Here is a 288,358-nt window from a genome sequence, read left to right on the forward strand (position 1 = left end):
TTTTTTTTTAAATGAATTTCCTGGTTCATTTTTTATATTTGTGCCCATCTCCAATCTTGATCCTAGGTTTTATATTTTTCCTGGTTTGGCCTTTTTGTGGTAAGTATAGGCCAATACACGTCAGTTAACAAATATGGCTGTAATCTTAAAACACTTAATAGCTTGCCTCTAAGCCTTATTGGAAGCTGTGGAACTTACTTCCATCTGTAAGATGGGCCAGTGTCCATTTAGAACAAAAGCTTTGGCTTTTAGAAAGTTTTAAAAAAAGAACATGGATTTTTATCAAAAATCTGTACACATTGCATTGGTGATTAATTTCTGCATGTATTTTAGCAATCAATGCTCCTTGGACTCTAAATTTATAGTCTTTTCAAGCAGTATCCTACGTATGAATGCCATATCCCACATTTTACTCCTTGGGTGAGGAAACATTTTCCCATTCATCCGCTTGGGATAATGTATCTAATATGTGTATTGTTGTAGATAATGCACATCATGTGCATTATTCTACAACAAAGAATACAGAACATGCCTTTTTCTCACATTCTCCCAACTCACACTGAATTTGTTGATGAGGAAGAAAAATAGTATTAATCAGAAAAAGAAGAAAAATAAAATCCCCAAAGATCCTTACATGGGAGAGATCAGAAAGTGTTATGACTCCACCTAATGGAAAGGTGGCAAAAATTGTCAAATACATTCAGATGCTACATGTGTCCATATAGCAGAGACATTACAAAAGTCTGAATAGTCAAAGCTATGGTTTTCCCTGTAGTGATGTACGGAAGTGAGAGCTGGACCATAAAGAAAGCTGACCACCGAAGAATTGATGCTTTTGAACTGTGGTGTTGGAGGAGGCTCTTGAGAGTCCCCTGGACTGCAAGGACAACAAACCTATCAGTTCTAAAGGAAATCAAGCCTGAGTGCTCACTGGAAGGACAGATCCTGAAGCTGAGGCTCCAATACTTTGACCATCTCATGAGAAGAGAAGACTCCCTGGAAAAGACCCTGATGTTGGGAAAGTGTGAAGGCAGGAGGAGAAGGGGACGACAGAGGTGGCTGGACAGTGTCATCGAAGCCACCAACATGAATTTAACCCAACTCCGGGAGGCAGTGGAAGACAGGAGGGCCTGGCATGCTCTGGTCCATGGGGTCATGAAGAGTCAGACACAACTAAATGACTAAACAACAACAACAATGTATTAACTATTAGTACTGTACCATGTCTGTAGCTGCTTTGCTGTGTAGTACTGGAAACCTCAACTGTAGTGAAATTCGGAGTGTAATATAGTAGAAATTGGGGATATGAGAGAGTAACATTCAACTTTTTGCTATGAAATTTGTACTTAGTTTATAAAAACAAAATTTAAAAACAAAACATCACAATTTTTCAAGAGATGTTTCAATTGTAGTGAATCTGCAAATTAGTAAGTAAGGATCATATTGGGCAAGCACTGTTCTGAATGTACAGTCCAAATAGCTTAGTAATAACTAGCATCAGAGGAATTGGTTCAGGAAGGAAATATCACAAAAAGAGAGGATACTTACCTGTAACCATGGTTCTTCAAGTGGTTCTCTGTGAATTCACACATATGGGTTAAATCAGCGCCTGCACTGGAACTTCGGAACCTTCTAGAGCTTTTTCTGAAAAGATACATAGTTGAGATTGCCCCTTGCACGCATGCTCCATTCCACCCCCCGTCTCGTTCCATTTATCCGCCATTGTCAGAGCAAGAGCTCATATAAAAGAAACAGTGACGGATAGTGGGGAGGCCAGGTGGGAATGTGTGAATTCATAGAGAACCACTTGAAGAACCATGGTTACAGGTAAGTAGCCTCTCTTTCTTCAGTGTGGTCTCTGTGAATCACACATTTGGGTGACTGACAAGCTAACTTACCAGAAGAAGGGCCGTCACTGCAGGACAGATGTCAAAACAGCCCTTCCAAAACTCGTCTCCTTCTTTGCCCAAAGGTCCAGTCTGTAGTGGGTGCCAAATGTGGACACTCTGCACCATGTAGCTGCCTTGCAGATGTCTGGGATGTCCACACCATGTAGTAAGGCAGTAGATATTGCCACGGACCTTGTGGAATGTCCCTTAAGACCTTCAGGCACCTCTTTACTTGCAAGTTGATAGGCAAGAGTAATAGTGGAGACGAGCCACTGTGACAGCGTAGAAGATGATGCTGCACAACCCTTGTGTGGTCCAGAGAAGCACAGGAAGAGTCTTTCAGCTTTCCAAAAGTCCTTTGTCCTGGAAACATAGTATGCTAATGCCCTTCTAACATCCAGGGAATGGAGCATCTTTTCAACGTCAGACGAAGGATCAGAAAACAAGGTAGGTAACGAAATAGGTTGATTGAGGTGAAAATCTGTAACAACTTTAGGTAGGAATGAAACATCTGGAAACAACATAACTTTGTCCTTATAGAATTGCAAGTAAGGAGGATCAGACCTCAGGGCTGCTAACTCACTTGCTCTTCTAGCAGACATAACTGCAACTAGAAACAGAGTCTTTAGAGAAAGAAACTTAATGTCACACAAAGCCATAGGCTCAAAGGGATGCTTCATGAGTGATTGCAGAACCAATGTAAGAGACCACTGAGGTACTGGAGGCCTTGTAGGAGGGTGAATGTTGATTAATCCTTTTAAGAATGCTTTTAATGTAGGGTGAGAGAAGAGACATGAAGATTCTGAGTCTCTGGGCTGGAAAGAAACTATTGCGGAGATGTAGACCTTGAAAGTTGACAAGGTAAGTCCAAGATCAAACAGATGCTTGAGATAAAGGAATAAAATCTGTAGGGAGACTGGAGAAGTCTGGAGATTTCTGGCAGCGGCAAATCAAAGAAAATTATTCCACTTGTATTTGTACAAGAGAATAGTAGATTTTTTTTGGATTTGTCTAACACCTCCTTGATTTCAGGCAGATCTTCCACGCTGCCAGGTGGAGGGAGTTCACGTCCGGATATAGAATGCTCCCCAAGTCCTGTGTCAGCAGATGTGGCAACGGTGGAAATCTGAATACCTTTGTGGCCAACTCCTTCAGAGTAGAGAACCATGGCTGACGTGGCCAGAATGATGCTATGAGGATTGCTGATGACCTCTGCTGTCTGATCCTGACTAGAGATCTTTGGATCAGAGGGATCGGTGGAAACAGGTACAGAAGGTGGTGGTGCCAAGGCATCATGAAGGCATCTCCCAGGAAACCTGGGCCCCTGCCTGCCTGAGAAGCATACCTCTTGCACTTCTTGTTCCTGTGAGAGGTGAACACGTCGATGGCTGGTCGATCCCATCTGGAGCACAGCATCTGGAACACATTGTCCAGTTCCCACTCGTGGGATTGTCCCTTCCAGCGACTTAGTTCGTCTGCCAGTTGGTTCTCCGATGTTGATATGTGGATTGCCACTGGGTAAATGTGATGGTGGCAACACCACTCCCACAAATGCACTGCAAGGTAGAGAAGGGACAAGGATCTTGTCCCGCCCTGTTTGTTGATGTAGTACAAGGTCGTGGTGTTGTCTGTTACAACTTGTACACCACAACCTTGTATCAGTGGCAGGAAGGCTCTGAAGGACTTGATCATTGCTAGCATCTCCAGGTGGTTGATGTGGAGTCCTCTTTGACGATGTGACCAGAGGACATGTACGGTATGACCGTTGCTATGAGCCCCCCAGCCTGTGGGGCTCGCATCTGTTGTTACTTGTGCAGAGAGTTGCAGGGGTCGAAATGGGTGCCCATTAGGAGATGAGGTCGGAAACACCACCATTGTAGTTGTTTCGCCAGCTCTGGGGTGACTAGGATCTTCTTCCTCGGATCCTCTAACATTGGGTCGAAATGATGGAGAAACCAAGCCTGTAGTGAGCGCATTTTTAACCTGGCGTGTGGTAAGGATGCTGCAGTTGAGGCCATGAGACCCAGCAGATGTTGTGCGTAATGTGCTGACACTAGGGAGTGTGGTTGAAACTTTTGAAGAGCGGTCTGTAGTTTGTGGATGCGCTCTGGAGGAAGGAAGAGCCTTGCCTTTCTGGAGTCTAGTGTTGCGGAAACTGTCTATGCCACTGCTGTTTCTGGAAACGAGGCTGCTGGTGAATGGTGTACGGCTTAGCAGTCTTCTTGCTTTCATGTATAGATTTGAGTGACTCATCGTTTTTTCATTAAATAAACCTTTTGTATCGAACGCCTGTTCTTCAATTTGTTTTTTTACATCTTCAACAATACCAGATGCCCTTAGCCAAGCATGGCGTCATAGAGTTATAGCAGAGTTCAATGTCTTAGCTGAAACATCTGTAGCATGTCTTGCTGCTAATCGTTGATGCTTGGACAATGTCATAGCCTCAGCATGAGCATTCAAGCATTCTTGTCTAATATCCTCAGGGGCAGCTTGAAGTGCTGGCAGTACCTTATTCCAGAGATGCTTCTGGTATGCTCCCATCGCTGCTTGGTAATTACATATCTTTAGGAGGAAGGATTGGAAGTTGTAAATTTTCCTACCCAAAACATCCATCTTCCTGCCTTCCTTGTTGGTAGGAGTCACATGTGGTCTCCCCGACGCCTTAGACACATTTGCATGGACAGTAACAGAGTTGGGAGCAGGATGCTTGGATAAGAAATTGACCTCTTCTCCATGAATTCTATACATATTTTCAGTCCTCCTAGAGACAGACAGAGGGGTGGCTGGTTGAGAGCAAGCGTCCATAATCAGATTAAACAGTTGAGAAATGTAATTGAGACTAAGTGGTTGAGATGATTCTCGATCGATGTCCCCAAAAATGGGATCATCTGATGGAGGAGGTGGAAGCTGTGTTTGCATCTCTAAAACACTAGCCATTCTGGTCACCATCTGCGAATAAGAGGAGAAATCCTCAGAGGGTGAGGATGGATGGGGATTTCCAGTATCTGAGTCGAAAGAGTCCGCCTCCACTGGTAATTGAGCTTGTAATGGAGAGAACACCTTCGCATCCTGATTGGAAGACACGTCACAAAGCTGGTCATCCTCCTCAGAAGGGACCCTCTGCACAGTAGTCTCAGCTAAGGAAAACTGAGTAGTTTGTTGGGAACTCTTAGCTCTCGACGTCGAAGAGGAAGAAGTCTTTTGGGGAGCCCTCCTATTGTCAGTAACAGGCAGAGTATTCTGAGCCTGTTGACGCCGAAGCGGGGAAGGTGAAGAACTCGAGGTCGAAGAAGAGGAATAGCACCTCCTCCTGTGCCTGCGGTAACATGAAGAGGATGATGATGATGTCGAGTCGGTATCGTAATGTCGACATCAATGTTTTGTCCTCCTCCTCCTCCCTGAACGACTGCGCCCAGATCGTTCATGCCTGTGTCTCTTCCGACGTCGGGAAGTCTCCAAGTCTGAATCACGACGCCGATCGGAAGAAGAATGCCGCCTTTTCGACCCCTTTTTGTGAGGAGGAAGATCTCTCCTCGGAGAGCAAGAGGGGGAATGCGGAGTCTCAATTGCCTGGCCAGCAGTTGCAGGGCCAAGATGGGCAGAATGAGGGTTGGATAACACAGCCTCCTCAACCTTGTCAGGGCTGGGTGAATGCCCAGGTTCAAGCGTTGCCTCAGACTGCTGGGAGAGTGGCAAAGATGGGGCTGCCTCAGACAGGGATTCCTGGTCCCTTGAAGAATCCTCCAAGATTGGCAAAGGCAGCAATGGTGTTACAGGTAGAAGAGAGGTGATTTCTTTAGCCTTGAATTTCTTAGGCTGTCCTGCCTGTTTTTTTAGGTTTCGCAGTGTCCTTGGAAACGGCCACTTTAGGCGTAGCAGAAGCCTTTTTTGAAGAACTTGGAGCAGGTTTTTTTAGGAGTTTTAAATGACTTAGAAGTGGATGTGGACGGGAGAGACACAGTAGTCTCAGAGCGAGGAGTCATAGAAGGATTGGAGGAAGTCTCCATCTCTGAGGGATGGGTTGCAAACAGAGTCCTTTCCCACAAATAGAGCTTAAGTCTCTGTTGGTGTGCCTTTAAAGCAGCCTTGGTAAATTCTTTACAATGCCGACAAGTAGAAGTATTATGAGCATCCCCCAGGCAAAAGAAAGACTATGTTTATCATAAAAGGGTATTTTCCTGGAGCACGCCCTACATACACTAAAAGGGCCTGACGGGGACATAAAACAGTAAAACAGTAGGCTATAGGAGCCTGAGTTCTCACGGTAATCAGGAGAAATTGTCCTGAGGCAACGAGGTAAGTGGATAATGGCGCCTCCCACTGAGCTGATAATGGCGCCTCCCGCTGAAACAATCAGCCTGGCAATCAGGCAATCCACAAAGCGTAGGAAACTGGTCAAACAAGAGCCAAGTCCGTCAGGCAAAGGAATAGTTGAAGCAGTCCAAGATCAAGGGGCAACAGAAGTAAGAATATTTAGAAATACAGTCCAAAAGTCAAGCCGATTTGGTCAAAAAAGAGAGCTCTGCCCGAAAACGTTCCTAGCACAATGGCGGAAAATTAGGAACTGGAGACGGGGGGGGGGAATGGAGCATGCGTGCAAGGGGCAATCTAAACTATGTATCTTTTCAGAAAAAGCTCTAGAAGGTTCCGAAGTTCCAGGGCAGGTGCTGATTTAACCCAAATGTGTGATTCACAGAGACCACGCTGAAGGACCAGTGCTTTAACAGTAACATACAGTAAGCTGAAGTTTCCTAGGCCTCATGTAACTATTACTCAGATGGTTTTTGATCAGAGTTTCTTCTGGGCCTGGATTCAGGGTTTAGGCTGGTAGTTACTGTTGAACTGCCTGGTATCACAGTGAAACTATTTGTCCAATCATCTGTCACATTCCAAAACAGGGAACAGTTATGCATCCTTACATCTCCTGATGCAGGAGGCTAAAAATCTACACAGGACCTGCTACTCATCCAGTCCCTCCAGGCTTCTTAGTCCACTCCTTTCCTCCACTTTCTGTGTGGCATATTTGAAACACTGATCCATCACAAACTGGTACTCCAGTCCACATGAGAATGAAAATAGACATGTACCATTAGATGCACCAGAGATACTGAAGTGTGTAATCCACACTGACAGTTGGACTGTAGAAGAGCATGTATTGTTATGAACAATGGACAAACAATTTTATTTACTTATGACGTTTATATCTATTTTCTTCCATCACTGAAACCCTGGTAGTATAGTTTGGGCATCCAGGAGTATCCTATCCAGCCTCTTCTAGTGGCATCATGCATGTTCAAAGCCAAGTCTCAAGATGATAAATGCCATCAGCTCTAGCAATCCTGATCACTTATTAGGCAGCAGAAGAAGCAAAGGGTGCAAGAACTGTGATGGAAATAGAACCATATTAGTTAATGAACAGATCCACGTGCTGTATTGGACTGTATTCTGACTTAACTATTCGCCTGCAACTTAAGTTCAATCTTCATATGTTTTTCATTTATTTTTAAGTGTTTGTATCTACATCTTTTTCCCACAGCTGTAAGAATGATTTTTCTAAAGCAAAATGCCTGTAACTTCTCAAAAGTTACATGTTGCTTTCACCATTTGGGTGGAAAGGTTTATCAGTTGTGACAGGGTTTGGACAAACCTGGAAATTGTTAAATGCAGTTTAGAACCAAGACATAAGTATCTGTAAGGATCAGAGCTGTAAAGTAGAGCTAAGTATGAGTCAATACAGCTGAGTAAGATTGTACCAGTAGGATGAATATACCAGGATTGGCTATCTCTGGTATATAGCTGGAGACCTAGCATACACCAGTGTGGGTTGTTGTTGGTGTTGCTATGGTTGTGGAGTGCTGTCATCATGCTAGAGAATCCTGTGGAAGCCGTATCTACGAGCTTGGGAGAAGAGGAACTCTGGTGAACCGGACTGACTGCATGGTATATTGACCTTGACTATTTACTGGAACTCTGACATTGATTTAAGCTCTGTAACTCTGAGGATATTGCCGTGTGTGACTATTGGGACTGGACAAAGACTACGCTGTGTATATACCTGTACATATCCTGTATATAATATATATATTCTACTATCAAGACTGTTTGCTGCCTGTGTCTTCACTTCACTCTGGGAAGCTCTGCTGGTTTTCACCACCTGGGGTAATCCTTGAAATTCCGCTAACTCTGTCAAGTTGTGACTGTGCCTTCCACATCTTTGAGCTGCACTGAATATTGTTCCTAGGAGATCCACTGTCAGAAGGCAATATTAATATATATGTTGGTGTGGTGTGAGGCGTTGAGTGCCAAGATCTGACTCAGAGATACCTAGGTTCTAGTCCCAGCTGAGTCATGTGGCTCACTTTGGTCAACCACCACAGTCCTGTTTGGATGCTTAGAACATGGGCCATTTTAACATGTGCCACACAACTCTGTCCTGGACATCATGAACCTCCCCAATCATTTCAGTACCAGCAAGCAATAGTACATAGAAGAAAGGTTCACTTACACTTGATTTATCAACAGCAGACAAGCCAAGTTGGCCCACAATAGAAAAGAAGATGGATATGGCATAAACTATGCACTATTGAAGAAATGAAATTGAGTAATTGCTGGAATGATGTCCTATAGGATGAGAATTGTTAATGGTGGTGTGGCATATATAAGGAGTGGTTTATTTAGCTATCACTCCCTTCTCCAGGAACATCATAACAATGTATCATTAACCTCACAGCTGCCATTAGTCCAACTTAGGGATGGAATATGTAGCCCTTTCAGATATTTACCTACCACCTTTATATTTTATTATCAGCCATGCTCAAATCTGAAACATCTTGAGAAGTAACGGCTCCCCACTTCTACTCTAGAATAATAACAAATTATCTGTAAGATTTTGACGGAAACCAAATGCAGACAGACCCCAATGTTGAGACAACAATAATTCAAAATTACTGGAATTTTATTTGCCTCAGGCTTATGACTTGCAACCAAGGACATTGTGCAAAGAAAGCAAAGATTAAGTACACTTTGGGGAAAGGTGGCAAACCATATTGGTAACATAAAAGATAATCTGATGAGAAAAGTCATTCCTTATACTATATAGATTGCAATATTCAACAGCATTTAAAATCCAACATTTTTATGATCAAGAAAAAAAAAGCAAGAGAGGGGAGCAAAAGTAAAGTTTACAGTAGACATAAATTTCATGTATACAATTCAAAAAGCTTTTTTCCCCCAAGAGATCACTGAGCATAAAATGAAGCAGTGGACAGGGCAAGGAGAAGCTAGCTACTGTACATTTAGAAGCTATTAAACAAAACTGCATATATGTACCACAGTGTAAAAACAAATACAGAACTAATGAAATCTTGAAAACTGCCTGATGAAAAATAAAATCACCAGTTGCTTTTAATGGCTCCTGGTTAGCAATGCTACAAAAGACATTGTTTTTCTTAATAATCTTTCTGATGCCAGGTGCTAGCATCTAATCAAATACTGAAACCAGGAATAGTCAAACCATTAGTAAGCTAAACCCAACCCATAGAAATATACTATCAACCCATGTTTTTTCCATCAAAAGATTTCCATTTTGTTATTTTATCTTTGAGGCCCATTTGGTCACAGTATGTTACATTTTCTTCCTTTTTTACACCATGATATCGTATGTTTGTCTGGCACTATCCTAAAGCTATTTCATAGATGATGTGAATACACAAACACCCCAATGCCTATCTGACAAAGTGAATTCACTAGGTGTAAAATGGGAGAAGGAAAAAAAGCTTCTCATTTAAAAACATTTGACCGTATGGATCACTCGTCATCGCTTCCACTTGCTTCCGACTGGTCCTAGATGTAAAAGGGACAGAGGGGAAAGGTTACTGGATGTGGGGGTGGATCATTAAAAAAAACAGAAGAGAAAAATTATGACAACAGATTTAATACAAAGGTTAAAAAAAAAGAAATTTGGTGCAATCTAGAGATAACTGGTCACTCAAGTTCCACCAATATAAATATAGTAAGCAGATTTCCTATACAGTGGTGCCTCGCTCAGCACAGAAGCGACTGCTTAGCGATGGCCCCTATGGGGAAAATTCGCTTTGCGATGATCGCAGGGAAGCGATCACTGCAAAGCCCCCATTTTCGGCCAGCTGATCGGCGGTTTCAAAATGGCCACCGGAAAAACAAAATGGCCGCCCGCTGTGTTGCCTCGCTTTAAAGGCACCGAAAATGATCGCCCCTATGGAGGATTTTTGTTTGTTAGTTTTGAAGCCCATAGGAACACATTAATGGCGTTTTAATGCGTTTGTATGGGCTTTTAAAATCCGTTTAGCAATGAAATCGCTTAGCAACATTTTTTCCTGCATGGATTAACGTCGCTAAGTGAGGCACCACTGTATTTTTGAGTAAGACTTCAACACATATGATTATTTCTGAATGTCTTCTGAGCCAGATAAAGAAGCAGGTTATGTGCATGTTTCTAATGTCTGTGGTTAAAACACAATTTTAGGCACAAGCTTTTCACACAGGATGAGCACACATTTATACCTGGAATTGTGTGTGAAATACAAAATGACTTGATTCAGACAAGATGTTTTGTACAATTAATACAGCTGATCTGCAAGAAGAAAACTGTCCCTATTAATAATTATATTAGGTATGAAATTGAGGACATCCATTCCATGGCTGAAACTTATTTTATAAAGGCCTGTAGATTTGTGATTGATGTTCCAAGATCTCTGATTTCCAAAGAACTTTCGGCAGAAACTCATGAGAGGTCTTTTTTGGTGACTGCTCCCAGGCTGTGGTATTCCCTGCCAATAAAAACTGTCCAGTCCCCTCACTTTCAGCACACAGGAAAGGATGTTTTCATTCAGACAGGCCTGCTGTGCCTATTCAAAATATGTTTCAACTGGCTATTATTACATTTACATATGTGATTACCTCCCTTGCTTCTGTCCCATGCTATGCATATTTAAGGTAAAGGTTTCCCTTGACATTTTAGTCAGTCGTGTTCAACTCTAGGGGGCGGTGCTCATCCGTGTTTCCAAGCCGTAGAGCCAGCGTTTGTTCGAAGACAGTTTCCGTTGCCAGCGCGGCTATACATGGAATACTGTTTACCTTCCCACCAAGATGGTACCTATTTATCTACTTGCATTTGCATGCTTTCGAACTGCTAGGTTGGCGAGGAGCTGGGACAAAGCGACGGGAGCTCACTCAGTTGCATGGATTCGATCTTACGACTGCTGGTCTTCTGACCCTGCAGCACACAAAGGCTTCTGCGGTTTAGCCCACAGCGCCACCACGTCCTACTTATTTACTCAGAAGTAATTCTCATTACATTCAATGGGATTTACTTCCAAGTAAGGGTAAACAGGACTGCAGACAAATAACCATGATCTTGTCCCATATTTACAGAGAATCAAATCCGTATATCAGGGATTTAATTCCAACTTTGTATACATAAGAATCAAGCTTTAGCTTGTCTTTAGAAGTAGTGGGAGAAAGGTATCTGTGTGGCTACAATGCACAAGGCAACCCTAGGCTCACTCGTTCAGATCTTTCAAGCATCCTAATGCAATAAAACTGCAATAGAAGAAACCATTGGGAAAAAATTATAGGCATTTATTGCTTCTGTAAGCAAAACTTACATTTTCATCTTGATCTTCATCACTGTCGTCATCACTCACAACCGGTTTGGCTTTTACTCGACTTTGGCGCTTCTTGCCTTTCCCTTTATCCCGGTTTTTGTCATCTTTTTTGTTTAGTTTGATCTTAACTTTTACAGATTTGGCTGGAAAAGAAACACAAGTACAGAGAAATGTTGTGGCCAAAATTAGTGTTTACAATTTGTCAGCCATAAACCCTGACTGAGGAGTCATATAAATCTCACACCAATAAGGGCTCTTCTAAATCACTTATTCCAAGCTATGCATTTAAAAGGTAACATATTTTGGAGACTTTAAAATGGCTTAGTCTGAAGCGATATAAACACAGATGTCCTCTGGGAGTTCCCTTCCCCAATTTCTTTTACAATCTGACAGAAATGGGAAAGAACAGTGACTCAGAAAACAAGAACAAAGCAACAGATCCCATATACACACAACACAGCTTTGCCTAAAATATATGTTCTGCTGGTTACAAAAGACAAAGCCAGGAATGACAATCATTACCCCATGAGACCTGTTTCTTGTGTTCCGTTTTGAATAGGGAGGACACTTACATTCTGACTCCGATTCATCTTCATCATCATCTTCTTCCTCGTTGCTCTCTTCCTCACTTTCATCTTCTTTGGCAAGCTTCTGTCGTGCACTTTTGAACACAGACTGGAGAACAATGGAATCTTCATAGATCTGTAGCATGAAAGCAAACCTGCATCAGAACGGCAAGCTGTGCTTCATCAAAAATTGACAGCATGGAATGCTATTTTCTATGCAAACCCACAGAGAGCATGGCTTTTCTCTCCCATGACAAGTCATAAGTCGTGTTGCATGAATTTTACACGAAATGCCGATGTTAATTTTTAATGCACTAAATGAAGGTTTAAAAAACCTCCAGTGACAACCCATAAAATGAAAACATATATTTTAAAAACACCACTTATTTTTGTTTTATATTATTATTTTATATTTTATTATTAATCATATTAAAAGAGCCTTCAATGAAAACATCTAATATTTAGCTATTCAAGTAGAAACAAACACACTCTTCCAATGCTACTTAGTAAAGACAGATGAGCTCCCATTAAGTAAGAGAATTTTCTACCACAAAGTATGGCTAGCTGTAACTACAATACAGTAGGACCCCTATATCTGCGAGATCAATATCCACAGTTTCACTTATCCACAATCTGAAAATATTTAAAATAAGAAATGAAAAACCCCAGAAATATGTATTTCAACGATGTAGTTACTAGAACTGGCCACCAAAGGCAGCAAGACACCATGATATGTATAGGGTTCACTATACAGTACAATGGTGCCTCGCTTAACGAGCGCACAGTTTAATGACGAATCTGCATAGCAACGCGTTTTTTGCTATCGCTAATGCGATCGCACTGCGATGTTTAGATAGGCTAAACATCACACTGCGATGATCAGTAAGCGTTTCACTTACCAATCTTCGCATTGCGATGTTTAGAAAACAGCTGATCGGCGGTTCCAAAATAGCAGCCGGGTGCAGAAAATGGCCGCCCGCAGCGTTTTCGTGCCCTGCCCTTGCTTACCGGGCAGCGAAAATGGCGGCCGGATGGGGGAATCTTCGCTTACTGGTGAGTTATGGGTCCCCCCCCCGCATAGTGATGAATCCAGATAGTGACGTTAATCCTGGAACGGATTAACATCGCTATGCAGGGTACCACTGTATTCTTAAGTTTTTAGCCATGGTTCAGATACAATGAACAGGCCAATTTTCCATCTGTCTTACAACTGCTTTAAACAATATTTGTACTAGCTTTAAGTATGAATATTAACTATGCCTCTCATAACAGAAGTTCATTCTGGGAACCTGATTAACTGTAATCACAGCAAAAGGCTGTATATAGATCAGCTGTTACTCCTGGTTAAGACTGTTGGGCAAATGAGGGGGGCGGCTTTGATGAAACATGTGTGATTCTTTAAATGTTAAAAGACTATAATTCTCACCCTTGGTACGTTAGTTATGGCTGATGGGCCTTGTAGTCCAACAAAGGGATGGTTGTATGCTCCAAGGTTTCCTACTGCTAAACTAGAGGGAAGAACCATTTAATCTTAGCCCTCCATTTTTGTCAGTGTTTATCAGGATTTTTTTTAACCCGCTAGCATAAGATCGGAAATGCAAAACTGCATTTTGACTGTAATAGAAGTGTCAAGGTATATCTGCATACAACTCTATGTGCAATATAAATATTAAAATATAAGGCTCCTCCTGCTCCAATAAATTATTTACCGTAGTTGATAACTAATTCAAAGTTGCCTCACAAACACCAACACACTTCACTTACCCCAGAATACTGAGAAATTGGTAATCCCTAGGATGTGGTCATAAACTGATATTCCCAGGATTACTGACAGCTATCCAATAGGTCTGGGTGTCTGACTATATAAGATTCTATCACTGCTGAAGATATACAACAAAGTGTTTTGATGTATGCCCGCCGCAGTGGTGGTATCACAACACTTCTTTTGTAGACTAGTTGGACCTGCAAGGCTAAGTGCTATGGAGGTGATAGCGGCATTATACAATGTTTTTATTTTGGGCTTGCTAATGTGGCAAACTGGAAGAACAGATCCTGAAACTCAGGCTCCAATACTCCAATTCTCATCTCATGAGAAAACTCTCTAGAAAAGCCCCTGATGTTAATTAAAGCAACATTATTATTCAATTATTTATATAATTCTGATAATATTACTTCTGATGTTGGGAAAATGTGAAGGCAAGAGGAGAAGGGGACGACAGAGGATGAGACGGTTGGAGAGTGTCATTGAAGCTACCAACATGAATTTGACCCAACTCTGGGAGGCAGTGGAAGATAGGAAGGCCTGGCTCTGGTCCATGGGGTCACAAAGAGTCGGACACGACTAAACGACTAAGAACAACAAATGTGGCAAACAGGAGAGCACTACTGCCACAGAGTTCTTCCCAACTGGCTTCAAGCTTGAACAGAAATGTCAAAAGTGACACCACTGTCAATTTAGAGATAAATTTATTTAGATCTCCACCTGGTCCAAATAGGGTTGCTGGTACATTATGTAGCACTCTTGTCTGGGATTCAGTGCTGTCCCTAAAGAGAAGCAATGAATACTTTCACTGGCAATATTTTACTTCTGTAATAATGAGGCGCTCAGCTTTGGAGTTGACTGTCCTTTGGCAATGCATACTTAGAGGGTTTAAAACAGGAAGGAGGATAAAGGACAGCCTCAACAAGGCGGAGCAGTAAAGGAGAAGGAAAACATTCTCTTTTTCTTTTTCCCTCCTCTTGAATTCTTTCCCCAGTTAGTGCTCATAATGGGGTCTAACTGTGGCGCACCAAACCTGAACAGTATAGTACTTGGAGGTGGATATTTTTATTTTCTTCAACTCACATTGCAGTGGAGACTGGATAAATTTGGACTGGAAAATACATGTGTGGTGATGGCACACATCTATAACTGCAGTCCATACTTATATAAGATCTTAAATCCCCCAAGCATTTTTGTTGTCTCCCAAATAAAACTACATTTTAAATACTACCACCACTCCTAAACCACAGTCATGATCTTATGCTGAATTCCCACAGCTTTTCAGCAGGTTTTCCTGTTCCTCTTAATGTATGTTCTAAGCAGAAAAGGGGACTCTGTTGCTCGCCAAGGTGGTTCTCTTGTTAAATAAGCTTAAATCAGTGTTAACTTGCTCTAGTTGGTTGTGGAAATACACAATGTTCCTGATTTCCACATTTCATTTATTCTTCCTGTCTCTATTGACGCTGTCGCTTTCTCTTAATTTGGTTAGTATAACTACTACTCTCCGCCGCAGAGATCGCCCGGCGCCCTGGTTTAACCAGGATCTTCGGGTGTCGAAGCGGGTCAGGAGACGGCTCGAGCGCAAATGGAGAAAGGACCCGACGGTTTTCAATCGTATAGCTGTTAAGGTCGCAACTAACCTTTACCAGTCTAAGGTAAAGGCTGCCAGTAGAACTTACCTCGCTAACCGGATAAGTGAGGCATCCAACCAGCAGGCGGAACTATTCCGTATAGTACGTGACCTATCCGGAGTTGGCCCGGGAGATAGGCCTCCCCCTAGTCTTACCCCGGACCAATTTGCAGCATTTTTTAAATCCAAAGTGGAGGCCATCCGCCGGGATCTCGCTCCTTTTTTGAATACAGTGAGTCGAGTTGAGATGTCCAGCGCTCCGTCTTGCCCGGTGTCTTTTGACTCTTTTCAGCCCATATCGCCCGACACTGTGGCCAGGACGCTTGATCGCTGTCGTGCCACCACCTCCTCTTTGGACCCCTGCCCGGCCTGGCTAATCAAGGCAGCCAGGCCCTCAACAACGGAATGGGCTACTGTAATAATTAATGGGTCTTTCTTGAGGGTAGATTTCCCTCTGCCCTCAAGGAAACACTCATTAGGCCCATAAGAAAGAAACCCAGTTTGGCGGCGGACGAAATTGGCAACTATAGGCCCGTCGCCAATGTTTCTTTCTTAAGCAAGGTAGTCGAGAGGGTGGTGGCCGATCAGCTCCAGGCGTTCCTGGATGAAACAGATGCCCTGGATCCATTCCAGTCGGGCTTCAGGCCGCGCCATGGGACAGAAACGGCATTGGTCGCCCTGTGTGATGACTTATTGAGGGAGGCCGACAGGGGCAAAGTGTCTCTGTTGGTCCTCCTCGATATCTCAGCGGCCTTTGATACCATTGACCATGGTATCCTCCTGGGGAGGCTCGCCGAGTTGGGGATAGGTGGCCGGGCTTTTGCTTGGCTCCGTTCCTTCTTGGAGGACCGTCCCCAGAGAGTACAGCTTGGGGAGAATGTTTCGGCCCCGTGGTGCCTTAATTGTGGGGTCCCACAGGGGTCGATCATCTCCCCAATGCTGTTTAATATCTACATGAGGCCGCTGGGAGGGGTCATCAGGAGGTGTGGAGCGCAGTGCCATTAATATGCGGATGACACACAGCTCGACATCTCCTTTTTTCCAACTGCAGGAGATGCCGTTCTGTCCCTTCGGCGTTGCCTGGAGGCTGTACAGGAATGGATGCAGGAGAACGGGCTGAGGCTGAACCCGGACAAGACGGAGGTACTGAGGGTGGGCGCCCCCACACCTGGGGACATGGGAAACTCCCTCATTTTTTGGGGGGTGACCCTGCCCGCCAGGGATGGGGTCCGTAGCTTGGGTGTCCATCTTGACCCGGCGCTCACCATGGAGACCCAGGTGGCGTCCGTGGTCCGTTCCGCTTTTTTCCATCTCAGGCGGATAGCCCAGCTGCGGCCCTACCTTGATGTGGGGTCTCTCACCACTCTGGTGCATGCGCTTGTAGTCTCGAGATTAGACCACTGTAATGCGCTCTACGTGGGGCTACCTTTGAGATTGCTGCGGAAACTACAGGTGGTGCAGAATGCGGCGGCCAGACTACTCAGTGGGCTGAGAAGATACCAACATATCTCCCCCACTCTGGCCGCATTGCATTGGCTGCCCATCCGATTCCGCATTGATTTCAAAGTGTTAACGCTTACTTACAAAGCCCTAAACGGTTTAGGACCTCGATACTTGGCGGAACGCCTTCTCCCACCTAGATCTACCCGTGTCACTCGCGCGAGCCAGGAGATAAGGCTGAGGAGCCTAACGCCGAGAGAGGCCCGAAAGGAAAAGACCAGAAACCGGGCCTTCTCGGCGGTGGCTCCTCGCCTTTGGAACAACTTGCCCCCTGAGATTCGCGTGGCTCCCTCGCTGGGCATTTTTAAGAAACAACTAAAAACATTGATGTATAGGCGGGCCTTCCCAACAGAAAACCCTTGACGATCTTTTTTCTTATTCTGTTCTTCTTTTTTTTTATTTACGTTTCTGCTGTAAAGTCTTAAAATTGCATTGTTGTTTTTACTGTAAGCCGCCTAGAGTGGTCTAATATGATCAGATAGGTGGGATAGAAATAAAATAAATAAATAAATAAATAAATAAATAAATAAATAAATAAATAAATAAATAAATAAATAAATAAATACTATGTGTGCAACAGAGAATCCTAACTCTTTGGTTTTCCATTGCACATGCAATATGTGTAATATGCACATGTAATATGTGTAATGTGTAAAACAGTAAGTGCGTATTATGGGAGTTTCTAAAATGCATACAGAAGAAGGGTGGGAGTTTGGATTATTGTTCCAAATCAACTGTTACAATTAATTATGGTTTTTATTAATTATTTATGGGAAATAGTTAATCATAAAGGATACTGAAAAATGATGTGTTTGCAAGTTAGTTCTTAAAATAAATTATGGGCATTAAATTAATTATCAATCTTAGACAAATAAGAATATTGAAGGATGGGGAAATTCAATGGTCAATTTGTCTAAATACTGGAAACTCTTCCAAATCAATTTATCTGCCTCAGTTGCTTGTTTCATGAGGGGAAATTTGTAACACAGGGGGAGGGAATATTTTTTAATTGTAAATATCATAAAAATATATAGCAACCTTCACATTAAACAAGTTCTGTTTTTAAAAATTTTTAAAAATTAAAAGCAAATTAGCCTTTGTCTGGTTTTAGCCAATTTGAAAAATGGCCCTTGGGGACCATCTTCCATCCCTGCTTTAAGCTGCTCACTGAGTTTTAAGGAGTATGGATAAGGGATAAGATCACAACATCCTCCCCCCACATGCTAATTAACAACCACAAAAGATCCCTTCTTTGGGCTGTGAAGAGGTCCCTAAAAAATTAAAAGCTGCCCTAGAGTGGATGGGGGAAATTGATGTTTGTAGATGCATACATTCTGATTCTCAATAAGAGAATTAAAAGCAACAACAATCATTTATACGCTACTCTAAATCCCTAACTTACACAGAGGTAGTAAAACTTCTATTTACTCCCTGTTACTGCTATTCCCTTCATTAAAATCTTTTCCAGTGTACTAATGCTACAGAAAAAAACTTGCTGTTAAAAAAGAAGTAATGTGAAATTTGTCATACACAATTTATGATCTAACACAGTACAAACCAGATCCACAGTGAGAGAAACCTCAAGCTTTTCAATGTCACGTATGCACATAAATACATAGCACACATCAATATTTTAATTACCAAAAGCTACATGATTTGTATCAGACCTGTGATCCTTCCAAGTTGAAGGTCTGAGCATTGTGACACAACAACATGACATCCTTCTCCAGGTCACCAAGGCTCCGATATTTATGGTTACGAATTCTTTCCTACCATGTTTTTACAAAGACGAAGAAATTGGAGGAAGAAAACAAAAGACAAGATGGTTGGTTAACAAACAGTATAATCCCAAACACAACAGATACAATTATCAGTAAGATTAGGTGCTATTATTCTTTTATCATAGACAAAGTAGACAGTATAATCTAAGCAAATTCAGATAAAAGCTAATACTCTTCATATGTTCAGTGACAGAACTGGATAACAATGATAACTGGTTGGGCCACAGGGCTTGAAGTGGTGTCACTTTCAGCACTCTTTGAGCAGGGGTTCCCAAAGTGTGTGCTGTGCTGCTCCGAGATACTGCCAAACCCAGCCAGGGGCACTGCGGAATCCCTCCTCTGTCTCTTTGACGAGCCAGCAGTGTTGCTGCTCCTCTGGCTCCTTTGCTTCCTCCATGCCTGCCCCGTGACTCTCCTCCTGCTCCATTGCTGCTGCTGCCACTCAAGAAAACCATGAGTCAAAAAAATAAATAAATTGAAACCACTGTACTAGAGTCATGTCAATAGGGTATTCCAAGAAAAGGTTCTGTGCCCAACTTTGGGGAAATTGTACACACATCCCAAAATTAAATGTACAACAACAGCATCATAAATTAAAATAATCTGAGAGTGTAATTCTATATACCGTAAATTTATTCAGACATAAAATCCACTGAGCTAAATCCATCTGAAACTGCCCAGACCTCAAAATAGCAGTGCTACCATAGTACTAAAAAACAACAAATAAGTTAATTCTGCTGTAATGATTGCTGTGATTTTAGATATTCCTCCAAAGAACAAGAATTATGGTTATTATAAACATAAGATGGTGTAGTGGACAGAATGACAGACTAGGGCCCTGGAGACCAGGCTTTGAATCCCCACTTGGTAATGGAAACCCACTAGAAGAGTAGAATTGATAAAAACGCTCCTTAAATATCTCACTTACCCCGAAAGCCCTATTAGGGTCCCTGTGGCGTTTGCCCAGGTCATGAATATTCATATGCTATTTGCATAGATCAATGGGAGTGTTGGAAGGGCAGACTCAGCAGCAGGAGGAGTTTAGATAGACATAGATAGGGTTTTGAGACAGAGAGATTTGGGAGTTTGGGCGAGAGAGTGGTGGTTGAGAGGGATAAAGGAGAATGTTTAAGAGTTAACAACATTGCTAGTTCTGTCAACACCTGGATCAATAAAAAAATTTTGTTTGGTTCTTTTAAAATGACATATGGCCTGGACCTTGATTATTAATAATAGGTATTGTTGATGAAATCAACTGGTGGCAGCTGAGGGGCACGTAGCATGAGCTCTTTGTTTGGTGAAATAATCAGGGGCCGCATGGGGATTGTGAATGTCACTATAAGTCAGTTCCAATGGCACAAAATTAATGAAACATATATTTAGCAATCAGAGAAAATGGAGCATTCAAACTGACCTGCAGTAGGTGTACCCACTGCTAATTTTCATGGGTTGGATCTAGCTTATCCTACCAAAAATAGCTGAAGTGAAATTTTATTCGGTGTTTTCCCCCCCTCAGAATATAGGTTGGAAGACGGGGATAGATCCTTCTTTCTTATGTAGGTCCCAGCATCATCTTTTCCACTATGCGAGAGGGCTTGAGAAACCATGTTTTAGGGGGCAGGGGACTGCAGGAAGAGGCAGGGGTCAATTAATGCCTTCTTCCTTCTTAATCTTCCATGAACAGAGGAAATGCATCTGTCTATGGGGAGGCTTCAACAACTCCATGTATTAAAAAACAAGTCTAGTACTCTGTCTCCAAAGCAGTGCTTGATTTCATGCTCTGTCTAGCTCAGCATATGTAAGAATAGTACCTTAATCAACATTCCCTTGAAGACTTAAAGACTTAGGGTTTGTTGCAGTTAAGTTGCCATAGCAGCATAAACTCCCAGAGTACACATAGCTGCTTGGCTGACAGATTAGTCTGCACTTTCAAGAATTTGTTTTAGGTAAGCTGCTATGCTGGCTGGCTAGATCAGTGGTTTAAGGATCTGGCTGTGGAGTCAGAGGTTGGGAGTTCAACTCCCCACCGTGCATCCCAGAAGAGCCAGCCAGTGTGGCCTTGGGCCAGCTGCACAGTCCCAGGATATCCTAGAAGAAAGGAATGGAAAACCACTTCTAAGTATTTTCTACCTGGAAAATCCTGAAAAGGGTTGCCTTATGTCAGAATTGACTTGATGGCACATGATGATGATGATGATGATGATGATGATGATGATGATTAAGCTGCTGACAGTGAACTATTACATACATGAAAGAGTCACAGCAAGCAATATTTTATGCAGGCATGTAATTATAATTTCATTCCAATATTGAAAAGTTTGCATGCATTTGTAAGAGAAATTATTCCCACCTTGATTTTTTTAAAGTCCACTGGCTTTCTAATTAACTCATAGTATTCTGGGTATTCTTTTCTGGAAGGCAGCTGAATAAAGACTTCGCTCAACTGTCGTCCTGAACTGTTAATAGAGAGAAAAAAAGTGTAAAATATTATTAATTGGCTGTGAAGAGAGACTGTATAGACTGCATCCCTCTTCTCCATTCTTAGGCGATGTCCTCACAGAGCTGAGTCTAAGGTAAATGTAGAGAATGATTTAGTAGCAATTACCAGCAACCCATTCAAAACTAGTGCTCCTTAGGAAACCCTCAGCTCTGGCCCATTATATGCAAAAGGAGGCTTCTGAAAAATAATGACTCATTCCTAGTACTACCACCATTAAACAAGGGGCTTCTGCAGTTCTGGAATCTAAAAAACCTACACATTTTCTGTCACAACATTCACAGCTGAAATCTTGGATTTTGGCCACATTGGAAACGTATTCATTTTTAGTTTCAGGAGTCACACACAAAACTGTCCAGAAAATGCATGTTTTCACAAGCCTCATATGAAAGAGAGCCTAACTGTAAGCTTTAGATGTTTATGACTTTTGTTAGCAGCACTGTATCTCTCAAAACCCATTTGCCAATCTTTGGTATTTCACTAGCAATTCCACTACCTAACGTCCACATTTACAAAAGCAATACAATCTGTAGATAGGTAAGATATTTCTCAATCTAATTACTCCTAAACAGGGCAATTTCAAGACAGGATGTCCTCAGGCTACCTCCTTGTCATTGCTGGTGAGTTTTCGCTTCAGGAACACTGCTGCCTATTACCATGATGCGAACCCTAAGCAATTGTCCAGAAGATTGTCAACCAGAAGTGCCCATCCTGGGAGATCAGGTCACAGCACCTCCTGAGACAAATTCTATAGCAGAACAGCCCCCCCCCCTTTTACACCAGGAGCCTCTCCTGCACAACCTGCAATTCCTGCTTGCAGTGTTCTGTGCCAGTAGAGTACCAGAGTGAACAAGACTTATCTGTGTACAGCAGATACTGTGCAACAGTCCAATTCAGCATTCCAAAAAGAAATCCAAGCCTAGGGGGACCATAAACACTTCAACCCCAATTGAATGTCTTGCCTCCTGTTCTGCTTTATTTTGAAAATCTGTTTTGGTGCCACTGCTTTTCATGTTTTTATGCTATGTTATTGCTATTTCTGTTGGAATTTAGTGTTACTGTTTGGTTTTAACTGCCTATAAACCACCCAGAATACAGTGGGGTCTTGACTTGAGAACTTAATCCGTATTGGAAGGTGGTTCTCAAGTCAAAAAGTTCGCAGGTCAAATCTGCATTTCCCATAGGAATGCATTGAAAACCATTTGATCCGTATCTGCTCTTTTCCGTCCATAGAAACTAATGGGAAACTGCTATTCTGCCTTCGACCACTAGAGGGGGATATTTTGTTTCTTTTTTTCTTAGATCAAGAAAGGTTCAGGGAAGGCAGGGAAAATACAGTCCAGGCAGTACAGTACCAGGCAGTCCGAAGACTGTCTCCCAATCCACTCTCTAAACGCTGGGAGGAGTGAGGAAGCAGACAGGCACCCTTTTCACTGGCCAACAGTTAACTGAAAGTTCAAATTTTGCACTTTCCCTGCCTCCCACGTGGTTTTTTTCAGTTCTTAACTCAAATCTAAGTATGTAAATCAAGTCAATATTTTCCTATGAGAGTGGTTCTTAAGTCAAAATGTTCTTAACTCGAGCTGTTCTTAAGTCAAGACCCCACTGTAGTGCTTCGGCACTAATGGGGCAGAATATAAATTGAAGTAATAAACAAACAAACAAAAGCAAGTAAATAATTATAACTTTGAAACTGGACCTTGGATCAGCACCAAGTTTTGCACATATGTAGCATTCACCCTTGTTGAAAACAGCCAGAGATGGGGTTTTTTTGTATATCCCTGTGCAGCTGGACTGAATGAGGGTCCGGCCCCTGGGGCTAGACCTTCAACTCATGCATCCAGCCGTGGTGGCCTTGCTCATCCTTCCAATCGCTCCTGGAGCCCCATTCTCATCCTGCTCGGCTAGAGACTCAGCAGCTGTGTGGGGAGACTCGTCCTCCCTCACACTGTCTGGAGTGGCTAGCCAAGCGGGAAGAGAGCGGGGCTCCGGGAGTGATTGGAAGGATCGGTGAGGTTGACACTGGTGGACACATGAGTGGACAGTCTGGCCCCAGGGGCCACACCCTCGTCAAGTCCAGCCATGTGGGGATATTCATATTTGTATATGAATACCTTCCATCTCTAAAACAGCCCTGACAAGTGCTTTGTGTTTTGGGTGAGAACTGGTTAGCTAATGAAAAAAGGAAGCACCTTCTCAGATTTTACCTTGCATTGTGTTACTCTGTGAATCAGTGTGAGCAGAAGAGGGTATCCTGTAGACTGTCTTGTTGACTACTGCCATTGGTGTTATCAACATTCAGACTGCCCTTTGCTATGTAAAACTTTGCATCCTTTTTCCTGTTGGTAACGCAGGCATGGTATTGTGCAGCAAGATTGGGCCATTTCCTAGCTTTCTAAATTGTGGGTACAGAAGCACAATATCTTACATTCATACACAGAGGATTTTTTTGAAGAACTGAATAATCTGGGTTTCATCTCATAGAATTAGAAATCATGAACTTTGGTGTGGTACTTAGAATAATCTGTTGGACAGCTACAGAACAATCAACTAAAATACTATGTGAGGACTTTATAGAATTCACCTCACCAAAATACAATCTCCAGGATTCCACAGTATAGCACTATGATAGTTAAACTGGTATCAAACTGCTATAACTTTTGTAGCATAGATACATTCCTAGGTTCCAGGATAAAGGACCAACCATTTGAGAATCTCAGTTTTTCAGGAAGTGACTTTAAAAGGGTAGTTTATCCAGCAGATAAAACACCTCAGCTGGGTCCTACAATTTAATGGGCCAGAGACCTCAAAAATAAAGATTGATTGATTGAACTTAAAAGGAAACATGTGGGGCTAATTGTGCTCCCCCACTTTACACTACCATGCAGGCCATCAGCTGATAAGTGACCAGTTCTATCTGAAAGAGGCCACTTGCTATATACAAACATAGGGAGATAATTAGTTGCTAACACACAGGATTGAGACTGCTGAAAACTAGGCAGGGATTTCAAATCTTGGAGCCAGAATCTTGTAGTGTAATTGAAAATTGTGCAAACGGAGTGAGTGATCTTGCCCGCTGTGTGTTACCTGTTCGGACATGCCCAAGTTATGCAATACACCTGGGAATGAGACAAACAGGCAGCAAATACGGTATGTAACTAATTGCATGATTGCTCTTACGTGTACAGTATTTCACAAGAGGATTTAGGTCTAGATATTCAAATTATGAGATACTACTATGTAAGCAGTTTACAATTACCGCTTAGAAGCTGTAGTAAGTAGCATGTTTGGGGGAAAAAAAACCTTGATTCTGTATTTTAACTGAGAATTCAATTTTAGGAAATGCAGCAACAAAATTCTTTGCTGGGAGGAATCTAGACTAAGTAGAGAACAGTCAGGTCTAATAATACTAAAAGTACTTGGGAGAGATATGCTGTCAAAGAGATACAAATTAAACAGCCACCTATTTTGCTTCCGTTTCTAAAACAGCAACAGAATACTTAGCTTTACCTTAAAAAATGCACAGAAACCAAACATCTGACTCCACCTTTTGACAGAAAGATACCATTTCTTAGTCCCTTTGTGTATATGTAATGAAATATTTAAAAAACATAAATACCTAGAAAGCATTTCTTTTGAAAGAAAAACTCTAATGACTCAAAATGAGGATATGCCAAATGAAAATTGTAATTTATGAAAAAGCTAATCTAAACTATCTAGTTTTCATATATATCCTTTAAAAATACTCCATACAAATGAAAGATCTATCAAACATAAAAAGCATGCGCACTGTGCCTCTTCTGGTTGCTTAGCAACTAGCACCCTATATGCTAAGAGCAATAGGATCTGCATAAATTAACAGAATCTACAGAAAGATGAGTGGCATCTCAGTACTGTACCGCAACAGCGAAAGGACATACAAGTACTGTATATATGTAGAAATATACATATTGAACAGATTTGTTACAAGTAATATAACATGATCATATATAAAAATGTACATACATATGTATGAATGTATGTATGTGTATATATATATATATATATATATATATATATATATATATATATATATATATATATATATATATATATATATATATATATATATATATATATATATATATATATATATGAAAAGATACATAAATATCTAACATACCATGCATATGGAAACTATATTGTTTGTAAGGGACCATTTCAATCTCACCCCCCTTCTATCCTTATCCTCATTGTTCCCCTCCATTCCCTACCCTGATATGAAAATAATTTTTTATTAAAAAAGAAAAAATAAATAAATAACAACCCTTTCTTAATAGGCTACACAATACTTTTGCTGCGCGCATAGGCATCACACACAGATGGGGAAAATTCACATTTCTTTGAAGTGATTTACTCCATGTGATTTTTTTCTGAAAGGAAGCTGCAGTGATCAGAGGATGATTTTTCTTGGCACCTCACCTCACTTGACTGGTTTCCATGTGCTCTAAAGATAGTAGCTTGGTACAGACCTCCAGAGGCCAGGTCATTTTTTATCTTCAGTACAATACTGAACTGCCACTAGACACGTTAACTGGTAGTAGAAAGTCTTCAGTAACCGTCTTCACACAGTGTATAAATCTAAAGATATAGATCCCTTCGCCTTGTTAGTGACATGTAGGACAAAACTGGATGGCTTTGCTCCAGACATCCAACACATGAAAATGTTTGAATGGAAGCAGCACAAAGCTGTTCGGACTTCAATTGGTTTAGGACCATCTGAAGCCCTGAGTGCTTCCCAAACTGTGAAGTGTATCTTCCGTGTTCTCAGTATTCAGCAACTATTGACAATTGCCCACCTGCACAAAGTTAGGGGGTCTACTTCTCTGTGGAACTCCCAAGCAAACCAATTATAGCAAACCAGACAAAATAAAAACAAAACAAAACAAGATAAAAACATGTCGCACCTTAAAGACCAACTATTAGATTTTAATGTGAGCCTTTGTGACTACTTCGTCAGACATATGGGAACAAAATGAAATGCTGAATGAAATATCAGTTATCTAAGTAAAACATTCTAAATATTCATTGGCTCTTGGTTGTGTGGTACATTTACACGCAGCAATTTATAACTTGTGTTGTTTTAGGGTTATGTTGTAAAAATTCCTCCAGATCACAGCCCTCTAAGAGTGGAGGAGAATCTTCATAGAATAGCTAAAAAGTAGCAGACACACACATCACAACACTTAGGGAAACTGTACAAAGCAAAAATCTAAGAAATCTCAGGCAAAAGACTTCAGCTGTCTGAGGGCTGATTGATTCTGCAGCTTCTAGGGCAGCGCTTCTCAATATTGAGTCTCCTGATGTTCTTGGACTGCAACTTCCAGAAATCCTGACAAACACAGATAGTGGTGAAAGTTTCTGGGAGTTCTAGTCCAAGAACACCTGGGGACCCAAGGTTGGGAACCACTTTTCTAGGAAAGTAAAGCAAGGACAGTGATACTATGTTACCACCACCTCTTAGGTGTATTATATAATTCATATGATTTTTTTGTTAAAAATCTTGTAAATAACCTATAAAGCTTTTCTTAATTATTTCTGCATCACCACCAATTCATCATGATACTTTCAACAGCAGCTTTTATACTAGAGATGTGAAGATACCTAGATTTATCAGCTACAGAGATAGGTTTTTTTTTTCTCCTTCTGGTTAGTAGGTATGTTATTCAACTACTTACTAGTGAGCTTTTAATGATAATCCTAACAAGAGATGGGCACGAACTACTGGTTTGGCAGACGGCTGCACAACTGTTCCGTGGTTCGGTCCCCCGCCCCCTCTGGTAGGTGACCACTCAGAAGCAGTGCTCCGGCTTCTCTGCCCCACCTCCTCCAGGCACTGCATCGGAGTGGGCACCCACTGGAGGGTGTGAGGCACTGAACCACAGAATAACTGTGTAGCCATCAGCTGAACCAACACAAACCACTGGTTCATGCCCATCTCTAGTCCTAATTATTTATGAAGTACTTGGGGAAAGATACAAGAATGAACCCAACTATTACAGTTCATCAGTAATCTCTTCCACATTGATCATACCTCAAGGAAACCGTTATAGTTGTATATTAGACAACCTCTCCATTTGCAATGCAATCTGATCTTCCATGTGTTTTACCAAAGCATATTTTAAAAATAAAAGAATGAGAATAGCATTTGCTCAGTGTCTAAACTAATTTTTTCTTTTAAAAACCCAAGCAAAATTCCTACTATAATATGAAACTGCTTTCTGGGATAACTTTTGTGTAATGTGGGATTTCCAGCTCCAGTCGTTTTCCTCAAGGGTTGTTAATATTAAAAAGAATAACAAGCTTGGGTTTTAGGCACTGTGAATTGAAGACGGAGGTGACAATAAGAGAAGGGAGTGAGCCACCCCCTCACACGTCTGAGGCAGGAGGAGGCGATAATGTAATAGACACTATGACCAGAGAGATGGAAGGTCTAAATACAGGAAGAGGAGGAGCAGGAGGGAAACAGAAGGAAAGGCGGGAAAGAGAGAAAAGGGGGTAGAAGTTTTCCTGATGACAGAAGAGGAGGAGAGAGCGGAGAAGAAAAGCTGGGAATCAGAGGAGTGGGTTAGTCCGCAGAAGAAGAAGAAAGAAGAGGGAACTCATGTAGTCAATGTACCAGGAAGGGAAGAGAGAGAGAGAGAGAGAGAGAGAGAGAGAGAGAGAGAGAGAGAGAGAGAGAGGATTCGGGAGAGGATGCAGGGGTCATGGTATAGAGGTACAGCTGGGAGAATGTGACCCCTTAGAATGGACAGTTTATATGTATCCGCAGGGACAAGGTCCATGGAGGAAGGTGGTCCGTCCAGAACCGATACCACCAGCTCAGATGCCTCAAGAAGGAGACTGGGCCCATTACCCTTGCTGTGGGACCATCTGAGTGGTGAAGAGCGGTCCATTAAGGAAACCGAACAACAAAGACACGTTCAGTCCGTCCCCATGTTAAGAGACAAAGGTGAATTATGGACTTTCGCTATCATGGACTGAGTTTCCGTTAGAAGCCAGTCCTGTTTGGCCCACTGAAGTTACTTCAGTCATTTACTTTTGCGTTATTTATTTATTTAACTCATATGCCACCCAGAGACCTTTGGGTAGTGTGGGCGGTATATGATTTAAATAAATAAATAAATAAATAAATAAATAAATAAATAAATAAATAAATAAATAAATAAATAAATAAAACGGAAGTAAGTTATTAATATAAAGCACAATTTTGTGCTTGTTCTGTTACAAGTAGGGCCCACTGAATACAGCAACATATACTCCATACTAGTTACTGGGGAGAAGTAAGTGTTTTCCACACTTTGAACTATTTTAATTCAGAAGAACCAGCCTTTGCATGCTATATACAAGCTGCACAGTCCTGGGATGCCCCCAGAAGAAGGGAACGGGGAACCATTTCTGTGCACTCTCCACCTAGGAAACTCTGAAAATGATCACCATCAGTAAGAATTGACTTGATGGCACACAATTAAAATTGTATTCATTCACACTTTCTGCACACATGGGACCACAGTTAGCATTCAGATTATTACCTCCAAGTTCATTATGCAATTTCTGGCTCCTATATTGCACACAAAAATATTAGGGAGAATAGCATGAGAAACTGTATTTTGGGAAAGTTCAATACAGCAACTCCACTGGCTGCCATTCTCTTTCTGGACACAATTCAAAATGCTGGTTCAAACCTATCAAACTCTAAACAGCTTTGGTCCAAGCTATCTCAAGGACTGTGTCTCCCTTTAATGAGCCTTCCTGGCTGTAAAGATAATCAGGAAAAGCCGTTCTCTCCCCCTGCCTTCACAGATGCATTTGGTGGAGACACAGTGACTGGCTGCCTGAGTGGAGTTTTTAAAATGGACTGCTTTTAATGTGTTTTAGTATTGTTTATGTTTACAATTTCTTAGTTTTAGTTTTAAAAATCATTAATTTTTTAAAAGTATTTTTATACTTATTGTTCTTAGCTTTAAATATTGTCTTTTAATGATCTAAGCTGCCTTGGGCCCTTTTTAAGGAGAAAGGTGGGGTAATAATATTTTAAATAAATAAAATAAATAAAAATTGGTATAGTAGGGGAAACTAAATGTAGTAGACTAGCTTAGCCTAGCCTGCTCCAAGGCACAATGTTTTCTCTTTAAAATGTCCTTTCTTCAGAAATACCAGACATGTCCCAAGGTCTGTCTTTGGAAAGTAAGCCAAAAGACTATAATCAGGTCCCTTCATGGGACGTGAAGGTAAAAGATTTCTCAGGGATATTACAAGGAACAAAACTGAAAAATTTGGACACAACTATGATCCACAAAGAATCATTCACCGTTACTGAATCAAACTCATAACAGGAATATTTGTTTTTGCTCTTGTGCATTGTCTCTCGCTGCTTTCCCTGGGAACAGCTGCAGGAGAGAAATGCAGCCTTTAATATCTTCTAATGACTTTAAAAACAGCACAGTGCAGTACTGCTAGATACAGAGGTGACTCCAGCAGCAGGACTGTGTCTGTAGCCGTAGACATGCACACATGTGGAGATGCCAGCTTGACAGCTGCTCTAGTGGGGCTCTGGCTGTGGAAGACTGAACAGGAGCAGAATGACTGGTTACCTGCAAAGTCCTGAAACTGGCAGGTGTTGTATTGGAGTTCTGCCATGCTCTGTCACAGAGCATCTCAGCTGCCTAAGTGTGTCACAGCACTTGTTCCCCATTGAAATGGAAAAGCCAAAAACAGTACTTTGAAACACTGGATGCTATGCAAACGCAGGCTACTTCCAATATTGGTTCTATGATCGGTCATCTGTGTATTCATAAATAGAGGTCTGTGCCTGGGCAGATCCAAGGTCTAGAACTCTCTCTAATGAAAATGTTTTGGTGGTGACCCTGCCCCTCCTGTCTACAGGTCTGAAATGGCTGTCCCCTTATTTCAAAATTATGGTACAGCTACAGCAAAATCACAAAAGCAGCAAAACCAGGGAGCTGGACAGGGGACAGATTGGATTTGTCTTCAGTGTGGAAGGGATTGTCACTCTCGAATTGGCCTCCTCAGCCACACTAGACGCTGTTCCAAGTCCTCCATACAGAGCACGCTACCATAGTCTTTCGAGACTGAAGGATGCCTAACGGTACAGCTACAGGGTACTTAGTCAACCATAGGTGTCGAAGGAGGGAGGAAGAGCAAGCCGTGTAAATATACAAATGACCAAATGAAGAGCAAACGTTACAAGCAAGCAACCTGCTTCCATTTATCGTGGTCTTTGTGCATTACCCACATGGGTGAAGACTAGTGAGCTTATATGCAAAAAAACTCATGAAGACATGTGGGTAGGTACTTGCTACAATCATTTGAGAACAACAGAAGTGCAAAAGGAAGTATCCTTCCAAGATCCAGTATCAAGATGGCCATGTCAAATGAGGTGCAATGGTTGCGGCCAGATGGTGGCGTGACATAGTTCATGTAAGATGATTCCTTTCATCAGTGACACAGGCATCACAGTGGGACTTTTGCCAGTTGATAGGCTGATGTAAGAGATTTTATTGTCCACTTACTGGCTAAAATTCAATAGCAATTCGCAACCAGAACAGGCCCATTCAATCAGTGTTATGTTCCACTGGATCTACTCTTATTGCAACTTACTACTGATTTCAGCCAGTGGGTTACTGGGGAAGATACTGGAAACCCATCTTAAGACCCTAGTGACCTAAGAACAGAGAAGTCTTCTAAAATGCACTGTGCATTTAATTAACTGTGCATGGAGTATTCCAAGCCCATGATGGGGGATAGAAGCATAACATCTTATGAAAGGTGAGATGTAGAAATGACTTTGGGTAAAAACAAAATATGAGACAGAAGATGACTCCATTCATAAATATCTTGAGATCTACTGAAGAGGTTAATCCAATGATTTGTCTTGCCTGTCACAAGGGAAATGGGGGTTCTGCAACATCAGCACCACCAGGCTCCAGTGAGATATGCAATTATGGAAGTGGGCCATTATAAGAAAGCAAGAAGAGAGAGTGCATGAGTGTCTTTTTCACACTTTCAGATACTGTGAGCAGAGAAACTTGCACACTTTGCTAATTGGGAGCTGCACATAAATATACCTTATTAACTGCTAAAAAACCCCTGGCCTTGTGGCAGATTTTATTGAGCCGTTTCAATGGCCTGCAGCATGCATGCCCTTTAGTGTATCAAAACTTGTATGCATTTGGTCTTAGAACAGGGACTGGTTCAAAGACATACCAATAAGCATAACATAAAATCTTTTTTTAAGCATAGAAGATACTCTTGTTTGACAGAAGTAAATTTCTAAAACTATTTTGAAAATCTGTCATGGTATTATAACAACTTATTCAGGGGAGATGGCTGGAAATTGTGCCAAACTTTCAGGAACAACTGAGGTTATTTCAGAGTTTCAAAACAAGAATCACCTTCTATTTTGATTAGGTTATTTTTGTTTTCAGACTCCAAAGGAACCTGGAAAACTCCTGAATTCTTATCACATTTTCTAACCAGCTCCACAGAATAAGTTGTTTTAATAACCTGTCAAGGGAATAGTTATTGCTATCAGAATTTTAATATGTAGAAAGCCATCAGGGAGTAGTATTTGTTCACTATTACTCAGAGTGCTCATCTCTGTAATTAGGGTGATAATATTTACAATCTAGCCACTCTTGTTTCAGATTGACAAAGCATGCAGTGAAGACAGGTGCCATTGATCCATTTCTAGAGTAATAACCATCTTTATAAAGGAATCCATTATTTCTGAGGTGGGCGTAAACAAATTCATTAACATATGAGTCACAGCAAGGAATGCAGAATTCCAGCAGTTCACGATGCAAGTCAGCATAACATAAACTTGGATCATATTATATCGTGAATGAAGATTATGTGCCTGCTTGTATTTGTCAAAAAGTATCCTAAATATAAAATTAATAGTAAATCCAATCACAAGGCACACAAAAACTGTGGAATGACCTCATCTTCGTAGTCCAGGATAGCAAATTTCTAGAGGCCAGGAGGGATTATACTGGACCCTCCCACAATCCACTGGGGCTGCACTCCCCTGATGCTGGACTCAAAACCACTACTGTACTTCTTTATATGCAAAGAGGGCATGATTAGGAGTGGGGAGAACTGCATATGTAGGATTTTCTTATTAAAATTATGTTCTCAAAAGTTTCTAAGAGAGTAGTTTTACTACAAGCAAGCAAGCAAGCAAGCAAGCAAGCAAAGAATATTAAACAAAACCAAAGCCCAAAAGTGTGCTGCTCCTTGTATGTCTTCTTTACAGACAAAATACACATGGTGATTTTTGCCCCACAATTCCAAATTTGCTGGCAAATACACTGGCCAAAACAGCCTAAACATGTACATACAGCCCATGTATTTCCAGTCCCTACTCTATGGAAACAAAACAAACTTGCGGAGAAAAACCACATTATTATTATTATTATTATTATTATTATTATTATTATTATTATTATTATTATTATTATTATTATTATTATTATTATTATTATTATTATTATTATTATTATTATTATTATTATTATTATTACCACCACCACCACCACCACTACTACTACAGTGGTACCCCGCATAACAAGTGATTTAACGACAAATCCGCATAGTGATATGTTTTTTGCAATCGCAAAAGCGATCGCATTGCAATGTTTCTAATGGTAAAACATCGCTTTCTGATGATCGGTAAGCGTTTCGCTTTCCGATTTTCGCATAGCAATGTTCTTTTAACAGCTGATCGGTGGTTCCAAAATGGCCGCCGGGTAAAGAAAATGGCCACTCGCTGTGTTTTCGCGCCCTTTCCTCGCTTACCGGGCAGCGAAAATGGTGGCCCCATGGAGGATTTCCACAGAAAGGTGAGTTTTTTGCCCATAGGAACGCATTAAACGTGTTTTAATGCATTCCTATGGGCTTTTTTGCCCCGCATAGCGACAAATCCACATAGCGATGATTATTTCGGAATGGATTAGTGTCGCTATGCAGGGCACCACTGTATCATCATCATCATCATCATCATCATCATGATGTTCCCTATGAATACTTTCACATTATGGTTTCATAATTGTCCTTACCATAAAGATGCCAACAATTGATATTTTCATGTGAGCTGGCTATGAAATATTAATTTTAATCCCAAATTACCCAAAGGCCCTAAATCAGTTTTTAACTTTGTTTTAATAGCGTAAGTCGCAGTTTATTGTGACAGAAATAAGATTGGCCTCCACACAGTTCGCAGTGTTCCCACCCTCATGAGTTTAGAGATTTTTGCTTAGATGGTATTTTTAACAGCGGTTTGTTGTGTTACCTGAATTTAATACACCATGGTTTATCTTAACTATGTTTTGTTCAATACAGGCCAGTTTCAAGCTGGAGTTAATGAAATTGGGTTATCTGAAATACATGAAAGGCTAACCATAGTTTAGGCTATGGTCCATGTCCTAAACTGTATTTAACTGAAGGATAAGCAAAAGCTCCTGATCTGTTCTTTTTGCCTGGAGGAGAGACTGCTCATTGTGCCTGTGCAAGTGTGGGAGATTGCTAGATTTATTCTCAAGATAAATAATAGTTTAGTGGAACATTCAAATGGACTGCACAACTGAAGTCATTTTTTTTAAAAAAATAATGACAATTACTTAAGAAATCACATCAGCCATTTGGGCTGACAATGTGTTTTCTTGAAACATTTAAAAAAACTGCACATTAAAATCTCTTGCTGCAAGTGACAATATAGTCCTAAACCTGATTTGTAGGACCCAGCTAGAGTGAACTCACTGAATCAACTGTTCAGTGGTGAGGCAAATTTTATGTAAATCCCATTTACTCAATTACATCTACTGTTGTTCAAAATAACAACTGAATTTACATCACTGTTTTTAACTCTGCGTACTTTATGTCAAATAATGTAGGGTGCCAAAACGTCAACTGTAATACCCAGCAACGCTTCCTCACTACTTAATGGACAAAATCCTTTTGCCTGACTTATGTCTGTGTTGAGAAAATGACATTACTACAATAGTGGAGTATTCCGAGTTAGAGTCCCTGCTGGGTAGTTTTGCACATGACCTGCTTGAATTCTAGGTCATCCACAAAGCCCACCTATCCATGTGAAATGCAAAATTACAGGGGGGACTCAAATTAGTGGCAATTTACTACTTCAATAACATCAGTTCCCTGTTCTGTGATAAGCTACACAACAAGAAGATGCTTCCCTTAAGTATAAGAGGCAATGGATGCCCACTACTCATTTTTCTGAAAACACAGTATTAAATATAACTCTTAACAAATATTTTTGTATTCTCACTGGCATATGCTATACACACTCATACACATACTTCTACCACCTTATGTCTTCTGATGTACTGTGTATGTAGACAATAGTAAGTGAATAAATAAAAATTAAGCTGTTCAGAAGACATGTATGAAAAGAGGTGGATTATTTCCTTATCTTGCATTTGTTAATTAAAAGCACATATTCAAGCAACACGAATGTAACTCTCGCTAGACATGCACACACACATGCTTCTAGTGACTACTTATAGGATTATATAAAAGGGAGGCTGTCTACCAAATTGATAGACTTGAAAAATAAGTTTTTTACACAAGTAAGGTGTTATAAAGAAAACAAAGAACCGCCAGGGAAAACATGAGCTTACCTGTCTTTATAATTAATCACAGTATCAATGATGGCGTTCATCTGCTTTGTCAACTTAGGTGGATTGGGTGACAATTTCTCTGCTGGGGGTCGTCCCCTTCTCTTCTTTGCCTTCTCACCATCCTCCTTGCCTGAATCTTTGTCGACATTTCTTCTCCTTTTTCGTTTTTTAAGCCGAACCTCCTCTTCCATTTCTTCCAAATTGCCGTCTTCAATTGCCTGTTAGTTGAGTAGTAGAAAAAATTATTTTGAAAAATCCAAGTTGCTAACACTGAGTATATTTTTTTAAAAAACACTGAAAGGCGTAAACATTGCATTATGAACTGAATAAATGTACTCCAAGTCCAACAACAACAATGAATAATCAACAGAAATAGGTTAGAAGTGTAGTAGTAGTATTGCTCCAAGTAATTCTAGTGCACGTGATACCATAACAAGGCCACACCCCAAAAGGCCACTGATGCTACAGTAGTGTACCCCCTCACTCAAAGCATGATTAACACAACAGTGTAAGATTTCATATATAGACAACGCAATTGCTATAAAGCAAAAACAAAAACAAAACCCCTCTTCAAAATGCATCTACTTGCATACCTACACACACACATATATATTTCAAGATCATTTAAGAATACACCTCAAAAGCACCAAGTAACTGTCCGTTAACATAATACCTACTGACAATGTAGAAGTGGTGGACAAGGCATTATTCTATATTTAAGAATACTAACATTATGGGATGGGGGAAATGGCATAACTCAAACAAAAATCAAGCAATATATGCTAGGTCAACATTTACCTGTAATGTTTTGCTTTAAAATCACAGCCAACAGCGCTATATATTGAGAAAACAAAAACAATCCAGGTGGAGAGGAAATCTGTTCACACTCTGTCTAAGAAATCCATGTGGCAGAGAAGCTGAACTTTCTTTAGTTTTAAGACAGAAGGAAAAGCCAGAGATATGGGGCACTCTAGTCTTAGTATTTTAAAATTAAAAATTAAAAACACATTATAGGAAAGAAAAATACACACATACACACACCTGCTTTTTAAAATTAAAAGTGCCAGCTGTTATGATAAACGCTTTCTCAAAACAAAAATGTTGATATTGTCCTTTTTCCTTCTCTGTGCAGGCTAAAATACATGCAAATGCTAATCAATCCTTTCCCAGAGCTGAGAGAGCTCTAATCATAAGGCAATTACCTTCATTTTTCCACAGCACCAAACATGGCTAATATTTATGATCATGTGAGTGCAACAATCAATATACAAAGAGTGATTACATCCCAGGCACAATTTCTTTCACTTGAGTTACATCTCTTGTAAAACGGTTTGTGCACAAAGCCTGGCATACCATGCTACGCTGGCTGGCATGTTTAAAACGCCAGTGAGATTTTAGAATCTGTTTTCTATTCATCCTCCAATATGAAATCCACAGAATGAACACAAACGTGCAATCCTGAGGGAGAGCCTGAAACCCAGGCCTTAATAATCAAATGACAATTTCCATCATGCTTCCACAGCCTTCAGATAACCCTGAGGTCTGATGAGTTATAAGAAAGAAAGAAGGACAGAAAGAAAGAAAGGCAATAACAACAACAAAATATCTCTGCACAGAAATTCATTAATATTCATTTGGCTAAAGCAGGACACCCACTAGACACCACAGCAGCTAGCGAAGATTAAGCAAAGGAAACTGTTCTGCAAATCCTGGAAGCAAGACATGCTAATAATAAATACAGGATGCAAGGCTGTCAACAGTTAATGTTACTGCTTCTCCTAAAGCACTCATTTGTAACACAGAAAACACAGAGAATACCAGCTTTTGATGTGTTACACACCTACACATGCCTGTGATGTAGTTCTACTGAATCTTCAAGACGGCAATGAAAAAGGATATTTACCTTACCACTATCAGCAGGCCGGCTATCGGAAATCACAGTTAGTGGGGATAAAATTAACAAGCCAGCAAAGCAGCGAGCTGCTAGTCTCTTCATCAGCTGATCAGGAAAAAAAAGAGAGCTGGGGAAAAGGCTATGTTTTCATATACAAGTAATTTTATTTTACTGAAAATGCAATACTGGAAGGATTGTTGATACTCAAATCTGCTGTTTCATGCTACCTACCAGAAGGCCCGAAGCCTTCTTCCTTCAACCTGCTTTAATATTGACAACTACTTATCATATTTTCCCCTTATTATTCCAGGAACTCAGATCAGATTTTTTTAAATTTATTTTTTATTTTTTATTTGGCAAGGCAGTTATTGGTTCCTGGAAGCATTTTAATTATAATATCAATACTTTAAAACCCAGATATGTAAACAGATACCCTTAAAAAAATAAATAAAGGAACAAGCGTTTTAAAGCTGTATTACACACAAAACTGCCCCATTGTTCTTTTCTTCTTCTTTTTAAAATTAAGAATTGTGTTTTACAGAACTGGCATAAAACCATCATTTTTAAAAGACTGTCCTGACTGAATGTGCTTTGGGAAATGTTTATAAAGAAAAAAAATATTTCTGTGTTTAGTGATCTTCCTCCCCCCTCAGTCACAGAACCACAAAATCGCACTGCTATACTATTATTTCTGTATACAGTACCACACCTAAAAGGCTACCTAAATTTGCCAGCACTTGTTAACAAGAAGGCTTGGAAGAATTAAATTTAAAAAATTGATGTTATCAATACTCCTACAGACATGTATGCTACAGACTTATGTATGTTATGAATCTGTGGAGACTATATGAATGTTGGCAAGTTATTTGCAAGATGATTCTTTTTAAAATGTTTTTATTGTAGCATGAAATAGCACTCTTACAAAAATAAGCCCTCTGAATTCTATGGGTCATACTTCCAAATCCGCACAGTATTTTTATAAAATTAAAGAATATTTAATACCAGGTACACAATTCACAAAGCAAAGATTGGTAGGTGACCGCTAATTTGAATTCCTTAAGGCATATCAGTTATTTGGACACTGCAAAAGATTAAGCAACAATTAATTTAGTCATGGGACAATTTCATATACTGTATTCTGTTGCCTGCAAAATTAGTGTGGAGCAGTGAAAACATAAGATTTCATTAAATTTTAATCCTATAACTATGGATGCCATACTTATATTTTCCAACCTTTCCCAGCATAGGGTTCCATTCCACATCACACAAGTGGACTCTACTTTTGCCAGAAGGATTCTCTTTCCTCTCTTTCATCTTGGCTCTCTCCTCCCCACCCAAACTGTACCGAAGAGTGCAATTTTTAAAAATTCAGTGGTGAATCTGGAGGTGTGCATAGGCCTGCCACAGGTAGTGTTCTGGAAATGGCGCCTGTTCTGGCCGACAGACACAGTGAGATCTTGTCCATATTAACGGAACAAATCCTAGAACTAGTTTCTAACTCTACACTCACATGAGCAAGACAGAGCCCAGCCTCAGGTCAACTCAATCTAAGTAACTGAATAAAACAGAATTATAGGCATAGAACCTGCATCAGGTGGCAAATTTTGGGGTATTACAAGGCAGCAAACTATTAACTAGATAATTTTTATATTTTTACCACCATGTGGATATTATCTGAATTTGTTTCCTAAGGCACATATCTTACGGAACTATGGTATGTAAAGCAATAGATAGAAATTTTCAAATTTCTTCATCAAAATCCTTGGTTTCTTGGCCATAACTAAATATAACATTCCATTACCACAAAGAGAACTATTTCAAAATTCTAGTCAGAGGAAGAAAAGGTGTTTAGAGTGCCAGAAAAGCAGGGAAATCATGCAGCCACCTGACTTCCCCCCGCCTTTCCACATGCACACCCCCGATGGCGCCTCGAATGCAAGTTGCATTTTATGGTCAAGTGCATCTTATGGAGCAAAAATTTGGTAGATAGCAACAAAAGAATGAAACAAATCACAATTACAAGTACTAATATCACAAAGTAGTCTCGAAATTAGATTCATCCTAATGAAGATTCTTTCTAGCACTTTTGAAAGTTCTGGTATAATGGTTATTATTTTTAAACAGTAAATAGCAACAACACTTTATACTAAATAAAACACTTTTTTAAATGTGGTTTTTTAAATAATATAAGACAACTGCCCTTTGTATGCATTTTAATTATAAAATACAGCAAGAAAGTAGGGCGTGGTGAAATTATAGTTCTCCAAGGAGAATGAGGGAAACCATTGAATTCTCAAAACATCAGTATAGATGCAGCACTTCTGATTCCTTAATCATCACTAGGGGGAGGATTTCTATGACATTTCACATTTTCTCTGCAACCTACATTTGAACCCATTACTAAATTCAAACATCTTTATAAATAATCTGGCCTTCCTCACCAAGTTACTCATAAACATGTTCAAACCCACCCATAAACTCAAACATAGGTTGCATAAAAAGTTTGACATAGAAATCCTCCCCCAAATCAGCACTATATGCCCTCATCCCAGACACAATCCCCTTCTTCTCAACCATGGTGAATGTTAACTGCGGTTCATCTGCAGAAGCTCTGTTTGAAACCAGTTTATGTACTAATACAAGCTTCCATCGATACTGACAGCAAGGGGGAGAATGGAAGGGGCAATCTGCACCAGACAGGAAAAGGTATATCCAAAGCAGTGTGCGAGCCTGATCCCAAATATTTCACAAGGCTTTAAAAAGACCAGAGATATAATTTGTGCTTTGCTCAAATCTGAAACTGAAGAGATCCCAGTGGATGGTTCAGTTCTGGCAATCTAACGCTTCTATTCTTTTTCCATGTTACAGTAGTGCCTCGACTTACGAACATAATCCATTCCAGAAGATGGACATAACTCGAAATGGTCGTAAATCGAAGCACCATTTCCCATAGGAATTCACTGAAATCCCATTAATCTGTTCTGGCCAAAGAAAAAAAATCACACAAAAATCACTGCAAGACTCACTGGAAATGTGATTAATTCCTTCTGGCTAAAGGGGGGGGGGGGGAGAAAAGCAATCAAGCGTGCAAGACCCATTGCAAATGCACAGAAAACATACAAGCAGATTGGAAATACACAGAGAACAGAGGAACAAAGTTGGAAATGCAAAGAAAACAAAGGAAAAAGCAAGGGAAGCATACAGGACTCATCAGAAATGGGGGAAAAACCCCAAAATCAACCAAACCCCCAAGACCCATCAGAAATGGGGGGAACCCAAAAAACAAACAACCCCCTCAAGACCCATCACAGCACAAAAACATAATTCCCCCACCTAAAACCATGCTGCAAAAACATCCAGAAAAGTTTTTAAAAAGCGAAAAACAGCACCTTACCTTACCTAACAGGCAGTCCCAAGCCTCCCTACAAACACAGACACGCTCACTGAGAAGCAGAAGCCAGGCAGTCCCTCCTTGAGCGCACTCACTCTAACCGTCAGGGGGAAAGAACTATAAAGAAGCAGCCTCTTTCGCCACCTACAGTTAACAATCTGAATTTCCCGCTTTTTTCTGTTTATAAGTGGAAGCTCCGGTCGTAAGTAGAAGCAAAATTTACGACCGGAGCTGTTCGTAAGTCGAATTGGTCATAAGTAGGGACGGTCGTAAGTCGAGGGACCACTGTACCACTAAAGTGTGCTGCTTATATACCGCACCATGGTGCTTAAAGCTTTCTCTCTGTGGTTTGAAATTTAATTCTGCAAGCCACACATTACCCCTGCCCTCCAGGCAAGCTGGGCACTCAATTTACTGACCATGGAAGGCTGGAAGGCTGAGTCAACCTTGAGCCCGCTATCTGACCCCTGGATCAAACTCAGGTCATTAGCAGAGTCCTCATTGCAGTGCTGAAGTTTAACCTCTGCACCACAAGGCTCTCATGATTAAAACCAGAAACAATAATCCTTTCTAATAAAAGGATATTGCAATTAAACTTTAAATTTGGTTGAAATAATTCTTAGCAAATAATTGCATCCCACACAACAAAAAACAGTTTACTTCATCTTTCTTATCCTTACCAAGAAAACCAAATGGACATATTAACTGGAAAAAAGAATTTGCACCCTGAATCCCCTTTTGAACAATAAATTATTATTGAATTTTCAGCTGACTGACAGCTTGGCAACCAAGTACAATAATATTGGTTTTGCTCAGTGACACACTGCCAAACTAACAACAACTAATAATAAATGGGGAAAAGTACAGTAGCAGGCAGACCTGGAAAAACTCTACACTACAAGAGGGTACCACTTACATTGAAATCTTTTTTTCCCTGGGAAAATTTATTATACTACAAAAATAGCATACCTTTCGATAGTAAAGCTTGATACAAGGATGATCACAGAGACGAAGAAGGAAGGACGATTATAAACAGAATGGGTAGGGTATGCAGAACTGCATTTTAAAGGAATACCTACTCTACATCTATTTTCCTTTCATCCTTTCACCCTTTCATACACATACATATTCTTATTCACCTTTTCCACATTCAACAGCCAGAGATACACATTCATTCACTTACACTCTGACACTTCTACACACATTCACAACCTAACAGCTGATCACACTATGATGGTGCGATCTACTCTCATGTCTGCTCAACACCTTCCAACCAACAGCGTTCCTGCGTTCTCTTAAGTCAGGGATCTCCATGCTATGGCCCGCGGGGCGCATCCGTTTTGCCTTGCCTTTTTATCTGGCCTGGTTTGGATTCTAGGACCTTCCCCCCTCACCCCCTTCCGAACAGTGCCTGTGTGAAGGAGAACTGAAAGAGGAGAGTGAGCCGTCTCCTCCAATGAAGGAAATTGAACCTGTAAAACCAAAAGAAAATGTAATAGAGGTGAAAACGAATGTGATAAAAGAAGAAACGGTTAAAACAGAGGTGTGTCTAGTAGAAGGGGGAAAGGGAAAGGAGGTGGAGTTAAGATTCCCAGTATGAGAGGAAGATATAAAAGAAGGGACAGGAAAAAGAGTCTTTAGTGTACCAAGGGATATGAGGGAGAAAAGAGGAGAGAGAGAATATGAACGATCGTGTGAGTTATTACAAGACTTCCTAAATCTAAAGGTGGGAGGTTTGTTACCTGATCCAATCAATATTGAACAGAGGTTGTGAGTACTGAGGCATTGAAATGGACCGTGGTGGTGTTCCCAAGAGGACGTTGGTCGATCGAAGAAGGTGGTATGCCCAGATTCCACCTTCAACAAGCCATCACCCAAGGGCGATTGGGCATGACACCCCTGTTGTGGCACGGTGTGTGCAGTGAGGAGTGCACCTTTAAGGAAAATGACAAACGCGGAACGGTTTGGACCGGCTCCCCAATACTGAGAGATGATGTTAATCAAAATATGTTTATTGAGTTGAATGGACATTTACTGGAACTGAGTTATTCTGATCCCACGGAAGTTGTAGTTGATTATCCAAAAGTTGAACATAATAAACCTGTTAATGTTTTGAAAGAGTCTACGAATCATTTTCCTGCACAAAATTTGGAACTGCCAAAAATTTCTGAAGAATCCAATCACAGCATGGCAACAGGAGTGGTCTGCCACTCGTCCCCTGCCCTAACGTGCACACTCTTTCCCAGCCTATCCGCCGTGGGGAAACAATGAAGCTCCTGCCCTTCCCCAGGCTTCTCTCTGAAAAGAAACGTTTGGTGATTCTAGGATCCCTTCCAGCTCTGCACGTCTAAGGTTAATATTATAATTATTAAGAAACTATCCTCATTGAAACCGAGACGGGCATAGAGGGAATCTATGCCTAAAGAAGGAGGGCTTTTCTCCTTTCATTGGATGGGTATATATGGGGGGACATTCACCTTGATAGGAAAAACAAGGGCTGAGAAGCCGAGGAAGCAGAAGTTCATGCAAAAGGTGCTCACGTATTCCCTGGGCTGCTGGACATGCAAGATGGCGGGTGCAGGTGCCAGGTAGGGGTAAGAAGTAGAAAGCAACCAGTACCTCCACATGCCATCAGCGGGGAGGGGGGGGGAACAGCCGCCAGATGAAAATGGACGGGAGGAGGGCTCTCATCGAAAAGGTGAGGTGGAAGACAAGTGGCTGCATTGGAGAGGGAAGGGAAAGGGAGCTGGCTTGCCCGAGGCTCCCTTTGGGACTTTTGGCGGCCCAATTTTAGTACAGTGGTACCTCGCAAGACGAATGCCTTGGGTAAAAAAAACACACAAGACAAAAGCGTCTTGCGAGTTTTTGGGTGCCCCGCAAGACGAAGATATTTTCATCTTCCGAAGTACTTTTCCCATAGGAATACACTGAAATTTAATTAATGCATTCCTATGGGGATTTTTTTTTTTAAAAAAAGTCACTTACTAGGTAGGCAGCTGGGGAAGCAGCATCGGACAACTGGCGGTGGTCCCCTGAAACCACAATCATTGCTTTCAGAGGTTCCCCGGCAGTCCTCCGATGGTGCTGGGCAAGCCTTAACCAGCACCATTTTTACTTTACTTTTATTAGACTTTTACCCCGCCCCCCTAGACAAAGTCTACTCAGGGCAGCTTACATAAATAATAAAACACAACAATACAGTGGTGCCTCGCTTAACGAGTGCACCGTTTAACGATTAATCCGCATACCGACGCAGATTTTGTGATCGCTTTTGCGATCGCATTACGATGTTGCCTATGGGGAAAAATCGCTTTGCGATTTTTCCCCATAGGCAACCATTTTCCCCCATCTGACCGGCGGGAGCCTCTGAAGGACCGCTCCCGCCGCTCAGCTGGGGGAAAATGTCGGCAGTGGGCGGCGGCCTCGGAAGGACCCCGAAGCCACCACCCGACTGCTGACATTTTGCCTTCCCAGCTCTCAAAGGGCCCCCCTCTGACATTGGAGAGAACCCCTTTGAGAGCTCGGAAGGCTCTCAGCGGCGGCGGGGGCAGGGTAGGGTGGATCCGGAAGGCTTCCAGGGAAAGCACTGAAAGCCGTCCGGAACACACACACCCTGCCGCCGCCGCCGCCGCCGCTTGAAGTCGCCCCGCGCGGCCTATCCCAGTCATGCTAGCATGACTGGGATAGGCGGCGCGGGTCGGCTCCCGGCGGCTGGGGCAGGGTAGGGGGGTCTGGACACCCCCCCACCCTGCTGCCGCCGCCGCTTGGATCCGCCCCGCGCTGCCTATCCCAGTCATGCTAGCATGACTGGGATAGGCGGTGCGGGTCGGCTCCCGGCGGCTGGGGCAGGGTAGGGGGGTCTGGACACCCCCCTGCCGCCGCCGCCGCTTGGATCCGCCCCGCGCTCAGCCGAGCACGGGGCGGATCCAAGCCCAGGATGGGTAGAAATGCCGGCCGGGTCTTGCGAAAGAGGGAGGTGGATGTCCCCGCTCTCCGTCGCAAGAGCCGGCCGGCGTTTCTACCCAGCTGGGCAGCGGGCTCTTGCAGAGGAGGGAGGTGGCTCCCTCCTTGCAAGAGCCCGCCTCCTAGCTAGGTAGAAAGGCTCTTGCAAAGGAGAGCAGGGACCTCCACCTCCCTCCTTCGCAAGAGCCGGGGCGTTTCTACCCAGCTGGGCAGCGGGCTCTTGCAGAGGAGGGAGGTGGCTCCCTCCTTGCAAGAGCCCGCCTCCCAGCTGGGTAGAAAGGCTCTTGCGAAGAAGAGCAGGGACCTCCACCTCCCTCCTTCGCAAGAGCCGGCCAGCGTTTCAGCTGGGCAGCGGGCTCTTGCAGAGGAGGGAGGTGGCTCCCTCCTTGCAAGAGCCCGCCTCCCAGCTGATCGGCGGTTCCAAAATGGCCGTCAGTTTCGCGCCCCGCTTACCGAGGGTGCGAAAATGGCGGCGGTATAGAGGAACTTCGCTGAACGGTGAGTACGGAAGCCATTGGAACGCATTAAACTAAGTTTCATGTGTTCCAATGGCTTTTTGCTTTCCGTTTAACGAAGTTTTCACATAGCGAAGGTTAATCCGGAATGGATTAACCTCGCTATGCGAGGCACCACTGTATATTAAATGTAATAAAACGTAATAAAATGCTACAAAGCTCAAATGGTGAGCTTTGTAGGATGGTGCAGGGGAAGCCGATGGTGCAGGCTTCCCCTGCACCATTGGAGGACTGGCAGGGGTTCCCCGCAACCGTGATCGCCACTTTCAGTGGTCCCCAGGCAGTCTTCCGATGGAGCTGGGCAAGCCTCTGAAGCCTTCTCCAGCAACGTTTTTGAACTTCCCGCCCTTTTCCCCTGCCTTTCTCCTTTCAGAGGCTTGCTTCCAATGGTGCTTGGCAAGCCTCCGAAAGGAAGTGCCGGGGCACCTTTGAAAGCAGTGATCGCAGTTGCAGGGGACCACCACCAGTCCTCCGATGGTGCTTCCTCAGCTCCCTACTGGACAAGTAATTTTTTTAAAAAATTCCCATAGGAACGCATTAATCACATTTCAGTGTATTCCTATGGGAAAACTCACCTCTCAAGACGAAAATTTCGCAAGACGGCAGGTTTCGTGGAACAAATTATTTTCGTCTTGCGAGGCACCACTGTACCTTATTAAAGTTGAGAACAATGGCTATTTAATTGCAATGAATGGGAGGAAAAAAGATTAATTTTGGCTATCACGAGTCCAGGTTTAGTTAAGCAGACAAATGCATTTGGGGTAACTATGCTGTGAAATTCTCAAAAGTTTGGAGAAGTAGATTAGAAGAGAGAGAGAGAGAGTGTGTGTGTGTGTGTGTGTGTGTGTGTGTGTGTGTGTGTGTGTGTGTGTGTGTGTGTGTGTGTGTGTGTGTGTGTGTGTGTGTGTGTGTGTGTGTGTGTGTGTGTGTGTGTGTGTGTGTAAACAGCCAGAAAATGGATATGAGAGGTTCCATGTCATTTTTTTCACATTGCAATGTCTTCATCTTGTTTTTACAATCTAACAGAAAAGTTCAAACGGCAGGCAGTGATAGATAGAAACCAGTAGGACTGTGGTATCTGTGTGGATTATGTTTCAAGCCTGCCCCCATGCCAGAAAGCACTGATATAGAAACACTCACTGTATAGTTTCTGGTTCCCTAGTGGCTAGTCCTGGTAATATCTTTTAGAAACATGTGTTGGGGGAGCATCAGTTCACCGTCTTATAAATCAGAGGCCCCCAATTCCTGGTCCGCAGCCCAGTGCTGGTTCGTGGCTTAAGCCGGACCAGGCTGCGGAGACAGACCTCCCCCCATCCCCGCACAGCCCGTTTGCACCTGCGCCTCCATATGAGCATTCCCCCACCCCTTTGCACATGTGCATAAGTGCCCCAAGTGCCACACCGCCCTTTGTGCATGTGCCCAAGCGCCCCGACATCCGCCTGAGCGCTGCGCTGCCCTTTGCGCATGAGCGCCCCCACTCCTTCGCACATGTGCACGAACGTGCCAATGAGAAAGAGAGAACACACTCCTTTGTGCATGCGCACGAGGGTGCCCCGCCTTCCCCAGACGGTCCGGGGGGGCTAAAAAGGTTGGGGACCGCTGTTATAAATAATTGAATATGTACATTTCATAGCACCTGAAGAGTTAACATCAATGGCTATTATGGTGCATTTTTAGTTAATCTTAACAGCCCATAACTGTGGAGGTTTCAAGACTGTAGGCTTTGGCTGCCTCACTTCCACCACCACACCAATCAAATCTACAAAAATTTTGAAAAAAGCCTGATAAAACTAATTTCTTCCATAAAATCTACATAGTCTTTGCTTTAAGCTGGTAGTACATCTCTTGAAGAACAGTTAGCATGCTAAAAGATCACTCAGAGTTGGCCTCCACTAACCAATAAACAGCATCAAATGAAGAAAATATAGATAGAACTGTATTCCCAGAAATCTATTTACTGTATTATTAATGCTCCACCACCAAACAAAGCCAGAATAAGAGAAATCTTCATTAGAATTTGATATATGACAAAATCAAAAATAAATCTCCTATTTTAAGCTATCGGGCCACTTGTCTAATCAAATAAATGACATATTTTGTTACTGAACACAGACACACACTTACAGAATATTACTAAGAAGACTTTATATCCTATCGTTCTTTACTGCTTCAGTCTTTCAGTCTGATGCTTGTATTCGTATTAACTATACAAACACAGATTTTATTTATTTATTGGTATTAGACCTGCCTCCCTACCCAAAAACTAGAGAACAGATTGGGGAAAATGTTTTTGTCAATTCCACATAAACAAGCCCACTGAACGTACATAAAAATAATACTGGCAGGAACATGGAAAGAGGAAGACACCAGTACAGGAAGACATCCCACTGTATCTGCAGGGAAATGACCCACAATCTACTGTGGATGCCTGAAACTGCCGGATATCCTACATGCAACATACAAGGAGGTAGGACAAAGGCCTTGTATGTTGTCTGTAGGGCTGCAGTAAACTGTGGATAAGTAAAACCATGGATACTGATCCCACAGATACAGGGGGTCTACTATAGTGTTGAATGAGCACCTTCATTGGCAAAGTGAGATGAGCAACAGTAGAGGCATGGACAGACAACACACTCTGCATGCAAAAGATCCCAGATTCAGCCTAAGACATTTTCAGGCAGGCTGGGGATGACTTCAGGATGAGGAATCATAGCTAATCAATATAGACAATAGTTAAGGAACCTTATGATATTCTTCAGGGATTAGTACTGAACACGTGCACAGGTGCTCTGTAAACTGAATAGTACCAGCAGATATTTTTCTTCCACTTAAAGAGTGTTTTGATCCAAACATTCTATTGTTAAAAAGTGACTATGAAGGCGATCCTTGCCTTCATGTCAAGTGTTAGCACATAACAATTTCATTTTCACACCTCTATCTTTTATAAATTCCACCTATTCTAACAGCTGGCATCTGTAGTTTAATCATTATGAGAACAACTATTTATCCTAGATGGGGATCCAACAATGTTTAAATTCTTAGCAATCAAACACCCACTCTGTGAACTAGACCACTGGTTCTTAACCTTGGGTTACTCAGGAGTTTTGGACTGCAACTCCCAGAAGCCTTCACCACCAGCTGTCCTGACTGGGGTTTCTGGGAGTTGCAGTTCAAAAGCATCCGAGTAACAAAGGTTAAGAACCACTGAACTAGACATTCCACCACACATGCAACTGACAGGCTGGACCATTTGGAGGGTATTGCAGCAATAAGGATTCTCTGGAGAATGAGAGCATCTGAATAAACAAGGACATCTGCACATTTTCGGTCTACGTGAATGAGAAAGAGGACCCTCTTTCTCATTCATGTTCCTAATTCAATTCTCCCCACTGTCCAATAGGTATCAGACAACAGAAATATACTGAGAATTCTTTTTAAAAATTCTACAAAGAAGGTTTAAATCATTTCCCCAAACGGGCATGTGACACACAGTAATTAGCAGTTTAAAACACAGGAAGGAACTGCTTGCATTAAATTAAGAACTGCTTAGAATTATAAAAGTGATATGCAGCCAAGGAAAAATATATTTGAAATGCAAATAACAGTGTTTTTACAGTAATGTAAAGTCTTCCAATAGGCTTCCTTGTTAATTTCTGAACAACTACATGGTCCATGTGAAAATTCTATGTTGACTTCAACTGCATCAGGAAAATGTTTTGCTGGATCAAGTCACTGACTATTAGTATAATCGTTCCTTCTACTAGCTCCATCATGACCCCATCTCTATCAACAGGGAAGAGAAACAGGGCCACAGGTACGTTAGGGTTCCTGAATAATTAAGAATCAGGAAAGTAAAAAAAAATCATTAAAAATCAGAAAGAAAACCAAAGTTGTTCAGCAAATATTGAACAAGTCTCTTCTAGAAAGCATTAATTGTTGACAAAAGTAGGGACGAAACAACACATACACATAAACTGGCCTGGTAAAACAGAAAGGGATTGGATTGGCAAAGATGCGGACGTAGAAGACCATTGGGCTTATCAGCCTTTTATGATATCCTGGGCAGGGTGGAGAATAAGGACAATCGTTTCTATCTAAACTTTGAAGTGTTCTGACCACTTTGACGCTGAACAGTTCAGGATGGAAGGATGATCAGGGTAAGTGGGAAGAAAGTGTTTCCTCCCATTCAAATTTATTACCCTTCAAGGGCTCTCTCAGTTGCTAAGGGGCGAGGGCTTCACAGATTAAAACAGCTTGAAAGGAAGACTAAAACATAGGTACACCACTTGATCCCAAGTGCTCCCCACTCCAAAATCTTTCCTGGACACCCGAGGAGAAAAAAAATTGGGGAAACCTTCCCCATAGTACTACTCAGGTCTGGAGTGAGATCAGCAATTGTCTACTTACTGATCATCAAATCTCAGCAGTTTTTGAAGACAGAATTGGATTTCCTATTTCCATGCCCCCCTGCCCACCCATTCTGTGATTCCTTTTTGTTTCACCAGCCTATAACATACAGTACTACTAATATAAGTATGACTTTACATCACATACCCTTAACCACTGTTTCTCTGTCAGGGCATCACTGTAGTCCACATCTCTGCGTTGGCGAGACCCTCTCCCAAATATTTTCTCTTCCTCTTCTTCACAGGTAAGCCTTTCAACTTCAGCATCATCTTTGATTATCCAAGACGGCAACTCATCTTCCTCCATCAATCGTGGTTTGCGCTTTGGATTTCTGGCATCTTCCCTGCGTCGATCCATGTCCATTCGCTGTATTAGTAACAAATATGAGATTTAAGAAAAATACTAGCAAGCTGAATGTTTATAACTATTTCAAGTCGTGCAGAACAATCACCATTTTCCCTTTCAACTATGTTATCTGCAACCAATAGTTATCCAATGACAAACTTTGATTGAAACAATGGATTTCTATGATGCTGAGAAAGTGAAATATCTGGAGTATCTGCTTAATTTAAAATATGAGGAAAATCACCAATATATGTGAACATTATGACTCAAAGGTGGCTACTACCTCTGTCATTCCCTGCAATATGGATAACCAAACAGGGTCATCAAGAAAAAAGGGAGGTATTAGTGGACTCAGGAGGACCCTGAGAGTTGGAAAATGCTGAAATATACTGTACAGTTAACAAGTATTATTATTTGTTCATTGTTTGTTTTCTATCCTGAGTTTCTCACAGAATAGGAAAACAGTTAAGGGACAATCTATTCAACAGCAACAAAAATCCAGGCCCAGTGAGAGTGAATGAAGAGGAAAAGGAAAACAAAGGGTGGAATATAGTGGGAGAAGAGGGGGGATGCCCTGCCTACTTGAAGGAAAGAGCTGACTCGAACCCTGAACAAGAGCAGTCTTTTTAGGAAGGGAGATGCAATACAACATTCCCTTTCAAGTCCCAACTGTTAGCTTATATTTCAAAACCAAACAAAACATGCTTCCTTTCAAACGAACCTTTTAGTAACAGGCTCTGCAGAGATGCCATTGTTACAGCTCTTGCAGATAGGTTTCTTAAGCAAGTGTCACAAGACCGAACTTTTTCTACTGTCTAAGCCTTTGCAGGCATGTCATGAAATGCAGTCTAGCTGTGAATATAATTGTGGAGCTATAGAATTCCAGCATTCACTCTGCCATTCTACCTGCTAGTGTTTTTATATTTCCTACTACAGATTTTATAGCAACTCCGTGTGAGTTTAAAAATCATTTAATCAACAAATGAACTAATCAAAAGCTTGCCTTGTTTGACAACAGGAGAAGGCATAATGAAAGGGTCCAAACCATTTGGCAGCACAGACTACTGATGACTGTGGTTACCACGAAACGTACTGATGAATAATGCACAGGATGTTATTCTTCTAGTAGTAGATCAACTCAGTTTGATTTACTTTTGGCAAGACCACATGAGCTGAACAGCTTGGTCCAAAAGATTTCTGTGTATAGTATTCCTAAACGAGCACTTCAGTATAACAAAAATTAACCGTCTCCCACAAATCAGTGAACTAAAACCTGAAAGTTTTCTTTAAATAATCAAAATGAAGACTCTTCCCCAGTCTACAGGATGTCTAAAATACCTCTGATGCACTTCTAACAGCATATAGTTGGTGGGACTATATATTAATGTATATTATTATTCCCTTTCTATTTCTATGTGTTACTATATTTTTTTATTTTTTTATTAATTAAGCTTATATGCCGCCCATTTAGACATAGTCTACTCTGGGTGGCTCACAAAACACCGAATAAAAACAATTAATATGATATAACAATTTCCAACATTTACGCAGAGTAGATAAAGATGGAGAGAGAAAGTTATGTATTACAGTGGGCCCTCGACTTACGAACGGCCCTAGTTGCGAACTTTTCGGGTTATGAACCCGATCTCATCGCAAGTAGGGTTTACTACTTGCGAACATGGATCAGGTTAGGAACCCAAAAGGCAGGGAGAAAGGGCGGAAAGTTCGAACTTCCCGTGCTTTCTCCCTGCCTTTTTGGCTTCAGAGAGCTCCGAAGCCACCCATCGTGGCGGCAGCGGGGACCCCCAGGGAGGTCTCCCAGGGCTTGCACGCCACCATGAGAGACCTCCCTGGGGGTCTTCCCCGCCGCGATCAGTGCCTTCAGAGGTTTCAAAGGGCTTTCCCCGACATCGGAGGAAGCCCTTTGAAAGCTCCAAAGGCAGGGAAGAAGGGAGGAAGCAGAGCGCTGGGAGGCTAGAGCTGGCTGGGCGCTTGGCCGCTCACCCCCGGCCGCAGCGGAGGCAGCGGAGCGCCGGCAGGCTTCGGACTGGTAAGTCCTTTTTAAAAAAAGCTTTTCTGTGTGGGTTTTGGAGGGTGGGTTTCGACTGGGGGGGGTTATGTTTCTGTGGGTTTTTGTATGTGTGTGTGTTTTTTTTGCAGTCCCAACGTGGGACTTGCTCTTTTTATTTTTATTTTTGTATTTTTTTGAAATGCTGGAACGGATTAATTCAGTTCCCATGCATTTCAATGGGAAGTGGTAGGTCGACTTACAAACTTTCCGAGGTACGAACGTCCTCCCAGAACGGATTAAGTTCGTAAGTCGAGGGCCCACTGTAGGTGCTTAAAAATAAGACTGAAGGAGACTCAAGGGTGGCTGTGTTTTTTGAAGAGAATAAAGAACTAACACAATGAAAGGATTCACTGAAGGTGTCTGTGCATGGGGGCATTCTCAGTAATTCCGGGGGAACAGGAGAATCTCATGTGCATGAGAACATGATCAACCCAATTCGACAACAAGCAGTAACATTAGCAGGTTTGCAGATCTTTCACAGGTATCATTAATTAACCTCCAAGGCTGTCATGTGGTGGTATTAGAAACTGAAGACACCCCTCCCTTTGCACTAGTCCTTCTCTCACAACAGCTCCTGTTCCTTCCTAACTTCATGTATTATATATATCACTTCACCCTTTGGTTTCTACCATTCTGCAACTTAACTAACATTGCTCATAACTAGTGAATACAATTTGCAAGCTTCAGGTTGCTGATGATATGGCTCCTTGATCTTCATTTCTTCTCAAAGGGTTTTCTCTGGATTCATAATCATGACACTGTGGTATTTTACTAAGTATCTTGCCCGCAGTATTACCATGTAACAGCAGCGGGTTTTTTTTTTACTGAATGACTCAATCAATCAATTAATCACTAACTACTCTTAGAGTGAAACAAGCCACTTCCCATTCCTTTTTTCTTTCATTTTCTGTCTGCAGCTGAGAAACAACAGGGACACTAGGAGACAACAGACAAAGCAGCAGAAGAAAAGTAACCAGCAGGGTTATCAACTGAACAAGTGCCACAGCAACCTCTTGTGGCATACAGAAAAAATGCATTCCAGGTTTTGAGGTCAATCAGCAGTCAGGTGATTGTTTATTTCATGGCTGGACTGGTAGGAATGAACATGTTTCATTTTTTTCCAATAACAGATACAGAGAAAATAGCAGCATCAGATTAATTTCCCTTGCTGCATCCTGATGAAAAGACTGGCTAAATTTAAAGAATTGGAATATAATGTTTTATTAATTCAAATGATATACTGACAATGATAATTCAATATTGACACTACATGATTTCTTTTAAATGGTGCTACGCCCAAGACTTTCTTTAGCCCTTGTAAAAGTGTTGGGTCTGATATGGAAGAGGATGTTCTAGAATGGACACAAACACGCAAGAAAGTGATATGCAGAATAATACCCCAATATTGCTCATCTTTAGACTTTTAAAAGGGAGAATAACACTATACTAGAATGTGAGCGATGACGTCAGGCAGACACAACGACTCGAGATATGACTATGCAATATCATTACCATGAACAGCTCAAATTCCTCTTCATTCCGTGCAATCATCTGATTCAGGGTCTCATCATCAGGAACTTCATCTTCTTCCTACAAATGAAGAAAAAGAGGCAGAATATATGGATACGCCTATATAAATATGCACAGAGGTTGTTGATATATTATATGGTGACATATAGTATGATAATTAACTATTTGATTGCTCAGATGAACAATACATTAAAAAGGGCAAGAAAACACAACAGAAAGATTACTGCCCTGGGTATGTTCTCAAAGCCCCTTACGTGTTTATTAGCTTCTAATACTTCTGATCTTGCTATATATAGTGTTTTTATACTACAGTACTATATAGATTTATTTCGAAATATGCCCTCCTGCTGAGTTAATGATGTAAGTTGAGGAATAAGCACATATAATACATCAGCTGTAGTGATTACATTGCTTTTCTTGAAATGAGGCAAATACATTACTCAGGCAAAATGGACTTGTCCACAAAAGCTCACATTAAAATATAGCAGTTAGTCTTTAAGGTGCCACAACATTTTTGTCTTATTTATTTATTTTTCTTTTGTTTTTGCCCGTTATGCTAGGATAGACTAACATAGTTACCCCTTCTCTAAAGCTCCTCCCTTTTAATAAAACTTAAAACCAGAAAGATAAAGCTCACTAAAGATTCTCTCTAGCTAGAGGATGAGTCTCCATCACCCGCCTGACCAGATCCTTCCATTTGTTCAACTACATATTCAAAGCTAAGTTTATTCCAAAAATGCTACAACAGCTTCCTTCTCTAGTAATTTAATGGGTCTTTCTGTGGATTACAATCAGTGCACCAGTGACAGTAGCATATTAAAAAAAACTATTATTTTAAAAAAAAGATTGAAAAAATGGCTGAACATTCTGAACACCACAAAAGAACCACACAAAACTATATCTGTGTGATGATTTAAATGAAACTGAAAAGGACAGGATTTACACAATAAACCAGGAGGAATATGGCAGGGATAGTTACTACTAAATAAATAGAGAAATGTCTATGATTTCTATACATAATATTTATCCAGGCTAACTATTCAATGACATATACAAAATTATACAAATTATCTCAATTTAAATAATAATGCAAATTAGAAAAATATGCAAAAGGTCTCAAGTTGAATAACTAACACCAATTAAAAAGTCTGGCCTAAATAAGCATAAACATTTTAGTGTGGATTACACATGGCCTTGAACATATAGGGCTGGATCCTTTACTCTCTTCTATAGATGGGCATGAACCGCTGAACCCCACCTCCTCTAATGAGCACCCACTCAGAGGCAGTGCCTGGAGGAGGCAGGCCAGGGAAGCTGGGACACTGCCTCTAAGTGAGTGCCACCAGAGGCGGCGAGGTTGGGAAGCACTGAACACCTTTTCAGTTTAATAATGAACCAACAGAAACTGCCAGTTTTGGGGAAAAGGAAACCACATTTTAATTTTTAACACTTGAAATAGGTTTGTGTACTACCTCATTTTCTTCTTCATGTTCCAGTATGGCCTGGAGAAATGCCCTCCGCTCATGGCTTGAAGACTTTTGGTCAAACATTCCCGCCTGGATAACTTTTTGATCTACATTCAGTTTATACTTGGCAGCAGCAAGGATCTTCTCCTCCACACTGTTCACTGTGCACAGTCGTAGTACTCGAACCTCATTCTGCTGCCCAATTCGGTGAGCTCTGTCTTGTGCCTGCAAGTCCTGTGGCAAAAAAAGGCATTGAGTAAAATGTATTGGCCTCTTGCAATCAATCAAATGGTTGTCAAAGCAAAACAATCTCACAGAGGTTTTAAATCAGTAAACATATGAAACTAACAAAGACAAACTAGAAACTTGAATTCAGGATCCACTTGAATCTTAAGCTGCCAATGTAGAAGAAAAAAAGCAAAGAACACAGGTTGTTTAGGAGAGTCACATACATACTGTAAAGAATATACAAAGCAATATAACTATGAATATATATTTTAAATTACTTAATGGATAGAATCCTATTGGTGTTCGTGTAAGGTTTGCATGTGGCTAATTACTGAAGTGCACGGGCACATCTAGGGTAATGCAATCAGGTGTGTTACCAGACATACAACCGAGATGCACCCCAGCACCTTGTTAATTAGCTACAGTTGGTCATAGCAAATTACACAAACCTTATGCAAAGAGCAACAGGACTCGGGCCAATGTATTTAAGATATTTGAATCAGATACAAATCTGAAAAAAAATCAATTGCTTGGCACAACACCTGCCTTTTACCAATACAAACCAATAAAGTTTCTGAACCCAGTTATCTGAGTTTGAAACATACTTGAACTGTTCCTTTACTCTAATCAGACTTAGTTCAAGGATATACTTTAAGAGACCAATAATTAATTTATTCTGGATTTTCTTCATGCACATTCTCCTACTTGCACGGCTCTTTTCATATGCTGAAAGTGATGATTAAGGGAAAGGGCAAGCACGTTCCTGTCAACACGTGTGTGCTCTCCACACTTAGATAACAACTGAATAGAGCTTGTATGTCTTTATAGAACACATCCCAAATGGAAGTATCTGTGGACCATGGTCTACTGGCATTCAGTGAGAACAGCAGAAACCATAGTGATCCTTTCTCAAACTATGCTCTGGCAAGTAGCATTAGAACAAAGCAACATCTGTGTTCCTAAAAGAAACCGGGAGGACACTGGAGACACAGACAATAGAATCTCCCTCAAATTTCAGTTCAAATCACCAACCATCCTATAGGAGTTGTTCAATTCACTCTGGCTGCTGGGAAGGAGAAGGCATTCTCACGCCTTAAAAATTCCTGCCTTCCCTTATTCAGATGCCTTTTCCCTAAATTTGAGAGGTTTTGATGCCTCGAGTACAGTTATTAAGAAGCTATAATTTCAGCTTCTGTGTTTGGTTTAATTTGAAAGATTATACATAAGCTTGTTCTCAAATTATTCACTGTCCAGGACTTTAATTCCATATAGTAAGCTGTATATCTCTAGACCACAGCCATGCCTGTCCAAATATTTAAGATTTCTAGTCATGTTCTGAAGACTAGCCAAAACATGCAGGACCACTGGAGAAGATCGATCTTAATCATGCAGCAAATGTGTTCCGACATAATGCTGTGCCACAATTGCAGAAAATCAACTCTGCCTGGCTCCTCCCACTAGTACTGTGTTTCCCCGAAAAAAAACCAGGGTCTTATATTAATTTTTGCTCCAAAAACGCATTAGGGCTTATTTTCAATGGATGTTTTATTTTTTTCATGTACAACCATCTAAATTTATTCAAATACAGTCATGTCATCTTCTTCTGGTTGCTGCACAATGGTGGAGGGCGGGGTTTCACTTGAATGGGGCTTATTTTTGGAGTAGGGCTTATATTACAAACATCCTGAAAAATCATACCCGGGCTTATTTTCAGGTTAGGTCTTAATTTTGGGGAAACAGTGTAGAAACCAGAAATTAATGAGGAAGCAGAAACTCTTGGCACATCTGAATCAAGATTTTGATTTGGTGTCCTCCTACAAGAAACCAACTTCAAACTCTGGCTTTAGACTCTAGTTTGCTACAGGAGCACCACTGAGAAGAAGAAGTTCACAAGAAATATGTGGATTATAATACCTTTTTTTATCAACCCTGATTGATTTAAAGTAAGTAGATAAAAGCATAGATAAAAACAATAACTCATTGACATTTCATGTATGGAAAGGATATCAATTCTTCATGTAGCAATTTAATTATAAATAGTGGTTAATAAACTACCTGGTGAGGATTCCAATCACTATCAAAAATTATGACGGTATCAGCTGCCTGCAGGTTCAATCCTAGACCTCCTGCTCTTGTGCTCAACAGAAAGATAAAGTACTGGGAATTGGGCTCATTGAACTTCTTCAACAGAGCTGCTCGATCTTCTGATTTGGTTGTTCCTAAAATGAGAAGTCATTAAAAGGATGCATGTCATTTTGCAAGTTTCTCAAATTTAATGTCTTATTTTAATGTTGTCCACCCTGCTGCTGTTGATGCCATTCATATAACACAAGGCACCGTGATAAGCTAAAACCTGAACTACTATAAAGTTATCAGCATTTCCATACATGTTATTGCACTGAAGTACATACCACACTTTTGCATACAAAGTTAATACCATACAGAAAAACACTTAAAGACACAGTAGAAAAGACCTTGATGTCTACAAGGTAATGTCGGGAAAAGCAAACCTTGCAGGACTACTGATGGATCCTATATCTAGGACATCTTATTGGCTTTGGTTCTTCCATTTCAGAAACTTACTTTCTAAGGTCAGGGTATATAACATATAAGCATGCATTTGTTTATTTTCACAGATTTAGCTGCAGACTTGTGTTTTCGCAAAATTTTGTATTCTGTCAATGTAGCCAGACTAAGGGAATTCATATGTATCATTAGCAGATAATGTACGTATAAGGACTCTCCAGTAAAACCAGCTATAGCTGCACAAAGAATACAAGAAGTGAATACAGAAAACAAATAAAAAGACTGAAAATATTTTCCTGATATTCTAACAGACTGTTAAGTACTTTTGTTAGTGACGAGCAACCTTCTAGGAAAAGAGCTTAAAAGGACAAAAGAGAGAGAAAGAAGACATAAGATCTAAGATAGTCCTAGAAGTGCAGATTTATTTGTTGTTCTCAGAAAAAAGCAAATGAAATGTAGAGCACAGTCTATAAAATAATATCCTATTTAAAATACACGACGAGTGTCTAATAGAAACCCCAGCCCTCTGACAGGCAAGGAGAGGTATCTGGAGGATCATGGTGGCCTATGTAGGAGTGGCTATAGGTTGTTTGATGTGATCCTGCATATGGCTCTGGCAAAGAGTAGTATGAGAAGGAATGATGTCAGCCTGATGGCCATGAGAAGTAGAGAGTGCCCACAACTTCTGATTTTCTAATGCAGAATTTAGAGGACAGATTTTTAAAAGTTTATTGTCAGATAACTGCAGCAAAATTGACATTCTATGGAATCAAATGGAATCAAGTCTAACAAAAAGAGAAGGAAGAAGGAAGGTCATTCTGATGACTTCTAATCTCATCCCCATCCTTCACAAAAAGGGTACTGAGGCAACATGTAATTCAGCAGGAGGGCCTCCTTACTCCTTCAGCATCCTAGATGTTCTTTCTTGAAAGTCGGTCAAGCTGGTGAGGGATTCCCTAGACTGGCAGTGGCAAACCTTTTTGGGCTCACATGCCCAAACTGAAAAAAAACAAAACAAAATACACACAAACAAATATCCCCAGCAGGTGGCAGTGATGGAACCGGAAGTGGGGGCTGAAGGGGGAATCCCAGGCACGGAGGTGCCCAGAGACACCACTCTGGATCTGCCGATCAAAGCACCAGCACCGCGGCTGCAGCCGCCTTCTCAGGTTTGGCTGCGTGGAGGGGGGGGGAGCGATCTAGCGACATATGACTTGCGTGCCCGTAGAAGGGGCTCTGCGTGCCACCTGTGGCACACGTTCTATAGGTTTGCCATCACTGCCCTAGACTGAAGCTGTTGCTACTATTAATTTGATGCAAAAACACAATTCCAGATTCAGAGAGACAGTCCCTCCATAAGAGGAAGGAGGGGACTAGACTTTCTTACTCAGCCCCTGAGTTGTCACTCCATCATGTCACTCTAGATCAGGGACTGGTTTGTGGGTGTCCCTGAATTCCAGTCCCTTTGATACTGCAAGTTATTGTTGAGGTACCCTAAACTAAGTCTCCCGGGCACTAGCACACGGGGAGAAATCCATTTCTTCCCTGGCTCTCCTTACGGGTGTCAGAGAGTTATTGAGAGGCCAAGGTACTGTCATCCAAGGTCAGGGTACAGGAGATTAGGAAGATTAGCTGAAGAAAAAACATTTGTTGCTTTTCTGTTTTTTATTAAGAGTAGAGAACAAAGGAAGTGGTAAATAAAGAAGAATGAGTTTGACAATCTATCAGAGTGGAGGGAGGAAATACACTGGAAGTTCTGGGACTGTCTTCTCTCTCAGCAGTAGTTCCCAACACAGGGTTCACAGATGTTCTTGGACTAAAAGTCTCAGAAGCCTCCACCACTAGCTGCGCTAGCCAGGATTTCTGGGAATCCACAAACATCTAGGGACTCAAAGCTGGGAATCAACTGCTTTAGAGCAGCCATTCTCAATGGGGGGCTATACGGCAACCTTTTTGGGACTGCAGAAAGGCTGAGGAAGGCGGGGCACCCCCACCCCCGCGCTCATGCACACATGGCGAAGGAGCTCTCTCTCTTGAGCACGGCCTCTGGCCCATATGTGAAATGGTGGGGAGTGCTCGCACGCGCCAGCTCTGACATGAGCACTCCTCCACCCCTTTGTGCATGCACCGGAGTGCCCGCCCCGCCCCGCTCCTTTGTGCGGGCACTTGGGCACATGCGTGAAGGGGTGGGGGAGCACTCAGGCCAGTGCTGGCATGCGTGCGCAAAGCAGCTGCTGGGGGGTGAGTGTATGCAGGGGGGGGAGGTCTGTCTTTGCAGCCTGGTCCAGCTTAGGCCACGGACCGGCACTGGGCTGTGGACCAGGGCTGACCTTTGCCATACGGCTTCCAGCAGATTTGAAGGGGGCCACAGACTGGAAACAATTCTTCACACATCACCTTATAAAATTCATTATGTAACTTTATACAATCCTGATCCAGCCTACTTTTATTTTACATTACGTTTATGGCTGTGGCCGATAAAAGGTTGAAAATGGCTGCTCTAGGGGACACCCAAGGTCCAAATGATTGGCTGAAAGTTCCTGCCGATCAGAGTGAGTGGAACAGATCATTCAAGTTACTGATGTTGTTTTCCACTGTAGCAGAATGAATCAGATTATGCCAGCCCACAGGTTTTTTTTTCTCAGTTGACTTGATGGCAGCTGAAATCCTTGTAGGCTTGATTAAGTAATTCTCCTCCACTGCTGATGTCAATCACAGTTCTCACTAATGATGCTTTTTAAAAAAAAATCAAATAAGACAAATGGATATTCTTCCAGTATTTCTCTTCACCAATATGATTCTCTAAAACACAGTAAAGTAATTCACAGTTTTGCTCCCAGAGAAAGACAAGTGATCATCTTTAAATTCTAATGTAAAACATAGGGGATAATTGTTAAGCACAGAACACTCAGCTAAAAGTCACTGAATTCTGTCTGTCTCTGTCCATGTCTATACTTCGGACCACCATTTTCCTTCAGTTAAATAACTCATCTCAGGCGGAAAATCATGCAATCTGTGTAATGCATTTTAAAAACCAAATATGAAGATTATTTCTTTCGAGAATTACAGAGCATATCTGCAACAGTAATGAATTCAACCTCAACATTTTAGGTGAAGATATATAGATATTGCACTATTAAAAATGCAGAGTGTGGTGAAAGTACATTATCTGAAATTTATCAGATCCCTTACACTACAGATAAGATAGCCGACACAGTGGCTTATCTTAAATGTATTTACTGCGTTCTTGACTGTGGTGTGATCTGAACAAGGGGCTTTCTATCTCACAACTTACATTCCTAGCTACCACAGTCAATTTGTGCTACATTAGCAGTAGTAAATGAGAACCTTCCAGTATCATGGGCCACTTGACAGCAATGAGGAGACAGAAACAGGTATTTGAGAAATAGAAACACCTAGACAAAGATCAATGGTTGAGTTACCACACCATCTCTCAATTAATTTTTTCAGCTCAGACATTACCATCAAGTCGCAGGTAAGCAAAGTTCCGAAAAGCAAAATAATCTTCCATAATGGTCATGAGAGATGTCATTTGACAGAAAAGAAGTACGCGGTGGTTTGTTGCTCGCAGCTTTGGTAGAATTCGATCAAGTAATTCAAATTTCCCTGAGGCCCGATAAAGTTCAGCTCTGAGAAGAGAAGAAAAATGTATTGAGTAATTATCTCTCTCTCTCTCTCTACATATGTCTAGTAATGGAGGCTATTTTATAACTCTAATATGCAGTCTACTTTGTCATCTGAATTTAAATGCTGCCGGAAGCTGGGACATAGGAATAAGCACAAAACAACATTGGAAGGAAAGACCACAAGTTCATTGGTGACAGCTGCCAATAGTTCTGGGCTAGCATGGAGCATGTATCTGCATAAGGCGATTTGCCTGCCCAGAACCCAGGGTTTACCATGTAAGCCTGCCACCCATGTAAGCCTGCCACCATTGAAGCTGTCCTTGTTCTTGGTCTCTCCATTGCCTTGGAGGTGTCACACACTTGCCTATCCTTTCCTCCATCTGTCTGGATCCATCCTCTTGCCTAAAAACTCCCCCCGCCCAAAAGCTGTAACAAAGAGATTAAAAAGTCCAGTGGACTGGAGTGAAACCCTTCTCTCTTTGAGAAGCTTAAAGAGTAGTCAATTGACTAGATGGGTGGGGTATAAATGCAATAAATAAATAAATTAACCACACACCTGGCCCTTCTGATTGACCAAGGGCAAAATCAAAGGGAAAGGCCCACAAATAGCATAGTGGCTTCTGGGAAAATCCCTCCCAGCCCCAAAATTTCAGACTCCATGCTGTCAGCCTCTGCCACTGGAGTCCTGGAATGCAAAGTTGACAATGACAACTCCAGAGGTCATTAATTCATAGGATCACCCTACATCAGAAGTGACTTGACAGGGAATAAAAACAACAGCATGTCTCAATGAACCTTCTATTTACTGGCAGCATGGGCCAGATTTGGCAACATGTGGCTCTCTGCCCTCACACTCTGTTCACTCCAGTCCCAGAATGCTGGATTAAATATAAATATGCCTTTAAGAGGGAACCAGCAGAGCATTTCCTATGTTTCTATTCCTGAATGGGTCACATATTTTCTTTGAAATACTTTTAAGAACACTAGAGAACACTACCTACGGAATGAATTTATTATAATAAATAAACTGTTCTTGAGACCAATTAAAAAAAGTTTTATGTCAAGGACACAAAGAAATATGGGATAGGTACAGAGAAAAAAACATATTACCCATTGATGACACCAGTTGTATAGCCCAAATGTTCAGCAAAGGATTCCTGCAAAATAACAGTGAATTCTTCATCACTTCTAGATTGAAAGACATCCAGTCCTGCGGTTGTTTTTTTTTTTTTGAAACTTACAAACTTTCTAAACTACAAGCACAAAACTTGTAGTGCAACTGTTTTTTGAAATAATGGTTTTTAGAAACGGCATTTATCTTACAAGTGCATCAACCACACTGTAGCAAACATTTATGTGAATTAACTGACACTCTGCTTGCACATTATTGAAATGCTAGATTAGCAAATAAAGGACCAATAAAAAGTGTATTATGCAATTCATCATTTATCTTAATAATGTATGAACATTTTCACCATGCACCAATAAATTTATGCCTTGTAGAAAAGAATGGATCATTAATGTCAGGACAGCCTCTTGACTAATTTGCTGTATTTGCACATAACAATAAAGAAGAATTGCTAGATTATCCCGTCTTACTGTGAATGAGCAATGTGCTGGTGCTCCTCCTTTTGTGCAAGTCAAGGAAAACAAACCAGAAACATGAAGATTCATATCACCTCTGAACCCTGGTTTATTCCTGGCTTACAACCCCCTCCCCAAAAAACAACAAAAAAACAACAACCATATATCTAACCCAATGCTGATGGTGGCAGCTGGATTTTCAGTCCCTCTTTCCTGCAGCTCTCCTCGGCTGTAAGAAAGATACTCCAAATAGTTTCCCCTCTCTAGAACAGGGTGTTTTTTTTGGGGGGGGGCACTGGACACATATTCCTTACAATGCAAGTCTAGCTCTGGATCCAGCCGAATGTGCTGGCCATCACACATTACACAAAGCTTTCCATTATTGGTTTGTTATGCACCACTGCATAAAGGAGGAGGAAACACCCTGCAGTAGATACCCATCAATATAAACTTTTCCTGTTTCTTATGACTCCAGTGTATGTTGGATCAATAATGAAATCTTTCTGGGTAGATCTCACCACATGTGAGCAGAAAAAAGTCATTTAGTCTGGACAGCCAACCAGAAGAAAGAATCAAATTACTAGTGCTAAAGACAAGGGAGGGGAAGCAGCAATGATACACTTGCGGGTAGTGTGAAGGAGTGGCATCCACAGTTCTACCTGGAAGCTTTCTACATCATGGGGAGGGAAAGGGTGATCTTTCCAAATCTTGTTGGACTCCATCTCCCTCCATATTAGCTACATTGGCAAGGGCTGCTGAGAGATGCAGTCCAATCTCTATTCCAAGACTGCACTATGTCCACCCCTCTTCTACAAACTGCCAGTTACTGTCTCCATAGTCAATACTACCATTTATTATTTTGCCAAGAGGAAAAGCAGGTGTAGCCTACGTAATTGTCTCTGTAAGGGTAAACAGACACCTAACTTGTAAATACATCAACCTAAATATCACCCTTCTGTGCTATTTATCAACACTGAACCCCAGTTATACAACAGCTTGTAACAGGGGCTTCGTTCAGTTCAGAAATAAGGAGCTATACCATTCCACCAAGTGATATTCTAAATGGGCTCTGGGCAGTAGCCTATCTGCTCTTACTACACAACCCCAAATGATTCTGAATACCAGAACCCCATTCACAAAGCAGACCAAAGGAACTGAAATTAACCACTTTAAAAAAGAGAGGTTACTTACCTGTAACCATGGTTCTTCAAGTGGTCATTCTGTGAATGCAAACAAAAGGGTTAATTCAGCACCAGCGTCGGTCCTTTCGGAATGTTCTCGAGCTCTATAGAAAAAGAAACATAGTTTAATACTGCCTATACTGCACATGCTTCACCCACCCAAGCCTCAGTTCCATTTATCCGCCACAGATAAGAAAGCATGAGCTATATATATATTCAGTGACGGAAAGTGGGGAGGCCGGGCGGGATTGTGTGAATTCACAGAATGACCACTTGAAGAACCATGGTTACAGGTAAGTAACCCCTCTTTCTTCATTGTGGTCTTCTGTGAATGCACACAAAAGGATGACTAGCAAGCTAACTCACCGGAAGGAGGGCTGTCACTGAAGGGCGGATGCCAATACAGCTCTTCCGAACCTTGTCTCCCTCTTAGCCCTCAGGTCCAATCTGTAGTGAGTGATAAAGGTGGAAGCTTTAGACCAAGTAGCAGTCCTGCAGATGTCAGGCAAATCGACACCACATAGGAGGGCTGTAAAAGAGGCAACTGCTCTGGTGGAGTGAGCACATAAACCTTCAGATGGCGCCTTCTGTTGGAGTTCATTGGCCAAAGATATTGCAGAAACAAGCCATCTCGAGAGCGATAAGGGCGATGCAGGGAGACCTTTCTTTTGTCCAAAATAACACAGAAAGAGTTTAGGAGATAACCTAAATTCCTTAGTCCGTGAAACATATAAGGCAAGTGCTCTTCTGACATCCAAGGTGTGGAGCATGCGCTCCGTGTCACTGGCAGGTTCAGAGAACAAGGTAGGCAGTATAAGAGGTTGATTCAAATGAAACTCAGAGACCACTTTGGGAAGAAAAGAGACATCAGTGTGCAACACCACTTTGTCCCGAAAAAACTGTAAGAAGGGTTGATCAGCTCGAAGAGCAGCCAGCTCGCTGGCCCTGTGGGCTGAAGTTAAAGCCACCAAAAATAAAGTTTTGATTGATAACATCTTGAGATCACATGTGGCCATCGGTTCAAACGGTGGACGCATCAAGGAGTGTAACACCAGATGAAATGACCATTGCGGTACTGGCCATTTAACAGGGGGTTGCAAATGTGTAAGTCCCTTGAAGGACTTTAACCGTAGGATGAGAAAACAAACGGGAAGCAGGTGAACCTCGAGGTTGGAAGGAAACGATAGCAGCAATGTAAACTTTTAAAGTAGAAATAGTTAACTTGAAATCAAACAGGTAGCGCAGAAACTGCAACGAAGTAGAGAGGGTGACTGGATGTGAGGCGAGACCCTTAGATTCGGTAAACTTGAGGAAACTTCTCCATTTATACCCATACAGCCGAGAAGTTGATGCCCTTTTAGACTTGTCTAAAACTTCCTTAATCTCGGGGATATCCTCCAGGCAACGAGATGTATCATCTTGAGGTCCGGGTGGAACACCTTGCCCGCATCCTGAGTAGGTAGAGCGGGAAAAAGCGGAAGTGTCACCGAGTCTATTGCCATTGATGCTAAGGTCAGAAACCACGACTGACGTGGCCAGAAAGGTGCCACCAGAATTGCCTCTGCAGACTCTTGCCGAAGTTTGACTAACGTCCTCTGGACTAGAGGAAACGGTGGGAACAGGTAGAGAAGACCAATAGTCCATGATATCATGAAGGCATCCCCCATAGAACCCTGTCCCCAACCTGCCCTGGAGGCATAAAGCGGACATTTCCTGTTGGTTTGAGTGGCAAAAATGTCCACGGCAGGAGTGCCCCAATGACGGCACAGATCGTCGAACACCTCGGCATTCAGTTCCCACTCGTGCATCTGACTCATATGTCGACTCAGTTCGTCGGCTAGCACGTTGTCTTCCGTCAACACATGAAATGCCACCCGAAAAATGTGATGGCGGTAACACCATTCCCAAAATGTCACTGTTAGAAACAGCAGGGAGTGAGAGTGTGTGCCCCCTTGTTTGTTTATATAGTACGTGGTCGTGGTATTGTCTGTGACTATTTGTACCCCGCCACCATGTACTAGGGGGGGAAAAGGCTTTGAGTTCTTTGATGACAGCCAGAATCTCCAGGTGTTTGATGTGGAGAATCTGTTCTTGAACTGACCATCGAGCATGTATGCAATGTTGGCTGCAATGCGCCCCCCAACCTGTGGGACTTGCGTCCGTGGTGACTTGGACAGTCAAATGAAGAGGTTGAAATGGACGTCCTACTTGTAGGTGTGGTACAAAACTCCACCACTATAGCTGTTGTGCCAACTATGGTGTGACTCAAAGACACTTTCCTTGATGATGTCGAAGAGGGTCGAAGAAGGAAAGAAGCCACACCTGTAGAGACCTGAGTTTCAGTCGAGCATAAGCCAAGCCTGGAGTTGTCGACGCCATAAGGCCCAGGAGATGCTGAGCATGTAGCGCAGAAACTGTAGCTCCTGCCCTGAACTTCTTTACAGCCTTCAGAATCATTTGGATCTGTTCTTGTGGAAGGAAGATGCGGCCTTTGATAGCATCTATTGTGGCCCCGCTGAAATCTATGACTCTCAAGGGAGTCAAATGAGATTTTTTGTAATTTATCTTGAGACCTACATTCCGAAGCACATGTAGAATAAATTTTGTGTCTTTCAGGGCCCTGCGTCTGGACGGGGCGACCACCAACCAGTCTTCGATGTATGGAAAAACATGGACACCATTTAGTCTCAGGTAAGCAGCAACAGGTGCCATGCACTTTGTAAACGTCTGGGGGGGTGTCGCAAGGCCGAACGGAAGAGCCAGGAAGTGGTAGATGACGTCTTGAAAGACAAACCTCAGGAATTTGCAGTGTGAGGGATGAATCGTTATGTGAAAATACATGTCTTTCAGGTCTATAACCACAAACCAATCTTTTCTTTTCAGCAGATGAATGATAGATTCCAGCGTCACCATTCGGAACCAGCGTGGTCGAAGGTAAGTATTTAGGGTCCTTAGGTCCATGATAGGTCTTCTTCCTCCATCTTTTTTGGGAACAGCGAAGTATCTTGAGTAGAAACCGTTTGCAATGTCTCTTTTTGGCACTTTCTGAATAGTGTGTTTTTCCAACAAGGAGCGAACCTCCTCCTCTAGGGCAGGGTTGAATGATGTGTGTTCTACCTGACCTAGAGGAGGATATTCTATAAATTCTAGCTGGTAGCCAGAGTGGATGATGTCTAGAACCCACGAGTCTCTTGTGATGGTGGACCAATTTTGAATAAATGGCTGTACTCTTGTCACTGGAGTGGGGAGTGGCAATATTGCTTTCGAGTCAAAGATATTGCTTGTGTTTCTTGGCAGGAGGCTTGTATGACTGATGTCGCTGGGAAGGCTGAGCATGATAAGTAGAGGTTGAAGAAGTACCTTGTGAAGACCTGAACTGAGATTGCACTTTGAATTACCTGTATTGTTGAGAAGGTTGATTATATTGGCCGGAGGCTTCTTCCACTGATATCTATTGAATCTGGGCTGAGGCTGAATGTAATAGGATTTAGCCGTCTTTTTGGCCTTGTGCAGCTCTTCAAGATGACTGTCGGTTTTTTCATTAAAAAGACCCGAGGCATCAAAGGGTAAGTCCTCCACCTTGGTTTTCACGTCATCAAGAATATTTGCAGACCGAAGCCATGCCTGTCTGCGAAGAGTAACAGCAGATACAAGAATCCTTGCAGCCGCCTCCACCGAATGCTTGGTGGCACTCCTCTGATGCTTGGAAACGGTTTGGGCCTCCTCATAGGTGTTGAGGTACCCCTGCCTCATATCTTCAGGTAACAGCTTTAAACCTGGGAGAATTTTCAGCCATAGCTGCTTCTGGTAAGCACCTAAGGCAGTCTGGTAATTAGCTACTTGCAACATGAATGAAATAAGGGAGTAGAGCCGTCTGCCTATCATTTCTAGCTTCTTCCCCTCCTTATTTGTTGGAATAACATGAGCTCTCCCAGTCGGCTTGGTAAAGCTGGTCTCGACTATCAGGGAGTTAGGAATTGGATGCTTCAGAAGGAATTTAGCATCATCACCATTGATCTTGTACATATTCTCTGTGCGTCTAGGTAACGGGACTGCAATCAAAGGATGGACCCAGGTTCCTTAATAATTCCCAGCAAAGCCGGTAAATAGGATAAACTAGGAGGTGGGAACCGTTCCTTATTAATAGCCCCAAATATAAGATCCTCCTCCGGAGGTGGGGGTTCGTCCACATGCAACTTAAGAGTCTTCGCTAATCTCGATAACATCTGGGAGTAGGAAGAAAAATCCTCAGATGGAGAGGAATCATGCGGATCACCAGTGTCAGATTCAACCGTCTCTCCCACTGGCAGCTCATCAGTCTTTGGCTGTTGAGGCAGGTCACCATCAGAATCAGAGGCTTGAGAAGAGAATGGTACTTCATCCTCAGAAGACATCTCATGGCTCCTGTTCTGACGTCGAGGCTCGACGTCGAGTGCTGCAGTAGTAGCACGCTGTGGAGGTGGCAGTGCTGTCGACATCGGAGCAGAAGTAATAGAGGATCCGCTGGTTTAGCCCAAAGCGGGGCTGTCTGAAGGAATTTCTCAGCCTCCTCCCGGCATCGACGTTGATGCCTCCGCGGGGGGGTGGAGGTGGGGGGGTGTCGATGCAGACGAAAAGGACACACATATATATACAGTGGTGCCTCGCATAACAGTTTTAACTGGTTCAAAAAAAAACGTTATGTGAAACATCGTTATGTGAAACACCATTTCCCATAGGAATGCATTGGAAACCGGTTAATCCGTTCCAATAGGCACGGATTGCCGTCCTTAAGCGAAAAAACCCATAGGAAACATCGTTAAACGATACAATGTTTCCTCCATTGGAATGTATTGAAGCTGACTCCATGCATTTCAATGGCTTTGCAAAGTCAATTTTTGCAAATTTAAGTGTGTCATAAAAGGGTCAAAAATGGTTTTAAATGCTTGGATTAGCTTCTTCACCCTCTAAAACAGATGCAAAAGTTAATTTGGCTTTGATCTGACTTTTCATTAATTTATGGTGAATGTTTTTCCCCCAACTTTTGACAGCTGTCAAAATCTGACAGCTCCATTGGTTCCTATGGGGGAAGAAGAAATTCACAAAAAATTAACGAAGACTCAGCAACTGTTCTAAATGCTTGGATTCGTTAGAGGACCCCCTAAGTCATGTGCAAACCTGATTTGGCTTTGATCTGACTTTTTGTTAATTTATGGTGAATTTTTTTTCGGCCCATAGGAACCAATGGAGCTGTCAGATTTTGACAGCTCCATTGGTTCCTATGGGCCGAAAAAAAAAATTCACCATAAATTAACAAAAAGTCAGATCAAAGCCAAATCAGGTTTGCACACGACTTAGGGGGTCCTTTAACGAATCCAAGCATTTAGAACCGGTTTTGACCCTTCTAAGACACTTTTTAAATTGAAAAAAGAAACATCGTTAAGTGAAGCAGGGGACCTAAAATCGCATTCGTTATGCGAAGCATGGTCCCAAACTTCGCTAAGCGAAAATCGCCCATAGGAAACATCGTTATACGGTGCATATTATTTTCTAAAAAACCACATCGTTATGCGAATTTATCGCTAAACGAGGCACTCGTTAAGCGAGGCACCACTGTATTTGACATGCCGATGACGTCGACGATGGTCTGATGATGTCGAAGAGGAGGACATAGAGGCATTCCTTCTACAACGTCGCCTGTGCCTCGATCCTGAGGTGGATGAATCATCCGAAGACGATCTGTTTCTACGTCGAGAACGACGATGTTTCCCTTTGCCGTCCCTATGGGGTGATCGATGTCGATCGGCAGAAACATGCTTCCTTTTTTCAGCTTTCTTCCGCGGAGGTGAGGCTGGACGGGAGGGAGTTGGAGACATGGAATGAGCCAAAGATGCCCGCCCGGTGGAAACAGGGCTCAAAGGGGCTGAACCCAAGCTTGCAGTAACCTGGACAAGCTGGCTTGGCGTCAGGGAGGGAGCGCCAAGGGGTAAAACTGGCTCTGCTTGCCTGGGAGGGAGCGAAGGGGCTGCCTCCGACATGGAATCCTTGTCCCTAGATGAGTCCCCCAAAATTGGCGAGGGAAGAGATGAGGAAATGGGAGGAAGCTGCTGGGCAGAATCTTTATTCTTGACTGACTGTTTAGTCTTCATTTGTTTTGCAGGCTTGGCAGCAGAAGCAGCCTTAGAAGAAGATGTCTTTTTAATTGCAGACGGCTTCTTTGCTGGCTTGGCAGCAGGCACTTCAGAAGGATTAGCAGCAGGTATCTGGTGAGGACTACCTTCAGCACGGGGTGTGTGTGTGTGGCAGCAGGAGACGGGAGCTCCATAGCGGACGGTTTAGAGGCTGACAGAGCAGAATCCCACAAGTGCAACTTTAGCCTTTGCTGTCGTGCCTTCAAAGCAGTTTTAGTAAAAGCCTTGCAGCGCTTGCAATTTTGTGATGAATGCAATTCTCCAAGGCAAAAAAGACAGGTGTCGTGTCCGTCATGGTACGGGATTTTACCACAGCAAACCACGCACCAGCTAAAGGGGCCAGAGGGTGGGTGGGGGCATAGGCAGAGACCGATAGAGCTAAGACTCAGCCAGTACAAATGGCAGGAAAAGGGTAAACCCCAGCCAGAGTAACACGGAAAATCCGGAAGACCAAAACAGAGTCCGTAAGGCAGAAAGAGTAGTCAATAAGCACGCTAAGTTTGAAAAACCCAGTAAAACGAACAGCAAACAGAATTTAGCAGAGCTAAAGCCGAAAGGAACCACTTCGCATGGCGGAGAAATGGAACTGAGGCTTGGGCGGGCGGAGCATGTGCAGTATAGGCAGTATTAAACTATGTTTCTTTTTCTACAGAGCTCAAGAACATTCCGAAAGGCCCGACGCTGGCGCTGACTTAACCCTTTTGTTTGCATTCACAGAAGACGACGATGAAGAATACTGGCTCTTATCTTAAACTCTCAACAGCACCTTGGAGACAGATTGCATGTGCATTATCCTTAACAAGCTACTTTTTCCTGGCTGCTATTTTATGATATCAAATGGTCCAATTTGCAAAGGATTCTCAAAGCAGAAAACTATTTAAAACAGAATGGAAGCAATTAAGCAACACTGGATTGCCACTCAATTTCCTTAGTAACATGGAGGTACATTTTCCTGTTCCTGTCACAGAACTGCCAATTTATTTATTTTTTATTTAATTTATTTATTTTGGCATTTTTCACATGCTCCCTTGCCCTGGGATTACCAAAAAAACAAAAAACAACCCTTCCACACTTTCATGGAAGGTTTCTAAAGCAGACTTCACATTTTGACCTCGCCAGGTATTAATTTATTTGGGACTAGAATAAAGCAAAAGATTACCCTTTAAGCATATTAGCCTCAAAAATAGACAAAAGCACATCAATTTACCTCAATATGTTGAAACATATATGGGTGATTACATATCTTCCTCAACTGCATAATTGTATTCATAAGAGTTTTGGCTCCTCCTTTTCCCTGAGGAAGTAACACAAGAATAGTCATGTTTAAGTGCAATATAGGAAAGCAGAACCTCGCACCTAGAGATATTCCCAACTAGAGTAGAGCCACTGAATCAATGGGATTTACCGTATTTTTCGCACCATAAGACGCACTTTTTCCCCACAAAACAGCGGGGGTGGAAAGTCTGTGCGTCTTATGGAGCGAAGAAAACAGATTATATTTTCCTGCTTTCTTCTCCTAAAAAATTGGTGCGTCTTATGGAAAGGTGCGTCTTATGGAGCGAAAAATACGGTATATTCACTCACTGTTCAACAACTGATTCAATGGGTCTGGGCTAGCAACTGAATTTAGGTCACAATATATGGTATACTGCAGGTATCACATACAACAAAAATGTTATTATTATTAATTTTTGGTCCTCTGCAGCGCAGCAGGGACGTGGTGGCGCTGCGGGCTAAACTGCAGAACCCTCTGTGCTGCAGGGTCAGAAGACCAAGCAGTCGTAAGATCGAATCCACATGACGGAGTGAGCTCCCGTCGCTTGTCCCAGCTCCCGCCAACCTAGCGGTTCGAAAGCATACAAATGCAAGTAGATAAATAGGGACCACTTCGGTGGGAAGGTAACAGCGTTCCGTGTCTAAGTCGCATTGGCCATGTGACCATGGAAGATTGTCTTCAGACAAAACGCTGGCTCTATGGCTTGGAAACGGGGATGAGCACCGCCCCCTAGAGTCGAACACGACTGGACAAAAATTGTCAAGGGGAACCTTTACCTTTACCTTTACCTCTGCAGCACATTTTGCCCCTTGCAAAAAGATTAACCTAATAGTCCATGGATACTAAGTAAACAGTCGGTGCCTATTTGTGCTAATTAATATTGCTGATTTCCATGAATCACCATGCTCCACCTCTCCATCACCTATTTGTTACTGCCTGTGTCTGGTATATAGTGAAAGCTTCTTACTAAGCTATCTTTTGTCTTTTTCAAGTCCTAGTTGACAAGGCTCGGTCCTCTTGATTAGGGAAGGTTTATTCTGGAAAATACCAAGCATCTCAATTCTCAGTGTTAAGCACTGAATCTTCTTACCTTCTTGTCTTTCTCTGAGCCATCTGTAAGGAGGATTCCCTTGGCTTGCATGTGGCGGTACAGAATCTTCTGAAGTGCTGACATATCACATTTAATCACATATTCAACCTATAGCAGAAACAAAGAGAAATGAACAGAGCAAAAAAAATGTAGGATTCCCAAGGTTTCTCAGTACCAGAAATGCCTGAGTACAAGATTTTGCTCCATATAAAATTATCAAACTGCCCACATCAGTAAATATGGAATCAAGCAAATGCTTTGTCTTTGTGGACTCTGGCCCACTTTATACCTCTGAAGGAGTGGAGTTAATGAAAGCCTCCCCTAAACAAACCTTTTCTGGTAGTTGAGATTCAACCTCTTTTTTCAGCCTCCTTAACAGAAAGGGTCGTAAAACTTTGTGGAGACGCCGAATGATCAGAATGGTCTCTTCCTCATTTAAATCCACCTGAAAGAAGAGAATGAAAGAATACTTTTTAAAAAAATATATTAAAAACTTTGCCCTGTTTAAGTTATATAGTATACATGGATAGAATCTGGAAGACCAAAAACCTTAAATGTCATTTCTAAGAATTTCAAGATAGAACATTATTATATTAAAGTAGGAAATAGGAATATGCTATCGCCATTGCTTTAAAAGAGTTTTTATTTGTCTGCATTGTAATATCTGTGACTTTTAAATTTAAACAAAGAAGCCCAGCAAGTACCCTTTCTCCAGTCATGGCAAAAGGGGCATTGAACCACTGTTCAAAGGTGCTGCAACTCTTGAAAATGGTTGGAAGAAGAAAATTAAGGAGAGCCCAAAGTTCTGGCAGTTTGTTCTGCAGTGGAGTTCCAGTCAAGAGAATTCTTCTTGGGGCGACATAATGTGTATTCAGCACTTGAGTCAGTTTGCAGTGATGGTTCTTCATTCTATGGCCTTCATCTACAATCATATACTTCCACCGAATCTATGCAAATAAAAAAATAATTAGCAATAAATTTCATCCCTTGAGGTTCTGAGAAAGCAGGGTTTGCCCCTATTGAGTTACAAGCACTCAGTTAAACTGATACTGCCTCTCCTGCGCTTTTAATTGATTATACTATTATTTGGACTTATTTTGAAACATATTTTGTTATTGTTTTTATTCTGGTGAGTTTGTACTCCATTATTGTTTTTAACTTTGTACATCACTCCAAAGCACGCTGGGCAAAATAAGTAAATAAATACAATTAATAAATAAAAAAAGAATAATTACAATTTTTCAGCTTAGACAAGGTTAATAACATAATCCTGTAAAGGTTTACATCCCAGTAGGTATAACTGTACTTGCTTCCAGACATATGAGATTGTAGCCTAAACAGAAATATATTCAAAAATTTTATAAAATATAGTTGACTTGGAAAGTAACTTGCATAGCCTTTGTGTAGTACCAGAACAGAGAGTGAAATTGAAGAGCATCAAATCGAAGTGACTTCATTTCACTGATTTGTGCTGTTTTGATTAAAAATAGCAATGGTCAGCGGTGTAACAAAGGTCCAAAATTATCAGAAAATGTCTCAGATAGCAACTGGACAGATTTCCTATTGCACAAGAGACCTCCTAACATTTTGAGCTACTGAAGAAGGCCTGTCAGGGAACAGAGTATTTGAGGTATCCTCTGGTCTGTTTTAAACTTCTATTTACATTTACACAGGGATTCTGAGCCAAATGGAACATTGATCATTCCATTAAAAAACACTGCCATTATGTCCTTGTTACTTGGAAAAGTAATGGGCTAAAGATAACACAGTTACTTGTAACACGCTACCTTCCAAGCCCTGGGAAATACCAAATGGGCCAGGTTTAGTGAATGCAACTTTGCAACATATATCATTCAAGAAAGCCTTTGCTTCCAAAATGATAGGATTAACAGAGCATCAGAGTAGCTGCTGAGACTGGAGCCACTGAACATATTGCAAAGTAAAAGCATATGAATATAACATTATGTTCTCTCTCTCTCTCTTTGTGTGTGTGTGTGTGTGTGTGTGTGTGTGTGTGTGTGTGTGTGTGTGTGTGTGTGTGTGTGTGTGTGTGTGTGTGTGTGTGTGAGAGAGAGAGAGAGAGAGAGAGAGAGAGAGAGAGAGAGAGAGAGAGAGAGAGAGAGAGAGAGAGAGAGAGGGGCAGGGGGAGATGAAAATCTAAACCAAAACTGTTCACATTTCATTGAGCTACCCCCTCTCCTTGAAGGAAATTAGAAGCATCTTGTGTGAAAGGACACACATCATTTATTTAATACTAAGCTGGGAAAGGGCATTTTTAAAAAGGTGACTATAGCAAGCACATAAAATCTCATTAAGCAATATACATGCTCTGATGTTTGACAAGTGGGTTTGCAGTTATATATAAAACAGCTTAAAGTGAGCTCCATTACCTAAATACCTCCTTTTCTACTCAAGTAATAGTTTCCTAGGATTAACCCTTACATTTCAGAATCTAATAAGCATTCAGGAGATATTGAGATCAAAGCAGTGTTTTCTTGCTACCAGGTTTGAATGCACAAATGAAAATGAAACCAATAGGTTTCAGTCTACTCTCAGTTGTCTTTCTACATCCATAAAGAAACTATAAAGCTCGGCTTCTTTTCTCACCACATTCATCTCTGCTCAGAAACAAAGGACAGGGGAAGGGCTGTGGATAAAAATGGAATAGCAGGGTTCCAGGATAAATGTTATTAGGCACAATGATGAAGAGATGGCTATGCTTCTTTATGGTGAGATGGCTGGGTGTTACTGATGGGATCCACAGGTAGCAAAACCATTCTGTTATCTACAAACGTGAAACAGCCACCGCAGGAGACAAACCATGAATAGGTTGCAAGAAAAGGTGAATACTCAGTACAGACAGAGAAAAACAAGGAACTGGCTTTTAAAAGTAACTGCCATCATGGATGTCAAGAGCATCTCTTGGTGTAACAGAATTTTACCCATGCATAGGGAGGGGAAGAAACTTGTAAATAAGCTAAATAGTACGATCGATCTGATCATTTTACTGTGTTTTATTAAAATTGTATCAGAAATATTGCTATAGTGAAAAACAGGCAAGAAAATTTTAAAATAAACTATACAGAATTAACTATACAGAATTACCTTAGCAAGAATATGTTTGTCCTTTATAATATACTCATAAGTTGTCAAAAGGACATTAAATTTTCCACTACGAAGCTGAGGGACAAGTGATCGGCGCATAGCAGGTGTGCCCTTAAAAAAAAGAGAGGATTAAAACATAATTTCTTCTACATACGTTTCAATAAAATGAGAATGTCAATGATCCGCATAAAGACATGCAGTCAAACGGGACTAACACACTATTGACAATTCTAATCCCTTTGCAGAAAAAGCTGAAGAGAATGTGAATTATAGTGGTTTGTATCCAACTTGTGTTGCTCTCAGTAGTGTCTGATACCCATCAGGGCTGGTGGGGCTGATGGCACAGCAGTTAAGTGGATGAAACCATTACAACATGGAGTATATGACTGTTCTAGACAGAGCAAGGGGCAATGAATGGAGTTTGGTGTAATAGGCAGAGATGGCATCTGAAAAACAACATAAAACAACCCGGCTTTCGGCTTCAACAGAAGTACATTTTATAAAAACCCAAACAAACACTAAAAAGACAAATGAAGGCTTGGTGAATAAATGCAGAAATCTTGAGCTGGCGTAGTGTGCAGGACGTCAGCTCTGGAGATCTGGCTCCATCTCTTCAATCAGCCATGCAAGTTAAGTAACCCTGAGTTAGGCACACTTCGTCAGCCTGATATACTTCACATAGTTCAGTGATGGCAAACCTTTTTGAGCCTAAGTGCCCAAACTGCAACACAATACTAACCACGACCGACCGTCCTGAAGAGTCCCACTCCTCCAGCCACAGGACCTCCAGTGCCCGCCTGGGACACTCCCTGCTCTGCCTCTGGCTGCAATCCTTAAAGGCGCAGGCGGCAGGAGCCAGGTGCTTCCATGCCTGGCGTCTGGGTGTGCCCGTGCACAATTGTGTGTTTGTGGTGGAAGCGGCTATTGCCATCTTGGCTCTCCCTCCCTTCCCAAAATCTAGGATCAGAGGAAAGTATTTCTCGATGGTGACTTATGGTTCACGTGTCCACAGAGAGGATTCTGCATGCCAGCTGTGGCACACGTGTCATAGGTTTGCCATCAGTGACGTAGTTGTTATAAAGATAAAGGAGAAATATGGGTAGAGCCACATATGATGTCTTGAGCACACTAGAGGAAAGGTGGGATATAAATGTGTGAAACAACCACTACTAACACCTTTACTCAAATATTTTATGAAAACAAAAATGCACACAATAAGGAAATAAAACTGGGTAGCGCAGTGGTTTAGGTCTCTGGCTGTGGAGTCAGAGGTTGTGGGTTCTGTTCCCCACTGTGCTTCCTTGACAGGGGCTGGACTTGATGATCCTTAGGGTCCCTTCTACCTCTGCAGGTCGATGATGATGATGATTACACAGGTGCAAAAATGGACTGAAACAAGGGTATTTTTTCAATTCTCAGGCGAGTATAGGGCAGAACCATTATTCACCCCAAGGGTGAATTAATTCTGCATTTGTAGAGTTAAAAGATGGTTGCAATTTGATCTGAGGAAAGAGGACACTGAAAGTAATATATAGTTAGCTGTAGGCATGCTGATGTTCCCTCTGCCCCCTTCAGACCATGAACAACTCATAAAAACCATGTGAATGAGTAAACTGCCGTAGTTCTGTGGAATAGTAATTTTTGTGGGCATAATGGCTCCCTCTCTAGGTGTCTTCAGAAGTAAACTTACGACTTGGTTATTTGGGCAGGCTTTCCCTCCTGCTGTATCTTAAATTCACATTTTAACATCTTGCATTTATTGCATGTTTATTGGTTTTATTGGTTTTACTTTTTTAAATTTGTAATGCTGCCCAGAGTAGACCTTTGGTCTAGTTGATTGGGGTATAAATCTAATAACATAAAATAGAATAAAAAAGTCATAAGTTCCTGGTGCCAAAGAAGATAAATGAAAAGCTAAACCCTCCAATGACGCTCAAGGGCTTCCTTGGACATTCCAGCCACAGAAGTTCTAGGGAGAGTTCAAGAGAGATCACCAGCCTTATCTATTCTCATTTGAGGATTCTACACCAGACATTTTGTGGAGCTGTTTAGATAGCCTTTTTTTGTGTTCTGGAACAGTCTTCTTTTTCATTCTCCTTTTACTCAGCCCAGTTTACTAAACCTTACTCAAATATTTTACACTATTAGAACAGGACATATGAGTGACTGTGACAGGATAATTGCTGAATGAGCTCTGATTGGATAGGTCACACAATTAGGGCATTAGTGTCTGTCTGTCTGTCTTCCTCCTAATGGTTTCCCCCCCTTCTCTCTCTTTCTCCCTGGCTTTCTGTTTTTTTTTTTTTAAAGAGGGATGGCTGTGGTGCGAATACTAACAACTGACTACTGGCCTTAGTGCCACAGAAAGCACCCTTTGCTTAACCAGCTTCCTTAATCCATTGGGTTTTCCTCTTACACCACTGTCTCCTTCCTTGTTTCAATTTTGGTCTGATGGTGCAACATCAACCAGTTCCTGTTGACCTTAGCGCCACTGGGCTTTCCTCAACATATTCCACAGGGGGATGTAACAATGCTTTCCTTAACCAGCTTCCTGCATCTAGTAGGCCTTCCTACTTTCTTCCTCCTGTGGATTTCTTTCTTTCCCTCTTTTTTAGTTTTTAGGAAAATCTGCTACTTAGAGATTCACCATTATGCTTACACTAGTGTACATTCTCAATGGGATGCTGGCTGCAATATTAAGGTGTACCATGTCCCTGAAACAAACGGACTGTCCAACTCTTCCCAAGTCATTGCTGTTCTCATCTGTAATAGTGGATTTTTGGTTGGTTGGTTGGTTTTTTTAATGGAGAATTGGGCAGATAAGGTGAAGAACTCTGGATGATGTTAAAATGTCTGTTAAAGGACAAAGCAGTCCTGATCTCTATGCTCAGTATTCCAGTAATGAGTGGGTCAGGCACCTTCTGCACATACCTAGTAATAATCTTAATTCGCCAATATCAGAAATAGTAATAATAATAATAATCTTAGAACTGCAGAGTTGGAAGGGATCCTATGGATCATCGAATCCATCCCTTGTTAAGGAGGCACAGTAAGGAATCAAATTCCCAACTTCTGCCTCCGCAGCCAAATGCCTAAGCCACTGAGCTATCCAACAGTTACTGTGAAGCCCTTGTAGTAGAATTATACAGCTAGAATTAAAGGGCTGAAAAGGAACATAAAGGCATTTTTACCCAAATCTTCATTAGCAAGGCTAGATCCTCTTATAATAATTATTTTTTTTATTTTTATAGAATATAAAATACACAAATACAAAACTAATAAATAAAGAACCTAATACCCACACAGACACACACAAAGTGCCCTCATCCACCAGGAACCTATGAAGACATGCTACATTTATTTCATTTATAAGGCCCCGTTCCTTTTCCAAAACTGCATTGATTTTTTGGATGGTACATGACTCTTCCCTTTAACTAATACATAGTCAATAAAACCTCCCTAAATAGCTCTAAAGATATTTTTGTTTTCCAACCCCTTTTAAAACTTAATATCACAAGTTAGTTGATCATTAATAGCAATATTCCATACTTCCTTATACCATCCTTTAATTTCCAATTTTTAGCTGCAAATACTAAATTTGTTATCAATTCTTTTACTGTCCAACCCATTGTACCTTATCAAATATTGATAACAGTTGTATTCTTGGGGAAACTTCTAAAGTAACTTCTACAGTACAGCTAAACTTTACAACTAAATATAGCGAAAAACCAAGAGGGCTGAGAGAAATAGTGCCAAGTTTATATTTATACAAAAAAAGACAATCAAACCTTGTAAGAAATTTTCACCACAGAAGGAGCCCATTTGTCAAATTCATATGTCCAGTTGGATAAAGTCCTAAATTAAAAAAAGAAAAAGAAAAACAGAAATTATATTAAACAATTTTTCAGTAATTTAGAAATGAGCTCCCTTCCAGTAAGAATAAACAAGATTACAAATTCTACATATTGATCTTTAACTTACAGCAAAATGAAACTCACAGACCACGTGGAGACTACAATGTCATAAGGGGGGAGATCTACGGTGGAACCTTTTTATAATCATGTTTGAAAATGCTGCTGGGGTTTCATTCAGGACTGCAAAGCTTTTGTAGGCATGTATGAACTTGCCCAACTGGAAGCACACAAACAATTTTCAAACCCTTTAGAAACACTGCTAAAAGAGATAGTGTAGTGTGAATATAATAAGAACGCCTATGGATTGGGGACCAGAAATGGCAATAATTTCTAACATTTTCTCTTGTTTTAAAGTTTTACCTATATTCCATAAGCATCCAAAATGTAATTTGTGCAATGCCCTCATGTGAATAAATAAAGAAAGTTCACTTAGTACCTCTTAGTATTTACTTAAAGACATAGAATTTTCAGGGAAAATGAAATACGGTTGTACATATTTTCATGTTTCTTATCAAGAGAAGCAAGCATTCTAATGCCTCTGTGTCAGCTAAAGTTTCAAAGGTGTGTTCCGAACACTCAAAAAACTGAGTCAGACTTGGGAAATTACAGCATTCTCTTTTTTTCATCCATGAGGAGACTTTGTTATTTTAATGCTCGCTCTCTCCAACACCTCCCTTAACCAAAACTATCTAACAGCCCAGATACTGTAGCCACAACAAATTATAATGGCATGACTTCCTGACATCTATATCATATATCACTAATGCAGAATCTGATTGTATACTCTTGAAGGAGTACCATGGAGAGCAAGTAGACATATTTTATGACAGGAACAACCATAGAAAACACCTGCATAAACGCATGTCTGACTTATAAATATATCCTTTTGATTAATGCTAATTAAAACTGTTAGATAGGAATCATTTCACAGTTAATCGTCAGTTAACTGTTTCGAAGAATATAATTTCATACTGCAAATGCCAGAAACAGATTGAGGAAAATAGTGCCTATCTATGCCTTTATTTGTTCAAAATGTAATGTTATATAAAGCTATAGATTAATTGAAAAAATGGCTGATGAGTCAGTAAGTAAGAACAATAATCAAAACTCATGAGTCCTAATACCAAAAAGAATGAACATTGTGAATCAAATGTGGCACAATACTGTGATGGATGCCACTCGGGAACTGTTTTTTAAAAGATCTGACAGCTCTAAGAAATTCTTGTAGAAACTGAACAAAAAAATTGCAATGCCTCATTAGAAAACATATACATTTTCTCTCTCTTATGAATCACACTAGAGGCAGACTATATACACAGTCCATCCTGGTTGCTAAATAAATGCTATCCTCTTGCACCTGGTCCCCAGTGCCAGACAATATATATGAAAGAAGGCAAGACAATCAAAGTCTAGATCCAGAGGACGCAGTCATTACAGCCTACTGCATGCTTCATCTAGCCATTAAGTGTGTAAAAAAAGATGAAGAAGTACATGTTGTTAATGAGCCAATCTGCATAGCATAGAAAAATATCATTAGGAGGAGTTCATCTACTTACGAGAGGGGAACAATGATGAGATAGGGGCCATTGAGCCTTTTGTGCTCCATCAGATAAGTGATGAGTGCAATCGTCTGTATGGTCTTTCCTAGCCCCATTTCATCAGCTAAAATTCCATTCAAATTGTTATTATAGAGGGAAACCATCCATTCCAAGCCCTGAATCTGAAATGCAGGAGAATCGTCTCAGTTATCCTGTATCTGTGCATACACTAATGTTCTGATTTTAACATCTCTTCTTTGGTGCTGAACAGTGAAGAAGCCAGCACAAAGAAAAGTAAGTCACAAAATTGTCTGTGTAGCAATCACTGCTGCTATTAAGGCCAAAGCTGGAAAGGCCTTTGCTCCCAAAACTGATGGATGATTTGTGTCGAGCGCTAAAGATTAAATGCTGCTCATACTGTGACAGAATATATGCTCTTAACAGTCTATGTGTGTCCTAAGCAGGCAACGGCTGAAGAGCTGCATTTTTCTTGATTTTTTTTAAAGAACATTGCAGTACCTGAGCTCCAACTTACTGGTGGCAAAAAGCTACCCTGAATAATCACAAAATTATAGAGTAAAACAATCTAATATTGGTACACTGGCATAAAATCTGGGCAGATAAAAAATTGCTGGCTTTTGATTAGCAGAAGAATTAAATGAAACTGAACATAATCAAATCATAAAAAAAAGAATTAGTGGTTGAATATAGATGTCACCATGTTGTGTGAATCAGAAGCATCCCACAGGAAGATACACTCCCACTCTTCCTTCTATTCTATGGTTTGATCTTCCTCTTCATGTATCCTGTCAGCATTGTCAATAGCTTAGATTCATTTGGTTTAAGGACTGGAAACATGCACACACTCCTTTGCTTTTAGGATGCATTAAGCCTAGCCTGCTGTGGTCTGATCAGTCAACCACATTGGCTACTCAAATATCCGTGGTTCAAAGGTTAACAACAGCCTGTATATATCATACCAAACTACTGCTAGAGCAACCTGGTAAAGGACAAATTTCACATATGAGAAGCAAGAGGAGATGGAAAATGTAGGAGGAGAAGGGTAATGCACACCACAGCTCATGAGTACAGAGCATATCATCTACATACATAAAGTCCTGGATTGAATCCACAGCATCCCCAACTAGAGTTAGGAACGGCATCTGACTGACATTCTAGGGAGTGCTGCCAGTCTGTGGACATAAAATGGAAGAAGATGGGCCACTAGCTTAACTTTATATATGGGAGCTCTGGATGTTCGGGTCCTCCTGTTTTGACATCTAAACTGGAATGAAATGTTAACTCTCGAAGACTTATGCTACCTAGGCTTCCCATCGTAACCAGTTTCGATCTATATTTAAAAGGGGTTTTTACAGTAAAGAGGGAAACTCACTGACAGGAGTAACGTAGGTACAAATGTAAAACTAAACATTGGTCAAGCTGGGAAGGGAAGGGAAAGAGAGAAGAGAGTATCTTGTTCCAAATGTTTCTTTAGAAACCATGGTTTGCAGGAAGCCAGTTTTATGGTTGCATGAGAACCAAGACTATTTATGCAGACAATGTTGCTATGAAGTGCTGCTGAGAAGAGGTTCCCATGGTAAGCCTGAATCTAGCCCATGACATCATCCAGCACAGCAAGTGAGTGTTAAGATATGCCAAAAATAGAAAATACAATATCAGAGCAACTTCATGAAGCTTTTTGTTTCGTAGCCAAACTGCAAGGCATGAACTACTACTATTATCACAAAGCTTATGAGCAGAATGGGTATTGAAATTGTTCCAGCTTTGTAGAGCACTGAGAAGAATAAAGAATTCTCAAATACAGTCACAGTAAGTGTTGCAAAAAGGAAATAAATGATTTGCATGCTATCAATAGGCACATCTAACTCTTGCTCCCTGTGTGGAGCCAGACACAAAAGACAAAGGGAAGGAAAGTAGCATGCTTTAGAGCAGCCATTCTTGGGGGGGGGGGGAACATATGCCCTCCCCAGGGGCCCTGGCACATTTGAAAGGGGCTACAGACTAGGAAAAAAATCTTCACATACTACCTTATAAGGTTTGTTATGCGACTTACACAATCCCAATGTGTCTTATATTTCTATTGCATTGTGTTTATGGTTGCGGCAAAAAAAAAAGGTTGAGAATGGCTGCTTTGGAGTAGTCAAGGAATCCACATATCTTGATTCCAAATGGAAACAATTTGGTGAAACTGAAAATGCTTTGGGGAAACTTATTATGGCAGAGGCCGAGAACTCTGTAAAAATCCGCCGGAAGGAGTTAAGTTGAAAACACAGTCACACAAGCTTTCTTTGTCTAAGATGTTTACCTGATAATGTTTTAGTGTGCCATTAATAAGAAGAGACGACTGCTTCTCCACTCTCTCGGAAATTGCATGAGCCACTGTATAGTAGGACTGCGACCCTCTGGCACTGTACTGCATGCTGTATTCATCGTCTACATCTTGTTTGGCTGTCCTACAAGACAAGTGAAGAGGGGCATTACAAACTTCACATTTTAACAATCTTTGGCTATTTTAACTCTGATACACAAATAAGGGAGTACAGTACAACATGATTTGCTTTCTGCCTTTTCCTAAATAACTTACTCAATGATTTCTTTAGCAGCTTTTTCTGAAACATCTTCACTGTTTGGATCCAGGTGTTTCTTCCCATCTGTTTCTTGTCGACTTGATTCCTCTTCATCTTCCTGCAAGAAAGAGTAATCCGGGTGTCAGCCTGAATATCATAAATGACTAGCTATGTTTCTTCCATCACTTCCATTCTTGTTTTATTAATACAATTTCATTTTCACAAAAGATTGTCCAAATAATATTTTGCAAAGCTAGCACTGTTGGCCAAAGGAAAACAAAGATTTGGAAAATCTTTTGTGAAAATGATTTTTTTTAATAAAACAAGAATGGAAGTGATGGAAGAAATATTTGGGGGGTCTCTTACTTTACAATAGTTTAAATATTTTATAACTTCCAATATTTGTTGTACTTTCTTGATTTCTCCTTCATTTAAAATATCTGATCAGAAGATAAAATTGTTTTACGGTATTAACACTGGAGCCATGTCATGATACATGAGCATCAAGAGATGCTTAGCATTCCATAATGTCACTCCAGTCATCATCCAAAAGAGAGAAACCATGAAATATTAATGACCCTCATATATTAATCACTGCTGACTATCTTGAGTGTCAGAGTACTAAAAATACTTGCCGTGGAACACCAACCTACATTCATTCATTCATTCATTCATTCATTCATTCATTCATTCATTCATTCATTCATTCATTCATTCATTCATTCATTCATTCATTCATTCATTCATTCATTTGATTTATACCCCGCCTATCTGGCCTAATAGACCACTCTAGACGGCTTCCAGTATAGGATAAATGATAAAATGAAGCAAAAAATTTACATTAAACATATTATAACAGACACAATACAAGGACAGAGTAGAAAATAAATAAAAGAAGAATAAACAGAAAAATCAGGTATTAGCTGGAGGGAAGGCCTGGATGTATAGCCATGTTTTTAATTGACTTTTAAAAGTGCCCAGGGTGGGGGCGGCGCGAATCTCAGGAGGGAGATTGTTCCAGAGGTGAGGAGCCACCACCGAGAAGGCCTGGTTTCGTGTGTCTTTTCCTTCCGGGCCTCTCTCGGGGTCAGGCTCCTCAGCCTCACCTCCTGGCTCGCGCAGGTGATCCGGGTAGATCTTGGTGAGAGTAGGCATTCCGCCAACTATCAAGGTCCTAAACCGTTTAGGGCCTCATAAGTAAGCATTAAAACTTTAAAGTCGATGCGAAAACGAATGGGCAGCAAGTGCAGCATGGCCAGCATAGGAGAAATATGCTGGGATTTTCTCACTCCACCGAGGAGTCTGGCCGCTGCGTTCTGCACCATTTGAAGTTTCCGCATCAGCCCTAAAGGCAGCCCCACGTAGAGCGTGTTACAGTGGTCTAATCTTGAGATTACGAGCGCGTGCACCAAGGTAGTGAGCGCCCCCCGTGTTGAGATAGGGCCGCAGCCGGGCAATCTGCCATAGGTGGAAAAAGGTGGTGCGGACTACCGACGCCACCTGTGTTTCCATAGCAAGCGTCGGGTGCAGACGTACCCCCAGACTGCGGACCCCGCTCTTCGCAGACAGGGTCACCCCCCAAATGTGAGAGTCGCCCAAGCCACCAGCCACGGGACCACCCACCCTCAGAACTTCAATCTTGTCCGGGTTCAGTCTCAACCCATTTTCCTGCATCCATTGCAGTACGGCCTCCAGGCAGCGCTGAAGGGCAGGACGGCATCACCTGCAGTTGGTGAAAAGGAGATGTAGAGCTGAGTGTCATCAGCATATTGATGACACGATGCTTCACACCCCCTGATGACCCCCCCCAGCGGCCTCATGTAGATGTTAAACAGCATTGGGGAGATAATCGACCCCTGTGGAACCCCACAATTGAGACTCCATGGGGCCGACACACTCTCCCCAAGCTGTACTCTCTGGGGGCAGTCCTCCAAGAAGGAACAGAGCCAGGCAAGCGCCAGGCCACCGATTTCCAGCTCAGAGAGCCTCTCCAGGAGGATACCATGGTCAACGGTATCAAAGGCCGCCGAGATGTCGAGGAGGACCAACAGAGACGTTTTACCCCTATTGGCCTCCCTCAACAGGTCATCGTACAGGGCAACCAATGCCATCTCTGTACTGTGGCGCGGCCTGAAGCCCGACTGAAACGGATCCAGGGCATCTGTTTCGTCCAAGTGTGCCTGAAGCTGATCTGCCACCACCCTCTCGACCACTTTGCTCATGAAAGAAACATTGGTGACAGGCCTATAATTGCCAATTTCGTCCGCCGCCAAACTAGGTTTCTTTCTAATGGGCCTAATGAGTGTCTCCTTGAGGGCAAGAGGAACTTTGCCCTCCTGGAGAGACCCATTAATTATCACTGTGGCCCATTCCGTTGTTATAGGCCTGACTGCTTTGATTAGCCAGGCCGGGCAAGGGTCAAGGGAGAAGGTGGTGGCCTGGCAGCGATCAAGCACATTGGCCACAGCGTCAGGCGTTTTATCATTTAAAAAACAATAGCAGCTCCTCGCATATATTGTTGAAACTCAATGTTGCCTTGATTTCTGCCTCTTGTAGTGTCGATCCTCTGAAGCACTTCCTCAGTAAGTGTTGGTTATTTTCTTCAGTTTTGATTATAAGCAAGATCTGATAAAGACTAAGAGCATTACTCTGGGCACGCTGAGGTTACACAAGTCCAGAGATGTGTAAGTGGAACTCGGGTTTCCTGCCCCCTCCTTCCAACTACACCCTAATAAGCCGTTCTTGGTAAAAGGACACTGGGTTGTAGTAGGAAGAAAGAATGGGAAGAAATCAGATGAGGACATTTTGTATGAGTTTTGGAATCTAAGCCAAGATTTTTTTTTTAAAAAAAGGTGACAATTAAAAAATTAACAAATAGTTCTTACTAATTTAATAGAACCATTTAGCCACCCTACCCCACTACCCAGAAGTCAAAGGTTTCTATAGGCTAAAAAGAATGTATTAAAGCAGTTTCACTTCTTAGTGCCATTCAAAGACAGTGGTGCCTCAACTTACGAATGTCCCGACTTACGACCATTTCGAATTGCGACCAGCTCTGGCCGCAAAATTTTGCTTCAACTTGCAACTGGAGCTTCCAGTTACAAACACAAAAAAAGCAGGGGAAAAAGACGGGAAATTCAAATTTGCTAACTGTTGGTAGGCGAAGAGGCTGCTTCTTTGTAGCTCTTTCACCCCAACGGTTAGAGTGAGTGCAGGAGGAGGCTTGGGACTGCCGGATGAGGTAAGGTGCTGCTTTCTGCTTTTTAAAAACTGTTCTGGGTGGGTTCTGCAGGGTGGGTTTGGGCTTGGGGGGTTATGTTTCTGTGCTGTATTGTTGTTTGTTTGTTTGTTTTGGAGATTTTTTTCTTTGCAGCCCCAGCACCTTCTGATGGGGCTTCCTCCGTTATTTTTTAAAAAAATTCTTTTTAAGCCCCAGCACCTTCGGGGCTTGCTCTGTTGTTTATTTTCTGTTTTTGTTTTTTTAGCAGCTCCAGCGCCTTCCGATGGGGCTTGCTCTGTTGTTTATTTTTGGTTTGGTTTTGTTTTTTATGCCTCAGCACCTTCGGGGCTTGCTCCGTTGTTTATTTTTGGTGTTCTGTGTTTTTTTGCAGCCCCAGCTGCAAAATGCAAAATGCTATGGGACTTGCAGTGTTTTATTTTTTGGGGGTACTTTTTTTCTTCTGGAATGGATTAATCGTGTTCCAATGCATTTCAATGGGAAATGGTGCTTTGACTTACGACCATTTCGAGTTACGTCCATCTTTTGGAACGGATTATGGTCATAAGTCAAGGCACCACTGTATTGTAAACATGTATTTTGCTACCTATCAGTGGTGATGCTTTTTAAATACATTAAAAAATTAGTGAATCCATGCTTGACTGCCAAAGTAACAAAAGAGACCAACAGTTATTTCTGAAATCTCTCCCTCCTCCCTGAAACATCCTTGTATTTTAATGAGGCAGTGATTAAAACAATAACACTTTTCAGTATAATGGATGAAGATAAATGTGCATGAAGATAAATCTGATCCAATAGACAGGTTGCTGACTATATTAAGGACTAAAAATCTCTATCAGCTTTAATGGGCCACAATTTTTAAAAAAGTAAACCCCATTGTTTTTGGTGATTCACGGTCATCAGTAATCAAAGTGAAATCTATTCCTTCATTGCATGAAGATATGTATCATCTAATCTTATCTTCCATGATAATTAATTGGGTCTTAATACGGCAATTTTGCTACATCCTACTGAAGATTCATGTTTAGAGAAGAAAAGCCACACAAATTAGCATTATCTTGTGGCTTCTTACTGTTACAATACAAAGGAGTGGGTGCGGGAAATGAAACATAGGAGAGTCTGGTCTAATAAAGCTAAAATCCCCCTTACTCATCTTGCAGTACTGTGCAGTAATTATATTAATGGTCAGAGGAACCTTCTTGTATGCTTACTGTCCCTCTCAGGTCCCTGGAATGCAAATTTCGTATTTAAATACTGTACATACTTTTAGACAAATTCGTCTACCAAAATAAGGCATACACTTACATCTTCCTCATATTCAGAGCCGCTTTCTTCTTCACTGTCTGACCTAGGTGCAACTTCATAGCTGGTGTGGAAGAAACAGGAGAGAGAATGATTGAGAAATACCCCTAATTATAGTCTTTTCAAATAAGTTCATAATAACCAGAGTAAGAGGGCATTTCAAAAAGCTATGAAACAACCAAAAGAAGTATCTGCAAATATTTTCAATGGGTAAATATAAAAGTAGCAGGTTGTGGAGTAGGGATATGACTGATTACTCACCCAGGGTTCATTTCTAACCAAGCATCCAACTGACTTGCTTTAGGAGCCTCTGGTCCAAGAAGAACTTTGCCTGTTTCAGTGTGAGTTACCTTGACTGGGAGATCACTCATCTGACTGCTCTCGTCAATGGGCTAGAATCAAGTAAAAAAACAAAAACAAAACAAATCAGCTTAATCAAGGGTAGAGAACATTTCAACATTTGAGAGGGGAAAAAGGACTGTTCATGTTAAATTAAAGTTACTTACTCAGAAATTCATGCCAATAAGTATGTGGTTCTAGATAAGGTGGTGGAAGTGAGACAAGGTGTACACCGAAAGGCTAGGGTGACTCATAACCTAAGCAAAGTGGTTGACTCCAAAATTTTAGATTCAGCCCCCAAACTCACAAACTCAAACTAGTGGCCACTATGCTTAAAAGGAAGGGTGTGTTGTTGTTTTTAAATACTCACTTTGGTATCAGGTTATATTCCTTCCTGCCTTCTAAAATCATTGACAAAATGACTCACATACTTCTTTTTATAATTTAAGGAATATGATGCTGATGATCAGTGTACATACAATTAAGGCAGGATTACTTATCACACTCTTCGAGAAGGATATAAAACACAGAACTGTGCCTGCCTTACTATATAAAGGGAATTGTTATAATTATGATTTTGATATTATACATACTTACCTATGAGAAAGTCCTACTGAAATCAACACGTGTCTCAATGGGTCTTACATCGAGTAGTGATGTCAAAGACTGTACCACTAGTTTCTAATACTGTAGTTTTTCATATGCCTTACAAATCTTATCTTTCCCCCCCTTAATGATGTATAAAGCATGAAATCCTGTTGACATAAATTATGCTGTGTAAGGCTGATGACATCAGTAACAGCAGCTATTAAACAGTAATGAAAGAGATTACATGGAAACTTTGGAGCAGAAATGAAACATTTCTGATTTCTGCCCCAAAGCTCCAAGTAATCCCATTCATCGTCGGGTAAGCCTCTGATGCTGTGGGATGGGTAGAAGTTTTTAATTTAAGCCGCCCAGAGACCTTTGGGTAGCGTAGGCAGCATATAAATTAAACAAACAAACAAACAAACACATAAATAAATTAACCAAAACCTGCTATTAATGGAAGGACTTTTCCAGAAGAAGCAATTTTCAGTAATTAAAGCCACCCCCTCCCATCCCCCAGCTTCTAGACAATTAAAGGGATTACACAAGAGCCTCAGGACTAAAGTCAGAAGTGTCTAATTTCCAAAAAAGCATCACTGCTGAGATCAACACTTTTATGCTGTGTACATTACGGCAACAGGATATCAGTCAAAAGATTTCAGTATAAGATTCAGTCTTATTGATTTATAAAGAATATTTTAGTAGGTTTAATTAATCTTGCAAAAAGAGTTGCACAACAACAATAATTTTAACAATAATACTACATGTCATATTTCCAATAGGAGATCCTAACGTACATATACAGAGAACCTTTCTGGAGTCATTTATAGGGCATTCTAGCATGCTCATTAGTGAGACAGCTCATTAACTGCAAGGGCATTCATTAAAAACTTCAATTAGATGTGTTGGACAAAGTGTCTGCCATTAAACCAATTTACTACACATCTTACTGTATGCCAGAAAAGACAGCAAATGATAAATCCATTGATGTGTATTTGCTTGATTAGTCTGAATGCAACGATCTAATTTCTCTTATGAAAGAAAAACTAAATACTGTAGGTTTCTTTATGTTACAAAACAAAATATAGCATAGCTGATTTTAGAATGTAATCTTAAAACAAAGTCAACTAATTTGAAGTTAACATAAATACATTATTTCCTACCTGTATAGCAGGTATCTCAACATTACACAATCAAAAACAAGAGCAGTCAATAATTCGTAAGTCTTCCTATTTGCTTTGGGAATACATGAACCAGTAGTCTAATATACAGATCAGTTCTTTACAACCAACTTTACGCTGCTATAGGTTTTCCCATAAAATTTAGGGTAATTTTAATTTGAAGCAATCTTTGTGTTTATGTTCTGACGATCATTAGTAAGATCAGAAAAATAACAGCTTGAAATTAATAATAATAATAATAATAATAATAATAATAATAATAATAATAATAATAATAATAATAATAATAATAATAATAATAATAATAATAATAATAATAATAATAATAATAATAATAATAATAAGGGGAAGGGGAAGGGGAAGGGGAAGGGGAAGGGGAAGGGGAAGGGGAAGAAGAGGAGGAAGAAGAAAAAGAAGAAAAGAATATACATTTAGCAAAATATTAAATATATTGGCTTAGCTCTGTAAGCAGAACTCAGTTCACAAAAACCACACAGAGATGTGTAGAGAGAGATGACTTTTGTTTATATGGAAATATGCTCTGGTGAGTTAAGAGTGAAGGGGTTGCAAGAAAAGGCAAACCCAGTAAAAATGGCCACCAATCACCTCCATGCTCCAGCAAGATCCTTCACTGAATCAAAGGCCTTCAGCGAACAGAAGGACAACTCAAGATCAAAACCATGAAAAAAAAATTGACAGAAGTAATTTTACTGTTTAAGTTTCTCTTTTTTTTGAATATTATTATAAAGCAGATTACAGCAGTTCTGTAGTACTAACAGACGATCCATAGAGTCCCTTCCAGCTCTGCAGTTTAAAGGTTGTTGTTTTTTAACATCACCTTTTCTGACTATTGTCAGAAGTGGATTATACTAAGAGAAACCACCACCACGTCTGTGTTTTGGCTCTCCCCTTTTCCCTCCAAACTTATTCTGCACACATAGCATTTTGTCCATTATTAATTAATAGCATGCCGAAATATTTTCTGAATTGAAATAAGATTGCTTACCTCTCCATCAGGACCAAGACCAGATCCCATTCCTTCCGTATTGTCCTCTGCCTTCTATAATGAAACATAGGGAGTTTTGATTAAACTAATGATATGTCCAAGAGAGTATACTGAAGTGTAACATATATATCCTTTAAGATGCAAACTTGATAGGCAGAATTATCACATTCTGTGAATTCTGCTTTTTTTAAAAGGCGCAAATGCAGGTCGTACGATTTCTAATCAAATTAAAATGTTAACATCTTCATTGTTGCACCTGGAGTGCATGTGAAATGGCTCCTAAATTTCATGCTTTAAATAGCCTTGTGACTAGATACGCAAAATACATTTTCTCCTATATTTGCTTCTTTATTTAAAGCAGTAGAGCAGTACAGCGACAACTGAGGACCTGACTCCTTGCCCTTTGCAATCTGGAAGTGGCCCATAATTCTGCCAGGGTCAGAGATGGTGTATCTAGCCCCCTCTTCTTGACACAGTATAGGTTCCACATGTTAAGAAATGTCAATATCACTATAGTGTCACTGAATTTATTACTCAGAGCAGACCTGTTTATGACAAATAAATACTTCCATCACAGCAACTTCATTTGCAATTCTGCTTGGGACCCTTCTCCTGCTGTCACCCAACATGTTTTTACCTGTTGTCCAGTAAAAAAAATCTTATTTTATCATATTTTCCTCTTGAGCATTTATCTTCCGGTTTTCCATTCACTACAGTTATATGCTTACATTTCCCCATGCAGTGTTTCCCTTCCCCGCCACACATTTCTCAGAACTACTTCTGAAGATACCTTCTGTCCTAAGCTTTATATATGTTTCATATTGATTACATGGGCTACACAGGGGTGATCCGGGAGTTACTTCTTCCAAGTATATGTTAATTATAACATAGGCACAGAGAGACATATTTTAAAAGGAAATGCTGCATTTTCTACATAGATGGATGCTTTGTAACCGCCACTTGATTAGCAATTGTACTCAGATAATGCATACGAAACACAACATGCCATGTAAGAAACAGCTTTATCCCTTTCCCCCCCAATGTTCATTTCTTCTCCATCTGCTTAGCAACAATTAGAATCTATATGATCTAGTACTACCAAATACAGACAATATGAATGTCTTATGTCTGAAGAGAAAATCATCAATATTCTCACATCCATATAAACTTGTACCCTTTTGCAGGCATCTGCACAGACAGAGCCGGAATAATTTTTGGTGGTGTTAAGATTTTTATTTCTCTTACTTAACCTCCCCTTCCCTTTTCCTAGCAGTGGTGGTAGCAATTACAGTACTGGCAACACAAACACCATAATGGCACATAAGTGCCACACAGGTGACATCCCGCAGCAAGCACACACCACCTAAAAGCAAGTGGCTAAGCCATTTAAGAGTAAATAACAGCAGGTGACTCTATGCCACTCACATTACAATGTATGTCATACTTAAATATTATTTTAATGTTTAAAATCTTAAATATTATTTTAAGCATGACATACAATGTTATGCAGCTCAAATTATTAAGCCAAATTAAAATGGGTCCAATGTCATTGCTTTATCTTTGTCAACTGCAGCCAGATCGAGCTAATGAAGTTGTCATCAGGTTAGTTCAGTTGCAACTGCACACTCATATCATGGTATAACTTCCAAGGTCCTGGGGTTCTTTGGAAAGCCACACACTATTATTTCTCTGAAAGAAAAACTGGTAGCAAAACAGAAGTCATGTCCTCTAGTGGCTGCCTTAGTCCCTAAAAAGTCTTTTTCAAAAATCAGAAAGTGAATGGGCTTTTAAGGCCTAAAACAGTCAGGGGAAGAGGTTTGCATACACAAAGCACCCTCCTGAGATAAAACAATGTTTTGGCACACATCCTTAGCAGAAGCTGCAAGGATTTCAGTCTCACCCTCTCTCACTTTTCTTTCTGTTACTTCTTCTAAATGCTCTCTTTCAACATTTGCTTGATTTGCTTTCAACATTTTCTTTGTCATTTTTACATGGAAAGGCTACTGTTTACATGGTATTTTAAGGTGCTGATAACCATTGTAGTAGCTATGAAGGATATGTCATTTCACTTTCCTTTAAAATTTATAGAGACCAAATCCTTTATTTTGTCAGTTGCTTGGTTGCATTTTACAAAGGAAAATGGACATCTCTTCACTTTTCCACTATTTCTGAGACACACATGTATGTACAGTACATATTTTGTGCTTAATGCCATGTCACATTTTAACTCTCGGTTCCGAACAGTTGTAACAGGAGAGGGAGACAGAAGGTGAGCTGTGGGTTCTGGTCTCCTACGCTTCATAGTAGCAACCAATATAGAACTGGAGAGACAAGAGGAAAGTGTCAGCTTTTTAAAATATATGTTTCTGTAAACTTGTATTACAGAAACTTCTGCTTGGTAATGAAGAATCTAGACATACAATAATTGATCCAGAACGCCTGAGTAAAAAGACTCACTTTATATATTAATCCATTTTACACAGGGTCAACATACCAAAATAATATAACTGGGACATTTATGAAATGAGCCATGGCCACATTTCAATGAAGAGTGAGACTATAAATGACAGTACATAGGCCATTATGTTTCCATTTAAATTCCTTTTCTCTAGCCCTGGAAAAACACATTGAGATCTCCTCCCCAAGGTTCAATTTTTGGAAGGCATAACACTGAAAAGCATCCATCTAATGAGGAAAGGTCATCTCTGATTTGGATATAGCACTAAACATTCATGCCTTCCTAATCTCAAAATGTAACCATTTTCATGTTTTCAGATTAACATTATTCTAATCAGGCTGTTTAGAAAATGTGGAGTGTATTGCCTCTGCTGAGTGTCTCTGTATGCATGTGTGTGCACACATATCTATGTGAATTATCAGAAGCTTGTTGTGAGAATGGCTGATGGTCGGATTTGAAAAGATCTCCTGTATGGAGAATTAGTGCAGGGAAAGCGCCCCAGAGGGAGACCACAGCTGCAATACAAGGACATCTGCAAGCAGGATCTGAAGGCCTTAGGAATGGACCTCAACAGATGGGAATCCTTGACATCTGAGTGTTCATCCTGGAGGCAGGTGGTACAGCATGGCCTCTCCCATTTTGAAGAGACCCTTGTCCAGCAGGCCGAGGCAAAGAGGCAGTCCCGAAACCAGGAAAATCAGGGAGCTGGACAGGGGACAGATTGTATTTGTCCTCAGTGTGGAAGGGATTGTCACTCTCGAATTGGCCTTCTCAGCCACACTAGACGCTGATCCAAGTCCTCTATTCAGAGCACGTTACCATAGTCTCTCGAGACTGAAGGATGCCTAATCAATTGTAATAGTGCTCCAGTATACATGATGGCTCTCTATAAACATCTGAACACAAGTTAAACTATTCATGGTGGTACCCTACAGACATCTGGACATAATTCGGTATGTTGATCGTATCTTATAGAGCTCTAAATGGAATGGACCTCAGGTATCTTACAGAAGGTCCTTCTTGTGTTCCTTATAAGCACTGAGAGTAACCAACACTGCCCTCCTCTAACAATACAATTGATATACCCTGTTCAAACATTAAAAACACTTAGAGAGGCAGCTGCCTCTCATCTATAGAATCATCCTTCTGAGGGTTTTGTCGGAGGCTTCAAGCATACCTGCAGGCAGTACAAAACAATTCAGACTGTAATAATTCACATGGTATGATGAAGCCCTAGTTGCTTGGTGTTGTGATTACTCACTACACAAGCACAGGGAAAGCTTCAGCTCTACCCTCTTCTGTCTCTGGTTTCATTGCCCTGAACACATAAAGGCTGATCAACCTTAATAGGAGAGCCTCCTATATAAAGCCAAGATTAGACTTTTCTTCCCAGAATATCAGGGTTCAAACTCACATGGAGATCCCGCAAGGACAGGAAAGACTCACCCTTTCAGATTCATCTTCTTCTATGCATTCAAGGCAATAAAATGACAACAGATGGGGAAATTATTTACTATTTTTACCTCATATGGTAAGTACCTGCAATGGACACATGAATACAGTATACACATTTCCTCATTGCCCCCTTTTACTGACGACTGAGGAGCCACCATCCAAAATACCATGTGCTTTATTTTCATTTTTCAATTTATTATTTCTATCGTGTCTCCCTCCCAAAGAGGACCCAGTCATATGAACAGCCATTAGAGGAGCCATACCAAATCCTGGAACGTCGGCCACCACAACTAATCCACCAGCTAGAATGAAGGAAAGTGAGTGGCAAGAACTGAACTCTGTTTTAACAGTTATTTTGTTGCTATTGTTATGTTTCATGTTTACTGACTATGTGAGTGGTACTGGAGTTGTTTATATTGTGTTATTATGACTTGTTTGCTCTGCCATTAGCTGGGTGGGATAAAAATGAGATGAAATGAAATATAGTAACTTATTTTGTTTTTGGCTTAAATCTTACAGTATTCCATCCTTTAGTTTTCTTTAAAAATAAATGTCTGCAACAATGTGGCACAAAATTCAAACCTATACAATAAATAAGAGATGCAGAGCTAAAAGATTAAAGAGCTTTAAACAAGGTAAAGAACCACTCAGTGGAGATCTAGCTGTGTTAAAAATGAACTTCTCATAACCTTGCATATTATATGATAAAGGGTGTTTTTTAAGAACCAAGACACACTTTCATGAAGAGTGCCACTTTTTCTGTGGAAGAAATGAAAGAAATGAAGGAAAGTATTTAAAAAGTCTCTCAGTGACAGATGAATTATATATACACTTGCCTTCTTTCTTCTCCTCCTTTTCTTCTTTTCTTTGGCAGCTTGTGCTTGCTTGTGCTCCCACACCAGATTAGTCAGGTTAGCCACATATTCATCTGTTTGCTGCAACAGGTATGCCAAACGCCTGTCTTTCTTCTGGTCGATCAGTTTACGGTATCCTTCTTCATCCTCAGCCTAGTATTGTAAGGAAAAATGCATTGTAATATCAGTTACTATATGGTCCCTCATAAATCCCAATGATTACTATGGAGTGAATAATAAATTGGGTTAAAGGCGGTGGGATGAAGAGGCTTCAACCACTTCTACAGGTCTAGTGTCATTCCAAATTTGGGTATAAGAAATCAGCTCTATCGATTTGTCATTTACGTCATGCTTGTTGCATACTGATAATCAAAGCTGCAATTAGCCAAGATTAAAAGGGTTACAATACCCAAAATAAAATGACAGCTTGAAAACACAGGCATTAACTCTAATGTATTAAATGTTAATATTAACAGTGACTCCAAAATTAATCCACTAACATTTAGTAAAAAAATAAAAAAATACATTTGAGGGTTACTTATGCATTACTAACAAGAATCAATTAAAATGACTAAAATTGACTCCCAACTTTACTTAGCAAATAAAAAAGTGACAAATGAAAATAACATGGAATGTTACCTACTTACTCAAAACATTAATATCGTTGTCATCATATTAAAATAATAACTTTTTAAATCACTGTAATATTTTAAAAGAAATACGGTTAATGAATAAAAGTTCACAAATTATTTTCAAGCTCTGAATAAACCATTACCTCCATTCTATCTGTGGCTTTAACAGTGTTGCTAAATTAGTGTACTGGGAACTATGTGATATGCTCTTGTCTTCTAGACACTGGAAGCATGGGTAGAGACAAGGAGCAAGGAGATTTCTCTATTCCTTGGCTTTGCACTGTTCTGATACATCTCTCAGTCATCTTATTCTCAGTTATAGCTTTTGTGGACCGCTTTCCCACTGAAGCCACAGACAGTGAGGAAAAATCCAAAACCCTGGCTGCCTTACACTGGCTACCAGTTCACTTCTGTACCAGTTTCAAGGTGATGGCACTAACCTATAAGGCCCTAAACGGTTTGGGACCTCGATATTTGGTCTAGCGCCTCCTTTCAGTTAGGTCTGCCTGTCCTATAAGATTGTCACAGATGATCTGAGAGTTCTGACCCTGAGAGAGGCCCAGAAAACAACCACTAGAAACTGGGCCTTCTTGGTGGTAACACCACAATTCTGGAACTCTCTTCTGCCCAAAGTCCACCTGGCCCCTTCACTAGGCACATTGAAAAAGTTACTAAAAACCTGGCTATTTGGACAGGCCTTCCCTGAATAAACTACTCTCTGATACAATAGTGTCCAATAATATAACTTCTATCATATTGCCATGCTTCATGTTTTTATTTTCTTCTATGCTTTTATATTTATTGTATTATAATTTTATCCTCACTTCACTTTATGATTTTTGATTTTCAACCCTATGTATTAATGTCGCTATTTGCTATTTTGTTAGTCTGTTGGTTTTTGTTGCAAACCACCCAGAGTGGCCTTGGCTGCCAGATGGGAGGTATATAAATTAAACAAACAAACAAACAAAGCAACACAGGAGAGAAGTGCACTACACCAAGACAGAACGCCAAAGGCGGAAGGATGAAAATGACTCCTTTAAAAATATAATGAAGAAACTGAGCACAGAAAGGAGAGAGGAACAAATTCAAGTAAATGATGAACCAACAGCTTGAAAAGAGAGAGGCAGGCAAGCTGTGATCTGGAGGGAATGAAATGCAAGTGAGGAGTTAAAAATGATTTGTACAAAAATGAAAGATCTTGACGATGTGGTCCCTGCTCTTCCTTGGCAGTGGGGACATTCAACTACTGAATGCTTCATCAGGGCAAACAGAAAATCCGGGCAAGTTCATAGTAAGATTAAGGTAATGTCTTAAAAGTCAAGATGGACTGATGTCAAAATGCAAAAGAATAAACAGGAGTTACACATACTGGCCAGAATTCTGTTTGTCTTCAAATAAAATAAAGTAGGTTTGCCAGGCATAACATCCAGAAAAGTAGGACTGCACAATTCGATTGCCAGTCTATCCTGCAGTTCCCATCATGTGACTATGTAAGTGCTTTGTGAACAGGACTTCAGCCTGGGCGTGATCAGAGCTACTGCTTGCCTAATGTTAAGTTACACGAGCATAACGGCTAAATAGGATTTTACTTCTTGAATGCTATATTGTGTAATGTCACAGGAATACTCCAAAGTATTACTCTGCAGTCCAGTAACTTGAGGCACTTCGGTCACTTAAGCTCTGTAGTGTTTACGTTTCAATGATATGCTGGAAACTATGAATACAATCCCACCAAATTTGAAGCACTTTTATATCCTATTGATTCTAATGGAAGGGAACACACTTTGATGTTTCCTATCAGAATCAAGAAGATTCCAGAATGCTTACTTTTGCGGAGATTCTGCTGCTTGTCTTTGACATGTTAATCATTCTCAAAATATGACTGACATGGTAAATAATTGAAAAGTGTTAAGAGGTACCATGGTTTAAAATATTGCTGAAAGGTTAGGAGAATGATATGGTTTCTATGTTATGCATAATAACAAGTGTTCAAAAGAAATGACTGTGCTGGTAAAAGCTTTCTACTAAAAAATTATAAATCCTTGAAATGAATGAAGATACGAAAGAGCAGCTGTTGTCACTCAGAAATTATGAGTAATGGGGTCAATCTATAAAAGGGGGCAGGACAATTAAAAATGTTGGAACCACAAGGTAAAGTGAAAGTAGCATAATTAATCATGCTCAAAAGATTCAATTAACATCTTTATCACCACTTTAAGATGGATATAAAACACAAGAAAGGTTTGTACCTGCAAACTGGTGCCTTATTTTCACCATAAGGATCAAAGAAGAACCTCACTGTGGTTTGGGCTGGGCAAAGAGCAACTGTGAACTTAGAAACAGCTGCAGGCCTCTCTATGGATGGGACCACTCGTGTTACTTGTCTAGGCAATCCCATAGGAAGAGGAATGTGCTAGCATGGCTTACCTGAAGCTTACTTTGATGTCTTTCTGGATTCAAAGGGGAAAAATGTTTTTCTGGGCCTATTCACTCTTGACATGTAGTGGAACTTTATTTGCTCCTTCTACACCTATGTTGTTATTGTTCTTATTCTGTCTATTCTTGATGTTGTTCCTAGCCTGGGTATTTTTGTCAGACATGATGAAAATATTTTTGCATTTAGAGACAGGTATAAAGCCACAAGAGCAAGTAATAAAATAAAGTGACAAGTGACCCAAAATTTCAGAATTACAGTGGTGCCTCGCTTAACGAGTGCCCCGGTTAATGATGAAATTGCATAGTGATCTGGTTTTTGCGATAGCAAAAGCGATCGCATTGCGATGTTTTAAATGGGAAATCGCTTTGTGATGATGGGTAAGCTGTTTCGCTTACCGATTTTCGCATAGCGATGTTTTCCCAAAAGCTGATTGGCGGTTCCAAAATGGCCACTGGGTAAAAAACATGGCTGCCTGCTGTGTTTTGGGACGGATTCCTCGCATACCGGGCAACAAAAATGGCCACCGTATGGAGGATTTTCGCTTAAAGGTAAGTTTTTTGCCCACAGGAACGCATTGAAGGGGTTTCAATGCATTTCTATGGGCTTTTAAAAAATCGCTTAGCGATGTTTTCGGTTAGCGGCGATTTTTGCTGCATTGATTAACATCGTTAAGCGAGGCACCACTGTATACCCAAGAAGACCTATTTACTTGTCCAAATAAATGCAATGCCATATATACTGCTTATTCTCTTCAGGGAGACTTTTAAACAGTAAGTGACTCAGGAATGCTTGTTAACTAACTTACAGATTTTTAAATGTTTTTAAATTGTTTTTAAACTTGGTTATTATAGTATGTGTTTAATAATTTGTAATATGATATTTATATAGTATTTTTAAAACTGTTGTTTGTTTTATAACTTTAGTTGTGATCCGCCTTGAGTAGCCTATGAGGAGAAAGGCAGCAAACAAAACAAAACAAAACGATTTGATATACTATAATCCTTTAGCATTTAATATTAATGGGACATTCAATTTGATCACAAAAATGTAACTAGGCTGACTCAAGAAGTGATTCAAGCAACTGTCCTGTTTGTGGCAGTCATTAACCTGGATTTTTTTTGGGGGGGGGAGGTTGTGGTAGTTATATGTACCAAGGCGGCACAACCTGACCATGACAGAACACACATCATGTGCCCCCTTGCAATCTACAGCTAGAAAATATGCAGTGGACCAACACCAGAAGAAAATAAAACAAAAAGGACAATAATGCACTGAGAAGTCTTTTCCATGAAATATCTTGCCCCGAAAGCCTGAGCTTATTCCTGACTGCAGTTGTTAATTCATTTTTACTATTTCAGGCAAATTAAAAATAATAGGCTATCTCATAGTGAAGATTCTTCCTTTTAAGCTTCTCTCGCCTCACACTGTCAAAATACGGAAACTGACTTGTCTCTTCCGAAATGCCAGCCTACCAATGATCAAAAGCTGTCCTTACCATCAGTCTTCTCATTCGCTCTTTTTCAATCCTTTCTGTCTCTTTCTTCTGTTCACGCTCAGTGTTAGCATGCCAAGTAGCCACCGCTTTGGAAAGTTTCTGAATTTTCCCAGCCACTGACCGATGGTATTCTTTAAAATCTTTAGCATGTTGCAAAATGCTGTTGAGATATTCCTATAAAAGAAAATAAGTATTAACATGGGGGAGGGATCTCACAAATCACTGAGTTCAGGATCTTGACAATACTTAGGATTTGGTCAGTTTTACTGATTTTATCAACATGAGTGAGTACAAAGCACAGCCATAAGCCGATAAACAACTACTCTCATAATATCTCAGCACCAGACAGCTTGGTTAGGATTTGTTTGATGGTTTAATCTTTATACCACCAATTTGGCTAAAGGCCACTCTGGGCAGTTTACGACATGTAACGACAAAAATCAAACATTATAAGATAAAATTAACTACCTAGCAAAAACTTCAAAAGGGTTGATAGGCATTAAAACTCAAAACGATCTAAAAGCCACTGGGCTTACTAGCAATTGTTTCCTCCACATATCAGGAAATCAGGTCACTACTGAAAGTAGCAAATCACCACCAAAAGCTGCTTGCTGAATACTGTACTCACTTTGTTACATTTGACTCAGCTACTCTTTTCAATATACCTGACAAAAGTGGTCTCTGGTCTAGCTAAACTTACACTTTACCTTCCTGAACTTTTAACACTTCAGGAGAGTGATCACAAACTCCAACACAAATGTAACAAATCTTTAAAAGGAAAGAGGAAATCTCAGTATTGGACTGGGAATGGGCACTACACAACAATCTTAACACCAAACTACCAGGCGCTCACTGTGCCAACCTATGGATAGAACCATATTTCAGTGAACGGCACCCAAGACTGGGAACAGACTGATCCTTCAAGTTGCGGCCAGAATATGTTTTTGTTTTTTCCCAGAAATGGAGATCTGCAACTGCTTCTTTACCCTGGTATCAAAGACAGATGGAATTTGATCCCTCTCCCAATCACTGATTCATTAAGTAAAAAAATCTCCCTCTTGCTACTGAAAATAACTGCAGATCTCATGGGTGCAACATTCAGATGAGGTTTTGTATTGTTAGTTTCTCCTCTGGTGCCATACTGTCTTGATAAAGCATTCTGGAGAATTCAAAAGCTTGCATATTTTTGTGGCATTTCGCTGGGTTGTAATAAAGTGCAATAAACTGTAGAGTTTTGTGACACCCGTTCCCCGGGTCGTGAGGTGATGTTAGGAGTGCCGTCTCGCCCTAGAGCCTCCGTGGGCACCCAGACCGCACCCAAGCCTTTTCCACCACGGATGCTGCACCAGGCAGTGGATACCTTTGATTTAGAAAAGGGCATGAAGGGGTTAAGCATAGCGACCCAGACTCCTCTAGTCTGGGCAGGGAGGGGGAAGAAAGATCCAGAAGAGGGAGCTGTGGGGGAAGTCAGTGAGAGACAGGCGGGGAAAGAAGGCGGATGGGAATGGGTCTCAATCCAGGATCCTTGGTCGGGCAAGTGGGAACAGGTGTGTATGACCAAGCAAGAAGCTGAGGAGAGAAGGAGGAATGAGGCTCGGGTCCGTCCCTCTTACTGGGGAGAAAGAGAGACCCGTGAGTGGAGGAGAAAGCTAGCCGAAGAGAAGAAACGGGTAGAGAGGGAGAGAGAGGAAAAGACCCGATGGCATCTGGAGGAGCTGAGGAGGCTGGGATATCGCCCGGACCCTGGGAACCCCTCGGGGCAACAGCAAACTCACCCTGGGGATATGCAGGGCTCGAGGAGACGACCCCATTATTGACGATGGAGCAAGATGACTTCGATCCCGAAGAACCCTCCCAGGTTCAGGCCGGTCCATGGGCATCGAAGTCCAGTAACCCTTTTGACGAAGATTGGGGGCCCCTGTATGAACCATTACTTCAACAGGAGAAGTTTATCCCCAACCTAATTGACGTTTCTATTCCGTTACCCCAGTTAAATAAAGAAGACAAGTTGTTTTGTTCAAATGCGTCTGAGGCTTTATTTGGGAAGGGGGAGGCGAAGAATAACGGACCCTCACATACTGGCGCCCAGAACGTGGGGCCTCCCCCGCAACCCACAGACGCAGAAAAATGGATGCAACGTATAACAGAAGGGCAGGAGGTCTTGTTGAAACAACTAGCGGATCAGCAGCGGATGATAATCGAACAGTTAAAATCACCTCAGGGAAATCAGCCTTCAGAGAACATAGGGCTGAAACAACCCATAGCAACACGGCCCCCGGTTAAGTTACAGAAAATGGGTCCCCAGGATGACCCGGCAGCGTTCTTACACACGTTTGAGAGGATCGCCATCTCCGCGCATTGGCCAAAGGACCAGTGGGCACTCATACTGACCCCATACCTCACTGGGTTACCTCAAGAAATAGTAGATACCCTAGACCCAGAAGACGCGGGAGATTACGACGTGGTAAGGACGGCCATTTTGAATACCCTCAACTTAAACGAGGAGGCATACCGGAGGAAATTTCGGGGACTAAAGTTGAAGCCCGGGTTACACCCCAGGACACTAGCGCAGAAGTTGAGGGTAAACGCCACGAGATGGATACAACCCAAGGGGAAGACAGCGGAGCAGGTCTTAGAAATCGTGATTATGGAACAGTTAATATCAACGCTCAACAGCGGAGCTAGGAACTGGGTCATCAAGAACAAACCTTCCAGCCTAGAGGGCGCTGTGACGTTGCTGGAAGACTACTTAGAAGCGGAGGACACGTGGCAAATTAGAAGTGCGCCACAAGGAGAAGGAGCCAAACTGAGAGAGAAAATGGCGGACGCTAACAAACAGGCGGATTTTCGCGGAGCAGCGCCGACGGGGACCAAAAAGAACAGACCCGACCGCATTGAATACGCAAACCCAGTCGGAACGAGGGTACCAAGACCAACGGTAACAAACGACCCGTCGGCCTCCAAACAAGCGGCGACCTGGAACCTAGGGAAGGAGAAGATGACCGCTTGCTTCGGCTGCGGCCAGTTCGGCCATATCCGGAAATATTGCCCAGTGACTGAGTGTGCGTGGGCAGAGGCTTGCACCGGGATGACCAAGGTGGGTGAGGAGAATCACCCGGGTTGGGTAGTAGAAGCGAGAGTAAATGGACATCCTAAGAAGGCTTTAGTGGACACAGGATGCAGCAAAACGCTGGTAAAAGAGCTAGAGGGAGAACTTTTACCTGAGATCACTGTAATCCGGTGTATCCATGGGGATGTGAAAGAATATGCGACTACCATGGCAGAGGTCGAGGTAGATGGCCTAAAAAGGGACATGGAAGTGGGAATAGTGCCCGGTATGACCCGGGAAATGTTACTAGGGAGAGACTGGCCTGGACTGAGCAATTTGGCTAAGGAGCCCGGGGAAATAGGCTGGGCCCAGGAAGAAACGGAGGCCAGGGAGTTAGAAGTGATGAATTTGTCTAGAGACCAGATACGATGCCTCCAACAAGATGATGCGGGACTTAACAGCTGTTTGCAGCAAGCGATGACTGAAGGGACTACCCCAGAAGGGGGGCAAGGCTTTGAATTGAGGGGAGGTTTGCTGTATCGTGTAACCAAGGCTGGCAACGATGAAGAATCCCAACTGGTAATCCCAGAGGGCCTGCAGTTCTGGGTAATGCATTGGGCTCATGACTTACCGGTGGCAGGACACCTAGCCACCCAAAAGACTCTGGATAGAGTGAAACAGCGGTTCTGGTGGCCCAGGATGGCCCACGACGTAGAAGAGTTCTGTAGGTCCTGTGCCAAGTGCCAGATAACTCAACCCAAGTCGGGACCAGGGGCAGAGCCTCTGGTAGATAGGCCATTTGACAGAATCGCTTTGGATATTGTAGGTCCGCTAACCAAATCAGCAGGGGGGCATCAGTACATCCTGGTTGTCATTGATTATGCCACTCGGTACCCGGAGGCAGTGGCCCTGAGATCCACTACAGCCAAACTCTTAGCCAAAGAATTGTTAGAAATGTTCTCCCGGGTGGGTTTTCCAAAAGAGGTCTTAACGGATCAGGGCTCTAATTTTATGAGCCTGACCTTCAAGCAGATGTGGGACCTATTGGGGGTTAAGCCTTTACGAACCTCGGTATATCATCCTCAAGCCAATGGGCTAGTCGAAAGATTTAACCGGACTTTGAAGGGTATGCTCAGGAAATTATCAATGGAAAAACCCAAGATGTGGCATACCTTCCTCGCCCCGTTAATGTTTGCAGTTAGGGAGGCCCCCCAAGCTTCCACGGGTTTCTCCCCCTTTGAGTTGTTATATGGTCGAAGACCCAGGGGGATACTAGATTTAATACGAGAGAAATGGGAAGAAGGGGAAGATCGTTCCCAGGGGGCACTCCAACAGATAGTCGAGATGAGGAATAGCTTACAATTGGCGTGGGAGATGGCTAAAGAGAACCTAGGACAAACGCAGACTAAACAAAGGGGTTACTATAATAAAAAGGTTCGTCCTAGGAAATTCGAACCTCAACAAAAGGTACTAGTGCTCTTACCCACAGAGACTTCCAAGTTCTTGGCTAAGTGGCACGGGCCTTACAAAGTACTAAGGAAATTAAATGAAGTGGACTATGAAATAGAGACCCCTGATAGGAAAAAGAAAACCCAAGTGTTCCACGTAAATTTGTTAAAAGAGTGGATAGACAGAGAAGTGTTGTTTGGGACTGAGGTTGATGACGAGTTGGGCCCCGAAAGGGAAGACTTGACCTCCGGAGGAGATATAGTGATAGGAGACCTCTTGTCAGAGGAACAAAAACTACAAGCAGGGCAGTTGAAGGAAGACTTTCCCCAAGTATTCTCCCCAGTACCTGGGTGTACCCAGTTGGTGGAACACCCTATAGAAACACCCCCTGGCAATGTTGTAAGGGTTAGTGGAAGGTCTTGGCCCAGACACATAACTGGGGTAATTAAACAAGAAGTTGATGAGATGCTCAAACTGGGGGTTATAGAACCATCCAATGGGCCGTGGAGAAGCTTCCCTGTAATGGTTCCAAAACCTGATGGGTCGCTTAGGTTCTGTATTGACTTCAGAAAGGTGAATGCCATATCCCGGTTCGATGCTTACCCTATGCCCAAAGTAGGGGACTTGTTAGATAAGCTAGGAGGGGCCAAATATCTCAGTTCGATCGATTTAACAAAGGGATATTGACAGATCCCCTTGAGACCCCAAGATAAGGAGAAAACTGCTTTCTGTACCCCTAAGGGTTTATTCCAGTTCAAGAAGATGCCGTTTGGGCTCCATGGGGCAGCTGCTACGTTCCAACGATTAATGGACCGGGTGTTAGAACCCTTACAAGATTGTGCAGCCGCATATATTGACGACATTATAATTTTTAGCAGCTCCTGGGAGGAACACTTAGCCCACCTTAGGAGGGTGCTGGAAAGGCTACACGAAGCAGGTTTGACGGTTAATCCTAAGAAGTGCAAAATTGGGCTGCCCAAAGTAGATTACCTGGGTTACAAAGTCGGACAAGGAGAAATCCAACCCCAGGAAGAGAAAGTGACAAAAATATCTAAGTGGTACCAACCCAGAACAAAGAAGGAAGTCCAGCAATTTTTAGGTTTAGTAGGTTATTACCGCCAGTTTGTGCCTAACTTTGCTTCTATAGCTGCTCCACTAACTGATTTAACCAGGAAAAAAGCCCCGGTAAAAGTAATATGGGGTCCTTCCCAAAAGAAAGCATTCGAGACGTTAAAAGAAATCATCTGTGAGTTACCAGTTAGGTTTGCACCCGATTTTGATATACCCTTCACCCTTTTTACTGATGCATCAGATCGGGGTATAGGGGCAGTCTTGTCGCAGGTTAAAGACGGGGTAGAATACCCGGTGTTGTATTTGAGTCGTAAGCTGTCACCCCGAGAACAAAGATATGCTGTTATTGAGAGGGAAGCTTTAGCCATCAAGTGGGCCACACATAGTCTTAAATACTATTTGCTAGGAGCTCCCTTTGACCTGGTCACCGATCATGCCCCTTTACAGTGGTTGGAACGAATGAAAGAGACCAACCCACGCTTAACTCGGTGGTATTTAGCTCTACAACCGTTCTCTTTTCAAGTAAGATATAGAAAAGGCAAAGAGCATACTAATGTCGACTATTTTTCTCGGCAGGGTCCGTGGGCGCGCAGCGAGGAAGAGCGGACGGCACTCTTGGAGGGGGGGATGTGTGACACCCGTTCCCCGGGTCGTGAGGTGATGTTAGGAGTGCCGTCTCGCCCTAGAGCCTCCGTGGGCACCCAGACCGCACCCAAGCCTTTTCCACCACGGATGCTGCACCAGGCAGTGGATACCTTTGATTTAGAAAAGGGCATGAAGGGGTTAAGCATAGCGACCCAGACTCCTCTAGTCTGGGCAGGGAGGGGGAAGAAAGATCCAGAAGAGGGAGCTGTGGGGGAAGTCAGTGAGAGACAGGCGGGGAAAGAAGGCGGATGGGAATGGGTCTCAATCCAGGATCCTTGGTCGGGCAAGTGGGAACAGGTGTGTATGACCAAGCAAGAAGCTGAGGAGAGAAGGAGGAATGAGGCTCGGGTCCGTCCCTCTTACTGGGGAGAAAGAGAGACCCGTGAGTGGAGGAGAAAGCTAGCCGAAGAGAAGAAACGGGTAGAGAGGGAGAGAGAGGAAAAGACCCGATGGCATCTGGAGGAGCTGAGGAGGCTGGGATATCGCCCGGACCCTGGGAACCCTTCGGGGCAACAGCAAACTCACCCTGGGGATATGCAGGGCTCGAGGAGACGACCCCATTATTGACGATGGAGCAAGATGACTTCGATCCCAAAGAACCCTCCCAGGTTCAGGCCGGTCCATGGGCATCGAAGTCCAGTAACCCTTTTGACGAAGATTGGGGGCCCCTGTATGAACCGTTACTTCAACAGGAGAAGTTTATCCCCAACCTAATTGACGTTTCTATTCCGTTACCCCAGTTAAATAAAGAAGACAAGTTGTTTTGTTCAAATGCGTCTGAGGCTTTATTTGGGAAGGGGGAGGCGAAGAATAACGGACCCTCACAAGTTTGTTTTCCCTTTGTATGCAAGCATGTTTACCTTCTTGTTCTTTAAGAAATACACATCAGTTATCTCTGCCATTCAGATGCAACAAACGCTAGTCCACAGTGGCACTTACCTTTGTCTTACTATGTTTATGAGATCTGATGGTGAAAATAAGCTCACTCTCTCCACACCCCTCAAGAGGGCCTTAAATTTCTCAATGGAAAACAGTTGGGGTTCAAATGAAAATAAACTGAAAGTGATACAAAGAGGGGAAAGTATGTTCACAGGGACTAAAACTGAAAGCCAACTATCCTGGCCCTTACTGCTGAAGTCAAAAGCAAAGAAACTTAGAAACGGATAGTCAAACTACTATCAAAGCATGAATGAACATCCTTTTCCTTCTGGCTTCCCTGACCATGGTGCAAGAAACCAGGCATCAATTACCAATTTACAGACTTAACATACACGGCACAATAAGCACATATAAAGAAGAAAACAAAAGACTAAATGTAGTAGACAAACAAATCAGTTTATACTGAAATTTAATATACCTGGTGCTTCTGTCTGCGTTTTCTCTCCTGTTCTATCTTCTGTTGTTTCTCAAGTTTTTCCGTCATTCGGGCTTCCCTTAAAGTCTGGCGCTTGCTGCGCTTGTAGGCCTTGGAGTTCAGAGCAGTCTCCAAAGTTGTGTCCCGACGCATGCAGGCCACCACCTCTTGCCTTAACTGTGAACCGGAAGAGGAAAACTTTAAAAACAAGTCACAAGACTTTAATAAAGAAAACAGATTTTCACAGAGTGGTTTCGAAGACATTTTATTCTAGGTGTTCATAGAATTTCAGCTAAACATGACCAGATTTCTAAACACTGCTAAATTTCTAACACTGAATTTAGCTTATTTATTCAATAGAGGAATGTATGTACATGATAGCAGTAATCCAAAATTATTTATTGTTTGGTTTCATAGATTTTGTAGGTATATTGTACATTTGCTCTTTTGTTTGTTATGCTGCGGTTCTGTTTTGATGCTGGCATGCTGTTTTGGAAAAAGAAAGGCAAATGAAAGGAGTTTTAGAAAGAAAAGCCAGTATCTAGTAGGCTGTCAATACTGTACAGAAGACAGTATGTTGAATTTGGAAATTGAAGACCCAAGTTCAAATACTTTATCAATCACTATTCACTGAGTATTTTAAACACAGGAAAGTAATTCTTTCTCAGACTAACTTACTTTAAAAGTTTTTTTTAAAACAGTAAACAAAAGAAAATATATAATGTGCTACGAAAAGAATTAAAAGGATGAGGAGATCACCAAACACAGACATCCATGGCAAAATATGAAAAGCTGTGGTAAAAAAAAGAAGAAACTTCTGTGCACTTGCAGTGGAGTTAACAATACACTTTTCTTGACTGCACTCCCTCAAACAACATTAACAGGTGTTCCAGAGTCTTCCTTAGGGAAAGCCTTTTCAAAAGGCAAGAGAGACTGCAGTGAGAAGGGAGAAGAAAAACCCATGCTTTTTTTAAAATTCTGATCTGTAACTCCTGAGTCTTATAAAGATTTACATAAATGGGCAAAGAATGAGGATGGGGGGGGGAACTATCTGTGCCCTATGGGTATAACACTAATCCTTTAGATACACGTAAGACACTAAGAAAATAAAATGTTGTGTGTGCTTTCTGCTTTAATAAAGACTCAAGACCTATTCATGTTTCACTCATGTGAAGAGCCTTATTATAAAGGAAGATGCATAAGCCTCCAGCCTTGCCTCCAACTTTATGCATCTGTTCTGATAGGCACATGTCGAGTGCTGTCAAAGCAAGGTCCATTCTTCAATAACACATGAACAGGGTTTCACTCTCCCGTTATATGCAAACAGATTTTCATCACAGCCTAAAATGACTGTCATATGAAGACGCTAGGTTGCATCTCCATCTGCTCTCTGGACTCAGGTAACATACCTACCACTCGTAAGGAAGGATTTTGTTAGTGGGAAATGAGGGGGAAAAGGCATTTCTCCTACAAAGTACAGTATACTAAACAGGCTCACAGAAACGCGAGCATACTGCAAACATTTCTGTCTAGGAAAAAAAAACATCATTTCACTTCAGGATTCCAGACTTCAACCACCATCAGTGACCCCATTTCATTTCTATGGGGAGGCACTAGCACAAAGTACCCCTCATCAGCAAGCAAGAGAAGGGAGAATGTTTGCTATAAAGCCCCCCATTTCCCCACCCCTTCTGCCAGATACAAATAATATACAGTGGTGCCTCGCTTAACGATTGCCTCGTTTAGCGATGTTTCCACTTAATGATGGTTTTTTAAAAAAAATAATATGCATTGTTTAACGATGTTTCCTATGGGCGATTTTCGCTTAGCGAAGTTTGGGACCATGCTTCGCATAGCGAATGCGATTTTAGGTCCCCTGCTTCACTTAGCGATGTTTCTTTTTTCAATTTTAAGAGTGCCTTAAAAGGGTCAAAACGGTTGTAAATGCTTGTATTCGTTAGAGCACCTTCTAAAATGGGTGCAAACTTAATTTGGCTTTGATCGGACTTTTCGTTAATTTTTGGTGAATTTTTTTCTCCCCCATAGGAAATCATGGAAACCAAATTTTGACAGCTGTCAAAAGTTGACAGGTCCATTATTTCCTATGGGGGAGGAAAAAATGCGCCAAAAATTAACGAAAAGTCAGCAACTGTTCTAAATGCTTGGAATAGTTTCAGTACCTTCTAAAACGGGGGCAAACTTAATTTGGCTTTGATCTGAGTCTTCGTTAATTTTTGGTGAATTTTTGTCTCCCCCATAGGAAACAATGGAGCTGTCAAAAAAAATTCACCAAAAATTAATGAAAAGTCAGATCAAAGCCAAATTAAGTTTGCACCCGTTTTAGAAGGTGCTGAAACTATTCCAAGCATTTAAAACCGTTTTAACCCTTTTTTGACACACTTAAATTTGCAAAAATTGACTTCGCTAAACCATTGAAATGCATTGGAAAGGCTGCAATGCATTTCAATGGAGGAAACATTGTATCGCATAACGATGTTTCCAATGGGTTTTTTCGCTTAAAGATGGCAATCCGTTCCTATTGGAATGGATTAACCAGTTTTCAATGCATCTCTATGGGAAAACGTGTTTCGCATAACGATGTTTCCCCATAGCGATGTGTTTTTTTGAACCAATTAACATCGTTATGCAAGGCACCACTGTATCTGAACTGTGTTTCTTTAAAAATTCCACACATATGGTGCAGCATTCATACCCAGCAGCCATAACCAGAGTCCCATGGACAGAAGAGGAAAGGCAAAGTACGCTGCTTGAAACATTACTACTGCTATCAAAACACTAATGAAGACTCCTGCCTAGGAGGACTACAGCCCAGATCCATGCAGTGGAACAAACTCTTCTTCCCCATACAGAATTCCACTGCAACTGCCAACGGGGAAGGAGGGAATACAGACTGGACTCCCTCCTCCCACGATAAAGGGAGCTGAAGCACAAGCATGGGTTGAACACTAAGATGGCACCAGTCCAGGACCACAAACTGGCAATTTAGCTGTGGACTATTGCCCACCTCCCTTTTTCTCTCCATCTGCTTGCTCTTGTTCTCTGCTGCCCCTTCTGCCAAAGGTACAGAATCCATTCACACTCTACTCCATGCAGACGATGAGGAAGGTTCACTCTATGGCCTAGAGTGAGAAACCACAACTCTCCTGGCTATTCCTTTGTGGGCTAATGACTGACCTGTTCCAGGCCTCACTAAACAGAACTCAACTTATAACTAAAAATAAATATCCCTTTTTCAGTAGAATGCATTTACCTGACGCTGGAAATTCAGTAGCCTAAGAGCCTTCAGCTCCACTGTGGCTTTAGTTCGCAGATCAGGAGGCAAAGAGCCAGGTAAATTTTCTAATTCCTGAATTCTGTGAGCAATTCGAGCCTGGAGCCTAAATAAGTAATGACACAAGACAGGGAATTAAGAAAGAAAATCAGATTAATTTGTCAACTCCATTTCTATTATCTGATAGTCTCTCAACCTCTCTAGGCTCAAAAGCACAACTATTTGAAAATAAGTGCCACTGAATTTGGCGGGATTGTCTTTTCAGAAAAAACCACAGATTGGGCTAAATTATTCTTGAGCATGGACATTGGACATACTTGATGCAGGAAAAAATGTCATTATTTACATCCATAGTAACTTGAATATACAAATCATTAAAATATTACCAAACTATCTCAATACTGTATACTTTGAACCACAACTTACATGGCGATTGAATCTGAAGTTAAATAAATAAATAAATGGGGAATATTTTCTAAAAATCCTGGAAGGCAAAGAATTTCCTCATGCTGTTGTAGATATGAAGAGCATACCTAGGGCTTGGCATTAGAGAGATTTCAAAAAATAATAACAAGACTTTATTTCTAATCATTCTGTTTTCATTTCAAAGAAATGGGATGGTATTTCAGCCAGTTATACAAACCAGACTTTTCCCCTCTCCCCAGAAAGCCAGAAAGAACACATCAATGCCCATAATTGTGCTCCACTCAAACACCAATAAATTAATCCCAAAGTATGCTATTCACTGCATATCTTTTATCATGGTACAAAAAGTAAGAATTAATGTTAATAGAGTATTTGGCAGCGCTGGTAGGAAAAGCTATAAACTAAGCAAAATGTTAAGAGCTGTGGCAGTCTGGCACCAGAGAAATGGCTGAAGCATTTAACACTTCTAAAAAGCTAACTGAATTCTGCCGTTACCTATACATCTTGAGTCAAAAGGCACCCATCACTCCACTTCACATTCTAGGTTTAGAGCCCAGCCCCTGCAAAAGCCCAGAGCATCTAGGAACTGAGATGTCACAAGGCACAACAATTCTGCCATCAGAGCTGGTTGGAGCAATTGTAGCAGATCCTTCTGAGGTTGGCACAAAATGGAGGAAAATATTTATGGAGAGTGGGCAGATGATCAAGAACTTGCAAATTCTGTATGCAAACTGCTACCACTACTTCTCCCAGCTGTGACAGCAGAGGTCACTGCAAGATTGTTGGTCAATGGCAATGGGTCTAGTAGGGCAGAGCAGCCAATCAAATCTTTAGCTGATGTAAACAGTCAATGCAGCCAACAAATTTTGTTGGCTGATTTTGTTCCCTTTCTCCTCCCTTGTTATGGCACTGCATTACTGTACAATTATTTCAGTGGGGTTCCATATATTTTTTAATTCTTTCCTGGGGAGGGGGAATATGACTTCTAACACTTGTCAGTCTTGACTTCCTCCCTCCCCAACACTTCCTCGCAGGGCAAGGCTCTGCCTAAGAATAATTTATTGCACCTGTAAGGGGAAAAACAGTATGTGTCTGTGCACCTTTGTAGATGGGAACCTGCCTGCAGAGTTCTGTAACTGCAAGGCTAGCAGACTGGCTAGTGTATAAATTGACAGACAATGCTGTCCCGTGTATTGGTTACAAGCATGAAAGCAGACAACTGTGTGTTGACTGGGGGTGGACTGCTCAGGGGGGCTTTGCACTACTTGCCTTGGTAGATCAGCTTTGGCCGGCTGCATATGTGGAAGAGCATCACTGGGTGTCAAATGCTTAGTTAAACTCTTCATTAGAAACTCTACTATTGGAAAATCTTAATTCCATGTCATTTTCAGAGATATTTGAAACAGCCAATGTATTAAACCAGTATTCTCTGTTTAAAGCCAGTGTGGTTTAATGGATAGTGTATTGGATTAGGACCCAGGAGAAGATCTGAACCCCTGCTTGGCCATGGAAAGTCACTGGGGTGTGTGGCAAGAGTAAAACACTCCTTGAACATCTTACACATCTTGAAAACTCTACTGAAGTCACCACAAGTTAGAATCAACTTGATGGCACGTAAGATACAATGTATCTTACTTTCTCCTCAACTGATTACATGTATTGATAGTTTAGATTATTATTAACAGACCAGAGATGTGCCAGCAAAGAATCTAGACAATCCAGAGGCTCCGTATGAATGACAACCAAAACACTGTGCCACTATTTCTGCTATGCAGCTTTCAGGGAAAAAGAATTTGTACATAAGAGCAACTAGTTATAATACTTAAAGTGTTTTTCTATTTTGTTCCTTCTAACATTTGACACACTATACCATCTTATAATTTTACAATGGTGCCCTGCTTGACGATGACATCGCCTGACGACAATGTTTTTTGCGATCGCTATAGCGATCGCAAGACGATGTTTCCTATGGCGTTTTTTCACTTTACAATGATTAGGTCCCTGTTTCGCGAACCAATTGTTCACAACATGACGATTAAAAACAGCTGATCGGCGGTTCGCAAAATGGCTCCCTGCTGTTTTCCGGACCTATTTTCAGAAGACAGCGATCGAAAATGGCTTCCCCTATGGAGGATCTTCGCTGGATGATGAGGTATTTCCCCCACTGGAATGCATTAACCAGTTTTCAATGCATTCCAATGGGTTTCTTTTCACTTGACGACATTTCGCTTAACAGCGATTTTCCTGGAAAGGATTATTGTCGTCAAGCGGGGCACCGCTGTATATAATTTTTCTGCATTATCCACAAGAGACAGGTGCATCCCTGATGGGACTTTAAGCCACAAAAGGTTGCAGATTGTTTGATCTTTTAGTGTTATAATAAAGGCATCACTTGCTCTTGCATTTGTATTCTGTAAGGATGACACAGCTCTCTTTCTCTGTTTTGGAACGAGGAAGATATCAAAAATAGTCACCTCCCTGAATCACCAAGATGACAATGTGGGCTTCAGCTAAGGACTGCAAACTAAAGGAAACAGCTACTTCCTGCCACTAGGTAATATTATTTTGACTCCAATTGGCTCTGTCTAGTGAATAAACTAAATTTTAACCCCAATTCCCTGATGAAGGACTCTGTGTTTTTTGTACTGCCCCTGGTCAAAGAGAAATACAAAGGTTTTTTTAAGGTTATATGTGGGAAGGCATATGTATATTACCTGCTACTGCTTTTTGAAGCTGGGGTGTGATATCCAATCAACAGCTACCTGAGATGTAGTTTGAAAACCACATATCCAGTGCAGCCTGTGTTTTTTTCTAACTAACCTGTAGGAACCAAGCCTAACGCAGCCATCTGCCATGAATTTTTGGCATTCCCATTCATATAATTTTTCTGCATTGTTCACAAGACACCAGTGCATGCCTGAGGAAGTGGACTTTGACTCGTGAAAGCTCACAGATAGTTTGATTTTTTAAAATGGTCTAATAAAGTATCACCTGCTCCTGAATTTGTATCACCATGCTAACCCATAACATTACAGTTAGCATCCTTCTAACTTTAGTTAACTATCATCAGCACAGCCTGAAAAAAACATGCTTCCTATTTGTAATTCCTGTCCTTCCTTGCCTCCTTAGCGATTGAATGTGAAGCCTGTAAAGCAGTTCATCAATATCAACCTTAGCTACAACTAAAGTTCAACCCATGATTTAAACACCATTTTAATCTATGGTTTTAGAACCTAATTGAAAGTCTTACCCTTAACTATGATTAAGCAAAGAGCAAGGTGGGATTTTGTTTTGGAAAGGGTTGTACAAGAGAGCATGCATCCAGGATGCTACAGCTACACGGGCCACAGCTTGTTTTTTCAGATAAAACAGTATGTGGTATTTTGCTCAGAATTAGAGCCAACATACCTTTTTGGAGTATTTTTCTACACTCTACTTCTTATTATTGGGGTCGGGAGGGAAGGGGAGATGCATGCCTTTTTCATTTCAAAAAAGAAAGCTCTTTTCTCTAGTTTCTTTACCATAATTGGTAAAAGATGGCTTTACCTTGCCATCTTTACTGGCCAAAGGCATTTCTGAAAGTAGTCTGAAAGGCTACAAAAGCTGTACTCTAAGACAGATAACTGCCTTAGCTTTACTGAGCAGGCATTTGGGGAACTGCTTACCTGTAACAGCCCTCATGTGCTGAAATTATTCCTTCTATGTGAAAAGCAATGTGTAGTTAAACATCTTTTCCTAACAGCCCTTTCTTCAGTCAGAAAAAGCAGCTACTGCCAACAGAATCAGATGTGTGGGGTGGGTGGGAGAGAATGGGAATTCCAGTGTATAATACAGAAAATACCTGAGGGCTAGTTCATATATACAGTTTTTCTTGAATTGTATCACTTCAGGCTACAGGTAAAAGAGGTTGCTGAACACATGTCAACTGCATGTGTTACTTCTAAGTTTCATGGCTTGGTGAATATTTAAAATATTTACTCATCTATAAAACTGTAACACAGAGAGAAAACTGGCATGTCATGCAGAAGTATTCAGACTACGTTACCTCCCTCAACATGCCCTCAGTGAAAAATTTAAGCAAGCAACCCCTACTGGCAAGCTAATGTAGAACAGTCTTAGATTGGTTTTACCACTTCATTCTGCTGAATATGCATGTAAATTCTTACTCAACACATCAGCAACAGCAGGAGTATACAGCAAATGTATAAATGTTATTAATAATTATATTTAGGGATGGGTTACATGCTTTTTGGGGGGCAGTAGTGCATATATTAAATTACACTTGGATATAGTACATTGTTTTTCTCTAGGTAATTCCTCCCAACTTCAGCATGATACAGAAAGTAAATAAAGAATTCTAAACTTTCTGGAACAACAAAGGATATATAACACTAAATAGCTACAAGAGTTTCATTTAGTATCCTCAAGAGTACAGAAAACTGCAGCAGAATTAGGTCAGACAGGGTTTTTTTTCACACAGATTGAACAGTAAATCTGGAAGGATGCTGGCAAGAAAGAATCCCATTAATGGCAACTGATATTGATTCAGGTTCAAAGGAAAAGCTTATGATAACTAGCAGAAAAGATATTTGTTCATAAAATAATGCAGCTATAGCCTGTTTCGTAAAACAGGTATATGACACAAGAAAATAAAATAGTTATTATTTTTCTCTATATATATAATTAGACTGCTTAGTGAATGTGATAATTAACATATTTGGTGACTTCTTTACTTCTGATTTCATGAAGAAAATAAAAGCTGCTCCGCAGATCCAAAGACAGAAGTAATTAACTAAACAGAGTTAAGAATGGCATATATCGACCAGTTGATAAAACATGACTCTCCAATGTAGATATCTGAAAACTTTAAACAAGATTCTGTCAAGTCCTTTTTCAAGAACTTTTCCTCTCTACTACGTATCATGGAATAGTCAACACATCTATTAACTTTTGGTTATTAGCACATTATACAAAGCTGTGCTGTACCCCATGCCAGATCCTCCACAGGATAAAATGTTAAATAGACTTAAATTGTCTAATGCTTGATTCAAATATCTTGAGCAAGGCAGGCATTGTTTTTCATTTTTGTGAAGCTTTTCTTAAAAAGAAAAAGAATTAGAACATTAATCTGGAATTCCCTATGCCATCAGCTTTTGTCAATAATTCAGACCTTTTTACTCACTAACAAAAGCACCCAGTTTTGTGGCAGAACAACAGCACCTAATTTGACATGTTCAAATACAGTGGTGCCTCGCATAGCGATGTTAATTGGTTCCAAAAAAAACATTGCTATGTGAAACCATCGCTATGCGAAACACCATTTCCCATAGGAATGCATTGGAAACCGGTTAATCCGTTCCAATTGGAACGGATTGCCGTCGTTAAGCGAAAAAACCCATAGGAAACATCGCTAAGTGAAACAATGTATCCTCCATTGGAATGTATTGAAGCTGACTCAATACATTGTAATGGCTTTGCGAAGTCAATTTTTGCAATTTTAAATGTGTCATACAAGGGTCAAAAATGGTTTTAAATTTTATTTATTTATTTATTTTTATTTATTTATTTATTTTATTTCTATCCCGCCTATCTGGTCTTATTCGACCAGATAAATGCTTGGATTAGCTTCTGCACCCTCTAAAACGGATGCAAAAGTTAATTTGGCTTTGATCTGACTTTTCATTAATTTATGGTGAATTTTTCCCCCCAACTTTTGACAGCTGTCAAAATCTGACAGCTCCATTATTTCCTATGGGGGAAGAAAAAATTCACAAAAAATTAATGAAGACTCAGCAATTGTTCTAAATTCTTGGGTTCGTTAGAGGACCCCCTAAGTTGTGTGCAAACCTGATTTGGCTTTGATCTGAACTTTCGTTAATTTTTTGTAAATTGTTTTCTCCCCCATAGGAAAGCATGGAGCTGTCAGATTTTGACAGGTCCATTGGTTCCTATGGGCCAAAAAAAAAATGCACAAAAAATTAACGAAAAGTCAGATCAAAGCCAAATCAGGTTTGCACATGACTTAGGGGGTCCTCTAACGAATCCAAGCATTTAGAACCGTTTTTGACCCTTCTAAGACACTTTTTAATTGAAAAAAAAACATCGTTAAGTGAAGCAGGGGACCTAAAATCGCATTCGTTATGCGAAGCATGGTCCCAAACTTCGCTAAGCGAAAATCGCCCATAGGAAACATTGTTATGCGATGCATATTATTTTCTAAAAAACATTGTTATGCGAATTCATCGCTAAACGAGGCAATCGTTAAGCGAGGCACCACTGTATAAGCAAAATTCCTCAGTTGGAGATGCTACACCTGTCCGAAACAAGTGGAGGTGTGGCGCCTGTTGCCACCTCAGTCACATCCCTTGTCACTGTGCTTCTAAAGCAGCCATTCTCAACTCTCTTTTTTTTTTTTTTTGCCATGACCCTTTTAAGAGTTCTTTCAGGTCCCAGAGCCTTCTTTCAAACAAGAATGCAACATGGAGAGATATTTTGCAGAAACATCTCATACTGTATTTCTCAGTCTGTGGCTCCTTTCAAATGTGCCAGGGCCTCTCAGGAGGCCATATGGCGCCTGTTGAGAATGAAGCCTTGCAAGGTAGGGCTCAACCCATTCCCATGCACTGAGCGAGGGTTATTGTCCCATAGCAGAGAAGAGGGAACAGCCCTTTAACTCTGTTCCTCAAATCACTTCCCTCAGCTTCAAAACTGCATGGTCTGTAAACCTATTAAGGAAATTTGGAACCTGAGAATGGTACGGTACTTCAAGCTTCAAATATACAATCACTTTATAACTGATATGATTTTATATATATTGAAGCCCAAAAAGCCTAGTGGTAGATGGGTTGAGAGCCCTATTAGAACACCTATCAAGTTTCAAAGTCTTGGATTTATGACTAATAGATCTTTTCTTATTACAGTTTTTATTGTACTACAGCAGGATCATCATATTTGTGATGGATCCACTCAATGTTTTAGCATGAATGAATGCCTGAAACCATGGATAGTAGCAAAACCTATATACAACATTCAATGAAGCAGGATAAAGGTCACAAGGATGTGAGACAAAGGCCACAAGGCCTGCCCCCTTATCTTTTGTATATAGGACTGTGGTAAACTGCAGATAACTGAAAACGCAGGTACCAATCCCATGGATACAGGAGTCCTACTGAATATTTTAAACTTCCTCTATAACTAAGATACTTCATTTGCTCAAAACACATGTCTTGTTTCATTACATTCTTGCTTCTGCAACGGAAAACTATCTAGGAGAAAATGGGAATCTACCTGCCAACAAGACAGCTGTTTCATCCTAGTAGACAGAGTAGAGAACATCCCTGTATCTGGACCACTGAAGGTAACAAGTCTGGGAAACATTCCCACTGGGCATCCCTGACTGACAACACAAACTCTATAGGTCTGTGGGATCTTAAAGACAGAATACAGTGGTGCCTCGCTTAATGATGTTAATTGGTTCCCAAAAAAAATCGCTATGGGAAAACATCGCTAAGTGAAACACCATTTCCCATAGGAATGCACTGAAAACCGGATAATCCGTTCCAATGGGAACAGATTACCGTCCTTAAGCAAAAATCGCCATAGGAAACATTGCTAAGCGAAACGCGGTTCCCCCATTGGAATGCATTGAATAGGTTTCAATGCATTGCAATGGTTTTGACAGGTCCGTTTTCGCTATTTTTAAAGTGTCTTAAAATGTTCAAAAACTGTTTAAAATGCTTGGAGTCGTTAGTGCACCTTGTAAAACCTTTGCAAACTTAATTTGGCTTTGTTCTGAGTCTTCGTTAATTTTTGGTGAATTTTTTTCTCCCCCATTGGAATGCACTGAACTGTAGAAACCTACAATTCAATGCATTCCAATGAGGGAGAAAAAAATTCACCAAAAATTAACGAAGACTCAGAACAAAGCCAAATTAAATTTGCAAAGGTTTTACAAGGTGCACTAACGATTCCAAGCATTCTAAACAGTTTTTGAACATTTTGAGACACACTTAAAATAGCGAAAACGGACATCGCTAAACGAAACAGGGGGACCTAAACTGTCATCGCTATGCGAAGCATGGTCCCGAACATCGCTATGCGAAATTTCCCCATAGGAAACATCGCTAAACGGAGCGCAAGATCACTCCAAAAACTTCATCACTAAGCGAATACATCGTTAAACAAGGCAATCGCTAAGCGAGGCACCACTGTACTGTAGCTGAAAATCATAAGGGATTAAAAACAATGTCTACAAAGTGTTAAAAATGAGGACATATGTGGTGTGAATATGGGAATATTCTGGAATATTCTGAAAATAACAGTGAAAAAATCCAAGCTTTCTAGGTTTGGGCCTTAGAGAGCCTTATCAACTAGGTATTTAGTTAACAAATGTTGAAACCCATTTAAATATTTTTAGCACTACATTGTAACAAAGCAGGCTGAGGTAAATGCAAATTCAGTCATCATACAGTTAATAAAGTGCTGTACAAACTCAGGAAGAGGTGCTTCCTACCTCACAGTAGTTGATCAGCAACAACCTTAGCTGCAGTTAAGTACTAACTCATGATCTGGAAAGCATTTCTCCTCCTTAGCTATGGTTAAGATCCAGCTAACAAACTGCTTAACAGTCTTCAAAGCTTGTGACAGAGTGAGGGGATTTGGGGATGAAGTGCCCCACTTAGTTCCCAAGCCTGCTGGGAGAAGAGGGTGCAGTTGTTCTAGACAGAAAAGAGGTGTAGGGAGGAAGGGCAGACACCTGGTTCCTGACAGGTTAACCATGGTTACCAGGAAGCCAGTGTTAAAACTGCATTAATCCAGTCACCTTAATAAGGGTGGGCATATAAATCTGAGGTAGCAAGTCTCCAAACAACATTTGTAAACCAAATCAAAAGAAGTACATATAAGAAGCATATATATATATATACCAACAGTACCAAATTAATGGCACGTTCCTGAATTTCAAAGAAACATTATCTTGGTTTTGCTAAAAATTGAAATATACACTTTACAATGAAGAAACAGCCAAATGGCTCTCATATAAAATTAAAAATAAAGGACTAGTAGGTTTTTGTTTCTTTAAATTACCTCTGGTAATACCCTACACATGGAACTGCAATTAACAAAGAGACACTTTCACCTAAAATACATGCATCAAAACTTGAACCAGGCTCACTGCCTAATCCTTGGAACAGATGAAAAAGACCATTCTTATTTTCAGGGGAAAATATTAGAGGCAACTACGGTAAGTCATCCAATCATGTGACAGGGCCAAAAAAGAAAGCCTTTTTGCTGGTAACTGCCATTTACAAGTGCTTCAGGGATTTCATCTAACCCTGCCCAAAATACGTTTAATTAATCTCCACAGTGCAGTCATTTGTCTTCACCCATGCAGAAAGCGAATTCTGAATGGAACCAAAGATAAAGATCATCTTACAGAAAGGCATTCCCTTGAACCAACTGAACACAACTATAAATGTAACATTAAATAGCTGCAGGGTTTTTGGAAAGGGTGCTATGCGGCAGGACTGATGACACAAGGAGACGGAAGAGCTTTCTATCTATAGGAAGACTGTTTTGTCAGATGATAAAAGAGATCCATTTGACATAATCCACTGTGCTCATAATTTCAGGACAATAGCATATGCAATTCTTTATTAGCACTGAGAAGAAAAGAAGCTTTACACATAGTGGAATGACATTAAATTACACTGCACATTATTAGTTTTACAAGACTTATTCATTAAGATTAAAGCAGCACTTAATTTTTTTTAAAAAAAGTATTAAGAGAGCTTTGTAAGAACTATGGCATACATTTATCATGCTGGCCCAGTTTCAAAAAAACAAAATAAGCTGAGCTACTCACTGAATATTTTTCAAAGGGGGGGGGAGGAGTTAGATATATTTTTCCAAGAACCACATTTCACTACATTCTTTGCGATTCCATTAAAAATAACAATAGTTAAAGATAGAATAGTCTCATTTTAGAACAACGTATTATGCATGGTGAATTCAACAGAGACATTACATAAGACTACAAGATGATACAATTAATAGCATTTTTACGATGAACACCACTTTTTTGAAAAGCTGGCACATTCCCAGAATCAGTTGCACTGAACTGACACTTCTCAAGGAAAGCCAAAAACAACTGAGCACCAAGTTCCATGCAACAGGGAGCCTCAAGAGCTGTTCTGTAATTTACCAAGGACAAAGTTCCAAGATATTACAAAAGTTTCAGAAGTCTGATTGACCAACCTAACTTATATTTTCACCAAATGAACCAATATTACCTCATACAGGGATCTGTATGTCAAACAAGAGCTTGGGAATTTTACCTTTTTGAAATACGACTCCCACAAGCCCAACAGGTAGGAGTTGTGGGAAACCTAGTCCCCCATAAAAAAAGAAAAAGAAAACAAAATCAACTTTTCCTAAGTATTGTGCTACAACGTGATTTCAATTACAGTTTTCCCAATTGGGATAGAGGTTCCACATCCTTTGGTCTCTGTGGAAGAAAAAGGAATCGCTAAAAGAGCTAAACTTGACAAGTTGAGGAGGGTAGGTCTAAAGAAAACTTTATGCAGTGAAAATGGGGTGAATGTATGAATAACTGTGTGACATAAATTTATATTAGGACATGCACAATCATTAAGCCACCTTAAGAAATTCAACCCACAAAAAGCTTGACAGGACTCAAAGCTTGGGCATCTTTTTGCCTGGTGGGTTGTTTATTTTGATAAGTCATAAACTGAACGGAAATAAATTACATATGACCATCAACTATTCACCTTAAAGTAGTGGAGGAAGCAGCCTCTATATAAAGATTGCAGAATGGGTGATATCAAAAATGCTTTCGTGCAAGAGGAAGGCACTTACAGGCACTTTGGCTGGCAACAGCCTTTTCTTTTTCTTTTTACACATTCCTCCTTTGACCTGGCCTCCCTCTGTCAAATTCCTCCAGTAAACAAGATTTTAAACTAAAAACTGTAGCAGGAAAAGTTAGAGTCTGCACACAGCACCCACAGTTCTTTAGATCTCAGCTCTTTTAGTTCAGTTTTTTAAAACAGGATTCTTACAAAGCATGGTGAATAAATTCATGTTATCAGAGCTAGGAAGGGGGAAATCAGCAATTTACAACGATTGGTGCTGGACTAGGACCAAAGAAGTCTCTGTCCAAATCCACATGTAAGCTGTGTAGCTCACAGAGTGTCCCTTCCTTGGCCTGGCCTCCCTCACAGAGTTGTTGTGAGGATAAAACTGGAGGCAAACTACACACACTACCTTGAGTTTTAGAGAGATATCTGGAAAGCAAGCTCTCTAAAGAGCTGCTCCAAAAGCAGCTGACAGGGCTCTCTTTACAGCTGCTGAAGTTCAAGTGCTTTAGAGAGCAACTGACATGCTTCCTCACAGAGAGGCACAATGGAGACTCTGGTCTATAGGTTCTTTGTTCACAGGCTGTCTCCATGGCCATATTTCTCATAATATTTCCAATGAAAAAGACTCTTCAAAGAAAACTACTTGGGCTTTGTGGCCATTTTCTCTGGAAAGAAAGCCTGCCCACTTTGAGTTGCCAACAGCCAACAAATGGCACTGGCACTCGGTCCTCCCATCTCCCATGCCCAGGACCTCTTCTCCCTCTACCACTTTTAATGGTCAGGGAACAAATACCGTACATATTACTTCATTTGTGGCACAGATCCTACTTTTGCCCTGCATCTAGTTGCTCTGGCAAATTTTTGAGTCTTAGCAGTTTGCCACCTGTCAAAAGTGTATTTTTTGGCCATTTGATAAAGCAAACGTGTGACTTAGCTCAATTTCTGGCAAGTTACTGGTCCTTATGAGTAGGTAAGCACCTACAGGAGTTATCTTGTGGCAAGCCCTGATGCCCACGATACTTTCTCAGATTTTGAAATGTATCTAGCTGGACTCTCAAATGAAGCCTTTGCTTAACTGCACAGCTTATATATTTATACATTCATAAATGAAGAATCCTGATTTGTTTATTACCTATATTCCCGTTCTTGGAGAATTTCAACAGGGTCCAGCCCTTGTGGCTTTTGAATGGGACTGATACGGTTCTGTTTTTGCTGCAGCTGAACAATAGGAGAAGGCTGACCGGGGGCAGGCGGTGGGACAGAAGGACCCGGCATTACTGCAGCAGGCTGACTAGAAGCAGGGGCAGGTGAAGGTCTTCCACTTGGAGGTGGAACAGCAAGCTTTTGAGGTGTGTTGGGAACATTCATGTCTGCACTTTGCCCTGGAAAATAAAAAGGGTATGAATGTTTGTTGTTGTTTTTTTAAAAAAAGATCAAGACAAAACAAAACAAAAAAACCCTCAAACGTTCATCCATTAATTCAATATCTACATCAAATGATCAAGGTAGTTTCAAAAATAAAAGTCATACATTAAAGAGGAAGAAAACACACAATAATGAATATTTGTTTGTTTGTTTGATGCTAAACACTGAAATCTCTACTTACAGGTTCTCAATCAACTAATAAAATAATGTTCAATTGCCAGAAATCAGACATTCCTCAATTCTAGTCTTCATGGATTAAAAAAAATTACCTTATTTTTCTGTGTATAAGATGGCCCCATATACAAGATGCCCCCCACTTTTCTAACCCAAAATTAAGAAATCTAAGTGGGGCTTAGCAAGTGTAGGGGGAAAGGGATCAAAGCACTGCAGGATCGCTTTGATGCCTGCTTTCCCCTCCACTTGTTTTTTTCTCTCCTCAGCTTACTTCCGTGTATAAGACGACCCTCAATATTTAATCTAAAGATTTTAGACAAAAGTATAGTCTTCTACATGGAAAAATATGGTAGGTCCCATATAAAAGCAAAGCCCAAGCCTATGAGCAAATTGTGCAGAATCATCTTTCCCACAACTCTTCAGTCTGGCTGACACACAACAGCCAAACTAATTGTGCAATAGCAAGCTTTGTGGCATAGTGATTATAAACTGCAGTACTGTAGACACGTCTATGCTCACAACCTGAGTTTGATCCCAATGGGTTCAGGTGGCTGGCTCAAGACAGATTCAGCCCTCCATTCTTCCAAGGTTGGTTAACTGAGGACCCAGCTTACTGGGGGTGGGGGCATAGTGTTCCTTGCTGTAACCCGCCAAGACTGCGTTCTAACACTATTGGACAGTATATAAATCACAACAACAAATGTTCAAACCTTGCATTTGCCTACTCTCCTTCACTCAAAGCACTCTAAACTCCTGGTTTCTGCACATCATAATGTATTGATATGTCCAGACAGCAAACCACTATTTAGGTACACACTGTGATAATATGTAATAACATGTTTGAAAAGCACATAAGAATACTGAAAACATGGGAAAATAATAATAAATTATGATTTATACTTGCCTGACATAGTATAGCAAGAAAAGGACTCCTACCAGTGGAAATATTATCTATACTGCCACGCCTTAAAAATGAAACATAACTTCATTTTGTTCTTATTTATCCATATATCACTGACTGCCGCTGGTTTCTTGTTATGACTACTGTCTCTTAATTATCCCTGAATGATTCTTTGTGCAAACAGGACCATAGGAAACAGCAGGGCAAATGAGTAACACCACAGAGCCCTCAGACAGGATACAACAGAATTAAAATAGAAGCTTGTATTCAGTGGTATCCAATTAATGATTACTGAACTGAGATCCTGCAATCCCATCAGGAGAAAGTGGATGAACTTTAGTTATTCACCTGGTATTCATACATCTGATGTATACTGTCTGTAAATAATACCTCTGGATTTCAGAAAGCTGAATAAGTGCCGTTTTCTACATTTTACTCATTTTATTGATTCATTTAATACATTACACTGACAGAATTTTGCATAAAAAACTTAAAGTCCCTTCTTTCCAAAAAGAAAACAATTGATGTGGAAGTTATTAAAGGCAACCTCAGAAGAGCGAAATCTTGTAAGACATGTGTGTTTTTTTTCCCATGTTGATATATTTGCAAAAATCTTGGGCTGAAATCTTCAGAAGCATAATATTCTGGTGCACTTTCCAGAAAGTAATACTGTTCTCCTGCAGCAGCTCCACCAATGAACTTCATTCACCAGTGTGGGCAAAGAGAACAACTACTTTCACTGCTGTACAAAATCTTGTAAGACATCCCTGAATGTTGCAGGTGTGCCAGAAACGGGGTAGGTAGGGGGGCAAGCCTAAAACTGCCACAGAACAAGTGCTGACCCATTGTATTTTGGCCTGCAGAAGCCCATTTCAATGCCTGCTTATATGGTGCCAATTTATTATAAAACAGATCTTTAAAAGAAGATTACATTGCCTTTTCCTTTTCTCCTTCTCAGACCACTACAACATCAATGGTTTGGCTTTCAACATAAAAGAAGAATGGGCAACGTGCTTCCTGCTGGGGTATTCCTACACCTCGCAAATCCACTCTAGAGCCCCCCTCATAAAACATCAAGAGAAATGGAGAGGGGGGCCCTCCAGGAGCAGCAGTTTATGCATCAGAGATCTTAGGAAAGTCCCTAAGGTTCCACCACAAACCCGAAAAATCCAAATCAAAACTACCTTTCTTTTATTTTTCAGTGTCTATTGTCTATCAGTTCTGATGGCAGTTGGTTCTAGGAGCTTAAACCTAACATCCATCCCACAAAAGTCGCACAATTCTAGTATAAAAGGATTTTTAAAGCTGTTTAATTTACCTTCTGGCCATGTTTTTGGGGCCATAGCTGGTGTGTGTCCTGGCATTCCTGAAGCTACTGCTGTTCCAGTGATGGGGACAACCACTACAAGAAATATAGGAAGAAATGTTTACTAGAATGTGTCATGCAAAAGGACTGTTTAAGGTAAACAAATTTGGAGTGGCTATTGTAGATTTTAGTCGGAAATATAAATATAGTGTTAATTTTAAAATAATTTATACATCTAATACTCTTCTTGTGTGGCTTAGGATAGGTGTATGTGTATACACATATGCACACAACCAAGCTACAACATAATTGTGAGGGAACATCAAATGTTAAGATTCTTCCACTGGAAAAAAAAGGACATTGGAACCTTCCTCCATGCTGTCAAACCCAGGTCTGCTACAATAAAATATTAACAAAGAAGCATACTCATAGAACGGAATCATTAGGATATGTAAAATCTTCAGTGAAACATTAATAGCCTTTTAAAAGTTTTAAATATATCTATGTAAAATTAAAAGTGAATTGCTTCCTGGAAGAGAAGAGATAACTCTACTCTGAGGTAGAATCTTCACAGAGGGAACCTCACACAGTTCCACACAGTACTTCTTTCTTCCTTTCCCCTTAGTGACACCATACAAGCATGCCTAAGGTCAGCATACACAACGTAAAACTTGCATGGTATAAAGCTGCTTTACCAGATGGCTTGTAAATAGGAGTCTGTTGCTGTTGAATGCCAGGCAGCGTTCTCTTCCCTTGTACAGCAAGCTGAAGATTTTCTGGCAACGGCTGACCTCTGGCCAGCATTTTGTATGCTAGAATCTGAGCTCGGAGCTGATGCAGCTGAACCGGACTGAACGGTGAAGGACCTCTGTTGGGTTGACTCATCGCTTGTGGATCTCCTGGCATCATGGGTCCTGGCTGGCTGGGTGGCATCTGGGGTGGAGTTGGACCTCCTCCAGACATTGGACTGGATACATGCTCTCCCAGTGGGGACGGATGAGGAGACATGTAGCCTACAACACAAAATAAAAGATCAATTAATAGTTCCTACTATGCAACTATTCAGCCCTAAAATGTAAGTGTAACATTGAAGCACTGTTAGTGGGTGTTTCCCTAAAGCAGAATTTTAGCTGTTCACTCAAACTACTTTTTGAAAGCTAACCACTAGAACGATCACTAACATAAGTCACAAATAGTAAACTGTTAATTGGTTTTGCATTTTTCCTCCATCATTTGAAACTGATAGATAGCTATTCAGAAATTTTGTATTTAGATAAACAAATAAATTATGTATTTACATTCTCGCTTTCCAAAACTAACCTTTGTAACATGGCTTAGAAAAAAACCCACAAAACAAATTGATTTTTAAAAGTTTTAAAACAAAAAAGACAACTTGTTTTGAGGCCCTATTAGGGTAATAGATATAGACATCCACTCTAGTACACAGACATTCCACAATTTTAACATTCATCTACAATGCAATAATGCTAGAAGGTACACTCTGTATTCTCACTGGTCACTAAAAGTCCAACACAGAAACGCCAGACATATGCACACAGTGCTATTCTGCCGGGCACATTAAGAAATTGTCACTGAAGACTTTAATGCAGTGTATATATTTAAGGCTATATATTGATGGTCCTTTCAGAATAGCAATGACAGCAATGCTTCCTTAAAACTACTCATGGTATTAACACCATAAAGCTTGATAGATGTGTAAACAGAATAAGGAAAAAGAAACCCACAAGGCAATGTTGATGTAAGGCCGGCTGTGCCAAACTGAAACACTTGTTGGTCTGGTAAATTTCACTTCCAAGGAGAACTGTTTTTTTTAAAAAAAACATCAAACACCAAATAGCAAAAATGATGAATGAAATAGCATCACTGAAAATGAGAGCCAGACAAAACTGTTCTTCATTTCGAAACTGGTTAATGTTAACGAATGGGATTTAACACATACACACACACACATGTATGTATGTAGCTCCACTCCTGCAGCTACACAACCTCCACCCCCTGTCCGGGACACTCCCTGCTCCGCCTCCAGCTGCAGTCCTTCAAGGCGCAGGCAGCAGAGGGTGTGTGTGTGGGGGGGGGGAATAGCTGCTGTCCTGGTTCTCCCTCTCTTCCCAAGAGTTCTTCCCAAAATCCGACATCGGAAGTTGGGTAATTATATCCTGATGGTGACTTATGGCTCGTATGCCCATAGAGAGGGTTCGGTTCGCCATCGTTGCCATAGATCCTTGGTGGGTCATGCCATGTAAATGCACCCATTGTATGAATTACTGTTTATACTTAGAACATTAAATGTAATATATAAATATTACCCTGATAATATAAAATATTTTAAAATTTAAAATGGAGATCAACACCACTCTAAAAACTCTGATTGAAATTCCAAGTATCTTTTAACTCTTAAGACTTTCTTCTATGTTCCTGAAGTACACACACTACACAAAAAAATCTCCCTTACAAACAGATAAAGGCTGTAGCACAATATTGCAATAAGCTTGATTCCTCAGTTTTATAACCGAGGCCTGGAGTCTTGTATTATTAATCCAATATAGTTTATTGTTTTTTCATCTCTCTACTACAATAAATACCTCAGTTCTGTTACTACACCTCTTTCCCTCTTATACTGAACAAATTATCAGAGTTCTCCACATCTATTCATTCAGTTTAATAATATGCATTCAGCATTCCATAAAATGTATGTGGAGGAAATACTTTATCAGAGGTGTATAAATATAAGAACTAAATAAATCAATATATGAACAAGTCAATAAGTAATACAGTAAATTGTTATTGTTAGTACAGACTTTTAAAGTACATTTTAATAATAATGGGGGAAGATATATCTTTCTCACTTACTTTACTTTTATAAAAAGTAAGCCTTTTCACTACACATTCAATCCTTTACTTGACCTTATTTATTTCCAAATTTTAACCAGAAGAGAATTCATAGAGAGAATATGAAAGAGACATAAAGCCACAGCAGCTCACAGTAGTTCTCTTTATCCCACAACATTCACTGTAATAAGGTTGTATATTCACAAAAACATGGCAGTAAGCCTGGCTTTGGTCTGCATTGCCTCATCTAACAGGGATATATATTTTTCACATGACCAGCATTTGTTCAGCATCTATCAAGTAGCACTCTGTGAATACTGAAGTAGCACAGCAATGTCACTAAAAACTGGTGGGTACAGGAGAATGCCAGTGTAAAATCACAGTAAGCGACCTACCACCCAGTGGTAGATGTGCCATGGCCTAAACCAAACCTACAAGGTAAAGATGCCATCACTGCTATTCTATTCCAACAGCACACCGTAGGCTTTTTTCTTTGTACAGTGTCTTTGCCTGTGAAGTACACAACAGTCCAAACTCTCTGTACTGACTTCCACCCATGTCACAAGAAAAATCAATTTTACATAACCAGTGCAGAAGAATTAAATTCAGTGCCAGGTATCTTCCATATTTAGCCACACACATGACCCATGGAGAAGTTTTTATTATGATTATTGTTTTAAAAGAATAGAACATCCAAACTGCAAAAGGTAAACTAGTAAGCCAAATTTGAAAAACAGTTTAAGAATTCTTCCGTGGCTACAGACAGGACAAAATAAGAAAGCTAACATTCTGATCTTGTATAAAGACAAAACAATACACCTCACAAAAGAGCAATTAGCGTAAAGAACATACACAGAGTGCATGTCACCACAGACCTACCCAAATAAGTAACAGAACAACACAAAGGAGGAAGAAAATTTTGATAAAATGCTTCAGTAGGTTTAGAGAAATGACCCATTGTAACACAGATGTTCAACAACCACTTACATGGCACAAAGGACAATATCTTCCAAAACAGCTGCCACACATTTCTTAATTAGCGGACTTGACCAGCCATAACAATAGATAAGTAGCTATTCTCACTTGAGTAGCACTATCTTCTGAGCTGTCATTCTGATAAGACATACTGTTTAGGCCAAAAGAGCAAAGGTAAACTCTTCTCAAACTTATTCACAAGTAATTATCTTTTGTTTCAAAAACAGAAAGGGCAAGTTTCTAAAAATAACAGAGATTTATCAGCAAGGCAGCTGTAGATCCAGTTTCCAGAAGAGTTTTCCTCTGAACACCATTAAGGGCAGAAGAATGAATGCACGCATCTCTTAACTGTGTACTACAGGAAATTGAAAAACTATCCTGATGAAGCCCTGTGCAAAGAAAAGCATGTGCAAAAACGCAGCAGAGTACCTGCACCAATCAAATTTGCCACAATTAATGATGTCATTTAAAAGTATGAAATCCAAAGAGCTTATAATACTAATTTCGATTTCAACGTAGGCATTAGGACTCTCAAGTTCCTGAACACTAATGTGAGCAAAATGAGTTTTCCTATAGAAATTCTCTCCCAATCACTGGTATCCCACATGTTCTCTTCAAGAACAATTACTGTCTAGTAAAGCCCGCAATGTGTGAGCGGGACAGACCAAATGTGATCGCTCTTCTACAGCATAGCAGCACAACAGGCTACAAGTAGCTCCAATTACATTTCCATCAGACTACTTAGGGCCTTCTCACTATCATCTCTGTGCAACTTGCTCTTTCCAGACAATCACTGCCAGGCAAGCACAGTATGTGGAATTGGAGAGGAAGGAGGAGGGAGAGGATTGGAGACTGTTGAACTATTGGTACAAAGTTAGGGATGAAGCGCTCAAAAAAGTGAGATGGGAGGAATCTGAAATTTTTTTTGAAAAAAAGACAAGCTATTTCCTGATTTGGGGAGGGGGGGTAACAGCTTCTTTCTAAACAACTGAAAAATTAAGATAGGAAAAGCTCCCTCATCACTTACCATCCTGTTTCCCTGAAAATAAGGCCTACATTGAAAATAAGCCCTCAGGATGCTTGTAATGCAAGCCCCACCCCAAAAATAAGCCCCAGTTAAGTGAAACCCCACCCTCCACCCTTGTGCAGCAACCAGAAGAAGATGACATGACTGTATTTGAATAAATGTAGATGGTTGTATGTGAGCAAAATAAAACATCCCCTGAAAATAAGCCCTAATGCGTTTTTTGGAGCAAAAATTAATATAAGACCCTGTCTTATTTTGGGGGGACACGGTATCCCAAAATGTATTCGAAGGTCATGTTACATGTACTATTGTCTGCCATAATTATTTCTCCAATACTCCACCCATAATACTGCTTTAGCATTTACTGGAAACAGTTGTAATTAATCAGTACAAAATCTGGGGTAAATTCTCTGCAATGTGACTGTATGTCAAACATTGTGTGTAATGTAAGAATATAAAAAACATATCCTAGCTCATGATGGTTCCCCTAGTGCCTTCCATGGGTTTGGAACAAAAACCTTCATCAACTCTTATCACTGCCCAATGCCCACACTGGCTAGGGGCTGATGGGAGCTCTAACTCAAGTATTTATTTATTTATTTATTTATTTATTTGATTTATACCCCGCCTATCTGGTCCAAACGCCTATCTGCTCAGTCTGAGGCTTTGCATATTACATGGATGAACACAACTAACCCGATTTAACTGAAATCACTCCTAAATAATTTCCTATATAAAAGGAATAAAAAAGTAGTATTGCATCACAGATATGAAAATATATTACTAAATTTTTAAATTAAGTTAGTTTGTTTTTCAAAAGGGGGGGGGCACAGGAAGGTACAGTACCTATTCTACACCACTCACTACCATGTCCTGAAATAACCAGCTCTCATTCTGTTCTATAAGGTTTTTGAAATGCTGGACAATTGTTTAAACTAAGAAGCATTTGTTGTAAGCCTTATGTAAATACTTAAACTGTATTACAAGTGCTAGATTTCAACTGTATATTCCTTGGGGAAATGGCCTTGAATGATGTGCTTCTGTTAGTGTTGATTTGTTTTTTAAAACTGCCAGAGATTAAGCGTATTTTACATTTACCTTCTGTTCTTAGAGCTTAACTATACAGCATATGCTGCTACAAGAACATTTGACCTTTCAAAAGCCTTCCCAGTCTTCCATAAGCATCTAAAAACAAACTACTCCAGAAGTGCTTGCCAAAGGAAGGCAACAAGGCTGCTCTTAGCAGGCAGGAAAAGAAATTAACATAGAGACCCAAGAAAGGAACTGCTGAAGAATATATCTAGCACAAAATGTGTGTATAATCCTTGAATCCACACAGACAGCATAGACTTTAGATAATTTTGATCCTGCGAACATTTCTCTGTCCTCAACAGTGTTCCTTTACTGAATGCAAGTGAAATTCTCACCTTCTGATGCACCAAGACAAACATAGAACACAGCCAGGTACACTACTGTGGTCTGTCACACTAAAGCTCACATCCCTGCTTCTGGAGGCAGGCAAGCAGCAAAACCAGGAATTTATATCTTTGAAAACTTCCAACTGATTCAAGGTTTGAGTTCCAACAATGTGTTTGAAGAAGTGAATGTATACATAAAAACTCACAGTTCAAATTCCTTGCAGCACTCCATCACAAGAGTCAGGATGATTCAGTGCCCGAAGATTTGAAGACCTCAAAGCTTTTACTGATTGATTATGCAGTTGTCTTTTTGAAAATGTCTTGCATCTTATTCCTATTCTGCACCATCATTTTGGAATCTACAAGGCAGCTACCATGATTTCCATATTATCAATATGGAGCAATGACTCCTTGGCTAGGTAAGACCCAACATGAAATCTTAAAATCTCTGAATATTGAATCACCCTGACCTTGTGATGTAGTATTGTAAGGAACTAAAATTATTTGGAGCTCACAGAAATTTTTAAGTTGAAGCATTTGGACAACCTATTTGATCCAAACAGTCACACAGTCATCAGTAATATACAGTGGTGCCTCGCTTTACGACTGCCCCGCATTACGACGAAATTGCATTATGACGATCTTTTTGCAATCGCAATTGCGATCGCAAAACAATGGTCTGAATGGGGTTTTTTCACTTTGTGATGATCAGTTCCCTGCTTCGGGAACTGATTCTTCGCAAAACTACGATTTTCCTCCACGATTTTTCCTGATCGGCGGTTTCAAAATGGACAGTGAGTTTCCAGCCCATTGGAACGCACTGAAGGGATTTCAATGCGTTTCAATGGGCTTTTTATTTTCGTATTATGACGTTTTAGTTCTACAGCGATTTAGCTGGAATGAATTAACATCGTAATGTGAGACACCACTGTGCTGCCCATCAAAAGCAAAGTTCAGAACATTAAATACAAATGCAGCTATAATAGGACATTGTATATGAAATCATACTTGACACATTGAGATAGTAAATATAGAGAGCCATAGCTCCCACCTGGTTCAAGCCATGTCAATTCTAATTTAAAACAATTTAAGGACAGCTGGAAAAGGTCTCTGCCTGAGGGCCAGAAGAGCTACTTCCAGTCAAACCAACAATCATAAGCTGCCTGATCAAACTAAGGAATGCAGGAACCTTCATTATACAGAGCCAAGCCACTGGTTAAAATAGGTCAGTTGTATTACCTACACAAAGGGTAGGTAACCTATGCCCTTTCAGATGTTGATGAATTACTGTCTCACCACCTATCACAATTGTCCAGATTGCCTAGGGCTGACGGAAACTGAAGTCGAACAGCATCTGGAGTGTTGTAGTTTCAGCAAACCCTTGAGAATAATGACTGGCAATAGTTTCTTTCCATTTCCAATCTGGAGAGGTTGCATACTGATCATAGGGTTTATCACAGGGTTTTCAGCATGCAAAACACATACTCTACTACAAATTGCTTTCTCTATGCCATAGATTTGGCCTTCAACACTAAAGGTTTCTGGAGCAAAGCAAAGGAAATAAAACTATCTTAGATTCATATTTTCTGTGTTCATTTCGAACAGGCAGCTACTTTCTAGAAATGAGTTTATATATGCCTTTAAAGACTTTAAAACAAAGCCAGCGGGGTTTTACCATAGAAGGTTTGATGTTTTCTGTCAAAACTGGATTGTAGTTTTGCAGATCCTAAAAGTGATCTAAAATGTGTCAAAAGTATATCTGATGTGAACCTTGACTATGTTGATCCATTGGGCTCTGAGGTGGTCCCATGCCGGGATGAGGAGGTCGCATGCCTGCATTCTTCATAGAGCCGCCATGCAATTCTTCAACCATTCCTTTTTCATGCAAACCATCGATGGGCTGTAAGTGTAAAGAGATATAAATTCTTTTTCAGTGATATACAATTTTAGTCTGGCCCCCTTGGGGTGCTTGTGGAAAAAAAACACAAAATCTTAAAACATACACACAGTACATGCATGTAAAACATAATCTGTTTATACTGATCAATCAAGTGATAGATACTGTATCAATATGAATATTCTCCAAATAGCCATGGGGAAATACTATGGCACTTTAAAAACAAACCAATTAACTTCAATGTGCACTTCCATGGATCAAAATCTGGTATCCACCTATGGAGCCAAAGGTTGGGAGTTTGATTCTCCCTGCATGTCTCAAGAGAACAGCCAGCATGTGTTGCCTTGGAAAATTTGCAAGGTTCCTGTGCTTTCTCAGAAGCTCTGAGTAATCTCCATCTAGAAAATCCTGGCAAGGGTCAACATATGCCAGAACTGACTTGATAGCATGCTAGTGGCAAGTTCCAGTAATGAGTTGCCTCTAGAACAGGCCCAATGAATCAGTGGTTTTGAAAAGTCAACACCTATGAAAATTCTACTGATTCAATGGACCCACTTTAGTTGTGACTTACTACTGGATTTCAGACAACAGTTCATTGACACAATGGAGCTATCAAGCTTTTAATTATTGGAGCTTACAGGCCCTAGCCAAGTGATAAATTGTCTACCAAGTAGACTTCACTGTTCCAGAAATGCTGAGAGTTGCTTCTGGGACAAAGGTCAGAGTATGGTAAGGGGGAAACGACAGACTCTTGACTTCTACCAAGGAACAACTTGCACAATTTCTGTGACAGCCTGGCATACAGTTTATTTCATGGCTGTGTCCTGCAATCTAAAGCAATTAACAGCTTGATAGTCCAATTTCTGTGTTAATGAATCATTGCCATTTTTTCTATTATCCATATCCTCACTTGATCATGAAGTTTACCACCATGGGGATAAAAATAAATATAAGAGAATATACTATTTGCACTCATTCTGTCTGGAGAAGTAGATTTTGATCAACAAAAGCTTGCACTGAAATAAATCTGTTAGTCCTTAAAGTACCGCAATATTTTGCCTTATCTTTCTTTTCCCCTTTAATTTTGCCAATATATTGATATTTATAATTACTGTATATAAAACAGTATCAGTTGAAAGTCTAAATGGCATGTCTTTAAAACAGAGAAAAAGATTCAGGTGGCATTAACAGAATCAACTAGGTGAACAGAACTGAGTAAAATATGACATGACAGTAGTCTGTTCTGAAGTCACATTCGTTATGTCTTTAGACAAACATGCCAGATTTCCCTCCTCTAACATAGCTCAAGTTATTTAAAAAGGCCACTTCTTGACACTTTTGCTTTTTTTATGCAGCACACTTGCTATACGTTTTGACAAGAGTGCTGAGAACAATAAAATTCTACATTTTGCCATGAACCAAGCTAAAGGCAAAAACCGTAAACACCATTTAATATAAACTGGAAGCAAAAGCTAGTGGGTCAAACTGAAATGGAGAACCGCTATCGCAGCCCAGTCTCTAGCTTTAAGCAGTACCTGCTTCAACAGAAAATCCAAAACACAATTTTCCCCTTTCAATGTGAATACTATACCACAGGACTCAAGACTTCCTACAAGAGGGGAAGTGACAAGTAAACAAATCTTAAGACCACCTTCAACTACCTTCCCTTTGCCAACACCAGCAAAAACACAGTGTTGGTTAGAAAAGCCAGGGCTGTGTTGGACTCAATTCACAAGGGTCAAGAAAGACAAGAGGAGAAGAAAGTATCTGAATAATAAGAATAAAATTGGAGATAGACAACACAATGCAGAGGAGACACTGCCACATGAAGACAAGACAAAATCCACACAACGTGCAGAGAATAACAAGCAAAGTGGAGGGGGGAGAGAAAGCCCTTCAAATTATAAAGCTGGCCATTTTGAAACAAAAACCATCAGCCCAGGATGAAATAAAAGATTTACTACACTCACCAGCTGTGAGTGCAGAGCACTGAGAAACCGCTATTTAAGGAAGAAGGAACATTTGGTTAATGCTCAGGGAGAGAGAGCATGCACACTCCCTCTTGCTTTCCTTCTTCGCAGCCATAGATACAATTTCTCTTAAGAACCATTGTCACCTCAGCCTACACCACCAACAATTTGTAGGTCTCCGAATGTATGCGTATGGACCAAATGTCCGGGCCAGGAAAAGGGAAGAATCCGAAAAACATGAAAGGTTAAGAAAGAGGAAAGCTCTGAGGGAAATTAGAAGTAAATCAAAGTTTTTCTGAGGGAAATTAGAAGTCTACTAAGCAGTTAGTAGAAGAATAAGTGAATCCAGATTTAAGATGAAGGGGCTGGGGAAGCACCCAGAACAAACCATGCAGAATATGTTTGCTTTGCTAGAAGTCCCCCTGCCCCCCATTTGTAAACTACTCAAATGGAGCAGGAGGTGGAAGCTATCTGTTCCTTTCCTTTGAAGATAAGGACATTCCTTCAACACATGTGCACAAACCACCCACACTCTGAAAGCTACAGAGCTAGACATTCACGAATATGAACAAATTCTGTTACTTCTTCAGACAGACTGAGGCAGCCATAAAACTATTTTGAAAACACTAGAGAAAAACCTTGAAGCAGAAGAGCAGTTCAGATGGTTACAATGAAGATACACCAAGTGAATCCAGGTCAAGGTGTTTTATAGATACAAGATGAAAAATCTAATTTTGGTTGAAAAGATGATCTTAGCTAGAAAGAAATGGCCTTATCTTTGGGGCATAAGGCATGTTATCATATATCAAACAATGTAAATGAAGGGGTTTTCTCCTCATGTTTACTACTGGCAGTCAAAGATTAGGAATGTTCCATGGCAGTTAGAAAATCGGTTAAATTGAAAAGGAGGGGGAGGTTGAGTCAAAATAGCCCTGCAAGGCTAAATAAAGGATAGAAATCAATGCAGATCAATTAACCCATAACATCTTTCTGCCAACCTCACATAATCACCATTAGTAAGATTAAGGAGAAGAGTTATTTAAAAAAACACTACCAGTATGGTAAAAAGAAAAGGAGAACCAAGCTGTCATATAATGTAGTCTCTCTCAGTATTACACCATATGCTGTAACAATGATAAATAAAAATGCTATGATAACGTATACCAAAGCTTAAACATTTCTTAAGCAATGGGTCCTTTCTTAGAACTGGAAAATAAAATTCCAGCCTCTTGCCCATTTACGTTTCAGGTCCAAGTTTTTCTTCTACAACTAAAGAGTGGTTGTCTTCAATAACTGAAAATAGCTTTCACTGAATATGTTCTGTTGCTTTATAAATTGCAATAGGCTTCTTCTGCTCTATAAGGGGAACCTTAGACTCTCCCTAAGTAATTGAATCCAAAGTCCATTTTCCAGAGATCATTGAACATGAAGCAATTTTTCCTAACCTGGAGCCCTCCAGATACATTGAATTCACTCATCACTTCTAGTCAGCATAGTCATCAGCTAAGCAGGTTGAGAGATGACAGAATGTTGTGATCTAACATACCAAAAGGGCAACAGAATGAGAGATTTAAACTCTTCCAAGTAGTGACTGAAATTTTTAAAACTGTAAAAGTTTCTGGACTTCACAAATAGGATATAATTCATCCAAAATCAAGCCAATTAATTTCCACAAAAAGAGCTTCAAGAGTGCTATTTATAACTCACTAGCTGAAATCCTGCTAATTAGCATAGTAAGTTACAACTAGAGTAGACCCAGGGAATCGGTAGAGATTTTGTGAGTCAACTCCTTCCTAAGTTCCACTGATTCAAACAGCTTATTCCAGTTGTGATTTAATACACAAAAGAATAAGATTTCAGCACTGATTTCAAAATACTGTACTTAAAGTATCCTCAGTTAGACCAAAAATTGCAGCAACGTGCAAACAGGTGGTACATATTACTCTCAACATCTATCACCGCCCTCCTAAAACCCACAAAAATCCAGGACAAACCAAAACCAAACCAAAAGTCCACAGTATATTTAAGACTAACAGATTTAACACCTGGAATACAGACATTACCAAGCAGAAGGTACGGTAAGTCCTGATTTTTTAAGAAATTATAACAGCAAGGACCTTAAGTACATTTCTATTAACAGAAAGGATCCTCATCACAGACAGAACTCAGATCTAGCAGACAATGATACTGACAGAAAACAGGCAATTTCTGCTGACTTTAACCCCTTGTCTCCCAATGCTACCCAGATGGCTTCTCAATCCTCTGAAGCTAATAACCAGAGGGAGGGGGATATAAATGAAAGTCACTCCCATTCTTCCACTGGCAGTATTGTCCAATAAATGAAACGTCAGGTCCTATTACTGAATAGTTAGTTACAAATTACAAGGTTCATTTGGGTGGCATACTGGATACAGTCTGATCAGCCCCAATAGCTTATCTAATATAAAGTCACTTAAAGGGATTTTCATAGGCATCATCTCAGTGCTCCCTCCAGTGCTTTAGAGAAAAGGCAAAGAGGCAGGATAGAAATATATAAAATAAAAAACATACAGTAACACAGGTTACGTTTTCTTATAAAGCCTTGAATGATAAAGGAGAGCAATTGCGATTGCAAAATGATGTTTTAAATTGGGTTTTTTCGCTTTGTGAAGATCGGTTCCCTGCTTCGGGAACAGATTCTTCTCATTACAACGATCAAAACAGCTGATTGTCGGGTTTTCAAAATGGCTGCTGGGAGCTCAAAATGGCTCCCCACTGTGTTTAGGGACGGATTCCTCGCTATACAGGCACTGAAAATGGCCGCCGTATGGAGGATCTTCGCTGGACGGTGAGTTTTTAGCCCATTGGAACGCATTGAATGGGGTTTTTATTTTCGCTTTACGACGTTTTCTCTCTACAGTGATTTCGCTGGAATGAATTAATGTCGTTAAGCGAGGCATCACTGTACCATCTTTTATGTTCCAGGGACCAATGGGCAGTGACTGGCCACCTTTCTCTATAATCGCCTTCCTGTACTTTTTCTCAGAAAGATAAAACTGCATGCAACAGAGTGTTTAAATCTCAGTAAGTTAAAGCTTACAATCTTTGACTAGCCCTTATAGGCCAAACCAAAAATTGTATCACCAGATCCCTCTTCTCTCCTGGCCCCTGCATTTGCTAATGTCTGGATCTGCGCACATTTATTACCAAATTCTACAAATTTCAGCAGTCCTGAATAACTAGACTGCTTTAGAACAGCAGCCAAATCATATTTCATAAAATAGCTATCTTATTTAAAAGGAAACTTATTGTTTCATTCTATTTACAAAAGTAAGCTCTGTTGAAATTATCTGGAGGTACTCTTAAGCAAATGTACATGGGATTGCAGCTTATATGACCTAATTAGAATATGTCTGTCATACGTACAGTAAGGTATACTACTGTAAATGTATTCGTCACTAAAACATTCCCTATACAAATCAGATGATGCTCACATTTCTGTCCAACTATTTGCATAAAACAAAGCTGGTAGTGATATTTTGGGGGCACTATACGATAGCCACTGGGGTTCTCGGTCTTGTCAGGTATGTGTTTGGGACATAAAATGTGAAAACAGTGAGAATGACTTACTTTGTGCATAGGGTGCATGCCTTCTTGTGAGTAATCCCCTGGCCCCATAGTTGGCATTGGATGTGGGACACTTGGAGGTCCAGGACTTGGTCCCATCATGCTGTGTACTGAACTTGGTGAAGGGCCAGGGCCAGGGCTGGGGCCCAGTATTGGTCCTGGAGATGGACCTGGGCCTGGCGAAGGACCAGGATGAGGCATCGCGCCAGGATCTGTTGGTGTAGACATCTATGCTCTGCCTCTCTTTTTCAATCAATGATAAAGCTGTAAAGAAGAGAGGAAAAGCACATTACATTTGTAATTTTAAGACCAATTCTTCTGTCAGTAAAAAAAGACACATGACATCACTTAAGGTAGATTATTGCCCAAATTACATAAAAGTCACCTGAAAATATAAAAAAGCTTGAAGTGGTTCTGCATCAAAACAAACAAGCAATCAAATGAAGCTTCTCACATATTACAGCAGCCCACTATGAAAGAAACATTTAAAATGAGCAGAAGCTTTTAGACTAAAACTGTAATGTACTTCACATGGTTTGATTTTGTTTTAAATTGAACACCACCCTTGGAGTCTTTTATGAAAGAATAACTACAGTTATATAACAAAATATATAAATAAAAAAAGATTAGGTTTCCAGAAGAAAAACTAGATTTCCTCCTGCTATTTATGAAAACTCTTAAAAAATAACACAACTCTATGATTCCGCTTCCCTTTTAACATGTACAATGATAAAAAGTAAGGTACTTTAATTACCATGATAAACAATTAAAGTAAATATCTGTTACATGAAAATTAAGTAAGGATAACAAAGGACTTTTGTAAACTTGGATAGTCATGACCATAACACACTTGAATCAAGCTACCTTCATGCTTCTCTTCATGTATATGATCTATTTACATGTGAAAGCTTAAAAGCACTAACTGCATAATGAACTTCCATTTTCATAGGCAATTTAGGCGCGATTTAATGCCAGACCTTTATCAATTCTAATAATAATAAATATACATCATCAATTCAATTTCAACTTATGGCAAGTTCTCAGGGTTTTCCAGGCATTAAGGACTTAGAACTGATTTACCAATCTCTCTTTCTTCTGGCACATTGGATGACACAGCTTGCCCAAAGTCATACAGATGGCAGGGCAAATACTGTAACTCTACCATCATATAAACCTCCCTCTAGCTGATGCTGGCTGGCCCCTCTCCTGGCAAGCACCCTAGAGATTCAAACTCCTGTCTCCTGGTTTTACAACAAGGTATTCCAATGCACAGAACAATGACAGCTCCTGCAATTCTCATACAGGAGAATACTGTATATATTTTTCGTTTTTCATAAAAAAAAAGGTTTTTTCAAAGGACAACAAAAATCAAAGGAGCAATGTTGACAAAATACTTAGATATCTTAGTAATGTTAACATGACTAATAGAAGCGGGGTGGGTGGGGTTCAACATGTTAAATAACAAATAATTTTCCAAAGTGGTAGCTGTATCTTAGGCTGTGCAAGCATAAGAACAAGAAACACAATACAAAAGCAAACAAAAAATAAAGACAAAGATATTGTGGCAAAATACAGATAATCCACAGGCTTCATGGCAAAATATTCATCCAGTGCTGTAAGATAAAGGGATATGGCAATTGGCAGATGCAAGTTGCATTTCACACCTAGTAATGATTTAAGACCCATTTGGTATTCCATTCTTTTCTTTCATAGTTTTGTTGTGTCGTCGTCATTTAGTCGTGTCCGACTCTTCGTGACCCCATGGACCAGAGCACACCAGGCCTTCCTATCTTCCACTGCCTCCCGGAGTTGGGTCAAATTCATGTTGGTTGCTTCGATGACACTGTCCAACCATCTCATCCTCTGTCGTCCCCTTCTCTTGCCTTCACACTTTCCCAACATCAAGGTCTTTTCCAAGGAGTCTTCTCTTCTCATGAGATGGCCAAAGTACTGGAGCCTCAGCTTCAGGATTTGTCCTTCCAGTGAGCACTCAAGGTTGATTTCCTTTAGAATGGATAGGTTTGTTCTCCTCGCAGTCCAGGGGACTCTCAAGAGCCTCCTCCAGCACCACAATTCAAAGGCATCAATTCTTCGGCGGTCAGCTGTCTTTATAGTCCAGCTCTCACTTCCATACATCACTACAGGATACATCACTGTTCTGTAAACAGTGGCAATTAGCAGCTAAAGTGAACAGCAGCAGAAACAACATGTGTTAATGAGTTAAGATCACTGACTATACATTTGAAGCTTGTTCTGTAAAAGTGGCTGTGGTTAGTTAGAAAGGAAAATGACAGTAAATAACAGCATAATTATTGTAGTACTTCACATTTGGTGATGGCTTAAGAAGCCTTGGCTAATATTTAATCCATAAAATTGGGTACTAAACATATGTACATGTTTTATTCAGCTGTTTCCCTCTTTCTGCTCTGTAATTTTTCTTCTCTAGAACAGCAACTTTCAAATCCTGTGAAGAATGTCCTGGTAGACTGTAGTGATATGAGATAGGTTTCTGTATATTTCCATTCATGCTGTCTGATTTATGTCCATTAATTTCTCTGCACAGAGATTGCGCCTTTTGTTCTATGTAAAGTGCAGAGGGGCACTGTTGACAAAAAATGGCACAGATCACAGTAGCAGAAAAACAAGTAAAAGCAGCAGGTCATAGTCCCCATTCCTATGTATGTGTTATATAACTCACTGTTCGTCAATATTTCCTTGAGATTGTGAGATTGTCTGTAAGCATGTATAGGGCTGCCACCAAGGGCTTGGGAGAGGGAGGCACTCTTGTCAAGACTGGGTCGAAGACTGTTTATGATGCATGTGAGTAGTCTCAGTTGTGTGCTGATTGTAACAACTAGAGGAGTTTGGTTGTCTATTCTTCTGGGTCTGTCTTGCAGTAGCTTACTTGTGAGGACTCGTCTTGCTCAGTTAATTTTTTTCCTTAACCATATTGTACAGTATTGTAGTCTAAGAAATGCATTTTGTAGATCCTTGAGTTTGGAGTTGCTATCTTGTGGGTCTATGTTTGTCCTTATTTAGAATTGTATTCCTGATGGCTTGTAGTCTGTCTCTGTGTGGGATATTAAATGTAGAGAGTGTCTACATCCATTGTGGCTAAGATTGTGTTGTCAGGGAGGTTGTGAGTAGACTGAAGGTTCCTTACAAAGTCTGTAATATTTCTTATGTAGCTAGGAGTGCTGGTGGCCTATGGTTTGAGTACAGAGTCCACATATCCAGATACCTCAATAGTAATAGTATTAATGCTTGATACCATGGGCCTACCGAGGTTCCGTGGCTTGTGTATTTTTGGTATCAGGTAGAAGGTGGCTTGTTGAGGTTCTTGCAGTGTGTCAGTCAGTTCGCGTATATTTTCACAGGGATGTTTATCATAAGGGTTTGTAATTCCTTTTGGTATTTATCAGTTGGATCTGTTGTTAGGAGCTGTTAAAATTCTATTATCATAATTATCACATGCTGTCTGGCTAAGATAGTATGGTAAATATGTCCTGTGTTGATTGTCAAATTCTCTGTTCTGACCCTCTGGTGGAGTTCACATACAATTCTTCTTTCTGTGGTGCTGGAGGAAGGTGGGTGTGGTTTGGTGTAAAGTTAGTCCTCATGTTGTTGGGACACTTCCTTCTCATGCTGTGGAGAGTGGGGTACAACTTGTATGTTGTCATCCTGGTTGCTGTCAAAGTTATGGAAATATTGAGTTGTAGTCTGTCGAAAAAAAGCCTCAAGGACAAGCCCCATGAAAGGACTGACTCTTCTGCTTGGCTCTGTGTGTTGCTGTATACATTTGTGATGTTATTGTGTACGTTTGTGGTGTTCTTCTAGTGGGCCAGGCAGTTATTTAGTAGATTACATTTGTTTCTTTCTTTTTCTTCAGGGAAGTAAGGTGTGCATCCCAGACGTTTTTTCTTGTGGTGGAAAATATTTCTGTAGTATCCAATGCAGAGGGCTGATTCTGCATGCATGGCTAAAGATCTGCAACATCCCTTCTGAGTTTTCCTTTGCTTGCTATATGAGATGCTGATTAGGTGGTTCAGTAATTTTTTGGAGAGAGCGTTGCATAATCTTTCACCATAGTCAGTGGGATATGTGGATCATAAAAGAGTTTTTCACTGTAAGTCCTTTAGGGATGCAGTCTTGTTTGCATTTCATGACATAATTTTCTATGTTCCAAATATAGGTGGAACATCTGATATCTGCTTTTGTGAGAGAGAAAGCAAAAGGTGTACCTGCTCATATAAAAACAACCAAAGCTACTATTTTAATATTATAATTTTAATAGGCATATGATGCAACTCTACCCAGTAGGTTTTTCAAGGTTGTAATTCTATGCCATACAGTGGGGTCTCGACTTACGAACGGCTCGACATACGAACGTTTCGACTTACGAACCGCTCTCATAGGAATATATGGACTCGACTTACGAACTTAGATTCGAGTTACGAACTTTTTTCCCCTTTTTTTAATGTGAATGCATTAAGTTTCTAATCAGACTCTCATAAAAGCTGTACTCTTTCCTTTCTCACATGGGTGTTTTTCTGCTTAATATAGCTCATCAAAGTCCTCGATCTTTGAAGACCCCTCCCTCTAAACAGTTTTCTTTGCATCACATTGTTTAGCAGGCCACTCCTACTGAAAAGATTCACACATGGAAAGAAGGATGGAGCTATTTAATACCCTGTTGGGAAAGAAGAGCTCTCTTTACAGCAGTGGTTCCTAATCTTAGGTTCCCAGATGTTCCTAAACTACATTCCCAGAGGCCTTCACCACTACCTGTGCTAATTTCTGGAAGTTGTACTCCAAGCACATCTGGGGATTTGAGATTGGGAACCACTGCTTTAGAGGATATGAGATGTCCAGGGAAGGGGGGGGGATCCTTCAACTGCCAAAGCCTGGAATATTACGTACTTTCTCCACCATTAGGCTGGTTTCTGCCAGAGTTTTTTTCAGATTGAATGATATTATCAATACTGTATTAAACTCTCTAAGCTGCAATACTCACCAGCTACATATACAGCTCCCTGAATTAGTTAACCCCATTGTTGGATATATTCCCAACAGGCCTTCAAAACGCCAACTTTCAGGACTTCAGAAAGCACCTTCTCAGATAATGCACTTTTGCCCACCGCCATCCCACTGCTGCCTTGTCTAGAACATAGCTTTTTGCTTGCCTTAGATTATATTACTTTAACTGGCACCTTTGTGCCCAACCTTGTACCCAAATTCTTGACTATTTGGGCTCCAAGCCCCAATGGAGCCCCAAAAAGGGACAGGCTTGCCAAAACAACAGTGCTGCTAAATCCAAAACACATCAGTGAAAAGTCAGAAGGGCTAGTCTGGATCCTCACAAAAAGCCACTCCATACCCTGAGCTACTTGCCTGATGCCAGGATAGAAGGAACAAAACAAAAACAGGAAGAAAAACCTACACGCATGGCTAAGCATGTGATTAGACCTAGCTTTTAGTAGGTCTTCCTGGCTTCCTTTATGTAAGTGCCTGTGATATGCAAATACATTACTAATGTCAACACCATGCAGGTCCCTTAGAATAGAGAAGGGCAACACACATATATGGCCATTTTTGCTGGTCTTTCTACATAGTCCGCAACTATTCCGCGGTTAGTGTATAAGGAGTGCCCACTTTGCTTTTAATCAGAATTAGAATCCCAGAAGATCAGAGCTCCAGAAACATGATTCTGAATCAAAACAAGTATGATCCTAGCACATTTGGTTTTCAAACGAAATTGTTGGAGAATTTGCCATTATGCAGCTGCAAATTCTGCAGGGAGCCACTGGTCAGTTCCCCTCCCCCCACATTCCCAGGAAGTTGCCCGCTCCCTTTTTATTACAATTCTAGTATATCAATATAAGATGGAATACTCAACAATACTCAACTATTCTAATATACTTTTGGTAAATATTGTATTCATTTGTTTTACTATCCACTTCTCTCCTCTGATTAAGCCAGGCAAAGAATTAGAACAAGCGCTGTGAGCTTGCTTAAAATAAACTACCAGGGGAGCCCATTTCTTGCAGGGCAAGACACGGAAATACCTCTGAAGCTGTACTAGCAAAACAAACAATAACGACAGAACACCACAGGGGCTAATTAGTCCCCTGCATTCCCAAACCACCACCACAAAAGAAAGAGTTTTAAATGATCAGAAAGGCATCTACTGGGTCACATACAAAAGGCTTACAAAGACGACATTGGGGGGGGGGGGCTTGCAACCGAGATATACCAAAATTGTGCAGGGGACAAATACATTCTTGCAACAAATATCACCATTAAAAATTATTTTTACTGTGACGTTTCTGAGTACAAGAAAAACTAATCAAAGTGGAATGTGGCAACGGTGTGGAAACAGCTAAATTTAAACAGCAACTTGTTTGAAGTCTGAAAGAGAATTAAGGAGGAACTTTGTACTACTGTCCTGGGATGCAATATGTTATGTTTTATATTAACTAAAGTTGTCTATCAAATGCATCATGTCTACTGTATCCACAAGCTATTGCAACCTTAATTAACAGTGTCCATAAAATTACCTTGACCACAGTATCATTTAATGAAGAGCACATCCCTAGAACATGTAGAAATACTTACAATCAAGTTAGAAGGTTAAGATTTGTTTAACAGATTTCCAACTGCAAGTCTTGTATAAATAATCGATATTAGAAAACTTTTGTGTTCTTTACATAAATAAGCCACTTGAGCATTGTGTCTTTGAAAATAATCTAAGAATGCTATTATCCAATTTCACAGGATAGCATTATTATACATTATTTTATTATGTACGCTTCTTTAATATTAAGAACTTGGAATCTAGTCAGCTGTGTCCTGACTGGATAGTTCACTGAGTTGGAGCCCAGGAGTAGGGAGTTCAGTTCCCCTGGGAGTTTTCTCCCGGAAGAAGAGCCAGCCCGTGTGGCCTTGAGCAAGTTGCAGTCCCAGGATGCCCCCAAAAGAAAGCAACAGTAAACTTTATTCCTTTAAAAAACAAAAACAAAACAAAAAACCTGAGAAGGGTCACCATAAGCTGGAAATTACTTGACGGCACAAATTTATGTATTATTACAAACTAGCCAGCATCATGGATACAAGAGGTTAAGGATTGCAGGTCTCCTTGGCATCAGGGGATAATACTTCCACAGACAGAACTCCAGACAATCTGCATCTAAACATGCTTTTTTCTGATCCCTTAAGAGTTCACATCAACTGGCTGCGTGAGACAGCTGAAGGAATGGTAAAGCCTTGCGATTGGAGATGGGGTATTCATATTTGTATATGAATATCCCCACACAGCTGGAGTTAATGAGGGTCCAGCCCTTGGAGCCACACAGTCCACTCGCACATCGGGGGGGCAGCCCCTCTCTTCATTCCAATTGCTCCAGGTCGCCACTCAGCTAGCCGATCAGCAGCCTTGCAGGGAGACTCATCCTCCCTCCCTGTGCCAGGGGTGGCTAGATAACCAGGAAGAGAACGGTGCTCGGAAGTGATTGGAAGGGTGAGCAGGGTCGCTGCCGCCGGCAGACATGTGAGTGGATGGTCCGGCTCCATGGGCTGGACCCTCGTTAACTCCAGCTGTACAGGGATATTCATATTCGTATACCCCATCTCTCTAGTTGGGCCTGCACGACTTGACAAGATGACCCAATGTCATGATAATGGAACAGTTCTGAGTCTTAGGCAAACTGTACCTCTATGTGTACCATTTCACTTCAAACATGTACATTTATCTCATGAAAGAACATGTTGAGGGAACCTGTGCAGCACTAGAAGGCGCAAAACATGCATGTCTGCACAGATTCTGTCAGAGCTGAATTCTAAATCACATGCATATAAGTTTCATAACTGGAAGAATGTAGTGGGTTTCTAATTGTTGATCTCTTTATACGAGCCATTTCTGCTGTCCAGGTTACATTACTTTTATGTAGTGTCAGTTGACACTGCTGCCAGCACTTGAATCCCATCATGTGCTTCATCACGTTTTCCTACAGTAATCCAACAGATGTGATTACAGAATTTGCATTGTACATGAACACGGGTCCATCCCCCATTGATATCTAGGCTTCACTGGTTTTCATTGTGCTCTCAGGTTCCCTCATACACATGCATATACTTGTTACATTCTGTGTTAATAGAATAATTGCTAGTGTAACACTTGTACATATATCCCATATGCCAATACATTTGCTGAGAAAGAGCAGATACAAATGAGAAAAATGTAGTCGGGAAATGAAAAGACACTCATAGCTACAGAAACTAATTTGTGGGATTTCCATCCATATTTTAAATCAGGATATTGTTATGAAAGTTCAGCATAACATTATGTCTTTCTTTGATCTGTGCAAACACTGCAAGGCAGAGTGCATAAAACCAGAAATAAACTGTGGTAAAGCTAGCATACACAAAGGCTGAAACAATAGTCCAGCATGTATTTCTGCTACTTTTTAATGTAATTTAGAATCAGCCAGTTACAGAGAACGACATAAAGTCCAACTACCTTGAAGAGAATCATTAAAGTCAAAGGTCTGCCTACGGTACGAGGCTGCTATGTAGAAATTCACACTAATATCCTCAATCTAGAGACTGTGGTAGTGAACAAGACCCAATACAGCCTTCCACCAATTAGTGTTCCACATGTGTTAAATAACAATCCCTATCATCCCCAGACAGCATGACTAATCTCTCTGAATACACCTACATGGTACCAGATTAGGAGGTGAAAATATTTTTCTGACTTGCTTCTAACCCTTACTGTTTCCAGAGGTCTGTACAATAGTCATCAATTCATAAATCAGTATTATTACTAGATTATTATAGCCGTCAATTAAATTACATTTAATTGCATGCAAAAGATGGTGTTGCATGGGAGTGGTGGAGCAAATCTGTATTAGATTCAGCGTTTTTACTGAAGGGGTGCTGTGTAATTACTATTCTTTGTGTTCTCAGTGACTCATATAGAGGAGTCTTGCACCTATGCACAGTCATACCTGGAACATCTAAGCCTGCGAGACCCCTGCCCCCACCCTCAGCACATACACGTAAAAGGCATGGCTCACTCTCTTCTCCTTGGTTCTTTCTCATCGAGTGCCAACGCTCTGTGCAAGTTGTTCAGGTACAGCAAATCTAAGATTTCAATAAGATTTTAGAAAGCAAATAAACTACACCATTTTAATCTCCTAAGGAATATTGTGGAGGTGTCCCTTGACCTGTTATAAAGGGTCCACTATTTCATGCAATCTCAAGAAAAATCTCAATTTTCTTAGCAATCACTTTATAAGATATGCAAACACTCAAAGGGCTTTTACTCCTCCTGAAAGAGATGGCAACCGAAGCAAAATACTTCAAATCTTGCCATGCAGAACACTATGATAATTTTATACAAAATCACAACAATCCTCTTTTCCCTGTTTCTTAAATGGGCATGGGGTTCAGGTATGGCTGAGCTGAAATGATGCAGAGGCCACTTTTTCAAAGTAACACAATGTTGTGTACTACAATAGGTAACAATCTCTTTTGACAAGTCTCTTGTGGGTGACAGCCAGAAAGGCAATGACCAGAACATGGCAGTCATGAAGTGCCAACAGCCTGGAAGCACAGGCACTGCCCAGTCAAGGGGCTGCATTCCCTTTGGATACCCATTCAAGTGGCCGCCACACCACTCCTACTTTCCTCGTTCGTTCAGTCATTTAGTCGTGTCCGACTCTTCGTGACCCCATGGACCAGAACACGCCAGGCCCTCCTATCTTCCACCGACTCCCGGAGTTGTGTCAAATTCATGTTGGTTGCTTCGATGACACTGTCCAACCATCTCATCCTCGGTCGTCCCCTTCTCCTCTTGCCTTCACACTTTCCCAACATCAAAGTCTTTTCCAAGGAGTCTTCTCTTCTCATGAGATGGCCAAAGTACTGGAGCCTCAGCTTCAGGATCTGTCCTTCCAATGAGCACTTGGGGTTGATTTCCTTTAGAATTGATAGGTTTGTTCTCTTTGCAGTCCAGGGAACTCTCAAGAGTCTCCTCCAGCACCACAATTCAAAGGCATCAATTCTTCGGCGGTCAGCTTTCTTTATGGTCCAGCTCTCACTTCCATACAACACTAAAGGAAAAACCATAGCTTTGACTATTCGGACTTTTGTTGGCAAGGTGATGTCTCTGCTTTTTAAGATGCTGTCAAGGTTTGTCATTGCTTTCCTCCCAAGAAGCAGGCGTCTTTTAATTTCGGGGCTGCTGTCTCCATCTGCAGTGATCATGGAGCCCAGGAAAGTAAAATCTGTCACTGCCTCCATATCTTCCCCTTCTATTTCCCAGGAGGTGATGGGACCAGTGGCCATGATCTTAGTTTTTTTGATGTTGAGTTTCAGACCGTTTTTTGCACTCTCATCTTTCACCCTCATTACAAGGTTCTTTAGTTCCTCCTCACTTTCCGCCATCAGAGTGGTATCATCTGCATATCGGAGGTTGTTGATATTTCTTCCTGCAATCTTAATTCCAGCTTGGGATTCATCCAGTCCAGCCTTCCGCATGATGTATTCTGCATATAAGTTAAATAAGCAGGGTGACAATATACAGCCTTGTCGTACTCCTTTCCCAATTTTGAACCAATCCGTTGTTCCATATCCAGTTCTAACTGTTGCTTCCTGTCCCACATATAGGTTTCTCAGGAGATGGATAAGGTGGTCAGGCACACCCATTTCTTTAAGGACTTGCCATAGTTTGCTGTGGTCCACACAGTCAAAGGCTTTTGCATAGTGAATGAAGCAGAAGTAGATGTTGTTCTGGAACTCCCTGGCTTTCTCCATAATCCAGCGCATGTTGGCAATTTGGTCTCGAGTTCCTCTGCCCCTTCGGAATCCCGCTTGTACTTCTGGGAGTTCTCGGTCCACATGCTGCTGAAGCCTACCTTGTATGATTTTGAGCATAATCTTGCTGGCGTGTGAGATGAGTGCAATTGTCCGGTAGTTGGAGCATTCTTTGGCACTGCCCTTCTTTGGGATTGGGATGTAGACTGATTTTTTCCAATCCTCTGGCCACTGTTGAGTTTTCCAAACTTGTTGGCATATTGAATGTAGCACAACAGCATCATCCTTTAAAATTTTAAATAGTTCGACTGGAATGCCATCACCTCCACTGGCCTTGTTGTTAGCCAGGCTTTCTAAGGCCCACTTGACCTCACTCTCCAGGATGTCTGGCTCTAGGTCAGCAACTATATTGTCTGGGTTGGCCGGGATATCCAAAACTTTCTGATATAATTCCTCTGTGTATTCTTGCCACCTCTTCTTGATGCCTTCTGCTTCTGTGAGGTCCCTTCCATTTTTGTCTTTTATCATGTCCATCTTTGCACAAAATTTTCCTCTAATATCTCCAATTTTCCTGAACAGATCTCTGGTTTTCCTTTTCTGTTATTTTTCTCTATTTCTTTGCATTGTTCATTTAAGAAGGCCCTCTTGTCTCTCCTTGCTATTCTTTGGAAGTCTGCATTCAATTTTCTGTAACTTTCCCTATCTCCCCTGCATTTTGTTTCCCTTCTCTTCTCTGCTATTTGTAAGGCCTCGTTGGACAGCCACTTTGCTTTCTTGCATTTCTTTTTCTTTGGGATGGTTTTTGTTGCTGCCTCCTGTACAATGTTACGAGCCTCTATCCAAAGTTCTTCAGGCACTCTGTCCACCAAATCTAGTTCCTTAAATCTGTTCTTTACTTCCACTGTGTACTCATAGGGGATTTGGTTTAGATTATACCTGAGTGGCCCAGTGGTTTTTCCTACTCTCTTCAGTTTAAGCTTGAATTTTGCTATGAGAAGCTGATGATCAGAGCCACAATCAGCTCCAGGTCTTGTTTTTGCTGACTGTATAGAGCTTCTCCATCTTTGGCTGCAGAGAATATAGTCAATCTGCTTTCGATGTTGCCCATCTGGTGATTTCCATGTATAGAGTCGCCTCTTGTGTTGTTGGAAAAGGGTGTTTGTGATGACCAGCTTGTTCTCTTGAGAAAACTCTATTAGCCTTTGCCCTGCTTCGTTTTGAACTCCAAGGCCAAACTTTCCTACCTGTCCAAAATCTATGCAGGGTGATGGCAAAAAAAAAAAAGGTATGGTACAAATATTACCTTTGCTTATCTAAAGAACTGTCATAACACAGTTTAAGTATATTAATCTACAAAGATGACGAACCAACTCTGACCGGCTGCAACCACTCAAAAATGAATGATAATTTCTACAAAATGGTACAAAAGCAGCAACATCAGTGGGAAGGGGGGGATTGGGTAGCCAAATATTGTTTTGCACTTCAGCCACTTAAAACACATTCCAACATCAAAAATGAGAGCAGCCAAAAATCTAGTACAGCATCATCCTCAGGTATTTCAACAAATGTAACATAAAATTATAATGTTTTTGTTATCCTACAAAAGAAAAGAAAAAACCCTCTATCATTCTTAAATTAGTATGGAAAGAAAACTGCATTTTTCATGTAGATAAAAATTTTATATACAGAGTCAAACAGTAAATTAAGACTACTGATTATGTAACAAGAAGATCAAAAAAAGACTATATACTTTTTAATGAAGTGCATATGCTTCTCTGTTAAATTTCCACAGCTATCTATGGTGTCTGGCATTATTAAAATAAATATATAGTTTAATAATCACACTGTGAGCATTACGTTTGGGAGGGAAGTAATCCAAAAAACTATGAAAGTGTAGAAATCAGAAAATATGCACCCAGATATAGTAACCCCATTCTTGTTCCAAAGCTTGGCCTGCAAATGGTATTCACTCTAGGTAAAATGGATCTAACCCACAATAATCCACCTTTCTTCTCTCAATTAACCCTAAACCCCACTATTTTGTCAACATAAAGTTGTCCCAGGGAGACTTATCTGAATCTGCTGGTGGGACCTCTATCCTTGTCATTTGCAGTACTGTTGCCCTGTTCCTAAGGCACCAGAGGAGTCACTTGCTGTACCAATATGGGAAAGTGGATTAGGGAGCAGCACTAAAATGTGCCCTTTGATATTGGATATATGATGTCAGAGCCTAATCCAGGGCTATGGTGCCTGCATAAAATGGAAGACAAGAACAGGATTTTTGTAGGAGTTCGGGCTCTTTGGCCATGTTCTGAAGGTTGTTCTTCCTGACGTTTTGCCACTCTCTGTGGCCGGCATCTTCAGAGGATTGGACACCCATCAATCACAGTGACAGATAATCTCCCCATCCCACCTTATCACGATAAAAACATGCTGATCACTCTATCTCCTGAAAAAAGACAAAAGCCATTCCCACAGCTATAAATACTATCCAACAAACACCAACAGAGCATGGACAGAGTTCCTACTCCAGTCCTCTGCAGATGCCGGCCACAGAGACTGGCAAAACGTCAGGAAGAACCACCTTCAGAACACGGCCAAAGAGCCCGAAAAACCCACAATGACCCCGACCGTGAAAGCCTTCGCGAATCTATACTAACATCTCAATTTGCCACTTAGACTGCTGCTAATTGCATTATATGACAAGTATAACTAAGAGGATTTTGGCCTATGACAGCACCTCCATTCTTTAACATTCACCATTAATGTTATAGATTTTAATTCACCTTTCAAATCTTCATTCTTCATAGAATCACTATGACACATGTAGGATGCAATTGAGTTTCCCAATTAGCTGCTTCCAGGTGAAAAAAAAACCAGAGGAAATCTTCTACATTGTTTCAAATCTTCCAATATTCTTTGAACAGATGCATCCATTTGCAAAGGAATAGAGTGACTGTCATTAAATTAAAGTAAGCAACTTGCAGTTATTAATAATTATACATCACCAAGTGGATTCTCACATATAGTAACCCTTTCTAGATACAGAGTACTCAGAACTTGTTTACCCTTCCATTGCCTTCTTCAGGAGGCATTATAGAACTCTGCAGCTTCCTCAAGTCTGCGCAGGTTGGCTCTTCTTCTAGCAGGCACACTGGAGACTCAAATAAACGTCTGGATCCACATCCAACTTACTGAGCTATCCAGCCAGCTATTATTGCTTTGCTATTCTTCTGTGTGCTATAGCCAAATGGCCTAATCAATAAGCATACAGTACTTTTGAATATACAGTGCTTGATATTTGCAGATGTATACTGTGACAGAGGACTTTGAAGATCAAATCTAATCAAACATTTGAGCAGTCACATAATGGGGTGACACTAGAGTTGGTACTCCCAATACAACCCATAGGGCCATTAAGGGTAGGGGATGAATATTTGATTAGTAGAGTCACAGCCACAGGCAAAGAATATTTTAGTAGAGGAACCTCAATGCTACAAAAGAACTTCTGCACAGCTTTCAAGTCAGCAATTCATTTGAGGAAAGTAATAAACCCTTCCAAGAGAGCAATGTGACTGATCTGCTTCACAAATTATGCTGTGAGACAAGGGTATATATAAACACAGGCAGGTGCATTATAGTGAGTGATACCTTCGGTCCATCCTAGCCTAATGTTGTCAACACTTCTTGACAGTGTTGAGAGTTTGGTACTGGTTTGACGAAACCTCTACCAAGAGATCGCTTCCAGAACCTGCGAAGCATGATGGGACTTGTTGAAATTTAGCATACTAGATTGGGAAGGGATGTTGGATGATCAAGCAATCTTGATGCAAATTTCAAAGGGGAAGGGCCTGCAACACAAACTAACTTGTTTGCTTGTTTGTTTACATACTGACCAGTTAGAGAGTTTTGTTGTTCCCGGGTAGGGAGGCTCCACCCCTGTTTCTGGCCCTCCTGGCCATGAGGTGTTTGAACCACCATTGTTGGTCAGCATTCCTGAACACGCTTTTCACCTGGAAAGATGTAAGACTCCATGCCGGCCCACTGAGCCTGGAGACCCCTCCAGCCACGTGGGACCAGAACAGAAGGACATTGTATTTGCTGTTTTTATTCCTGTATCTACCTGAAACCTTCCAAATGCTTATCTTCGTGAGTAGAATATAGATTTCTTTCTTTTATACAAAATAAGGCCTCCTGAGTGTTATTTCTTAAATGCTAGTGTTTGGTGAGAGGCGGGTACAAAAGGGAACTTCTAGCTAAATTCTGCCTGAACCGGCTGGCACTTCTGCTGTGCATTTGTACTGGAATTCAGTACAGTACCAAACTCTCAACAGACAGTAGCTCTTCAAGGTTTCAGGCAAGAATTTCTCCAGCTCTGTGTCGTGATGCTGGAAATTGAACCTGGGATCTTCTGCACTCAAAGTGTGCTCTACCACTGAACCTCAAGGTTGTCATGCGTAGCTTCCATACATTTTCTTAAGACTTCGGTCTGTGTTTCCAATAAGATATGGACAGAATAACCACTTTTGATCACAGGCAACATAATGCTAACCACTATGAGGAACTTACTGAAAGGGAAATATAATTGTTGTTTGCAACTGTAACCAGTATTTTGCAGACTGGAGACACAACCCCTCAAGAGACTACAAGATAGTGCCAAGAGAGAGAAATAATATTGTGTATGTTATTGGCAATAAGCTTAAAAACAAGTTAAAAATCAAGTTTTCAAGAACTGCACATCAAAATTCTTCCTCGGGCCTACTAAAAAAAGAAGACTGAAATTTACAGTACTTCATTGACTGCTTCAGCACACTACTGAAGTTACTCTAGACTGGCACTGTGTAGATAAGGGCAGAAGGAAGAAATGGCATGAAGGACATGACAGTGAACAGGTTGGAACAGAGAAGGTACAATAAATGAGTGTTTTATCCTAGGACAGAGCCCAGAGAAGATCAAGCAAATTTAGAAGACTGGCACTACTACATGAAGTTCAATATTATTGTACTAAGTAGCAAATTTAAGGGAATTTATAACCCAGTCTGCTCTTGAATAAACCTCTTCTACCATGGCAATAACAAAAATATACCTAACTCTTAAAAAGTCAGAAGAAACTGAATCTAATGAAGAAATAAAATATCCATCACTATTACCATACTGTGTTTGAAATCATTCCACCACTGTGACTCACTACTTTCAGTGGCATGGACACCGTGGAAGCAATAGATACCTAAACCCCAGCACAGCCCCTCCTGCACCCCTATCTGCTCCAAAGTATTAGGGGTGTCCCAGAGCAAGTTTAGATGGTATGCAAGGGCTATGGGGGGAGAAATTACATGTTTCTGTGCGCATAACTGGGTGCAACTCTCATTATTACAAAGAGGGCTTCTTTGAATCCTACCCTTGGGACATAGCTAAGATCTGGTTTTAACATGGGTAATTTATTCTCTTGAAGACTTCTCTCTATGCAACATTCACACTGAAGTAACTCAACAGAAGTAAACTCTGAATAAGCAGTAGGAAAAGATGCCTACTTCACACGCAGACATCTTCAAAACTAATGAGAACCATAGGAACACAATGGAAGAACGTTAAAAAAAATCAGGTGATCATGCCCATTTGCTCTCAACTGAGATGTCACCATGCATGGATCATAACAATAATAATCAGGAACTCAAGAGTTAAAGAGAAAAAATTAAAATGCAGAGAAAAATCCATCCACCTTGATCTCAACTTCAAAGTCAACCAAAAGTGTATTTGTGCATGTATGAATGAAGACGGATGTTAATTTCAGTGAAACTTTTGAAAAGAATATATTAAATGGAAATCCAAAATTAACTATACAGAAATGCAAGCTAAAAGACTTTCTTTTTCTCTTGTCAGCCTCAAGCCTCCACTGTTGGTCAAAGCACTCTTCAAATTTGACAAGGAACGCACACCAGCCACTTTAGCTGTGAACAAAAGAAAAGATCTAAGGCTGCTTTGAACATGCTCTGGTGGTGCAGAGTTTTTATGAAATCATACAGTATGGCTGGTCCTGAAGCACAGGCATAACTCAGGAAAAATACTTATTTAATGAAGCGTTACTTTCACCTTTGTTGAGCCCACATCTGTTACATGACACACTTAACTTTGAATTTGCTTTAAAATGCTCATAACTGAAAGGACCTTTTCTGTCTCATATGTCTGATGAATTACAGATGAACGTAAAAACTCTGTCCTTCTGCTTCATTATTCTCTCCCACAGTAACAAAGGGACCCTGGACAAGAGGAGAGGGAACCCAAGAAAGAGAATAATAGGGCAATTAAGGTCACAAAGAGAAAGTGTGCCTGAATTTGCATAACAATACAGGAACTCACACAGCAAAAAGCTGCCCCACCTCCTAACATGTAGCTGCTATAGTACTAAAGGAATGGAAGAGTGGCTTTGCATTCATTGTCCAGACTTCAGGAGTTTATGGCTCCTAAAAGAAGCTAAAGTGAAGGAACTAAAAAGCACACAAAAGAATGAAGGTCAGAGAACAATGCTGTAAATGTCTGACACCATGTTAAAATGCCTAGCTGCATTTCAAGCACAGTACTTAGTCTGTTCACCCCCCAAAACATGCACAGCTATATTCTGTGGCTGCAATTTTTTATGCAAACTGAACAAATCTAAAATCTGCAGAGAAACTTCCCAACTTCCACAAACTAATTTCTATTTAAACTGGGGTAAAAATACAATCGCCACAATCACATTAAGATGCAAGCAAGGAAAGCCGTCAGCACGCCTCATTGGCTTAAAAACACTGTCGGAAGAGTCGTTTTAATCAACCACTCTTGTCTGTAGTAAATAGCTGGTAATACGATGTAGATGAAACACTTCAGAACGCAGCGCTCTCTCATAATTACGTCTGAAACAAATGGAGGACTCGGGGAAACTCTCCCATGAGGCCTTGTAAGTTGCACAATATTCACCGGAAGGAGCGAGGAGGCAAAGACGACCATGTGTTTTCTAACTTCCTTAAAGAGAAAAGAAACCCAGAAAAGATAATTCCCCCCAAATTCATCACGTATGGATATAATCATCCCTGGCGGTGACAGTATCCTTATTGATCTGTTGTGACCCGCCAGCGCGGGCTTCCGAGACGCTTTCGCGGCCCCTTCGTGAGTTTGTTAAAACTACATAGGCCTCAACTTTTCTTGCTTGCAACCCGCCCTGCCCCGCATACACCCGGGAAGAGTCGGCAAAGCACACGACGGCAGGGCATCCGTTTTCGCAGAGCCGTATTTGAAAGTTTACGATCCCGATCGCTAGGAAGGAAGCTCCAAGCTCGTTTCTGCAAAGGTTCGCCTCTCCCTGCTTCTCCCCCCGCCCCGCCGCCGCCGCTTCCACTCCGATCCCTGCGTTTCCTCCTCTTCGCTCCCCAAGCAACGCCCGCAGAGCCTTTTTTTTTTTTTTTTTTTTTTTTTTTACCTTTCCAAAGTATCACCGGGGGCATCCACAGGGCGGCTTTAAGGCCGGCGGCGCGGCCAGAGAGCTCTCTGGCTCTCTCTCAGGGCCACAGCAGGCCTCGCTTCGCCTCCCTTCCTTCCGTCATCATGTCACAGCGATCAAACATGTCTGTGTGCGAGAGAGTGAGAGAGAGCGAGGGAGAGTCCTTTTTTGGCTGCGGTGACTTCCTGATTCTCTGCACTGCTGAGCAGACACAGGGAAGGAGGGGAGGGGAGGGGAGGGGAGGGGGGAAAAAAACACCACCCCAAACCCGGGCGAAACCTCGCCTCTTCCTCTCTCCCAGCAGCAGCGCGCAGAGGCTGGCTCACAGCTGTCCCTCCTGTCGCTCTTCTCTCTCTCTCTCTCTCTTTCCCCCCCCCCCCACGCAAGTCTCACTCCAAAGGCGACCAGGCGCCAATTGCCCCCCCGCCGCCTCCCGGTTGCACTTCATCATCACCCCCATCCTCTCTCCCCCCCCCAAAAAAAAAACTTTTTCCCCTCCTGCCCGGCCGAGCAACCATAAGCAAATCATGGCGAGTGACGAGGCTCCCTGCTCCAAGGGAAGGGGAATGGGGGGCTCGCTCTCTCTTCCCCCAAGGGGGTGCGGTGTGTGTTTACGCGCAACACCTTTCGCCATCCATAAGGGCTCCCGCACGATCGCTTCCCCCCTCGGCCCCCCGGCGGGGCTGTGGTACGGATACGATAGCCAAAAAAAGGGGGGGGTGCGTTGTTGTGTATTTCTGCTGCAGAGGGGGGGCTGTCTGGGACGAGGAGTAAGGGGGCAACAAGCATGGAGTGGCCAGGCTATTTTGGGACACGCATCGCGCCACCTTGGCAGCAGGCGAACGCAAAGCCGGCTGGGGACTTAAGCAAACCGATCGACCCATTTCTGTTGCAGAGGCTAAAGCGGGAAGGCAACGGGGGACCACGATTCTTTCCCGATCGCGTCCCGGCTTGTCCACTGCCCACCACAAATCGCCGTTGCCCCCCCCCCAGCGCGCGTGTGTACTGTATAATGTTTGTGACAGTCAGACAGGAAGATTATCCGGATCATGGCCTCCTTGGCGCCGGGGGCTAAGACTGCTTCTGGAACGAGAGGGCCCCCACACCCTCCCACCCATCTTGCTTCACCCTTGCTGGGCCGCATCTAAAACTCCGCGTCTGAACTAAGGGGACGGGCCAGGGATGGATGGAGGGAAGGAAGGGAAACCCAGGCGCTCGCAGCAATCCACCCTTTCCACCTCCACCCGCCAACCCCCGGCAAAACACCCCTCTGCCCCCCCCCCCGCGATTGCCTTCCTCGGGGCAGGACACGAGCTGCGAACTTCCGACACTCTTCCTGCCGCCCCAGCCACGGGCTGCAACCACCCCGCGCGCACACAAAACACACACACAAAACACACACACACACACACCCTCTCCCACCTCCGCCAGCAGAACCTTCCTGCAGTTGCCCAGATCGCCGAAGCGGGGGGGGGGGGAGAGAAAGCCGAGAAGATGGAGAGGCGGGGAGGGAAAGGAGTAGGAATAATCCTCCTCCCAGCACTTCTCCTTATTGATACCCCCAAAAAACAGCTCAGGCGTGCCGAGAGACGGGGAGACGGAGCCAATCTACCGCCCCCCCCCCCCCACACACACCCAATCTACCGAAGCAGGCGAGCTTCTCCAGGCGGGAGTCTATTTCTGGCTCGCTCTCTTTTGCCTGCTTGCCCGGAGAGCCGCTCGCTCTCGCTCTCCTTAAAGCTCCCTTTGGATCGAAGCACAACACCCGGAGCAGCTGATCCTTGACCGCTGCCGGGCTCGTTCCCCTCTCCGCTCCGCTCCTCTCTCGCCACAAGCCGCGCAGCCCTTCTCCTCTCGCGACCTTCCCTTCTCCCGGGGTTCAGCTGCTGACTCACAAAGTCAGCAGCAGCAACGCGCTCTCCTGTTATGAAATGTCACGAGCCGGGCGCATTTGTTTACACACACACACACACACACACACACACACATATATAACAGTAAAAAAAAAAACCTCAAGGCTTTTTTTGGACCTTCAAACTTTCTTCAGATTTTTTTAAAGGTGTGGGGGGGGGGACAGCGCGAGGCAAAAAATCAAAGGCAAAAGAAGCTAGGGAAGAGACTTGTTTTTATGGGTGTGGGTGGAAAAGCCTCGGCAGGAGCATTTCGTTTTCTTCGGGAAAAGCGAAGGGTGCACAGTCACCGCTACCTAGATCATCCCCCCTCTCCCCCCAAAAAAGCCACCACCAGAGTAGCAGGAAAGCAAACGAGAAAGGGAAGGATGGTTGATGAGGCGACGGGAGGGGGCAGGGAGTTGTAAAGCAATATTTACCTTGCTGGGGAAGAGTGGAGCGCAAGGACTCTCCCTCTCGCTCTCTCTGAGTCACCCGGAGTGCACAGATCCAGCGAGAGGAACTAGATTATGAATATGACTTCATTGATGACAGCCATTCCCTCCTCTTCCTAAACTCCAGCCCCGCCTCTCGGCTCCTCCCACTCGTTCTGTCTCCACCCCCCGCAAAGAACGCCGCCGTGGTGCCAGAGGAAAGCCTCTGATTGGCTCATCTCGGTGACAACCCACCCACCCACCCCCACCTAGGAGGCCGAACGGAACGAGAGATTGGCGGTTGGGAACTGTCCCTCAAGCTACAGTTGGGAGAGGGCGGAGCTGCCGCGCTTGTTGCTGCTGCTGCTGCTCTTTCACGAACGTGCAGCCAGATCGGCGGCGGTGCGTGTGCGTGTTTGGGAACGTCTCTATGCTTTCCTCCTCCTCCTCCTCCTCCTCCCGCTCTTCCTCCGCTGTGCAACAGAGCGAGCCTTGAGTAGCAGGCATCAGTATACAGAGGTCCCCTCCTTGATCGATCGCGCTTTCTTTCCGATCACATGCAGTGAAGGCTGTTTTTGGAATGGGTCGTGTTTTTTTTTTTTAGAAGGGAGGGGGAAGGGAAGGGATAATGAGCGCGGAAGAGATAATGAGCGGGGTTGGGGGGAGGGGGTCAGGTGAAGAAGAAGGTGCTGGAATCTGAAGCGTGCCTGGTGGCGCCAGCCAGCAAGAGGGCAAGGGCGGCCGGGACGAGGCGCGGATCCTGAGCCGGCTTCTAGCTTTGGGGACTCGGGTTTGCCTTTAAGAGGGAGTGTTCAAGACGGAAAGTCAGGGTTGCCCTGAAACTTCGGAGCTCCTTCCGTTCTCTGGCGACCGGGAACTTCTTTGATGGAAAGCGCCGCCAGGGAAACGTAAGAGAACCTTCCAGCTCAGTTTGTCTGCCAGTCAAGCTGCTCTTTCAGCTGCCCAGTGATGAAGCCCTGGCTTTCATCAAGAGCCGTCTCTTGATGTTTGCAAAACTGGCTTCCAGACATAGAGAAAGAAAAGAGATGTAGAGGCAGGTCTGGAAGCTATCACGAGAAAGCCCCCCCCCCCGGGCAGGCTAAGACGGCAGGTCAAGGTGGTTCTCCAGGCTAGCGAAAGTAAGTGGGGTGATCTTGTGCCTTTCTTTCCTCAGTGCTCTCACCCCTGAAACGCTTTGCTGCCATTGCGCTTGGAAGCTGCCTGTAACTTCGAAACCATCTCGACAGCTGGAGAGTGGAGTCCCACCCCCACAAAGATGATCTTTAAGTCATGCACACCTTTCTGAGGAAAAGGTTGTGAAAGCAGTTACTGATTTGTGTTTGGATTAAAGGGTATCATTTTTGGCACGACACCCTCCTCTTCCGCATCAGTCAAGTGCCTTCTATAAGAGCTTTGAAACCAGCAGGCCTGTTAGTGTAAAACCTGACTAACCTGCTTGGGCTGATTCACAACCTTCTGTCCCTGTCAATGAGTTCCAGAAGTCTGGTTTTCAAAGAGAGAGCCCTCTGGCTAGAATATGTACACCATAACCATTGCAACAGAGGGATCCCCCTCTATCTTGCTTTCCGGGCCAGGTGGAGGAGTACACAAAATCCCAAGGCTTCATTTTTTCCAGTGTCCCATCCTCTGAGCTCCAGGAAAGAGGGACTGTTTTGATTATACAATACCATAGAGCTTTGTCACCCGCAGTTCATGAAATCGGATGGCACATAAAGCATGATAGGTGAGGTGCCACAAAACTCTTGTGTGGCTTTTTCTGCAACAGTTTAACATGGCTGCTTCCTTGGAAAGATTCCTGTCTGAAATCTTGATAAATTTAACACACTCATCTTAGTTTTTCATTCTTTAACTAGAGCCCTTCATCACAAAGTAAGGTGTTTTGTTTTTGTTTTATTTAAAAGAGAGAAACAGTTGGGGTAAACCAGAATTCAACACAGACTCTTCAAAAGAAATTAAGACATACTGTATGGATTACTGCTCTAGGTATAAGATAATGTTTGACATATTGCAGTGGAACAGCTGAAGTTTTCTCTCTGTTCCTTCATGCTCGCCTTGCATTGTAACATCTGGTTCACAGATCAAGAAGTGATTCCCGAGCACTGGGTCAGTCAATGCAATGTTTGTGGTAATGCCCAGTGACTCTCCTGCCTCCCCTCTCTGACTCAGATGGTCTTAATCTTCCATAGACAAGGTGAATGCACTGTCCAGTCAGATTTTAGCACTACATCCGAAAGTAATACTGAAGCCCATTCACCAGGGTTTGGCGTTAAACTTAATGGCCACAATTTTTTCTTTTCAAATGCAAAGTAACTGAACACCTTGATTACCTGGAGAAATGGGAAGGCAGTTGATTGCCCTCATCCTGTATAGATGGAGAAAGATACAATGTCTTGCCTTATCAAAGTTTATCTGAGAATTGCAGAGCCATGGAAACTCCAAGAGATGTCCCATAGGACCTGGTATATTCAGAGCCAGAGAAAGGAATGGTTGAGTCCTGCAAAAGCTGTTCTATGAAGCTGAGCTGTCTTACAAGATTGCAGTTTCTTTTGTCAGGATTATGTGTGCTTGTGTACTATCACATCTAAACTGACATAGCAACCCTAATATGGCTTTCAAGATTAGTGAGATAAGGAGTAGTTTTACAAGTTCCATTTCCCCCCCCCCCCCCGCAGTAAGTTTCCACGCCCAAACAGGAATTTGAATCCAAGACTCCTCAATCATAGTCCAGCACTCTATCCACTACATCACACTGGGTATCCTTAGATAATGTGCATGCTGGTTTTGGATCTCTCTTAATCAGGACTTGGAAAGCATTGCCTTTTTGGTCTACAACTCCCTGATAAGTGATTTTTCCAAGCTTTGTTCCAAGGCTATATAAATTCTAATGAATGTTATTAAAATCCTAATGGCATTCACAATCAAGGCTGTTCAAGTGAGGCCAGAGCATGTCCCTTTGCTCCTCCTGCAGCTCTCTCTCTTTCTGTCCTTCAATGAATTCTGCAATTGTAGATAATAATGGGAGGTGGCAATGTTACTTTGTGTTCCTTTCTACTTCCAGTGGGAGGTGAGGTGTGGAAAAGAGAGTAAGAAAATGGCTCCAGTGAGTTAAAATACAGGAGATGCCCCAAGGGAGGGGGAGTTAAATCAATGTTTATGATTTTGTGTTTAAATAGATGTGTTTAAGTAAAATAGTGCATCTTGTATTAATGTTGTTTCTCTCTGAGCATCAGTTATGATTAAGAGACAGAACAGTTTGATCAGGAGCAGAAAAGAAAGGCAGGTGCTCCCTGCCTTCTAAAAAAAGTTTCTCTCTTGTACCCCCTTATATAATTGCCCTTTTTGTGTTCAAGGGCAGTGTCTCTGCCATTTATCTCTGCTGTAGAGTAAACAGAACATACCTAAGGGATAAGCTCCTCTGCAAGACAGCTTGCCTGGACTGGCCTTGAACTCGGCAGGAATCAAACCAAATGACCATTTCTTTCAGTCAGAAGGATACAGGAGTGGGGTGGAATGTGAAATTAATCTCACAGGCAAAATAAAATGTTCAGCTGACATGAGAGTCAAAGCACTGATTGCTTTTGTTAGCTATAAATCAGACTGGGGCTGATATTTCGAGGGTTAGAGGACAGTGGGCAGTTGAATGGTTGCGCTCAAGTCGTTGAGTTTCATTGGTAGACTTTGGCGTAGTATATTGCAGTCACTCCTTTGGTTGGGGCCATGAGATAGAGCCCATTGGCTCTGTGTCCGAACAGAGACATTTTCCTTGCTTAAAATACTGCACAGGAATGGGAAGAAGTGATAAGTATTCAGGCCATAAAATGACAGTGACAAGGGACACTATCCCTCTGAAGATATAAATTAAATATGTAAAATCATAAAATACAATTTAAGGGATAAATTACTTCTTCACTGGTCAATCTTCCTATAGAAAGATGAAAGTCAGCTTGCTCCTCTAATGGAAGGAATATCTCGGGCTGTTATATGCAGCTTAGACAAGGCTGGATTTTTACAAGCCGGACCACGCGTAATTAAAGTGGCACTGTCCTGCTGATCTGCCAGTGTCAGGATGCACAACTCAAATGGGCTTAAGGGCCAATTTTTATGCTGGGCACTGTATGGCCAAGATAAATGTGGAGCATTCCATCAGCAAAGGGGAATGTATATATTCTATAGATTGCATAGATATTCATACTTGTGGCCCAGCATCATCATTTTTTGAATTCCAAGCAAATCTGTGATTTCTGAACAGATGCAATATAATAAACTTTCCAAGATGTATTATTAACTGCAAGAGACCACCTGTATTCAGTCTTGATTTTTACAGAGCAAGCCCAGACTATCCTGATTGCTCTATACTTCTATTGTAGCTATTTACAGCCATCGAAATAATCATGAGAAAAGTCTGTGTTGGAAGGAAGGGCACTGGGCATTATGTCTGGAAAGCACGTGCTGTGAAAGTGAATATAACAACCAGTTATGTTGACATGAGATCTTGTTGAAGAAATACAATGGTTTTAACTGGGAGATCTCAAACCAAGGTTGATGCATTTTTTCATTGGCCTAATGGAGGTATTATACTAAACTTGATTTGGGAGTTTTCATATACAGTATTAAATATTAATACAGTAGTGACTTTTTTCCCTAAATGCCAATCCTTGCGTAGCTGTGACAGTACTATCCATGTGCAAGAGGGATGCATTAGCAGTTTTTAGAGAGCTCTGAATTTTGCAAACCTATGCAGACACCAGAGGACCCAAAACAGCCCAGTAGTAGCAGAGCATGCTCAATGGCCAAAAATGTTCCATGTCTATTGCGAAGGGGACTGAATAGATTGCCCTGGAAAAAGGCTAGGCTGGGTGGAACCTTGAATTGGAGCACTACACTGCAACATTTTGTGGCAAGTCCTATTTCATGTTTATCAAGTGTGGACTGTGGGTTTAGAACCTAGTAGAGCAAAACAGAGGGGATAGTGTCAGCTGATGAAAGACTGATGTGGTGGAATACAGGATATATAACATAGGAATGTAAGGACTGCCATGCCAGGTCAGACCAAGAGACCTCTAGTTTAACATTTTGCATCTGGATGGGCCCTGATAGATACCTCTGAATATGAAGACTGAAGGCATTTCCATTTAATTGTCCTCAGCGTGTGATATTGACATGCCTCCTCTGCATTGGGAGGTTTCTCTTAGCTGTCACAGCTAAGAGTTGCAAACCATACTGCATTCAAATCAGTAACCTGACTGCCAGTGTGGTGGATAGAATGTTGAACTGGGAGTCAGGAGACTGGAGTTCAAATTCCTGTTTGATGAAGGAAACTCACTGAATGGGTGGCATTAGTAAAACCACTCCCTAAGTGCTTGTTGTGGGTTTTTTGGGCTCTTTGGCCGTGTTCTGAAGGTTGTTGTTCCTAACGTTTCGCCAGTCTCTGTGGCCGGCATCTTCAGAGGACAGCACTCTGTGCTCTTATGTAGTTGGCTTGAGAGTGGAGTATTTATGGCTGTGAGATCGTCTTTTGTCCTTTTCAGGAGATGGGTGATAAGTGTGTCTTCTTGTGGGTGTATTGTTCTGATAAGGAGGAGAGATTATCTGTCGCTGTGATTGATGGGTGTCATTAGCTGGCCTTTTGTGTGTAGTGATCCCTGGTCCTTGTGGCTGGGTAGAGTTCCTTGACCTTTTGCATGCTGTATTTTTCAGAGCTGGGAGCCAAGTTTTGTTGAGTTTCAAACTTTCCTCTTTTTTGTTGAAGTTCTGCTGGTGCTTGTGAATTTCAGTGGCTTCCCTGTGTAGTCTAACGTAATGATTCCTGGTGTTGTCAGTATTCTGAAATAGAATTTCATTTCCAGCTTGTTTTAGGGCATGTTCAGCTACTGCAGATTTTTCTGGTTGTTTTAGTGTGCAGTGTCTCTCATGTTCTTTGATTCTGGTGTGGCTGCTTCGTTTTGTGGTTCCAATATATACCTGGCCACAGCTGCAAGATATCCGGTATACTCCTGCAGTGGTGAGGGGGTCCCTTCTGTCCTTTGCTGACCATAACATTTATTGTATTTTTGTGGTGGGTTTGAATACTGTTTGTAGGTTGTGTTTGTTCAAAAGAAGGGAGTGGATTTTGTACATCATCTGTAAGTTGCTGTTCTCTTTTTTCATAAACACTTTTTAAAATATTTCAGTTACTTTTGAAAAGTAGGAATGCTAACTATGTTGGAGACCTCAAAACTATAACTGTAACTGGTTAAATTTTAAAAGCAATTTCTCCAGCTCTGGTTTCAGTACATATATTTCCAGCTCATATTCATGACCAGACTTTCTCAATGGGTAAAGATCTAGGAGATACTGAGTTAGCAGTTTATACCCGTGAATTATGGAATGAATCAAGGCTGCTTTTCAAAAATCACTTCAGTATACTAAACTGTAATGTTTGTACAATTGTACTATGTAATTCAGAGTTTAGAAGAGCTATGTTTATGGGCCGTGTGTCCCAGAATTCCTGGCTAGGATTCCAAAAATAGTTTTTCTAAGTTTTTCTCTAGTTGTTAGACTATAAGAAATTAACACCTCACAGAAATCTACACTTGCTGGAGCGGAGCAGGACATAGTTCTAGCCCACAACCCAAAATTAGAGAATGTGGATGCATGTGACAGAGCACATGTTTGATCCCATGACTTATCTATTATCTGTTTCCAGAAAGCTGCAATTAGAGTAGTTCAGAGAAAACCAGTGCATTTTTAAAAAGGTAGTCTGGCCGGATGGCTAGATTTAGAGCATGTTTCTCAGATCTAAGCTGTAAACTAGGTGCCTCCTTATCTTACTGGCACCAGGAACATTTAAGGTTGCCAGATAGGATATAATCTATGAAAAAAAACTCGTTTGTAGTTTCAGGACCTGTTGCAAGTGGAACCGTTTCACATATGGAAGAGTTATCTTGTCTGCTAATATTACAGGGAATTCAGCTGTAGTTTCTGGATCTTCAGAGGAAATTACACTGATAGTTTGAAGGAACTGAAGATTATTGGTCTGGCAAAGCCCCACACCGTGTATATTTGTTTCATGGGGCTTTGGGTTACTAGAAAAGGCAAGCACGCATGCACACTTGCATGCATGCACGCACACCACTGAGTTGCTTCTTGCAAACGAAGCGGCCCCTGTGGAGCAAAATTGCATGCTGTTTCTATTACTTGTAATTCTTGTGTCTGTGTAAATCATGATTCAGATTTTAAAAAAAAAGCTTTCTAGTGTGCCCAGCTAAATATTATCAGTTTGTAACATTTCCCCCAATGTTTGGTTTGTAATGAAAAGCAGCCTGAGGAGGCTGCTCTTGGGTGCAGTGATGGGCTGGTATTGAACCCTCCCACTGCTGTAAACTATTTCCTCCTTTCAAAATTGTAAACCGCCCGGAGAGTGCTTGTAGCGCTATGGGGCGGTACATAAGTCCAATAAATAAATAATGCCGCCCACCAGGCAGTACAGTATTCACATTTGTGGGGTGTGACTGGGACAGATCCTCTGTTTTCCCTATGGCAGGAGAGTAGCTTGGGGAGAGACAGTTCTGGGTTGTGCGGGGGACTGAATTAGCAATTCTGTTCTGTTGTAGCCCAATCCCATACCTCCCTTTCATTTAAAAAAAATACAAATTGGAGAATGTGCATGCACTTGTATGTATCATCTCATTTGGGCCTATGGGAGACAACAGCCAATCAAACGAGGGTGGGATTGTGAAGGATTGTCCAATCTAAGTCTCATTTAAAGATAAGGAACCATACGTTTTATTATAAAGACCAGCCAACGCAGGTAATTGTTTCATTTATATCCCAACTTTCTTCTAATGAACTCAAGGCAGGCTCATCACATCATGTCTGTGCAGTGTGTTAGGCTGGCAGAATTGCAATTACAGTAGTTTGTGGTCACCCAGTTACTTTCATTGTGATGTAAGGATTTGAATCTAAATCTTCAAGTCCTAATCCAGTGCTGTAACCACTACACCATGCTGTCTTTTGCATTGCTTCCAGAAGGTGCTATAGCTTTAACATGTGCAACTCTGTGGCAGGACAGAGTCCTATAACTTGTAGTATGGTGTGTCAAAGGCCATGCTTGTGTTACCACATAGATGGTATCAAGCTTATTTGAACACGGGTCATGCATGATAACTCCCACATGCAGTAATTCATATAAATTGCAGCACAGAAGTGCTATTTAGCTGAGAAAAAGATTGGCCAGTCATAAAAAGGTACTAGGCTTCTCTGTTCTGGTGTTATATCACTACAGGAAGTGACACAGAGGAAGAGGCCTCACTTCCCTTGAGAGCCCTATTAGGGTTGCTGTAAGTCAATTTCAAATTGTCTGCACATAGCAACAAAATAAGCTAGTTTAAGGGCTCCCCTTATGAGGTGCCTCTAAATACAAAATAAAAAGCTAAATTTCAGATTTTACATAATAGTTAGAAAGCACGTATTAATTTTTTTATTTTTAAAACAAATACCACATCTAAAACATTTATATATACTGTATAATCATCATCACCATGTCCCATTAAGTCAATTCTGATTTATCGTGACCCTTTTCAGGGTTTATCGGTAGAGTATGTTCAAAAGCGGTTTACCATTCCCTTCTTCTGGGGACATCCTAGGACTGTGCAACTTGCCCAAGGCTGCATTGGCTGGTTCTTCTGAGCTATCCAACCAGCTACAAAAACATTTGAACATATAATGAAAACATGTAATAAAAAAACATAAAAGAAGCTCTAAATAACCAGAACTATTAGAAAGAAAAACACCTATACTATTTATCCTTATGGAGCCCCGTTCCTTTTCCAAAATTCTATAGACTGTTGAGTTGAAGTTTCTTTCCCTCTTCATTAGTACAAATTCAGTAAATTCTCCCCATATGTCTACAAACACATCTCTGCCAGTTACTCCCATCTTAACTCTTATACCAATTTGTCATTAATTGTTATGTACCAGACTTTTTAAGGACCTCTGCACATCTTCAAGCAGCCCTGCATAGATGTATAGCCAGTAACCTTACTTCCATGCCCTTTAGTATAGGGAAAATCAAAAGGATATGAAGAAATTCAAAAGAACCAATGTGATTTTAGAATTTTTGAGCTGACACTTAAACATTTGTCAGTTAAGTTCAAGAGGTTTTTTTCCCAGTTTAAAACGCATGAACTGTGAGGTCCCCTGCACATTGGATCAGAGGGTCTCAGTGGGTCTTAGACCTTCAAGTGAAATATGCATAGGATTGTAGCCTGAAAACAAAAAAGCCCTTCCACTGCCAACAGACGAAGAAAGGAGTAAATGAGTTTATTGGAATGAAAATAATTTGGAACTAGTAGTGGGAAAGTAGGATCATAACTTCCTGGAAAGCTGATGTGAGGGACAGAACAATATATGCATTGATATAGTTAACATTACTTGATTTGCACATAGGTTCTGATTGTTCTGATAATCAGAAAGGAGAGGGAGTTCCATCAAGTGCAAGTCATTCAGAAAGCCTGTTTTTTTTGTTTTTGTTTTTGTTTTTGTTTTTTATGCCTGTAATTTCCCTGGACTATATTTGAGAGGTCATTGACTATGCAAAAGCCTTTGATTGTGTGGACCACAACAAACTATGGCAAGTTCTTAAAGAAATGGGAGTGCCTGACCACCTTATCTAAATCCTGAGAAACCTATATGTGGGACAGGAAGCAACAGTTAGAACTGGACATGGAACAACCGATTGGTTCAAAATTGGGAAAGGAGTACGACAAGGCTGTATATTGTCTCCCTGCTTATTTAACTTATATGCCAAATACATCATGTGAAAGTCTGGACTGGATGAATTCCAAGCCGGAATTAAGATTGCTGAAGAAATATCAACAACCTCAGATATGTAGATGATACCACTCTGATGGCAGAAAGTGAGGAGGAATTAAAGAACCTCTTAATGAAGGTGAAATAGGAGAACACCAAAAATGATCTGAAGCTCAACATCCAAAAAACTAAGATCATGGCCACTGGTCCCATCACCTCCTGGCAAATAGAAGGGGAAGATACGGAGGCAGTGACAGATTTTACTTTCTTGGGCTCCCTGATCACTGCAGATGGTGACAGCAGCCACAAAATTAAAAGACACCTGCTTCTTGGGAGGAAAGCATTGACAAAAAGAAGTGATCTTTTTAATATGTAGACAGCATCTTAAAAAGCAGAGACATCACCTTGCCAACAAAGGTCCGCATAGTCAACATTATGATTTTCCCAGTAGCGATGTATGGAAGTGAGAGCTGGACCATAAAGAAGGCTGACTGCCAAAGAATTGATGCTTTTGAATTGTGGTGCTGGAAGAGACTCTTGAGAGTCCCCTGGACTGTAAAGAGAGCAAATCTATCCAGTTTGAAGGAAATTAACCCTGAGTGCTCACTGGAAGGACAGATCCTGAAGCTGAGGCTCCAGTACTTTGGCCATCTCATGAGAAGATTCAACTCCCTGGAGAAGACCCCGATGTTGGGAAAGTGTGAAGGCAAGAGGAGAAGGGGACGACAGGGGACGAGATGGTTGGACAGTGTCATCAAAGCTACCAACATGAATTTGACCCAACTCTGGAAGGCAGTGGAAGACAGGAGGGCCTGGCGTGCTCTGGTCCATGGGGTCACAAAGAGTCGGACATGACTTAACGACTAAACAACAACAAATATTTGAGAGGAGGTGCTCTTCTCAAGGCTCTGTGTCAGAAAGAATCATGAATATAGGGAGATAAGTAAAGATAATTGTAGGTAGGAAGTATATGCTAGCAATTCAATGTGGCCTGTTACAGAAGCCCAGAAAGGTCACCCCACATGCTTGTAGATCAAGGATTTGACTTACTGTGTGGCCACGGACATCTCATAATCAGTCAGCTTCAGATCATTTTTACATAGAAATTAAGGGTTGCCAGCTCAGCAGCATCTGATTCCTTCAGATTTCAGGCTCAAAATTAGTGACTAGGGGTGGGTCCCTGTGATGTCACATATGGTGCAAACAAGGGGCAGAAGAGGGTGCTAGAACTGCTTATGGGTCAGCTGACTATGAAAATGGGCTTGAGTGGAATCCAAATAAATGGCCCAGACTCTTGATAGAACCCTGCTAACCAGGCAATATGGCAACGAAGAACCATGGGAAAAAGCAAAAACTTTGGCAGCCGTGCAGGTAGAAAAAAATTATCTCAGTGCCAGCTGGAGAACTGTGAAGATAGCACACCCAGACTTTAAAACTGCCTCACACACAAAAATGGGTCTCTCTCCTCCTTCAGTGTGGTGCACCCACTCACTGATTTAGTCCTGAGCGACCTGGAGAAGAAAAACGATTCACTGAGACAAACTGACATCCCTGAGGCCTGACAAGCCTACATCCTTCAGAGGCTTATGAGAGAGCAGGCAAAAGACACCATTCAAGCCCCTTTGAACTTTCAAGGTGCTACCATAATATTTTCAATAAAAAAACAACAATGGTTCAATATTTGTATAAAGTAAATATTTTTGGAAAGAAAGCATTATCCTGCCTTTAAGGCTTGAAGGCCTGCATTTTCATGACAAAAATCCCTTTTCTTCTTTCGTGTAGTGGCGACAGTATCCATTTGTATCTCACATTCCTAAGTGTGCAGTGTTTCTGACAAAGATAGCAATCACCATAAAGTGAAGTCAATTAGATAAGGAGACTCCTGCTTGCTTGGAATTCAACCTCTTTCTCTCTCTCTCATTTTCAGGCCCTTAAAGGGTGACTAGAGAAAAGTGCTTCTCAGTCTTGTCCCCCCCATCTGTGGAATGCCCTCCAGAAAGAGATGTGCCTTGGTAGCATTTAGTAAGATACCAGGCTAAGGCCTCTTTCTCCTGCCTGGTGTTCTGTCCCAGATGTCAGATACAAAACAACGTTGCCTTGTGGTCCAGAAGTATAAGCACAAGTCGGAATTCAGTAATATTTTTATTACAGCTTACATGATTCCCAGTGTGGTATAAGTGGAAAGAGTGAAGGACTAGAGCTTTGGAGAACAAGGTCTGAATCCCCACTTGGCCATGGAAAGTCACTGGGGGGAGTGTGACTGGTAAACCACTCCTTGAATATCCTACATCCTTTCAAAGCCCTGTTTGGGTTGCTGTAAGTTGGTTCTGACTTAATGGCACTGAACACATATTTTTATTAGGACATTAAAATATTCTAGAAGTAGTGCATAAGTGGCATGAGCTTTCAAATCAGTCAGAATTCCCTGTTAAGTAAAATTAGTATAAAAATTAAGGGAACTGAAACTGCTTACAATGAATAGCCATTTGAGTCTCAGCTGGCCCTCATGTTGGGAGGGATGGGGAGATACTATTAGCAGTACATAACAGTAATTAAAATTGTGTTTTTTAGAGAAGGAAAAAACTCTTCACCAAACCTACAATCTACTTTTTGCAACTCCAAAGAGATAATTACCAATCTTCATCTTAGGCATCCTTCAGTCTCGAGAGACTATGGTAACATGCTCCGTATCGAGGACTTGGAACAGTGTCTAGTGTGGCTAAAAAGGCCAATTCGAGAGTGACAATTCCTTCCACACTGAAGACAAATAGAATCTGTCCCCTGTCCAGCTCCGTGATTTTGTTGCTTTAGTGACTGCCTCTTTGCCTCGGCCTGTTGGACAAGGGTCTCTTCAAATTGGGAGAGGCCGTGATGCACCACCTGCCTCCAGGCTGAACGCTCAGACGTCAAGGTTTCCCATCTGTTGAGGTCCATTCCTAAGACCTTCAGATCCCACTTGCAGATATTCTTGTATTGCAGCTGTGGTCTCCCTCTGGGGCGCTTTCCCTGCACTAATTCTCCATATAGGAGATCTTTTGGAATCTGACCATCAGCCATTCTCACCAGATGCCCAAGCCAACGTAGACGTTGCTGTTTCAGTAATGTATGCATGCTGAAAATTCCAGCTCATTCTTGGACTACTCTATTTGTAACTTTGTCCTGCCAGGTGATACCAAAAATGCGTCGGAGACAACGCATATGGAACATGTTCAGCTTCCTCTCCTGCCGTGCACAAAGAGTCCAGGACTCACTGCAGTACAGGAGTGTGCTCAGGACACAGGCTCTATAGACCTGGATCTTGGTATATGCTGTCAACTTCTTATTCAGCCATACTCTCTTTGTGAGTCTAGAGAACATGATAGCTGCTTTCCCAATGCATTTATCCAGCTCGACAGTTGCCAATACATTGGATCAAATGTTCTCCTTGAGATGTCCGACCTGGTCCCAGTGACATATTCCTTAGTTATATTTTGTTTGGATTCCTACAACATGCTCTATGCGTACATGGGCTCCCTTTGAAGAGTGTTTGGAAACCTTGGATGATTCAAAATGCTGCAGTCAGATTGCTAACTGGTGCTGGTTACAAGGAACATCTCACTCCCTTACTACTTCACTGGCTACCAGACTCAATTCAAAGTGCTGATTATTACCTATAAAGCGCTATATGGCTTGGGTTCAGGCTCTTTGAAGGATCATCTCTTTCTGGGGAGGCTCTTCCCTCACTTTCTCCACCTTCCCAAACTTGTTTCTTGAGGAGCCGAGAGAGGGCCTTCTCAGTAGCTGTTTCCAGGTTTTGGAATATACTGCCCCATGGAGCTAAGTTGGCCCCCCCTCTCTGGTTCTTCCATCATCAGGCAGAGACCCTCTTTTCAGGATGGCTTTGAAGCAATACGTGAGGGTGTTAGAAATGCTGTATGTATTGAATGGAGAGATTTTTAAATGTTTTTAAAATGTTTCTAAAATTGTTTTTAATGTATTTTTAGTATTGATAGATGTTTGGTTGCTTTTTACTGTAGATTCTTATGGTGTTATGAAACATGATTACTTTACAGTTTTAATTCTTTATGAAACACCTTTGGTCCTCTGTGAGGAAAAAGGTGGTATATAAATAACATAATTAAACATGTTCCATTCTCTCCTAGTTCTTGAACCATTTCACCTGATGAAGAGAACTTGAAAGCTTGTATCACATATGCACCACTTCTGCAACATTAAAGTACAGTAGTCCTAATACAGTAAAAGGTACTGTATTACCCAACATCAATTTTATCTCTTGATGTATGTTCTTATCTTCGCCCACTCCCCTGTTTAAGTTTTATAGCTGGCTTTTAACATCCTATCATTGTGACATTTCAACACAATTCAGTAAATAGTTTGTCTCATGGAATTTTTGATTTTTACTGATTATTTTTATAGTTGTAAACTGCTCTGAGGGGATAGCTCATCAGGCAGGAAGTGCTATATGAATATTTTAAATAAAGAAATAATTTCAGTTTATTTGTGTTTACACTGAAATTCTTTCTTTCCTGTAGAACGTTCTGTTAGGCTACTGGTCTTTATATTTAATTTATATAGCACTCACAAACTTAGAAGACCAATCTACATATTTTAAAAATGTATGTGGTACAGCCTTCCTGAGCTGGTACCATTTGGGAATGTGCAGGGGGATTTTACTATTGCATAATCTTCAAAATCAGAACCCTGAACCCTAGAAAACTGATGTGTTGGTGAAAAATTAACCAACCTCTCTCTCTTTTATGTTAAGTTTTAGCATGTTAGAACCTTTTTATTTCGAGAAAACACTCTGATACAACATGCACTGATACCAGTAAGGGCATACCACACACAAGTGAGTTCTTAACCAACCCCCAGCTTATTAGAGGGCCAATCACATAATGCAAAATTGAAAAATTATCAATGCTACTATTCTGCACAGCACTGGGATTTATATGTGATATACAGCACTGGTTCTTAACCTTGGGTTACTCAGGAGTTTTGGACTGCAACTCGCAGAAGCCTTCACCGCCAGCTGTCCTGACTGGGGTTTCTGGGAGTTGCAGTTCAAAAGCATCCGAGTAACAAAGGTTAAGAACCACTGATATACAGTATTGGTTGAATTGATCATCAATGCATATAGCATGGAACCTGGGCTAATGAAGGAAATAGGCAGATAGATAACTAATTGTTTCCCTCTTCAGTCTTTTCCGAATTTCTTACATGCACATTTTTGTTACATTTACACTCATTTCTTTCCTCTGAGGTCACTTTCTGTTTGTTGCTCTGTACCTGCTTCAAGGTAGGGGACTCTATAATAAGTAGCAGCAAAAGATGAGTTGTAGCAAGTCTGTTCCAGGGGCTTCTGTAACCAAGTTTAGGGATCCCCCTTGCTTGCATTTCCTATAAATGTATTTCTTCAAATATAATTTTTTTCTGTTTCTGTTTTCACATACCACTAGTGTTTAGAGCAGCAATGGTGAACCTATGGCATGAACCTCTGAGGGCACATGAGCTATAAGTCGCCAGATTGCTACTCCCCCCCTGCAGCCAAACCTGCGAAGGCGGCAACAGCCACAGTGCTGGCACTTCAACAGGTGTCGGGCCAGCATCCGGAGCAGCTGGTGCTGATGGTGGATCCCAAGCCGGGTCTTGAGGCATCTCCGTGCCTGAGATTCCCCCTTCCACCACCACTTCTGGTTCCGCCGCCGTGGCCCACCACCCACTTAGTTTTTTGTTTTGTTTTTTCAGTTTGGGCACTCAGGCCCAAAAAGGTTCACCATCACTGGTTTAGAGTGTTTATTCCTAATCAATAGTTTCATTAGCCTGCTGAAGTTTGGAAGCATAAATATAGAGTCATCCCAGCAATTTTAATTCTGTAATTTGCTTTTACACTGAGATACAATAGCACACATAAAGGCAAGCCAACTGCTATACAGATTTCCTTATTTTACCAGCAGGATGGTTGCTGCAGACCATTCTGCTATATGCATTTTTGCATTAAGAAGTTCTTATGGGCCTACATCCAAGCTATCTGTGACTATAGTATCTGCATCAGCCTGTTTGGCACACAAGCTGCATTGCTAAAAGGATAAATCTGGTGCCTGTTGTTGATTTTTTTTCCTTAGTAGTTTGTCATTCTGTCCTCTTGATTATTGTCCATGCTTCTAGTCTACGCAACCAATCATCAGCTCCCAGCATAGTATAAACCCCAGGCAGGTGGTTAAAGAGTGCCTGTTCCATCTCCGCCGTGTCAACATTTCACACTGTTGATGATGATTGGCCACCCCCTTTAATTTTCAACATGGTATCACAGGGTGGGAATTGATCCAGCTGGCCAGCAATTGGGGAATATGTGCTTGAGCTGTAGTCAAGGATACCTGAAAAGTATACCTCCCACTGTGTGAGCTACAATGAAGACACTTTTAAACAGAATGAGACAGATCATCAGGCGGAGGAGAGAAAAGTGGAGGCACCTCGCCAGCTTCTTATCTAAGTGACAGCATGATGCTGACTGAGATCATAATCTGGCCCAAAGAGTGCTGAGGAGAGGAGAAAAGAGAAGAAAAGAGACAGGTCAGAAGAGAAGGTGAAAACATCTTTAAGCGGAAATGTCAGAGATACGAGAAGAAAAATAATTAATCATGTTCCAATTGGAGTCTTGATGACTCTTTAGAGAAAAATGCAAAATTAATAGTCTCCCAATGGAGGACTAAAGCTACTGGGCTTATAGTATCTATAACAAATTAGATAACCAGGCACACAAAAAGCAACAATCTAATACACCTCATTTAAAAAGTGTTGGGGGGGGGGAGGGCTTGAGATGATGGTCTGTGTGCACGTGGAATTATCACACTGCGCTAGAATACTCAGCTTCTCAGCTGGAAGCTCTGTGCTCTAATCCCAGGAGTAGAAGCTTGAGGAGAAGGAAAAAAGAATGGGCAAATAATGTCCCCAATCCTAGTTACAATCTAGAATTTTTCCATTGATATCTATGGGAAAATTTCACCTTCATCCTTGGGGCCACTTTAAAATACAGTGGTGCCTCGCTAGATGATAATCCATTCCATTGAAATCGCTGTTTAGCGAAATCATTGTCTAGCGAAAAGCATTTCCCCATTGGAATATATTGAAACCTGTTTAATGCGTTCCAATGGGGAAGAATCGTCATCTAGCAAAGATCGGCCATAGGAAAGCTGCTTTACGAACTGCCGATCAGCTGTTTAAATAGCTGTCTTGCAAAGCTTAGATCCTGAAAACACGGGTTTTGCAAGCGCGGAGGGAGCTGTCAAAATTGTCTAGCGAAAATTGGTTTGCAAAGCAGGGACCAAACGTTGTCCAGCGAAATTCTCTCATAGGAATCACTGTTTTGCGAATCGCTATAGCAATCGCAAAAAAATCAATATCTAGTGACGAAAACTGTCATGCGGGGTAATTGTCTAGCAAGGCGCCACTGTAGTTTCTCACGGTGCACCAGGAAATGTGCTATCCCATTAGTGATATGGGCATATCTGTTCTCTTTATTTCTTTGTCCAACCATTCTTTTCAAGAACTCTACATACACCCACGAGCATTCTTACAATTCCACATCATATCACTTTCCCCATGGATCTTTCTCTCACATAGTGGAAACATAGCTAAGTCCATACCAATAGGAGTGTCTGGTTTCTGGATGCCAGCTGAAGTCTCAAGTTACTGCTATGATTCTCCAGGTTTCCAGAAAGGAGACAAATTTCAGAGTGAGTATCACCGGAGGTGGAGAAAAATCAGATCTTTTGCTTATCAAGTACCTTTAAAACTAGGCACCCTTCCCTCACTTCACGTAGCACACATAGAAGCTATTTTAAAAACTCCTCTGAGAGGTTGGAGCTCCCTATGGGCATCAGTGGAAAAATACAAGATTTTACCGTATCTCAGATTGGGAACAAGTTTATCCTTTCCTCCTGTTGTAATTCTCGTTTCCTTAATTTTGTAGGCAACATTTGAGACCTAGGTTAAGAACGATACTTTGCAAGTGCGCATTGATTTACTCATCACAAGCAAGACGTTTCAGGGCAGACAGCAACATCTGTACACCCATTAAGAGAGACAGTAACCAGAACCTTTTGTGGTGCAACCTTTTGTGGTAAGGGTGCAACTTGTTACATACTGTCAAGCCACCTCTGACCTATGGCGACCCTGTGAATGAAAGATCTCCAAAATGCCCTGTCCTCAAGAACCCTCCTCAGCTCTTGTAAATTCAAGCCTGTGGCTTCCTTTTGGGAGTCAATTCATCTCATCTATGGCCTTCCTCTTTTCCTGCTGCACTCAACCTTTCCCAATGTTACTGTATTTTCCAGAGAATTCTGCTTTCTCATGATGTACCCAAAGTAGGACAGCCTCAGTTTCAATTTTTTTCCCCTCCAGAGATAGTTCAGGCTTGATTTGATCTAGGTCCCACGTGTTTGTCCTTTTGGCAGTCCATCAAAGCGGTCCTCCAGCACAATTTTTCAAACAAATTCATTTTTTCCTATAAGCTTTCTTTACCGTTCAGGTTTCACACCTGTACATGGTAATCAGGAATACAAAGTGGATGATTTTGGTCTTGGTCTTCATTAACACATCCTTACACTTGATGATTTTTTTTTCTAACCTCCTTCATTGCTGCCCTTCCAAGTCTCAATCTTTTCTGATTCCTTGGCGGGACTCTCCACTTTATTCAATTATTGAACCAAGGTATCCAAAATCTTTCACTATTTCAGTTTCTTCATTGTCAATCTTAAAGTTGTGTAGTTCTTCTGTAGTTATTATTTTTGCGTACAACAGGAAAAATGTGAAGGCACAGAACCATAAAATAATGGAGTTGGAAAGGTCTATAAGCCACCAAGTCCCACCTTGCTCAATGCAGGAATCCAAATCAAAGTATATCTGACAGATGGTTGTCCAACTTTCTCTTGAATGCCTTCAGTTTTGAAGTGCTCACAAGGTAATTGGTTTCATTGTCATATGGCCCCAACAAGAAGTTTTTCCTAATATTCAACCAGACTCTGGCTTCCTGTAACTTGAGCCCATTTCTCCTAGTCTCTGGAATGACTGAGATCAGATTCTACTCCTATGACAGCCTTTCAAGTATTTGAAGAATGCTATCATATTTTCCCTCGGTCTTCTTTTCTCAAGGTTCAACATGCCCAGCTCTTTCAGTTTTTCCTAAGATGGTTTAGCTTCCAGTTACCTAATCATCCTTTTTTTCCATCCTCTGATTCATGTTAAGAATCCTTCTTAACATGCATTGTCCAGAACAAGACACAGCACTCAACATGAATCCTAACCAGTGCTAAATAGTGGGGAACTAGTTTGTTGTGTGATTTGGAGAGTGTAGCTCTGTTAATGCAGCCTAAAATGGCATCTTCCTATTTTTGCAGCAGCATCACACTGTTGGCTCATACACAGCTTATGATCTACAACAATTCCAAGATCCTTCTTGCATGTAGTATTTCTGAGCCAAGTATCCCCCATCTTGTAATTGTGCATCTGGTTTTTTTTCCTAGGTATAAAACTTCACACTAATCTCTGTTAAATTTAATTCTATTGTTTTCAGACAAGTTTTGGAGCATTTCAAGACTTTTTTGAATTTTGTTTCTGTCTTCCAGGGTATTACTTATTCCAACCATTTTTTTTCTCATCCACATATTTGATAAACATTCCTTACACCCCTTATATAAGTCATAATAAAAATGTTAAAGAGCACTAGGCCCTGGAATGAACCTTGTGGAACCCTGCTGGTTATCTCCTCCACCGATAATCTGAGTATGATTCTGTCACTGTGTACCCTTCTGGTAGTTGTTCTAACCAGCCCACACTTTGTCAAAAGCTTTGTTGAAGTCAAGATATATTATGGCTGCAGCATTCCTACAGTCTATCAAGGAAATTAACCCAATCAAAAACCAAGCTAATTCTCATCTGGCAAGATTGGATTTTGACAAATTTGTTTTGGCTTCTAGTTATTATTGCATTGTTTTCAAAGTGTTTGCATAGTAATTGTTACATACAGCTATGACATCACCTGCCCGTCACTGCTGAAGCTGTGTGTCATCTACCAATGGCGTGACGGAGGGTGGGACATAAGGGGTGGAGCTGTTGTATATAAGGGGAGTGAATAGTGTGAGAGATTCAGATAGGGCTTTGAGATAGGGACGGTTAGGGCTGTGAGATAGGGAGATAGGGATTGGAGATAGTGTGAGATAAGAACTGTGCTATATAGTGAGGGTCTGTGACAGTGTGTGTGCGATTGTTATATTATTATAGTGATTGCTTTATTATTTATATTCAAGTGATTTACCATTCCTTTTGTTTGTACACAATAAACCTAAGTTTTTATTTTGAAATCATACTTTGGCCTGAAGCTTCATTTGAGGGAATGATTGGTGGCAGTGGAAACGAAGAGTGAGTGAGTGTGACGTAACGGCCCCTTTGTGAGGAAGAAGGAGGTTGTTACAGTAACCACTTTATAATTTGTTCCACAATTTTCTCTGGAATTATTGTCAGGCTGATTGGTCTGTAGTTTGTTTCCCAATACTTCCTTTTCACTCTTTTTGAAGACAGGAACAACATTAGCCCTCCTCCAATCATCTGGCACTTCCCCCATCCTTCATGATTTGAAGGGAAAAAATTGAGCTGTTCTGAGAGTTCTTGAGACAGTTCCTTCAATACTCTTGGATGCAGTTCATCAAGCCCTGAAAATCTGAACTCATTTAAAGTAATAAGGTATTCCTTGACTATTTGTTTATCAATCCCAAACTACAATCCTGTCCCCTCCTCTTGTACTTCACATTTGCCTGGAGGGTCATAGACTGTCTTGTGGGAAAAGACAGAGCTAAGGTCTAATAGGCTCGAGAGACTATGGTAACGTGCTCTGAATAGAAGTCTTGGAACAGCGCCTAGTGTGGAAGAGAAGGCCAATTCAAGAGTGGCAATCCCTTTTACACTGAAGACAAATACAAGCTGTTCCGTGTCCAGCTCCCCGATTTTCCTGGTTTCAGGACTGTCTCTTTGCCTCAACCTGCTGAACAAGTGTCTCGTCAAATTGGGAGAGGCCATGCTGAACCCCCTGCCTCCAGGCTGAATGCTCAGATGTCAAAATTTCCCATCTATTGAGGTTCATTCCTAAGGCCTTCAGATCCCGCTTGCAGATATCTTTGTATTGCAGCTGTGGTCTCCCTCTGTGGCGATTTCCCTGCACTAATTCTCCATACAGGAGATATTTCGGAATACAACCGTCAGCTTTTATCACGATATGCCCGGGCCAGCGCAGATGTTGCTGTTTCAGTAATGTGTACATGCTAAAAATTCCAGCTCATTCTAGGATTACTCTATTTGGAATTTTGTCCTGCCAGGTGATATCAAAAATGTGTAGGAGACAATGCATATGGAACATGTTCAACTTCTGCCGTGCACAAAGGACCAGGACTCATTGCAGTACAGGAGTGTCCAGCGGTGCCTCGACTTACGAATGTAATCCGTCCCAGAAGATGTTCGTAAGTGGAATCAGCATTTCCCATTGAAATGCACTGAAACCCGATTAATCCATTCTGGGTGTTTTTTGGTTGTATGTAGAGGCGCCAGTTGTAAGTCGAAGCATTCGTTCCCATAGGAACTAATGCAAAACTGGTTAATCTGTCCTCTACCACTAGGGGGAGATTTTTTTTAACCTAAGAAGACTTAGATTTAAAAAAGAGCAGGAAAAGAGGGAGGGAGGGAACAATGGGGAAAAGAGGAAAGAAAGAAGGTCATCACTGGGACACACAGACCCCTCATAAAAGGTTTGTGCTTTTAAACACAAAAAGAGAGAAGACACACACAGAGAGAAGACAATGGAGGGGGGGGGAAAGAGTTTGGAATCTAAAACACATTTTATACCCACACATTTTACACCAAAACATTTTAAACCAAACCGAGCAACTTTTAAACGAAACACATTTTAAAACAAACCAAGCAACAATGGGGGGTGGGGTGGGAGACTTGAGTCTAAACTCCATTTGAGAGCACAACAGCCAGCACAGACCCTTGCAAAAAAAAATTATGATTTTAAAACCAAAAGACTAAAATCCATTTTAGAGCACACAAGCCAGCACAGTCCCTTGCAGAAAGGGTTTGCAAGACCCATCAGAGCACAGAAACATAACCCCCTCACCTAGACAAACCCAAGCTGCAAAACCCCTGTACAGTAAATACAGTGGACTCAACCAGAACAGGTTGTCTCCTTGTTTTTTTAAAAAAAGAAAGTCAAAAATCCATTTTTTAAAAAAAAAATGCCAAAATAAATACAGTACATACAGTACACCACCAGGCAGTACAAGGCAGTCCCAGGCAACCTGAAGTTTCTCTCTGTATCCACACTCTCTAACAGCTGGGGTGAGTGAGATAGCAGACAAGCAGCCTCTTTGCTGGCCAACAGTTAATGAAAAGTTCTAATTTCCCGCTTTCCCCACCTCCCTCACATTTTTTTTCTGTTCGTAAGTTGAAGCTCCCATCGCAAATAAAAGCAAAATGTTGCGATCAGAGCTGTTCGTAAGTTGAAATGTTTGTAGGTAGGGACGTTCGTAAGTCAAGGCACCACTGTACTCAGGACACAGGCTCTATAGACCTGGATCTTGGTATATGCTGTCAGCTTCTTATTAAACCATACTCTCTTTGTGAGTCCAGCTCGACATCTAGAGAAAGTGTCAGAGATCATTGAGCCAAGGTACATGAAATCATGAACAACCTCCAATTCTTGTGTAGAGATGGTAATAGAGGGAGGTGAGTCCATGGCCTGGCCCATGACTTGTGTTTTCTTCAGGCTGATTGTTAATCCAAAATCTTGGCAGGCCTTACTAAAACCATTTCTAAATTGTAGGATCTTTTCAGCAGAATGGGCAACAACAGCTGCAACATCAACGAAGAGGAAATCCTGCAAGCATTTCAGCTGGACTTTGGTCTTTGCTCTCAACCTAGAAACATTAAAGAGCTTTCCATCTAATCCAGTGCAGAGATAGACACCTTCTGTTGCAGTTCCAAAAGCATGCTTCAGCATGACAACAAAAAAGATCCCAAACAGAGTCGGTGTGAGGAGACAGCCCTGTTTCACTCCACTTCAGATGTCAAAGGGATCTGATGTTGAGCCATCAAAAATTACAGTGCCCTTCATTCCCTTATGGAAGGACCTGATGATGTTAAGGAGTCGAGGTGGACATCCAGTCTTGAGAAGTATTTTAAAAAGGCCATCCCTGCTAACCAAATCAAAGGCCTTTGTAAGATCTATGAAGGCCACAAAGAGTGGTGGTTGTTGTTCCCTACATTTCTCCTGCAACTGTTGGAGGGAGAATACCATGTCAATGATGTATCTATTAGCTCGAAATACACACTGTGATTCTGGATAGACTCTGCCTGCAAGCACTTGGAGCCTCTGCAGCACAACATGGGCAAGCATCTTCCCTACAACACTGAGAAGAGAGATGCCATGGGAGTTATCTCTGGCCCAATTGCCTTTGTTCTTATACAATGTGACAGTGTTTGTATCCTTCATGTTCTCTGGTACTCCACCTTCCCTCCAACAAAGACAGAAGATTTCATACAGCTCAGTGGTGATGATCTCTTCAGCACTTCAACAGGGATGTTATCCTTTGTTTCTGCTAAAGTTGTCCAACTCTTCCAAGACAGGCAGGCACTCAATGTTATTTAGTGCCTCTTCGGTTACTACATTCTCTCTGGAATATAGCTCAGAGTAGTGCTGCACCCAGCATTCCATCTGATGTGCTTGGTTCTGGATGATCACGCCTGTAGCAGACTTCAAGGAAGCAGATTTCTTATGTACTGGACCTAAAGCCTGCTTGATACCATCATACATTCCCTTGATGTTACGTGTGTCTGTATCTGAGAGCACAGCTGAAGCCAATAATCATTAGAACATCTCCTGGCAGTCTGTTGGACTTTGCTGCAAGCAAGTCGAAGAGCCTGCAAGTTGTACTCACTAGGACATACTTTGTCTGCTGTTAGATCGCTCCTGTTTTTCTTGATGGCTGGCATCAATTCCTCCGAATGGGTTTTAAACCAATCTGCCATCTTTTTGGTCTTCTTGCCAAATGTGGATAAGGCGGTATTATAAACAGCATTCTTGAAACATTCCCATCGTTCAGGTCCATTTGCTTCAGCCACGCCTGGAAGAGTTTCTTCAAGCGCTTGGGCAAATTCCTCCACTCTTCTCTGATCGCGAGTCTTGCTGATATCAATACGTGGTCTTCCTTCCTTTTTTGTTTGGTACAATCTCTATTCACAGTTTCACCAGAAAGTGATCAGTATCACAATTAGCACCGTGATAACTGTTCGTGATTGTAATACTAGGAAGGCTAAAGCATCTAGTGAGGATCAAATTGAGTTGATACCAATGCTTTAATATTGGATGTCTCCAAGAAACTTTGTGTTGAAGCTTCGTATTAAAGAACGTGTTGCTGACACAAAGACCATAATAACAGCAAAACTCCAGCAAACATTGGCCATTTTTGTTCATCTTTCCAGTGCTAAACCAGCCTAGACAAATGGCCAAGAATGGTGATCAGCACAAACTCTAGCATTAAAGTCTCTGAGAATGAACAGCGTCTCTCTCTCGTAGCTGCCAGATCGTCACAGAATTTGTCTTTGACTTCTGCTGTAGACGACAGTGTTGATGCATATGCACTAATGAGGGTGACCAGTCCTGCTGATGAGTAGAGCTGCAGAGACAGAATTCTTTCACTTCTCGCAGTAGGTGGAACAATGGATCTCAGCAGAGGATTTCTAACTGCAAAGACAACACCATATTTCCTGGTCTCATTCAATGGTTTTCCCTGCCAGAAGAATGAGAAATTTTGACAGATCTCGTGTCTGGCAATCTCATCTCTTACAGGGCAACAATGTCCATCTGCAGCCTAATCAGTTCCATGTCAATGACAACTGTCTTGAGTGCATCATCTGTTTCCTGCAAGTCATCAGAAAAGACAGGGGTCATTGTCCGAACATTCCAGGTACCCAAACTTTAGGGCAGAAGTTTTCTTACCATTGTTGCATGGTGCATGGTTATCGATCTGCTTGTCGGCTTTCACCCTAAACCCCACACAACCTGTGAGGTTAACAGACCATGGCAAGGTAGGGCCTTACTGGCTGGGGGCTGCCCAGTTTAAGTGGGCGGTAGCTACCTACTGAAGTGCAATGACTTCTCCCATCATCAGAAGTAGCCCCTGGTGTCACACTCTAAACCAGTCAAGCAAAGACCTATAACTGGTAACTGCTACTTCCCATGTTATTTCAATGCTGTATGTGAAGCTGGAGTGTCCTCTCTGGGCACGAAACCTGGATAAAACAGTATGGAGGATAGACTGTTATCCAAGCAGCAAGTTCCCCCTCTCCACGTCACTGAAATAGTCCAATGGAAAGGCAAGAGCCAATACAACTGGTTCCAGTGATGTCGCAGTACTTGCTAGATTGTCACAAACTGCCTCTGGGACTTCTGCTCCGGATTTTGCCTCGAGGTTTACTCCTGAAGCCTTTCCCATCAGTGGATATAGCCACAAGGCAGTGGAGGTTTGAAATCAGAGTCTTCCTTCTCCTAGATGGGCTGCCTTCCAATGCTAATGAGCCCCATCTGCCCATGATGGGGTTATAGTAGAACGACTGCTTGGGTGTACTCCTGGATTCATCCCTAAGCTTGGATGCCCAGGTTTTGGCAGTGGCCAGGAGTGCATTTGCACAGCTAAAGCTAGTGTGCCAGCTGTACCCGTTCCTTGCGATATCGTATCTGGCTACAGTGACACATGCCTTAGTTACATCCTGTTTGAATTACTATAACGTGCTCTATGTGGGGCTGCCTTTAAAGACGGTTCAGAAACTTCAGCTGGTGCAAAACTCTGCAGCCAGACTCCTGACTGGAGCCAGCTACAGGGAGCATATAATGCACCTTTTACAAGAACTGCACTGGCTACCAGTCTGTTTCCAGGCCCGGAGCCAAAGTAGGAATCAAGCATTTCTCATGTCAATCTTTGGGGCAACAGTCTAATCTGATTGCAAATTATAATGGTGTGAAAGTACTATATCAAATTATACATTTATAGTGGAAGATCTCTACTATTATTTTGCAGCTACTGCTGTTGGTGTTTCCATGCTCTTTCAATATAGATTTTTTAAAGGCTTTCATGGGGTCTTCAGTGGATTGGAATGGAATATTTAAGGAAACGTGTATCTACATACAGTGCATGAATACAACTACACTTTTCTTTTGTTTCCTTTGAAATCAAGAACTTAAATAGAACATGATGACTTTCCCCCAGAGTTCCCCCTGCTGCCACTAATCCACTAAGTCATCTCTATTGGGTAGAATCAAGTCAAGGATAACTAATATTCTAGCTTGTTCTTCCACTTTCATAGGAGAAATTATCTCTTTGAAATTCTTGGAATTTGTTTTTCAAAGGTTTCATCCACATCTTCTCTTCAATTGGACAGTTCGTAGTAGACTCTAACTACCACATTCCTTTTGTTTTGTCACCCCAGTTATATTAATCCAGATGTTCTCAATGAGACAACCAAGCTCATCTTCCTGTCTTTTTATTTACAATATATTTATTTAAAATATTTTTTAGCCGCACCATTACCAGTGGCTTCTGGGCGGTGTACAACATTAAAACTTAAAAACATTAAAAACATTTTAAAAGACAATATAAAATATCATATATTAAAATAATTCTTAAAACATTAAAGTTAATAAGTCCTGCTGCTCATGTGGCCAGCTAGGGAATACTGTTTAATTAAAGAAAGAATATGTACTGTATTTTTAACATATAGTGCCCTTCACCCACCCTTTTCTTTCTTGAACAACTTGTATCCTTCAGTTGCTGTATTCCAGTCACAGGAGGTATCCCACCAAGTTTCAATTATCCCTATCAAGTTGTATTTACCCTCCTTAATTAAGATTCCCAGTTCTTCTTGTTTGCTTCCCACACTCCTGGCATAAGTATATAGACAATGGAGATTGTTTGATTTGTGGCCTGGTTTTCTTCCTAGATATTTATGAAGACTATTTTTGGGCCATGTTAGAACTGCTGCTTCTGTTCTTCTCCTTGTGCATAAGCCTTCATCCGTCTTTACCTCTGAGTTGGAGTCTCCCTCACCCTTTCAATTCAGTTCAAAGCCCTCCTGATGGAGTTCTCCACACTGTGGCCAAACACATTCTTCCCAGTCGCAGGAAGCTATTTTAACAAGCTACGAAAAAGACAGCTGATAATTTTCTCCTTTCTCTCTGCTCACTCTTCACTCTTTCCCTCCCTTCCGTCAACTCAGTACCCTAGCACAATAGCACCAAGCCTTTAAAGAAAGAAAGAAATGGAAATGAAAAGGAGGAGGAAAAAGAGCAGACACAGGCAACATGTTTAGGGAGAAGAAGATTCCAACAACATCCAGTTTCTTCGCTACGCTACCTTCCTCACTGCTCCTGTAGTCAAGTTGAAGGGCTTGAAATAGAAGGGATACAAACTCCACCGTATCAGCTCAAGTGATGACACCACCTTAAGTGACAGGAATGTATTTGCTACAAGAAAAAAGGTCGAAGCTCCAGCATAGACAGAGGAAAAACTTCAGTGTGTGGAGGGAAATGTGGCTTGATTCTCATTCACTTGTATATAATGTGATCAACAGAAAATAATGTGCACCTGACAATTCCAATCCTGGAGTGTTTCCCAGAAAATCTGAAAGATGGTCCTCAGTGTTACATACAGCACTGATGTTACCTGTCTGTCATGGGTTTGGAGGGAAAGTTCCATCCTATGGGGAGTGGAAGGCGGGACATCAGGAGGAGGGGCTGTACTGTATAAATATGTGATGCCTGTGTGGTGAAGAGGGAGATGCTGAGAGATGCTGAGAGACACTGGGTTGTGACGAAGCAGCAGCTGGGAAGAAGAAGCTGTTGTGGGAGTCTGTGTGTCAGACAGGGTACTACTGTGTGTCAGAGTACCAACCTGATAGGTTCAGGTGTCTGTTGGTTAGCCAGAACTGATAGGTTCAGGGTCTGTGCTTCAAGTTAAGGGTTCTGGGTGAACCAAACTGTATGCTTGTATGAGTGAGAATAAGCCACGTTACTTTATCTTATTCACCTGATTGTTTTATTTTTCCCTGTGTGTATTTAAAATAAACCTTATTCTTTTTATTGTTTAAAAATCCATCCCTGGTCTGTGTGACTTCTTACAGGGAATGGTTGGTGGCAGCTTAGTGTAACTGTGTGACATATCCCAGTAGGTCTGGGTTTGTCACATTGATTGGTGTCCAGCGTGTGGGATACGACTGGTCCAGTTGTCCAGTGGTCCAGCAAAGCCTTGGCAAGTGTGCCCAGAGCAAGGGGGGTCTAGTCAGGGACAGTCTGAGGCGCGTAGGTAATCTTCTAGGTGTACCTCACGGGGAGGTGCGCTAGTAGAAGAACGTGCCAACTGGGGAGACTTAGATTAAGGTGCTCTGAGGCAGCCTAGTTTTGGCGGGAAAAAGCTGAGGCAAAACTGCGTAGTAACAGTGATCTAGCTTGCCAGCTGAGAGGCCCAGCAGAGGGGGGTAGGCTCTGACTCGATACTGTTGCAAGTTAGTGCTGTAGAACAGCAGCAATCTCTAGGGAAAGCTGGTTCTGAGGCAAGAAGGAAAAAAGTGGTCGTTTTATTTTGAGGCTTGACTTTTTAAAGCAGCCTGTTCTGAGGGGGGATTATGCCCTTGACTCGAAGCCAAGTAGCAGACATGAGTGAAGTGAAAGACCCCCAGATTGACCAAGGTTCTGAGGATGAATTTGGCTCAGTGCAGGGTGACAGCACAGGAGAGCAGAACCCAGAGATCAGAATAATACTCCTAGCCCAACAGCATGAACTGAGGGTGAGGGAAATGGAGAGGCAGGAAAGATTGGAGAGAGAGAGAATGGAAATGGAAAGGGAAAGAGAGAAACAGAGACAATTTGAATTGGCATTGGAGAGAGAGAAAATGGCGTTTGAATTAAGAAAACTGGAACTGATGAACCAGAACAATAATAATAATAGGGATTCTGAGGGAGGCCAACTGTCTAAAGCTGACCTGAAGAAATTCCCTGTGTACCACAAGGGAGATTGTCCTGAGGTGTTCTTTTCCTTAGTGGAAAGAGCGTTTGTGGACTTCTCAGTGAGGGAAACTGAGAAGATGACCATCATGCGATCTTTAATCAGTGGTAGCCTGGCTGAGGTTTATGCCGAGATGCCTGAGGAACTGATGAAAGATTTTGCAGAGTTTAAAAAACTGGTGTTTGCAAGACATGGGATAAATGCGGAACAGCTGAGACAAAGATTCAGGTCCCTCACCAAGAAACCAGAACAGACTTTTACCCAAGTGGGGGCCCAATTGGTGAGGCTGCTTGAGAAATGGCTATCGCAGGAGGGAACAGAGACCTATGAGCAGCTTAAAGACTTGATAGCACTGGAACAGTTCTATTCAGTCCTGCATGGGGAATTGAAATTCCAGGTGAGGGAAAGGAAACCGAAATCTGTGGCAGCAGCCGCAGAGATCGCAGATTTTATTTCCCAAATAAGAAAGCCCTTGGGTGAGGGGAAATCTGTAGGTAAACCCAAAGAAACCTACAGCAAGTACTCTCAGGGACCAGGGAAAAGCCAGCAAGGGGGAGGGGCCCATGGTGAAGGGAAGCCCTCAGACATGAAACAAAGACCTCAGATTTTGGAGGGAAAACCAAAACAAGATGAGAGAGAATCAAAATACACCAGAAAATGTTATTTCTGTCAGGGAAAGGGTCATCTAATCTCAGAGTGTGAGAAATTAAAGCAGCTAAAAGGAATGGTGCCTCAGAATTCTAGTGGGACCAAGCCAAAAGCTGTGTTCTGTGTCCAGAAAGAGCAAGGCTCAGTGTCACTGAGGGAGCCTGTTGCCATGACTACTCAGTCTGGAACAGCTACCTCTGCTGATCAGGCTGAGGAAAATGGTCCTCTTATGGAGGTAAAGCGCTGCTTGCTGATAAAAACAGATTCTCAGTTGTTTGAGACAGCAGGGGTGGACGTAGGAATACTTGACCGTCAGTATAGGGGGCTGCGGGACACTTGTTCCCAGGTAACCCTGTGCCATCCAGATATTATTCCTAGGGAGTTTATAATCCCAAATGAGAGCATGAAGGTGGCAGGGATTGAGGGGCAGGTAATCTCTCTGCCAGTAGCAGAGGTACCTGTCAACTTTCAAGGCTGGAGGGGAGATTGGCGGCTAGCGATTTCATCGACTCTGCCAGCAGCCGTGCTCGTGGGAAATGACCTGGCTGAACATGTGAAACGGGTGCTAGTGATTACACGCTCACAAGCCACCACAGGGACAGTTCAGGGGGGGAATGATGAGCCAGAGACGGAAGCAGAGGGGAGTTCAGAAGCTGTGGTGGAAACCTTAACCACAGACAGCAGATTTGGACAGGAGCAAAAGGCAGACGCCACTCTCCAAAAGTGTTTTGAACAGGTGACTGACGCCCAGCTAACATCTGAAACCCCAGTGAGATTTCTGGAGAAAAAGGGGATTTTATATAGAGAAACCCTGAGGAATATCTCAAAAGGGGGAGATGGGATCAGAAGTCAGCTGGTGGTACCTGAAAAGTATCGCCCCATGATCTTACAAAGGGGTCACTCTGACATGTTTGCTGCACACTTAGGGGTGAAAGGGCCCCTTGATTTGATCAAGCAAGGTTGGGAGCAGATCACCCAGGATGACCCACAAGACGTTGTGACATACATAGACACCTTGATGAATGACCTAAGGAGAAATCTAGAGCTGGCAGCAGAAAACCTGCAAGCTCAGAAGGTCAGACAGAAAACATGGTATGACCACAAAGCTAGAGAGAGGCACTTTGACCCAGGGGAGGAAGTGCTTTGGCTTAGGCCCTGCAGAGAGAATAAACTGCAGCTCAAATGGGCAGGACCATATAGGGTCGTTTCCAAGATGTCAGACCTGAACTACCTAATAGAGCAGGAGGAGAACCAAGCAAGGAGGGTGGTTCATGTGAATGCCCTGAAACCCTACTACAGAGGGGAACAGAGGGTTCTATTTGCTATAAAAGCAGCTGAGAGTGAGGAAGCTGAATTACCCTTCTGGGAGGGTAGAGGGGAAGTAAAATACAACCCAGAGGAGGTAAAGATCAGTCCTGCACTCACCCAAGACCAGCAGCAAGAACTAAAAATGCTGCTTAGTAAATATCAACAGGTGTTTTCCAACAAGCCGGGGATAGTGAAGGGAGTGATGCATCGGATCCACACCGGGGATGCACCCCCGCAGGCAGTATCCCCATACCGAGTAACGGGACCCTATAGGGACAAGGTGCGGAAGGAGCTGGACGAAATGCTGAGGGAGAACATAATCGTCCCCTCTTCTAGTCCTTGGTCCTCTCCGATAGTCCTTGTGGACAAGCCTGATGGGAGCATTAGGTTTTGTGTTGATTACAGGAAATTAAACCGTGTAACCACTCCTGATGCCTACCCAATGCCCAGGCTAGACAACCTGATTGAAACCATAGGGGGTTGTCGGTTCATCTCATCATTGGACCTGGTAAAGGGATATTGGCAATTAAGAATTGATCCCAGGGATCAAGAAAAGACTGCCTTTTGCAGCCCTTTTGGTCTCTATGAGTTTCGAGTCCTGAGCTTTGGTCTCAGAAATGCACCAGCCACATTCCAAAGGCTGATGGACCAGACCTTGGCAGGGCTCAGTGACTTTACAGTGGCCTACATTGACGACATAGGGATCTTCAGTAATACCTGGGAAGATCACCTGATACACCTGGAGTTAGTGCTGCAGAGGTTAAGTGCAGCAGGGCTAACAGTAAAGGCCAGCAAGTGTCAGCTGGGTAGCCCAGAAATAAAATACTTGGGTCACATGGTAGGGGGAGGAGTGATAAAACCCCTGGAGGCCAAAATAGAAGCTGTTCGTGAGTGGCCCAGACCCAACACCAAGAAAAAAGTCAAATCATTTCTTGGGTTGGTGGGCTACTACAGAAAGTTCATCCCGAGGTTTAGTGAGATTGCGGCTCCGCTGACCGATCTGACGAGGAAGACGGCTGATGACCGCATCCCGTGGACCAGCGACTGTGAGGCGGCGTTCCAGAGGTTGAAGGAGGCGTTAATCAACTATCCTGTCCTGCGTGCTCCAGACTTCGACCGGGAGTTCATCATCTACACCGATGCGTCTAACAGCGGGGTAGGAGCAGTTCTGTGCCAGGAGGATGAGAATGGTGACCAGCATCCAGTGTCCTACCTGAGTAGGAAACTTCAAAAAGGTGAGAGACATTTGGCAACCGTGGAGAAGGAGTGTTTGGCCATAGTCTACGCGATCCAGAAGGCCAAGCCTTACATCTGGGGAAGACATTTTATTCTGTGTACTGACCATTCACCACTGCAATGGTTAAAGACAATGAAAACCCACAATAGCAAACTTATGAGGTGGGCTTTAAACCTACAGGACTATGACTTTGAAGTGAAGGTGGTCAGAGGGTCAGTGAACTGTGTTGCTGACGCCTTATCAAGAAGACCTGAAGAATGAAGACGGCGAAAGAACATGGACTATGTGTATATAATGATGACAAAAGTTAAATGTACCTGGTTTTGAATTTGGTTTGTATGAATAAAGGTAAATTGATGTAATGTATATGGTAAATGTTTAAATGCCTAAATGGTAAATGTTTAACTTAGAATGTAAGTATGAGTAAGTATAATATGGTATGTATAACTGTTGTTGTGTGTTTTATCAAGGTTGTTTTTTGGTGAAAAGCACCTTAGCTTTCCCCCTACAAAACAACTTATAAAGAGGGGAGGTGTTACATACAGCACTGATGTTACCTGTCTGTCATGGGTTTGGAGGGAAAGTTCCATCCTATGGGGAGTGGAAGGCGGGACATCAGGAGGAGGGGCTGTACTGTATAAATATGTGATGCCTGTGTGGTGAAGAGGGAGATGCTGAGAGATGCTGAGAGACACTGGGTTGTGACGAAGCAGCAGCTGGGAAGAAGAAGCTGTTGTGGGAGTCTGTGTGTCAGACAGGGTACTACTGTGTGTCAGAGTACCAACCTGATAGGTTCAGGTGTCTGTTGGTTAGCCAGAACTGATAGGTTCAGGGTCTGTGCTTCAAGTTAAGGGTTCTGGGTGAACCAAACTGTATGCTTGTATGAGTGAGAATAAGCCACGTTACTTTATCTTATTCACCTGATTGTTTTATTTTTCCCTGTGTGTATTTAAAATAAACCTTATTCTTTTTATTGTTTAAAAATCCATCCCTGGTCTGTGTGACTTCTTACAGGGAATGGTTGGTGGCAGCTTAGTGTAACTGTGTGACATATCCCAGTAGGTCTGGGTTTGTCACACTCAGCACCTCTGAAGTTGCCTTCCCTTAATCTAAAGACAAACTCCACCCCACACACCACCACCATTAAATCCTGAATCTAAAATTTCCTTACTGAGTTTCTGCATTGCAACATCTCTGTGAAGAAAAACTAAGAAGCGACAGGCTCATGAATATGACTTCACTTGGACCGAATTAGTATTGCATCGCACTGGACTTGACCACATCTAGAGAAGTGGTTAAATCTGAAGTGCAGGAAAAGTAATGCAACTCGACTTGTGATACTGCATAGTATAATCTGTTAAAATAATGATTGCCATTGCTCAAGTTACCTGTCACATACCAAAATAAAACTTGCTCTTCTAATGAGTTGGGGGGGGTATTTTCTGAACCCAGTAGAATTCTAATGTACTGAAGTTATTTGTCTTAGAGTTCAGTTTAGAGTTTGGATTAAATGTTTCAACCAATTTGCTGATGATCAGAACATGTCACTTATTTTTCTCAGCATCATCATTCATTTAAAAACTGGCATCAGTATGTTACACTGGCTGAGGGAAGCTATCCCAATGGCAAATAGATACATTTTGAGGATAATTTATGTTCTTTTTTGTTTGTTAGTTTTGTATGTTAAACACACATGCACACACAACTGTCCATAACTAATGGCTAGAGAAGATGGTGCTGTTTCCTACTGTTTGGGTGACAGTGTGAAAATTTGTGGTATCTGTGTGGATTCGGCAACAAAACAGAACTTTTGGGGTCCACAATGCCCCTGTCCTGGTGAATGAGGGTGAAATTAGACTTTACAATGTCTAGGTTCCAGAACAGGAGAGGTGTATATAACTACAAATAGTCTGATTTTTGGAAATTAATCTGACCTTTAACATATGTATTTACTCCACCTTTCTCCTTAAAAATGATCTCAGTAGAAGACAATGTTTGAAATAGTAGGTATACAAATATTACAAAAGAATCAAATACCACACTAAAATGGTAAACAAAATCAACACAAAAAGCATACACAAAGCAACAAGGTACAACAATCCATTTAGAAATCCCTCTCAGACAGCCAGTCACTAAGGGAAAAAGCCTCATCATGTTATAATACATACCTTTGTGTGTATTTGGAAGAGGTGATTATTTCGTCATCTGTGTGGTTTTAGAAAGATCCCTGGATCAGGAGGATTCCAAGTAAGATTCACCACACTGAAATGAAAAAGAAAAAACAAGTGGATGGCTGAGGCATTGTAAGCAAGCAAGGAGGAAGGGACTAGAAAGGCAAGACTGAACACTTTTTTTAGTTTTGTCTCCATGTCTACTTCAAAAGAGAGAGAGAGAGAGAGAGGCTTATAATATTTTAATGTTTTGCCTAAGGTTCCAAAATGCCTAAAGCTGCTACTTGCCTTTCGTAGCAGAGCAAAGGTTCTTTAGAAAAACTACAGAAACATGGGAAGTCAGAAAAAGCAGGTGTTGAAATGTGATGATGAGAGACGGATGGGCCTCTCACTGACCTTGGTGGGAATTTGTATCAAGCCCACTCCATTAATGGATATTTACTTAAGTGCCGTATTCTCTGCACAAAATGACTAATTGCTGCAGTTTTTCCTTTAAGCATATTTTACACAGGCAGTAGGCTTTGTTCTAGTTAAAAATATAAATTAGTTCCCTAGTTAATTTGTTGTCTGAATTTATAAAGTTCATTCTTCTTACTTGCAGCAGTAATAGTTCATGCACATTTTATGTCTCTGCCGAAGATCATGGTCTCTGAGGAATACTTGAAAATAAAATATTTGTCTTTGTTTTAATGTTTAAAAAGCTTTTTCTTCATTGTCGTCTGTTTGGAAACACACACACACACACAACAATACACAGCCATTCTAAACTAACCATTATAAAAATATATGTGCTTTATTTTTGAAGCAAGGTTATTATTATTTTCTGGGGCAAGTAACTGCATTTCTTCTTCTACAAAAAGCCTAGAGGAAGAATTTTATTACATCACACAGATATACTGGATATGGAACAACGGATTGGTTCAAAATTGGGAAAGGAGTACGACAAGGCTGTATATTGTCCCCCGGCTTATTTAACTTATACGCAGAATACATCATGCGGAAGGCTGGACTGGAGGAATCCCTAGCCGGAATTAAGATTGCTGGAAGAAATATCAACAACCTCCGATATGCAGATGATACCACTCTGATGGCAGAAAGTGAGGAGGTATTAAGGAACCTCTTAATGAGGGAGAAAGAGGAGAGTGCAAAAAACGGTCTGAAACTCAACATCAAAAAACTAAGATCATGGCCACTGGTCCCATCACCTCCTGGGAAATAGAAGGGGAAGATATGGAGGCAGTGACAGATTTTAATTTCTTGGGCTCCATGATCACTGCAGATGGTGGCAGCAGCCATGAAATTAAAAGACGCCTGCTTCTTGGGAGGAAAGCGATGACAAACCTTGACAGCATCTTAAAAAGCAGAGACATCACCTTGCCAACAAAAGTCTGAATAGTCAAAGCTATGGTTTTTCCTGTCGTGATGTATGGAAGTGAGAGCTGGACCATAAAGAAAGCAGACCGCCGAAGAATTGATGCCTTTGAATTGTGGTGTTGGAGGAGGCTCTTGAGAGTCCCCTGGACTGCAAGGAGAACAAACCTATCAATTCTAAAGGAAATCAACCCTGAGTGCTCACTGGAAGGACAGATCCTGAAGCTGATGCTCCAGTACTTTGCCATCTCATGAGAAGAGAAGACTCCTTGGAAAACACCTTGATGTTAGGAAAGTGCGACGGCAAGAGGAGAAGGGGATGACAGAGGAGGAGATGGCTGGACAGTGTCTGCGAAGCAACCAACATGAATTTGACCCAACTCCAGGAGGCAGTGGAAGACAGGAGGGCCTGGTGTGCTCTGGTCCATGGGGCCACGAAGAGTCAGACATGACTAAACGACGATGAGTATGTCTTCTAAATGCTTCACAACACAACTAATAAATTGCTACTACCGGTAACTATTCCTGCATACTTGCCAGCAAAAGTATCTCAGAAAGGTTTATGCTTTACCATGAGTTGACATTTGAGGGTGGTTCTTGTTGCAGTTTTACTTGCCTCCCACGCTGTCTGTAGTTTAAGTCAGTGGTTCTTAACCTTTGTTACTCAGGTGTTTTTGAACTGCAACTCCCAGAAACCTCAGCCAGCAGAGCTGATGGTGAAGGCTTCTGGGAGTTGCAGTCCAAAACCATCTGAGTAACAAAGGTTAAGAACCAGTGTGACTGGGAAGGGCTTTTCTGGACTGGGGTGATTGACTCTGTATCCAGCACTAACCAATTGTTCCTTCCAGCTTTTGAAATTTAAAGAGAGCCTCATCTCTCTGCTGAGCGTTCTTTCCTCTCTTTTGTCAGTTGGTGGCAGAAGGTTACTGCTGTTGAACTGTTCAGTCAGTTGCTAGTATGTGTGCAGTAAATAAAGCAGTATATATAAGTCTGTAATTTCAAGCAACTGCAATTAAAGAAACGTTTCCTTTTTCTTTCTAGTACAAATGTCTCACAGTGAGTTACTGAGACTTTAAGTGGCAGTTAATGATATGTGGTGAACTGTGGAGAACTTTGTAGCTAGTCTCCTCTGTGGATCTCTGTATTTCTACAGTATACCAAAAAAGGGAATTTTACCAGAAATTCAAACCTCTGCAATATTTTGTACCCACTTATGTGCTCTTTCTATACCTTCATCCACCACTAGATCAGACACACTTCCATTTAACTTCCCACACCTCTACCTACTCCAGGACTGTTCCCTCTTAAAGTTCTTTTTCTCCTTCTCACCCACCCAACTACTCTTTCCCTATCCTAACTCATGAAGAGTCTCTTTTTCTTCTCTCACCTAGATAGCCATCCAAGCAATCCTTCCTTCCTTCCTACGATCCTGGTGCTCTCTCTGCATTCCTCATTATTTCCCCTTTTTTCATCCTCCACTGTATTGCTTACTTGTACTTCTTTCACTGCACTCTCAGTGAAAATTGTTCATACACCTTTTTCATCTGTTTAGTCTCTCCAACCTCCAGTCTTGATAGCAAGCCAAAATTGTGCAGGCATATAATTTTCTCTATCTTGCTCCTGGCCCACTTGGAGATTCAGAGAGGTTTCTCTGCTGGTTTGTGCCATCTAATGACTAGATTTGATATTACAAGCTGTGGACAGATTTAACCAAAGTTAATTGACTTGTTTTTTGCTTGCTGGATAGTGCAATGAGTCAGATATCTGGCTGTGGAGCCAGAAGTTGGGAGTTCATTTCCCCACTGTGCCTCCTGGGAGAAGGGACAGCCTGTACAGCCTTGGGCAAGCAGTACCAGCCCAGAGTGGTCCCAGAAGAAAGGAATGGCAAACTACTTCCGAATTCTCCCTTCCTAGAAAACTGTGGAAAGGGTCACCACAAGTCAGAATTGACTTGACAGCATATAACAAGTTAACTTGTATTTTTTAAAAATCATGTAACTCTGAAGTACATGTTTCTAGTGTCCTCTTATTATGCATAACAGGTTTTGGGTGTCTAGATTTTATCATCTTGGAGCTATGGGAGAGACAGACAGATACAAACACACTCATACAGAGGAATAAGCCAATCTGTCTAATCTTTGTATAAGCAAGCAAAAGTATATTGCAAATCTCTCTGTTTGACCTCATTTTTGATGATGCATTTCCGCTTTGTGGACAGTGTGTTAGTGACCATGCTGTGGAAAGAGATTCTTAGGAATATTTCATACACTTGAGATTGAGATCCCCCCACAATGGCTTTTTCTAACAAAGTTTATCACTTTATAATCTACACACTTAGCAAGATGGGTGTTGACAGAGTGAGTGACAGAGTGTTCAACCCTTGTGGGATGGAAAGAAGCTTCGGTGTTCTTAGAGCTAAGACACAAAGTTAATGCAGTCCTCCTCGTTGGAGACTTGTTATGATTTCTTATAACAAATATAGAAACTAGAGATGGTCACTGTGACAATCGTCCCTGTCACTCATGCCATTCATATTCATGAGCTGATTTGCATGAACCTGAGAGGACTGGAGAGGCGGAGTCCACAGCTACATGAGGCTTGGCAGGAGATGGAGGAGTCAGATAGAGATAGGGCTGGTTAGTCTGAGAGATGGGGAACAGATACTGAGAGAGATAAAGCTGGTTAAGAAAATAGTAGAGAAGGTGGTAATGATATAGCAAGAGAAAAGAAGTATGTACTGAGAGAACTGTTGATTATTTGCTTGTGTATAATGTTTATCTGAGAAACTTCTGTTATTATTCAATCTGCTTCACTTCAATAAATAAGTTCTGTTTCTGTTCACAAGTCAAGTGTTCAGATAAACGTCATTTATATTGTGGATTGAGGTAATCCACTGATAGCAGTGAGAGGAAAACACGACGCGAGTCTTTGTGAGGGAAAGACCCGCAGGGGCCACAAGGGTGAACGCCACAGGCACAAACCAGAAAAATTGCAGTTCATGGTGGTTCATCGTTTGTGGCTAACCACAAACCATGAAACACCATGAAACACCTGGAAAAATGCTCAACTCTGCATCCCTCCCCATTGCCAATTCTTGGCCTACTTGTTGCCACCACCGTTGCTGACCTTGCCTTGGCCTCCCTGGGTGGCCCAAGGAGGTGATGGTGGTGGCAGAGAAGTCAGCCGGAGCAGCTGGGTGGCTGCCTCTACGCATATCCCTGCCAACCAGCTGGTTGCCAGGGAAGCCTGCCAGTGGGGCCTTCCTGGCAACCAGCTGGCTGGCAGGTGCATGCACAGAGGCAGCCACCCACCAACTCTGGCTGACTTCTCCGCTGATGTCATCAACTCCCCAGGTGGCCCGGAGAGGTGATGGTGGCAGCAGAGAAGCCAGCCAGAGAATCTGGGTCACTTCTAAGTATGCACCCACCTCCCAGCTGATCACCCTGCAAGTAGCCCAGTTGCAGCCTCAGAGCATGGCACCTAGGCTCCTGGGGTACCAGTGGCAGCAGCAGCAGCAGGAACAGATAGGTGGAGGTGATGGGAGCAGTGAGAAGAGGGCAGGCAAGCATACCCTTCTGCCAAAGCAAACAAAATGCGAAGAGAAAGAAGTTCAGCATTTTGTTTTCCTTCGGCAAAATGGGAACCCCTTTATTAGGTCACAAACTGAACTGCAAACCAGCGCAGCTTGTGGGTTTTTCTGATTCACAGTTCAGTTTGTTCCCATTTCTAATAGACACTATGGACTGGTTTGCACAGAAATTTATTTGTGACTCATAAAGCAATTGACTGAAATCCTGTTGCTTTGCGTAATAAGTCACACTAAAGTAGGTCTATTAAATCACTGAGGATTTGAGTCAATTCCTCCATAAATTCTGTTGATTCAAATGGGCCTACTCTAGTTGCAACTTACTACACTAAAGTAAGTCACAACTAGAGGAGGTCCATTTAAATGAATGGACCCCATAGAGGAGATGAGTCATCGAATCCTCACTGATTTCAATGGGCCCACTCTTGTGCAACTTTCTATGCTAAGCAACTGGATTGCAGCCATTGATTTACTTGAGAATTCAACTTGTGAATTCTCAAATGAGAATCAACATCCTGGGACAATTTGAGAAGGCCTTAAATCTCAGGAATATATAAGCTTATTTAGGGAGGAATGTGAAGGGCTTTTTTTTTTTTTTGAAAGTTTCTTTCAGTCTTGAAGCCTTCCTGCTTTGGATTAGGACCAAAATGCTAAGAGAAAGAGAATCAATTCTTCCTCTTCCACCATTGTCCTTGAGTAAAGTTTGTTCCTCATAAGCTAAGATTTTCCAGTACAGAAAAAGTGTGTGTGTGTGATTTTCCCGGTACAGAACATTCAGAAGTGGTTTACCATTCCTTTCTTCTGAGGGCACCCTGGGATTGTGCAGATTGCCCAAGGCCACACAGTCTGGCTCCACTCACAGGAGGCACAGTGGGGAATCATACTCCCAACAAATGGCTCTAATGGCCAAACCACTGAGCTATCCAGCCTGGTTATAATAATTGTGTGCCATTCAGTCAACTCTGATTTATGGCCATATCTGATGGCTCCTCTCTCTGGAGGCACAGTGGGGAATCAAACTCTCAACCTCTGGCTCATTAGCCAGATACCTAAACCATTGAACTATAGGTTTATAGTAAACCTGAGCTATAGGTTCATGTTAAACACGTGTGGATCCCGCACATTCACTAAGCATATGAATGAAGCCCTTGTTTTCAAATACCCTCCTCTGTAGTTCCTGATGGATGCAGATTCTGTCCCTACTCAGCCATGGAAAAGAACTACCCCTTACATGTCTCACGTACCTCAGAAACCCTACTAGAGTTGCCATAAATCAGAATTAACTTGATGGTACATGATTCAGTCACTTGGGAACAAAGAATATAGTAAAACATAAGTTTGTATTTGGTAGCAGTGATGTGATCAGTTCTCTCATTTTACGACTGGATAGCTCAGTAGCAAAGAGAAGCCAGGGTGGGGAACAGAATTTACGTTGAGGAATTTTTTAAAAAAAAAATATCTCTCCTTGTGTGAGAATGGCAGAGTGGAGAACTCTGTCTCCTTTTAAAAGAAATTAAAAGAACCATCTAACCACCAGCTTCTAAGCGTCCGTCTAGTTTGACCTATCTCAGGTTCAGAAATCGCAAGAGCTCCTGTAGCTCAACTCTGCTCCCAGGAAGTGTCACACTCATATGAGACAAGAACATGACAGAGGTACGTAGTTGCTTCATGTGTATTTGATGTAGATAGGAAAGGGATGCCTGAACAGGGATAAGCTTCTTTCTGAACCACTAACGTGAGGGGATGGATCATAGCTGAAGCCTTTCATAGCCTGTAGCAAGATGGTCTGTCTTCACCTACAAGTCAATAACCTTTTGGATGATAAAATTGTACTGTTTAAATAGGCTTGCACATCCCTGTCTTGGTTTAAATGGTGAAGCAGACTAAGTGAACTAAGTGCTCTGTGGTTAATAAAATTAAGGCCTGCTGTTTCTAAAAGGGCTATTTTATTTCCTCTGTTTGTTTAGGATCACTTATAGCAAAATAAGTTGGCCAATTCTTAGTGAAGATTCCAGAAGGACACCTATATCTACATTCAGGTTGGTTAACAGACATAAATACTTTGTCTGTGGAATTCATCCATGACAGACTGTCAAATAAAATTTCAGACATGTGTGATATATGGTATGTGTTGATAGAAATACTGGCCCTCTCCGGGCAGTAGATTTATAATCAATGTTCATAACTAAACTGACCATGAGTTTCAGCTTGTTATTTGTAGATTCTTTTCTCTTTTCTCCTCTTCATTTCATCAACCCTTGCAGACAATTTAAATGCAATTATTTTATTACTGTATGATGACAAGGGCCATTCTGTGCTTAAAGATGGCAATTCCATCTGTGGGGGTGGAGAAGCAAGACTACTGTTGTTAATTGCTTTGGAAACAAAGAAGCATGTAGTTTGAGAAAGAAATCTTTTTATATGTTCCTAAGAAGAAAAATAGCTAGGCAGCACCAAGGTCATATTTTGTACAATAATAGCAGCTCAACTTCTCCCTATGTTATTATTGTTGTATAGGTTTCTGTACAATGTGAATACCAACATATTTTGATTAGAGCACTGAGATATGCAATACTGCCGGAATCTAAGATAATAATTACCACTTCCATATGGATTTGACAGTCAAAATAAATAAATATATGAGCAAAACCGGGGGGGGGGGGGCTGGCTTATCTTTTGCAATGTCCTGCAAGTAAATCCATCTTGCAGGACATTGTAAATCTTGTAAATCCAAGTAAATGAGCATAAAAGGAAGAGAAGAATGATTTAACACAAAAGCGCCACCCCATATACATGAGACCAAGCAAAGTGCCTCTGTTATAAATACCACAGTCTGTCTTCCTACTGTTTAGATCAAGTGTTCAACTCTGGGTGGCTTGGGACAACACAATAAGTCAGGGATCTGCAAAAACACAAGCTGATTGATTACAAGCAGCAGACCCATGCACACTGCCCAGATACTCCCACTTGCATCTAAACCAACCATGAAGTTCCACTGGCCATGTTAGCTGGGAAATTCTGGGGTCAGAATTACACCGTGGGGGAAAACCAGATTGAATCTGCAGCTGCTCCTGTTCTTGACATGAAGGCTACTGCAGTCCAAAAGGGTGACCAATCTGGTTCTTTACTACTCCAAAATTTACAGATATACCACAGTTTCAGGCTACACAGGACCAACTCTTCCCCTCCCCCTGCCGTCACCTGCCCACTCCTTCTTGTTTTCCGAACTATTTTCAACACAATAATGGCAATTAATTAAGATAAACCAGAAGAAGCCTCTTGCTCTTCAGTGAATATCCTTCAAACAGGTCAAGATCCAAGACTGTGAATTCACCTCTCACCACCCCTTCCCCACCTCCACCGTTTGCCACTTCCTTGCTCAACTGACTGCCACCGTTATCTTCAGGTTCTTTCTTTCATTTGAGCCTCCCTGTGTATGTGCAGATATGCAGTCCTTTTTTTCCAAACTGTAAAATGTACATAAAACCTTTTTTGAAAATAAAAAGGGGGGAACGGGATCAGGGCATGGTATTTCCATCATGTGACAACATGCTCACCTCCTGAGATGCCTACAATGGTAAAATGAACACACACTGACACTGGATTTAAAGTTGGACATGTGTGAAAGCAGGGATGTTGGCAAATATTTGGGTCTGAGCCCAAGCCCCACGTCTGAGTCTCTATTAAAAACAAGTTTTCCCCCCAGAAAAAAAGAGAGGGGTGGGTGGGTTCCAAGTAACAAGTCAAGTCCAAGTAATTGTGTGTGTGTGTGTATGGGGCGGGGTGACAACAAATTAAGTCCAAGTCAAGTCACTGGTGTGATTTCATTCTGACTTGACAGCGAGTCCCATGACTCAAGTCCCCATCCCTGGTAACAAGTGATCTTGCACCTGTTTGCACCTCACCCATTGTAAATCAATTTTCTTCAGATTATTAAAAAGATCTGGTTCCAGCCTGTGGTTCCAGTCTTGGAAAAAGTAAGTTTCCAAAGCTCTGGTGCGCAGGTTCACACATACACACTCAGACACGTATGTGAGAGCTTTTACAATTCAGGCTCTAGCACGTCACCTCTTGCGCTATCGTTATTGTGGTCTAGGGCATCTACAGAAACATTATGTTTGTCTGTTAGCTAGCCTGAATGTAGATGCAAGAGTCCTGGTACCTTCAGGAAGAGCCGGCCAACATCTCATGCTACCAGCAATCCCAAACAGTCTGATGAGATTAGAGAACCTTCTTTAGGACAGCAAGAGATTTTTATTTTATTAGCCACATAAGACTTCTAACAACCACATGTCCATCCCTGTTCCTTGGAAAGCCAAACCTGCTCCCATGATTTCCCTCTCATCTCCAATCTCACAAAAAGTAATGAAGTCAAATACTTAGGACCTCTGGAGGCCAAAATGTTTTTCAAAACCAAAAATCTGAGATGTCAGAACCTCTAGATGAGCCCCTCAAAATATGGAAAAGCTGATGTTGTGACCCCTAGATAGTACAAAGGGAATGTTGAGTGTTTTTTTAAAAAAAATTGGGGAGTATGCAGGCATGCTCAAAGAGGGGCATAGTTGCTGGATGGGTAGATTTTATTCCAGGGGCTGCACTCGATGATCTATAGAGTCGCTTCCAGCTCTGCAGTTCTAAGATGATGATGATGATTTTAGATCTGCAGAGCTGGAAGGGATCCTATGGATCATTGAGTCCAGTCTATGTCAAGGAGGGCCCAGTGAGGAATTGAACTCCCAGTCAGTGGATCTGCAGCCAGATTCCTAAACCACTGAGTTATTAATTATGGTGATGATAAAGTCTCACCTCAGGTTTCCAAGTCCTTTGTCACAGGACCCCAAAGAGTAATCCTAATCCACCAAGCGGTGTAAACATCTGGTCTGAGAGCTTCCTTTTTTGTCTGAGCGATTTATATCTCACATCCCCAAGCATCCTGGTGGAGAAAAAGTGGATTTTTCTCAGGCAGGGGTTGAAATGAACAGAATAATGTTGAAAACTCATTACAAGGCAAAAATGTATATATGTGCTATGTGAGAAATGGTGGGTTAACCATATCATCCTTTCTACTGTGAAAAGCTAGGCCTATCTAGTCACCCAGTTTCCAACTCAAGAATGGATTGGTTGGTTTTCCTTTGAGGAAGGCACTTTCAATTCTCATCTGTCAGTTAGTGGAAGGAAGCAACTCTCTCTGTATCTCTGGCCTTCAGGTCATAGAAAAATTTTGCCCATTAACTGTTGTAGTGCCTGTTAAATCCTTCCTGGCTTAGACAAATATTTTTGGCAGAATTTTTAAAATTGAATGCATAGTCCAAGTGTGGTGAGGCTACAAGGAATGTTGTTTTCTCATTGAAAGGGAGAAATACAAGAATCAGAGAGCAGCTCTTTTTGCAGTGACGGAACCTCCAAAACTCAGGGAGGTGCTGACTGCTCAAACTGTGCATCAGCATCCTAAGAACCATCCTATCTAAGCACAAGTACTCAATTCTCTAATGATTTTATCATAAGCTAGTTCTTCTCTTTTTGTGAGATGTGCTGCTTATTTGACTTGGTATAGCTTAGTGGACTGGAGCCTCTGGCCACAGAGCCAAGGAATTGGAGTTTGAATCTCCACTGAGCTGCATAGAAGAGTGGCCCGCTCAGATCACCTGGACTGTGTGTGGCTGATGGGGTTACCTGTCATACCATTTGTTTCTACCTTGGGCAAGCGGCACTGTCCCAGAGCATCACCAGAATGAGAGATTAGTTGATCACTTCTCAGTGATTTATACCTAGAAAACCCAGGGGGGCAGGGCAAGGATTGTCATAAACTGGGATCAGAATCCATTTGACACCACATAATAGCTTTATATCTGTGAAGATTCAGTCATCCAGGTGAGGTTTTCTGGAAGCTGAGTCATGGCAACTGGACTTCTTTATTGCTAGGCTGAAACGTTTCATTACTCATCCAAGTAGCTTCATCAGTGAAGCTTCTTTCAGCAAGAAAGAAGTCCACTTGCCACGACTCAACTTCCAGACACATAATAGCGTCTTTATGTTTAGAGGTGGATGTTCTGTAGTGTTTCCTGCAGTGCAAACCTGACACTGGCCAAAATTCTGTAGCTTAGGATAGTAACTCTCACTAGAGTAGGCCCATCAAATCAACAGGATTTGGTGAGTCAATTCGTCCATAAATTTCAGTGACTCATATGGGCCTACTGTAACTGTAACTTACTTTAACATGGTAAGTTGCAGTTAGGGTAGGCCCATTTGAATCAATGGAATTTAAGGAGGAGCTGACTCACTAAATCCCATTGATTTAACACCTACTATAGTGTGATTTACTATCCTAAGCAACAGAATTTGGGTCATTGTTTTGATGGTTTTGCAGTGACTAATAGTCACAAGTGAATAAATGATACCACTAATAATTCATGGTTATGTGGACTGTCAGTATTGTAGTTTCCAAGTACTGACAGAATTATTTCTAGTAATGACATTTTTAAAATGTATGAAGGATAAAAAAGGAATGACACGAAAGTTGCTTTCTTAAAATACATGTATATATCCATTTACCTGACACATATATGGGTTATCGCATTCACATAAGCTCTTACCACTCTGTTTCTGAACATCATATTAACATTCAAGGAAGGCTAATGAACATTATTGCTATTTTCTCCTTTTAAATAATTTGGACAGAATCCTACTGGTGATTTACACTTGCTTATGTGAAATCACTTAATTCTCAATGGTATATTGCTGCTAATTACCACGTCCTGGTTGCATTTTTGGATGTGTGTCTGATTGGGCAAGTGCCCAGGAATGCAACTAGCATCTCGTTAGTGAGCAGCAATTATGTGCCAAGGCTGATACGATTTCATTTACACAAATGTAAATCACATTAGAATTCTGGCCATTAATTTCTGTTCCTTTACTGTTCTGTTTTCCTTTGTTGAAATACAGTTTCCATGACACAGAATAATGGCTGGCCTCAGCATATGATGATTTGCTAGCTCCTCCCTGATGAATTTATTTATACATCAAAGTGTTTGCATGTGTGTCATTTCAGGTGTTAGGCAGATGTATTCCTTGGTTAAAATGTGCTCTTGCAAAGGCACATATGGAACCACTTGTATGTGGTAAGGTTTCTTGGTATTGCAATGCAATAAAGATGGCTACTTGAAGGCATTTATCAATATAACTACCTTTTGTAAAACATTTATGGTAGATGAACTTCTTGTAGTGGTGGTGGTGGTAGTAGTAGTAGTAATAGTAGTAGTAGTAGTAGTAGTAGTAGTAGTAGTAGTAGTAGTAGTAGTAAGAACATTTGGAAACATCAGCATGCCAGAGGCTTTGGACTACAAAGCCCACAGCCCTTTCCTATTGGCTGAAGTCCACCTAGAAGGCCAAAGATTCCTCACTCTACCACAGAGAATGATGATTTGCAGCTAGAGACTTCTATAAAATCTACAATTGGCCAGTTCAGAACTGGTCTCACATCAGTTCTGTTATTGAGGAATGCATAACTGAGCTGATGAGCAACTATGCGGTGGCTTCACCACAAGAAACACACATAAACAGGATCTTCTAAATTTGTCCATGATGTAGGAGCTAGTGATTCCCATAGTGGCACTCAGTTTTTCTATAAGAACTCATCACAACAGACTTTTTTGCGGGGTGGGGACCTGGTGTAACGTTATGTAAGTTTACTCAGAGGAAAGATGCTTGTAGGCCACTGAATATTCTCTAGACCTATGTGCACCATGGTATTGAAAACAGCAATGTGATCATATGGGAATTTGTTCGAACCTTGCTGCTGTTTCCTACGGAATGTGTGCTTTTGATAAATATGATGCATTGGTTTTTCCATAGCCATCACTTCCATCTTTTAAAGTTGTCTCCTTCCAAATGAAGTTGCTTCTATTGTTATCATTTCTGTACTTCTCATTAGGAAAAGCTGAGACCGCAGATGTAATTGAAGATTTCATGTTTGTGACACCATAAAGATGCTGACGAAAATCTGTTCAGGACCATGAAGTCAAGGCTTTTTGTACTTCATACCCAACACAATGATGCAGTAACATTTATAAAATGCACTTCTAATATTGCAGATCTGCGAAGGTCAGAGCACTTAAAACCATACAGTGCTAAAAGAAAACAGCAGCATTATGCGGGGAGTCTAACAGAGGCCAATCCCTGTCAGATGAGTGAATAACCGATTGCAGAACAATAGAAAGAAAATAGTGCTTTAGGAGTGCAATTTTTTTTCTGCCAGCTTTCTACTCGTTCAGCTGGTAAAAGCAAATTTTACTTTGCTAGCCTACTGACAATGAAAACTCACCTTTCCTTGCAATGTGCCCTCCCAAGTAAACCCATCATTCAAAGGGGTCACAATCCTGGAAAATGCAGTTGTGCTTAACTCCTGGTGAAGTCAATTGATTTCAGTGGGACTGACATGCATCCAACTATTTTATTTCTTGATCATATCCAAAGTAGTTCACTAAAAATAATAAATGCAGCCCACCAACCTCACAGATAGATGAGTCCATCCATAAACAATGCCACACATAATGAGACAGGAAGAAGATACTGAAATGAAAACAAAGGAACAAACAGGGAGCAAGAGTAGAGTGTTTTAAAAGAGGCCTCTAGAAGAGTGACATATTTTATGAATTATGCCTGCCCAGAAATACTACATGATGAATATGAGATCTATATAGTAAGAGAACAGAAGCACCTTTTAAAAATATGTATTGATTTTCTACCACAAATTTACTTCCAGAAGGTGAACAATATTTTGAGGGCTTTTGTTTGCTTGTTTCCTCTTTCAGCATCTGTTGTTGGTGATTGAAGACATTTCCCTATGCTTTAGAAACAGTGAGTTGTGGATTTGTGTCATGTTGGCAAATGATTCTCCAAAAGAGAAGGGAGGATTCTGTTGGCCTAAAAAGCTGAAACATCTGCTGGAGTTATTAACAGCCTTTTGGCGGAGTTCAGCAGCAGGGCACCTTGCGGTTGATAGATTCTTCCCTCAGCAATACAAAACAATGCCATTAAAGCAAATTTCTCATTTGCAGAGACTGAGGCAGCCTAATGAGGCGCAAACAATTTCTGGAGGAGTTTCACTTTAAAACTCCTAAGTACAGTGTGGGCAATTGGTGGACACCTTTTTCTGCCAACATTATCATTAATCTGTCAGCATTAACCAGCCTCAGTTAACCAGTAAGATCTCACCAATGGAATGTGCATTGTTCCGGTGGCGGAAGAAGATCTACATTTTGTGCGTATTTGAGATGGGCACTTCCCCATTTCCAAGTCATACTTTTGACTGGCTATTTTCTTCTGTAATTTGGTACTGCAGAATCCTTTGCCTAAGAGATCTGTTTGAATAAATCTTAAAAAATATACAGATATTTTCTATCCATAATTTTTCCATTTAGCTCACAGTCTTCCGGACAGTTTGAAGAGTACATGTAGAAGAAGGCAGTAGAGGAAAGGATTGTTGAAGTGATTAGGAGGAAGAAATTATAATGAGTGCATGTTAATATAGCTGTTACTACTGCATATAATAAATAGCAATAAGTTTAGAAAACAAAACCCCAAACCTCCTTGGCATCTGATAGAGTGGGTATATTCTACAGAAGCTTTTGCTGTAATGCCTTTTTTTAGCCTCTAAGGTGCCACAGCAGTCTTGTTTTTCTTGTTCATTTGTTTGTTTTCTAATGCAACAGATTAACACAGCTGCCCCTTTGGACATTTGTTTTAGGGTACAGACGAGAGAAAGGTCTCAAATTTCAAAAATGGCTAAGGATTGTGCAAGTCCAAGAAGAGCCATCTGCAAGGAACATGTTTTCCAAATGACTCCCTGATAAATTCTCGGCCTACAAAGATGAAACGTTCAATGCATTTTATGTTCGGCGTTGATGGGCCTGACTGGTGCAATTTCAGTTTGCATTCAAGAAGTTGCATGTCTCTGCATGGGAAAGAGTGGAGACAGAAGACCTCCAGCCTCCTGGACTGTCCTTTATTTACTCTAGCTTGGGCCAAACTTCCTTGGTCCTTGCAGTGCTTTTCTTAGGGTTGCTGATGTCATGTCCTTCCTTCTCAAACTTCTTTTCTTGTCTCTCCAAGGAGGAGACATATTGCCTTTGTTCTCCTGTACCTCTTTATACTTATTCTCCATCAGATATAATACATTTATGGTCTTTCTGATGTTAACAGGGCTCAAAATAAATATTGCTCAAAGTATTACGTAAGTGTAACATGCATTTTATGGCCTGGTACACAAGGGTTTCTTACGTACCAATATGTGCACACAGCTTTTCAGGCACACAGTCTGCAAAAACAGACCACAAATTGCTGAAAATATTATCAGTAAAGATGTGTAGAACAGGACCTCATTAGAGAATCATTTAACAGCCAAACAAATGCATTGGTCAGGTTTGTACGAGAATTGTATTGTATGCCTGTATAGTGGATATGTATGGGTGAAGTGCTAGTATAGTTAGTAACTGATTGATTGAATGCTGATTGGTTAGTGTGATTAGAATGTTGTGGGGAAGAGTCTGATCAGTGTGACAGTTTAGTTTGAGATTCGGAGTAGTGCTTCTCTGTTAGCTGCGATTTGTCTTTTGAAGAAATGCATTTTTTGACATTATGAATGCAGAGAAAGGAAAAAAGAAGCAACTAATATTAAGTAATGGTGAGACTACTGAGAAAGAAGACAGTAGTGTATGTAGGTTCAGCCCTTTAAAAAGTTTATTTTGTTTTTGCTTTGTTCTAAAAAAAAATCAGTCTGTTGCCACATATTGAAATGATGGGTAATTCAGTCTCCTAAAAATATACTGTAAATCTGAAAAAAGAAAATAACAATTGACACTGCTATTAGAGTTCCCATCTTGCCCATTTAGTAGGGTTTTACCCAGATGGTAAAAATGTCACTGGGTGGCTCTTTGGAGTATTAGCTGGGCTGGATTCTGTTGAGATAATAATGTGTGCTTTCTAACACTGGGTTTAAGGGGGAGGATTTAGAACCTAAAGGGATTCTCTTTTCCCACTAACCTATTGGTGAAGTTCTTTTTCCTGCCGCTAGCTGGTCCCTCCCCTCTTCCTGTTGGTTTGCTTTGTTTCCTTTTGTTTGTTAGCCATTATTTTCTTCTGGGGCACTTTAGGACTATGCAGCTTGCCCAAGGCCACGTAGGCTGGCTATACTTGCAGGAGGCACAGTGGGGCATCGAACTCCCAGCCCCTGGCTCAGCAGCTGGATACCTAAGCCACTGAACTACATTTCAGCATAAATGAGAGATCAATCAGATGGACATTTCTCCTGCTGTTTGGTGAACTGTAAGGACAGGCTGGTTTACTCTCTTTTTTTGGCGATCAGATGACATGATTACTAAAGCAAACCAATCTGTCCCCAGATTTCCCCATCTGCACCTTTTTGAGCCCTGAAGGAGCTTCTATTTTTTTTGGTGCAAGTAGGTTTGCTCTAATTTGGTCCTTTTCCAATGCATACAATGGACCAAAATTGAGCCTTGCAGCTGTCAAAGTTGCCAAGGCTCCTTTCACTGTTAATTTCTAGTACTGTATTGTGAAGTGGCTTAATAAGGGAGCCACCAGGTTATCAGAAAATTAAGTACTTCTCCTGCTCCTCCATGGAGGGTTAAGGCAAGTGAAATAATACTTCTTTTCACCTGTGCTAGACCATTGCTGATGCACTGAATCATGTAGATTAAATTGAGAAAATACTTTTCCCTTTGTGTGAAGTCCCAATTGAAGCCATGGCTGTAAGTAGTTTCTTAATTGACCCTACACATAAGGCAAAGAAATTTTTTTTTAAAAAAAAATTGATCTAAGTGATTCAGTACATCAGCAATGGTCTAGCAGATGCAAAAAATAATTATTTCATTTCCATTGCTCCTCTACAGCTCATTCCAGAAGGACCCATGTACTTGCAGCCTGATTTGATTAATGTGTGCACTATGATGTAAAGCTGAATAAGACAAAGCACTATAAACAAGAATGTTCTTTAGTTATAGTAATATATTGTCTGTATCTTTGAAAGAATTCACATGTTATTTTATCCCTGCTATTTTTGATTGTTTGCCTTCACTTTCTTCTCCATTTCCCTCCCTGCAAATCTGATGACACTTTGCCATTTATGGTGCTTTCTAGGATATTTTCATAGTTTTAGGTACCAAACTGATGGTACTGCTGAAGAATTGATGCTTTTGAATTGTGGTGCTGGAGGAGGCTCTTGAGAGTCCCCTGGACTGCAAGGAGAACAAACCTATCCATTCTAAAGGAAATCAACCCTGAGTGCTCACTGGAAGGACAGATCCTGAAGCTGAGGCTCCAGTACTTTGGCCATCTAATGAGAAGAGAAGACTCCCTGGAAAAGATCCTGATGTTATGAAAGTGTGAAGGAAAGAGGAGAAGGGGATGACAGAGGATGAGATGGTTGGACAGTGTCATTGAAGCTACCAACATGAATTTGACAGAACTCCGGGAGGCAGTGGAAGACAGGAGGGCCTGGCGTGCTCTGGTCCACGGGGTCATGAAGAGTCAGACACGACTAAATGACTAAACAACAATAATCAAAATATTGTATTCTCGAAGGCTTTCACGGCCGGGATCTGATGGTTGTTGTGGGTTTTTCAGGTTCTTTGGCTGTGTTCTGAAGGTTGTTCTTCCTGATGTTTCATCAGTCTCTGTGGCCGGCATCTTCAGAGGACTGGAGTAGGAACTCTGTCCTTGCTCTGTTGCTGTTCGTTGGATAGTTGAGTAGCTATAAATATTCAACTATCCAACAAACAGCAACAGAGCAATGACAGAGTTCCTACTGCAGTCCTCTGAAGATGCCGGACACAGAGACTTCAGAACACGGCCAAAGAACCCAAAAAACCCACAACAACAATCAAAATATTGCTTATGATTTATGCCACAATGTAGATGACTAGCTTACATGGCATACTTAGCTAGTTTCAGCCCCCATTCATTCCACACAACACTTTCTCATGTGGTACTCGCTGGCTGAAGGTCACTCAGTGAGCTTTGTGATGGAGCAGCAATTTGATCTTGGGTTTCACAGGATCATCTCTCTGAACATTTCTACACTGGCCCACTCAGAATAGTACTTACTAAATAATTGGTGATAAGGGTTTATTGTATAGACCAGAATTCTAACAGTGTTCATTTAAGGTTTCTATAACATGCCACAACTCATTGTCGCTAATTGATGAGCTGCTAGGGCATATCTCATCCATGTCCTTGGTCACATGCCTGACTCCACAACTGATATGTACGCTGGCAACTCATCAATCAGGCAGGATTAGCTGGAAAAGTTATACAGACATAACATGAACAACAAGAGGATCCCAGCTTGTAATACAACAACAATGTAATAATCAATGCGCATGATATGATTATTTGCCTGATATGCAAATTAGGCCACCTGGCCTTAGGGAACTGGAACACAGCAATTTTAACAGGTAAAGTTGTGGTGCAGTCACCACCCAAGAGGGGCCTTTAATGCCAGAGGAAACACAGTTTAGACCAAGCAGACTATTGCTCTGATATATGCCATCCTTTCTCAAGGCCAAGTCCTGCATCCGATGCAGAAATATACCATTCTGATAGTTCCCAGGTGGCCAGTATTTTTCCAAGGCTGTCTTTGATTTACAAGGTTGCTATAAATGCATATCTAACATCCCCAGAAAGATTTAGATGAGATGGGGGTGGGGAGGAATTTGAAGTGCACCCATCACTTTCTGTTGCAGGGATGTGGAATTTGGTTATTTCCTGCTTAGTGCCGAGAGAAGCATGGAGAGAACTGCCCAGCCTGGATGCTTCTTGGTTAAAAAAGGAAAAAATACTCACATATCTATCTACTGTATATCATGAACTGCTGGAATATATGTATATATTTCTCTGTGTTTATATATGTGTGTGTGTGTGTATGCTTATATATATATATATATATATATATATATATATATATATATATAAGCATACACACACATATACACAGTGGTGCCTCGGTTAACAATGTTAATTGATTCCAAAAAATTCATCGCTAAGTGAAAACATCGCTAAGCGAAACACAGTTTCCCATTGAAAACCGGATAATCCTTTCCAATAGGAACGAATTGCCGTCCTTAAGCGAAAATCGCCATAGGAAACATCGCTAAGCGAAACATGATTCCCCAATTGAAATGCATTGAAACCTATTCAATGCACCTCAATGGGGGGGGGGGAGATTCAACAACAAATTTAAAAAGAGTCAGAACAAAGTCAAATTTGGTTAACAAAGGGTTTATTAAGTGCACTTTACTATTTCAAACACTTTAGACAGTAAACTTTAACTTTATAACATTTAAAAAACAGCAAACATGAGGCTGTTTAAACCATCATTAAGCGAAACAGGGGACCAAAAAATTTAATCATGCGAAGCATGGTCCCAACATCACTAAGCGAAAATCACCTATAGGGACCATTGTTAAACAATGCTCAAAAACGCTCCAAAAAGTCATCGTTAAGCGAATTCGTCATTAAACGAAGTGCTTGTTAAGCGGAGCACCACTGTGTGTGTGTGTGTGTGTGTGTGTGTGTGTGTGTGTGTGCAGAAGGAGAGAGGAAATATGGTGAAGAAAGGAAGTTAAAGGAAAAATGGGCAGTCTCAATGAGGCATAGAGGGAAAGAAGAACCTCTAAGTTTAGTGAAAGATGCAGAGCATGCCCCTCCTGACAACCTGTGTTTAAGGAGAAGCATGCTAGATTGCATTCTTCCCACACTCAGTCATCTGATCAGCTAGAGATGGTGGAAGGGATTGCCCTTACATTCAGGCAGTGAACTCAGTCAAGGTCACAGGAGGCAGGTGGTGAAGATGATCCCACTTTTCAGATTTGTGTTTTCTTGCTGTTGGTAGTAGTGAAGAAAAATTAGCCTCAGTGGAGATTGCTGGAGAGGGGAGAATATCTTTCTGTGCTCCCTTCTTTCCTGCTCCTGGCAGTGGCAGAATCTCAGCAGAGATTGCTGTGGGATCGTATGGTGGCCTTCATCTCCATCCTCCCAGTAACACTCTAGAACTTCCCATCCTTGTGGTAAGGGTACAGACAGTGTCTCTCTCTCTCCTCTGTGTGCATGTACACATGTATGTACATGTGCAACTGTGGTGCTTAGCCACCACTGGCTGCAGCCATTAGATCCAAAAGAGGTTTTGCACCAACCTGCCGGAGCTGCACTGGGCAATCCAGGTCTTCTGGGACTGCAATTCCCAGAAGCCTTCACCACCAGCTGTGCTAGCCGGGGTTTCCAGGAGTTGCAGTCGAAGAACACTTGCGTTACCCACAGTTGGGAATCACTGATCTGTACAAGTATTAAAAGGTGCAGGACTCCACTATTCAACTCTCCTGCTTTCTGGACTGTTTATTCAGGCAGCATCCATTTTTTTCCAGCAATGTATCCATTCCCTTCAGGTTATTGCCACACTCCAGGTTGGAGTAAGTGAAGTATGCATGGCAGTGGCCTCTAGTGGCCATAAGGCATAGGTACAGGTAAGGCTATCAACCTGGGGACTTCAAAGGGTACAGACAGTTCGTCAGCTATTATTCCAAACTCACTCCTGTTGATTAATGTTTCTACATTAACTACCACACTCTGTATTTACAGTGACAAATTCATTTCTAACTAGGCTGAAAGAAGCCTAAGCCAGTAGATGGGCGGGCATTTTACATACACTGGAGCACAGTGTGGAAAACCTTTTGAATGACATGTGCCATGAACAACTATCCAGCATGAAACTTTCTTTACCAGACTCTGCCACCCGAGGAGGAACTAAATAAGTGGTTTAACAGATATGCTCTTTCAACAATATATGTACTTTGATACTGTTGGACTTTATGCCTTTTGACTTTCTCTGATGAGATTTCCCAAACAAAATAATATAAATTTGGTCTAGAAGGGACTACTGTCATAAGGGCCTGCAACTGAGTAGAAAGAACATTGCCGGGGGTTGGGGGGAGATAATGATTGATGGAACTGTATACATTTCATGGACTTTCAACTATACCATGCTAAACATGGAATATAACCAATCTTTGATTTTAACAATGAATGGAAATTTGAACAATGCAATATGTACATGTCTCCATATTCCCCTTTAGATATTGTATTCTCACACATGAGAGGCCTGGTGTGAGGCATAGACAGCCCATGTCTAGGCAGGGATCTTTACTTGATCTGCTCCTCATGAGAGGGATGGGGGAAGGAACATACTAGTTCTAACCCCCCACCCAACCCCAGTGCCTTCTTGGGTAGGGTTGCCAGACCTCCGTAAAAGGGAGGACATGTCCTGCTTTTTAAGCGAAAATCCTGCGTCCGGCAGGCAAAGCTAAAAAGCTTTAAAATGTCCGGCATTTCTACCTGAAAATGTAAATCACCTCTCCCTCCCTCCTTGGTTGTAAGGCATTTGTAAATCCTCCCGGCAGCGGCTTGTAAATCCTCCGTTCTGATGGTTCTGATCGGAGATAAGCCAGTTTAATTGGTCCCCTGCTGTGCAACAGAGCTGGGGCAATCAGTGACTGCTTCCGGGGGAGGTGACTGAGAGCACGAGGGAAACTTCAATCAAGGAGGGAAGAAAGGTGCGAGAGAGCTTGACAGAGGCTTGTTTAAAAGTAAGATTGGGGAAAATTTAGGGAGAGAGGGAGGATGTGTTTTATAAAATCATGAAAAAAAGGTTGTGACTGCAAGGGAGAGATGGCTCAAAGGTGCAAGGGAGGGATGGGTAGAAATGGACATGAGAGGAAATGGACATAGTGAACTGAAGCAACTGATTGTTTGAACATTGAGGAAGGGTTTGTGTGTCAGAGAGAGAGGGAGGGAGAGGGAGAGGGAGAGAGAGAGAGACTCTCACACACAGATATGTCGTGTAATTAATAAAAATTAAAAGGTAATAATTGTACAATTAGATGTTTAAATAATGTTCTTTGGTATTTTGAAGCAAGCCTCTGTAGAATTTATTTTTATTTTTTAACATGACTGTTTCTTGGACAGTTCACTAAGAGACGTTTATTGGCAGGAATTGTAATAAAATTGTATTGATTGCGGGTTTAATGTGGATTCAAATGAAACATTCAATATGTCCTCCTTTGTCCTCCTTTTCGTCTTTCTATGTCCTCCTTTGTCCTCCTTTTCGTCTTTCTATGTCCTCCTTTTGGTACCAATGTATCTGGCAACCCTATTCTTGGGTTGCCTTCTAAAGAGGACACACTTTATTACTTCATGTGCTTCATTTATATCCCACTGTTCCCACCAGTAGGCTCAGGGCAGGGAACATGGCTGTCCTTCCTCCCCAATTTGTCCTTATGATATCAATCCTGTGAGGTAGGATAGTCAGACTAAGATAGCCCAAGATCAACCAGTGAGTTTTCTGGCTCAATGAGGACAAGAATCTGGATTTGCTAAGGTCCATCCATCGAACTCTCTAATTTTATGCCATATGAAATCCAGCTTTATCTATTTCTGTAGGCATCCTGTGGGATTCAGGACCCAGATTCTGCAGCATTCTAAATTCCAGGAGACAGACTATGTGAGCAGACCAGTCTCCTCAGTACAGAAGTTTATATCCCAAATAACTAACTGGGATGGGTTGGACAAGAACACCCAACGAGGACTCCTGTATGTTACTATGATCTTACATTGTTTGTACATTCTGCACACCTTTGTTGGGTTGATGCGGAAGTAACCCTAAAGCTCATTCAGACTTACTGTTCTGGAAATATGCTAAGGTAGAAGCAGCCTCAGTAAACAAAGCCCAGATTTATGTTAGTTCTGATTTATTGTGGGACACAACTGCTGATTGAGCAGATTCAGCCATGCCCTACTATTTCTGGAGGGAAGCCAAAGGTATTTATTTTACCGAGAGTACAATCTTACCATAATATAGTACTGTATAAGAACATTTCCCAGTAACTGCTTACATTAGTGTTACAAAGTTGTTTGCCATTAATGCACTACATGGGGTGCACTATATCAGAGAGAAAGCACTAAAATTTAACTGTTTCCTCCTTTGGGAACGGAGCTCTGAGTTCACTATACCTTTATGTTGGATGGATTAATATACTGTAGACTAATTGCCACCCAAATGACGATATTATTGAGAAACAAGTGCCATAAACATATATTTCAGCATCTTCAAGCGAAAGAGTAGCATGTTAATAGGTTAGTATGGCCTACAAAATATTAGCAGCAGGAAATATCTTTTCAGAGCAACAGACATAGGTTGGAAAATGTTTGTGATTACTTTCATATGCTATGCTGGAATTGTTGAGAAAACAGCTGTCACACATGAGAAAGTTCTAGAAATAGCCTGGATCCTTCAGAACAGTGTAGTAATGGCTGGGAAGTGAATTGAGGGGCTGTGCACAAGATGCTCCATGGCTTTCATTATATAGTTGAAGAACAATGTATGTGCAAAATAGATCAGGAAAAGAACTACTAATGATTTAATAGTCACAGGGGTCTCATTTACTAGAAGGCCACACATCTACTATCCCTCAGTCATCCATGCTTTTCACAGTGTCAAACCCAAAGGTGGCAAGTTATAAATAGGCAAAATGAATGGCAGGAGTCATCAGCTGCCATTTTATGTGATTGCCTCAGTCTCTGACAACGCCATGAATCTTCCAGTTGTAGAACACATAAATTTCATTGCATGGCATCCCAAAGTGTGCCATTTGGCCGGTGGAGTCTTTTGCCAGGGAAAAATTGAAGCCTGCCTATGAGGTCCATAGTGTCAAAAAAGCATTAAACTGGGAGAGAGTCTAAAAACATCCACAGCACTGCTACCAAAAAGGAGTAGCTAAAAAGTTTCCATTTCTTTGGCATGAACTAAAGCCCACAGTTCAGACGACAGTTGCCCTTCTGAGATGAACCACATTGAACTATGGTAAGAGAAGAGTCAGCCACTTGCAGCCCTCCAGTTGCTTTTTGACTGCCACCTTCGCTAGACAGCGTAGAAAATGGTGAGTGATAATATCTGAACAGCCCAGTTGTCTAACCCTGCAGGGGCTCTGTGGGCCTACTAATACCATGTGAGATAAGTATGCACACCAAATCGCTTGGCACCCAGCAGATCACAAACTAGTTTTCTGCTCCCATAGAAAAAGGAATTGTAAGTAGCTCAACTCAGAATTAAGAAAAGATTAGCAAACCTATTGCTGGAAATATGCCACACTTCACTCACTCACTCACTCACTCACTCACTCACTCACTCACTCACTCACTCACTCACTCACTCACTCACTCACTCACTCACTCACTCACTCACTCTCTCTCTCTCTCTCTCTCACACACACACACACACACAAATCCTCTCCCTCTTGCTGCAGCTTCTGCTTTGGAAGGGAAGTACATTCAGTCCAATTAGAGTTATGGTAAAATCCAGAATCTCTCCATTGCTTATTATGGGCAGGTCTCATTTTTACTCTGGGAAGGAAGAACAAGATTCAATACATTTAAGAGTTAGGCAACATGTTACTGTTAATCTTTCTGGTTCCATCTAGGATAGTCAGACAACCGCTTGGAATCCTTCTATCCAACCCATGAGGTAATTCAATTCTTCAAAGAAAAATCTGATTATGAATGTGGGATACTATGCTTCTATATCCATGATTCAAAACATCAGGAAATGACCAGCTATTGCTGCCCAATTTTGTGCCCACAATGACAGCAGGAAAATATATGCCAAACTTTACATAGCAAAGGGCAGCCTGAATGTTGACAACACCAATGGCAGCAGTCAAGATGGTCTACAGGATACCCTCTTGTGCTCACTATCATTCATAAAGAGACATCAAGCAGGGAAAAATCCCATAAGCTGGTTCCCTTTTTTCATAAGTTAACTAAACACAAACACAGCGCTTGGAAACAGCTCTCTTAAGAGATAAAAGATTGTTTATTTTAACTTCAGCATTCCTCAGTTCAGTTAGCTGGCTTTTGTTTTGTAGTTTGTCATGGGAAATAGACATGGGCTTCTCTTGCTTGTTTCATTTCTCAGGCACAGAGTATCAAAAGACCTGTAAGACTTGGAATTAGAAAAAATAGTTGGGTATGTGGTCATCACAGGCAGCTGGGTTGGAGTTCTTTTTTTTGTAAAATATGAAGGCCACTTGTGGTGGTGGTGGTGGTGTGTGGGTGGGTGAGCGTGTGTGCCCGTGTGTGTGTGTGCATTTGTGCATGTGCATGTATGTGCGTGTGTGCACACACAAGTCCAAACAGGTAATTCTGTAGAGCACATATCCTCAGCCTGTTGCCATCCAGATGCACTGGACTGTAACCTTTTCATCCCCAGCCAACAAAGCCACTGACGGATGAATGGAATGCTAGTTTAATCCAGTGGCTCCCAATCTTTGGTCCTCAGATGTTGTTGGACTGCAACTCCCAGAAGCCTTCACCACCAGCTGTAGTAGCCAGGACTTCTGGGAATTGTAATCCAAAAATACTTGGGAACCCAAGGTTGAGAACCTCTGATCTAAGCCATCTGGTACATAAGTTTTTGGAAAGGCTGCTGCAGGAGCATAGTGTCCATGTGGAAGATGTCTACAAGGGTGAGGTGGTTTAGAGTGGTTTGCAGTAATAGTCCTCTCTGTGCAAACGGATTAAACTACTGTTGGATGCTGATAGACATCAAAGGATACCATAGGTTACCTCGGAAGGCTTTAGCTCCTGGAAACTATCACTCAGAAAAGTACAAGGTTGTTTACTCAAGATGTTGTGGGGTGTGAGAGGTTCATAGAAGATGAGGAGTACCCAGGTTGGACAATCCTAGAAGATCTGTGCTTTGACGATCAGTTGTGCTATCCTTTGATACCTGGTTTTCTTACCATTACCTAGCTTTTTGCCAGGTAATGAAATAAAAAGCATTTGAGAAGTTGGTTGTACAAAAAATGTGCTTAATGAACAAGTGTTTTCCCTGGAAGGGATAAAGGGACCAGGGATTCTGGCCATTGCTGAACCTCGGAAGTCAAATTCTAGGTGCTGGGCAACTGCTAATTCCAGAGGTCTCATGCTACTGTTGTCCAAGTGTCCCCATTGAGCAGAACGGGTGTGAGATTTCTCTCGACTGTCTTACAACTCATATTTTCTGTTTTCTGTTTCTTTAACAAAGTGTTGTGCCTTTTCCCGCATTTGTGTGTTCATTGCTACGGAATCCAGAAGAACCTTTTGTCAGCTCAGACAAGGCAAGGACAGTCTTCAAGAGAAAGAGCCTTAATTCTCTGTGGTTCACAGAAATTGTTCAGCATGCTCCTCTTCCATATGCTCGGTTAAGGCATGTGAGGAAACACCAGCATTCTCTTCCCTTCTTTTCCATCAGAAGAGTGCTGAGGGCTGTACTTTGTGATCATCAGAAGCAAGCACATTAGAACAAGTGTTGTATGTACCTCTATAAAATGAAGAAAGAAGCAATGAAATAAGAGAAGGAAAAGAGCATCTACCCATATTTACACTCACTTGCAATATTCTTCCACTCAGGAAAGAGAACGAAACATATTAGGAGGATATTAAACAGCAAGAACTCTTGATGTGAACATTCCCAAAGTCCATTTTTGAAGTATTCACTCCTGATATTGTTCCTTAAAACACAGCCCATCTGCTTAATGCCTTATTTCCTCTTGATGCACTTATGTTGCGCTGTATTTTGAAACAGATTTGTTTCTGAAATTACTTTCACTAAATAGCTGTAGCTTCAACAGCACCTTTGAGGGCTTTACTCCACTGGTAAAAATTGGATACGAAGTGTTATGAAGGCATGCTTTCTCCTATGCAAAGATGGTTTGTCAGTATAGCCCGCAGTTGGAAAAGTATGTCTGCCACGCATTGCTATCTGCAGTGCTCTTTTACCTTACATTTGAAAAACAAACGCAAACAGTTGTTAATAAGACAACAACAGCAGCAGCAGCAGCAACAATATTCAGTACATAAAGTTTGGCAAGCAAAAATGGAAGTGGTTGCCTAAGGTCCTTGTTAGGATCCATTAATCCTGCTAAAGTGTTCTGTCTCTGCTAAGAGCTGAATGTGGAGTTAAACCCTTCATTCTACATGGCACTTAACAAAGATCTGTATCACCTAAATGAATCCCACAGTACCCCTCTTCTCCTTCCCCTGCATCAAGAATCCATTTACTCAAAAGTGAGTCACATTTCATTCTAGAATGTGCATGTAGAACTGCGGTCTTCATTCATTAAACCTGCCTATTTGATGTGGTTTAGACCAAGTGGAAGTTTATTAAATGTCCATTAATGTTTTTCTTCCTGCATCTGGGCAGAAAGCTTACACATAGATTCCCACTCTCCAGAATAATTTGCTAGGCCAGCCCCTGACATTAGTTAGTAAGGTAGGCACCGCAGCTAGAAGATGCTAGGTTGCATGATGGAGGCAGCAGCAACAGCAGCAGTCCCTGTCTGTACCCCTTCTGTTGGCAGATAGAGTTGGATATGGTAAGCAATAACACTTAAGTTTGGTGGTGGCCACTATTTTATCACCAGTTCTGAAATGAACTTCGACAGCCAGTTCTTTAGATAGAATGCAAGTTTGGGGGAATCATCTCTCACCTGTGGCAGAAAATCTCTTGGGGCAGTCCTAAACTTGAGCTTCTGCAACTCCATGAGCCACCACAGAACACCATAAGGCAGGGGTAAAAGTGGACTCCTCTCATCTTCAGACATGTTGCCCTGCTACTTTTGATTGGCTTCGGTCAATGGGTAAACCGTAAAGCCCAAGCATCAGCTGGCCCTTTTCCAGTTGATGTCTTCTGCCACACTGCTCCCTAAAATGATGAAGGATGGATTCCAACCACTTGTTTCCTCCTTCCTGTATGGAATGACACCCAACTTCCTCCTCCTGGAGAAAAAAGTTACCCTCTTTGTTGTGTAGTAGCAATTGTCACTAACCAGACTTAAAAGAAAGAACACAGTGAACAAAATTGGCTATAATGGCTTGATAAGAAGGTCAACTGGATTCTCCATGTTGATTGACTGACTGAACAGATGATGATCATATTAGGGGGCAAAAGCCTGATGTGGAGAGAAGTTTGTTAAGAGCGCAGATTAAAATCTCTGTTTGGGAAGTACTCTAGTCAATTTAATAAGGTCTCATTGACAGAAGCGATGATGACACTGACAATTGTAAAAATGGGCAAGTATCATTTTAAAAAAAATGACAAGTATCCCTTTAGTATTATTTCAAAACTAGTCAGGGTATGTGACTGTTAATTCTGGCTATATGAATAGGCACCAAGTTTTTTTTCCTTCCCACCCCCATCTTCTCTTTTTCAACTATGATCCTTGGTTTTAAGGTGTGCTAGATGGAATGGGACTGAAATGAGGACAATGTGATGACTGAATCCCTGTGTTGGTTTATTGTTTATAAATGAAACAAGAAGTTAATAAAAATAAATTTTGAAACCTTGAAGGAGGTTGAGGGAAGAAGCAGAGGCATGATTAGTTTCATTGCAGTGACTCCTTGCAGTTCATCACTGCTGTTATTGCAATGTTCACATGATGTTTATAAAATGCAAGCAATCAGCTCTCTATTTTTTTTAAAAAAAGACAAGACTGATTTTATGATATTCTTTTTCATTACACCTTTCACAGGGTTTAACACTCAAAAATGGTGCCTTGCATTTTCTTTGCCTTGCTAATATTTCAAAATCCAGATCACCTGCAAAGAATTGGGGTCTGTGTGTGTGTGAGACAGAGAGGCAGAGAGAGAGAGAGAGAGAGAGAGAGAGGCAGAGAGAGAACATGAAATGATATTCTTATCAGAATGAACTCTGCAACACTGCATTTTATATCAGAACACCTCTTCTTGATAATGTGCTGCTTTGGATATTATAACAGTTCATGCAGAAAGTACTGGATTAACTCCCTCATATCCACAGTGAATATAAATGTGCCCAGAATATTATTGTTAGAAATTATGGACACACACACACACAGCAATATATTTTCACTGTGTTGTTTTCTACATGGCAAGTTTTAAGCAACAGGAACATAAATTGACTGAAGGTAATTCTACATGAACTATGGTTAACAAGTCTGTGCGACACCAAATTAATAGCTTAAGGCAGCAGGTATCTGCTTACCTACATGGGTTGGGAGAAAGCTCCCTGTGTTTTTGTTTCTGAATAGACTTGTATACCATTGCTTTGCATGCCTATCACTGTTAAGCAGGCTAATAATGGTGTGGGTTTTTTTTCATTGAGAAAATTATCACATTCTTTTTCTGTTTCTATTTCCTGTTCTGTTTCTGAGTAAACTTCATTTTGTTCCTGAGACTGATACCATCACCTTTCTCTGTGGTAAATTTTCTCCCTGTTATTGTGCTCTTGGCTTAACTAGTCTTTACTTTTATTTTGATCTGCTTTTCAAATGCTAGGAATACAAGCAATGATATTTGCCTTGGCTTTCAAACGAAAAAGGTGCCAAAGATTCACTGAGAATGTGTTATGCATGGATCTCCCTAACTTTTCAAGAGTACACTAGTAGAGTGATTTTTCATTATTCCGGTAATTTTCCCCTTTCAGTCCCTGGGTCTCCCAAGAAATATTCTGAGAACAATTTAATTATTTCTGTATTTGTAGAGGCTGGTGATATTGGAGTGTATTGTGAGAAATGATCTAGTAGATATCAAACAAAAACTGGGGCTTATATCAGCATGAACATTGCATAGGTAGAAAGTATAAATGCCAGAGTTCATTCACCAGATTACAGCAGAAACATCATTAAAAGGTCATTCCTTGCTTATGTTGCATAGCAAGTACTATAGCATACAATGGGGGAGTACTAAGAGATTTCAACCATAAAGGCCTCAGCACTAAAACTCATGGTTACAGTCATGTGAAAAAGAAGGTACACACTCTTTGAATTCTATGGTTTTATGTACAGTATTGGGACATCATAAAAATCATCTGGTCCTTAGCAAGTCTGAAAATTAGGTAAATACCGTGTTTCCTCAAAAATAAGACAAGGTCTTATATTAATTTTTGCTCCAAAAATGTATTAGGGCTTATTTTCAGGGGATATTTTATTTTTTTCAGGTACAACCATCTACATTTATTCAAATACAGTCATGTCTTCTTCTTCTGGTTGATGCACAATATAGAGGGCAGGGTTTCACTTAACTGGGGCTTATTTTGGGGGTAGGGCTTATATTACGAGCATCCTGAAAAATCATAATCGGGCTTATTTTCAGGTTAGATTTTATTTTCAGGGAAACTGGATACAACTTCAAATGAACAACAAATTACACTGTGTCATGATTTATTTAACAAAAATAAAGCCAAAATGGAGAAGCCATGTATGAAAAACCAAGTAGATCTTACAGTTCAATAGCTTGTAGAACTACTTTTAGCAGCAAAACTTGAAGTAATTGTTTTCTCCACATCATTGTGGAGAAATTTTGACCCACTCTTTTTTACAAAGTTGCTTCATTTCATTGAGGTTTGGAGGCATTTGTTTATGCACAGCTCTCTGTAGGTCCTGCCACCGCACTGCAATTGGGCTGAGGTCTGGACTTTGACTGGGCCTTTGATTCTTTTCTTTTTCAGCCATTCTGTTGTAGATTTGCTGGTGTGCTTCGGATCATTGTCCTTTTGCTTGGCCCAATTTCGGCCAAGCTTTAGCTGGCAAACAGTTGGACTCACATTTGACTCTAGAATACTTTGGTATACAGAAGAGTTCATGGTCAACTCAATGACAGCAAGATGCCCAGGTCCTGTGGATGCAAAACAAGTGCAAATCATCACCCCTTCACCACCATGCTTGGCAGTTGGTATGAGATGTTTGTGCTGATATGCTGTGTTTGGTTTTCACCAAATGAGATGCTTTGCATTGTGGCCAAACATTTCCACTTTGATTTCATCTGTCCAAAGGACATTGTTCCAGAAGTGCTTTGTCCAGCTTTGCAAACATAAGCCATGCTGCTATATTGTTTTTAGAGAAAAGAGGCTTTTTCCTGACAACCCTTCCAAACAAACCATACTGGTTAAGTATTTTTCTAATTGTATTGTCATGAACTTTAACATTTAACACATTAGCCTATAGAATCTGAGATGTAACTCTTGGGGTTTTTTGAAATTTCTCAGAGAATTGTATGGTCTCACCTTAAGGTGAATTTGCTTGGATGTCCATTCCTGGGAAGATTGAGAAATGTCTTGAATGTTCTCAATTAGTGAAACTTCTGGACTCCTGTCAACCCTGGATTAAATCTCCAGGTCCATCTTATCCCTAGAGGCTGGCTTCACGGGACAAGATGCAGGTAAGCACAATAGACTCACCATGGAAGCAGATAGTCCCAACCCTGGAGTGAGACACAACAAAGAGACCAATCTGGCTATAAACATTCTGGAACACATAGTGTCCCCAATCCCTTGTAGCTGCCATGGAATTTAGCCCCTCCCACCCATTTCTATGTTTTCACAGGAACAAAATGGCTAAAAGAATCTTCATTCTTCAGCTGTAATTGAAAACTCCTGTGGGGACTTTAATTTCTTGGCTAAAGCCCCTAGAATTCTGACTGGGGGAGTTCCTGGAGAATTCTGGGGGCTGAAGTCCAAGAAATCCCAAAGTATCATGTTCAGCCAAAACATAGGAAGTTGCCTTATACCAAGTCAGACCATTCAGCCATCTGGCCCAATATAGTATTATCCACTTGTACTGGCAGCATCTTTCCAGGTTTTCAGACAAAATTGTTTCCTAACACTGCTGGAAAGCACTGGTCTCTGCTCGTTTCCCTCCACTCAAGTACTAATTAGATCCAACTCTGCCTAGCATCTAAAATCAAATAAGATTGATGTATTCAGAGTGGTATAAGGGTGGTCTAACTTAACTTTTATCTAGAACTCCAAGATCCATTAGTAAGAGCCTAGTGCAAAACACATATGGTTAGAACAAGCATGGGGAACTGTGGGCCCACCTGATATTTTGGCCTATAGCTCTCATCAGCCTCACCATTCATGAAGAACGGTAAGGGGTTTTGCAAGCTGTAATCCAAAACATCAGAAGGATCAAACCCACCCCTGACTGAGAAATGAAAAATTCTGTGCACTGGAATTTATTTTGAGTATCAGCTTCAACAGAGTTCCTTTCAAACAAAACACCATGCCTGTTTGCCACAAACTATCTTTATATCAGCAGTAAAATTTAGGATCAGGATTAGAAATCGTGTTGTTGCAGATATTGTGATACAGTTCGGAGTCAGAAATCCTTGCTGATCTTTTGCAAATCTCCCACCCAAAATACTGCAGCCCATTCTTCTGCTGATCCCTGCTGTAGATGAAACAGAGATAGGTGTTCTCATCTCCTGAGCTGCCTTGTATTTTGAAAAGAAAAAAATTACAGGAATGTGCTTGTGTCTGAAGAAGTGCATTGGAACTCACAAAAGCTCACACTGAAATCGAATGTGTTAGGCTTAAAGGTGCCACAATGGTTTTGCTTTTGCCTCTGCTGTTACTGAATCAGAGTAACACAGCCACCTCTCTGATAACAAATGTTTGACTAAAACTGAATGATATTTATATTGCTCCATACAAAGTCAGGAACAAAAATAATTGTGCTATCTGATGTACAGTACTGAGAATGTCTAATGCAAGTACGCAACTTCCTGCTGCAGCCCAAGAGGCAGTATAAACAAGTAATTTTCAAGAGATGTATTCTGTTGGGCGAAGTTGCCAGTGAGACATGGAGGAAGAAGATGAATTCATACTGGAAAGAGGCATCTAACCAAAACAACCAATCAAAGATAATGATAGACCCAGGAAGTCAAAGCCAAGTCCATGTTAGAAACTGGATATCTCAAATGAACTGTAGACACATAAATGAAGTAACAACATTTTTTGAGATTCAGAGGAGACAGGAAAATAAAATATAGGGTGATGAAATATTCATAGTCTGATATTTTTATGGACCTCCCAAACTACTCCTGTGATTTACACTATTTTTTCCCTTGGGCATGCATGTTACAGTAAGGGGGTGTGCAGCCAAATAATGAAAGCGGTATTAGAATACTACCCTTTTGGTATGAGATCCAGAAGTGGGGACTCGGCAGGGCTGTAAACAGCAGAAAACCAACAACCAGCTAGTGATGTGTTGGGTGCTTTGTAAGAAACATAATAAAATGGCAAAGTTGAAAAATAATTACAAAAGTGACAATAGCTGCCACATTTCGGCATAGCAGAAATTGTTCCAGAGGCTCTTGTCTGGCAGTGACACCTGCCACAGAGAAGTCTAAAGAGAAAGAGCGAGGGAGGGAAAGAAGAGACAAAGTGAAGGGGGGGGTGCTAAATACAAAACAATGACTGAGAAAGATTTTAAAAAACGGGGTCCACCTGGTTGTATCACATTTGGAGTAGCAGCTCTGAATCTTTAGTGACCTTACAGCATGTCTCCAACATTGCATATGCTCACTTTAATCAATTTATTATGGTTGTTCTACCCATGTATTTCAATAGAATTTGTTTTTATGGAAATGCCTCTGTAGCTTAATTGCATCTTAGCTGATCCTTCACCATAAAAGGTTTCTTGCTAGAGGAGACATTATAGCATAACAAGAGATTGTGTTTACTAACATTGTCACTCATATTTCAGAGTGGCAAAAAGAAAATATATATATAAGATTATCATCTGCTTCTGTTTTTTTTAACTATAATATTGCCCCACCCCCAAAATGAATGTGGGGGTATTTATATATCATATATTCATTTCCCTCGGAGAAGAGGCACAGTCTGTAAGGTCCTCTAACATCTGATTTGAAACTGAGATTTCTGGGATGCTTGGAAAAAATCTCATCTGTATTTTGAGCGTCCCCTTCCAGTTCTTAATATTGGCATAGGCACTTGTAGCGCCAAACACACAAATGCATAATCATGAACTGCAGGATGATTCAGTGGTTTAGGTATCTGGCTGCAGAGCCAGAGGCTGGGAGTTCAATTCCCCACTGTGCTCCTTGATAGGGGATGGACTCGATGATCCATAGGGTCCCTTCCAGCTCTGCGATTCTAAGATGATGATGATATATTCTCTACGAATTTTGGTTTGGTTTCATCTGTCCTACATTCACTATGGTGTGACACCAGTTAAAGTGGAGAGATGTGTAGAATTTCAGTCAACCCACGATGGCTGTGTCCCATAAGGGTCACATCTGACAGCGACATCGATAGAGTTTTCAGGGTAACTATTATACTTAAGGAGTGATTTTTATCAGTTTGCTGGTTTGATAACTCAGTGAATTCGCTATCTGGCTGCAGAGACAGAGGTTAGGAGTTCAATTCTGCACTGTGCACTCTAGAAGAGACAGGCTGTGCGGCCTTGGGCAAGCTGCACAGTCCCAGGATACCTCCAGAAGAAGGGACAGCAAATTACTTCTGAGTGCTCTCTACCCAGAAAACCCTAAAAAGTGTCACCAGAAGTCAAAATTGACGTGACAGCACACAGTTATTATTATTTACCAGTCCACCCTCCTAGTGATTTTCCATGGTTAAGCAAGGATTCGAATACAAGCCTCCTGAGTTCTACAGTGGTGCCTCAACTTATGACCATTTCAAGTTACGACCAACTCTGGCTGCAAAATTTTGCTTCTACTTGCGACCAGAGCTTCCACTTACGAACAGCAAAAGGCAGGGGGAAAAGGTGGGAAATTCCAATTGCTAACTGCAGGTGGTGACGAGGATGCTTCTTTGTAGCTCTTTCGCTCCAGCATTTAGAGAGTGTGCATCCTTGGAGGAAGCTTGGGACGGCCTCCTTCTGCTTCTGAGAGCTAGTGTGTGTGTTTGCAGGGAGGCTTCGGGCTGCCTTGTAAGGTAAGGTGCTGTTTTCCGCTTTTTAAAAACTGTTCTGGGTGTTTTTGCAGTGTGAGCTGGGGGGGTTATGTTTCTGTGCTGTGATGGGACTTGGGGTTTTCTGTTGCTTTTTGGAATGTTTTTCCCATTTACAATGGTTCTTGGGGGTTTTGTTTGTTTTTTGGTTCCCCCCCATTTTCGGTGGGTCTTGGGGGTTTGGTTGCTTTTTGGGGGAGGTTCCCCATTTCCGATAGGTCCTGCATGCTTCCCTTGCTTTTTCCTTTGTTTTCTGTGCATTTCCAATGGGTCTTGCACACTTGATTGCTTTTCTCCCCCCCTTCAGCCGGAAGGGATTCATCACGTTTCCAATGAGTCTCACAGTGATTTTTGTCTGTGTGTGTGTGATTTTTTTCTTCAGCTGGAACGGATTAATTGCATTTCAATGCATTCTTATGCGAAATGGTGCTTCGACTTATCCATCTTCTGGGACAGATTATGGTCATAAGTCGAGGCACCACTGTATTTCTTCACTTCATCCACTACACTACACTACACTACACTACACTACACTACACTACACTACACTACACTACACTACACTACACTACACTACACTACACTAGGTATCCACCACTAGGGGTGTATAAATCAGCTGATATCTGGTCTTGTCGATTCTTGATGTATCTGTAATATGGCCATCCTATCCAATCTCTGTACAATTCTGCAACAACCACACATGAAAATCAGTTTTTGCATGGCATCTTTTCAAACAAAAACATTTAATATTCCAATAATTTTTATTCTTTTATTTATTTATTTAAAATATTTATGCCCCACCTTTTCTCCTCAAGAGGATCCAAGGCAGCTTGCAGTATGAAAAACAAACAATATAAAAACTGGAAGGAAAAGGGGAAAACATCCAGCAGCTCTCTGCCAGCCAATCACTGAGGAAAAGTCATCCTGAAGAGAAAGGTATTTGTCTGCTTCTGTGGGTGGTTCAGGGACCCGCACTTTCAAGAAATGAAAGACCAAACTTTTTCATCATAGGTGTTTCTCTTCGTTTATCACCTTCATGGACCTTGGGACCTCCCTTCCTCCCCCATGCCTCCTTCTCTGCCACCTCCCTCCCCCCCCAACTGCTGCCACTGACCTGCCGAGTAGGACAGTAGACTGCCTGAGACATACTTCCTATCCCAGTGCTTCCTGGGAGGCTTAGGGTACTGTGGGAATTGTAGTTTTGTGGGTGTGCCATTCCCAAAGTTGCTAAATTGTTGGCTTAATCTACAGTAGTAGGGCAAACCCTCCTGGATGACATCACAGCTGCTTCTGAGGGGCACGACTATCCATTCTTCTTCTTTCTCATAGGTGATAGAGAGCTTGCTTAATTGCCTTTCCTTGGGCCAGTCTGTCACGTCCATTCAGTGTCCCCTGTTTGTTCTCCCCAAACACTCAGGTCCACCTTCTGGAGGTGTTTACTCTTTTTACACTGCCATCAGTGGATCTAGTCCACACTATACCAAATATATGTATCTCAGACGCGTGCTGCTGATACAACAGGTTTATTGATCTTTTATTTAGTAAATCACAGATGTTCTTTTATTTCTGTTTAAGATCTCTCATTAAAGTACTTGGGTTTAATTACACGTTTGCTTGCATATACTTATTCACAATAACCACTTCAACAATACTCTTTGAGTATCTATCTAGATGCTATTCCTTATAACTCTTTCCTATTCTCTTTAACACTCCAACTTTCCAATCTCTGTCTTAACTCTCTTGTAACAGCCACCCTCACACTTCACAGAGTGGTTGCTACTTCACTTCAAAAAAACCTCGGCTGCCACCAACTTATCCTTAAAAATCATAAAAGGACAAGTATATCTTTTAAAACAAAAACTGGTTTATTGATTACAGAAAAATAAATAATAAATCACTGGTAAAGAATCAATTAATCAATCACTGTTAATAAACACTGGCTCACACAGACTATTTCACACTGACAGGCTCTCTCACTCACTAAAACTAACAATCACTTTAAACTCTCAGCTCAGACTCTCCTCTCCAATCTTTCCTCACACACTCTTCACCCCCCTTTTTATACTAGCTCCTCCCCTTTAGTTCCACCCTCCATGACACCATAGGCTAATGACTCACTGCCCAGCTGTGACGGACATGTGATGTTATGTCTGCCCATTACATCTCTCAATTCAATACCCTTCCTCTCTCAATTCCTCTAGCTGTCTGTTATTCTAACTCTGCCCCTCCTGTCTTATCATAGGCTCCTCACATGAGTTCCATATAATGGACAGGGGTGACGTGGGCATTCCGCTACCAATGTCATAATGGCATTATGTAACCATTGACCTATCTGAACTCTATCAACTATCTGTATACTGTCCACTATCTGTGAGTTTGTAAGGTTAATAAAAGCACAGTCCTCCTGGGGGCAGGGCAGAATTCATTCAGCCTGATTCTGCCTCTTCTACTAGTCACCCATCAGGAACATTGCTGACAGACATCCTTGTGTGTGGCTGACTTCTTTAACTTCTCTAAGACTATTTGCTATCCTAATTACTTGTGATCAGAAAGCCCATCAGCTTTCTCATTTCATGACTCCAACATAATTTTGCTGCCCACTGGGCTATAGAGAAGTAATCCTCAAATAACAAGGCTTCCCACAATATCCTAAGCCTTTCAGGAAACACTGGAACATTAAGTAGGCCCCAGACAGCCTAGTGTCCTATTCAGCTGGACAGCACAGCAGTGGTGGACTAGACCCGGAGCAAGTAAAGTGTCATATTTTTCCATGTATAAAACAACACTTTTTTCTAAATCAATTAAAGGAAAAATTGAGGGTCGTTTTATACTTGGAAGTATGGAGGGAGGAGGTATCAAAGCACTTTGATCCCTGCTTTTCCACTCCAAAGAAAATGGATGGGGAACGTGATTCCTACTTTCCACCTATATTTTTGTTGCAAAAAGCAGCTTTCCCCTTCCACCTTTTGCAAAGAAAATGGAAGGGGAAAGCGATTTCTGCTTTCTCCCTACATTTTTGTTGTTGCAAAAAGCAGCTTTCCCCTTCTACCTTTTACAAAGAAAATGGAAGGGGAAAGTGATTTCTGCTTTCCCCCTACATTTTTGTTGCAAAAGCAGCTTTCGCCCTCCATGTTTTACAAAGAAAATGGAGGGGGAAAGTGATTTCTGCTTCCCCCCTACAATTTCATTGCAAAAAGCAGTGTTCCCCCTTCACCTTTTGTAAAGAAAATGGAGGGGAAAAGCAATTTCTGTTTTCCCTCTATATTTTAGTTGCAAAAAGCAGCTCCCCCCCTCTATGTTTTGCAAAGAAAATGGAGAGGAAAAACGATTCCTGCCTTCCCCCTACATTTTCGCAAAGCGCAGCTTTCCCCCTCCATTTTCTTTGCAAAACGTGGAGGGGGAAAGCTGCTTTTTGCAATAAAAATATGGGGGGAAACAGGAATCGCGTTCCCCCTCCACTTTCTTGCAAAAAAAGAAATTTTGGGTTAGAAAAGTGGTGTGTGTGTGTGTGTGTGTGTGTGTGTGTGTCTGTGTCTGTGTCTGTGTGTGTCTGTGTGTGTGTGTGTGTGTGTGTGTCTTATACATGGCGGTGTCTTATACATGGAAAAATGGAGCCCTGCGTACCTGAGGTATACAGAAAGCCTCCCTTCATTTAGAGATGGACTCACCTCAAATTGAATGAAGGACAAACTGGTACTTTTGCTTAAAAAAATGGCCTGGTTCATGGACATAAATGAATCAGGAAACTTCACAAACTGCCAATGTGCCAGTTCTAATCTTGACTATTTATTCCCCAGAAAAAAAGGGGCAAGTTTTCCTCAAGGATACCTCCAGTGCAGGGGAAATTTTCCCTAGAGTAGAAGACTATGAAAAGAGAGCCAAGAGTTACTGTCTTCCAGTTTGAAATGCTTCTTTTTCTCATATTTATTAATTATATTTTTACCTGCTCTCATTTATGAAAGCATTGACTTTTCCTTCAATTTTGTCAGTCAACGAGCTGACACTCTTCATTATGCCTTTGAAGGAAATGAAATTATTAGTCATCATTAGTCATGAAGAGGCATCTGTCATGTACAATAACATGCTTTAACAATGCTTTAGTTTGTGCAGGGCTTTCTGACAGAAAATGCCAACGTTCCTTTAAAAAGCAGCAAACATGTAGGTGGTGTTAGAAAGAAAAGGGGGACAGGAATGCAATTTATGAGATATAAATGGAAAAAGGTGGCATAGTATCTAAAACCCTGTCACGTCTGTGTATTTCCTTGGACTCTTGTACTATTCTTAGACTATAAATTGAAGGAGATGAATATGCACGAGCTATATTTCATTGAGTGTCAAATGATATAGTAGATAGAATGCTAGGCTAGGACTAATAATTATGTGCCGTCAAGTCAATTCTGACTTATGGTGACCCTTTTCAGGGTTTTCCAGGTAGAAAGTACTCAGAAGATAAACCACTTCTGAGTTCAGTGGTGCCTCGCTTAACGATGTTAATTGGTCCCCAAAAAATCGCTGCTAAGCGATTTCATCGCTAAGCGAAATGCGGTTTCCCATTGAAATGCATTGAAAACCAGATAATCTGTTCCAATAGGAACGAATTGCCGTCCTTAAGCAAAAATCACCATAGGAAACATCGCTAAGCGAAACGCAGTTCCCCAATTGAAATGCATTGAAACCTATTCAATGCATCTCAATGGGGGGAAAAAAATACAACAAATTAAAAAAGAGTCAGAACAAAGTAAAATTTGGTTAACAAAGGGTTTATTAAGTGCACTTTATGATTTCAAACATTTTAAACAGTAAACTTTAACTTTATAAATAACAGAAAAACATTTAAAAAACAGCAAACATGAGGCTATTTAAACCATTGTTAAGCGAAACAGGGGACCCAAAATTTAATCGCTATGCAAAGCATGGTCCCAACCATTGCTAAGCGAAAATCGCCATAGGGACCATCGTTAAACAAAGCGTAAAAATGCTCTGAAAAAGTCGTCGCTAAGCGATTTCATTGTTAAATGAAGCAATTGCTAAGTGAGGTACCACTGTACTTTCTACCTAGAAAACCCTGAAAAGGGTCACCATTCCTTTCTTCTGGGAGTGTCCTGGGACAGGCTGGTTCTTCTGGGATGCATGGTGGGGAACCCAACCTCTGGTTCCATAGTCAAATGCTTAACTCACTGAGCTATCCAGCCAGCAAGAGCTCAGGATACTTGGGTTCAAATTCTCACATAGCTATGGAAACTGACCATAGGGTGGCAGTATTTGAATTGAATCCACTTTTCCACATGGCAGCCATTTTAAGTATGTTATAGCATAATTGACCAGTAACAATTATTCAAAGTACTAACTGCATATTCACCCTTTTATCAATTGTTTAGCAGTTGTACTGAGTGGTGTTACAGTATATCAAAGAAAAGAACCTTTTAGTTATAGCTATGACAAAAAAACATGAAGAAATCTGGAGTATAAATAAATATAGTGCATTAAAAATCCTTGGTACTTAAGACGGCCTTTTGATAGACACTGGGAACTATTAATACAGTCCACTTTAACTGTCTCTCTTTCAAATCTTTGTTCTTTCTTTGCAACAGCTACTTTGACCTCTATAACAGTTTGTTCTGAGAAGCTGGAAAGTTCTGAAACTATCTGTGTTTGTATGTATGAGTGTATGTGTGGCAATTTCTGAAGTAAGATTTGTCTCAATTTCTTTGCTGGTGTGGGGATTATCCTGTTTGTCCCATGTACTAGGAAGAAAGCACGCTGGAGAAGAATGACATACCGTACATTTCACAGTACTAACTGAAATGGCAATGATTAATCATGTGCCCTTTTTCATGCAAAGATCCTGGCTAAAGTTCTCTTAATTAAATATCTCTTTTCTTTTTTTTTAAAAAAAAATTCAAAATCGATGCAACAAGGAAGCAGAATTATAGCATGAGGAACTGAGCTTCAACATCCTCTTTGTACACAAAGTAGGTGCACAGATACTTGGACTCCAGCCACCATAATTAAGTTTCCAGAATAGTGATTGAATTGTGGCACACTTCGATATTTTTGTTTTTGAACTTTTACACAGGATTCTATAGCAATGTGTTACTCCCGGAGCTCAGTGTCTTCGCTAATTTTATTAAGCCAAGTCTCGAGCAATAATAATAATAAGAAAGTTTCTTGGGGGAAAGGGCAACTGGTTTATTCAGGTAAAACAAGTGTGCACTTGGGTGCCCAGTAAGGTGGGGACCCCAGGATCAACAGGGTTCAAGCTTTTATACAGTTCTTTTAAAAAAACAAAACAAAACAAAACAAAACAAATGTATGCAGTAGTTTATTGGTCCTTGAGAAATATATGCATTAGTTACAATTTCTCACATTTCAGCAAAGCAGTTACCTATGTGCAGAGCAGCTTATCTCTGAGGAATGTTGAGTTTTGCTTCCTCACAAATGTTCTATTAGAATGTGTCAACTGAGATCATAGTGAACTTAAAACCACACATATGTGTAACCACCTTCGGATTACATACATCTCTGATCTTGTAGTGTTTGATCAATGTGAGACCTTCTTACAATCAAAACCAGTTGTGTTATAAAAACATAGCAGGAATATATTACGAAGATATAAATCCAGCATAACACTAACACTACAGTCTCATGTAGAAATCAATTTTCATAATCCTCTTCGGAAAGCTCAATAAAACCTGTTTCATGCAAGTATTTCTTTTTAGCCATCTCAGAGTCAATACTATGTTGTACAGATAGCTGTCACAGGGGCAAATTGCCACTGTAATAGTTCACCTGGAGATTGTCACTGAAATCCTATTGCTTAGCATAGTAAATCATAACTAGAGTAGGCCCTTTGAACCAGTGGAGCTTACAAAGGAGTTGATTAATCAAATCCCCACCGATCCAATGGACCTACTTCAGTTGCAACTTACTACACTAAGCAACAAGACTTCAGTTATTAAGTACAACTGAGGTGCCATGTAAGGTTCAGCACTAACTTCTATTTTACCTGCAGAAGTGCTAGAACTACAGTTACAGTAGCTGTTCCCATGCTGGCATGGGTAACCTGAAAGCTAGTATAACATGGCAGCTAAAACGTAGACTTCATGCTCCATTCAATGCATAAGCTGCAGATGAGCCTCATGGTGCAACTACACAGCAAAGGAAATTTATTTATTTATTTATTTATTTATTAACTTTGTATCCCACCTATTTAGACAGCGTCTTCTCTGGGCGGCTCACAATAAAATAGAATAAAATCAATCAAATAATATCAATTTAACAACAGTAAGAATATCATTCAAGATGGAAGAAAGGTATAAAGGGGAAAAAAAGGAAAAAATCAAAGGGGCGTGGTGCCGCTGCGGGCTAAACCGCAGAAGCCTGTGCTGCAGGGTCAGAAGACCAGCAGTCGTAAGATTGAATCCACGCAACGGAGTGAGCACCCGCTTGTCCCAGCTCCCGCCAATCTAGCGGTTCGAAAGCATGCAAATGCAAGTAGATAAATAGGGACCACCTCGGTGGGAAGGTAACAGCGTTCCGTGTCTAAGTCGCACTGACCATGTGACCACAGAGGATTGTCTTCGGACAAAAACGCTGGCTCTATGGCTTGGAAACGGGGATGAGCACCGCCACCTAGAGTCGAACACAACTGGACAAAAATTGTCAAGGGGAACCTTTACCTTTACCTTTAAGAATATCATTCAAGATGGAAGAAAGGGATAAAGGGGGAAAAAGGAATAAATCAAATAGTGACCGGAGAGAAGGCCTGCCTAAATAGCCAGGTCTTAAGTTGGCTCTTGAAAATACCCAGCGAAGGGGCCAAGTGGATTTCGGAGGGGAGATTATTCCAAAGGCAGGAGGGGGGCACTGCCAGGAAGGCCCGGTTTATTGTTTTTTCTTTCCGGGCCTCCCTCGGCGTAAGGCTCCTCAGCTGCCCCTCCTGGCGGAGCGAATGTTACGAGTAGATCTAGGTGAGAGGAGGCATTCTGCCAAGTATCGAGGTCCTAAACCTAAAATATGAATTCACTCATGTTAATTCACTGCGAAGTTCCACCAGGGAATTTGGTTTTCCCCAGGTCTCTTTGCATTGACAGGCCACACAGACAGAGGGAAGCACAATTTTTTTTGCAGTTTGTTGCATTTCTGTTTGTAGCCTTGTAGGTGGCATTGTCCAAATAAGTTGTAGACAAGGCTTCACTTTGTCATTTCCTTATATTTTTATCTTTGAAAAAAAAGATAACTCTTGCTGAGCAAGAGAAAGGCTGTTCTAAACCTTTTTTTTTTTTTAAAGAAACCTTGCTGATGGCAAGAAGAGAAGCTGTAAGTATATGCTGGGGTGGTGGCAGCTCTGTGTCAGTTCAAGCAATCATATGCCTGAACTGATGTGAATGGACTCTGGGCTGATTTGTATTTCCCTTTGTGTCCTATAGTCAAAGGGGAAAAAAGTTAATTAGCCTGTCCCAATCCCAGATCAGTTCCTGCATTTTTAATCAATGTGGCCTCCCCCCTTCCCCCAGGGTCTTTCTTGCTCCTCTATTAAGAACACACAAAACTGATTCAGACTGACACCATGTTGTACAGACAGAAGAGACATACCCTTTTCTTCTTCCACTTTAAAAGAAAATTCAACTCTCTCCCCACATGGGAGGTTGGTAAATTTAAGGAGAGAAATGAGAGGGAGAAAGTCTCTTTTAGCCATTACAAAGGTCCTGATCTGGATTGGACTCAAATGTGTTTACTTTGCAATGAGAAGAAAAGTGAAGATGAACTGTATGTTACATACCATATTTGCCGGCGTATAAGACGACTGGGCATATAAGACGGGCCCCCAACATTTCCACTCAAATTATAGAGTTTGTTATATACTCGCCATATAAGACTACCCCCTCTTCCGCACACCTTCCACACACCAAATAAAAGGTGCTATTCATTGTCACCATTGTACGGCCGCAGCGCCTCCGGCCCGCCCCTGCATCTCCCTGTGATTGGCACCAGTGCGCAAGAGACCTCTGGGTAGAGTGGGCGGCATATTATAAATAAATAAATAAATAAATAAATAAATAAATAAATAAATAAATAAATAAATAAATAAATAAATAAATAAATAAATAAATAAATAAGTGTGCATGTGTGAGCTCTGCGTAGACAAGGGACGGGCCGGAGCGCCGCTGCTTCCCGCCGAACAGAATGGGCCAGTCACATTGAAAAGGCTGGCACCCCTGTCTCACTGCTGATGTTTGCCGCAGCCACGCTGGATACCGCGCGATACTGGACAGTATGTAGAATGAGGTGGGCAGGCATCGGGAGGCTGCTATGGGCACCAGGCAAGCATCAGAAGGCCAATATGGGCAACTATGTCTATCCCAACTGAAGTGCACCCGGCATATAAGACGACCCCCCCACTTCCATGTTTTTCAGGGCAAAAAAGTAGTCTTATATGCCAGCAAATACAGTAGTTAATGCAGCATATTTGTTTAGCTCTGATATAAGTAGGAACAGAACAGAGAAAGGTTACATTTTGGATTACAACTCCCCTAACCTACCATTGACAATTAAAGGCTTCTGGGATTTATGTTATAACCGATTTTTCTAGTCTTCAGCTATGAATTAACCAGTTCATCTTTGGAATAGCAGTACTGCTGTGAATATACTACTTGGCCGTAGCGTATTCAACGTCCCCTTATCTCCAGTATGGAGGATTATTATATCAATTTATCTTACCAAGAAACTATAAGGATCACAGCTGGATAAGACTCGTGAAGCAAGTGCTTTGAACACTTGAAAAGATTATACAAATATTAAGTATCATTAAATGCTAAGATGTGTGTAGAGATGTGTGACACAGTCCCTTTCTACTTATTTGTGGGCAAGGGATGGTGGACACCTGCACAGATGGGATTCTCTGGGATGCCAGCAGGTAAATGCTCCTTTGGTACACATTTGCAAAAGGCCTTTTGCACCGGCATATATCTCACCTTTTATGCTTTGGCTGTATATGAATCTGGGAGTAAGAAGCTCAGAACAAAGGAGCTAGGAAATGTTAATAGTCCGCTACAGACATTGTTGTTTTGTTTTGCTTTGTTTCAGAGGCTGCAATTATGCCACAGAGATGACTTAATTTGAAGCACCTGATAGACCTTGGCTAAGATGATAGAAGATTATTCATGTTAACAAAACTTGCTGCAATATTCCCTTCTGGGAGGAAAATATAAGAAGATTGCATTTCACGTCTTAAATATGCTGGCACAGCACAGGCAATAAATAAACTAATTTTTACAGGTGAATCTTCCTTAGCATTTATTGCTCTACATAGAAAAATGACTCATCTCAAAAAAATAATCATTACTTGGGTGTGAGTATGTGCAACAGACTTCTGTTGCAGTAAGTACCTTGTCAGGTTGTGCCCAGTATGTTTTTATTTATTTATTTATTTATTTATTTATTTATTTATTTATTTATTTATTTATTTATTTATTTATTTATTTATTTGCAATATTTTTTATCCGCACCATTGCCAGTGGCTTCTGGGTGATGTACAACAATATTAAAAAACATTAAAAACATTTTAAAAGATAATATAAAATAGCATATATTAAAACAATTTCTTAAAATATTAATATTAATAAGTCCTGCTGCTCATGTGGCCAGCTAGGGAATACTGTTTAATTAAAATGCTGGCTAAACAGAAAGGTCTTTGCCTGGCGCCGAAAAGCCAAGAGTGTTAGAGCCAGGGGGACCTCTATAGGGAGGGCATTCCAAAGTTGGGGGGCAACAGCCGAGAAGGCCCTATTTCGACATGCCATCCCCCTCACCTCTTTCAGGGATGGCACCTTCAGAAGGACCTCCTGGCCTGATCTTAGAGGACGGGCAGGCTCATATGGAAGAAGGCAGTCCTTTAGGTCAGTGGTTCTTAACCTTTGTTACTCAGGTGTTTTTGAACTGCAACTCCCAGAAACCCCAGCCAGCAGAGCTGATGCTGAAGGCTTCTGGGAGTTGCAGTCCAAAAACATCTGAGTAACAAAGGTTATGAACCAGTGCTTTAGGTAACCAGGTCCTAAGCCGTTTAGGGCTTTATATGACTGCAGTGCTTTTGCTATTCAGGATTATTCTTGTACATACGGGAAACCAAGACAAGATGGATTCCTTCCTTCCTTTTTGAACTATAACCTCTGGAATTCCTTAGCCAATATAGCCACTTGGAAGTTAAAAGGCTGTAGTCTAAAAAAAGCAAGCAAACAAACAGACAAAAAACCTCTGCCCAGCTGTGATGTATTGACCTGCTGTATACAGAATCAGAAGACCAAAAGAGACAAACTGGCAGCTTTGCAGATAGAAGCAGAGCTGTCTTGTAGCAGTAAAATATAAGTTTCTAATATATTTCAGAAGCTGGCTGGATAGCTTAGTGGTTTAAGTACCTGGCCGTGTAGCCAGAGGTTGCCCCACTGTGCCTCTGTGAGAACAGCCAGCTTGTATATTCATGGACTAGCTGCACAGTGTCAGAATGCCCCCGGAAGAAGGGAATGGTAAACACTTATTCTCTAACTAGGAAACCATGGAAAAGGAAGCCATAAGTTGAAATTGACTTGAATGCATGCAATTGTTGTTGTTGTTGTTAACTTTCAGAGCTTTAGACATTGCTTATAACACACTTTCGTTGGGCATTGGTCTTTAGGAGAAAGAAAAGTCTTTCGACTTGCTGATTTTACAAACACAGCTTTGAAGATATTTTTGGATGAATTAACATGTGGCAAAGCTGTCTGGTACTCTGTTTGGCTCAGAAGTTATGTGGTCCCAATAGGGCTACTCCACAGTGTATTTCAGGGATGAGTAATGTGTAGTTTGCAAGCTGCTATTGTACTTCAGTTCCCATGATTCTTCATAATTGATTGTACTGGTTAAGGCTGATGGGAAGTGCAGTTGAAAAACATCTGGAGCACTACACCTTCCTCACCCAACTTGTTTACTTATTTCTTTAGTATTCATGACAGCCCTGACACCATGATTTTTAGCAAGTGATAAAACACACATGTTGCTTCTACAGTCTCTCTCTACTCTATTTGCTTTGTTGATTCCTTGGAGAGGAATTCTACATAAAGTTAAATAATTGTTGTATTCCAGAGTTTTCTGTGCTGTCCCCACGTGATACTTTGGGACTTGAACTCCAGTGACAACTTTGGTAGTGGCCAGGTAGGCTTATGATACAAACGACATGAACAGTAAGTTTTACCACCCCACCCCTCAAAATATTATTTTTGTTCACTGAAAGCCATCCCCAATTTCCAGTCACAATTGCAATATTGTGATGGGGGTAGTATTTTAGCCTTTTCCACTCTAATTGTTTCCAACATTTATAGCCCTCCTTGGCACTCTAAGGATCATGGGGTGAAAGCATGGTTGCCTGCTTCTTGTTCAACAGCAGAATAGGAAGCTACATATTATTACTATTATGTGTAGTGTGAGTCTGTGGCTATTAGAAGGTCTTGCAGGTCTCATGCAGAAGTAATTCCCAGCTTTTCAACCTAGATTTTTTACTCTATTAGGTGCTGCCATGGGTATGCACTTGAGACCTGAAAAATCTGATCTCTATGACTAAATTTACTGTTTTAAGGCTGCAGTCCTCTGAATAAGCTCTAATGAATTCTGTGTGATTGGATTGTCTAATTAAGTAATTTTATACTGAGCTAAAGGAATAGAATTATCTAGTATGAGGACAGCACAGCCATCATGTCAGCTGATAAAAGAATATAAGTTAAAGGTTTGGAACATTATTACTGCTGTTCCATAAATGTAAAGTTGAAAGTTGACATTAAGGGGCATCTGTGTACCTTGCAAAAAACATATTTTCTATGAACAGTGAGATTTCCTCAGAGATGTATGCCTCAGCAGTCTAACTTGCAAATTAAGCCTATGTTTACCTTCCAATGGATAATCACAAAAATGCAAGACATGGAGTTTAGAAAAATCACTATGACAAACAGACATCCTTCATTACTTCAGGGAGCACCTCTTTTTAAAAAAAAGTGAAGCTCATCTAGCTTGACCCTCAAGTAACAATTTATTCTTGTCAGCAGTTTCTCTGTGGATTTCTTTTGCACAGGTGATTTGAAGCCAATGCTAGAGGTTCTCTATTTAGCTACCATTTTTGTCAACTCTAAGATCCATTCCAAAAGACAGATGACATATTGAAATGTCCAGACAGGAGGGGATATGGGCACAGTGAGATCTGGCAGAGAATGTGCACTTCATTGCCTACAAAGTAGCAGTATATTTCCCTTTATCGTCCCGCTCTTTGCTTTGCTTTTACAGTGGTGCCTCGCATTACGATGTTAATTCGTTCTAGTGAAATCGCTGTAGAACGAAAACGTCGTAATGCAAAATTAAAAATCCCATAGAAACGCATTAAAACCCGATTAATGCGTTCCTATGGGCTTGAAACTCACCGTCCAGCGAAGATCCTCCATAGCACGGCCATTTTCGCTGCCCGTGCAGCGAGGAATCCATCCCAGAAAAGAGCGGGGAGCCTTTTTTTTAAACCCAGTGCCCATTTTGAAACCGCCGATCAGCTGGCCGAAAATTGTTGTTTTGCGAGAATCGGTTCCCAAAGCAGAGAACCAATCATCGCAAAGCAAAAAAAACAAAAACCCATTTAAAACATTGTGAAGGGATCGCTTTTGCAATCGCAAAAAGTTCATCGTGATGCGATTTCATCGTTAAACGGGGCGCTCGTCTTGCAAGGCACCACTGTACTTTCTCTGCTTCCTGGTATCTCTACAAAAGAAATCCCCAAGAGAAGAGGGAGGGTGGGCTTCTTATTTAAAGTCTAACAACATATAAACAGAAATACAAAGAATGCATAAACAGTTCAAGCTAGCTATGCAAATATCATTCTAAAGAAACAACAGAAAGGAGCAGAAAATGTTATTTCCAGGAAGAACCAAGTGAATGAATTCAAACTTCATATTTTGAGTTTACACAGGATTGGATCCTGTGAAAGCTTACTTGGAAGGGTCCTATTGAATCCAATGGGATCTCTGACTATAAATAGAGATGAGACTAGGCTGTTAGCATTTATAACACAAAGGAAAACCCCATAATAAGTATGTGGCATCTATTTAATGTCAGATGCAGGTAAAAAGAAAGTTAAAAACTTGTTTACTTATGTGTCTTGGGAGACAACAGTAATAAATAATGCAGAGAAATGTAGACCCTTACCTGGAAGTCTGCTGAACTTTCCTTCTGATGTGTTCAGCATGTATAAGATGCAAGACCCATACAAATACAGGATCATTCAATACAAGGCAAAATCTCTCCCTGATGCTGGGCTTTCTTTTGCAGCTTAATTTTCTAATAGTCACTCTCTTTCTCCATGTTTTTATACAGATATATATATATAGTCGTAGCTGACTGAAGTTGTCTGGCTGAAAATATCCCATTCTATTCCACTTTAGTTCACTGACATGAAGCACTGCAATGTTTAAATGTTCAATGTCTTGCTTTATGATCTACATATATGTACCTTCCTATATTATCCAGTTCAGAAGGCACATCATTAAAACTACTGGTGTGTATGTTGGGGGATGGGGAGAAGGATTCATAGTTTTTTCAGTTCTACTGACAACTTGGCAAAAAATGGAGAAAGAAACAGAAAAGCAACAACTGCATTGTCATGTATGCCTATTTACAATTATATCTCATTAGGTTCAACAGGGCTTACTCGAAGGTTACTGGTATAGGACTGCATCCTTATAAATAAGTCAGACGACTATGATTTTGAGAACTAATTTCTAATATCCCAATGAAACTAAATTTCATATTTCATATAATTCTTTTGAATGTTGAAGAACGTTTTTATGCTCAAAAGGAGATCCACACATCATATTTAGCTTGGTGTATTCTGTTGAGGGTTTTTTTTTTGTGAGTATTCCAGGTGGAAAATGTTTTTAGCCAGCTTAATAACAGTTTGGAAATGATCTTGAGGCCTGCATGGTGATGGTGATCGGGGTCCATGGTGGAGCCAAGAAAATGAGCCAATTTATATGTAATTTTTCCAGATTTGGACATTTCCCTGTGAAGTACTGCTCAATTCTCATCATGTCCACTCATGTGTAAACCCCAATGCAATGGATTTCAGGTACACAGAAGCTGCAAAGCACAGCTTGCCTTACATCTCATCTCAGGTTTAAGGCCTCTGCAACAGCTTTGTGTGTGCTTGAATGCCTGGGAAATCCCTCCACCCACCCACCTACCCTGTGTGCAATGCCATGGGGAAAATAATAGGAGAGAGCCTCTGTGTGCCCTGAGCCATGGTGTCAGTTCCTCTTCTTGAATGCTGGTTTCAAGAGTGCTGCAAGGAATGAGATCCTTGTTTAACAAAGTGTGGCAGCTGCTGCTTTCTCTCTTCTCTCTGGTGTCAGACAATGGACGTTTGGGGTTTCCCTTGCCATTCATGGGCCGGCGAAGAGATGGCCCAGCCATGAGGGTAGCAGTTTGCTTCTGTCTGCAGGTTATCCTACCTTAAGCTCATCCAAGGATGTGAACAGGATAAGGCAGCCAACAGGCCCTCTAAATTTGGTGCCTTTTAGGACATAACTTTAGTTGCCACACCCTAATTCAGGACTTGTGTCACATATACAGTGGTACCTTGCTAAATGACGACCCCGCTAAACGACAAATCCACATAATGATGACTTTTTGCGATCGCTATAGCGATTTGCAAAACAGTCATTCCTTTGGGGGATTTTCGCAGGACATCGATTAGGTCCGTGCTTCGCGAACCGTTTGTCCGCAAGACAGCAATTTTTTCGGCTTCACAAAATGGCTGCCCTGTGTTTTCCGGAACCATGCTTCGTAGGGCAGCCATTTTTACAGCTGATCGGTGCTCGGAAAATGGCTTCCCTATGGGCAATCTTCACTGGACAACGAGGTAATTTCCCCATCGGAACACATTAAATGGGTTTCAATGCATTCCAGTGGGGAAACTGTTTTCGCCGGACGATGTTTTCGCTTAAGAGCTATTTCAGTGGAACGAATTGTCGTCGTGCGGGGCACCACTGTAGCTCTGCCCAGCAACAGAACAGAATGATCAAAGGACACAAGGAGAATGATTGACCTGTGGCTACTTCTGCTGCCCTGCTATAAAGATTTTTCTTACCATGCCTAATGGTAGGCCTGGGCCTGGCTTACACCCTTATATGGCTTTTATATGATAATCTCTTCCAGAGAAACTTGGGAATTTTAATTTGTTGAGGGTGCTTAGAATGCAGTTTGAAATCTGTTTTCATTATAGAACTATATTTTCCAGAGTTCCTTAGGAAAATGCAAAATTATGAAAGTAGCTCAAATTTGTAACATGAACGTGTGATCAAGGGAGGCCAAAAAGAAATGTAATGGCAACCTGTACTGGACCAAACAGGCAGATCTTTCACCCAGCAAGTATCCCATTGTTATACAGGACAGAAAGCAAGCCGTATGTTTTCCACTAAGCTCCTCACTTTTTTGTACCATTGGGGTTCACTGAGTGAACTTTTTCTCCCCTTTTTTACATTTTTAAATAAGCTCAGTGAATAAAGCATCAGGAGCCCACGAAGTTACTCATTCTCCTTTCAGCTTCACTCCACGTCCTAAGGGAATATTGGCAGAGGGCCTCAAAGACTGAAAAACAAACATGTAATTCTGCACAGTGTGGCATGATTAAATTGATCTCCATCTTGTCTTGCCCCCTTGGAGAAACTGACTTCTGGTTCAGGGGCACAAGATGATTCACTCCTCATGCTGGCTTGCTCCTGGGCCTCTGTGGAGGGGAAGCTGTAAACTGTGTCAACCTGAAGTGAATCATTTATGATGAGGGATGTGTGTGTGTGTGTGTGTGTGTGTGTGTGTGTGTGTGTGTGTGTGTGTGTGTGTGTGTGTGTGTGTGTGTGTGTGTGTGTGTGTGTGTGTGTGTGTGCGTGCTGCCATTCAGCAAGAACTGAAAGTGGGAAACTCATTTTCACTTTGGAGGGACCATATTCATAGGTGCGCCTGCAGATTATCTGCAGCAGTTCCTAGCCCTCCCTTTCCCCCACCCCCTCGCCACTTTAGAGTCTGCATCTCCACCTGCCTCAAGTCAGTTGAATACAAACTAAGCTACACATACGCATCTGTCTGTCTACCTATCCATCTATCTTTCTATCCATCTCTCCCTCTATCTATCTACATTTTCCCTCTCTTTGACTACAAAGAACTACTTCCATTGCAAGGGAAAAAGCCACAACATTTATTACATCCCTGTCTAAAATGAACCTCAAAGTAAGCATTTCATCCTCTCTCATGTAATCATCATAAGGTAGAAAATGAAATTTCCCAAACCTAAAAGCATGCAGGAGAGTGCTTCAGGGCACTGCATGTCAGTTTTTTACTTTGATGTATGCTTCTTTTTTAAAAACTGAAAAAAAGAGAAGAGATGAGATGCAGTGAGTCTTTTGTGATTTCAGTGTTATTGCTTTAACACTTTAGAAGCAGACAGGCAGGTAAAAACCAAAGGGGGGGAGGGAGGAACCTCCCCACCACCACCACCAAATGGTTTTAAAGGGACATTATATAAATGCCTTTTGTAATGCTTTGGCTCTTGAAAACCCATGTGATGCCATAATGCAGGCATATGGCTTCAAATTGTCAGAAAGGATGCATTAGATGTCTTCTTAATGCCCCACAGCCCCTTAGCCTGTTTGTTGCTTCTGCACCACTCTGAGTTTGCAAAGGAAAGGGTAAAATAGAATTGAGGGGACGGAAGAGGATTCTTAGGTTCAGCATCAATGACTGCGTGTGTATTTCTAGGTCTTGGATTATCCCAAGTTACATTCCTTCCTCGGGGAGACCTGGAGGAATTGAATACATAGAATTCACTGCCAGAGGTGAAGGACAAGATGGTAGGCTTCCTTCCATCTTCATGCACACAAGCCATCCTGACTGTCCGTGAAAGCTTAATTCAAAAGGATAGGATCCTTCATCACACCCGAGGGCAAGAGAACAGTTTAGGGGATGGGGACAGGCTCTGCCCTCTGTCCCTACAACAGCCAGAAAGCTCAAGAAAAATTACAGTCAGGGGTGGATGGCACTGCCTCCCAGCATGAGGTGATTGTCTTACTCTGCCTAACTGTAGGAGAGGCCTGTCAGTGCAGTTTAGTGTTCCTTTTCCCTTCAGTCTGTTAAGTTCTCTGATGTTAAATATTATTCCTCCTTCAGAGAGGCAAAAACCTGAAACTGTTACTTTCCCTCATTTTTGGTTGTGTTCAAGCTTTCTAGCATCCATTTTCCATCATTCTCTGGCACTTCCCAAACAAAGCCTGCTCCTCACTGGCTTGGTGGCACTTGTCTCTGTCTAAATTCCTGTTATCCACCCACCCACCTCTGTGACTGCCTATTTACACTGACTGTTGCTGTCATCGTCAGCTGGGTTTGCCATCTGCTTCCAGCACTGAGATTAGATCACATTTTCTGATTTATTCATGTAAGCCAGATTTTTTTTAATGTCAATTAGTATTACCCATTAATTTAGGCTTGGAGAAAAGTAAGTGTCACAGAGTGTTTTTTTTTTAAAGTTAACATAATGTAGGTAGTGTACAGCTCTGCTCTGACTTATTTTCTTTGAAAGTCAAACAGGAGATTATTATCCTGTTTCAATGCCATTTAAACATGGCTTTGACAAGTTACAACTGGCTGGATATCTCAGTGGTTCAGCTATCTGGCTGCAGACCCAGAGGCTGGGAGTTCGATTCCCTCCTGGGTCTCCTGTGAGCCAACCTGTAGGGCCTTGGACAAGCTGCATAGTCCCAGGACTCCCCCAGAACAAGGGAATGGTAACCACTTCTGAGTACTGTCTACCTAGAAAACATTGAATAGAGTCACCATAAGTCAGAATCAACTTGATGCCACGCAATTGTTATATGGACAAGTTATAGCTGGGAGATTCTAGGATTTGTAGTTCAAAAACAAATAACTTTTCCCAGGTCTGAAAGGAGAGGCCGGAATCCTTCTCCTGGCATGTGCAGTGATTGTAGGACAAAAATAATGTTGTGCAGTGATTGTAGGACAAAAATAATGTGCAGTGATTGCAGGACAGGACTTTAATAAGTGTTTATTGCTGCTGCAGGTGTTGATTTATTGTTTTTACTGTGTAACTTACTTTTCAAACTTTGAGCCAAACTCTTTGAAAGTTTAACTTTACACATAATTTGGCAGCAACTCTTGAAATAAGAATGATGGAATTATAGTATTCTTATATAGAGCTAGGGTTACTATGAGTACAGATCATATTCCTGAAGTCCTATCTGCTTCTTAGATCTAAACACAAAAAAGCAGGACAGTTGAATCTTAGGGTATCTAAGAATACACTTCACAGAATACAAAAAAAATTAGCACTGGAAGAAATGCAAGGCTGTAGTATAATTCACTCCAAGTAACCGCACTTACTGGGAATGGACTAAACTGGAGCCCTTTAACCCATACCAAAATAGTAGAACCATGTGACAGGGGTTTAAAAAAATATTGGTTGGAACAAATTGGTCCAGCAGTGTCAATATATGAATACCGAGAGAGAGAGAGAGAGAGAGAGAGAGAGAGAGAGAGAAACCCCGATCCATCAGAGGGACAAATACCTGCATGGACATCTTAGAGTAAACCATCTGCATTTTAAAGAAGAAGAAGAAATGACATAAACAAGCTAACAGAGCACGAGCTGAGGGGGAGCAGGATCATGTTTTGTAACTAGAGACAATAGTGAAGAGTTCTTCTCTTCTATAATCATTGTCCTGCAGCTCTGGGAAATCTTTCCTGACTGCACACCAGGATGCTCAAAGACAGGAGTGGAAAATAGGAAGAGGGGCTGGGCTGGAAGACCCCTATGCTCATGTTTTCACCACACATCATCATTCTGCACAATAGCTGCCACATTGAGCTCCTACAGCAAAGGAAAGCATACCAGGGAAGAGTGGTTGGAACATCTCATTCAGGTTGGATTACTGGATTTCTTGCAGCACAAGAAAACTCAGAGAAATATGGGAGATGGTTAAAAACACATCTGAGACAAGTCATGTGGACTGCAAAACTAAAGGGGAAACTGTTGATTAAAGTAGCCCTGTAGAGTGTGGTATAAAGCTTGTCTAGTTTCCTCCTGCCTTGAAAGTTCTGCACGCCAACATCTTCTCCCCATCTAACATTTCAATGTCAGCTAAAATGGCATGTGTTTGGAAAGCAGAAACCGGTGTTATGCAGGCCCTGTTCAGGTTTGGGGCAGATCCCTATGTAGAGTGAAAGAAGACAGAAGGTGAAAGCTCACCTCTGGTGCGTCCATAGATGGTATCTCCCCACAGAATTTGGAACCCAGGGAAACTAGAGCTCTAAATCAACTAGAGCTGATGCAGAGAGACACCGCTGAACACATGGAGAGAGAAGAGGGCTTTCTTTCAAGTTGTTGAAGTCTTATTTTTATAACAAAGCACTCAAGCTGTTCCCAACCTGTTAAACATAGGATTGCAATTGATTTCCACTTTCTTCCAATTGCTTTTTAATAGAGGAAGATTTCACACATTTGCTAAAATGCTGTTCTGTAACATCAACCACAACAGTTTTGGAAATAAAAAAAAAATTATGATCCCCTCCCAAACGTCCTGAGGCTTCTGTGAGATTCATTTCATTGTGGAGAGGTCACCGAGGGCTAGCACACATACTTTGCATATGGTAGACCCCAGGCTGAATTCCTAGCATCACCAAATAGGCTTGAAAAATGTCTGCCTGAAACCCTGGAGAATCACACCTGATCAGAATCAACAGTACTAGGACAGAAGGTCCAATGGCATAATTCAGTCTAAGAGCTGTTCGACATGCAGTGGAAATTCCACACACACATTTTTCCTCACATACCTGGTTGTGAAGGAGTGCAAGGTTTACCAGAAGTTGTGTCCAATATTCCTTTCAAAAAACACATTTTTCTGTTTAAGAAACCTATTCTCTTTAAGAAATTTGTTTTGTTTTGTTTTATTACAAAATTCCCTTCTCTGTTGGAACTTCTTTCCTGAAGCTTATTTCAGTTGATGTGTTTGAGTGCTAAATGGATGTTTCTGACTAGGAGGCTGTCACTGGAAGGGGTAGTGCCAACGTGTGAAGCTCCCTCTATGGCAGTGGGCCATTGGGCCTCCAGATGTTCTTGGACTTTAACTCCCAGAAATCCTGGCCAGCAGAGGTAGTGGTGAAGGCTTCTGGGAGTTGTAGTCCAAGAACATCAGGAGGCCCAAGGTTGGGGACCACTGCTCTATGGCACAAAGTACTAACAAAAATAAACTGTGGTTTATTTCAAGAGATGAAAAGATGTGGAAAGTCACAAAAAAATAACTGGACTAAATGAGACAAGAGGAATGTCATGGATGATGAGGAAAATGGCAATAGTATCAGTATGGAACATGGTACATTATAGGAAACAAACAAAGCAAGCTTTATAGGTTCATAATTCAAGAACTGGCTTTGAGAAAAACAAACCTATTGACCCACCCTACCCTATGGCCCAAACTTAGACAATGGTATTTAACATCAAAGAAACTGATATAATTTCAACAGTCAAAATCTCCTTGGTTTGTGGTGATGAAGATGATACCTAAAACCAACTAGAAGGAAGAGTAAGGATCCAAGAGAAAAATGTGAAGATTATTGACTGTCAAATCTTGGTTATACAGTCATTTCCACAAATATTTTTATTTATTTATTTATTAGATTTATATACCACCTATCTAGAATGTGTCTACTCTGGGCAGTTTACATACAGTATAATATAAAAATAAACTAAGATAAAATCCAGATTAGTCCAAGATGGGAAAGGAAAAAAGAAGGAAAAGAAGGAAAGGGGGGAAAAAAAGAAAAGGGGAGATATGCTAGGTAATGGCTTCACTTCTCAGATTTATTTTATTTTTTTAAAAGCTGTATAGAGTTTTTTGGAAGGCCCTTTAAACATAAGGCTGCCGGATTTTTCTGAGTCTACAGGGACATGAGGACAGAAGAATACTGTGGCTGTGCTATATGTCTTTGCTCACACTACAGACCTGTGCATATTTATCTTGTAACAAACCCAACTGAACACAGCAGGACTACTTCCAATTACACACACATAGACATGAATTGCCACTCTGCCTGAATACAACTCAGAAGGGTGCTATAGAAAGACTTTTTTTTGAAATAATTTTGAACCCTATTTATCTTTAACGATACAAGTTCTTTCCTTGAGGAACCTGAAGGGTCTTATGCAAATGTTTTTCATTTTTAAAAATGTAATGAATATAATGTAGATTAATTGTCAAGGGAAAAAATCCATTGTAGTAAGAGATGAGAAATGTTTAGTTTCTGGTCTACAAGTCCCAGATGGTGTAGTGGCTCTAGACTGGCTATGGGATTCTGGGACTAGTTCTATAAACATTTTTCACCTCTGGTTTTAGTTAATCATCTGTTTATGTACCCATAAAGGAAGAATCCATAGGAGTTGAATGGGTACTGATTTACAAAATAAACATTATATAGAATTATACAATAATGGAATAGTATAATAGCATCTGGAGGACTGTTAAGTCCAAACCCATGAAAAACAAGAAATGCCTGACTGATGGCCATCCAAACTCTCTTTAAAAATATCCTAGGAAAGATAGTCCATCATTCTTGAGGCCTTTTCCTTGTTCAGTAAAGCTGCTGGTCATGGGGACCCTTGGGGTTCATTTTGGGCCAGGAAGGCCCTGGAGAGTTGGTGCAGGATGGCCCCACCACATAGGGATGGACATTAATGGGTCAACAAAATGGTAGCCAACTCACAGGGATACAAAGTAGGTGTATCTGTTGAGATCCAAATATATAATCATGAATAAGGAAGACATGAGGATAGTCATCCAGAAATCCAAAGCAAATCAAAAAGGAAAGTGAGGCACCATCTTGTTGAGAAGTGAAGCAGGGCCCAATGTGTATTCCCTCAAATTGTTCTAAATCTCTGATTTGTTTTCAACTTGGAGAAACATTTTTAAGTTATTCTCCCTCTGCCCCAGATAATTACTCTATTTGCATCTTCTGTAGCGGTTGGTAAGGCCTTTGGCTGACTGATGGCTAAAACTGCCTCATTAGATCTAAAGTTACAAAAGCCAAGAGGCAAATTGATACCTTTCGAGTTTTTTGAAAAACTTTTGTGGGGTTACATCAATGTGTCAGCAAAATGCCTTTGCTGGCCACATACTGATCTGGGCCATTTCTTCCTATTTCTGTGCCTCATTACCCTCTATGGAGGAGAACCCACAACTCACTGCAGTGGTGGTCAAAAGATAGTAGGGGGACTGATGCTCTGTATTTGACAGAATGCGCTGACATTCTCCTTTGAATGTTTTAAAAAAATTGAGGGAGTTGGACAACAGCGGGTGAGAGAGATGGGACTGCACACCAGATGCATAGGAAATGAATTGGTTTTGGAGTACGTACTCAGTGGGATGTTGGTTGTTCTGTGCAATGAAACATGGAACAAATATAGTAGTAGCCTCCTATTGGGCTGGATTTGATGCAGAGATAGCATGGAGGGGTAACAAAAGAATCAATAATGGCCTTGCATTGTCTGAACCCCAAAAAAGGCCAAAATTCACAAGGAGTAACTCAGAACCATTTTACTGATATGACCACAGCGCTACTGTCTCTCACACAGAGAGACATTTGAAGTGGATTGTGTAAGTGGCCATAGTGAAATGTTATATGGGAAATTGATAATCCAAGGAAATATTTTCAGACAAAGGAACTCAGAGAGATTAGAGAGAAAAATAGGTTCCATTTTCTAGAATGTTACATAGTTTACATAATATGATTTGTTTAAAAACACTATCCATAGATGCAAAATGCTTAGGAAGAAACTACCCTGAACAATTATATGAAGATTACTACAAATGGGGGTGAGGGCAGATAATGAAATGTGGAACAAATATAGTAATAGCCTCCCAACGGGCTGACTTTGATACGGAGATAGCACAGAGGGGGAACAAAAGAACTGATAATGGCCTTGAGTCATCTGACCCCCCCCCCAAAAAAAGAGTTGAAATTCACAAGAACTTTGAAATGTTTTGTTGGTGTGACTGCAGCCTCAGACGTCAAATGAATCTCTTGATTATATCCTAAAACAAATCACCAAACAAAGCAAGCTAATTTGCATAATCCCAGTGGTGAGAGACACTCCTGTTGTGACATTCAGATGTTTATATTAGTTAAGAGTTTCTCTCTTCTTGTCACAGGTTGTCTCTAATGTCTGTTTCTGGCCTTGAACGTGTTCAGAAGTTAAGGACTCCCCTTTGAGTGGTAGATTATTTATAATGTGCACTTTAATGAAGATGCCCAAAGGTTAAGTGATTGCAGAGAAATGTGGGCTGGCTGGGTGCTAAAACTGACATGCAACCATTTTAACATACTATTTTGAACAAGATCCATTCTGCTCACCCTTTCAACGTGCCAATTTGATCTGAAGAATCAATTGGAGAGGATATGTAGATCTCCTTTACCACTTGCTGTAGTAGTACTGGAGAGTAGAAATAGATGGTCTTCCTGGGGGTAGTAGTTCAATTTGGGATGAGCATTTGATGTATTCATATGAAGGTTCCTGCTTTGATCTGAATTACTTGCAGTGTTGCCACACCCAAACATGTTAGAAGCATAAAGGTGCCCTGACATTTCTTGGAAGGAGAAAGAGAGAAGCAGAGATGAAAGCCGCTCACTCATTTTATCTGCATGACAGCAAGGAAAGGACAGAAAGCTCCTCTCAGACAACCAGAGCCAGCATGACTGACACACGCAGCCACATCCTTTCAGCAGGCATCTCTGCTAGCACACCTGACTGTGCCATTTCCTGAGAGCGATGTGTCCATATGAACATCATTTCACTTGGCTATCACCAATTTCATCTCCCTAACCCAGCATTTTTGACTATACTTCTAATAAAGATTTTTTTAAAAATGAACTTATTTTATGATTTTGTACATCTGACCGACATAGCTTACCATTACAGCCACCAAATACAGAAAGAAAGAGAAGGAAGAAAAGAGAAAGAGACAGAGAAAACAAAACATGGAATATGAAACTAAGCTTTATGGCATGCTTGGTGCAGGGCGGGGGAGATGCAGAATGCTGCTATTCTTGAAATGCATCAAGTAACTAAAATTCTTTCCAGGTCAGAGACAGACATGATATGCCAACAGCCCTCCAACTGTTGCAGTTCTTCCATTCCACCAGTGAGGAAGAAAAAGGACCACAATCATACCCTCTTTGGAATAATTACTCAGAAAACAGGAATTTATCCAGTTCATTCTCATCATTAATATTTCAATTAGGCATCGGGGTTTTGTCTTTCACTCCAGATAATGAGCAATCTGTTTCAAACAGTCATAGGTTCTGCTGTGGTCCTGGACAGATGTAGAGTCTTTCATCCTTTTCCAACCCTAAATGAAATATACATTTCTATATGGAATGAAATACTGGGACATGGGCACCCAGATGGAATTGACAATCATCTGTTATCGTATGCGCAAATTTAGGCATACATTGCAAATACCAAATTTCAGATTTATTTGCTTAATTAGCACTGCTATTAGTACACAAACAGAATTTGAGATTTGTACTGAAGCCTAAACTAGATGCCACTAGAAATACGTATTCCCTGAAATTAACACATTCTCCTTTGAGGGAGCACCATGTCTAACTGTCTGCTAACTGTGTCACATAGTTTGACCCTGAAACATCTTGTAGAACAAACTAGAAGGTACACTTGGCATATACAGTATTTAGAAGGAGTTCTCCCTCATGTGGTAAAAGGCATCTGTTTGTAACAGCATATGCTTGTCCACAACTCCATATCTTAAACTTAGGGGTCATTCAGGTGGGCATTTGTCTCGCTGTTTGGTGCACTGAAAGGGCAGATTGGTCTGCTTTTCCTCCCTGGTAACTACACAACATAGTCGTAGAAGTAGACCAGTTTCCACCCAATACATTATATAGAGAGAGGGTGTTTAACCACTGCACCACAGGGCTCATCAAGGTTTGTCTTTCTTGGCCAGTGGGGATGGTGCCTCAGTCTCCTTGCTGAGACTGTGAGGGGTGAAGAGGTTAGAAAGAGGCCCACAGCTATGCCTTGAAAGGAATGGAGCTGGAGAGCTGAGCAGGAGTCAATAGTGGTGGTGCTGGTTTGGGGCTGGAGAGTGGTCGTGGCGGCCAAAAACATGTGGGAGCCCAATCTCTCACTAGCACTGTTGCTACTTGTTCACTTGCTCCCTCACTTCCCTGTCCAATTAAGGTACAGCAGCTGCTTGAGAATACACTTTCTCAGGGAACATGCGGGAACTAGATAGCTGCTGCTGCTGCTGTTGCTAAACTAACACAGAAAGAATTGATACCAGAAGGAGTCCGAGGGTCCCTTGAGATCAATATAGCATTTGGATGTGAAGATTGTGCCAAATGGTATATCACTCCTCCCCACAACTCCCAAAAGGGCCAGTGCGGTTGCACCCTTAGCTGTGATTTGTTTTGGTTTTGGTGAAAGGATGGTAACACACTTTGCAATTCTGATTGCTTGGGCTCACAGTCTGAGAAAATCCCATTGCTGGATAAGTATATCACTGCATCATTGTAATCTCTCTCTCTCTCTTCCCGGACAAGCCCCCCCCCTTTTTTTTAACAGTTAGCCATGCTACTCTGACTTGTCTTGGTTACCCTCCAAAGGTGATGACCATGCTGACAGGAGATGATCAGAGTTATAATCCTCCTACACCTTTGGATGACACCAGTTTGAGAGAAGGTTGGATTATATACACTATTTGAGTTGAAAGAGAAAAATAGACTTTGTACCAGGACAGAATATTGGTAGAGGGTATCAATTCCTTAGATTGACCAATGCAAGGAAAAACTTTGATACTATGTTCTGCAGCTTCTAATCTTTCCAACCAATTAGAACTTCTATTGAGTGATTTGGCAATGTCTATCATAAATTATGGCACAGGTCCCAAAAATGTATAGAGTATTGGCCAAACCCTCCGTTCATTTTGTCACAACTCATTGTCTTTAAGGTTGAGCAGTTCTTGATCACCTCTTCCATAATATCTTGGTTCCATGGCCCTCTTGGAATTAGTCTTTGAAGAAATAGCTAGCTGTACATACATCTGGTCTCTGGGAGGGTGGATGATATGCAGTCATCTTCTCCTGTGGCAGGATCCGAGCAGCACTGAGGGGACTATTGGAGATGGCATTTGGGGTTAATAGCAGCCATTGGGAGTAGGACTCCTTGAAGGTTCATATCACCGGTAACAGTACCAACCTCTGATAGCAGCCTAATGAATGCATAGTCATCACAGTCTAGTTTGCTTGCTTTAATATTGGCAAGCAAACAGCCAGTACTATTCTCAAGCTGAAAATATTTCCAGTTTATGTTTGAAAACTTTGAGCAATTTTTGGCTGAGGGCTGCCGAGATAATTGGTGTCTAATAACCTCATTCTTTGCATTGATCCTATGGGACTCATTGAAAATCCTTCGCTGGCTCAGCTTGATAGTCAGTAGTGCTTGTTTCCTACTGAGAGAAAAAAGTGAGGGCTGATGGCTAGATTATGGCTGGATGGCAGGTTCTGCATACATCTAGGGAGGCCTGGATAGGCAATGTCTGGAAAAGATAGAGATCTTTTTCTCTGGGACATGATTGTGGTCCACCACTGTACGAACTGCATAGAACTGTTGCTGTTCAACTTCACCCATCAGGTCAAGACATCTAATAGGGATAAGAATGAGAGGTTGATCTTAGAAATCAAGACTGTGGGACAGCCTCTACTGTTTCACTTGGCTCAGAAGGCGAGACCTTAGATGCTTCCAGACAGGAGCTTGGAAGTAACATATTAGTCTTAATTTATGTATGCCAGTTTATTTTATTTTCGACTAATGAAGACAATCTAACCCTCTATTATACTTCCGCCTCTATGAGGGTTACCTACATAGAGTGGTCGTATAGGCCAGATGGGCGGGATATAAATCAAATCAATCAAACAATCAAACAAACAAACAAACAAATTCATTGCTTTTAGAATGTTAATAACATTTGGCTTACTACCATTAAGAAGCTGTGATCTTACTCAATAGTGGAGGAGAAATCACATGTTCCGCTATTGGGTTATGCTGGTTCACCATGCGGTGCTGCCCCATCCTCTCCTCCAGGCAAGGATGGGAGTGGGTTAGTGGCTCTCAGGCAGCCCTTCCCCTCAGCATTCCCCATCCTGGGAGCAGGATGGGAGAAGTGACCAATTTCCAGCCACAACCCATGGAGCCCTGGCAAGAAAAGTAGCAAGCACTCTTCTTTGTTCTTTGTTTGAGAAAAGAGGAGGGAGAGTGATTTGCTGTCAGTTATTGCTGTTGGGATTGGGGGAGGGGAGAAAAGAAAGGGGAACAGAGAGATTTTTAAAAGGGAGAAGAATAATAACCTACTTTTATCATCTGATAGGAAATTTCTAGGTTAACTTTGGAGGCTCACATGCAATAAATGTGAAGGGTGACCATAAAAATGAATGAAGCTGCATGCGAGATTTTTTTTGTCTCCGATATTAAATACTAATCAATGTACTGTAATAGTTAATCAACAACAATTAGATCAACATGCCCTGGCAATAAACACACTTGTTCTTTTTGATCCTTTAATGACTGACAAAATGATCTCAAGTTTTTTTTTTTACACTCCAAGTTCTCTTTTGGAAGAAGCTTTTACCATGCAATTGTCCTGCCTCATTCAGCGAATTTTACCTGAGGTCCAGATGATCGCTTCTTTCATTTGTAATCCTCCCAGGTTCTCCTGCTGATTTGCCCATTAATCCGTTAAGGAAGGAAAGATGGAATAGCTGCATGGGGTCTTTTGATGGTTAGCTCGAGGAGGCATGAGTCTAGAAGAACCCCTAAAAGTAAAGGCACTCCAGACAAGAAAGATTTATTTCTTCTTGTACGTTTCTAGGCCACCATCCCACAGTTAGAGGCTTTCTGCATTGCTACATAATTTTCCTGCCTTCCAACTACAGGGGCAACTGACTAGAAAATGAGAATAATCTCAGCAGTAATAGTTTGAAGGCATTTCAGTGCTTGTTTGTTTTTAGCGTTGACTTTTCTATAACTCTTTGAATGTGCTGAAATTTATTCCTACTTGTAATTCGTCCCTCTTTGGAAAGGCCTTGAGAGGACTTTGACCTATAAAGGTGACTTATAAAACACTTGATTACTAAAAAAGAATTAATTTTAAAAAAATTATGTACCAACAGAAAGTGGGAAAAGCTATGGCTAGACTATTCTGGGAGTTATAAAATGTAACTTCCTCCATCTCTGCATCTAACCCTGTGGATTACTTTATTATCCATAGCCAGTTGCCAACAATGGAGCGTTATTTTATTATCATGAGTGAGCAGCCAGACATGTGGCTGTTTTGTTGTTGCTGCTGAAAAGGGGGGAAAAGATGATGAAATTCTTTACAAGTAAATGATTGATAATGTTGGTTAGTTGTTAATCTGATGAGAGCAGGAACAGTAACTTAACTACATGGAGGGAGAAAAAGTTCTGTAAAGCATGGAAGAAGAAAGGGGAAAGACAACTTGCTCAATGGTTATTTGCTGTCTTCAGTGCTTAAAAACAACAAACCATCCTCCAACCTGAAAATGTATGATACTAGGACTGTGAGGTTTGGTGATGTGGATAGAGTGATGGACTATGATTCAGGAGACCTGGGTTCACATTCTTGCTTTACGATAGAAACTCAGCCTGTAGAAGGTAGCAATGATAAAACCACTTCTTGATTTTCTCAGGGTGTGACTAAACTGGGAAAATGCAGGTTCAGGGCAGGCTAATTCACAGTCTCCCCACCACCACAAAAAAGAAACACAAATCAGCCCAGAATCCCCCCACATCAAAATCCATAGTATTCCCTCACTGCTGCTGGGGCTACTGTTGTTGTTTTTTTAAATGGATCCATTCACATTGGTTTAGACATTTGATTGTTTGAACCAATGCAGAAAAACCACTCTCTCTCAGTCTGTCTTTCACTTTTTAACAGCAGAAGAGGCATGAAAGGAGGAGGCAAATAAGCCCTCTGCTATCTTCACCTCTGAGGAAGGCATATTAGCTATTGGGGAAAGTGAGCAAAGTAATACAGTTTTTTAAACAAAAGGTTCCAGTGTTGATGCACTACACACCTAATCATGAAAAGAAAATGAAAAAAAGAAACAAGGAGGAAATCGGCAACTTCTTGTTTACAGCTTATTACAGCTTGTTAGATAACCTTTCTGAAGCTGCAGGCTACAAAAGACCTACATTAAGCTGCAAACAAGTCTTTCCTATGTGGCCAGTTAATTTCAACTGACCCTGGAAGCCAGAACTCTCACATGTGACTTCACAGTGAGTGAATGTGAATGAATTTCCATTCTCTTTGCTGTGTAGTTGCACCCTCACTGACCTTGAAAATCCTGTAAGGATAGCTGTAAATTGTATGTGACTTGACAGCACATAAGGAGAGGGCCTTCTCTGTTGTTGCTCCCAGACTTTGGAACTCTCTCCCACGGAAGGTCAGACCGGTCCCATTTTTGCTGTCCTTCTGCAAGCAGGCAAAGACCTTACTCTTCAGGTAAGCCTTCCCTAACTAACTGTGTGTGGTTTTTAGATGGATTGTTATGGATTACTGCTTTGACTAGATTTTTACTTCTACTTGGGCTTTCCATTTTTGAATTTTCTTTTTCTCAGAGTGACATTTGTTTTTTTTTAAATATATTTGTATACTCATTTTTCTTAGCATTAAATGTTGTCTTTTCATGATGTTAACTACAGTTGTATACTCATTGTTTTCAACTTTAAATATTGTTTTTCAGTGTTGTAAGCCACCTTGGGTCTTTTTCAATGAGAAAGGCAGGGTAAAAAGAACGAACGGACGAACGAACGAACGAACGAACGAACGAACGCACAGAGAATTCCTGTTTCCCCATTCAGCACTACTGTTGCAATGCAAAAGACTGGGGTGACGGGGGTGGGGTGGTAGCAGGTTTCAGAGATGCTCTGTAGTAAACATTAAAAACGGGGGGGGGGGATTTTTGAAGGCTCATGGCTTTTGCAGGATGATGGGCTATGTTGCTGGGGAGCACATGTCTGGTGATGTGTGTCCATAAATCCAGTTGGTAGTCTGAACTAGATGAGACTCACTGATGCAATGGAATTTATATGAGAATTGTCTTTTCAAGAGTCCCGTTGGTTCTAGCTGGACTAACAACTTGATTTAAGCCTAAATGTGTGCAGTCAGGGAGAATGCAGGGAAGAAAAAAGTATACATTTCTAGTTCCACTTCCAAACTAAATGTATCAGTGAAACAACAACATTTAATCCCATTCTATTTCTCGTACCTCGGTGTGTCTCTTTGTTTAGCAGGTTAGCACAGTATGTTCAAGGCAGCCCACTAGTTTTTTTGAGTTCTTTATTTTTCACATGTTTTGTTGTTTTATTGGGTTTTAGTCACTTCACTTAACTGTTCTGCCATTGGATGCTGAAGATTTAATAACCAAATGGAAGGAAACATGTGAGAGGGAAGGGGAAAGAATGGAACATGCTCTGTTTGAATCTCCTCTGTGCTGGTTTCTTTCTCATTTTCTTTAAATTGGTTTTTATGTTGTTATGCATTGTTCTGACTTATGGCAATCATAACAGTTTTTTCAGGCTATGTGAGATATTCAATAAGAGGTTGCCATTACCACCATCCACTGTGTTTTGATGGCTGAGTAGGGATGTGAACCCAGGTCTCCTAAATCCTGGTCTAACCCCCTATCCGCTATAATGCAAAACTCTCTTTAAATTGATTAAGTAATTTTTTAGTTCATCAGGTTTTTGTGAGGGAAGTAGATATTCTGTTCATACACTGTATTATAAGCTTGTAATTTATTTTTTGCAGCTGTAATGTGCAAAACTTTAAATATAGGCATAAATTTATTATAATATGACACATTTTATTGAATTTTACTATAGTTTTTAATGGTCTGTACTTGATTTATATTTGTTATTTGACTTCTTGGGTTTTAGCATAGCTTAAGTGTGGAAATAAATAAATAAATAAATAAATAAATAAATAAATAAATAAATAAATAAATAAATGTTCCAATTTTTAACACAAGAGCTACCTAAAAGTATCTTATATTCTAAGATTGCAATGTATCTAAAAGGATATCTAATCAGGGTTATAGGGATGAGACATCTTTCACTCTTCATTGCATTTTTCGTAGATGTTATCAAAAACCTTTTCAATCTCTAGTTTCCATGCTGAATTACTTATTCATTTTTCATACTGTTGCTCACAATGACAGGTTAGAAAGGTTGAATAAAATCTTTATAGGAAGCCTCACTGCACATTGATTAAACTGCAGTACTGCAGTGAAGACTCTGCTCATTACCTGACTTTGATCTCGATGGGCTCAGGTAGCCGGCTCAAGGTTGACTCAGCCTTCCATCTTTTTGAGGTCAGTAAACTGTGTTCCTGGGTGTGTGTGGAATGTGTATCCTGTATAATTAAATTGTAAACCACTCAGAGAGTGCTTTAAGTGCTACGGGGCGGTATATAAGCAGTATGCTTTGCTTTAGAAGTATTCTGCACTAGAAGCACACAGAAGACTTCCCTTTAACAGGGCTGTTGGCTTCAATGAATGAGAAGTATAACAATATAAAATACAAGCAATCTGTACTTAAATGGCCCCTAACAAGTGGACACTGCTTTTTAAAAGATTGCTTAAAGCTACTTGTGGTGTCAATGTACAGCCTGTCCTACAATTTGGCAGAATGAGGCAGCCACCCTGGGGAGGAGATTGGATCACAAAACTTTGTGTGCCACACAGGGTGTCCATTACCTGACGAACTAAGGATACATTCAGATGGGGGAAATTGGTTAATGCTTAAAATGTTCTTATCTTTAGTGTGATTTATTTTATCTCTCACTTCAACCATCCTTGTGTTCACACAGTTCGACATTTCTTCTCGTATGAGAAGGGTCCAGACATGTCTTTGAATCTCTCCAATTTGTTCCCCTTTTGATTAATGGTACTCCCTTCCCATCCTCTTCCCTGCCTTGTCCCACAGCCCACTGTTATTTAGCAGCCCATGGCAACTTTCCTCTCTTTTTTGTTAAATAAAGTAACTGACATAGTGCAAGGGTGATGCATCTACCTAGCATGGTACGTGTAATACCATCAATGTAACTTGTTTATCTAGAGCAACAGTACATCAACATGAAAGTATATTTTAAAAATGTAAATGGTAGAGTAGATGAAAATAGAGGAGGGGGCCTCTTTGTTGTCTCTTTCAGTGCAACCATACATCAGATAAGTCACATGGTGGTCACCTCAGATAACACTGCCCACAGCTCTATTTGGGTGCAAACTAACCCTCTGCATAGGTACAGAGTGGGATACCAGGAGCATTCTGGAGTGTACCAAAAAGCCCCACAACTGTAGCCCCAGTGCTGTGCCAAAAAGAAGCAGGACTCCTCTAAAACAGGTAGCATGGATCATTCTAAGTCGAAACACATGTGGCAGTCATAATTTGAATCTAACCAAACAACACCAAAAGTTATCTAAATAGAGAACGATCTGCCCATCTACATGTTCCCTGACTTGCTGGTCCCAGCTGCAGCTGACTTGAGGTTCACCCTGGGCAGCAAATGATCTTGGAATGGCCAAATTGTGTGTTGTCACACAACACTACAAGCCTGGGACCCACAGGAAATCTAGATTGTGCCAAACAGGAAGTGTCCTGGCATACACAGTTCTGTCAGTCCCTCTTGCAGTGGGAGTAGCTAATCCACAAAGCTTTGTTCTGTGGTCCCTTCTCAAAAACGAATCCTGGATACTATCTGCAGTGTAAAGTGTGCAGCTTCCAGTAGCTGAGGGCTGTGGCAGTTTCCCTGGTCCCTTGGAAAGCTGCACAGGGCCTTCACCTGCTATTTCCACTTACAAGACCTGTTCCACACACCCCACTCTGTCCCAAAAATAAGGCCTTAAATTGGTCACTATTGCCCTCAGAAGCCTCTAGAAGGCACCATTTGCAATTTCAGGCCATTTTGGGCCCCACTGCCCTTTTTAGGCCAAGGAGGTCTCCCTCCCCCTACCACAACTTGAAGTGACTCTTTTGTTTGAAAAACAAAAAACAAAGCCTCCCTGAGCCTAAAAAAGTATGTTCTCAAAATGTCCCTGAATGACTAGCTATGCCCCTTGAAAGGTGTCTAGAAATATGGCTGGACAGATTTAGGCCAAAAGATAGGGGAGCAAGTGCATAGTGTCTGAGACCCGCAAAACAACAACAACAACAACAACTTGAGGTCATACATAGACTGTGAACCACATGTTTCCTTCCAAGCCTCACAGTAAACCACCCCTATGGTAAAGTTCTGTGATGTATTCATTTCCTCTGCAAGTGGGAGAGACTGAGCAGCATATACCCACAAAGCACTTGTACAAGACAAGGCAGGGCTGCTACTTTGTTGTGTGCAACTGCCCATTCTGTACAGATGGCACGAAGCCACCACTGCTCCCAGCTCCATGCCCCATGGATGGGTTTGATAAAAATGGGGGCACCTGGGGATTTATTACAGGTGTATACTTGGTGTGTAAAACACATACATGTTAGGAAAGTAACTCCTGGAACAAGCAACTGTTAGGATGCAGGCAGTATGATCAGGCAACATATGCTAATAAGGCCAGTTAAAGCAAGTGTAATTTGCAAATCCCTTTGTCTGTGGCAGTGGGATAGTGGTGGGGAGTCACATTAAAACACCTTCTCCGCAATGCTCTGGTGTGCTAGCTTTTTCCTCCTCTGATGGTCTATTATTTCTCTCCACAGAGACCCTGTCAGGGCTGAGACAGCAAAAGGATAACAGCATGGTGCTTGCTGCGACAATTTTAATTCACGGTACCATTCACAGTGGTTACTGCTCAGTACAGTGCACAATGTGCTTTGCATTCAAGGCCTTGGAGAGGTATAAGGTGTGGTAAGAAAGAGAAAAAGGCTGCATTTCCCTCTTTCCTTTTCTTTCTTGCCCATCCCAACTTCAGTGTATAAAACATGTGCTATGAGATTCTCTCAAGCCCTGTCTGCATTGCTTCTTTGCCAGCTGTTACCCTCAATTTGATGTGTGAATTTAATGCACTCTTTTATTGGTTGTGCCTACATGGCGCCCAGCTGGAATTGGTTGCATCAGCCACTGAGTTAGTGTGCTTCGGCCTCTACTAGATTAAATTGGAAGGGGGCATAAAATTATTCTGCTTACATTTACAGGCTAGTGAGTACAGTACGTAAGCAACACTTCCTCATTTAAAGTATTTTAATGTCCAGTACTGTCAACATACTGCGAATGCTGAAAGTACCGTCAACCTTTATCCCTATACTGTAGAGTCAGTATGCCATAGTATCAGAAATAGCGTCTGTGGCCTTCTGAAAAATTTCTACTCTACCCAGGGGCTCTTCCATACCAGATCCAACTGCTAGGTAGCTCAATGGCTTAGCTATCTGCTAGGTGTTGGGAATTCAATTCCCTACTGTGCCTCCTTGACGGGGGCTGGACTCTCAGTGTTCCTTAGGGCACGGGGTCCCCAACCTTGGACCTCCAGATGTTCTTGAACTACAACTCCCAGAAGCCTTCACCACCACCTCTGCTGGCCAGGATTTCTGGGATTTGAAGTCCAAGAACATCTGGAGGCCCAAGGTTGTTTAGGGCATGGGGTCCCAACAGTTTTGACACCAGGGACCAGTTTAATTGAAGACCATTCTTCCATCCATCCATGTGGGGGGCCGGCATCTGTGCATGGGGGGAGGAGGTGTGGGGGCATACGTGTGTGTGTGCGGGAGTGCATGTGTGCAGGAGTGTGCGTACGCACGCACATACATGTGTATGCACACGTTCCTTCAGGCCTCAAAAATCTGTCTCAGTGGCCCAGTCCCTTCAAGGCCAAGGACCAGGACCAGACTGGGGGTTGGGAAACCCTGCCTTAGGGTCTCTTCTAGCTCTATAGTTCTAAGACTATTATTAGATTTTTTCCATTTGGTTTCTGTGAAGGGGCATTGAGCTTATTGGAGTTTACTATACTTTGAAACGTCACTTTTCTGGAAACCTTTTCCTTTAAGAAAATTGTGAAACTCTTTGAAAACATTTTTGAAAACCAGTTCTGTGCTGGAGCATCTGTTCTAGAGGTTTGCTTTTTTAAAAAAGCAGAGTCAGTGTTTGTACCTTATGGGAAGCTAATTAAAAGTATCCAACCAAAGGCTCTGACCATGCAATTAACCTCTGCCTATTTGTTTCCAAACAATATACTGAATGGTTTTCTTTAAGAAATGTGTTGGTTTTTTTAAAAGTAAAATAGTAAAATCCCTAGAGGGGCTTCTGTTCTGGAGCTAATTTTTTGTTTGTTTAGTTTTGCACTTTTATCTAATGAAAACCTTTCAACTGGGATGCTATAAAAGAAAGGAAAGCATCTTAGCATTGAATTCCACCCCCAGAAAATATGAGAAATGCCACGAGTCATTGTTTTCTTCCAGCATAAAAGACATGTGGTTGCCTAAGCTGAAGAATAAGAAAGTTCCCAATCCACATCCCATCCAATGAGCAAAAGCCAGCTGGACTGGCATATGATTCTGTCTTTAACACTGGCAATGGGACAGCATCCTCCTCCACACTTGAAGCAAGCTATGGGAGTAGCACTCAGCCCTTTCCTCCACCACTTTGCTGCTGTCTCCTAGTGGCCACCTGGTTTTGCCAAATGTTAAGGCTAGCCCTGTCCATGTGAGTGAACAAAAAAATCTAGATATTGCGTAGTGCTCACTAGAACAGTGTAGTTACTTCTTGACTCCTGAAGACAGTATTCATGTTTCTGTAATCTGTGACGACATAGGTCTTCTGTGCCAAAGTACCCTTATCATGTCCAATTTTTGCTTTACTGCAATACCTCCATATTTACTGGATGATCTGCTGCTTGATTACTTCCCATCTTCTTTATGTCTGCATATTTGCACTTTTTTTCTGAGTTCTAATATTTGTTCCTGTAATAAAGATATTACTCATTCTTCAGTGAAGGCCACATTTGATGTTTGCATGATTCTTCCTTCTCAATAAGATGATTAAAGACACCATATGCCACTTCTTATTGTCATCTGAAGTATAGATGGGTACATGACCCAACAGACTCTGGAACTCATTCCCTGTCAACTTATAGCAGATTAGTTTATTACAATTGTCAGTGGGAGATGTCTTACTCCTCAGCAGACTCGTGTTACTACTATTGGTGGTACCTGTTTTCAATCCTTCCATGCTTATGCTGCTCAATTCATAGTTAGGTTTTAAAAAAATCTTATTTATTTTTTTCATTTTTATACCATCCATCTGGCCGAGGGCCACTCTGGGTGGTTTACAACAAAACATACAACAACATAATTAAAATACCAATTTGACTTTTATAATATTTAACTTTTATAAATCTGTCTTTTATAATAGTTGAATGAAAGTCTGCAAGCCTGATATCAGCATAAGTGGAGAGACAATGGGTCTGTGAGTTGCGTACCTGGCTGTGGAGCTTCAGTTTGGAAGTTTGATTCTCTACTGTGGTTCTTAGGGGAAGAGCCAACCTGTGTGGCCTTGGGCAAGCTACACAGTCCCAGGACACCTCCAGAAGAAGGGAATGGCAAATTACTTCTGAGTACTCTATACCCAGAAAACACCAGAATGGGTTGCCATAGGTCAGAAATTGACTTGACGGCATGTACCGTAATTATTATTTTATAGACAGCAAAAAGCTCACTAGGATGTCATGGTGTTTGGGGCCTCTTTGTTTAAACATAGCTTATTTACTTAAATGGAATACATATAAATAAGCAAATAATAGCAAATGTCTGTATCTTTTCACCAGTAGGATTGAATAACAGCTGAAATCCTGTTTATGGACTTACTCCTGTATACAACTGATATCATCAGAAGAGGGCATTTTTTCAAAAATTAAATATTTCTTATTTCTGTGCCAAAGCTCCTGTGTAGTTTCTTTCATTGTTAGAAACCTTTGTGAGATTGCTGGTAATGTCACCCCAATGGCAGCAATTTTCTCCTCCTCCTCCTCCTCCTCCTCCTCCTTTAAAATGAGTTAATGGGAAAGATCTCTGTCTGAGAGCCTGATCACACAAGACAAACGTTCCCCACTTCTAACTATAGTTTCCATACTGTAGCATTCACCTTCGTGTCCTTTGCTTGACCGTCAAGCCTCAGAGCACACGAAGGGAAACAAACCCCTCTTTTACACTGCTGCCACCAGGTGATCACTAAATCACCATTGCTTCAGAAAGATTCAGGTCCACACTTCAAGGTCTTTTAAATAGAACTTTTGTTTATTGATTACAGTTATTGATAGTGATTCATGGATGTCTTCTTTAAGTCAATTTATTATTAACAACAATCCTCTATCTGATAATACACTCTTAACTCTAGTCACACCTCAGAATTCCCCACACTCCACACTCTAACTACTTCTCCCTCACTTTTCACTCTTCCTGACTCTGTTACTCTTAATAACTCTTGCTGACTGACTCACTCTGACTCTGCCTCTTATAGCATCTCTCTTGGCTCTGCCTCTCAGCAACATGAATATGCATGAACAATTACATCACAAAACATGAACCATTGACCTAATAAAAGGGGAACGCTACAGACTTTCCCCTTTAAATATGTTTGTTTGGGAGGGGAAACAAACAGGCACAATTGCATAACTTATGCAACATTTAACAGTTCTATAGATAACGTCACATTCAATATAACAATTATCATTCCTTATACTCTAAACAATTTAAATGATTACCATTCCCTATACTCTAAACATTTTACTACTATTCAATAATATATTTTACCTTATCATTTACACTTTATTATTATCTTTCATTAACATTACCAACCCTACAGAAATCCCAATCAGGAAACTTTTACATAAATAATTAAACTGAATCATAGTCCATTTCAGTTTATAATAAAAGTCCTGGTATCATTCTTCACATCTCTGTTTATTTTATTTATTTATTTATTTATTTTATATCCTGCCTATCTGGTTGTGTCAGGACCACTCTAGGCGGCTAACAACATTAAAAGATAATACAAAAAATATACGTATAAAGACAATTTTACATACCAGAAATACTGAACAGAATGGGAAAGCTGAAGGAGGGGGGGGGGGAAAGGGCGTCAGGAATTATCTGATGGGAAAGCCTGCCTAAACATCCATGTTTTTAATTGATTCTTAAAAATACCCAGCGAGGGAGCCACGCGAATCTCAGGAGGTAGGTTGTTCCAGAGGCGAGGCGCCACCGCCGAGAAGGCCCAATTTCTTGTCTTCTCCTTCCAGGCCTCCCTCGGCGTTAGGCTCCTCAGCCTCACCTCCTGGCTCGCATGAGTGACACGGGTAGATCTTGGCAGGAGAAGGCGTTCCGCCAAGTATCGAGGTCCTAAACCGTTTAGGGCTTTATATGTGAGCATCAACACTTTGAAGCCGATGCGGAATCGGATGGGCAGCCAATGCAATGCGGCCAGAGTGGGTGAAATATGTTGGTATTTTCTCACTCCACTGAGTAGTCTGGCTGCCGCATTCTGCACCACCTGCAGTTTCTGCAGCAGCCTCAAAGGTAGCCCCACATAGAGCGCATTACAGTAGTCTAATCTTGAGATTACGAGCGCATGCACCAAGGTGGTGAGCGCCCCAACATCCATGGATATTAAATTTTTAATCTCATTTACAATTGTCTATTCCCCCTCCATCAGTCATTTGGCTTCCGAGGCATGATCTGAGTCTCTTTTGCAAAGTCCAAGTTTGCAAAGTCCAAGACAGGCTCACTCCCGCAGTCATCTGCAAGGCACTGCACATCTCCAAGTCCATAGCTCACAGCATTCGTAGAGAAGGTGAACTCATGGTGGTAGCCAGGTGCGCTGAAGACTAGTCCGGATGTTACCGCCTCCTTCAGCTGGACACATGACTGCTGGCACTCAGGAGTCCCTCTGTCGACCAATGGTTCCTTCCTCCGCAACCTTTTCTGTCGACTGGTGGTCATTGACCACTCGGTTGTCCACAGGATGTTGTCTGCTGGTCGTTCTATAATGAAGTCTGCTCTCTTTCTGGCTTAGGGCTTCACTATCTCATTTGGGGAACGGGTAGGGAGTTCCCTCTCCTCCTCCTGACCATCTCTGGATGCGTCCCTCTTTAAGACATCAGAGCCTTTCTCCTCATTCACGTATTGTCCCACAGATACTTTCACTGAAATGTTATCCCTATGTGGGGGACCACTATCAAGGGTCTCTTTAAGCTTCTCAAGGGAGGGTCTTTTAAGTGCAATCTGGTTGGTTTTAGATGCACTGCACTTGTCATCTGATTCTGTTTCTTTATTCAGGGAAAAAATTGTTACTTTTAGCTCTGGAATGCTCCGAGAATGTCAGCGCAGGCGCAGACTAAACCCATATGTGTGAATTCACAGAGGTCCACTCGAAGAACCATGGTTACAGGTAAGTAACCTTTCTTTCTGCCCCTGCCAAAAGCAATTTTCTCCCCTCTATAGTTCTCGGTTCTACTACTAGGTCCTCAGGACAGACTGCTCTTTCCTGGACCTCATACAAGCTCTTCTCTTTCCCAAGAGCACTTCCCAAGCTTGGCTCTGCCATCTCTAAGGACATGTCTTTATATAAAAGCTCGTTATCCAGGCAAGACCTTTCAGGGTGTTCAGAAGACAACAAAGTGGGTGTACTGTGTAGCAAGCAGGCTGAAGCCTCTACCAACTCAGGCCTCCAGGAGTGCTCACTCTTCTTCTTCAGTTGCTGCCACCAATTTTATCCAATATTTTAAAAAGACAAGTGTTGTTTCAAAACAAAAACTTGTTTATTGGTTTAACAAAATAAAGTAACTAAATCACAAGATGTTAATCAAGGTCTCTCACTCACTGACACACAGTCTCTTCCCTCACTGACTATTTGGCTCACAGGCCCATAGACACACTCATCACTAACTCTCCCAAAATCTCTCTCTCTCCCTTTTTACATCATACACCCATTTATATATTCCAGCTCCTCCCCCTTCTGCACCACCTTCCATCCCCTCATTGGCTGATGTTCCACTGCCCAGCTGTGACAGACAGGTGAGGGCAGGGCTGAATGCTACATACTGGTGTCTGCTTCAAAGCAATCTACCAAACTAATCTCCTCCTCCTGAGCCAAATTATTTTTATTTTGGGTTTTCACAAGCATGAGATCAGCTTCAGAACCACTCTTAAGCTGGGTATCCACGGAAACCTCTCCCTCCAGGCTTCTCTCTGATACTGTTATCAATTTCAGCTGCAGAAGTGATTTCTGGCCTCCTGGTGAGAGTGTAAGTGCAAAAGCACTCTTAACGTGCTCTACCAACTGGAACCCATCTCCATATATCAGGTCTTTGTCAGTCACAGATTTCTCTGGGTGTTCAGGGGTTAGTGTAGTACCATCTTTCAAAGTACAGTGGTGCCTCACTTAGCGAGTGCTTCGCTATGCGATGAATTCGCATAGCGAGGGGGTCCGGGCCATCGCTGGAGCGTTCGCTCAGCGATGGCCCCTATGGCGATTTTTCGCTTTGCGATGATCGCTAAGCGATTTGCTTAGCGATCTTCGCATAACGAAGCGGGGGAGAACAGCTGATCGGCGGTTCCAAAATGGCTGCCGGAAGGTCCGCGCCGCATTTTCGCGCCCTGCCCTCGCTTACTGAGGGCGCGAAAATGGCGGCGCTATGGAGAAACATCGCTTAACGGTGAGTTTTCAAGCCACAGGAACGCACTGAACAAAGTTCAATGCGTTTCTATGGCTTTTTTATACCCGTTTAGCGATGTTTTCGCATAGCGAAAGTTAATCCGGAACAGATTAACCTCGCTATGCGAGGCACCACTGTACTATCTTCCATCTGTTCCTCATTACAGGAAGGAACATTAAGGGTTCTCAAAATGCCCTCATCAGCCATTTTGGTTACCTCATGGTCCTTTTCTAAACTGGGGCATCCCTGAATAGATTCAAAGGTTAGGGAATCAATTTTTCCCTCAGGGATTGTTAACTGCTCCCTCACGGAACATGTTACTTCAAAAGCACTGTGCACATGCTTTATTAAGTCCCAATCAAGTAGAAAAGCTGCTGGTAATTCATCTGAAATGGCTACCTACCACTTACCAGACCAATTCCTATAGACTATTTGAATCGCAGCCACTTTTAACTCAACGGTTTCCTTCCCAATCCCTTTTAAGGTCATTGTTCTGTTTGGAATTATGTCATCCTGGGTTATCAGATCAGAATGTACTATAGAAATCTGAGATCCTGTGTCCTTTATAGCAATGTATTTTTTCCTCCCACCATTATCTCTTCACCAGCGTTTCTGAGAAGGGTATTGTCATCTCTAATGTATAAACCACTGGTTCTTAACCTTGGGTTACTCAGGAGTTTTGGACTGCAACTCCCAGAAGCCTTCACCACCAGCTGTCCTGACTGAGGTTTCTGGGAGTTGCAGTTCAAAAGCATCTGAGTAACAAAGGTTAAGAACCACAGGTATAAACAATGAACTACAGGGGCTTCAGGAATGTCCTCCTCAAGATCAGTGGAAGCTGTGATTGCCATGGAAACAGGACAATGTTTACTGCTTCCCTCAGGGGATTCAACTTGTTTTAAACAGTAAACATTTTTGGTTTGATTATTATTCTTCCCTGTATTAGGATTATTCCGCACACACTGGAATTGTTTTTTACAACTTTTTTTATTTGATCATATAAATCTGCCAACTACAAACAAAATACAGTATAAGATAAAAAAAATAGAAAAAGAAATGAGAGAGGAAAAAAAGTTCCTACTTTTTTTTACATTTCCAACAAATATTGCTGCTACCCTCTGACATTTTTGCCAGCTTTACAGGGGGTGTGCTATCTGCATAACATTTTGAGGATATTTTCTCTTAAGTTTACCAGCTTAATCATTTTATAACACTCTTTCCACATCATTGTCCAATGATCAATATCAGTATTATAACCAAAATTGCTTGCCTATTTTATCATTGTCTCCTTTATTCTCTCATCCTCCAGATCATATTCCAATAGGTATGTATACATTTTCTTTATTATTTTCTCATCAGTGTAAATCCACAGTTTGTCCACCTGGACTTCACCCTCAAAGAAGCCCATATTTTTATCTTTTTTATATCTTGATTCTAGTGTATTCAATGACCACCAATCTGTCGCCACCCCTAGTTACTCTAATTCTTGCTTATTTTTTATATTTTGTTCTCTATTAAGTAATTCTTTATATGTTAGTAACATTCCTTTCTGATTCAACACTTTCAGACTAGGCTTAATGCTTTCCTTACAATATTTTCCATAAAGTGTGATTGTTCCTTATATTTCCCATACCACACATATGCATGCCAACCCATACTCAAGCCATGCCCCTCCAATTTCAATAATCTTTGGTTTACAAGAGTTATCCATTCTTTTATCCATATCATAGCCCACGCCTTATAATATAATAACCAATTCGGTAGTCCTGCACCCCCCTTTCTTTCAAATCCTATAATAGCTTAAGTTTTATTCTTGGTTTGTTAGTTTTCCATACAAAATTTGTTGTCAGACGATCCAAGTCTTTAAAGTATTTAAAATTTAGTAATATTGATAGATTTTGAAAGAGGAATAAAAGTTTAGGCAAAATCATCATTTTTATCATTGCAGTTCTTCCCATCAGTGACAATTGTCGCTTACTCCATTCTTCCAGGTTTTTCTGAATTTCCTTCTGTATTCTAAGATAATTCTCTTTCATCAAGTTACTAGTTTTTTTGGTGATGGTGACTCCTAAATATTTGATTTTTTGTACTACTTCAAAATTAGTTTCCCTCACCTGTTTTCCGACTTCTTTTTTATGTTTTTAATCATAACTTTTGTTTTATGATAATTTATTTTAAAACCTGCCCCTTGTCTGTAATCTTCTATGATTCTCAATACTTCCTCTAGGTTTCCATGAGGATTTTCAACTATTATCACCCGATCATCTGCATAGGCCTTAAATTCTTCATCTCTGATTTTTAATCATTTAACTCTCTCATTAGCTCTTATCTGCCTATTTAAGATTTCCAAACTTAGTATAAATAAAAGAGGGGATAGCGGACAACCTTGTCTTGTGCCTTGTTCAATCGATATGCTCTCTGTTAAGTTCCCGTTGACCTTAATCCTGGCTTCCTGCTTAGAGTATATTGCTTTGATTATTTGTAGACATTTTCCTTCCACTCTCATTTTCTTTAGTTGTAGCAACATAAATTCCCAGTTGACATTATCAAAGCCTTTCTCTATGTCTAAAAAAAATAGCATCATCTGCTTTTCTGGATGTAGTTCATAATATTCTAAAATGTCTATTATTGTCCTTATGTTTGATGACAATTTCCTTTTAGGAATGAAACCTGTTTGGTCATTATGTATTATTTCTCCCAATATTTCCTTTAATCTTGATGCCCAATGGTTGTAAATATCTTGTAATCAACATTTAAGAGATAGATTGGTCTGTAGTTCTTGATTTTATTCTTTTCAGTCCCCTCTTTATGTATTATGTGCCTCCTTCCATGAACTTGGTATTACCCCCTTAGACTCAATGTCTTCAGTTAACTTCTTAAATTGAGGACTTAAGATTTCTTCAAACGCCTTATAATATTCAACTGGTAGTCCATCTGGTCCAGGGGATTTACCACATTTCTGCTTTTTCCAAGTCTCTTGAATCTCCTCCATTGTGATTGATTTGTTTAATTTCTCAAGTTGTTGAGAATCAAGCCTCCATGTTAGAGTTTTATTCAAGTACTCCATTTGCTTCTCCTGCTCTACTTCTCTTTTCTTATAAAGGCCGGCATAGAATTTTGCAATTTCTTTTTCAATTTTTTGTGTATAGATTTCCTTCTCTTTCTTATCCGGTATTTCCGTAATCCTTGTTTTCTCTCTCTTTTTTTATTCTGTATGCTAACCATCTTCCTGGCTTATTTCCATTTTCAAAGAAATTCTGTCTCGCAAATTTAATTTTTCTCTCTCCATCTGTTCTTGTTCTAATAGATTAATTTAATGCTGTAAAATAGTTATCTTGTTTAATAAATTCTTGTTAGTTGGAGACTTCTTTAGTTCCGTTTCCTCCTTTTTAAAGGACATTATTAAGGTATGATATTGTTTGTTCCTCTCCTTTTTCCTTTGTATATTAGATTCTATTGCCCAACCACAAAAAATGTTTTAGCAGCGTCCCATATCATTGTCATTTCTGTGTCCTGGGGTTTATTCGTTTGGAAGTAGAAATTTAACTCCTTTTTTATTTTATTCAGGAATGGTTCTTCTCTCAGTAGATAACTGTTCAATCTCCCTGAGCCTCTTCTAGATGTTTGTCCTAAAGTCATCCATATTGGGTTGTGGTTTGCATATGTGTTTGGTAATATTTCAATTTCTTCCACTTGATAAATAAATTCCACTGAGATCCAGCAGCTATCTATTCTTGACCAAGAGTTGTGTCTATGTGAGTAAAATGTGTAGTCTTCTTTTTGGATATCTGGTTCTCCATATATCAATTAGACTTAATTCTTCTGCCATTTCAAGAAATACTTTTGGTATCACATTTCTTGTTCTTTTCCTCCCGTTTCCATTTCCCGTTGATGTATCCTTTTCTTTATTCACTATTGCACTGAAATCCCCCATAATGCATATTTTCTGCCTTCAGAATTAATTGATTCTTCAGTTGAAGATAAAATTTATGCTGAGATTCATTTGGTGTATATATATTCACCAACAGTATCTCTTCTCCCTCATAAGAAATTTCCACCATCAATAGTCTCCCTTCTGAGGTGAAGACCAGTTTGGGATTTAGATTTTTCTTAATATACATTGCTACTTCTTTCTTCTTTTGTTGATTTGAAGCTATGAAAGTTTCCCCTAGTCTAGGAATTACTAACAATTTTTTGTCCTTTTCTTTTATATGAGTTTCTTGAATAAAAATGATGTCTGCCTTCTCTTTGAAAAGTTTATTAAATATTTTCTTTCTCTTCTGGGGCGAGTTAAGCCCTTTAACATTCACTGAGAAAAACTTAATTTGTTCCACCATCTGCGCGTTTCTTACTACCCATTTTATATCTCTGTTCCTTGCTTCTGGTTCTCCTTACTGGTGGTGACATCTCTGGTTTTTCTTCCTCTTCTACTTGTTTTTCCTCTTCTCCTTATTCTCCTTCTGATTCTTCACTCATCAACTGTAATTCTTCTTCAGTCAGCTTCATTTTTTGTTTCATTTCTATCAAGAAATATCTGGCTTTCATTTTGCTATTCAGGTTGTATCTTCTGGTCTCCCAGGTCAAATATATTCCTTCTGGTACCTGACATGAAAAGGGAATTTTCCTGTCGATTAATATTTTAGTGAGAAAATTGTATTTTTGTCTTTTTTTTTCCCCTGCATGCTCCAAGGCACCTGTTTCAAAACGTTTATTTTAGTTTCTTTTATCATCAAATCTTTTTCTCTGTTGACTTTAAGAATCTTTTCTTTTACTGTTCTCAAAAAATTTTTATGCATTTCTTTTGGTAGTTTATTTTGTCTCGTGAAGGCATTTCCCTGACGAAAAAGTCTTTCAATCAAATCTTCTATCTCCTGTTTGGTTATTCCGATTCGTTCAGCCAGTTTTCCAGAAATTAATATTAATTCCTGTGGAGTCTCTCCCTGCGTCTTTTCCATGTTCTGAATTCTCAAAAAATAAGAGGCTTTCTCCATCTCTAATGTAAGAAGGTGTGACTGCATTACATCTTTTTCTGTTTTAATGTCCTGTATATCTCGTTCAACTTTTTTAAATCTGTGTTCGACTTTCCCTACTGGGGAATGAGTCTATCTTTTGTTCAATGCTTTCAGTTGCCGCTCTTACATCCTGGATTTGATCCGACAATTGTTTGATGATATTTGCTTGCATCTCCTGGATTGCATTTTTGAAAGGATCTTGGCTCATTAATTTAGCTACCCCAGAGGTGGCATAGCCTGGTGAATCTTCTTTTTTTCTTGAAGCCATATTACTCCCTTTCAACTTCAGTTCCTTTTTTAAAATCCTCCTTTCTTCTTACTGGTAAAGAACCTTTTCCACCCCCCTCAAGACAGTAGCACAGCACTGACAGAATTATTCAAACATAGACCAAAGACATCAACCACAGTACAAAGCTCTGATGCAGTTTCCCAATCAGTCACTAGAGGTCCACATTTACTCAAACGAAAGTGGCAAAGTGGGTTACTTTGCCTTAATTTTTTAGTCTCTTTATCAACAGACTAGAACACAATGTTCAGGAGATTTCAGCCTGTTACAGAAGAGAAAAGAAAACAAAAAGGAAGGAAGAAAAGCTCTTGCCAACCACAAGAGGGCCTCAGTGTAGTCAAACAGTCTTAATTCTTGCTTTATAGTCTCTTTACCAACCAAGCATAGCACAGTACCTAGAAAGGAAAAAAAGCCCAGATCTTCATGTTAAAATGAGCTTTTTTTTTTTCCCTTTCTAGATTATAATCCAAATGTGTCTTTCTGTATGCCTCTTGAGTGAAAATCCCTGGTGACAAACTTGCTGCTGTCACTGCCTCTGGTAATGAAAATGGACACCTTCCTCCTTTTCCTTATCAGCAGGCTTCTCCCATCCTCTTTCTATTTTGACGATCTCCAGATGACTCACATACTAACAAGCCATTAAACTGTCTTGGTGTGATTCTTTATTGCCCTCAGCTCAGCTGTTTAGAGCAGTAACACTTTGTGGGAGCTGATAGTCAGGGCTTACAAAACTTCAAACGTCTGTTTAAACCAGCCCACAGACATTTGCAGACATTTCAGTTCACTGCTGCGGCTTCCAAGGTTTTTTCCTTCCCTTGAAGCTAAAATCTCCTGTTCTTTGTCGCCTGGAGTTCTTTTATTTTCTTAAGATATCTCTGATTTTAAGCTGCTTGTTTACCCCTCCTTTTCTTAGTAGGGTAACGCAGCTTTTGTGGAAACATAATAAAGCTAAATGTGGTCCTTCATGCTTAACTAAGATTCCAGTCATAAAACTCTCTCTCTTATTAGCTATAAATCTTGAGCAGTTTGCTTCAATTCAGTAAGCCACTTTTTCAGAGTCCTTCGAAGGTCTGGTCCCAATGTCTTCCCTGCAGAGCCTCACAGCTGCGACGACATTAAAAATGGTGTCCGAGGAATCCTCTGCCTGGAGAAAAGAATTTCCTGGGGAGGGGGCTTGCTCATCCACTCCCCCAGGATCTCTCAGCTCTCCTGTGACTCAGGGTGCATTTCTTCTGGCTCTCCCCTGCCCCTAATTTCTTAGGGGGTGTCTGGATTCACGGCATACAACAGGTTTCTGGGGAGCCCAGTTCTCCTGCTGTTTTGCTCTTTCTAGCTCTGCCCTTCGTCCCCACACACACTGGAATTGTAAATGACCTGGCTGTTCGCAGTTAAAACATTTATAGTTCTTTCTCTCATTCTGAGGAGATTTGATGAACTTTGACTCAGGGTTTATTTGCTTTGGCGGGCTAGGTCTTGGCAATTTAGGGGAAAGACTACCCTGCCCTTCTCATGTTGTTTTGCTGAGGTAATTTTTATTAAAGGACTTCTTATTGTTGTCCCAGTTTGGTCTGTTAAATTTTAACTCTGAGAATCGTGGGTCCATGTACTCATTAATAAAATCTGCCTGTTCACCCACTTCTAGTAGATTTTTAGGATTTTTGTCCCTAACTAAATAACACAGTTCCCCAGGTAATATGGAGTAAAATTGTTCTAACCCAACCAGATTCTTCATTTGTTCTAGAGAAGTGATATTCTCTCTATCCATCCACTTCTCAAGACATTGCAGCAATTTAGCTCCCAACTGTGAATAAGATTCCTCTTGCCTTTAAGTAAGAGAGCGAAATGAGAAATGATTCAGGACAGTCCCCTCTTTTATATTGGGGAAACTTCTTAAGATCAATTTTTGAGAGAATTCCCCCTCCAATACTATTGTTAAGGTTATTGTTTGGAGCAGAAATGTCTAATTGTCTCATCTGTAATTTCAAATCCATCTCTTTTTGTCTTAGTTCCATTTCTCTTTGTCATAATTCCATTTGTCTAGCCTGTTGCTCAGCTCTGAGCTGTAGTTCATTAAATTTAAATTCCCGTCCCCAGTTCCATTTTTCAAACTCCTGAGGGCTTAATTCCTTTTGTTCCTCTGAGGCTCCCTCATCAAATTCCTCCTGCTCTATTTCAGATAAAGTTAGGTCACTGTTTCTCTCCATCTTCTCTGACCCCTGCCTTCTGCTTTTTCACAAGTGCTCTCTAAACCCTTAGAGCCTTGAGCCTTAAGCTAGCCCACTGGTCCTCAGATCCTAAGGTAAAATACAAGAATTTTCTTTCAGAGTCATTCTATCTCAGACCCCTCAGATCTGGGTTCAGAAGCCCCCACCACTAAGCATTTCCCAAAAGTTCTACTGAGGAACCAAACTTCTTTGCCACAGACCTCTGTGTAAAAGGTACCCTTGACTCAAGAAAAATTCTTTTAAAAATCAGGCTTGACTGGAGTCCTTTGCGTCCAAACTCAGGCTTCACTGGATTTCTTCGTGTCCTGTCACTGCACACCAATTGTGGCGTTCACCCTCGTGCCCCTTGCTTGACCATCAAGCCTCAGACCACACGAAGGAAAACAATCCCCTCTTTTACACGGCTGCCACCAGGTGATCACTAAATCACCATTGCTTCAGGAAGATTCAGGTCCACACTTCAAGGTCTTTTAAATAGAACTTTTGTTTATTGATTACAGTTATTGATAGTGATTCTTTAAGTCAGTTTATTATTAACAACAATCCTCTATCTGATAATACACTCTTAACTCTAATCACACCTCAGAATTCCCCAAACGCCACACTCTAACTACTTCTTCCTCACTCTTCACTCTTCCTGACTCTGTTACTCTTACTAACTCTTGCTGACTGACTCACTCTGACTCCGCCTCTTATAGCATCTCTCTTGGATCTGCCTCTCAGCAACATGAATATGCATGAACAATTACATCACAAAACATGAACCATTGACCTAATAAAAGGGGAACGCTACACATACCTTTGTTGTACTGAATTGCAGTCACGTGATATAAATATTTGGATGAATGTTCCCATTTGTTTTAACATTACCGATTCATTTCTTCCTCTTTGAAATGTTATGGCTGGCTACACCGTGGAACCAATTTATTTTCTGTCTCATCTCCTGGGACGGTGCAGCACCTTACTTTGTATGTATATATATATATAAAGTTAAAAAAAATACAAAGCCCCTAGCCCATGCCTCCCTCTCTCCCTTCTTGCTGCCACCCCTGTGTGCTTCTTCAGATGGTGCCTTGGTCCTGGCCGGAGTCCCTTTTCCATTTCCCTCCCTCCCTCCACCAGCAAAGGCCAGGCATATCTACCATTGCCCCGTGCCAAGCCCTGCAGGGCAGGTGGGCTTCTTTGAGGTGATGCTTTGGTCCTGGCTGCTCTCCCTTTTCCATCTTCCCCAGCAGGATTGATGTTCACATATCCAATTCCAGCAAGGAATGACCTGATACATCATCCGAACAAAATCGCACAACCCTCCCAGTGAGGGGAAAATAAACTGCAGTTACATTGCTGGCTGGGAAAATGATGCAATAATGGCTATGCATCGTATGACTGGAAATTTATACAATGATCTAACTGAGGTATAACTAGGGAACAATTGCCTCATGTGAGCAGGCCCATCTCCTAGGAGTTGCCATCAGTCAGAGAAAATGATACTGAACTGTATTTGAAAACCGTTTGCTATGGCATGTGACAGCTTCTTGTGTGCCTAAGCTTATCTTTGTAGTCAAAAGACGTAGGAACAAGATGTTTTTTCTACCAGAGGTGAAAGATGTTGGAGCTTTATTTACAACCTCACATGCTGTCTAGTTTGAGTGACTGGGAGAGGCTTTTTCTGGGCTGCCGTGATTATCTATCTGTCCAGCCTTTGAATTCAAAGAGAACCCAGCGCCTCTGCTGAGTGTTTTCTCTTTCATCAGTCAGTGGCAGTTGTTTGTTGCTATTGATCTGTTCAATTGGTTGCTAGTATGTGTACAGTAAAGAAAGCATTATACAAATGTTAGTAATTTCAAGCAACTGTAAGTAAAGAAACTTTTAAAAATTCTTCTACCTGTGTCTCAGAATGAGTTTCTGAGAACTTGCAGCAGTTTTCCTAGGTAGATCTTTGTACTTCTACTGTGCAGCAAAAAGAGAATTTTACCAGAAATTCAAAACTGCATCAAAGGACAATCTAGTGTGCAGAAACTAACTGGATGACTCATTGAATCTGACTTTGGTATTGATGGTGCATGAGATTTTCCATTTTGCTCAAAGGCTAGCCTACAGAATACAGGACACATGACAATTTGAACTCTATCCTGCAGTACCCTGTTGATATTCCCCACCTCTAATCACTTGCTACCTGAGCAGGTTTTTCATCCTTCTTTAATTTAAAAAAAAAAAAGAGAGAGAAGGGAGCATTGTGGTTTTCAGGATGCTGAATTCAGAATCCAAGTCAAATTCTACACTCAAATTGTTGAATAGTCATAGTGTTTGTTTATTTTGTTGTTGCGTGTGGTGTGTGGCTTAAGTGATTTGTTTTTGCCTTGAGTGCAGTTTACATGGAAAGTTTTCATTATCTCCCAGTGTTGCTAATGTGGAGTATGTGGTTAAACATTGCCCTTGGCATATGATACGGCTCGTATGGTGTCTAGGCTGATCCATGAAGGACAATGGATAAGATCCTCATAGAAATGGAACCACATTATCTTACAGTTCCCTTTTTGCCCTTGAGATACCACGTTGCTCCACTTTTGTCTCTAACTACGTCTAACATAGGAATGTGGTGGCACTGTGGGTTAAACCGCAGAAGCCTCTGTGCTGCAAGGTCAGAAGACCTGCAGTCGTAAGATCGAATCCACACGACGAAGTGAGCCTCTATTGCTTGTCCCAGTTCCCGCCAACCTAGCGGTTCGAAAGCATGCAAAATGGAAAAATGCAAGTAGATAAATAGGTACCACCACGGTGGGAAGGTAATGGTGTTCCATGTCTAGTCGCGCTGGCCACGTGACCACGGAAGATTGTCTTCAGACAAATGCTAGTTCTATGGGTTGGAAACGGGGATGAGCATCACCCCCTAGAGTCAGACACGACTGGACAAAATTTCAAGGGGAACCTTTACCTTTACCTTTTATGTCTGACATATGATCTACATAATTTATCTTTTTATACTTTAGCAGCTTTGTGTTTCATTGCATGTTTACATTTTCATTCCACCAGGTTCTTAAAATGTCTTTTAAAATTAAACATACTTGAACATATGAAAACAAGGGTGGAAGCAGAAAGAGAGAGAGGCCACTTTACTGCCTTTATCTGAACATGTTCTGGGGGGAATCCCAGCAAGGTGCCAACATTACATCCAGATTCATTGGTATGCCCGCTTCCTTCTGCTTCCCATGTTCTGCTCTGTGAAGCAGAAAGCTACACTGTTGTGTATTACATTACATAAATCACAGCTAACAAGAGAAGCGTAGGGGACTTTCAGCATGCATGAGCAATTTTCTGAAACAAGTTTTTAGAGAATACAGTACTTTGCTCATTCACTAAAATGGTTCAGTCAAATGTTCCATTATTCTTTGGGGCACAATGAGGGAGAGGAAAGGGAACATGCCCAATTCAGGCCTTCAACCACTAGAGGGCATTTGAAGGATGCAAGATCAATGGGTAGGAGGCATCCCATGGACAACTAAAGCCAGCACATCCTGTGTGAAGTTGTGGCATACAAGAAACTTTTTCATTTCATCCAAAAAATTTTCTTTTCTTTGTGCCACTCGGTCTCTGTTTTCCTGAGTAATGATTCATTCATCTCTCTCTCCCTCTCTCTCCCTCCCTCCCTCCCTCCCTCCCTCCCTCCTTCCCTCCCCTCATGTACTATCACTGAGACATCTCATTGTGAATAATGGGTTGGATACATTACATTATGGCTGTTTAAAAGTGCCACTGGGGAGGAGATTTAAAGAGAAAAGATTTTAGAGTTCTCCATCTCCTTTCAGATCCCATGTTTTGTCCCTGGCTATTTGGTTGCCATTAGCATAAAAATATGTGCGTGTGTTTGTTTTAACAATAGCTGCAGCATTTATGATCCCAAGTCTTGGCCTTTAATCAATTTCCTTCTTCAGTTTGGTGAGCCCATGTTATGACCTATATATCTATGGTCATTAAGAAGAAATTGCAGTAGCTTGTTTTCTGTTTGACATCTATTTTTATGTCTGTCTGTGTCGTTTGCTGGGTTTGCTGGCCACAGGAAATCTCCACCGGCGGAGAACACTTTTGACAGAGAGAAGAGGAATGAATCTGATTTAAGAGGGCAAACCTTCCTGATGCAACATCTGCATGTCACCGCCAAAGCTTCAAAACATGGCATGGCTAAAAATTCACCAGATATTGGACTTGCTGACCAGAAAATTCTAGGAATGGTAGGCCAAAGAAGTAATTTTTCTCAGCTCTGGTCATAGTCTAATAATTCACAATATCCCATTTCAAGGTATTTTTGTGCCATTTTATGTAGAGAAATGGGTTTCTGAGCAACTCACACCCCCAGCCAAGATGGTTCCCTTCTTTACTGCTCAGATGAATAGACATTTCTGCTAGTAGAGTGAGGCAGATGTGCTTGGTTGCTGAGTTGTGACAAGGGCTGCAGTGAAGGCACCTATTTTCTGCCTACTTTGCAACTGTGGTATATCAAATGAGTTCCCCATTCTCTTAGGATACACCTGGAGGGGAATTTACCTCAAGAAAAACAACTTTATGTGAAGGAAAATGTTCACAAGGGAACTCCACAGGCACCACAACATGGCCACTTAGGGTGGAACTGCACAATATGAACAGTTATGTGATACTTTTTAGACACTTGTTTGCAATTCGTGTAATGCAGCTGCTGAGGCTGCAGTTCACCATTCTGAGAAAGGGGGAGGGGCTTCTTTTAACCATGTTTGAGGGTGGAGGAAAGTGGCTACTGGCCCTGTTGGCCCTGCAGAGCTCACTCTTCAGAAGGCACCAGAAAGAAGCAGGAAGAGTCCCTTGTCCTTTGCCTCCCTCAAACTTCAGCCCCAGCCCAGTGCTGGATAAAACAAATATTAGGTCTCTAGAAGGAATAATGGAATGACACATAAGGGCATGAGGAGCTCAAGGCAGGAGCAGAGGGACTTTTCCATCCCTAATACGTCTTCCACAAATAGGGAGGAGTTCTATTGTTAGGCAGATACTTACCTAAAGTCATTCCAGCCACCAGTAATAAAGTCTAATGATCGCTATAGAGCCATTCCACTAGATACTGGCTCAGTCAGGAGGCAGAGGAGGTCTTTCGGGTCTAAACAATATATTATGTTAAATATTGAGCAGCTGGCCCTCTACTTTTCCTTTACTCACTGGTAAAGTGCTTGGATTCATAGTCTGAACCAGAACCACTGCATGTGGAGGGGACAGATTTCAACTGTTTCCCCTCCTACACAGCTGGTAACATCCCCAGGGATTTTTAAAAATCATGAACAGCAAAAGAGGGATTTTAAAAAATCACCATGTAAGGAGGTGAATACTATTGCAGAATTCTAAATTTTGGTTAAAAACCTTTAGCCGAGCAGCAGAAGTGCAGGGTCTTATAGAGCAGAATTAGCTGTAAGTCTCCCCAGAGTAGACCACCCCTTACTGTCTCATTAATTCACACTTAGAGTCTCAATAATTCACTCTGATACATTGGTAAGAGAGAGAATAAAAAGGTTTCATCTACTCTCAGCTGAATAGATTAAAAAAACAGCATAAAAGGTAAAGGTAAAGGTTCCCCTTGACAACTTTTTTTGTCCAGTCGTGTTCGACTCTAGGGGGCGGTGCTCATCCCCGTTTCCAAGCCATACAGCCAGCGTTTTGTCCAAAGACAATCTTCCGTGGTCACATGGCCAGTGCGACTTAGACACGGAACGTTGTTACCTTCCCACCGAGGTGGTCCCTATTTATCTACTCGCATTTGCATGCTTTCGAACCGCTAGGTTGGTGGGAGCTGGGACAAGCGACAGGTGCTCACTCCGTCGCGTGGATTCGATCTTATGATGCTTGGTCTTCTGACCCTGCAGCACAGGCTTCTGCTGTTTAGTCTGCAGCGCCACCACGTCCCTTAAAAAACAGCATACCGTACAAAAATGGCTACTTAGAGCAACAGGTCTCAACAGACTCACAGCCTGCTTCCAGTAGACCCCTGCAGCCTCCATTCACATGACTGCACTCTAATGGCACTAATTGCTAACTGCTAGCAAACTGAAAAGAGAGTAGAGGAGAGAACACTTAAGCAGAGAGGCATGACTCTCTTTGAAATCAGTTGCAGGGAAGGAACAATTGGTTACTGCTGGATTGATTGACAGTCACCTCAGCCCAAAAAGGTCCCTCCCAGCCAAATCTTATTAAACCTAGCACATGAAGTTGAAATAACTCCAACAAATAGTGTGCGGTGGGAGGAGGGAGATTTAAACCTCTTCTCCCTGAATGCGGTGGTTTGGATCCAGACTAAGATTCAAAATATTTATTTCAAAGTAAAGAAAAAAATGGTGAGGCAGATACATGCAGTGTCAATAAGAGAGTGGCCAGCATCGTATTGTCTAAACACTGAGTGAAGCTTCAATCATGCGTCACCCCTCCTCCACTTCAGCAGGCTTCCAGTTGTATAACCGGTTTCATGACTGATCTAACAACCAGCATGAGAATGGGCATACACTGGGTAACCTGTTAGAAATGGAGGAGTACTTACACAGTTGCCCTCCCACTCTGATTAAGCCAATAGGATACTAGCCAAAGGGTAGATTTTGTCTGAGGCCCTGGTCACACAAGGGAAATGTTATGTAATTATCCACCAGCTGTCAGTATTTTTTTTATGGTCACATGATGCCGATTCAAGACCAAGGCATTTTTCCAGCTAGCGGTGTAACTGCAGAACATTTCCCCACTGCCAGGAGGGTTGTATTATTTTATACTTTTATTGTACCAATGTATTCCTTACTGGGATTGCCTTTGTGCACGACCTGCCCCACTTCTTTTCAGAATGGAAGCCAGGAAGCTGGTTGCCATTTGTGCAGTGTGCACATTATTTTTTTAAAAAGTGTTTATTTATTTATTCTAGTTATACCCCACCTATTTGGTCATTTCGACCACTTAGTGTTGTGCCTAATACATCAATACATTGGTAAAAGTATGTCACCGTGGGGCCACTGGTGAGTTGTTGTTTTTCCTGTGGGAAGATGCATTGAAACGTTGGTATGCCAATGTCATCAGAGGGGGTGATCACCAGTCCTACTGCATGGATATCCCATGTCCATTGTGTCCAAGCATTTCTGCAGGAGCAGCCAGTGCAACAGAGGGACACGATCTATGTTCCCTCTAATTTCCACGCCCCCATGTGTGAGTCGGCTCCCCTGCTTGGGCTTCCATTGCAATTGGAATGAAAGGGGCTGGAAACAATAGCAGTGGGTAAAGGGGGAGGCGGAAAGCTATGTGGAGGGGGGCAGAGTCAAGATAACTTTAGAGGGAGACTTGTTTCTGATATGTTGATGTATTGATAACTATTATTTTTAGTAATATAAGGGGCTAAATTGCCCCTTGAAGCAAGAGAGAAAATAAACTGGTACCATGGTATAGCCGGCCATAACAATTCAAATAGGAGGAAATAAATCGGGACTGCTAAAAGTTCTTGGAACATTTGTCCTGAGGTATAAACCACATGACCATGATTCAGTACAACAGAAGTATGGAGCGTATCAGCCTAGAGTGGTTGTAGCCACCTAGAGTGGTCGTTTTGAGCAGATAGGCGGGGTACAAATAGAATGAATGAATGAATGAATGAATGAATGAATGAATGAATGAATGAATGAATGAATGAATGAATACATACATACATACATACATACATACATACATACATACATACATACATACATACATACATACATACATACATACATACATACATACATACATACATACATATCAGAAGAACTAGAAAACATTTCCCTCGGGTGACCAGGGCCTGAGCATCTTATGAAAAATGGAACGGTATATACCTGCCAAAGCATTGAGATCTGCTGCCCTTCCTGACTCAGTGTTGGAGACATGAAGGAGGACCTTGTGTGTGGCAGCATCCTGGTTGATGAATGCCTGATTGTCATCACTGTCAGCCTCGCGTTGGTCCAGTGATCATAGCTTGACTTGGGTGTGGTTTTCTGTTGTACCATAGTGAAGACTAGGGGTGAAAACAGATGTCCAAAGAACATTATATTTCCCATTCTTACCAGGTTATAAGGTTGTAACTACAATAGCATTAGCCTGTTTTTCATGCATAAATGTGCCATCAGACCTAATGTGAAAGCAGTGTTTACATTTCAGTCATTAATTATGTGTGTGCTACTGATGTCCCCAAGTATTCCTTGGTTCAGTTTTTCCTGTCCCTCTGTCTGCAACCCTCTGTGTTGCTGTTACAGAAATACAGTCATTTCTCCATCAGGAAGAAGATGCTTTATGTTACAATGAAGTAGTCTGTCCAAGAGTGTGTGTGTTTGTGGGAGATGGAATCTGGATTTACCTGTCTTTTCCCAAGCACTGTCTGCAAAGTGCACTTTTAATCTCCTTGGGTACATAAGAGAAAAATTCACATTTGTTTAAATACATAATTGGTGAAATCCTGTTCCTTAATATAGGAAGTGCTGGGAAAATTAACAATAGTGCATGCAACCCAACACTGGGTTTCAAAGGGGTGGGGCCTTCACAGCCTAGCATAACTATGCCTTGCCACCAACCAATTAGCAAAGTCCTTTATCCTGGGCTTTAGGCAAGCTCACACACACACACACACACACACCGATTCCTGTTTCTCGTTATTTGTTTGCTCTCTTTTGCTCCTGACCTATAATTATGTGGATGCACTGTGTTTTTTTTTAAGTATACACTGTTGTGGGTTTATTTAAATACTGTGTTTCCCCAAAAATAAGACAAGGTCTTATATTAATTTTTGCTCCATAAAACGCATTAGGGCTTATTTTCAGGGGATGTTTTATATTTTGTTCATGTATAACAATCTACATTTATTCAAATACAGTCATGTACTGTAATCTTCTTCTGTTTTCTGCACAATAGAAGAGGGCGGGGTTTCACCTAACTGGGGCTTATTTTTGGGGTAGGGCTTATATTATGAGCATCTTGAAAAATCATACTAGGGCTTATGTTCAGGTTAGGTCTTATTTTCAGGGAAACGGGGTAGCTTGTGTGCTTTTTAGTTTTTAAAAGGTAGTATTTTTTCAAAAGTACATTTTAATTTCCATTTTCATAGTGCTACTGTGTGTATATTTCAATAATTTTGATGTCTCTCAGAACCATTGTTTGAAGACCATGAAACCTGATTGCCTGAAATTTGGCATCTATGTTA

The 288,358-nt window shown here is 41.3% G+C and overlaps 2 protein-coding genes and 3 long non-coding RNA genes across 11 annotated transcripts in view; 2 read left to right on the plus strand and 3 right to left on the minus strand.

Annotated features, from left to right (window-relative positions):
* LOC140704859 (uncharacterized) overlaps positions 1-7,515 on the minus strand; it is a 22,918-nt gene extending 15,403 nt beyond the window's left edge. The window contains exons 1-2 of one of the 2 annotated variants that reach the window (XM_078385055.1): positions 1,899-7,515; positions 1,549-1,644 (exon numbers count right to left, since the gene is read on the minus strand). In XM_078385055.1, the coding sequence (XP_078241181.1) occupies positions 2,901-4,142 (1,242 nt within the window). In that variant the 5' untranslated portion in view covers positions 4,143-7,515 and the 3' untranslated portion in view covers positions 1,549-1,644; positions 1,899-2,900. Of the gene's footprint in view, positions 1-1,548 lie in introns of both variants that reach the window. The other variant, XM_078385054.1, reaches the window with a different exon arrangement.
* A 1,311-nt stretch (positions 7,516-8,826) lies between these two features.
* On the minus strand, positions 8,827-160,892 carry SMARCA2 (SWI/SNF related BAF chromatin remodeling complex subunit ATPase 2). 5 transcript variants are annotated; one of them, XM_020801559.3, is made up of 34 exons: positions 160,714-160,892; positions 140,099-140,359; positions 134,393-134,522; positions 127,048-127,365; positions 126,365-126,448; positions 123,679-123,928; positions 111,226-111,352; positions 107,958-108,131; positions 100,387-100,560; positions 95,802-95,972; positions 91,053-91,106; positions 88,200-88,330; positions 87,942-88,002; positions 83,416-83,516; positions 83,137-83,284; positions 80,829-80,992; positions 79,147-79,213; positions 75,359-75,469; positions 72,958-73,200; positions 72,585-72,698; positions 72,254-72,361; positions 71,095-71,181; positions 62,063-62,109; positions 60,789-60,955; positions 56,835-56,998; positions 54,558-54,785; positions 53,068-53,145; positions 49,287-49,505; positions 34,970-35,187; positions 21,123-21,228; positions 18,659-18,760; positions 12,106-12,235; positions 11,534-11,676; positions 8,827-9,731 (listed from the first exon to the last, which is right to left on the minus strand). In XM_020801559.3, the coding sequence occupies exons 2-34, from the start codon at positions 140,321-140,323 to the stop codon at positions 9,696-9,698; spliced, it is 4,680 nt and encodes a 1,559-aa protein (XP_020657218.3). In that variant the 5' UTR covers positions 140,324-140,359; positions 160,714-160,892; the 3' UTR covers positions 8,827-9,695. The 5 variants fall into 5 exon arrangements, with proteins under 5 accessions (XP_020657218.3, XP_078241178.1, XP_078241177.1 ...); XM_078385052.1 differs by having other exon boundaries at positions 8,827-9,763; XM_078385051.1 differs by lacking the exon at positions 160,714-160,892 and adding an exon at positions 160,029-160,267.
* A 193-nt stretch (positions 160,893-161,085) lies between these two features.
* LOC110083241 (uncharacterized) lies at positions 161,086-211,871 on the plus strand. 2 transcript variants are annotated; one of them, XR_013541500.1, is made up of 5 exons: positions 161,086-161,846; positions 174,660-174,759; positions 178,487-178,636; positions 201,906-201,977; positions 209,684-211,871. It is a non-coding gene; the product is annotated as an uncharacterized LOC110083241 (long non-coding RNA). The 2 variants fall into 2 exon arrangements; XR_012084325.2 differs by lacking the exon at positions 178,487-178,636 and having other exon boundaries at positions 161,087-161,846.
* Positions 187,086-199,320, minus strand: LOC140704195 (uncharacterized). The gene is made up of 2 exons (XR_012083324.2): positions 194,979-199,320; positions 187,086-188,080 (listed from the first exon to the last, which is right to left on the minus strand). It is a non-coding gene; the product is annotated as an uncharacterized LOC140704195 (long non-coding RNA).
* A 17,787-nt stretch (positions 211,872-229,658) lies between the features above and the next one.
* Positions 229,659-244,229, plus strand: LOC140704196 (uncharacterized). Its single transcript, XR_013541501.1, has 4 exons — positions 229,659-229,771; positions 230,602-230,722; positions 235,705-235,758; positions 239,873-244,229. It is a non-coding gene; the product is annotated as an uncharacterized LOC140704196 (long non-coding RNA).
* Positions 244,230-288,358: the final 44,129 nt, after the last annotated feature.

The sequence above is a fragment of the Pogona vitticeps genome, chromosome 2 (assembly GCF_051106095.1).
Source record: "Pogona vitticeps strain Pit_001003342236 chromosome 2, PviZW2.1, whole genome shotgun sequence".
Lineage (NCBI taxonomy): Eukaryota > Metazoa > Chordata > Lepidosauria > Squamata > Agamidae > Pogona > Pogona vitticeps.

Bases quoted from the DNA above. Each gene is read 5' to 3' on its own strand.
- SMARCA2 (XM_020801559.3), bottom strand. From the start codon at position 140,323: ATGTCTACACCAACAGATCCTGGCGCGATGCCTCATCCTGGTCCTTCG. The intron at 79,214-80,828 runs GTAAGTAGATGA...TTTTTAATTTAG, and splicing joins CTCATCATTGTTCCCCTCTC to GACTTTATCCAACTGGACAT. The intron at 72,362-72,584 runs GTTTGTTTAGGG...TTTCTGCTATAG, and splicing joins AATCTCAACTACCAGAAAAG to GTTGAATATGTGATTAAATG.